At 44.9% G+C, this 288358-nt stretch overlaps 2 protein-coding genes across 5 annotated transcripts; one reads left to right on the top strand and one right to left on the bottom strand.

Annotated features, from left to right (window-relative positions):
* Window positions 1-1294: 1294 nt before the first annotated feature.
* Window positions 1295-63587, top strand: LOC149287145 (polypeptide N-acetylgalactosaminyltransferase 17). The gene is made up of 12 exons (XM_089493367.1): window positions 1295-1736; window positions 1967-2471; window positions 22272-22455; window positions 40505-40671; window positions 44718-44892; window positions 47398-47595; window positions 51926-52043; window positions 55197-55382; window positions 55826-55963; window positions 57535-57630; window positions 60731-60898; window positions 61765-63587. Exons 2-12 carry the CDS (start codon window positions 2234-2236, stop codon window positions 61891-61893), a joined length of 1797 nt encoding a protein of 598 aa, XP_089349493.1. The 5' UTR covers window positions 1295-1736; window positions 1967-2233; the 3' UTR covers window positions 61894-63587.
* Window positions 63588-86698: 23111 nt separating this feature from the next.
* LOC149287146 (calcium-binding protein 8-like) lies at window positions 86699-223283 on the bottom strand. Of its 4 annotated transcripts, none has more exons than XM_089493424.1 (7): window positions 223219-223283; window positions 192320-192528; window positions 131039-131163; window positions 101660-101803; window positions 98983-99095; window positions 88793-88946; window positions 86699-87078 (listed from the first exon to the last, which is right to left on the bottom strand). In XM_089493424.1, exons 2-7 carry the CDS (start codon window positions 192451-192453, stop codon window positions 86951-86953), a joined length of 798 nt encoding a protein of 265 aa, XP_089349550.1. In that variant the 5' UTR covers window positions 192454-192528; window positions 223219-223283; the 3' UTR covers window positions 86699-86950. The 4 variants fall into 4 exon arrangements, with proteins under 4 accessions (XP_089349550.1, XP_089349549.1, XP_089349551.1 ...); XM_089493423.1 differs by lacking the exon at window positions 223219-223283 and adding an exon at window positions 195230-195302; XM_089493425.1 differs by lacking the exons at window positions 192320-192528; window positions 223219-223283 and adding an exon at window positions 175618-175848.
* Between the last annotated feature and the right edge of the window lie 65075 nt (window positions 223284-288358).

The following is a 288358-nucleotide window of genomic DNA, read 5'->3' on the forward strand; positions in this document are numbered from 1 at the left end:
CAAGAGAGTACTTTTGGCCCCTTGGAGGCTCCCTGAAAGAAAGGAGCCTTGCTAGAGGCTCTTTCCTCAGAGGCTTTTGGAGATGATGATGATGATGATGATGATGATGATGATGATGTAGAGAGAGCCCTTGTGGTCCTAGGAGGAGGAGGAGGAGGAGGAGGAGGAGGCAGGTGTCAGGAGCAGGAGGAGGAAACCCCTTCCTTCCTTCCTTCCCTCCCTCTCTTCCAGGCCGGGTTTTGGGCGCAGCGCCTGGGCTGAGGAGGAGGAGGAGGAGAAGGAGGAGGAGGTGGCGGCGGGGGTCGCTCTAGTCCCTGCCTTTCCCTCTCTCTCTCTCTCTCGGCCATGGGAAGGCAATGGAGGGTCCTGAGGGCCCAGCCCTAGCCAGCCTCGGCCTCCTTTGGGAAGGAGAGGGCTCCGCTGAGGAGGAGGAGGAGGAGGAGGAGGAGGCAGCAGCAGCAGCAGCACCTGCCTCTCCGACGGCCCTCTTGGCTGAAGAAGAAGAAGAAGAAGAGCATCCCTGAGCAGCCTCCCTCGCCTCCTCCGCTGGCCTGAGACCCTTGGCCTCCCTGGTCCTTCGCTTGCCGCCCCACAAAGCCTCCAGGCCCCTTCCCTTCCTTTCCCTTCCCTTCCCGGCAGGCCAGGCAAGCCTTTCCCTTCTCCAGGAAAGGTGGCATCCCTCTCTCCTCCTTTTCCTCCTTCTCCTCCTCCGTTTCTCCCTCTTAGGAGCCAGCTTTCCCCCTCTCTGCCCCTCGGAGAAGGAGGGCATCCATCTTGAGGTCCCTGGGGCCCCCTCCCTCCCTTCTTTCCTCCCTTCCTCCCTTCCTCCCTCCCTTCCTTCTTTCCTCCCTCCCTCCCTTCTTTCCTTCCTTCCTTCCTTCCTTCCTTCCTTCCTTCCTTCCTTCCTTCCTCCCTTCCTTCTTTCCTCCCTCCCTCCCTTCTTTCCTTCCTTCCTTCCTTCCTCCCTTCCTTCTTTCCTTCCTTCCTCCCTCCCTTCTTTCCTTCCTTCCTTCCTCCCTTCCTTCTTTCCTTCCTTCCTCCCTCCCTTCCTTCTTTCCTTCCTCCCTTCTTTCCTCCCTCCCTCCCTTCTTTCCATCCTCCCTCCCTCCCTTCTTTCTTTCCTCCCTCCCTCCCCCCTTCCTTCTTTCCTTCCTCCCTCCCTCCCTTCTTTCTTTCCTTTCTCTCTCCCTCCCTTCCTTCTTTCCTTCCTCCCTCCCTTCTTTCCTTCCTTCCTTCCTCCCTTCCTTCTTTCCTCCCTCCCTCCCTCCCTTCCTCCCTCCCTCCCTCCCTCCTTTCCTTTCTCTCTGTGTCTTTTAGCCCCTTGCTGAAGGAAAGGCATTTTTAGTTTTAGGTCCCTTCCTTCCCCAGAAAGGCATTAGTTTCTCTCTTTCGGGAGCCACCTTACTCCCCATGTTCCTCTTTGGTGTAGGAAGGCCATTTTGCCCAGGGTTAAGTCAGGAGGAGGAAAGGTCTCCCTTACTCCCCGCTTACTCCCTGTGTTCCTCTTGGTGAAGGAAAGCCAACGTTCAAGGCCCTCTGCCTCCACATTTTCCCCTTGCTAGAAGATTCCTATCAGAGCCATGTAAATTCCCTTTCGGTGATGGAGAGAGTATAGGAGAGATGCTGCGGTCGGAGTCTTCTTAGGCCAGTTCAGCTGAAAGGACCTCAGATGGTGATTCAGAGGCCCGGCGGTGCACCCAGAAGCGCAAAAGGCCTACTAGATCTCCCACTGGCAAGTAAGTACCAAGGCTGCCCCAAGGGATGCTTTCCTAGGGCCAGAACTCCTATGGACAAAGCCTGAGCTGTTTGTATTAACAAGAAGTCAGTGGCACCAAGGAGCTCTGGATCAAAAGAGGCTAACCCTGGCCTTCGGTTACAGCCTGGACCCCGAAGGATGTTATAATGTTTCTTAAAAGTTTCCTTTTTTCCACTGGAGGCAATGACTGGCTTCTGTGATTCTTTCCAGCTGTTTCTGGAGTGGGAGATCTGACCTGTTTCCTTTGTCACCACCTGCAAACGCCGGCCTCTTTCCCTTGTTGCAAATAGCTCGGCTGTGCAAGTTGTCAGATGGAGACCCGCCAAGGACAAGCCATGCGTTCCCACCTTCGCTTTCCAGCACCTGCTGAACCCAGGAGGCAGAGAGCAAGCCGTCCTACTTCTCCTCCCGCCCTTCTGTTCCTGTCCTTGCCAAAGCAGTAGCCCGGTTGCGCATCCCAGGTTGGGAAGGTCTTTGATGGCTTCGCTGAGGAAAGTCAAAGTCTTGCTGGTCTTAAACCTGATTGCGGTAGCTGGCTTTGTCCTGTTCCTGGCCAAGTGCAGGCCCATTGCCATGAAAAATGGGGACTCCTTCCATCAAATCCATCCCAGAACAGGTGCAGCCAACTTATCCATCTACGCTGGCACTCCCATCCAGGAGGCGGTCTTGAAGAGGCTGTCACTCCTTGAAGACATTGTCTACAGGCAGCTCAACGGTAGGTGCGATGGGTTGATTTACAAATGGTGAATGGGTTGGGAGTAGTGTGTATGCTTTGCATATGGGCAGAGAAGGTCCTAGGTTGCAACTGTTGTCTCCAGGTGAGAGGATTAGGTGGCAGGTGATGAGAAAGACTCTCTTCCGGACGCCCCTAACCCTAATACGGACCGAGTCCATACAAAATGGCGGCGCCCATTCCACATGGGGGCCGCCATCTTTATGTAGCGGACGCGCTGCATCCGCACGTCGCGCGGCACATATGACGCTGCGAGTGTGCCTATGGCGCCTCATGGCGTCATATCCGTGCCGCAAAGAGAAGCGCCATTTTGGCACTTCTTATTTGCAGCGCGGAGGAGCCCCGCGGTTTGGATGCTGGGGCTCCTCTGGGCTGCAACCAGCAGCGGCACAAGACGGCCCGTTTTGGGTGGTCTGTAATGCGCCTAGGAATCTTTCTGTACTCCAGCACAACTCTGTGGTCAGCATCTGCCAGAAGTTGACAACAGAAACATGGTGGAGTACCTACAAATGCCTAAAGAAGTGTGTTCTCTAGGAATATGTAGGTCATCCAGCACAACTCTACAGTCATCTTCCAGAAGAATTTCTCTGGAAGACCTTGAGATTCCTATTAATCAAATTTGCAAATAACCAAATACACAAATAATCAAATCCGCACAAGTCAAATCCGCAAATGTGGCGGGACGATTGTATCGTGGGCACTTCGTATGTACGCAGGGGATCTCTTCTGGACCCCCCCCCCCCCCGGCATATGGGAAAAACGTGTATGCTGAAATCTCATTGGTTTCTATGGTGGCCCACTTTTGTGCGTTGCATGTGCACCTCTGACATATTCACCATTCTGTCTTCCCGAGCTTGCTATACATGTAACTCAAATCCACTTACAGCAAGCCCATGTATGGCGTGGGCACGCTGTATTTCATTTTTGCATAAGCATGTCCCATTAGTGGAGCTCATATTTAATGCGCGCCATATGTTTTTACAGCATTTATTCATCTCATACCCCAAACACTTCTGTCAGGTGTTTTCACCCATCATCGCCATTGGAAAGGATCTTCTGTGCACACAAAGACTCTCTCTCTTTCTCTCTCTGTGGTGTTGGATGAAAGGGGGAAAGATATTAGTGGCTACTCTAAAGCTTTCAATGTGCCTCAAAACCAGAGTAAGCTTTTGACTGCAGGTTCTGTGTAATTGTTCAAGTGACAAAGTAAAAGGGAAGTAATAGTGCCAGTCTATTTTGCTTTGGTCAGACCTCACCAAATTGTGTCATATTGTGCGTCCAGTTCTGGGCACTCCAACTCACGAAGGCTGTTGGCAAGCTGGAGCGTATCCAGAGGAGGGTAACCCAAACGGTGATGGGTCTGGAAGCTATAGTCTATGAGGAGCGGCTAGGGAGCTGGGTATGTTTAGCCTGAAGAAGAGAAGGTTAGAGGCGAAGCGATAGCCATGTTTAAACATTTGAAGGGATTGAGGATGAATCAAGCCTGTTTTCTGCTGGTTCAGAGATCAGGACATAGAGCAATGGATTCAAGCTACAGGAAAAGAGATTCCACCTCAACGTTAGGAAGAACCTCCTGACAGTAGGAGCTGTTCAATAGTGGAAGACACTTCCTCGGAGAGTAGTGGAGTCTCTTTCTGAGGAGGTCTTTAAACTGGATGGAAGGCCATCTGTCAGGCATGCTTTGATTGTGTATCCCTGTGTGGCAAGAGGTTGGACTGGATGACCCTTGTGGTTTTTCCCAACTCTACGTATCTACGTTTCTATGAAAAGTATCTTTCAGTAGAACCAAGGCCTGTTCCAGACTGCCAAAATAAAGCTGCCTTGGGTCTCTTTGGAGGCATGCTGTTTAAATGATGCATGGGTCCTAAGAGTCCGGAAGCTGCACCAAAGCTGCCCTCCAGTGCTTAGGAATGGAGAGTGGCTTTGGCGCAACCTCCGGACTCTTAGGACCCATGCATCATTTAAATAGCATACCTCCAAAGAGACCCCAAGCCGCTTTATTTTGGCAGTCTGTAACAGGCCTCAATGTCTCATAAAACTACAGTTCCCAGAATTCCTTCGTATTGAGTCAGGGCAGTTAAAATTATGTGAAACTGGATTATTTCTGCAGCTTGTTTTGGCCTTCAGACTGAAATTTCTAGGCATCAGTTAGATAATAGGACCGCTTGGGACAGAGGAAATAATAGCAAAGATCTCCAGACAAACATGCATGTTCTTGATCTGGGACATGATCTTTTGGGGGTTGGGGAAAAGTGACTGAAGGAATATGGGGCTTCTGAAGCTGCCCCCCATTTTCTCAATGTTTCCATTTGCATAGCTTTGAATAAGAGAAATAAGCATCTCATTGGGTGCTAGAGCTCACCCAATTCAAAAAGGACATTGAGAAACTGGAGCGTGTCCAAAGGAGGGTGACTAAAATGGTGAAGGATCTGGAAACCATGCCCTATGAGGAATGACTTAGGGAGCTGGGGATGTTTAGCCTGGAGAAGAGAAGGTTAAGAGGTGATATGATAGCCCTGTTTAACTATTTGAAGGGATGTCATATTGACAAGGGAGCAAGCTTGTTTTCTGCTGCTCCAGAGACTAGGACCCGGAGCAATGGGTGCAAGCTGCAGGAAAAGAGATTCCAGCTCAACATTAGGAGGATCTTCCTGACAGTAAGGGCTGTCCGACAGTGGAACACACTCCTTCCTCGGAGTGTAGTGGAGTCTCCTTCCTTGGAGGTCTTCAAACGGAGGCTGGATGGCCATCTGTCGGGGATGCTTTGATTTAGATTTCCTGCATGGCAGAATGGGGTTGGACTGGAGGGCCCTTGCGGTCTCTTCCAACTCTATGTTTCTATGATTCTATGACCTCTGCTTATGAAATGTGTAGGCTCGTCTCTTTGGTATAGTTTAGACTTTTCTATTACGACATCAGAAGAATAGTGCTTTTGAAACACCATGGAAGTCTTTTAAAGCTAGCCTGGATCTAATAGCTAGCTTTATAATACGTAGGATGAAGGTATATCATTCATAGAACCTAGGTACCAGATCCAATTTTTTAAAAAATGACTAAAAATGCATGCATTGTGGTTAACATTTCCAGTGCTGCCTTTCAGGACTGCCAGCCAGCAGGTAGCTCCCATTCGATGTCTTTGCACATTCATGGGAAGGGATGAGTCTTGCTGGATTTAGTAGAAATGATATTTGGATATTTTTGGTACCTTTCTGGTACTAAGGAGCCCCGGTGGTGTAGTGGCTAAATGCTGGACCTGCTGCCACAACGTTGTAAGTTCGATTTTAGAGGAGGGCTCCAAGGTTGACTTAGCTTTCCATCCTTTCATAGGTCGGTAAAATTACAATTGGGGACAGTTAGCTTAAAGACTGTAAGCTGCTTAGGGAATGATAGTTCACCGAAAAGCAGTATAGAAATGTACTTGCTATTGCTGTTGCTAATCCCATATCCTATTCAAAGAATCCGGAAATGGAAACTGGGTGATACAGAACTCTGTATCTCTCTGGCAGTTCCTTTTCTATCAAATTAGTAGGTTGTAAACATTGCTCCAGATTTTCTTCAGCATTCATCTTAAATCATGCCATGCTAAACTGGGTACCTGTTCTAACAAAGATACACACAGTTAAGTTTAAAGGGTATGACTGCAGTGATTTGCAGAGTAAGCTTATTTGAAAATCATTAGCGCTTCTGACTACATCGATTCAGCTTGAAAAAAACACATTGGGTTTTAACAAAAGTTCTTCAGCCCACTGAAACATAACCCTAAAGTTTTAATTAGAAATGCAGATATACTTGCCAAGACGCTGTAATGTAAACTTGGTCTCATGAAGTAGGGAAATCCATTAAACAAGGAAAGAAACAGTTGGTGCCTGCTGTGCTGTGTTCTTTCCAACAGAGACTAAAGTTTGAAAGCCTTGTTATTGCCTCATTCACTTGCCACAAGACACTAAATCCGGAAAGCCTTGCTATAGCCTCCTTCGCTTGCCACAAGGTATTAAATCCCGAAAGCCTTGCTATCGCTTCCTTCGCTTGCCACAAGACACTAAATCCAGAAAGCCTTGCTATCGCCTCCTTCGCTCGCCACGAGGCACTAAATCCGGAAAGCCTTGCTATCGCCTCCTTCGCTCACCATGAGGCACTAAATCCCGAAAGCCTTGCTATCGCCTCCTTCGCTCGCCACGAGGCACTAAATCCCGAAAGCCTTGCTATCGCCTCCTTCGCTCGCCACGAGGCACTAAATCCCGAAAGCCTTGCTATCGCCTCCTTCGCTCGCCACGAGGCACTAAATCCCGAAAGCCTTGCTATCGCCTCCTTCGCTCGCCACGAGACACTAAATCCGGAAAGCCTTGCTATCACCTCCTTCCCTCGCCACGAGGCACTAAATCCGGAAAGCCTTGCTATCGCCTCCTTCGCTCGCCACGAGGCACTAAATCCGGAAAGCCTTGCTATCGCCTCCTTCGCTCGCCACGAGGCACTAAATCCCGAAAGCCTTGCTATCGCCTCCTTCGCTCTCCACGAGGCACTAAGTCCGGAAAGCCTTGCTATCGCCTCCTTCGCTCGCCACGAGGCACTAAATCCCGAAAGCCTTGCTATCGCCTCCTTCGCTCGCCACGAGGCACTAAATCCCGAAAGCCTTGCTATCGCCTCCTTCGCTTGCCACGAGACACTAAATCCGGAAAGCCTTGCTATCACCTCCTTCCCTCGCCACGAGGCACTAAATCCGGAAAGCCTTGCTATCGCCTCCTTCGCTCGCCACGAGGCACTAAATCCCGAAAGCCTTGCTATCGCCTCCTTCGCTTGCCATAAGACACTGAATCCCGAAAGCCTTGCTAGCACCTCCTTCACTTGCCACAGCAAGGAGGCTCTGTTAATTCTTCTGGCGCTCCAACAGATAATTCCTGACCCCTCTTTTAAAACAAAGTTCCAGTAGAAAAGTAGAATGAAAGTAGAAAGAGAAGAAAGAGATAGAAGGGAAGAAAGAAAAAGAGGGTGAAGGATAGAGAGAGAGAAGAGAGGGTAGGCAGAGAAGAAGGATAAGGCGAGTGGCCGGAGATGAAAAAGGTAAAGGAAAGTAGTAAAATACAATAGTAAGAACAAGAGAACACAAGAATGAAGTATATAGAAAAGGAGTAAAGGATATTTAAGAAAAAGGAAGATCTAGATTTTGTTTTTAAGGTTTGCAAAATACTATGAGGTGAATAGCAGTAGGAGAAGGGAGAATATTATCTATAGTATAAGAATACAATAGATAAGAAACGAACGAGTTTTGCATAGGAAGGATATAGGAAGAAGTAGAATGAAAACGAAATGCAATGATTAATTTTTGATATGTTAGTAATGATTCAAGTATATTTTCTAAGAAAACTCTTATAATTATGATTTTACCCCTATAGTAGTCTAATGAACTCTCAGTATAACCTTGATCTACTCTGTTGTATTAAGTATGGGAGGTGGTAGAGGTATGAAGAGATGTGAGTTTTAAGTTGTATGATTGTTTTTAACATTTAATGAAATGTTCTAATTAAAAAAAGGGTTCCAGAATGATAAACCCTTCTTTATCTTCTCTTGACTGAACCTGGCTTACTTGAGTCTACAATTGTAGAGGCATGGGGCTAAAATAAGGACGATAAGACATACATTTCATTTACATTTAGCTTTGTCTTGAGATTTCATTTAAGGCGGCGATTTGCTTTATGTTTGCAAAACTCTTTGAGTGGGGAGAAGGTGAAAGCTGGTTGATCCAGGTCATTTTGGAGCTTGTGTACAAATAGGGCATTGTAGATGTATGGCCTGATTTGGAAGGGCTGCTTTTCAGGTTCTTAAAACTGGTTTCTTATGGTAATGGTAATAGTAGAGAAGGGCAACAAGGGTGATAGGTACAGAGAAGAAAACATATGAGGACAAGTAGAAGGGGCTGGGCAGACTGCATTCTTTAAATACCTCAAGGGCTGTCACAGGGAGGAGGGGAAACACCGGTTCTCTGCTGTCCCAGAAGATAGGACCAGGTCTAATGGTTTGAAGTTACAGGACGATAGATTTGGATTGAACAGCAGTGAGAGCGGCTCAGCAATGGAACCATTTGCACACAGAGGTGGAAAGGTCTTCTCTGGATGTCTTCAAAGAGACTCCGGACAACTACCTGCTAGCAGTGTCCTATGAGGAACGACTTAAGGAGCTGGGGATGTTTAGCCTGGAGAAGAGAAGGTTAAGAGGTGATATGATAGCCCTGTTTAAATACTTGAAGGGATGCCATACTGAGGAGGGAGCTGACTTGTTTTCACTTCCTCCATAGACTAGGACCCGGAGCAGTGGATGCAAGCTACAAGAAAAGAGATTCCACCTCAACGTTAGGAAGAACTTCCTGACAGTAAGGGCTGTCCGACAGTGGAACAAACTCCCTCGGATTGTAGTGGAGTCTCATTCCTTGGAGGTCTTTAAACAGAGGCTAGATGGCCATCTGTCGGAGATGATTTGATTTGGATTTCCTGCATGGCAGAATGGGGTTGGACTGGATGGCCCTTGCGGTCTCTTCCAACTCTATGATTCTATGAATGCTGGTGATACTGTGTTGAACAGGGGTTTGACTAGATGACCCGTGAGAACCCTCCTCATGCTATGATTCTATGATTCTATTACAGTGGACCCTTGGTATCTTCTGAGGTTTGGTTCTAGGATGCCCTGTGGATACTAAAATATATGGATGCTCAAGCCCCATTATATATACAGTGGGTCCTCCACATTTGCTGGAGTTCCATCAAAGTGGAAAAACCACAAATAACCCCCCCCCCCACACACACACACACTATTTTATTAACCTGAAAGAACACCTCTCCAGCAATATCTAGGTCCTCCAGCACAACTCTGTGATCAACATCTGCCCATATCTGGTTGTCCGTTGAATCGCACTGGAGGACCTACAAATGCCCACTGAAGTATTTTCTCTAGTAATCTTTTAATTCCTCCAGCGCAACTCTGTGGTCAGTTTCCAGCAGAGTTGTGCCGGAGGACCTAGAGATTCCTAGAGAATACATGTGAATGAAATCTGCAAATAATCAAAGCCACAAAAGTCAAAGCTGCAAATGTGGAGAGCTGACTGTAATGGGGTAGCAAAATGCCAAAATAATGGCAGAATCTTGGTTTGCTTTTTGGATACACACACACACACACACACACACACACACACACACACACACTATATACACACACACATATATATACTATACACACACACAGATATACATGGATATGGAGGGCCAACTGCATTCCTTTTGGTAGAGTGGTAAATAGAAGAACCACATTAGCCTAAATTCAACTAGAGCCAGAGCCATTGAGTCGATTGCTGAACTTTCCGTCAACAATTAGGTAGATCCTATTGCTTCGTTGGGTCTACCATAGTTGGGAATTTCAATTGGATTTAGACTATTATGTTTTTTTACATGGCAGTGAAACTAGGGAGACATAACGCCCTGGCTTTGTTTTTGGATAAAACCCAGAAAGTAGAACATGTATTCTTGGGAGTAGAAGATGTATTCCATATTTTAGTTAACATAGTGCTGGAGGATACAGTGGGTGGTCAAAAAGACCAACAAATGGGTCCTACAACAGATGAATCCAGAACTCTCCTTTGAAGCCAAGATGGGCAAATTGAAACTGTCATACTTTTGACACATAAAATCATAGAATCCCACGAGTTTATCCCACGGGAGGAATTTCTCTTAATTTCGAATGAAAAGAAAGTGGAGCCAGAATGCATTCATGTGAATTCGCTAGTTCAGCGAATTTATGTGAATGCGAATTGCGTTCGAACCGGCTTCCCATTGCCCAAAAATAGCTTGCCATTGCCCGAAATTGCATGTGGTAGTCTATCACACAATAACATGAAACCCCATGATTGCATTCGAACTGGCTTCCCATTGCCCAAAAATAGCTTCCCATTGCCCGAAATTGCGTGCGGTAGTCTATCACGCAATAACATGAAACCCCATGATTGCGTTCGGATTGCCATTGGATTATACTTCCAATTTCCCTTGTCCGATAAACTCCACAGAGTTGGAAGAGACCACAAGGGCCATCATTAGAAGGAATGATTCATTGAAAAGTCAATAATGCTAGGAAAGGCGGAGGTTGACTCCCAGGCAGGTAACACTGACAACATTTCTACTCTGCATAATATGGAGATACCATTTGATTGTCCCATATGTTTTACTGGTTTAATAATCCCTTAAATTTGATATGCTTTTACTATGGCACATTTTAATGTGCTGCCATCAACCATGTAGGAAAGTAAATACAGCATGCGCGCATATATATATATATATATATATATATATATATATATATATTTGACAAGCACTATCTGCCCATGTTTAAATCTAACAATAGACTCAGTTGGTCATGTTTTCTTGTATTGTCCTTTTTATCAAGGTATTCATTCTAAACCAGCGGTTCCCAAATGCTGGTTCTCCAGATGTTTTGGACTTCAACGCCTTGAAGCCCTAGCAAGCTTGGTCAACAGCTAGGCATTCTGGGGGCTGTAGTTCAAAACATCTGGAGGACCAAAGTTTGGGAACTACTGTTCTAGACTATTTACCCTGGTTTTATAAACATTTCCAGGGAGAAGGGAAAGATTTTATCTCTGCCTTCTACTTGTGGTAGAGCTCCCAAGCTGAGCTTAATATGAAGTCGAAGGTTTTAATGCCCGGCATCCATAGTTTTTTGTGGGTTTTTGCAGGCTATGTGGGCATGTTCTAGAAGAGTTTCTTCCTGATCTTTCGCCAGCATCTGGGGCTGGCATCTTCAGAGAATGCTTGCCTGGAAAGGACTTGGGTATATATATTGTGTGACCTGGAGATGCAGGAGTGATTTGCATGTATATTGTTCTGTTGCTAATGGCAGGCCTCAGAGTGGGAGGGTCTGCAAAAGCGGATGAGTGTCTGAGCTTAATAGTTTGGTGCTGGAAATACATCTGAGGCCTGTTACAGACTGCCAAAATAAAGCTGCTTCGGGTCTCTTTGGAGGTATGCTGTTTAAATGATGCATGCACCCTAAGAAGCTGGAAGCTGCACCAAAGCTGCCCTCCAGTGCTTATGAATGGAGTGTGGCTTTGGCGCGACCTCCGGACTCTTAGGACCCAGGCATCATTTAAATAGCATACCTCCAAAGAGACCCGAAGCAGCTTTATTTTGGCACTCTGTAACAGCAATCCAAGGAGTCCAAGCCTTGAAGCCCTTTGCTTTGCCTCAGTGCTAGAGAGCAGGGAGCTGTCCACAGGGATCCTGCAGTGCCTGGTGCTGAACGTGGGATGCAGCGAAGGCTGGCTTTCTCTTTTGGCAAGCGTACATACTACTAAAGTCTTGCGTAGTTCATTAAAGAGGCATCAGGCAAACTGTCAGGAGCCTCCTGTGAGAGACAATTAGTTACTATTCCATTCTCTGAGCCATATGTTAAGGGTTACCTATTTGTAAGCAATGAGGATGCATTGTCTTCAGACAAGGCTGGAAGTCTCAGGCCTGTTACAGACTGCCCAAATAAAGCTGCTTTGGGTCTCTTTGGAGGTATGCTATTTAAATGACGCATGGGTCCTAAGAGTCCGGAGGTTGCGCCAAAGCCACACTCCATTCCTAAGCACTGGAGGGCAGCTTTGGTGCAGCTTCCGGATTCTTTGGATGCATGCATCATTTAAACAGCATACCTCCAAAGAGACCCGAAGCAGCTTTATTTTGGCAGTGTGTAACAGGCCTCAGCTTCGTAAGGCAAAGCACATATCCATCTAGTGAAAGCGAAGTTTAAACACAAGTGTCGCTTATGATTTGGGCTTTGGAGAGGCAAAAGAACACACACTGCTTTTAAGGTGCCCTAAATCCTAAAGGCTGTATACATGAGGAGGAGCCTATATAAATTAATGAGGAGATGATGTATGTATGCTAGCTCCACTCTGTTTGTTTGTTTATTTATTTATGTGGTCATTTACACTGTCTTCCATACGTGGAGGGGATTTTCTCAAGGTGTCTTCACAGAATCATACTCTATGCATCAATATTTATGTGTACATCTAAGCATTCCATTGAGTAACCTAGGACATACGGTCATGAAACAATTTTTTAGTGTAGCAAAGTTATATGGTGGTAGCAGTAGAATCATAGAATCATAGAATTATAGAATCATAGAGTTGGAAGAGACCCCAAGGGCCATCCAATCCAACCCCCTTCTGCCATGCAGGAAATCACATTCAAAGCATCCCAGACAGATGGCCATCCAGCCTCTGCTTGAAGACCTCCAGAGGAGTTCTGTCCTTGCTGTCACCCTCCTCTCCCCAAGAATACATTGCCTTTAGTTTGTAGCAGGAAGCAGTCCTGCTGAATATGGAAAACCATACTGCACACAGATCCCTTCAACTAAGGTTAGCTAGCATCCAGTTAGGTATTTGCATCACTGTAAACTGACTTATTTTCACATACAAGTGAATTGTGATGTTGCTCAGCCCTTGTATTCTCAAGAACTTAGCAGAGACGTTGCTCCGTCTCCAGGACCACTGTGCAAATGGAGCAAGTAGTGTGGCCATTGTGTGCCATGTTCCAGTGTGTGCCCTGCCCTGCATCTTGTGCATTGTTGCATTTCTCAAGCACCGTTGTGTATCGAGTGTAGCCATGTCATTTTGAGTTACACATTGCAGCCTCTGGTGCAGAATCCCCTAGAACAGGGTTTCCTAACCTGGGGCGCAAGATAGAACTTCATGGCGTGAGGCAAAAGGGTGGCTTGTGTCCTGGAATAATGAGTCACAAGTCATCATTCATCCAGCTAAAAGTGTACCTTGAGAAGTGATATCAGGAGGTTGTGTTGCGTCTTCTTGTTCGTTTAATCAAAAGGAAAGAATAACAGAATTGATATATAAGTAAAGTGATCTAAGGGCTCCAGGTTCCCTATTTTTGTGGTAGAGCTCCGAAGCTGGGCTTAAGATGAAGTTGAAGGCTTTCATGGCTGCCATACTTAGTTTTTTGTGGGTTTTTCGGACTATGGGGCCATGTTCTAGAAGAGTTTCTTCCTGACGTTTCGCCAGCATCTATGGCTGGCATCTTCAGATAATGCTTGCCTGGAAAGGACTTGGATATATATACTGCGTGACCTGGAAAGGCAGGAGAATGGCTATTTGTCCTGGAGATGGTCAATGAGGAGATCAGAAGTGAAGGTGATAAGCACTGGGTCAGTTCTGTGGGAATTCCTGGTGCAAGGAGAAGACAACCATGTGGCCGGGGAAAAGGAATGCTTTCCTTTCTTTACAAGTGAGGTTTGAACACGTAGAAAAGTTTGTGCTTTTATTATGCGGTGTGTAACCAAAAATGTCTCGGTCCTAACAACATTGCCATATGGCGAGCTGCTTACGTTTCTTAATAAAGCTAGCTGACATTCCTGACAGTGGACCATGCTGACTGGGAATCCTGGGCATTTGAGATGAATATAGTGCTGTACGTATGTTGCTCTAGGCTCCTTTCTTTGTCTTAAATGAATACAATTAATGGGCTCATTCCAATGGGGGCGAACCCACTAAAATCACCGACAGTCAGCTCAGTTAGACTGACTTAAGCCCCATTGATTTCAGCAGGTTTACTCTGTGAATAACTATGTCCGGAACTAATCTAATGTATTTATTCGAAACATAAATGTGAGGCCTTTCCTCAAAGATTTCACAGCAATTTACATATTTAAAAGTATACCAAAAACCAAAAACCACCCTCAAAGCAATTATGATCTTTCTATAGGAGTGTAAAATTTCTTGTCGTCTTCTGTTTTTCTAATTTTCTACTCTTGTCCAAGTACTTCCATCATCCCTGGCAAACTCATTTGGCAAACCCAAATTCCACATTCACAGAATCTCTTCTTTTTAATGCCTTAGCTAATTCTGTTTCTGGAAAACACACATCTAACGATTTGCTGACCCATGTTTTGACACACTGGCAGCAATTGTCTAAAGATAATGTGGTAATGAAGCAGTGTGATGCCCATCCCTTTACTCCGCCGCCAACCTGCCTGCCTGCGGAAGGTTATGCTGAAAGCAAATGTAAACTGAAACAGTGATTGCATGGACAGACTGAACCTGTGATGCCTTCTGGAAGCTTCTTTTTTGCTTCCTAAGGCCTGTTACAGACTGCCAAAATAAAGCTGCTTGGGGTCTCTTTGGAGGTATGCTGTTTAAATGATGCATGGGTCCTAAGAATCCAGAAGCTGCACCAAAGCTGCGCTCCAGTGCTTAGGAATGGAGGGTGGCTTTGGCACGACCTCCGGACTCTTAGGACCCATGCGTCATTGAAATAGCATACCTCCAAAGAGACCCGAAGCAGCTTTATTTTGCTCCAGAGAAATACATTCAAGAATTCATTGGAATGTCTTTTTTAACAGTAAATTTATAAGGAAAGGTAGTACACATACTTAAAAAAATTGTAGCCTTGTTTCATCTTTAGGGCGCTTTGGTATATTTTTAGTTTTAAGTGGATAAAGGAAGAAGCAAAGACAAGTCTCTTTTGAAGCTAAGTTGATTTTCATAGCAAAATAATGTGACCTAGTTCGAGAGAAAAAAGAATGATTTTGAAAACCATTCCTGCGTTTGTCTAATTTTAAAGATCTGTACTGACAAATTTCATGTTGAAGCTCCTTTCTAAGGTCCTCCCAGTAGAAATCCATATAGCATGAGAACAAACACAAGGTTGTTCCACACATCCTTTTTTTTCCATGTTGGCTTCATACGACAATACAGAATAAAAATTTATGCTTACAGATTAAATATTCCAGGTTCTATTTTAATCACGGTTTAACATAAATGTGAGAGACTATATAGCTAACATTGACCTGACTTGAGTTTTCTGCAAGGGCTCAAATATATTGCAGGCAAAGATGAAAGGAAAGAATCCGGTTTGAGAAGATTAGTGTTCTCTTTCCCTGAATGGATTCATTCATTTTTATCCAGCCTTCCTCGAAAGAACTCAGGGTGACATTCGTAGCTCTCTTACTTCCAATTAATTCTTGCTGCGCATTACATTAAGAGGTTATATTAAACCACCAAATGGTGAGCAGGGTGCTTTGTTCTCGCTGAGGACCACAGCCGAAGGCTAGTTCAAGTCCAAGTAGGCTGTTCTGGTTGGATCCTGGGTGGCTCCAAGTGAAGCTCGTTCTCAGATGTTGCATTAGCAGCAAAGAACTCCTCAAGAACGGCACTTAAAATTAGAAAGAAAACTCAGGCCTGTTCCAGACTGCCAAAATAAAGCTGCTTGGGGTCTCTTTGGAGGTATGCTGTTTAAATGATGCATGCATCCTAAGAATCCGGAAGCTGCACCAAAGCTGCCCTCCAGTGCTTAGGAATGGAGTCTGGCTTTGGCGCAACCTCCGGACTCTTAGGACCCATGCATCATTTAAACAGCATACCTCCAAAGAGACCCGAAGCAGCTTTATTTTGGCAGTCTGGAACAGGCCTCAGCTTATTTTGGTCTTCACTAAGGGAGGCTTCTTTGGCGAAATGTGATTTTAGGCTGCATCAATAGAAGGATAGTGCCTAGATCAAGGGAAGTCATAGTGCCACTCTATTCTGCTTTGGTCAGGCCTCACCTGGAATACTGTGTCCAGTTCTTTGCACCACAATTCAGAAAGGATGCTGAGAAACTGGAGCATGTCCAAAGCTAGCCAAAGTGCACATTTTTAGGAAGTGCAAATAGAAATCCAAGAAGAATGTTTTGGTCAGTGGACATCCCTCCTTTTTTGGTGAAGATAAAAAGGTAGCATTATTTATTTGTATGATTTCAATATTTACAATCCATCCTATCCGGTTCACAGAGTAATGTGCATATAGAACTAAAGAAATTCAGAACAATTTAGAGCAGTAAAATTAATTTAAACAGTCAAAATGGATAGCTTAAAAATTAAACAAATTAGAAATCTAAACGGTTTAAAACGTGTACCTATCCAGACTTTGAGGAGAATTTGAGGCCTCCAAAGACTTGGATGAAAAGCTGTGTTAACTCAAAGACTGGAATGAAAAGGTTTTGTGGAATGAGGATGTGGTATCTGACTGTTGACTGTGCCAATGTCTTATAATAATGCGTGAATTTTGTGATGCTATGGGGGATGCGATTGTGGGCATTCTCCCCTTCTACTTGGATATATAGAAGGTACACATCTTTGTTCGGAGTAGAATGTTGATATACTTGCGCTACAGCAGTACACTTCATGTTATATGTTTTGTATTTTTGCTATACAGCACGCCTGCGCCATATGCGGGTGCGCCATATGCGGTCTTGAGCGTATGCGCTCAAGCCGCGGGGAGCGCGCCCGTGGTGCCCCGTGCACCGCCGCACCGCTGCACCGCCGTGCACGAGCCCCATTGTTTCCAATGGGGCTTGAGCATAGGCGGAATTCGCCTTACGTGGTGGGATCTGGAACGGATCCCTCCCGTAAGGTGAGGGCCGACTGTATTTTGGTGCTGACCATGTGCCGTATATAAATTCATTCTCTGGAATGAAGCCAAAGTTAGTGTTAAATAGCCCCCGAAGGGCTTCAAGAGAAGATTTTCCTTTATTTTCACATGTCCCATTGGTGAGGCATGTGGTGGGGGACCCCTCCAGCAGACAATTCTTCAGGTAGAGGGAAAAGATGGATGGATGGATGGATGGATGGATGGATAGCTGGATAGTGTATATTTGAGTATCAAGGTCCAAGGCTATTGAGAGCCCTAAATATTATTTCCAGTGCCTTGAATTCAGACCACAACTGGGTTGGTAGCCAGTTTAGCTTTTTAAAACAAACTAGTGCCATTTGGTTTCTAGAAGTGCTTGCCAGTAATTTGGCTGATGTAGCTTCTGAGTTATCAAAGGCAAGCTCGACATCAGGATTAGATGTCAGGATTGGTTTTCAAAGCTCTGCTTCACGGCTGGGGAAGTGCTAAAGCACTGGATGGTAGATCGGCTGCTGCCAGCTCACCTGCAGGGGATCATGATCTTGAGAACACACACTGTTCTCTGGGTCAGATTCCATGGCAGATCCCTTCAGTGGGATCTACTTCCCTTTCAGCTGGAGTTTGCTTCTTGGCGCATACTGAGCATCCACATTCTCCAAAGCCCTGGCATTCCTCTCCTGGTAGACCTCCAGCACTCTGGAATAGGACTAGGGAGATTCTTTATACATCACCTAAGTGTCCAAGTCACCTTGGATGCCAGCCTTTAGGCCTGGCACCTGCAGAAATCTTGTATCTCAGGGCAAGTGGTCTGAGGAGGATGCTACTCTACATCAGTTGTCTGGATCTCACTAGGCTTCCAGTGCTTGGTCCAACAAGGCCATGGGAGAGTGATTCTACTCAGAACTGACATGACAACAAAAACCCAAATAAATGGATGTGGAGGAGTTTCAGATGGTTCTCCCTAATAATGGAGATGGAAATTCACCTAACTGGAGTGAAGCAAAATCTCCTCTGCCTAGAAGTGAAACATCTCTGAAGTGGATCAATTCAGCAGGGTGGATCTGACCCCGGGAGACTGGCACCTCTCCCAGAAAGTGTTCCAGTTGGTGTTGGGGAACTTTGTTCTCCTCATCCTGGACCTGCTTGTTTTCTTATCAACAAAGTCCCCAGCCTTGTTTGTTTTCCTCATCGACAAAGTCTCCAGGCATGTCATCACTGGGCAGAGAGAGTATATACTTTGACTTCCCCTTGGCCAAAGGGACTCCTCTATACCTTTCCCTGCTCACAACCCTTCTGGGGAGGTTCCTAAAGAAGGTTAGAAGAGAAAGGGTAACCATCATAGTAGTTTCCAGCTTCTGGTTCAGAAGAGCTGATGACATGACGACCCGCCACTTCCTATTTCCTCCAAATTGGAACCTACTAATGAAGGTATGGTGTGCCACCCAGATCTGGCTTGGATTCAGCTCCAGCTCCAGCACAATGCTTGGAGATTGACCATGTCAGATGCCTCAGAGACAGGTATTCTTCCCACCTTATTGGTCTCATTTAGATGCTCCACTAGAGGATTTGTGAGTCTTCCTGGAGGAGCTTTTCCAGCTGGTGCAGGTCAAAGGGACATTGCTCACACTCTTCCTCCATCCTGGCCATGATACAGGAGGGCCTAGACAGGAGCCTAAAGTCAAAGACCTTAAAGTACTCTCTGATGGGAGAGCTTGCCCATCAGGAATGTCCTTTAGACACTAGATAGACTGACCATCTCATAGTAAGCAATTATTTCTAGATCTTCTATGGCATTAATCTCCTAGAATGGAGAGAGACATTTGATCCCTTGGACTCCAACAGTCACATATTGTTGTATTTCCCTTCATTCGGGAAAGATAAATTTTATGACGTACTTAAGCCACCACATAGCCTTTACTCTTACTCTCTGATGTAGCTAGACAGTGTTTTATGCTGTCTTACAGGGACGTAGCCAAGGGGGGGTTCTTGGGGTCCGGACCCCCCTCCTTCCATTAGAAAAATGAATGGTGTGTGCTGCTGCGCCGCCGCACTCAAGCCCCATTATAATGGTGGCACTTAGTCTGGACCCCCCCTTCCCAAAATCCTAGCTTGCAATTGGTTGACAGATCAACCATGTGTCTTATTTCCCCAGAATAGACCTTTAGATTCTAATGAGCATAAAGATGTATTTTTGATATTCAGTTAGAGACTGGCACAAAGCAGTTTACTAAAACAGATGGACTGGTAACCTAGTTGTACTAGAACTGGCACCGTTTGGCTGAGAAATTGTGCTGTTTGATGTGTGCATAAAAGATAGCTATCTGATTAGCATTTCCTGGCAGGAGTAGCCTACTGGGTAGATGTTTTATACTGCAATGTCTATCAGCCCCAGTTAGCAAGGACAGTGGAAGTACATGTAGTAGAGGACATCTGAAGGGTGCTTATGGGTCATCCTCCCTTGACAGTTCTCTTCTTCTTCTGAAGAGGCCTTACCAATTGAAGAGGCTCAACTCAGGTTCAAAGGAACAGATCAGGAGCAGAGGAAGGTGGAGAGGCCCTCTCAGCTCTTGGCACAGTTCCCTTGTTCTTGATAGATTTATAATTCCTGGGTGACTTAGGCCCGTAACAAATGGGCACTTTAGTACATGCGGAGTGCGTACTAGGGTTAGAAAGGGGCAGTGCTTCCGCACCCCCTAACCCTAGTGCACAAAATGGCGACGGCCGTTCCACACGGCCACCGCCATGAGGACGTCACGACCGCGCCGCCTCTATACGGGGCGGCGCAGACGTGACGTCCTCGCTCCATGCCAGGGCGCTTAGTGTGCCCTTAGCGCGGAGCAGGAAGGAGCTCCGTTTTGGAGCTTCTTCCTGGTTTGGTCCGCTGGGCGCAGCCTTCACGCGGCTGCGCCCAGTGAACCAAAGGAGAAAGGGGCCAAGCTGTTCAAATAAGGGGATAAATGATGCTTTCAGTATATTTGAGGTTTAGCTGTTACTGTTACTGTACTGTTACCTTTTCAAGCCAGACTTTGCAACTCTTCCCCTCCCAGATCCCTACTGACTCCATCACAGCTTACACTTTGTGGACCTTGAGTTGTTCACACTTTAAGAAAAGTGACATTTTGTCTGCCTGGTCAATCTATTCCCAACAGACAGGAAGGTGGTTGCTTGCTTCAAGGAGCCAACTTAGAAATTAAATGTATGCATTTGAGTCGTCTCATCAGACTTGATCGTGATTTCATTTTTGTGACAAATACTTTGGATGTCTTTGAGACATTGTGTGGAGAAGATATGGCTTGCCAAAACAGTGCATTCCCTGTGGATTTTTTCTTTATTAAAATGAGAAAAGTTGCATTAAGTTCATTGCACAAAGGTCCAGGGTTAGAAATAATTTGCTAAACTTGATTTGTGGTGGTGGTGGTGATGTACATGATCATAGAATCATAGAATCATAGTCATAGAGTCGTAGAGTTGGAAGACACCGCAAGGGCGATCCAGTCCAACCCCTTGCCATGCAGGAAATCTCAATCGAAGCATCCCCGACAGATGTCCATCCAGCCTCTGTTTAAAGACCTCCAAAGAAGGAAACTCCACTGCACTCCGAGGAAGGAGTCTGTTCCACTGTAGAACAGCCCTTACTGTCAGGAAGTTCCTCCTAATGCTGAGGTGCAATCTCTTTTCCTGGAGCTTGCATCCATTATCCCTGATCCTAGACTCTGGAGCAGCAGAAAAAAAGCTTGCACCCTCCTCAATATGACATCCCTTCAAGTATTTAAACAGGGCTCATAGGACATGGTTTCCAGACCCTTCACCTTTTTTTATTCACCCTCCTTTGGACACGCTCAAGTTTCTCAATGTCCTTTTTGAATTGTGGTGCCCAGAACTGTACACAATATTCCAGGTGGGGCCTGACCAAAGCAGAATAGTGGGGTCTTGGGTGCGGCGGCCCAGCAGCATGCACCATTCATTTTTCTAAGGGAAGGGGGGGTCCGGACCCCAAGAACCCCCCCTTGGCTACGTCCCTGTGATGTAGTGTTTGAATGTTGGACTGTGGCTCTGCAGTCTAGGATTTGAAACATGGAACATTGCATCCATGGACTCTAGAGAGTATGGGGTTCCAGTATTTTTTTTTTACTTAAAGTGTCAAGTGTGGAGGGAGATGTGGTTCTTCCAGGTTTGGCATGGGATTTGTGCTGCCTCACACGTTTCCCAACCTTGTCCTAGAAGGACAACACCAAGTTCATATCAAATAAACACAGAATCTAGATCTCATCATGTTGCGCCCTTTTGTTCCTTGGCTACTGTCTGTTCAAATAATGTATGACACCAAAGACATCCCTGGAAAAATCAGGGTCCCTCGGTTGTCAAGATGGGAAAATAAATATCACTGCTAAGAATAAAAACCATCCATCAAAGAGCTCAGCGGCGCTTGACAACGAGGGAGGTGTGACTTGTTCCTAAAAATAAATTCTGGAAATGGCAGGTGCTACAGCAATCTGTAATGCACAGTGAAGCATGCCACAAGATATTACTTTGTCTTTTCATCCTTTGCCAAGAGGCTCGGCTTTTTACCTTTTGTCACTCATCCATGCTGCTTTGTTCTTGAGAGACTGGAGCAAAATCCTTTTGTTTTTAGGAAGTCCAAGACCAGGATTAAGTGTGTCGTGTGAGTGTGTGTTAATGGAAAGTTGCACTGAGTTTTAAAAAACACACGTATATGATTGTTTAATTTTTTCCCCCTTGGATTTCTTGCTTCTGCTGGAAGCCAGAGATCTCTGGCTTTTGATCTCTGGCAAAATTACTTTAGCTTCCTCCGCTGCAAGTGACAACTAAAATCAATGTTTTAATCTTTAGCTGGAATGAGTACGTTTACCAAATCCAAGACGCAGTTTTCCTAGCATAAAAAGAGTCATGCTGTATTTGCTACCATATAATTGTTATAGAATTGGGAGCCTATCTGAAAAAACAAGACGCGGCAGCACTGACTCAGCACCACAAATATGGAAGTCCACAAGACGTCAAAGCGCAATTGTTTATGAGCCAAGTAGTCAAAGCCGTATGTTTGGATTTGTTGCTTTTACCAAATCTCAATGACTTTTTAGCTAGATTATGAGGAAATTTGTTATGGTAATTTTGGAAAATACTAAGGGAAACAAAGAAATAAAATTCATATTTTTAAATTTTGGTTGGCAAAATAATGGCTTACCATAGCAAGTAAAAGATATACATCACTTAATTCAAAGAAAGATGAATGCTGCATCTTAAAACTTTTAATTTCACAACCTGCTCATTATCTCCTTTCTTTCCTTTCTCCTATTCTCTCCTCTCCTCTCCCTTTCTCTTTCCCCCAGGTCTGTCAAAATCCTTGGGGCTCATTGAAGGCTATGGTGGCCGTGGCAAAGGTGGCTTACCTGCTACCCTTTCTCCCGAGGAGGAAGAGAAAGCCAAGGGACCGCATGAGAAATATGGCTACAATTCCTACCTAAGTGAAAAAATATCGCTGGATCGCACCATACCAGATTATCGGCCAACCAAGTGAGTTTCCTGACCCCCTTTATATCATTTCAGGTGTAACTGAGAGGGTCACTGGCACCATAGGAAGGCCACAGCTGCAGAGAATCCCCAAGTGTTGCGGACATATCCATCCTTTGGGAACGAAGAGGAAGAACAGCAAAGACTTTGAAGGAAGCAGGTGAAGTGCTTTAGACTGAGGGATCTCCTGTTACAGACTGCCAAAATAAAGCTGTTTCGGGTCTCTTTGGAGGCATGCTATTTAAACAATGCATGGGTCCTAAGAGTCCGGAGGTTGCGCCAAAGCCACACTCCATTCCTAAGCACTGGAGCGCAGCTTTGGTGCAGCTTCCGGATTCTTCGGACGCATGCATCATTTAAACAGCATACCTCCAAAGAGACCCCAAGCAGCTTTATTTTGGCAGTCTGGAACAGGCCTAGGTTTTGCCAAGATGGTTATGGGTTCTCCTTCTTTCTTTGTTAAACCAAAAAAGAAATGTATACCACCACAATATAGAAGATGCCGTCTCCCCGTCTCCCCATGCAGGACTGCTCCTGGAGATGCCATTGTATCATAATGGTGCATCATTCCAATGTGGCTTTCTGGCTCACCTTTTGAAAGGAATAGCATATGGGTTGGTTAGCTTTGTTTAATGTATTTGAAATGTGGAGAAGAGAAATCCCACCCTATTAAAATGCAAGACCTTACTGGAAATAGCTGCAATGCTGGTTTCTTCAAAGTACTGTATGTAGTGAACGTCCTGCTCTCTCTTTCCACACATCAAAATGCAAGATTACTTCCCTGTCTCCATTTTTCAGGAGAGCCCTGCCATTTTTATGGTTGCTAACTTACTGCTGCTTTTAAATGAACAAGGGAAAAAAAAAACACCTGGAACTAGTTAACTGTCTTATATGATGACAAAAATAGATATAAATCTATGGCGTTTAGCTTAAATGGCTTTCAGATGACTGCAAAAGAAAAGGAGATAGTTAAAAAATCCTCTGGCTGAACTCATTCCGAAGGGCGTATAACTCATTTTAATTTTTTATTTATTTCTCTTTTATTAGAGTATAGTATTAAAAAATTCAACAACAATGCAAATTATACAAATACTTATATCACATATATCACAATATAAACATCATACAAAGGGTCTATATCTCTGAAAACACAAATAGGCGAATGGGTGGCAGTTCACAAAACCAATAGAGTTAACAAAAGTGCCAGGCTTTACTGCTGCTGCCATTTTTCTACCTTTTATTAAGCAGAGGAAGGGAGCCTTATTTGGTTGAAGGGGCAGATAATAATAATAATAATAATAATAATAATAATAATAATAATATACACTGCCACCTTCTGCAGGCCAGGTTATATTGCTGGCATAGGCCCACCCCAGACTATTATCTGTCCCCTACTGTCTCCAGATAGCCATCTAAGGAGCACCAACGTGCATTGGATCTGCTCTGGCTGAGGTGCTGAGGTTGCAGGAGTACCCTTTGTAGGTGACGCTCCTGATAAAGGTGTTCACACTGCTGTTCCTGACTAGAGTAAGGCCATGTGTAATGAACTGGGCCCCCACTGGCTACAACAGTGCTCCTGCTGCCAATGTTTCCGTTGTGATGCCTTCGCCTACCGTGTGATCCCCCCACTGAGATGCTATAAGGCAAATGAAAAGGGATGCACAGCTAAGGAGAATGCCTGCTCCACACTTGATTGAAGATAACAGCAGGATTCCACCAGTTGAGAAAGTGATGGGCTTGCGGGAAAATCACACAAAGGGGTAGTTTACGGGGAAGGGAACAAGGCTTCACAGAGAGGGGAGGTATCCGTACTGCGTCTCTCTCGAAACGACAGATCAAATGCAAGGCTGCCCTTAACTAAGGGAACGAACAGCTGCTTTTCAGCAGGCTTTCTAGATAAGAATGCTTTCCCCCGCTACTTATAAGCCATTTTCTTGCTTGATTTTGATTCTGGGTATGGCCTTCTTGCTGGGACGTAGCCAAGGCGGGGGGTTCTTGGGGTCCGGACCCCCCTTCCATTAGAAAAATGAATGGTGTGTGCTGCTACGCCGCCGCGCCCAAGCCCCATTATAATGGTGGCACTTAGTCTGGACCCCCTTCCTAAAATCCTGGCTACGTCTTTCTAGCCTCTGTATGCAAGGTTGCTTGTAGCTTGCTTGCTTGGCTTTGCATGGTGGAATATGATAACACACTTTCTCTCTGGAAGTAGAATACACATTCGAATATGCGTAGCAGCACAAACTGATTACATCTGTCTTGCTCTTGATGCCATCTGACAACTCTCTGTTAGTGTAATGTGTGCATCCAGACTGCATGTTCAACATACTAAGTTATTGTTTGTTTGAAATCTTTTAGGGTAGTGGCACATATATCACACTGGGACTTGAGAGGTCCTGGCTCAAGTCCCCACTAAACCATGAACATATACCAGTATATGCTGCCTTGAGTCTCATTGGAGGAAAGATTGGGATATGCATATACATGATGTAAAAAAGAAACATGAATGCAAGGTGATTCTCCTTACTACCCCCTCTCTCCAACCTTGAACTGGATTTTTTTTTGTATGGGGATTATATTTTTCTTTCTTTACTGTGGGTTTTCATCTTAGAAAGCGCTCTACTCACATTAAGAGGAATGAGGAATGTGAGCGGAAACGTGCTGCAGACTTCCCTGTTTAAATTGGGAAAGTCGGTGGCTGGACAATTGTGTCCATGAGTATCTTAGAAGCAGGGCTTGGTGTGAAAAGCTTCATCCTTGAACCTCATGCATGTATATCAGGAATGATTAAAGTCCCAGACTCTTTGCAGTCCTCATAGGCCTGTTACAAACGGGCATAAAAGTACTTCTTCTTCGTGGTCTCTGCGAATCATACAAATGGGTTTTACTGCGCCTGCGCAGTGCTGCTCGGAACCTTCTGGAATCACTGGGCAGAGTTAACTCTGCAACATATTGAAACTTTTTGGCGGTAACTCCGCCCACCCGTTATAAGGCCCCTGCCTTCCCGCTCTTTTCCCCAGTTCCTTTTTTCCGCCGCGCTAGCTGCTTCAAGGAACTTTCGCTTGCTTCGCTTGCTGGAATCACTTTCGTTTTTGAACTCGGACTGTATCTTGACCATTCTCTGTCTCCCGCCCCTGGTAACTTTGGACCTTCGGACTGTTGACTTCGTTTTCGGATTTCCCTTCGGCTTGACGATTTTGGAGATGCCGGCGCCTTTCAAAAAGTGCGACATCTGCAAGGGCAAGGTGCCCGTTCAGGACCCGCACTCCTCCTGCCTGTTGTGCCTTGGTCCGAACCATGATCCCAAGGCCTGCACGCTCTGCGGATCCCTCTCCACTCAGGCTCGTAAGAACCGTGAGTCCCGGCTCACGTCGGCAATCGCCCTGGGGAAAGTGCAGGAGGGAGGTTCGCGGTCCTCTTCTGTCCCGCCTTTGGCGCCCCCCGCTTCATCGTCCCGGGCAAGTGTCTCCAGCGTGGGATCGGGGAGAGTTGCCGTCTCCAGTGTGGTGTGTGTCCCGGCCGGGACCCCTTCCACCACCCCCGATGTGGCCCGTGGCTCCAAACCGCCCAGCGCCACCGACAGACCCTCCAAGCGCCCCCATAAGTCATCGGGGACTGAGGGTACCGAACGGGCCTCCAAACCGAAGAAGGGATCGGAGGGTTCCCGTTCAAAGGAGGCTACTGAGCTGAAGGTCCATCTGCCCTCGCCTTCGTCCTCCAAGGCCTCCAAGGCGTCCAAGGCACCTCGCCATGCGACACCTAAGGAGCAGACCGAGCCGGTACAAGGGTCAAGATCACCGAGGCCTTCGTCGTCGACAGCGGCTGCTGTCATCCTGGACCTCCCGGACAACCCGTTCTTCCCATCCGACGAGCCCTCCAAGCATGGGAAGAAGAGGCGCCACGACGAGGCCGGTCGCGATCCTGCCCCAAAGAAGGCAAAGTCCTCCAAGGATCGGACCACTACCGACCTACCGGGACCGAAGGAGAAGAAGCGCTCCCCCTCCAAACAGGCTCGCGCCTCCGCTTCATCAGCTCCCCGCGATCAGGGACCGACGCCGCTGGACCAAGGGACCCCGGTACCGGTTACTCCTCTGCCTCCTCCGATCGGGGATTCCACCCGCGGGACGGATGACACAGTGCCTCCTCGCTCCCTCGAGCATCGGTCGCCATCCCACCCGGCAACCGAGGATGAGGACGACTTGCCTCGCGGGCAAGATTTCCCGGACCTCTTCTACGACATGCAGTCGCGCCGCTACTACATGTCGGTCCCGGAGGACAGAGCCTTGAGGGAGTTCACCAAATTGAACCCCCCTCCTGCAGACCGGTCTCACCCGTCCGCATCGGTACCGACCGTGTCGGTCTACGAGAGGTCACCGTCTCCACCCCGCAGACGTGAGAGGTCGCTATCTCCACCCCGTCGACGCTCCCGGTCTTCGGTCGACTTCGCTCCAGCCCGCTCGAGATCCCAGGTCAGAGTGACTGATCCTCTCTCTTCTGACCTGGATTCCGAGGACGAACCGCTGCTACCCTCGGAGGCACCCTCGGACGAGGATGTCCTCTCAGGCTCGGCCTCCCCCCAGAGGATGCACAACCCGGAGCCGTCTTCTCCGTCGGACGATGTCAGGTCCTTCACGGAGCACGTGGTTAAGATGGCGAGGGCTCTCGACATCGAGCTCGCATCCGCAGTCGACGACGCTGAGGATCCGGTTGAGCGTCGGGTGCATGGACGAGTCCCCACTCCGCCGTGCCTGCCTCTCCTTCCCTCGCTTCAGACCATCGTCAAGAGGTCCTGGAACTCCCCGGCCGCCCTATCGGCACCCTCCCACAAGGTGGAGTCGCTATATAGGGTTGCCCCGGCGAGTTGCCCTTGGTTGGCCGAACACCCTCGGCCGAACTCTGCCATCGTTGAGGGAGCCCAGCACAGCTTCGTTCCGAAGCAGGCCACCTCTCCTGTCGACCGGGAGGCGAAGAAGGTGGACGGACTGGCGAAGAAGGCATACTCGGCGTCTGCACTGGGGGTCAAGGCCGCCAACTACACTGCGTGCATGGGGGCCTACATTCAAACCCTCATGGAACGGATCTCCCCCCTCGTCCCGGACGTCCCAGACGACATCCAGAGGCAGCTGGTGGAGATCAGGGACGAGGCACACTCCATTGGAAGCTGGCTGATCACCACTTCCAGGAATCTGGTGGACTGCTCCGGGAGGGCCATGTCAGCTTCCATGGCTCTACGACGCCACGCCTGGCTGAGAGCCTCCGACCTCAACCCGACGGTCAGAGCTGCCATTGAGGACATGCCGATCGACGGAACCGGCCTCTTCCACGCCGAGACCGACGACCGCCTAAACCGCAAGTTTAGGATGAAGGCGGCGGCGAAGAAACACGGCATGTCCTCGGCACCGGCCTCTCCGTTCCGGAAGCGTCAGCGCCCGTGGCAGCCGCAAGGTCAGTCACAGGGGACCTTCTCCCGGGACCGACAGCCCCAGCAGCAGGGCCCTCAGAGACAGCGCTTCCCCTCGCAGTCTTCCTCCTCCTCTGGCCGTCGCAACTTCCCGCCCCGGTACCGCAAGTCCCGCCGGCAGGACACCGACCAGGGGAAGAAGAGAGCCTGAAGGGACGCAGCGCGCTTCGTCTCCCCTTCACCCCTCTTCTTTTTGGACATCTTGAGGCCCTTTGTTAACACCTGGGCCTCTATAACATCGGACTCGTGGGTTCTCGACATCGTCCGCAGGGGTTATGCCCTCGAGTTCCAAGAGCTCCCTCCAACTGGAGCCTTTATGTCCACTCCCCCCTCGGACACCCTTCTCGACGAAGTGCGCACCTTGCTTGTGAAAGGGGCAATCTCCCCTTTGCCTCCCGACCAGTGTTCTCGGGCCTTTTTCTCCAGGTACTTCACGGTACCGAAGGCGGATGGGGGCATTAGGCCCATCCTGGACTTGAGACAATTGAACCTGTTCCTTGACTACCGTCGCTTCCGAATGGTAACCTTGGCTTCCATTCTACCTCTGCTCCACCAGGGCCTGTGGTTCGCGACCGTCGACCTGAAGGATGCCTACTTCCACATCGGGATCCGACAGTCCCACCGGAGATTCCTCGCCTTCGCTGTCGGCCCCGATTCGTACCACTACAACGTGCTCCCTTTCGGCTTGGCCACGGCTCCACGAGTCTTCACGAAGTGTATGGCACCGGTGGTGGCATACCTTCACCAAAAGGGCTTCATGGTCTTTCCCTACTTAGACGACTGGCTGTTCGCAGCCGAATCCAAAGACGAGCTGCAGGAGGCAGTCTCATTCACCTTGCGCCTGCTGGACTCCCTCGGGCTGGTCGTCAACAGGGAAAAGTCCCACTTTACACCGACCAAGCGGGTCAAATTCATCGGGGCCGTCCTCGACTCCGACAACTGCCTAGCTTTCCTCCCTCCGGACCGGTTTCAGGCCCTGACAGCATCCCTCAGGCCGTGCATCTCCCACAGAAGGGTGAGAGCCAGAGATGTCCAAGTCGCTCTGGGCCACATGGCGTCGACGACATTCGTCACCTCTTGGGCAAGGCTTCGTCTTCGGCCTCTCCAAGCCTGGTTCCTCTCCGTCTTCTCTCCGTTGGAGGACCCGCCTTCAGTGTGGCTCACGGTACCGAGACCGGTGGCCGCTTCCCTCAGATGGTGGTTGGACAGCTCCAACGTCTGCACCGGGATGCCCTTCCATCAGCCCCAGGCACAGCTGACTCTGACAACCGATGCATCCCTGGAGGGATGGGGCGCCCACCTGCTCGACCTGGTCGTCAAGGACAGGTGGTCCGCACAAGACAAGCGCTTCCACATCAACGCCTTGGAGATGCTTGCAGTACAGAAGGCTTTGAGGGCATTCGAGTTTGCTGTCTCGGGGAGAGTGGTCCTCCTGAGGACGGACAACACCACCGTGATGTACTACATCAACAAACAGGGTGGTACCAGATCCAGGACCTTGCTCGACCTCACACTCCGCATTTGGGATTGGTGCATCCAGAGACGCGTTCTCCTCCAAGCGATTCACCTCCCCGGAGAAGACAACGAGCTGGCGGACCGCCTCAGCAGATCTCCGTCGGTGTGCCACGAGTGGAGGCTCCATCCCGAGACGGTCGGCGACCTCTTCGATCGGTGGGGAACCCCCCGGATCGACCTCTTCGCGACCAGCTGGAACAGCCACTGTCCCCAGTTCTGCTCCAGGAAGCGGATGGACGGATCCCTCGGAGACGCATTCGCTTTCCTCTGGACGGGAGAGCTCCTCTACGCCTTCCCTCCGTTCCCTCTGATCATCAGAGTGGTTTCCAAATTGACTACGGACCGCTCGCATGCGATCCTCATCACCCCGTGGTGGCCGAGGCAGCCGTGGTTCGCATCCCTTCTCCACCTCTCCGGGAGATGCTTCCTCCGTCTCGACCCTCGCCCGGACCTGCTTTCGATCCAGGACGGCCGGATTCTCCATCCCGACATTGAGAGCCTGCCGCTGGTGGCCTGGAGGATTCGGCGCTGACTACCTTACCGGAATCGGTAAGGGCGGTGATCCTGGCTGCGAGGAAACCTTCCACCCAGCGTTCCTATGCCCTGAAATGGAGGAGATTTTGCCTCTTCCTGGACCAGAAGGGCTTGTCTCCTACACAGGTGTCCACTCCAGTGGTGCTGGAGTTCCTGATGGCACTTTTGGATGGAGGACTGTCTCTCACTTCCATCAAATGCTACTTGTCTGCCATCTGTGCCAAATACCAGTTCGGGGGGAGGGTTTCTTTTTTCAAAGACCCCTTGGTGAAGGGGTTCCTGAAGGGTTGTGCTAACCTTTATCCTCCGGTATCGGTACCTACGCCGGCTTGGAGCTTGGAGTCGGTATTGTCCGCCCTCCAATCCAAGCCCTTTGAACCGATGGCCACAGCGGACTTGAGACTATTGACTTGGAAAACCGCTTTTCTTGTGGCCATCACCTCTGCCCGCCGTGCGGGTGAACTCTGTGCTTTACGTAGGGACCAACCATTCCTGAGGTTCCACAAGGACAAGGTGGTCCTCCGTACGGACATTACCTTCCTGCCTAAGGTAGTGTCTGCTTTCCACATGTGCCAGGACATTGTATTGCCTACCCTCGCATCCAATCCGACGTCGGATGAGGAGCGGCGCCTGCACTCTCTTGATGTCAGGAGAGCACTTGCCTTTTACCTGGACAGAACTGCTGCCTTCAGTCGGTCCGAGAGACTCTTCCAGTGCTACTCGGTACCGAAGCAGGGGTTGCCTGTTTCTGCGCAGAGGTTGTCCAAATGGGTGGCTGGTACCATCCACCTCTGCTATGAACTGTTAGGCAAACCTCTCCCTGGTAGGGTTCGGTCCCACTCCACGAGGTCAATGGCAGCATCCTCTGCATTTCTGTCAGGGATCCCCCTCGAGGATGTCTGCAAGGCCGCTGTCTGGTCCCAACCTCTGACTTTTATAAAACATTACAGGTTGGACACCAGAGCCATTCGAGACGCAGCTTTCGGGAGGGCTGTGTTGGTTTCAGGGTTGCATTAACTGCACTACTGATGGTTGTGTTTCAGCACTTATGTACATATGTTACTGTGTCAATTTGTTGAATGATAATTTGCACAATTCCATGAATTGGTCTTGCACGACCTCTTGTTCCCCTCTCAGGTTTAGCAATGTTATTGCTATGTTTGGTCTGTACATCAACAAAAAGACTGACTCCTTTTATGGTTCAAGGTGTTTATTGTAATAAATATGCCTTTGGTTTACCATAGCTATGGTCTCAGGACACTCCCTCCGCCGCATACCTAAGCTTGTCAGTCTAAACCCATTTGTATGATTCGCAGAGACCACGAAGAAGAAGGACAGGTTGCTTACCTGTAACGGTATTTCTTCGAGTGGTCATCTGCGAATACATACAAATCCCACCCGTCCATCCCCTCAGTGTCCTGCTCTCATTTGGCTCTCTTCCTTCGCCTGCTTGGCGGAAAAATTACGGAACTGGGGAAAAGAGCGGGAAGGCAGGGGCCTTATAACGGGTGGGCGGAGTTACCGCCAAAAAGTTTCAATATGTTGCAGAGTTAACTCTGCCCAGTGATTCCAGAAGGTTCCGAGCAGCACTGCGCAGGCGCAGTAAAACCCATTTGTATGTATTCGCAGATGACCACTCGAAGAAATACCGTTACAGGTAAGCAACCTGTCCATCCTGGGGATGTACTAGGGTTAGAAAGGGGCATCACTTCCTGACGCCCCTAACCCTAGTACGGACCCAGTCCATACAAAATGGCGGCGCCTGTTCCACACGGGGGCCACCATTACGACGTCACGAACGCGCCGCCTCCAAACAAAGCGGCACGGACGTGACATTGTCATGCCGTGCGAGGGCGCCTAGAGCACCCTTTCCGCGGTGCGAGAAGGAGCTCTGAAACTATACTTCTGTACTTCTATAGTATAGAAGTGCCTTTAGACGGTTGCGCCAGCGACGCAGAGGAGAAAGGGGCCGAGCGGTCCCTTTCTCCTCCTCCCCTTTCCAGGCCTTTTGCCGCTTCCCCGCGGCCTGGAAAGCGGCGGATCGGGGCTTCGGAAGCTGCCGTTGTGGCAGCTGAGGCCCCAATACAGCGGGGAAAGGGCTGCTTACAGGCCGCCCCAAACGGGCGGTCTGTAATGCACCTCAGCTTCCAAATTGATTTTAACTTTTTATTGTTATAAGGAATATGAGTACTACACTCTAGAAGACTCTTGAGAGTAAACGTCTCCCTGCAACTTGCTTTAAGAAGAGACAAAAAGGCTGGAAAAAAAGTTCGAAAACCTAGAAGCAGGCTTTGGGCACACCAATGGCATTGCCTATCCACAGTGATGGGATTGCATGCGCCTGAGGCAACAGGTTATGCTCACAGTAGCAATGCTTCTGGTAGGGCTTCTCATGACAGAAGGGCTTTTGTTTAGAAGCCAGAATAAATGTGCCAAACAGCCACTGAGCAACAGTAGTAGTTTATGTGTGTCGGGGGGGCGGGGGGTTGACACTGGTATTGCTGATGTGGCACAGTAGTGGCACCAGAGCTACCACCTGTTAGTATTGTACAGAAGGAAGCAAGATAAACCCTCCTTGAATATCTTTTACCACAAAAACTTTATGATGGTCTGATCTAAGATGAAATGAGATAGAGCCAGAAGGTGAAACTCGCAGGTCAGATGGCATTCAAGCTACTGGGGTAGAGCAGAGGACAGCTATGAGTAAGTACCACTGAGGCTAATGGTGCAACTGAACTCAAGCTGAAAGGAGGTTCAGCTGTTGACATGCTCAGGGGTGAAAGGAGAGTCTGAAGCTGCACCAGCACACATTATAGGAACATAGAATGTGAGAAGCATGAATCAGAGGAAGCCAGATATAGTAAAGCAAAGAATGGAACATACCAGCATTGCAATATTTGGAGCAAATGAGTTAAAGTGGACAGGAAAGGGACACTTTGGCCTGTTACACACTGCCAAAATAAAGCTGCTTCGGGTCACTTTGGAGGTATGCTGTTTAAATGATGCATGCGTCCTAAGAGTCCGGAAGCTGTGCCAAAGCCGCAATCCAGTCCTAAGAACTGGAGCGCAGCTTTGAAGCAGCTTCCGGACCCTTAGTACGCATGCATCATTTAAACAGAATACCTCCAAAGTGACCCGAAGCAGCTTTATTTTGCCCTGTTTGTATGGGGCCTGTTGACTGATATTAATAATTAAGGGACAATTTAGTGTTGATATTCTCTGCTACTCTTTCTTTCAGCTACACACTGTCTCTGTTTTGGGATATTTTCCTTAAACTGTTGACACAGAATTTTCTAAATTATTGCTTATTAATAAATGTTTCAAGAGGTTGGCAGTAACAATTAAATGCGATGAAAGACTTAGTTGTAAACATAGTTCTACACAACTCTGGCTTTAAAAACCATATAAACATATAGTAAGTGGAAAATATTTCATCCCAGCAGGAATTAGAAGTCATTTCCATGACAACAGATCTAATATTTGTAGCACAAAATCACAAGAATTAGTTGCGCTCCCTGTCTCTGCCAGAACATTTTTCTTCCATTAATGGGGTGGAAAAGTATATTTTGTGTGGCATGGGTCACACTGAGACACTGAGAAAATAGTTTCAATGCAGTTTGTGGTGGAAAGGTGGGTTTTAAATGAACCTTGATTCTAGCAGATGGGATATTTTAGTGCCTGAAAGTCACAGTTTACTGCAAAATTCATCCAGAAGTAGATCTTCAAAGCAGACCTTTCATGCCATTTGCAGCTCACGTTTTAAACGGTGCCTCCAGGTTTCATCCACATGCTGTATACAGACCTTTTTAATGTACAAGAAGCAGCTGGGATACATATTGTGACTAACATCGTTCCCCCCCTTCTTCTCTGTGAATCTAATGCCATCATTTCCCTCCTTCTCTTCTATGGTTTTCCAGATGAAGAAGCCAGTGGAGTTTTGAAAGCTTGCATGATATATTTTGTGCACATTTGGCCTTTTTTTGGTAGATCTTGGGTGCTGTTCTATTTAGAAATAAACCGTTCTCCTTTTCGGTAACTCCTTTTGAAGGGTGACATTGATAAAGCAGTGATCAAATGAAAAAAAATGCATCAAAACAAGCATCAGAATCAAAGGATTTTGTTCAGTTTGGAGAAAGTGGCAGTGATGGGGAGTCATCATAGATATAGTCTTTTGGTCTTTTGATTCCTTCTCGGAAGTTCTGCATCATCATCCGCCACTCAGTTAATTTTCTGGTTGATCCTGGTGTGTATATAGAAGAAAATTAACCAAGCATTCTTCGCTTTTATCATACTATGAACAAAGGGTTAAAAGATATATTTGTTTTCTATGCAAAACCAGAAGCGACCAAACAAGTACGTACCTTTCTTCATAGTTGTGCCCAAAAGCTTTAGGCTCCTTGTTCTGTTATCATCTCCCTCTTCTAGGGAGCCCTGGTGCCGCAGTGGTTAAATGCCAGCACTGCAGCCACAAAGTTGTGAGTTCGAACCAGGGGCTCCAGGGTTGACTCATTCTCCAGCTGTTGAGAATAGTTGGCTTAGGCCTGTTCCAGACTGCCAAAATAAAGCAGCTTGGGGTCTCTTTGGAGGCATGCTGTTTAAGTGATGCATGCATCCAAAGAATCCGGAAGCTGCACCAAAGCTGCATCAGTGCTTAGGAATGGAGTGTGGCTTTGGCGCAACCTCCGGACTCGTAGGACCCATGCATCATTTAAACAGCATACCTCCAAAGAGACCCCAAGCAGCTTTATTTTGGCAGTCTGTTTACAGACACTTAGAGAGTGATGAGTTTACTATGAAGCCATACAGAAATGTAAATGCTATTGCTAAAATGCTATTGGTTTTCAGATTACACGGAAGTGATGATATAGCGGAGAGGGTCCTGTTTTCAATGAAAATATTTACAGTTTTGGATGAATTCCCCTTCATTTTAAAGACATGCTTGTCTCATAAAGTAATTAGTAGCGTAATTAGAAGTTATTTTCCTGGAGTCTAAAGTATTCTTTGCAGTCCTTCCTCCAGTTGCTCCAGCATTAGGTGATGCAGGTAGCTGTAAAAGAAAGGAATTATTTTTCAAGTAAGGGGGAAAGTTAAATACTGTATATACTCAGGTATAAGTCTAGACATGTTAATCAAAAAATTGACTCCAAAAACCTGAGTCGACTTATCCACGGGTGAGTTTAAATACTGTACTGTACATTAATTCTTATTAAAAATGGAACCATTCCCTGGCGAAAGGCAAGAGTGTCATCTGTTACCCTCTTTATATTCTCTCATCCACAAAGCCTTTAATACTAGCACAAACAGTTATTCCTCCTGGAAGTTTTTTGGCACTGTTTTCCTTTGCACCTTTTGTTACATGCCCCAAAGTTTTACTCTCGACTTATCCACAGGTCCTACCAAAATCCATAATTTTGGCCCCCAAACCTGCCCTCGACTTATACGTGGGGTCGGCTTATAGTCGAGTATACGGCATGTCTATTCTTTTTTTTGGAGGGAATTGAAGAGAATATGAGGAGGGAAAGTGGAAGAAGCTGGGTGGTTTATATATAAAAAAGGGAAACCTGGTCTGCTACCTTTGTAGAGGTCACTTTTGCTAGAAGCAGTCACCTTACCATTCTATGGCCTGTTCCAGACTGCCAAAATAAAGCTGCTTCGGGTCTCTTTGGAGGTATGCTATTTCAATGACGCATGGGTCCTAAGAGTCCGGAGGTCGCGCCAAAGCCACACTCCATTCCTAAGCACTGGAGGGCAGCTTTGGTCCAGCTTCAGGATTCTTAGGATGTGTGCATCATTTAAACAGCATACCTCCAAAGAGACCCAAAGCAGCTTTATTTTGGCAGTCTGTGGCCCGTTACAGACCGCCCAAAAGGGGCGGTCTTGGGCCGCTGCCGGTTGCAGCGCGGAGGAGCCGCAGCAGCCAAACTGCGCGACTCCTCCGCGCTGCAAAAAAGGAGTGCAGAAATCGCACTCCTTCCGGCAACCCGGAAGGGCCGCCGCAAGTGCCAAAGCACACACTCGCGACAGCTCTTCTGGGTTTAGACGTCCGGATGCTCTGCATCCATTACATCAAGATGGCAGCGCCCATCTGTATAGGGCGCCGCCATCTTGCCGTACGGAATACGCGCGAGGGGCAAGGCGCGTCCCCTCGCGCGTATTCCTGGCGCAACGACGGCGCCGCTTAGGCCCGTCTGTAAGGCACCTGTAACAGGCCTATGTCAAACATGTTGGTGCCCCATGCTTCGTTACTGTACCATCCAGCATTTAAACTTCCCTTTCCTGTGTCTTCCTTCTCATGATGTCTGCAGCAGTTGCCAGTTGTGATCAAGAATAACAGTTAGCTGAACTGAAAGAATCAAAAGAATTATATGCTTTGCATGCAAAAGCAGTATGAAGTAGATGAAACGATGCTTGCAACTGCTAACCAGGGAAGATGCGGGAGGGATCATACTCAGCCCTCAAAGATCAATGGAGTGATCTGACATTCTTTGCAGAGGAAGCACATAATTAATGGCCTAAGGACAATGTGAGGGCAAGGGATCTGTGCATCATTGAAGATGACAATCCAAAGATAAATTTTAGGAGGTAAAGATTAAATTATAAAGGGTGTTCCCAAAATGCTTACAAGGCATGCGGGATCTCTGTGTGTGAACTATTAGTTCAGTTTGCAGTTTTTGCTCTCTCTGTATGCAGTGCAAGTGCCATGGCATTTTTAAGCCATTATTTTATTAAACTTCAGAGACAGGAGCCTCAGCAAAGTCAGAAAGCTTTATTCAGAAAACTGAGTGGATCACAGCGCATTGATGTTGTCAGAAGCATTGTCAGTTCTGCAATATAATAAAAGCTGATAGCAACTCAGACATTTTGCACAGGATTACATCCCATTCATTCAGAACTGAAATCATTCCATTTCTGAGGACTACTCCCTCCTTGTTTCCCTCATGTCAAGCATTCTCATGGAACCTCACAGTTTGTTGTTTCCTACGGATGAGGAACAGTCCTCCCACCCAGCATAACCAACTGGGTAAACACATCCCATCACCCAGTATTACGAATCATATACAAAATATATACCTAGAAAGCATGGCAAGAACTATGATCCTCACAGTTATAGGCTATAACCATGAATGTTTTAATTATGCTAACTCTTTGGAAAACAAACAGTACGTAGAGAGATTGTGTCGCACCTTTCAGTTAGTTAGTTCAGTTAGTCTCAAAGGTGCTACTAGAGCTCTCTATGTCCTGTTCCAGACTGCCAAAATAAAGCTGCTTCGGGTCTCTTTGGAGGTATGCTGTTTAAATGATGCATGCACCCTAAGAATCCGGAAGCTGCACCAAAGCTGCCCTCCAGTGCTTAGGAATGGAGTGTGGCTTTGGCGCGACCTCCGGACTCTTAGGACCCAGGCATCATTTAAATAGCATACCTCCAAAGAGACCCGAAGCAGCTTTATTTTGGCAGTCTGGAACAGGCCTGAGTACTGTTTGGAAAATAGAGTATTCCCAACACAGCAACCTGCTTGCAAATAAGGGTTCCACTAAATTTCTGTGATTTCCACATTCTGCACCTGCACAGATATCTCCATCCAAGTCATTGATAAAGATGCTAAATAGTACTGGGCTCAGGACAGAACCCTGTGGGACCCCACTGGCCACTTCTTTCCAGGATGAAGAGGAGCCATTGCCGAGCATCCTCTGGGTTTTGGCCGCTCATTCAATTACAAATCCACCGAACAGCATTGTCTAGCCCACATTTGACTAGCTTGTTTGCCAGAACATTTTCTATCTGTGGTTCGGTTAAGTAGAATGCTATATCATCTGCAAACATACTAATAATATGGTGAGTTCCGGTTACTGAAACACCTTACAGTTGCTGGTTTGCTTGAAGGTTTTGTGTCAAAGGCTACAGAGCGGTGGCAAAAAGGAGGGGAGATAAAGGGCATCGCTGCTTAATTCTCTTAGAAAGGTTAAATTCTTCTGTTTCAAGTAAATTTATACAGATCCTTGCCTTTGAATTAGAATAACGTCGTTTAATGACTCTCAAGAAAAGGTAACCCTTACCCAATTTATCTGAGATACTTTATTTTGTTCAAGCCTATCAAATGCTTTGTGTGCATCAAGTGACACAATTGTCAATAAATAATAATAATAATAATTATAATAATAATAATAATGTCAGTGCTTTTCTTTTCTTAAAAGTATGCCTAATCGGAGTTCAAGGTTTCTCTATGTGGCATAAAGCAAGTTGGATAATCTTTTAGCATGAAACATTTATTGAGACAGCAGGCAAAGGTTGACGCCAGTATCTTAACATGTTGATTGATTAAGGATATTGAATGATAAGATTCAACTTTAAAGGGTTCTTTCCTGGTTTTGCAATTAAAATTAATCTGGGTGTTTTCCAAGAACGAGATATTGGTCCTCCAGACATATGTTCAATTCATCTTTACTAAGGTCATAGACAACCATAGGTGATGCCAAGTATCTGTTGAGCCATTAACGATAAAAGTTATAGTTCTTTTCTATATTTATTTGTATCTCATTATATTCAATGCACTCCTGTATTAGTAAACCATGACGCATCTGTTGTGTTTTGATAGGAGATCTTTGAAAGTAGGGAAAGATGTCATGTTTGTCCATATCAATTTCAAACATGTTTAGCTAACGCTTGGAATTTTTCTAGCTTAATAAGGACACCCCTGAAGAATTCATATTGACCGGTATTTAGACCTCCTGCGTTCCCTTTAACAAATAAAAAGCGTCTCCTCGGGTCAATCGATACATCTTCAGCTTCAAAAGGGAAAGAAGAGGCATAAAAATTGCACAACCTTTAGCCGTTGATGTTCCTGGGGCCAAATATTTTCATATGGTTTATATGATTATATGATTTACTGTAAAGTTTGATGTACTGCCCCCTCCTTTAATATCTTTCTTGTAGAGAAAGACATTTATGTCGTCAGAGAGCCACCTTGATACCAAAACTATTCTAAAGCCCCCCCACCAACGTTTATAGTTAAACAAGATAAACCTTCCATTTATGGACAACATTGTGCTTTGTCTTTTAGTGTGTGCTCTGTGTGACCTTTTGCAAAACAGTGCAATGGCAATTATTGGAATATGGCAACCAGAACATAATAAAAGCAGCATTATGCCAGGAGCCTGGGGCTAACTGAGAGGTGCTACACGATCTCTACATACCGTTTATTTTCCAAAGAGTTACAGAAATATTTAAATGGGGGAGAAGGTCTTTAAACCATTCAGTTTTAAGGCTGTGTGTATTTTCTTTGTCTTCTGATTTCAGGGAGTCTGCGAACCCTCATGTTCTAGCAGTGACTCCAGTTCTTCCATTTTTAGTTTTATCTCTTGTGTGACTGTGAATAGGTTGCAAATGGCCTTTTGATTCTTTAACCTAATTTCCGAAGGCTCCATTTCTGGTGCAGGTGATGCCAGAGACTTTCCCTTTGAGAGCGGAGATAGAGGTTTCAAGTGGCTTAATGCAAGCCATCGTTCTGAGTTTAAAGCTTTAGAGTGTTGTTGTAATTGACTTGACATTTCTTTCAAGAGATCTGATGGCTGCAGATTCCTGTCTTTGTCATTTTAGTCGGCTTTGCTGCCTTGGTTCATCTGAGAGAGTGAGATTAACTGGTTTGTTTTCCTTTCCAAAATAGGACATAAAGGCCCCTTACCCTATCACGGACTCAGTCTGTACAAAATGGCGGCGCCCTGTTCATACAGGTGCCGCCATTTTGACGTAGCGGATGCTCTGCGTCCACACGTGGCGCCCTGGAAGTGACGCCGCGAGTGCGCCCTTTAGCACTGGCGGAGCCTCTTCTGGGGCCTGAGAAGGAGCGCGATAACCATGCTCCTTCTCTGCAGCGTCCGGGAGCTGCGCCATTTAAAGGCTGCGGTTCCTGGACGCTGCAAGCAGAGGCGGAGCCAGACCGCTGCTTCTCAGCGGTCTGTAACGCGCCTAAGTTCTCCCTTTGTTGGTTTGCATAATGTACTTTTAGCTCTGTAGGCGTTGACTTCTTAACTTCCCGTGTGTACCTTTCATGAATAAATTGCTTTCCTTTAGGTTCAGAGTGCTGGAGTTAAGCGACCGTTGACATTGGGTGACATCAAACTCCTTCCCACAGTCTACCTTTGGGAAACACATTTTCAAGTTGACAAAGTGTGAAAAATTCTTGAAGAGATCTCTGGCTTTATACAATAAAGTTGAGCTTGGGATTGGTCTAACCGTCCTTCATCGATTAGTCTGGGACCACACAGACCACTGGAAACCACTGCTTTAAAATCTGTTTTATTTGGATGCTGCCATCATGGAGTTGCTGAATTAGTTGCTTTATAGTATTTTATCCAGCTAACCTCAAAGTGTATTGGAAAAGCAGGGTGCAAATAGTCACATTTTGTGGCCATGTATTCCGTATTTTTCGTTATGCATAAAGCAAAAAAAAAAAAAAGCCATTAACAAAATCTCTGTATACTCTGCTTCTTGTGAATGTACAAGGTATGCTTTCCCACTAACTTTACTTCTCCGTCTGTACCTTATAGGTGTAAAGAGTTGAAATATCCAAAGGATCTCCCACAGATTTCTCTTATTTTTATCTTTGTGAATGAGGCATTATCGGTCATTCTGCGTTCGGTTCACAGTGCGGTGAATCATACTCCAGCTCACCTCCTGAAAGAGATCATTCTTGTAGATGACAACAGTGATGAAGGTGAGCAAACTGGTTGTTGTTGTTGCTGCATAAAGGCATAAAGGCATAAAGGCTTCAGTTTTCCTCCAGCTTTGTGCAATTGAAAGGAATGCTTGCCCAGCTCCCGTATAAATAGAAAATCTACTAGTAGCATGGGATATGGAGTGTGCATTCTCTGTTCTTCTGTTCACAGTGCTTTTAGATCTTGAATGTTAATGATCTTGGAACTTCTTCTTTTATCATCAAGATCCTGAGGAACCTATATGTTACTTTGATCATAGTTGCACTGCTGCCTACTATTGAGAGACATTCTCCTAGGCCAGTGGTTCCCAAAGGAGGAGATCAAGTGTGGGGTGATGGTAGGTGCAGCCTCCTTTTGAAACCAAAACCATTCATCCTCAATGAAGTCACCCTGCCAGTCTGTTGCAGCAGAAGGAAAAAGGGAGGAGGAGGGAGGGAAAGGAATGTAGCAGCCTCTTTAAGATTAACTGGTTTATTTTAGCACAGCGATGGTGAACCTTTTGCAGACCGAGTGCCCGAACTGCAACCCAAACCCCACTTATTTATTGCAAAGTGCCACGTCCCTCTGGCTTTCTAGGAATGAAATCCAGCAAACTGTGCTGGGGCGACAGCATGCGTGCCCACAGAGAAGGCTCTGAGTTCCACCTCTGGAATGCGTGCCATAGGTTCGCCGCCACTGTTTTGGTATGACTGATTCCACTTCCTCAGATGCAGTGGTTGAAGAAGTGGATTGATACCCACAAGAGCTCCTACCAAAATATAAACCAGTTCATCTTAAAGGGGCTGCTAGATTCTCTTTCCCCTTTTTCATTCATCTTCAAATGCGAGCTAAAAATTTCCTTCTTCAGTGCCTTTTCTTCCATGCAGAATGATTAATGGAGATTTTTTTGGGGGGGAGAGAATATCCAAGGCTCAGTGTGTAGGGTTATTATAGCCCCAGATTGGCCAGATTAAATCCAAATTCTAGTTATTGTATATAATACCTGTTAGGACCATCGGCTGGCCTGGAGTCTAAGCTATCATCATCATCATCATCATTAAAAAATAAGTCTCCAGCCCATCTGGAAGCAGAGATAGACTGGAGAAAAGGAGATCCCTCTAGTCTTGGGGAGTGGGGGGTTGTTTTTATTAAACGAATGCCAAAATAATTCCCAAGTAAACGTTGCAGTTTTGTGGTGGAGTACTTACGATGGAGATTGCCCATGTGCTTAATTTGGGCCCATGCACTGTGGACTCCTCTTACTGAAATCACTAGTGGGATTGGTAGCTGTTTGTTGGGTCAAAGGCATCGTCCTTCCCCATCACATGCTAATAGAGTCTTTTCCTTGTACCTGAGCAGCTTTGTACATCCTCTGCCCCTGAGCAACGCTCCCTGAATTAAAAGAAAATTGGAGGTCAGAGGCATAAATTTCAGCTGAAATTAACTCCTTAAGGAAGCCAAATAGAACCAGTTGTACAACATTTTTTTTTCCATGGGACGTGAGTTTGGGGAAACTTTCTTCAGTATGTCATGCCTACCAATGTGTGTGTGTGTGTGTATGCCTACCAATGTTATTGCTTTTAGCGTGGTGTGGTGGTTTGAGTGCTGGACTCAGCCATGAAACCCACTGGGAGACTTTGGGCAAGCCACTTTGGGCAAGGAAGGAAAGGACAAACGTCCTCTGAACAAAATTCTGCCAGTAGGGTCACCGTAAGTCAGAAATGACCAGAAGGTACACAACAACAACAACAGAGATAAGAAAAGTATGGCCCACATTACACCGTTGAGACTGTTGAAACCATGCATTACAACCCTAGAAGATTCCTAAAATCCCAAACTCTCCCCCCAATTTAAAAACTGTGGCCTGTTCCAGACTGCCAAAATAAAGCTGCTTCGGGTCTCTTTGGAGGTATGCTATTTCAATGACGCATGGGTCCTAAGAGTCCGGAGGTCGTGCCAAAGCCACACTCCATTCCTAAGAACTGGAGTGCAGCTTTGGTGCAGCTTCCGGATGCTTAGGACCCATGCATCATTTAAATAGCATACCTCCAAAGAGACCCGAAGCAGCTTTATTTTGGCAGTCTGGAACAGGCCACAGTGTGCATTTTTGCCCCAAACAGTTCAAAAACACAACGCAACACCCCTCTCATATTCTCAATTCCAAAGATTAACATAAACATGAACAAAACGAAACCAAAACTTGGAAGTGACCAGTTCCACCAATGGCCTTTCTTTCCCCTTTGCAACTGTCTACCGCTTCTGGCTTCCAGCTTAAGATGGGTATCTAAACACTGACATTGAGTTGATTCGCTCTTATTTTACTTTTGAACGTTTAAAGGTTGAAAATGAAAACCAGTGATTAACATATCTGGGGAATACGGGAAAAATGTTGTGTGTGTTGAAGAAAAACCTTCCAATTTTCAGAATCTCTCAAATTAGCATCATCTTTTCCAATTACTGAATGAAAACCATGCCAAAGTTAATTAGGGATCTCAAAAAACAATGGGACGTTTTGCATAGCAAATGGGTAACTATAACTTATTAGCTAGCTAGCCACAGTAAGTTGGGATGCATTCTTGATCGTCTGGTTCCAGAGTGGTCCTTTTCAGAGTTTCGTGTTTCTTTTTCCAGTTTCATGTGTCACACCAGGATGATTACAATAGCATAAGTCACTCAGCGTAAGGATAGTTATGCTGAGCCATAGGACCAACCAGATCTCTTTGGTTGGATTAAGGACCACAATTCAAAAAGCGTGTTGACAAGCTGGAGCGTGTCCAAAGGAGGGCAACTAAAATGGTGAAAGGTCTGGAAACCATGCCCTATGAGGAACGACTCAGGGAGCTGGGTATGCTTAGAATCATGGAATCATAGAATCATAGAATCGTAGAGTTGGAAGAGACCGCAAGGGCCAACCAGTCCAACCCCTTTCTGCCATGCAGGAACTCTCAATCAAAGCATATCCAAGAGATGCCCATCCAGCCTCTGCTTAAAGACCTCCGAAGAAGGAGACTCAACTCCAAGGGAGTTTGTTCCACTGTCAAACAGCCCTTACTGTCAAGAAGTTCCTCCTAATGTTGAGCTGGAATCTCTTTTCCTGGAGCATCCATTGTTCCGGGTCCTGTTCTCTGGAGCATCAGAAAACAAGCTTGCTCCCTCCTCAATATGACATCCCTTCAAGCATTTAAACATGGCTATCATATCACCTCTTAACCTTCTTTTCTCCAGGCTAAACATCCCCAGTTCCCTAAGTCGTTCCTCATAGGACATGGTTTCCAGACCCTTCACCATTTTAGTCGTTCTCCTAGCCTGGAGAAGAAAAGGTTAAGAGGTGATATGATACCTGTCTTTAAATATTTAAGGGATGTCATATTGAGGATGTAGTAAGCTTTTTTCCTGCTGCTCCAGAGAATAGGACCCGGAGCAATGGATGCAAGCTACAGGAAAAGAGATTCCAGCTCAACATTAGGAGGGCCTTCCTGACAGTAAGGACTGTTTGACAGTGGAATTCACTCCTTGGGAGAGTAGTGGAGTCTCCTTCCTTGGAGGTCTTTAAACAGAGGCTGGATTGCCATCTGTCGGGGATGCTTTGATTGTGAATTCCTGCATGGCAGAATGGCGTTGGATTGGATGGCCCTTGGGGTCTCTTCCAACTCTTTGATTCTGTGCAATAGGATCATGAATTATGCATTTAAACTCGTGCATTTAAAAGGCTGCATGCTTTGCATTTAGTATATCTTTCACGTTAACCCTGAACCAATATTTAGTGTATTTAAAGTGCCGTTTGCACTTTAACCCTGAATCAATGAACCATGGCCATAACCATGGTTTACCACTTGGTACTGCATCTGAATAAATTGGTTTATATCCACGAAAGCTCACACAAAAATAAAAACCAGTTATTCTTAAAGGTTTAAAAATTAAGGAAGGAAGGGGGGAATAAAAAGGAAATGAGGCAGCACCTGAGCTTTTGTGGATATAAACCAATTCCTTCAGATGCAGTACCAAGTGGTAAACCATGGTTATGGCCAGCATCTGTATAGTTCTTTTGGGTTTCTTCTACTTCTAGAGGAATTGAAGGCACCGCTGGAAGAATACGTCAATAAGCGGTACCCTGGCCTTGTGAAAGTGGTACGCAACCGAAAAAGGGAAGGCTTGATCCGGGCGCGCATTGAAGGCTGGAAAGTTGCTTCGGGTCAGATCACTGGCTTCTTTGATGCTCATGTAGAGTTCACAGCAGGCTGGTAAGTCAAGGATGCCAGACTCCAAGCTTTATTTAGCAAGTGTGAGATCCATGAGAATTTAAAAACAACAACAACAGGATTGGATGATAACCAAGGGAGCCCTGGTGGCACAGTGGTTAAATGCCTGTACTGCAGCCATTCACTCGAAACTACAAGGTTGCGAGTTCAAGGCCAGCAAAAGGGCCCAAGCTCAACTCAGGCTTGCATCCTTCCGAGGAGGGAGCTAAAATGAGTACCCAGACTGTTGGGGGCAAATTAGCTTACTTGCTAATTAGCTTACTTGCTGTTCACCGCTATGATCTTTGGAATAGCGGTATATAAATAAAACAAATTATTATTATTATTAATTATTATTGAATCAATCAAATATTATTTAAACTGTAAGCTTCTGAGCCCTCCAGGAATCTTCCTTGGGACTCTTCTCCATCATTACAGAATTTGGGATCGGCCAAGAAATGAAAGTCCAGATATAATCTTGGCTAAGCATGAAAGCAACAGAATCTGTATTAGATCAAAATGCAAATTGTAGGCTTGGAGAATTGGGTGTAATGGTCAGGTTTCACCTGGTTTGTGTGTATACAGTCAATTTCCTTGCAACGTCTCCATTCTGTTGTTGTTATTGGCCTGTTACAGACTGCCAAAATAAAGCTGCTTTGGGTCTCTTTGGAGGCATGCTGTTTAAATGATGCATGGGTCCTAAGAGTCTGGAAGCTGCACCAAAGCTGCCCTCCAGTGCTTAGGAATGGAGTGTGGCTTTGGCGCAACCTCTGGACTCTTAGGACCCATGCATCATTTAAACAGCATACCTCCAAAGAGACCCAAAGCAGCTTTATTTGGGCAGTCTGGAACAGGCCATAGTTACTGGTTTGACAGTGCACTAGGCCTTATGAACTGGAGCTTTGGACCATCAATGATTTGTATTTTATCCAGGAATCCAGGAATCAGTGGAATGTCTTTGGATAACCTGGCATGTTCCAAACAGTATTTTTGTAATTGTACTATTAGTGTACTATTACGATCCCATCTATGGTGAGTTGATTCAGATGTTTTGTTAGTCCATTTGGAATTGCTCCTAGAGCACCTCTCAATGCAGGAATCACAGTTGTTTTCTTTACTGAGATAACATAAAATTTCTGGATCTGTTTGTAGGTCTTGATCCTTTCCTTCTCTTCTTTTCATTTGTGTTAATTTTTGTCCTGCCTTTTTCTCAGTCTGGAACCCATTGTGGTTTACAACAATTAAAACAGGTACAGCTAATAAAATCCACATCTATAGACCAGGGCCATTTTTCACATGCATCCTTCACGGCAGGCTATGCGGCTGTGCAGAAATAAGAAGTGATGTAAAGGTAGTTCTGGTTTTCGCCCATTCTTTTTCCTGGGACTCAGGGGTTGGAAGTTTTGGGGAGCAAAAAGAGATTCTGTTTATGTGGGGAAACTACAAAAATGTCCCACGGTCAACCCCAACCAAATTAGGGTTAGGTTTGGAGAAAACTGAATCCTCAAAGTGGTTCAGTCCGTCTCCAATAAAGACTTTGGAGATCCTGCTCTGAATGGTTCTTTATGTGCTTTCCATAGTAAACAACCAAACAACCAAAAAGCAGAGCTGTATGGTCCATGAACCAATTCATGGAATTCTACTGAAGACTGATATTGTGTAGTTTTTTGTGGGTTTTTCGGGTTCTGTGGCCATGTTCTAGAAGAGTTTCTTCCTGACGTTTTGCCAGCATCTGTGGCTGGCATCTTCAGAGAAGGCTGGCATGGAAAAAGTTGGGTGTGTATATATATATATATACACACACACACACACACACACACACACACACACCATGTGAGCCTGGGAATGCACAACATAACCCAAAAAACCCACAAAAAACTATGGATGCCGGCCATGAAAGCCTTCGACTGATATTGTGGTTTGTTTCTTTGGATGATTTTTATGTTTTACCTTTTTTATTAATGAGTTATTAATGAGTTTAAAAAAGTAATGAGATACAGTGGGAGGATTGTTACAAGGCAATAGTTTCTCTACCATTGCCCTTCATAGATTGCAGTCCTCTTAACTGGATTATCAATTTGCAATTGCACCTAATAGTTGTCTGCTTTGGAACTTTATTTAAGGCTGGTTTGCAAAAAAGGACCTCGCTGTCCTCTGATGATCATATGAGATCATCTTAGGCCTGTTACAGACTGCCCAAAAAAAGCTGCTTTGGGTCTCTTTGGAGGTATGCTATTTAAATGACTCATGGGTCCTAAGAGTCCGGAGGTTGCGCCAAAGCCACACTCCATTCCTAAGCACTGGAGGGCAGCTTTGGTGCAGCTTCCGGATTCTTAGGATGCATGCATCATTTAAACAGCATACCTCCAAAGAGACCCGAAGTAGCTTTATTTTGGCAGTCTGGAACATGCCATAGTTTCCCTTCCCTAGAACCATTTGGATCTAATCTTACTTGACGTATCATAAGTAAATGTCCTTCAAAATGGATTCTTTTGCTTTCCCTTCCAGGGCTGAACCTGTTCTCTCACGGATCCAGGAAAATCGAAAAAGAGTCATCCTTCCTTCTATTGATAATATCAAGCAGGATACTTTTGAGGTTCAGCGCTATGAAAATTCAGCCCATGGATACAGTTGGGAACTCTGGTGCATGTACATTAGTCCCCCAAAGGATTGGTGGGATGCGGGGGATCCTTCATTACCAATCAGGTTAGTTGCAGAATAAGGAGTCCTTGAGCTCCCTGTTCCCAAACTATTTTATTGCATCTAGCCATAAGCAAAAATGACAAAGTACAGTGGAGTGTTTGTTAGAATCATAGGATCGTAGAGTTGGAAGAGACCGCAAGGGCCATCCAGTCCAACCCCATTCTGCCATGCAGGAACTCTCAATCAAAGGATCCCTGACAGATGGCCATCCAGCCTCTGCTTAAAGACCTCCAAGGAAGGAGACTCCACTACACTCCGAGGAAGGAGTTTGTTCCACTGTCGAACAGCCCTTACTCTCAGGAGGTTCCTCCTAATGTTGAGCTGGAATCTCTTTTCCCGGAGCTTGCATCCATTGTTCTGGGTCCTAGTCTCTGGAGCAGCAGAAAACAAGCTTGCTCCCTCCTCAATATGACATCCCTTCAAATATTTGAACAGGGCTATTGTATCACCTCTTAACCTTCTCTTCTCCAGGCTAAACATCCCCAGCTCCCTAAGTCTCTCATCACAGGGCATGGTTTCCAGACCCTTCACCATTTTAGTCGCCCTCCTTTGGACACGCTCCAATTTCTCAACATCCTCTGTGTTATATCATGGGCAAGGATGGGAAAAGAGGCTAGAAAAATGGTCTTGGCATTGAGAGGAAGAAATCTGATTAGTGGTAATCCTTTGAGGATTTCTAGTGCCTTTATTCACTAGGGACTAAAATCTAGGGGAGTTCTTCTCCATGAGGGCCTGACCTAAGTCCAACCAAGACTGTCATGTGAATTCTATTTTGTTTGCCCTGAGTAAGTTTTTATACTTATAACACATATAATTCTCTGAGGAATCTTCCTCTCTTAGCTTCTTTATAGATCTTGCTAAGATGCGCTTCTGAAAGGCACATTGTCTGTCAAACCAACTATGATTATTCTTGTTGGTAGAGCATGTGGGATTAGTGCTTACCAAGAAAGGCCGGGTTTCTTGGACTATTTTGTCCAAGGTTTCCAAGGGGTCTTGGTTTGACATAAGGAGGTCTCTTAACATAATCATCCCTGGAGAGATTAGGAAGTCATTCGCATTTTCATTCATTTTCCCATTCCACCTAAGCCTTTTGAACCCCAGGGGGGTCATATTTTCAGAGGATCCTGACATATTATTTCTAGGAGAGATGGGAGTAGAAGAAGATTACTGTGGCCCGTTACAAACGGGCCGTTTTGTGCATGCGGAGCGCGCACTAGGGTTAGAAAGGGGCAGTGCTTCCACACACCCCTAACCCTAGTGCGCGCTCTGCACGCACAAAATGGTAGCGGCTGTTCCACACGGCCGCTGCCATGAGGACGTCACGACCGCACCACCTCTATACGGGCCGGCGCGGAAGTGACGTCCTCGCTCCATGCCAGGGCGCCTAGTGCGCCCTTAGCGCGGAGAAGGCAGCAGCTCCATTTCAGAGCTCCTTCCTGGTTTGGTCCGCTGGGCGCAGCCTTCACATGGCTGCGCCCAGCGGACCAAAGGAGAAAGGGGCCAAGCGGCCCCTTTCTCATCCTCCCCACTGCCGCGGGGTGTCCTTGGGGCTTGAAGCCCCAGGGACACCCCTTTTCAGGCTGCGGAGAAACGGCGTTTTGCCGCTTCCCCGCAGCCTGAAAAGCGGTGGACCAGGGCCTCAGCGGCTGCCGTTCTGGCCGCTGAGGCCCCAATACAACGTACAAAGTACAGCCCGCCCCAAATGGGCAGTCTGTAACCCGCCTGTGTTTCCCCCCCTGGTCTTGTAACCTACCCTGAAGAGATGGGCCTTTGGTTTGATACAGCAGGGTACTTCTTACGTTGTTTTGTGCTAATCCATTATTGTTTTTACATCCACTTGTTATGAAAAGTTGATATTCACCTTCTCGAGTGCATAGTCTTTGTACATATGTAGATGTTCATCACTCTCTCTCTCTCTCTCTCTGCAAATATATGTGTATATGTGTGTATGTGTGTGTGTGTGTGTGTATATATTCATGTTCTTAATTGTTAATTACTGTATATACTCTAGAAATTTTGGTCAAAAAACTGACCCCAAAAAACTGACTCGACTTATCCGTGAGTCAATGTAAGAAATGTGTCTTAACTCTTATTTAAAAGAAGGAACCCTCTCCTGCTGAAAAGCAAGAGCATAATAGGTGAAGTACTGACTCCCTCTACTCTCTCATCCATCCAACCTTAAGAGTAAGCCCAAAGAGTTATGTCTGCTGGAATTTTATAAGTTCTTTGACATTGTTTTGCTTTGCTTCCTCCTTTAGGTCCTTTGCTATATGCCCCTAAATTCTGCCTTTGACTTATCCACGGGTCATAGCAAAATCCATAATGTTGGCCCCAAAACTTGCCCTCGACTTATACATGAGGTCGACTTATAGTTGAGTATATACGGTATTAGCTTATTTAATAGGAACATGAAGAAGATCATGAGAAATCTTTTAATCCTTTTGATATGCGGTCTTTGGTCCAAGCTCTAAGGAAGGGCAAAGACATCTCCTGCTCATGTCATTTTGGGGAAAATTCATCAACGGCAAAGATTTTCTATTCTGAGAATGCATTTCCTTTGCTTAATCTACATACGTTCCAGCTTCCTAGCTTTCTCCACTTATCTTACATTGTTCATTTCCCTCCACATGTGTTCAATAATAATTATTTAAAGTCTCTTGCATGTTGGAAACATATGGGCTAAGGAAAAGAAGATAGATTTGGAAATGTTTTAGAAAGGAAAATGAGATCAGTGATGTTGTCAAGGTCCGATTGCAAGAAAACGTCTGCCTCGCCCACCAAATTTTAATTCAAAGAAGTTTTAATTCACGACAAAATGGTGAGATTCCTGAATCTAGTTTCTGTTGGACTGTTCCAAGAACACACTGCTCCCATTAGGAATTTGTCTTTGCGTGTTTTTTAAAGGTCTGAAGTGTAGTGGCGTATTGCCAAAGTTTATGCATGATCTGCCACATCACTGAAATCTGGTGCTGCTTAACTTCTATGCTTCTGAACTGTATCCGTGTAGGAAATGGATCCGTTAGCAGAAATGCAACTGGCATTGCGCTGCGGTTATTTTAGTAAAAACTGAAGCTTTTTTCTTTCCCTGAAGAGAAAGGAAATACACATTTGTTCCGTCTAGTTCTCTCTTCCTCTGTTTTATGCAATCATCCATTTAATTTTAATAAACAGTGCGATGCGGCAGCTAAAAAAGGCCAATGCAATTTTAGGTTGCATCAATAGAGGTATAGTGTCTAGATCAAGGGAAGTAATAGTGCCACTCTATTCTGCTTTGGTCAGTTCTCAGCTGGAATCCTGTGTCCACAATTCAAAAAGGACATTGAGAAACTGGAGCGTGTCCAAAGAAAGGCGACCGAAATGGTGAACGGTCTGGAAACCATGTCCTATGAGGAAGGCATTCCTCATAGGGCATGGTTTCCATACCCTTCACCATTTTAGTTGCCCTCCTTTGGGCATCCTCCAGTTTCTCAACGTCCTTTTTGAATCGTGGTGCCCAGAACTGGACACAATATTCCAGGTGGGGCTTGACCGAAGCAAAATAGAGGGACACTATTACTTCCCTTGATCTGGACGCTCACTGATGATGACTCCCACTGGCTTCATATAAATAATACATGAATTAAACAGCTTAGTACAGTGCACCCTTGCTTTACGCAGCGATCCGTTCCCCCCTCCCGCATAAAGCAAATAGTGTGTATGCTCAAGCCCCATTGGGTGCGCACACCATTCTATTTCTGTCGTGCATCTTTCAGCATATACCCTTGTAACTTTGCAGTCAACACTAGAGCCTTAGGGCCCAAAATATTCCTGCCCTAACAAGCAATAGCAAGTACTTTTCTATACCACTTATCAGTTCATTTAAGCACCCCCTAAGCCAGTGGTTCCCAACCTTTCTAATGCCGCGACCCTTTAATACAGTTCCTCATGTTGTGGCGACCCCCAACCATACAATTATTTTCATTGCTACATGCAAATATGTGTTTTCCGATGGTCTTAGGCGACCCCTGTGACCAAAGGGGTCCCAACCCACAGGTTGGGAACCACTGCCCTAAGCAGTTTACAAAGTGTAAGCTAGTTGCCCCCAACCAACTAGGTATTCATTTTAGCAGCCTACGGAAGGAGGCAAGCCTGAGTCGAGCTTGAGCCCCTTTGCTGGTATCGAACTCGCAACCTTATGGTTTGTGAGTGAGGGGCTGCAGTAGAGGCAGGGCTCTAACAAGTCCCCTCCAGCCGAAATGACAAACCATCCGCTTGAGTTGCCTTGGATTTCAAAACTCCAATGTTGCTAGTCAAAATCATTTAAAGACTTTTTTCTCTCTCCATCATTCTCTAGGACTCCAGCTATGATCGGATGTTCTTTTGTGGTGAATCGACAGTTCTTTGGAGAAATTGGTCTCCTTGATCCAGGAATGGATGTTTATGGCGGAGAGAATATTGAACTTGGCATTAAGGTGAGGCCATTGCAATTAGATTATTAGAGTACTGAGGATGGATGAGAGCCAGGAATTTCCCAAAATGTCCATAAACATAGGTTGATCTTGTAGGATAGCAGAAATTATGAGTATTTCGTCAAAAATAATAAGCTGCCTTGCCACTCCATTATTATTATTATTATATTTTGTCCCAGGTATGCTCTTAGCATTTCCCCTTTCTCTACCACCCAAATCAGTAATAAAGGCAATCAAGTTAGATGCCTGATATAAAATATGTTTTCCAAAGCTTCCTTTATTCCTGTGAAATACAGCTGTGTTCATCTGGAAGAAAGTCCATATTAGTACTTCGTGCCACTCAGGAAGAGAGAGGCCCCATACAGACAGGCCAAAATAAAGCTGCTTCGAGTCACTTTGGAGGTATGCTGTTTAAATAATGCATGCATCCTAAGAGTCCGGAAGCTGTGCCAAAGCCATGATCCAGTTCTAAGGACTGGAGCATGGCTTTGGCGCAGCTTCTGGACTCTTAGGATGCATGCATCACTTAAACAGCATACCTCCAAAGTGACCCGAAGCAGCTTTATTTTGGCCTGTCTGTATGGAGCCAGATTCCCCAGCTTAATCTCCCAGGTTAGCTTTTAGAAAGTGAATTATATAAGAATTCCAGGAGCCATTTGAATTGTATGACATAGATTTCTACATTGTTTTCCGGAGTCTTTTTTACCAGTGAAACGTACTGCTTTTTGCAATGTGTGCCACGGTAAGACCTTGACGATTTCTTTAGATATGTTGGCTAGATATTTCTCATGACTTTTCAAGAAGTGACAGTGTTGTGCATCCTTGAATAGATAAATACATCTCATTGACCTCTGTACTGTGCATGTATTCAGGGACGTAGCCAGGATTTTGGGAAGGGGGGGGGGGTCCAGACTAAGTGTCACCATTATAATGGGCCTTGGGTGCGGCGGCGCAGCAACACGCACCATTCATTTTATCTAATGGAAGGGGGGGTCCGGACCCCAAGAACCCCCCCCTTGGCTACGTCCCTGATGTATTTCCTTATTAAAATCTGAGGGCTTTTCACACTACACAAATATAGCACCATGACTCCATTTTAACTATCAATCTAATGTCCTTTATAAACTTGTCCACCCACTCACTGCAAATATCTCAATATTTTTTAAAAGACACAATTATTAGTCCAGTAATTAATTCCATAGTTCAGCAGGTTCAATCCAATTAAATTCTGTCTGATCATTAAATTAAAAAAAAAATCCTTTCACTCAAGTCTTCAGTTCAATTCGGACAGCTTGAACAATTAATTAATTACATAGTCTCTTAATGAATGTCACAGTCTATATTTTCTATCCAGCAGTTCATTTTAATCTCGCCACCACTGTCACCCATTCCACTCCCACATCTTTCTTCCCGGTTCCACCGCCTGCAAACATGTAGCCATGTTTACATATTTGAAAGGATATCATACTGAAGATATGTGAATAGATGAAGCTTGTTTTATTCTGCTCCGGAGACTAAGGCCCTATACAGCCAGCCAAAATAAAGCTGCTTCAGGTCACTTTGGAGGTATGGTGTTTCAATGATGCATGCGTCCTAAGAGTGCGGAAGCTGCACCAAAGCTGCACTCCTGTCCTTAAGACTGGAGCATGGCTTTGGTGTGGCTTCTGGACTCTTAGGACCCATGTATCATTTAAACAGCATACCTCCAAAGTGACTCAAAGCAGCATTATTTTGGCCTGTCTGTATCAGGCCTAAGACACATAGTAATGGTTTTAAATTATAAGAGAAGAGATTCCACTTAATCATTAGGAAGAATTTCCTGATGATAAGAACTGTTCAAGAGTGGAATACGCTGCCTTAAGTTGGAGTCTCCTTCCTTGGAGGTTTTTAAACAGAGGCTGGGTGGCTATCTGTCACGAGTGCTTTGATTTTGTATTCTTGCATGGCAGGGGACTGGACTGGAAATCCCTTATTGTCTTCTCCAAGTCTATGATCCAGTCCTTGCAAGCGTAGTCGTCCTCCCTCCAGATATGTGTAGCTTGCCAGTCTCCCATATGTGTGTCTCACAGAGAGTACGAGGAAGAAAAACAGGTTGCTTATCTGTAACTGTGGTTCTTTAGTGGTCATCTGTGAACTCACACAATGGACCTACGTCCCCTCTGCTACTATGCTCAACTTCCATGGAACTTAGATGGGTTCGATTGGGAAATGTACTGAGAATGCGCAGGACGGAGGGATGGGGTGGGCCTTTAACCAAAGAGATCTGGCTCTAGAAGATTCTGGCGTTGGCCTACGCAGATGCAGGAATCAGGGACGTAGCCAAGGGGGGGGGTGTCTTGAGGTCCGGACCCCTCCTTCCATTAGAAAAATGAATGGTGTGTGCTGCTGCGCCGCCGCGCCCAAGCCCCATTATAATGGTGGCACTTAGTCTGGACCCCCCCCCCCCCTTCCTAAAATCCTAGCTACGTCCCTGCAGGAATCCCATATATGTGAGTTCACATATGACCACTTGAAGGACCACAGTTACATACCAGCAACCTGCTTTTATTTGTATTTGTAGAAGCAGCAACTGTTTTCTCAGAAGAAGCATGGGACATATATTTCGGATTGAAGTTATTCCCATTATTTTAGATTGTTCAAACTGACATATATTTCCCAAAGTGTTTAGAACCGAACTGCGAAAAAAGACAAGTTAGAAGTTATTCAATTGTTTAGAGGTATATAGTGTTAGGTTCACATGTAGTTTGGGGTAATGTCCATCTGGATCCTGCCTTAAGTGCAGAATTTCCAACCGTTGACTGTGCCAACGTTTTATAATACTTGACTATGCCAGCATCTTATAATAATGTGTGCATTTTGTGATGCTATGAGGGATGGGACTGTGGGCATTCTCCCCTCCTACTTGGATATATAGAGGATATACATCCCCTTTGGAGTAGAAAGTATACATATTTGTGCTACGGCAGTACATGTTTTGTAATTTTGCTATATTTTGGTGCTGGCCATGTGCCGTAATAAATTCTTTCATTCGAACTGGACAAGACCCAGGCATGCAATAATAAATTCCTTCTGCTCTATTAGCCACATCGCAGTTATCTGTGCAAGTTGTGTTTCAGTAAGTTTTTCCACCTTAATTTTGATTCCTTATATTGCCAGGTATGGCTCTGTGGTGGTAGCATGGAAGTCCTTCCATGCTCTCGCGTTGCGCACATTGAACGTAAGAAAAAGCCTTACAACAACAACATTGGCTTCTACACGAAGAGGAACGCATTGCGGGTGGCTGAAGTATGGATGGATGATTACAAGTCTCATGTGTACATTGCATGGAATCTGCCTCTGGAGGTAGGTGCATGTGTTTGTAAGGCATATTCTCCTCCAATTTACCACAGTTGTAAGATAGTTTGGTGTAATGAGTAAACATATGCATTTATGACCTGTTACAGACTGCCAAAATAAAGCTGCTTTGGGTCTCTTTGGAGGTATGCTGTTTAAATGATGCATGGATCCTAAGAATCCGGAAGCTGCACCAAAGCTGCGCTCCAGTGCTTAGGAATGGAGTGTGGCTTTGGCGCAACCTCCAGACTCCTAGGACCCAGGCATCATTTAAATAGCATACCTCCAAAGAGACCCAAAGCAGCTTTATTTTGGCAGTCTGTAACAGGCCAGTTCAGAAATGACTTCCCAAGCTTTTTATAATTTTGATCTGTAAAGAAAAGGGGGAAAAAATAATAGAAGGATTCATGTCAGGAAGAAATTCAAGAGGTTTAATGGGATGTCTTTTTCAGAACCCAGGAATTGACATTGGAGATGTTTCTGAACGAAAAGCACTCCGAAAAACTTTGAAGTGTAAAAACTTCCAATGGTATCTGGACCATGTCTACCCAGAAATGCGAAGATACAATAACACCATTGCCTACGGAGAGGTAACTGAACACTGTGAATACAGAATGCACTCAATGTTTTATGTTCTTCTTTCCAGGAAGTTCCTAATGAGTCAGTATTACAGGGGCTGCAATGTGCTGGAATGATCCAGAATCAGCAGACCATATTCCCCTTGGAGGGATCAGATTAATTGTGTAGCAGGACCCAGAGGGCCATTCCATAGATTTATGAGGAATCTGTCTCCAGCTGTACAAAGCTCCTTTTTTGGTGTGTGTGTGTGTATGGAAATTATACTTTTATAAGGCCAATGCAATTTTAGGCTGCATCAATAAAAGTATAGTGTCTAGATCAAGAGGAGTAATAGTGCCACTGTATTCTGGTTTGGTCAGGCCCCACCTGGAATACTGTCTCCAGTTCTGGGCCCCACAATTCAAAAAGGACATTGAGAAACTGGAACCATGTGTCCAAAGGAGGGTGACTAAAATGGTGAAGGGCCTGGAAACCATGCCCTGTGAGGAAGGACTTAGGGAGCTGGGGATGTTTAGCCTGGAGAAGAGAAGGTTAAGAGGTGATAAGATAGCCCTGTTTAAATACTTGAAGGGATGTCATATTGAGGAGGGAGCAAGCTTGTTTTCTGCTGCTCCAGAGACTAGGACCTGGAGCAATGGATGCAAGCTCCAGGAAAAGAGATTCCAGCTCAACATCAGGAGGAATGTCCTGACAATAAGAGCTGTTTGACAGTGGAACACACTCCTTTCTGGGAGTGCAGTGGAATCTCCATCCTTGGAGGTCTTTAAGCAGAGTCTGGATGGCCATCTGTCAGGGATGCTTTGGCAGAGAGTTCCTGCATGGCAGAATGGGGTTGGACTGGATGGCCCTTGCGGTCTCTTCCAACTCTATGATTCTATGAAAGTGATTATTGAGATTCCAGTAGTCAGAGGCCGTGAGCAAAGGGCTTTAATGCACTGAAAATATCACAGATTGCTTTGTCTTTTACACACACACACACACACACACACACACACACTAAGATTAGAACCAAATAACAAGATTAACCCAAGAACAATCTGTAAACAGATTATAAGTTTCAAACAAACTTATCTTTCCTCTAATCAAGGAGGCGTTTTCAGTGATAATCATCAAAGCAAAATTATCAGTTCTTGAAGAATGTCCCACCTAGAGATAACTGTGTTAGATCATAAAATCATAGAAGCTTTCAATCGGAAGGGAAGCAGAGTCCCATTAGTGACTCCAGTAATTCTTATTTGCTACATTTTTAGGCATTTTTTAAATTACTTGGTCTTAGTGGGATTTTTTTTTTAATGGAAACAGTATTTTTAAAAGCAGCATAGCATTTTTAAATAAAATAAATAAATAAATAAATAAATAAATAAATAAATAAATAAATAAAAATCTTACAGTGCCATCAGTTGAGGGTTAATCTGTCATCCAACCAAGGCTTTGAAGTCTGGCTTGAAAGCTATTCCTTCATATGGACTTCACTCCAAATAACCGGATACTCAGATACTCTTGTTCAGAAAATGCATGTTATTCATGAGAGTACCTTTCTCATAGAGCTACAGGAAATAATTCTGCTTTGAATTTGTTTCAGCTACGCAATAATAAAGTGAAAGATGTCTGCCTTGATCAAGGACCACAAGAAAATCACACAGCGATCCTGTATCCATGCCATGGATGGGGGCCTCAGGTTAGAGCAGATATGTTGCCATTACATGAAAGAAGGGTTGTTATAACTGTTAGTAGAAGCTGATATTACGTTTGGGATGAGCGGGTGAATTATGAATGTGTCTAACTGCAATCTTAGCTGAAACAGATGGTAATGACAAAATGGAATCACACATAGTTCTGAATCTGAATATTCGTGACACTCTTCCCACATGTATGGGGTCCAGGTGAAATGTAAGTAAGCTCTAAATGTAAGCTAAGGCCTGTTACGGACTGCCAAAATAAAGCTGTTCGGGTCTCTTTGGAGGTATGCTATTTAAATGATGCATGGGTCCTAAGAGTCCGGAGTCGTGCCAAAGCCACACTCCATTCCTAAGCACTGGAAGGCAGCTTTGGTGCAGCTTCCAGATTCTTCGGGTGCATGCATCATTTAAACAGCATACCTCCAAAGAGACCCCAAGCAGCTTTATTTTGGCAGTCTGGAACAGGCCTAAGGAAGGTCAGGACTACTGCAAGGAAGACGTGGAGGATAATCCCAATGGTATAGAGTATAGAGAGGACCCGTCTCTGAGCTCAGCGCTCTTACAAAAACACATCTGCATATGGCCTCCCCCACCTAATCTTTCTACTGCAATCCAAGTAACCACATGTAGGTTTATTAAATGAAATATGTTGTTGGTGTAAACATTCTCCTCGCTTTCTCATCTCTTTTCTGAAGTGCACATCTAATATATATTCCAACTATGATATATTCTTGACTGACTGACTGTCTGACTGAATGAATGAATGTATATCCTGCCTTTCTCCAAAAATAGGATCCAAGGTGGCTTCTGTATTTAGCTTCTATATTACAGTAGATAGGTTTCAGTGTTGTAGAAGATGAATTTTTGTCTGGCACTTTTATTAGTGTGGATTGTATGTGCGACGTGCATCAATAAACTCCAGTCTGGGAGGTTTGAGCAACACCATTTTAAGGTACATGGACTAAATGACATTGAAATTTAATCCTGGCAAGACAATCCTAATAAGCAAAAGGCAGGTCAAGGAACAGAGATTCAGTCCCGTGAAGGTGAGAGTTTGAGTATATTCCTGGATTCAGTCCTTATCCTGGAACCTTAGGTCAGGAGTGCTTTTGCACATTTAGGGCTTGTGTGTCAGCTGTACCCATTCCCAGAGATAGCAGGGACATGCCACAGACTGCATCCACACTGCACAAATAATCCCGTTCAAGACCATTTTAACTGCCTTGGCTCAATGCTATGGAATTTTGGGAACTCGTAGAATCATAGAAATCACACTCCATGCAGGAATCCATGCAGGGAACCACAAGGGCCTTTGTGCACTGTCAAGGGTATTTTTATTTGTGGTCCTCTTTGTAATAAGTTATGTCTGCAGTTGGTTTTTGCTTTTATTGATAATTTAATAATGTTTTAAACTTCTGTATAAGATAAATTTTGGGCTCTGTTTGTTTTACCTGTTTTAAATCACCCTGATTCACAAAAGTAGGATGTAAATACACTGGACCCTGCCCTGCCGGTTCTGGTGGACCCCCCATATTCTTCAATGGGTTATGACATGTGTGTCTGCACTGCCATTGGTGAGCCACAGACACTCCAGTGTGGCAGGTTCATTGTAAATATGATGATGCCCACAGCCTTGACTATCACCATGACCCTGACCTTGGCAGAGAGATTGTTATGGCATTTCTGTATAGGCATTCCAGATGGCTTGGCACTAAAATGTCTGATTTTACAACATGGATGTTGCAAACCCGGGAACTGATGGCCACAGTTGGCACTGGAGTGAGGAGTTTTCCACATAGGTACCATGGTAATTTGTCGCATGGCAGGAGTATCCCCTGGTGATGTGGGACATGTGCCTTTTGGTGACCTGGATTTCACGTTTGGAAAATGTAGAACTTTGGCCTGTTACAGACTGCCAAAATAATGCTGCTTGGGGTCTCTTTGGAGGTATGCTATTTAAATGATGCATGGGTCCTAAGAGTCCGGAGGTCGCGCCAAAGCCACACTCCATTCCTAAGCACTGGAGGGCAGCTTTGGTGCAGTTTCTGGATTCTTCGGATGCATGCATCATTTAAATAGCATACCTCCAAAGAGACCCGAAGCAGCTTTATTTTGGCAGTCTGGAACAGGCCTTTGTCTTGAACTTGGATTGTATGGAAGATTTTGAAATTGCCTTCCAGCGGTGTGATACTGGACTGGATTTGGATAATTTAGTTAGCCAACTGGGTAACCAGTTTGTGGAATATGGACGTTCTGCTTGTAGGGCTTGTGTGTCGTGGAATATCACCGGAGTCATATGGATCAGCGATTCATCAGTTTTCTTTTAAACAGAAACCAGGGTGGGATCAAAAATAGGCACAATAGGCAAGCTTGTTTTCTGCTGCTCCAGAGAATAGGATCCAGTGGAACAATGGATGCAAGCTCCAGGAAAAGAGATTCCACCTCAACATTAGGAGGAACTTCCTGTGACAGAAAGGGCTGTTCGACAGTGGAACAAACTCCCTCAGAGTGTAGTGGAGTCTCCTTCCTTAGAGGTCTTCAAATAGAGGCTGGATGGCCATCTGTCGAGGATGCTTTGATTGTGATTTCCTGCATAGCAGAATAGGGTTGGATTGGATGGCCCTTGTGGTCTCTTCCAACTCTACGATTCTATGATTCTACCTAAAGACTAGGAATATACAGTATATATATATATTAGTGTAAGAGCTGTTGGACCTAGATTGCCTAAGCAGAGGTTGGAGGGCCATCTGTCGGGAATGCTTTGATTTGGATTTCCTGCATGGCAGAATGGGGTTGGACTGGATGGCCCTTGCGGTCTCTTCCAACTCTTTGATTCTATGATTCTATGACAATGTCTATTTTGCAAAATGCAAAATTACATCAGTTATCAAAGTTTTTACCCCCACTTTGAAATCAGACTTGTTTTTCCTGCCCATGATTTGGCATTTAAAATTGCTGGAAGATCACTTTCTTAGGCACTACAAGCCCTTTAAGGAAAGAGATATATTGTCGTGGTTGCAGCAGCTTTCCTGTTCCTGTCTGTGCTGACTATGCTGATCACGAAACAGCTACATTGAATGTTTCTCCCTTTGCATCCAGCTTGCCCGCTATACCAAAGAAGGATTTCTTCATTTGGGTGCCCTTGGAACCACAGTCCTCTTGCCAGACACTCGCTGCTTGGTGGATAACATGAAGAGCAGATTCCCACAGCTCCTTGACTGCGACAAAGTAAAGAGCAGCCTGCATAAGCGATGGAATTTTATACAGGTCTTATACAGGTTTTATACTATTTCACAAAGATGACTTTTGCTCCCCTAATCTCCGGTTAAACATGGCTGTCATATATTGCTGTGCTGAATGACCAATCCTCTTGGTTGGACATTCAGCCTCCAATAGTGATGTTAATTCAGGACGTCTGTGCTGGCCAAATGGCCGTAATAAAGTTATTATTATTATAATTCAGGACGTCTGTAACATTTTTGAGATTAAGGCCTGTTACAGACTGCCAAAATAAAGCTGCTTCGGGTCTCTTTGGAGGTATGCTTTTTAAATGATGCATGCATCCTAAGAATCCGGAAGCTGCACCAAAGCTGCACTCCAGTGCTTAGGAATGGAATGTGGCTTTGGCGCAACCTCTGGACCCATGCATCATTTAAATAGCATACCTCCAAAGAGACCTGAAGCAGCTTTATTTTGGCAGTCTGTAACAGGCCAATGAGACCTGGATGGATATCATGACTTCCTAAAAAGCAATATCAGGACTTGCATGTTCTTTCTGTTGCTGAAGCCTGTCAATCCGGAACAGACATGCAGTGGGCCAATTTTAGGTTGGTTTTTTGTTTCTTCCCCTTCCCCCACTGCATGTATTTACAGTGCTTTATAAATAAAGGTTAATAATAATGTATGGTCTTGGCTGCAACACATTTTCTGTATGATACAGAGGTGAGAGAAAGTAGAATGCAGTCCAAAGAGTACTACTGACCCAATGAGTACGTCACCAAAGAGATACTGAGAGGCTGAATCTTAGTGAAACCCTTTCCCCATTCAGTTCCAATTTAGTTTTGTTTCCCTTTCCATTAAGAAAACCTGATTTGATTTGATTGATTTTACTTTTCTTGTTGTTGTTGTTTCAGCATGGTGCAATTCTAAACAAAGGGACGGGACGCTGCTTGGAAGTGGAGAATAAAGGCATTTCAGGTATGGAGCTTATTCTTCGGAGCTGCACAGGACAAAGGTGGGCGATTAAAAATTTCATCCGCTAGAAAACCACCCTTAACTCTTCGTTGAGCAAAAGGAGACTTCATAAGGGTAGGCATCTTATCGGACTCTGCTCTGTTCAGAATATCAGGGAAGACTCTTTAGGAAAAGAGAAGATTTTTGTTTTTTAACTTGATTACCTCTCTGCTGACTCCAATGGGATGGCTGAAAAAATACTCTCCGTGTGAATATTTCATCGGCATGACATTTCTGAAGGATCATAATTTATGCTTGTAAATGCTTCCCAGATTGAAACAAATACGTCAAAACAATGGTTTAGCAATGAACGAGTTTGGTCCCAATAGAAAGGAATATCAAGCGTAATCTCAACATTTTCTCCAGGACGACATGGAATAAATCCTCAATCATTTTCCAACTTGTTTTGGGACACGTCCACATTTTTCCAGACACCTAAACTATGTGCATCCAAGGCTTTGCATATTTTTGAAGCCTGCTTCCAGAAAGGAGAAAGAGAGGAAGACCCAAAATGAGCACAATGTGAGGTCCTTTCAACATTTGCGTTGAGGTGTTCCATGTTTCCCGAGCGCACTGGGCCAGATCAGCCAAGCGAAGGGGTATTTTCAGGACTGACATAACATTCTGTCTGTCAATTTCTAAAGGTGTAGCCATTATTTACGTTGTAAAGATCTTTTAACAAATGTGAAACCAGGAGAGACAACTGCAATAATGCCATGCTTTGAGCATCTGGGGATATTCATAGATTTATGGCACATAAGAAAGAAGATTGGTGATAATACTCTAGCTCAGTGGTTCCCAACCTGGGAGTCGAACGACGCCTAAGACTATTGGAAAACACATATTTGCATGTAGCGATGAAAATAATTGTATGTTTGGGGGTCACCACAACATGAGGAACTGTATTAAAGGGTCGCAGCGTTGGGAAGGTTGAGAACCACTGCTCTAGCTAGTATAAGGGAATGTTCCCAGGTGATTAATCAAAGCTGTGATAGTGTATTGTTTCATGGAATCATAGAACTTGAAGGAGTCCCAAAGGCCATCAAGCTCAGTGAGAACGTCCCCAGCAGGTAGCTCTCCAGCCTCGGTTTGAAAGCCTCCACAGCAAGAGACCTCTTTACCTAATAGGTTCCATTGTCAAACAACTCTAACTGTCAAGATGTCCAACCAAAATCATGCTTTTTGTAACTTAAAACTATTTGACCTGGTCCTACCAGGGATGTAGCCAGGGGGAGGGGGTTCTTGAGGTCCGGACCCCCCCTTCCATTAGAAAAATGAATGCTGCGTGCGACTGTGCCGCCGCACCCAAGCCCCACTATAATGGTGGCACTTAGTCTGGAACCCCCCCTTCCTAAAATCCTGGCTACGTCCCTGGTCCTACCCTCTGGGGCAGCTGAGAACAAAGCATAGCATTTACATTTCCGTACCACGTAATAGTAAACTCTGCACTCTCTGAGTAGCTTACAGTCTGTAATCCAATTGCCCTCAACAAGCTGGGTATTAATTTTACCGAGTCAACCTTGGAGCCCTGGGATCGGACTCATAACCTGGGATTGCACTCACAAGTACCAGCATTTAACCATTGCGCCACCAAATCTGCCCCTTTCTCTCTGCAGCGCCCTTGAGATACTGAAAGAGTGCAATATTTTCTCATCATTCTCTTTACTTGGTTGAACACGTTTAGCATTTACCTTAACGCTTCTAATAAAATAATAACAATAATAATAATTATTATTATTATTTATATCCCGCCTTTCCCTTTCGGTGATCTAAGCGGGTAACAACAGTCCAATATAACATTTCAAAACAGTAGTAACATGATCCCAATCCCAGTGATGGTGAACCTGTGGCACGCGTGCCAGAGATGGCACTCAGAGCCCTCTCTGTGGGCACATGTGCCATCGCCCCAGCACAGAGTTTGTTACTAGAAAGCCAGAGGGACACGGCACTTTGCAATAAGTAAGCTATTTTTGGGCAATGGGAAGCCAGTTCGAATGCAATTCAAACTCATGTGAATTTGCTGAACTAGCGAATTTACGTGAATACAGTCTGGCCCCACTTTCTTTTCATTTGAAATTGAGAACAATTCCTCCCGTGTGATAAACTCCATTGTAGCCATGTTTAAATATTTGAATACATTGAGGATGGAACAAGCTTGTTTTCTGCTGCTCTATGGAGTTGGACCTGGGGCAGTGGATTGAAACTGCAGGAATATAGGCCTGTTCCAGACTGCCAAAATAAAGCTGCTTGGGGTCTCTTTGGAGGTATGCTGTTTAAATGATGCATGCATCCTAAGAATCCGGAAGCTGCACCAAAGCTGCCCTCCAGTGCTTAGGAACGGAGTGTGGCTTTGGCGCGACCTCCGGACTCTTAGGACCCAGGCATCATTTAAACAGCATGCCTCCAAAGAGACCCCAAGCAGCTTTATTTTGGCAGTCTGTAACAGGCCATAGATTCCCCATAAATTTTAGGAACGCCTTCCTGGTATTAAGAGCTGTTTGACGGTGGAACGCAGCCCTTCAAAGTGTGATGGGTTCTCTTTCTTTGGAGGTTTTTAAACAGAGGCTGAAAGGCCTTCTGTTTCAGGTGTTTTGTGTATTCCCGCATGCCATGGGGTTGGACTGGATGTCCCATGGAGTCTCTTCCAACTCTGCCATTATAGGGTTCTATTCTGTTTCCCCCTTTTCTGTGATGTTTCAGACAATTGCCCCCTTTCCTCAACATTTTATTAGGCAAAGAAAAAGCTACGAATCGCAAGCCTACATGAAGGAGGGAGAAACCAATTCCACAGACTGAAAGTTCATTTCCTAAATCTCTCTCGCACCCACACAACACTCCTTTCTGATGCTGTATCTGGTTGCATCTTCTTTATATTGCCTTCTTTCTGTCTCTTTATGCATTTGATCTTCCTATTGCATCCCATGTTGTATTGTTCCCAGCACAATCTCCTTCCATTCTCTGGTTATCCTTCCAAGAACCCAGTTCATCTGGAAGGACTGGTTCTTGTTGGGTCACAGACCAGTGTGTGTCTTCGTTTCCATATTTGTTTGCAATTTTTGCAAAGCTGAGAGGAAATACACAATCAGCTGTCAATTATTGTTAACGGACCTTTGTGAAAAACATTTAAAATAAACAACTCACGGGCATCGAGTCTTTCACCCCGAAGAGAGAAAGACAGTTGTTTCCTTATTTTGTATCACAGCGCAGAACTATTCTAATCCTGGCAATGATACTGATCTTTGCATTCGGTTCATGGTCTGCGCATGCTGTCCTTCCGTTCGACTTAGGAAATGAGATACTTGGTGACAGTGGCATCCATCGAATATTGAATGGTGTCTGGCATATCTTGGATTTTCTCCCCATCCCACCTCACTCCCATTATATCAAGAAAACTGTCATTGCCCATTCTTAATCGAATTTTGCTTCCCTCCCAATTTCCTCTAATCGCCACTAAAAATTAAACACAACGGAAATTCTATGCAGCGTTGGGTATGCAGAGAAGTCACTTCGTTTTTCTCCCTTCATATAACTGGCATAACGTTCCCAATAAATTTTAGCAAATGTGTTGTGCTATTATTCTTATTAAGCTTTATTTATATAGCGCTGTAAATTTACACAGCACTGTACATAACATCATTTAATTAGACGGTTCCCTGCCTTCATGCTTACAATCTAAGAAGACACGGCACAGAAGGAGAAGGGAATGGTTGAGGGGAAGGGGATCAGGTCCAGCATTCTTCTCTCCCTCTGAGTCCTGGACCAAGGCAGATGGACAGATGGAGGGCTCTGTATCTTAAGGATAGGCCTTAATCAAGGAACGATCAAGGAACCTGTTTGTTCCTTGATCGTTTTTATAACCTTCTGCTAACCAATAACCATCAGAATGCAGACGGACACTTGCAATAATCATTATAATGCGAGTGAACAATGTGAACAATGACCGTATTTTCCAGTGTATAAGACGACTGGATGTATAAGACGACCCCCAACTTTTCCATTTAAGAGTTTGGCATATATTTGGCATATAAGAGGTACCCCTCTTCCAGCACATGTTAAGGCTAAGAGATGCCTCAGAGAGGGGGTCTCTTTTTCCCCTCCGCACACTCGGGCTGCATCCACATTGGAGAAATAACCTGGTTTGGCACCACTTTAACTCTTTTCTGGCTCAAGGCTATGGCATTCTGGGAGTTGGAATTTGTTGTGGGCCCAGCATGGACCCCATCACAAACTCCAACTCCCAGAATCCCATAGCCTTGAGCCAGGGCAGTTAAAGTGGTACCAAACTGGGTTATTTCTCCAGTGTGGATGCAGCCTCCCTTTCCTCCCTTTCTAGTGCAAAATCTTCATTTCGCGCCATTGAGGTGGATCCTTGCAGCTCCACAAAACCCAGTCTGGGGTTTAAAAATAAAAGATCCACCCTTTCCGCTTCTTTCCCCCACTTTTCCTATCTCTTGGCTTTCCTTCTATATGAGTGAGTGAGAAAAGGGCCAGAGGAGGATACTGAAAGAAAGAAAGAAAGAAAGAAAGAAAGAAAGCCAGGCCTTTATTTTTTACCTCCAGCCCCTGCCATTTAGAGAGGCTTTGGCTCCGCTTTCCCCATTGCCTGTCCATCAGGCCCTGTCTTCCAAGGAAATATGTTTTCATAAGATCCATCCATCCATCCATCCATCCATCCATCCATTTAGATAGATAGATAGATAGATAGATAGATAGATAGATAGATAGATACTAACAGTGTAAGCATGAGTTACCTTGGCTCTGGTCTGGCGCCACAACAAACTACACTACCCAGAATTCCATAGCATTGAGTCGTGGCAGTTAAAGTGGTGTCGAACTGGATTATTCCTGCAGAGTGGATGCAGCCTCAAACTGAATTAATTCTGGTATGTGTTTTCAACCACAGCTCCCCAAAACCCTATTCAGTTCTTCCCCAACTCTCTTGTCTCTAGGATTCACACACACACACACACACATACTACTCTCAGGACGTATAATGATTATGTGAGAATATTATTATTATTATTATTATTATTATTATTATTATTATTAGGTGAGAATATTTTCCCATAGGGAACCATAGAAGCATACTTGCTCATAAGGAAGCACTAGAGAATACTTTCTCATAGGGAACCATAGGAGCATACTTGCTCATAAGGAAGCACTGGAGAATACTTTCTCATAGGGAACCATAGGAGCATACTTGCTCATAAGGAAGCACTGGAGAATACTTTCTCATAGGGAACCATAGGAGAATAATTTCCAAAAGGGAATTAAATGAAATGGTTGCCAGGCCTTTTGAAGAGGCATAAACCCATGCCAAAAAAGAAGGGATTACAAGGAGAGGATGAAAAGGAGGAGAGCATTCAGGAGAGAATAAAGTGGAAGGCCAAGGAAAGAAGACGGAAGAATAAGTAGAGAAGGCAAGGAGAAGTGGAAGGGAAAGGAATGAAATGCAGATGAGAAAGGAACTAAGATTAAGGATAAGCAAATGGACATGTATGCTTAGAAAAATGAGGAAAGGAAAAGATAAGCAAACAAACAAAACGGCTAACCCTATATATTCTCCTAAGCCTGGTCCTTGACAAAACTCTCCCAGTCTAGGAGTAATTCACATTCGCTATTATCTCCCTGAGGCGGGTTACAGAGCGCCAAAAAGTGGTGGTCTGCCGCCACCGCCGCTGGTTGCTGTGTCCGGGAACTGCAGCAGCCAAACGGCACAGTTCCCAGACGCAGCAAAGAAAGAGCACGAAAATCGGGCTCCTTCATGGGTCCCGGATGTGATGCCGCGAGGCACTAGTCGCGCACTCGTGGCGTCATATCCGGGGTGCGGCATGCGGACGCAGAGCGTCCTCTAAGAAAACATGGCGGCCCCCATGTGGACGGGCGGCACTATCTCTTACGCGCTCCACGCATACTAGGGTTGGGGACCGTGAAGAAGAGACGGCTCTTCCTAACCCCGGTACGTGCGCACTGTGCGCGCGTTTGTAATGCACCTTAGTCAAGGATTTAGAGCAGGGGTAGGCAACCTTTTTGAGCCGGGGGCCGGGTTTCTGTCCCTCAGACAACTGGGGGGCCGAAGCCGGGGGGGTGGAGCTTCCACCCTCCGGGGGCGGTGCCACACACTGGGGGTGGAGCTTCCACCCTCCAGGGGCGGGGCCAGTGCTGGAGGCCTCGCCCTCTTTCCGGGCCCCTAACGGGGCCCAGGTCCTGTCAGGGGCCTGCAAAAAAGCCAACGGCGGGCACCAGCACTAGAGGCCTGGCCCTCTTTGCCAGACCTGCCACCCCCCATCTCACATTCATTCTCTTTTCTTCCTCCCTTTTCCTTCTTCCATCTCCTTTTCTCATTCTCCCACTTCCTTCCCTCACTCCCACTCTTTTTCCTTCCATCCGTCTCTCTCTTCCTTCCTTTTCCTTATTCTTCCCTTTCTATTTCACTTTCACCTTCTTACTACCCTTCCATGCCTTTCTTCCTCCATTTCCTTTATTCCCCCTCTCTCACTCTCCCTTTTACTCTTTCTTTCTTTCCTTCCATTCATCTTTCTTCCTTTATTTCCCCTTTCTTCCTTCCCTCCATTCCACCTCTTCCTTTATTTCCCTCTCCCTTTCTCTTCCTCTTTCCTTCTTCCTTCCCTCCTGTCTTCCTAGCTCCCTTCCCTTCCCCCCATCTCTCTCTCCACACCTCTTTCCTTCCTTCCTTCTTTCCCTTCCTGCTGGAGGCAGAGGTCCATCCCTTCTTCCTTCCCATCTCCCCTTCTCTTTCTCCTTCCTTCCTGCCCTATGTCTCCCTTCACATCCCCCTTTCCCTCATGTCTGTCTTCCTCCCTCCCTTCCCCATCTCTCCCTCCACACATATTTCAATCCCTCTTGCCTTCATTTCCCCCTTTCTTTCTTCCTGGCTCTCTTCTCTTCATCTCTGCCTCCACACAGCTCTTTCTTTCTTTCCATCCCTTCCACTCTCTCTCCTTCCTTTCATCTCTTTCCTTCTTTCCACCCATCTTTCTCTTCGTTTTCCTTCCCCCTCCCTTTCTCATTCTCCCCTTTCCCTTTCTCTCCCTCCACCTCTGTTCCTTCCTTTCTTTCCTTCCATCTGTCTCTCTCTTCCTCCCTTTCCTTATTCTTCCCTTTCTATTTCCCTTTCACCTTCTTACTACCCTTCCATGCCTTTCTTCCTCCATTTCCTTTATTCCCCCTCTCTCACTCTCCCTTTTACTCTTTCTTTCTTTCCTTCCATTCATCTTTCTTCCTTTATTTCCCCTTTCTTTCTTTCTTCATTCCCTCCATTCCACCTCTTCCTTTATTTCCCTCTCCCTTTCTCTTCCTCTTTCCTTCTTCCTTCCCTCCTGTCTTCCTAGCTCCCTTCCCTTCCCCCCATCTCTCTCTCCACACCTCTTTCCTTCCTTCCTTCTTTCCCTTCCTGCTGGAGGCAGAGGTCCATCCCTTCTTCCTTCCCATCTCCCCTTCTCTTTCTCCTTCCTTCCTTCCCTATGTCTCCCTTCACATCCCCCTTTCCCTCATGTCTGTCTTCCTCCCTCCCTTCCCCATCTCTCCCTCCACACATCTTTCAATCCTTCTCGCCTTCATTTCCCCCTTCCTTTCTTCTTTCTTCCTGGCTCTCTTCTCTTCATCTCTACCTCCACACAGCTCGCTCTTTCTTTCTTCCTTCCTTTCTTTCTTTCTTTCTTTCTTTCTTTCTTTCTTTCCATCCCTTCCACTCTGTCTCCTTCTTTTCATCTCTTTCCTTCTTTCCACCCATCTCTCTCTTCCTTTTCCTTCCCCCTCCCTTTCTCATTCTCCCCTTTCCCTTTCTCTCCCTCCCTCCACCTCTCTTCCTTCCTTTCTTTCCTTCCATCCGTCTCTCTCTTCCTTTTCCTCCCACCCTTCCTTTCTCATTCTCATTCTCATTCTCCCTTCTCCCCATCTCTCCCTCCACACCTCTTTCTTTCCTTCCCTCCTTTCCACTCTCCTTCCTTCCATCTCTTCTTCTTTCCCTATCTTTCTCCCTTTCTTTCTCTCCCTTCCACTCTCTCTCCTTCCTTCCTTCCTATCCTCACTTCCCTCACCTGCTGGAGGCAGAGGTCCAGGAAGGAGGAGGCCAGCGGCTCCCCAAAGGCCCCGCCCGCTCGTGTGAGAGACCTTTGGCCTCTCGCGCGAGCGAGCGGCGCCTTCGGCCTCTCGCGCAAGCGGCCGCTTGCACGACAGGGAGGAGGCCAGCGGCCCCCCCAAAGGTCCTGCCCGCTCGCGCGCGAGACCTTTGGCCTCTTGCGTGAGCAGCGGCTCGCGCGAGAAGGAAGAGGCCAGTGGCCCCCCCAAAGGCCCCACCTGCTCGCGCGAGAGACCTTTGGCCTTTCGCGCGAGCAGCGGCTCACGCGAGAAAGAAGAGGCCAGCGCCCCTCACAAAGGCCCCACCTGCTCACGCGAGAGACCTTTGGCCTCTCACGCGAGCGAGCGGCGCCTTTTGCTTCTCGCACGAGCAGCGGCTTGCGCGAGAGGGAGGAGGCTGGCGCCCCCCCAAGGGCCTGGTGCTGCTGCCGATTGCCGCCGCGGCGGCAGCACCGGCCGCGGGCCGGTCCCCTGGCCTTGGCGGGCCGCATGTGGCCCGCGGGCTGGGGGTTGCCGACCCCTGTCCTAAGCCCACCCTTCAACACTCCTTTTCCGTCTCTGTGGACAACATTTCTATTCAACCAGTCCAGCAAGCCAAAATCCGACCATATCTCTCCGCCTCTACTGCCAAGAACCTGGTCCATGCCCTAGTGATCTCCCGACTTGATTACTGTAACGCCCTCCTGGCTGGGCTTCCTCTTTCTCACCTCCGTCCTTTAATCTCTGCCCAGCATTCAGCTGCACGCATTATCACTTCCACCCACCGCTCTGACCACATCTCTCCTGTGTTGGCATCCCTTCACTGGCTCCCCCTCCCTTTCCGCATTCAGTATAAGCTCCTGCTGTCGACATTCAAAGCCCTCCATGGACTGGCCCCTCCTTACTTATCAGACCTTCTTTCTCCTCACCTTCCCACCAGGGCCCTCCGTTCTGGTAGTCAAGGGCTCCTGTCTCAGCCCAGGATTTCCTCTGCCCCATCCCGGATTCGCCCTTTTTCACTTGCTGCCCCTCACTCCTGGAACCTTCTTCCTCCACAAGCAAGAGCCATCACTTCTTTAACCAGCTTCAAAACAGAGTTGAAAACCATCCTGTTCAGAGAAGCCTTCCCAGGCATTGCATAATTGTCGCTTATTATCTGATGTTCTTTTGGTGCCTGTTTATCGAACCATTTCCTGTATTGCTATGCATTGTATATGTATTATCCTACTTGAGAGTATGTATTTTCCCTGGATGAAGATTAACCATCCATGATGAAGCCAAGCCCTCCCTCCAGTCCATCTGCCTTGGTCCAGGCCTCGGAGGTAGAGAGGAACTGCTGGACCTCTGACCCTTTCCCTCCAACACTCCCTTCTCCTTCTGTGTCATGTCTTTTTAGATTGTAAGCCCGAGGGCAGGGAACCGTCTAACTAAAAAGATTGCTTGTACAGCGCTGTGTAAATTTACACCGCTTCATAAATAAAGGTTAATAATAATAATAATAATAATAACAACAACAACACTAAAAGGCAGGAGCTGTTCTTCCAAGCTGCCTCTCCTTTAAACCCGTGAAGATAATCTCAGGACAGTCAATTTTTGAGGCACTTAATACCATTCCTTTTCCTTTTTCCTCCTTCTCTCTTTCTCTTCCTTTGACTGACAGCCAGGAACCCCTCCATTCCTCCTTGCCTCCAGGTGGCACTGTTCCCTCCTTTTCTCCTCTCCCAGTTTTATCCCATTTGTCATCGCAGCTTTTCTTTTTTCTCCTTCTTCATCACAAGATGCAAAAAGGCTGAGATGGGCAGAAAGAGAGAAGTGGGAGGTTAGAATGAAATGATACAGACAGAAGGGGAGCCTTTCCTCCCTTTAGGCTTCTGGATAAGGATAGAAAGAATGGAACAGCTGTTTGCAAAGCTAAAATCATTTCTCTATAACCTTCCCTGAAAGAACTTCTAACGGAGAAACATACTCTTTAGCAAAGCTGGATAAAGCAAGAAAAAACTACTAAAAACAATACTAGTCTAAAAAGCAGCGTTGCCAACGAGCCTCGAAGATAATAATTCCCCAAACGTTTGGCCAAAACTCACCAAATCCCCCCCCCCCATATATCACCAAATACTTATTTCAACTCTCAAAATTACCATTAAAACCAATCACCAAAATCACACCAAAGGCCCTGAAAAGTACCCATTTTGGTGTGAAAGTCATCATATTGGCAACACCGATCCTGCTGTTCACAGATCCTCCCTTTTTCACGCTCTTCCACTATAGGGTGAGACCAGACCCTTCCCTGAGGCCCCTGCCCACTAGGCCCCACTGCCTGCCCTCTGGCCCTAGCAGTGCCTTTCCCCAATAACCCTCTCCAGGTCCCCTGAGCCAAACCCTCCCTGCCCTTCCAGCCTCACATCACAGGGGGACCTTCTTTCCCTTGGGGAGACTTTGGCCTCCTCCTCTCTTCCCATTGGTCTAAGATTTGCATGGCCCCGCCCCAAGCCCCTCCCACAACTCTCTGTGCTTTAAAGGAGCATCCTCCTGCCTATAGGAGGTGAGCCAGAGAATGGTGGGGAGGTTTTATGCAAATTTCAGACCAATGGGAAGAGAGGAGGACCCCAAAGTGTCCCTGAGGGAAAAAGGGTCCCCCTGCGAGGCAAGGCTGGAAGGCAGGGAGGGTTTGGCTCAGGGGACCTGGAGAGGGTTATAGGGGAAGGCGCTGCAAGGGCCAGACGGCAGGCAGTGGGGCCTAGTGGGCAGAGGACTCAGGGAAGGTTCAGGTCTCACTCTATCTTGGAAGAGTGTCTGAAGGAGAGGGTTCATGGGCAGCGAGGTTTTAAATGCATTTAAAATTAGAGAGATTTAATACAGAGAAAAGTGAGCTAGAGCTTCTAAGGAAAGTCTCAAATTGTTATAAAGCCCTGGGAAAATATGAAGAGGAAGAAGAGCTAATATCTGAAAGAAATGATCAAATGGGCTTCTGACTGTGATAAGAGTACAGTCGGTCCTCGCCTTACGCGGGGATCCGTTCCGGATCCCTTCGCGTAAAGCGAATTCTGCCTATGCTCAAGCCCCCTTGGAAACAATGGGGCTCGTGCACGGCGGCGCAACGGATTCACTCAAAGCGGAGTAAGCGCACATTGTATTACCACACCGGTGGGATTCAACGATTCGAAACGGCACCCCTGCGCATGCTCAGCGGGGGGCCGAACGCATCGTGACCTTGTACGTTTCTGGGGTGAAAAGGGACACAAGTTCTTGTTCCCTGTTTTGCGTAATTGCGTGATTGAGTGAATATTTGCCCTGTGAATATTTCTGTGTCTTCTTCATCCCTCCTTTTTTATTTTCCCTTCCATTTCAGCAATTTCAACACAGAGATAGATAGATAGATAGATAGATAGATAGATAGATAGATAGATAGACAGACAGACATATCTGTATATTCACAGTCAGGCGCATACACACATATTCCATATTGCCCTGAAAGTCAAATTTCTCCCTGCTTCTGTTCTACAGATCTACATTGGTTATCTGTATTTTAAAATTGAACAATTATATCTTAAATTCAAAGAATAATCAAAATTGGAAGGGGTCCCAGGGGGGAAAAATAAAGCAAATTAATTCATTCAACATCAGTATTCATGGGATTTTTTAATACACAGGTAGGAGATATTGTTTCATGTCTCTCTTGTGGTATAGATCTCTGGATGTGATGCCATTACAAGGACCATTATCAATAAAGTACCAAGTTTCAAAGAATCTCTTCGATTTGTTTTTGTGGCCTTACATCTTCGTTCGGCATAGTATCCATCCAGGGACATTCTTTCCAGGTTTTGATGACTAGTTGGCTTCTACGTCGATTCCTCAAATGTTCTTCTTGTGGGTTTTGCAGAAATGTGCCAAATTTGCTTACAAACTTCTAGCACGTGGAAACTACTCCGTTGTAGATATTGAGTCTTTGGGCCATTGTACACTTTGGGCTAATAAGCTGAAGAAACACCAAGGAGAAATCAACAGAGCAGTCGGTCCACCTATTTGCATGTGCTATATCAAGCCTGTTACAGACTGCCAAAATAAAGCTGCTTTGGGTCTCTTTGGAGGTATGCTGTTTAAATGACGCATGGGTCCTAAGAGTCTGGAGGTCGCGCCAAAGCCACACTCCATTCCTAAGCACTGGAAGGCAGCTTTGGTGCAGCTTCCAGATTCTTAGGATGTATGCATCATTTAAACAGCATACCTCCAAAGAGACCCCATGCAGCTTTATTTTGGCAGTCTGGAACAGACCCAAGAAGTATATTTTACTGTGTTGCAAGACGCAATATAGATGTACGTACCTGAATGGCTATTCAGTATGAATATGAATATCATAGGATTGTGTGTATATTCCATCAAGTTCCCTGTCAACTTACTGAGCTGGTCATTTTGCCAGTTTCTTCCTTTGAAATATAGCCCACAGTATATTTATTGTATAGTATTTGTTGGTTGTTTCTCATCCAAGTACTAACTACGGCTGACGTTCTTAATTTCCAAGGCAGGATCTGGTGCCTTTAGGATATTAAGAAATGCCTCCATTTAAAGGATTGTAGTTCGGTCTCTGGATCGTACGGATGCCGCCAGTTTCATCAACAGTGACAAGTTGTTCCAAAAATTCTCACTAGATGGCTCAAAATGCTGCAAAGACGTGTAGGTTGCCACTCAATATTGTTTCCCATCAGCATTCAAGCACTGCAGTGATCGCTTGCCTGGCAGCCTCTACATAGCCAACTACTCTTGAACCCACTAGTGTCTCAGCAACTGTTTTAGGCCTGTTCCAGACTGCCAAAATAAAGCTGCTTAGGGTCTCTTTGGAGGTATGCTATTTCAATGATGCATGGGTCCTAAGAGTCCGGAGGTTGCGCCAAAGCCACACTCCATTCCTAAGCACCGGAGTGCAGCTTTGGTGCAGCTTCCGGATTCTTTGGACCCATGCATCATTTAAACAGCATACCTCCAAAGAGACCCGAAGCAGCTTTATTTTGGCAGTCTGGAACAGGCCAAAGAATTCTTTTTCAAGCGACAATGACAAAACTATGTGCAGATGTTGGGGAGTGGGGTCAGGCTGAGACCTTTTCAGCATCCCTTGTCTAGTTTCCTCGTATGTATGTGATAGAAAAGCCAAAAAACGGACAAGGCTGAACATTGTAGCCAAACTACAATATTCACTGTTAAAGCTTCCCTCGGGTGGTTGACTGTTAAATTGACAGTGGGAAGCTTTTGCACATTGGAGAACCAACAAGTTGCGGTGAAAGGGTAAGGAGAGGAATAACCAATAAAATTGTTGTGGAAAGCAGTGCACCTATGTACTAACTACATAAAAAGGTCTCCCCCCCCCCCCCCCCGAATACACATGTTTGCAAAGGTTTACCGTATTTTCTGGCGTATAAGACGACCAGGTGTATAAGATGACCCCCAACTTTATAAATGAAAATATAGAGTTTAGCATATACTCACCGTATAAGGCTACCCTTTTCCTGAGTAGCGCAGCATGATTAAAAACCAATGATTAAAACCCAAAATTCTTATTCATCGAGATGTGCTCAGAATGTCTTCTCTTTAAAAAGCTTACGAAATCTTCGAATAACAGATGTTTTGTGTGTTTACTGAATTTCGACGAAGACTCTTTACCTCACTACTGGCTCTCCATTGCCTCGGAAATCTTTGCTGGTGGCACTGCTTGGGTACGAAGGTTAGTTTTGGTAAGTGGGTCACATTGGATGCTGTGACTCCTGGTTTCTTCTTGGATACTTACATTGGTTTCGTGGGTAAAAGGTCACAACAGTCTCCCCAGAATACGTTGGGGTGTCTCTGGTGCAGTCCCTGCAAAATACACACCCTGGCTTCCATTCAAATATACCACCCTCCCGGTTTTGCCATTTTTAAGGGGTTGGCGTGGGGCAATGTTAATAGAAAGCGATTCAAACAACAAGCGGAAGTCACTGCTGGTGCAAAAAAACTGTTTCTGCTGGGCCTAAATTGGCTGTTAATTTTATGGTATTTTCTATATCTATATTTCACATATTTATAAGTATCTGAAAGTGAAAAAACTGATCTTCTTCCTTGCAGTAGCTCCAAGAATGGAGGCACCGATGGGAAATCTTGGTTGGACAGTTATGGTTGCAGTGCGGAGGAGCCCCGCGGTTTGGATGCTGCGGCTCCTTCGCGCTGCAACCGGCTGCGGCGACGGCCTGCCGCTTCTCGGCGCTCTGTAACGTGCCTATGTTTTTTGATCCACTGGAAGTTGAATTTTCTGAAATATGGGCTATTCTCTGGAACAGATATCATGTCTGTTTCTGATTTCTAAGTTGGGTTGCCCCCCTCTCTGCCCTCTTCCCACTAACCTGGCTCCTGTTTATCTATGATAACGTTCTGCTGCAGAAGGTCATAGAATCGTAGAGTTGGAAGAGACTGCCTTTTAAAGCCCTTAGAAAAGAGCATGCTGTCAGAGCCCCAACAGGTTGCTCCTCGCACCTGCGCTTACCCACAGATAACCCCATTGTGGAAAGAAATCATTCACATTAGAACAGTTTTATTTAAATAAATCCAATACCAACTCATTGCATGTGTAAGTTTTACACACACACACACACACACACACACACATACACAGAGTTTGGAAAGAGGAAAAGGAGGGATCGGAGCCTCCAAGTCTTACTTGGAACAACCCCTATGCCCCCCTGGGAGCCCTGCCCACCATTCGGGAACCACTGGGTTAAAACATTAAAATCAAGGTGGTAAATCACAATAAGATGAACGAACTAGACTGTGTTTCTGGAGGACCGTATGTAATTCCTTGTGAATTAATCAGTAAGCGGGAGCAAAACAAGAGAGAAGACTTATTTGCCTCTTAGCTGCTGACAATACATTTTTGTGTGGGTGTTTTGTGATTTTTGATACAATGGTCAAGATCTAGGGAGGCTGTACAGTCCAACCATCCCTGAATTCAGCGATGGCGAACCTCAAAGCCCTCTCTGTGGGCACATGTCCCGTCGCCCCAGCACAGAGTTTGTTACTAGAAAGCCAGAGGGACATGGCACTTTGCAATAAATAAGTGGGTTTTGAGTTGCAGTTTGGGCACTCAGTCTCTAAAAGGTTCACCATCACTGCTTGGTACACTTTTAAAGGCCCTCTATTGAATAACCTTGCTGTCATTGCTGTGTGCCTCCAAGTCATTTTTTTACTCATGGTGTTCTTGACACATCTTTTCAGAGAGGTTTTGCCATTACCCTATAAATTCTCAGTTCCTGTCAAAGAGCAAAATGGGGTGATATATGAACACCATAGAAAACCAGGATATGACTAAGGCGTATATCACACTGTGGCCAATCTGACATCTCTTAGAATGGAGACAGCTGCCTCCCAAGCCTTAACTGTGCAAAGACACCTCTGGCCACCATTGAAACATGAGGTTCCAGGCATAGACCATTTCAGCAAAACTGAGTGGTTATGGTGGAAGTAATTCCAGCACAGAGCAAATCCAGTAGTTACCTCTATTCTCATTCCCAGCCTTATGAAATGCCCAAAAGTGAGTACTGGGATCAGCATTTAGGAAAGTTACACCAGTCTTAGGCCTGTTCCAGACTGCCAAAATAAAGCTGCTTTGGGTCTCTTTGGAGGTATGCTATTTAAATGATGCATGGGTCCTAAGAATCCGGAAGCTGCACCAAAGCTGCCCTCCAGTGCTTAGGAATGGAGTCTGGCTTTGGCACGACCTCCGGATTCTTAGGGTGCATGCATCATTTAAACAGCATACCTCCAAAGAGACCCGAAGCAGCTTTATTTTGGAAGTCTGTAACAGGCCTAAGTCACCAAGAATTGCCCAATCTTTCTTAATGCTGATCACAGTGTTTCTTTTGGGCATTAACTGTGATTAATGGGCAATCACTTGTTTGAAACTTTCCAAAAGGATGGTTTATATCAGCAGAACAAAGTTAAAATGAATGGTTCGGGAAACATGGTCAACAGGAACTGCATAAGAGGGAAGCAACAGCAGTAACTCCAGAGGAATAGAAAAACTGTGTTTGCCCATCCTCATTCGCACAATAGTAGACAACACAATATTGTGACGGCTTCATAACTGAAAGAGGGGGAAATGCCATGACAAAAGAAGAAAGCAACTTTATTACTATTGCATAAACAGTGGTTAAAATTAAACTATTTTGGTTTTTACTTTTTTTACAGATAAGATATGTACAGTGGATTAAGTAGACAGGATATATGGCAGTATTTTCCCTTTATATACTTTGTACAGTGCAATAATATATAGTGGGTATATATTAAAATATTTCTCTCTCTTTTTTCTTAGAAAAGTAGCATGCAAGGTAATGCATTTTAAAATGTATGCATGTATGAATTGGTTTGTACCACAATAGATCACAACTCCAACCTTCCTTGTGATTATTATTTGACATAGCAGTGTGTCCATTTGGAGGAAACACATTGGTAAAAGTGGATGAAACTTCAGTTTCTCTGAAGATGCCAATGCCACAGATGCTGGCGAAACGTCAGGAAGAAACTCTTCTAGAACATGGACGCATGGCCCGAAAAAGCCACAAAAAACTATGGTTGAAAATGGTTAAGTGCTTATTTTTTGTGATGGGAATTGACACATAGGGGCCTGAACAAAGCCGACGTACAATCGGAAAAACTAAAAATCAAATATCCTTGTGGTTTCGTTTTCCGCAAGCTCTGTTGAGATTCGGACTCCAAACCGGCTGTTTCCTGCCACTCACGTTCTGTGTTATATTACAGAGAAAACTAAATTAAAAGTAAATGTACCACAATGTTTTTACATGAACCGTACAACTGATGTGAATATTAGTTTGTGAGAGATGTTGTGTGTGTGGTGATGAGCAAGGGAGGGGTTGGGTCTGCTTGGGTTTCTACACCTGACGAAGTACAAAAATACAAGGGATTGCTGGGCTCTCTCTCTCTCTCTCTCTCTCATTGTTTCTGGATGGTGGTGTGATGTATGTCATTCCCTCATAAAATGGCAGCCATTGTGGTATAGTATTATGTTAGGGCATGACGGTGACATACTATTCAACTACTGGAGCCACAGACCAGTAATGCGTCTGGTAGTATGGCTTATATGCTTGTGGCATGTTAAACTAGATTTTTAGCTAAGCATTCTTTGACTGTGTGGATCAAGGATGCAGGCAATGATAAAGAGTATGCAGCAAGGATGGAGAAGGCTGGGGGGAAGAGGGAGTCGATGGACCGTTATAAACGGGTGTAAAGTACGTCCTGAGGACGTACTAGGGTTAGGAACGGGTGTGCTTTACACACGCCCCTAACCCTAGTACATCCTGAGGACGTACAAAATGGCGCCCATTCTACACGGGCGCCGCCATCTTGACGTTGTGGATGCATAGCATCCGGAAGTTGCATGGCGGAAGTGACACCGCAAGTGCACAACTAGTGCCTCACAGCGCCACTTCCGGGCGCAAAAAGAAGCGCCATTTTTGAGCTTTTTTGCTGCGTCCGGGAACCGCGCGGTTTGGCTGCTGCAGTTCCCGGACACAGCAACCGGCGGCGCCGGCAGTCTGTAACGCGCCAAAGGTAACTGCCCCTTTTTATTTTGGAAATTATTGTTTTGACATCATATTTCTAGAACAAACTGGTTTGGGGGAGAAGAAGGCAGAAGGGTAGACATATACAGTGCACCCGCGTTATACGCGACTTTGACCATATGCTGAAAGCTGCGTGAGAGCGTGCGGGGCGCAAGGGGCGACGTGTCCCATTTGGATGAATGGGGGTGCGCCCAGGCACCGCCGCATGCACAGGCCCCATTCACTTGAATGGGGCTTGATCATGCACGGTATTTGGCTTACGAGGGGGGGGGTCCAGAACGGATCCCCCACGTAAGCCAAAGGTGGACTGTACTGCTTGTAAATATGCTACCATAAATATGCTACCATATTTATGCACATGTGAGTATCTTACTCATTCCGATTAGAAGTAATCGGATAATAATGTATAATATAAATGAGCTCACAAAAAGAACTGGCATGCCAACAAGGAACGGAGGAGAGCTGGTATATAGACTTTCTACTGGTGCTCAAAATTATTTTGCTTTACCAAATAGCCAACAATTTATGGGTTTGACGTTATTGCATGATAGAGTACCACACGCAATTTCGGGCAATGGGAAGTCAGTCCAAATGTAACCATGGGTTTAACGTTATTGCGTGATCACACACAATTTCAGGCAATGGGAAGTCAGTTCGAACACAATTCGAATTCACATAAATTTGTTGAACTAGAGAATTCATTTGAATGCATTCTGGCCCCACTTTCTTTGCATTCGAAATTAAGAGAAATTCCTCCCGTGTGATAAACTCCTATGAGTTGCGCTGTGGCTAGTGAAGCAATTGGACTCCAATTTAAAAGATGTTCAGCTATGGACATGCTCAGAGGTGAAAGGGGCATGGATTGTGAGAAGCAGGAAGCAGGAAGCTAGTCGTCTTAAAACGACAGTGAGGTAAAACGGACAGGAAAGTGTCATTTTAAGTCCAGATAATTACATGGCATCAAAATCTAAGAAGAAATGGGTGGCATTTATAGTGAGGAGGAATGTAGCAAAAGCAGTTAAAGGAAATAAAGCAAAGTCTGACCGACTCAGGGAAAACCCATCAATATAAACTTAATCCAAGTTTACGTTCTACTACAGAGGCAGAAAAAGAAGAAATTGAAAGATTCTGTGTTGGAGTCTAGGAGGAAATGTATCACGGTCCAAAATAGGACTTTTTGTTAATCAGAGGCAACTGGAATGCAAAAATAGGAAACATAACAGAATCAGGTTGTCGGAAAATTTGGCCGAGGATCAAGAAAAGAAGCCGGAGACCAACTGGCCGCATTTCTGATAAACACATTCTTCAAGTAACACAAGAAGCAACTGTAGACATGGACTATATAGAAATCAAATAGACTAGCTGAAGATGGAGAAGCTCCATTCTCTCTGCAAAAACAAGACAAGGTGGCACAGACAATGTAATTGAATATTAAAAATTAGAGTAAAGCTAAAGAAGAAAACTAAGCCAACTAAAATACAAACTGAAAAACATCCCCATAGAATATAAAGATAATGTGAAAAGTAGATTTACACTACTAAGCCTAACTGACTGAGAGACAGAGGAACTCTGGACTGAAGTCAGGGAGGAATGCAAAAAGACACTATCTGCATCCAAAAGAAAGCAAAGCCTCAGTGAATGACAGATGACAGTCTTAAAGCAGATAGAGATGAGAAGCAAAAGATCTCAGAAATAGTCATAACTGTGAATACAACAGTTTAACAACTTATTACAGGGAAAAGGAGAGCTGCTATGATCATTCAGAGATTAGAACATGACAACAGAAAGGGAAGAACAAGAGACCTCTTCCACAAGATCAGAGGAATCAAAGGGAAATTTAAACTACGAGTGGGGATGCTCTATGACCAACAGGTGAGTAAGTAAGTAAGTTCCCCTGCTGGTCATAGTAAATTACTTAGGCGGGTTACAGACCGCCATATAGTACGCGCTCCGCGCGTACTAGGGTTAGGAAGGGGCGTGCAAGGGTTAGGAAGGGTTGCCCCTTCCTAATCGGCCCTATTTCCAACACGCGCGGAGCACGTCCTAAATGGCAGCGCCCATCCACATGGGCGCTGCCATTTTTACGTCTTGGATGCACAGCATCCAGACGTGGCACACCGGAAGTGACACCGCGAGTGCGTGCCTCACGCTTCGTGGCACCACTTCCGGGGGCCAAAAAGGAGTGCCATTTCAGCACTCCTTTTTCGCTGCGGCCAGAAGCCTCGCGGTCTGGCTGCTGGGGCTTCCCGCCACAGCTAATGGCGGCGGCAGGAGAACGGCCGCTTGAGGGCGGTCTGTAATGCGCCTTAAATTACTTACTTACTATAACAAACAGGGGAACATATTAGATGACCAAGTAGAAATAAAAAGAAGGTGGAAATAATACAAAGAAGAACAAATTCATTTGAGGAAGAGCCATATGAAGATGGAGAAGTGAAGTGGGAGCTGCACTCAGGGCACTTGGGAGAAATAGATTACCAAGAACAGATATTGCTCCAGGCTACAGAGACAGAATCAGCTCTAGTTCTAACTAAAATATGTCAACAAATATGGGGAAAAATAATAATGGCCCACAGATTGGAAATACTCAATATACAGTTCAGTCCCCAAAAAAGGGGAAACCAGGGATTTACAGTAGCCACAGGACCACTGCATCAATTTCCCATGCAAGCAAAGTGATATTCATAATCCTACACCAATATGTTTGGATGGAGTGAGAAACATCCAAGCTGGGTTCAAGAAAGTAAGAGGCACTAGGGATCGTATTGCAAACATACATTGAGTAAAGGAGCGCACCAAAGAATCCCCCAAAATCAGCCTGTGCTTTAGAGGTTATAGCAAAGCCTTTGATTGTATAGATCGTGAAAAACTATAGATTGCTCTTAATCGAATGTGTGTGCTACAACATTTTATTGTCCTGATGTGTAACCTGTACATGGTCAGGGAGGCCACTGTTAAGACAGAAGACAGACCAATGGAATGGTGCTCAGTTGGCAAGGCTACATTTTTATCACCCTATCTATAACTTTTATGCTGAGCACATCATATATAAAACAAGATTACATTCAATGGAAAGAGGCGTGAAGATTGGAGGAAGGAACAGCAACGATTTAAAATGCGCACATGATACTGTGTTACTAGCAGAAAATAGAAAATACTTGGAGAATTAGTACTGAAGAAGATCAAGGAAGAAAGTGCAAAGGCAGGTCATGAGAAGAGTTGATTCACTAGAAAAGACAATACTACTTGGTAAGGTAGAGGTTAGTAGGGAAAGAGGAAGACTAATAGATGTGAGCAAAGAAGATAGGTGCAAGCAAGGAATCCACATCCCTGAGTCTGCAAGACTTGAGGGGGGCTGATGAAGGTTTGGTGACTTGGAGGTCTCTCATTCATGTGGTCTCCATAAACCGAAGCCAGGTTACCAACCGTTAACAACAACATTGAGCTAGAAGACTAAAACAACATGTTTCTCTAGTTTGTTCGTAAGTCATAAAGTCATAAAGTTTGTTTGCTAAAGTCATCACCTTGAATAAGGCATTAAAAGGACCTGAAACGTGTTGGGCTTGCTATAGATAACGGTTGTGTTTTCATCATCCTGAGATGGGATGCGAGCAAATAGTAGGGATGCAGTAACGCACAGATTCGGTCTAGTTCATGCAAAGCTGGCCTCTTTGTGGTTAAATAAAAAATTGCTCTGTAAAAGGGACATTTTCTCTACATGCTTTTTAGAGAATTGTATCACACAATTTGAAGTGAGAAATCCAGGAAATAGGAATAATTGCATTCAATAGGTCCTCCTCGAAAATGAAACCGAGATAAGGCTTACTTGCATGAGGGAAACAGTGCTTTTTAATACACTGTTACATGGTGCATGTGGGGTACATGAATGAAATACCTACCCTAGGAACCAACTTTTTGATATAAAACCACCCCAAACTCTTTTTTTAAACATCTTGTCAAAGTTTTTAATCTATTTAGTCTGATGAACTGTGCTTTTATGTTCTGCTTCTTTTCCTTCTTAGTCGACGTCTGTGTAAGTCTACCTGCAAATCACTATTTAAAACGGTATAAAACATTTATATAAATAAGGTATTGCCTGTTTCCGTATTTCGGAAGTCTTGCTGAATTTAACCGGACTGACTCCCAGGAAAGTGGGTAAAATGACAATTTCGTCGACAGCTAAATACAGTGGGTCCTTAATATCCGCCGGGGTATCAAGTCCCATTAAATACAGTGTCCTAGCAAAAGGGTGTCCTGTAAATAAAAATGGCAAAATCAAGCTTGGCTATTGGAAATTTATACTTTTTAAACAATATTTTCAAGCGCGGATGCTTGAATCCTTGCATTAAAAAAAATTCATGGATAAGGCGGGTCAATTGTAATATGGATTCCTTATAACTTGATGTCACTAATTCCTACAGGCAACTGTTTTCTCACACACCAGGATCCTTTACTTACGGATTAAATAAATGTGTCCTTTCTTTCAGTCAGCTTAAGGCTGTCGTCCACATATCATCCACACAACAGTCCTATAAAATAAATCAGGCTGAGAGTGAGTGGTGTTGGGTCAAAGTCATTCCTTAACTCTCACAGCTCACTGGGGATTTGAACCTGGAACTCCTAAGACTTGGAAGTTTATCACACCGGGGTTAAAACGTCCCCCAGTGTGTGCTAACATGCGGGGTTGCGCACGGAGTGTGATGGGAACCCGATGGGGCCCAGAACGCTAGTTTACTGCACAGCGGAATGCTGCCGCTGCGGCCGAGCGTTCCCATCATGTTCCCATTGAGTTCCAGAGGGCGCCATTTCTGGGAACTGTTTCAAAGCGTCCCCAGAAATGGCGTCCCCTGGAACTCAATGGGAACGCGATGGGAACGCCTGTCAGCAAAGGCAGCATTCCGCTGTGCGGTAAAATAGCATTCTGGGCCCCATCGGGTTCCCATCACGCTCTGTGCGCGACCCCACGTGTGCATGTTAGAACGCACTGGGGAACGTTTTAACCCCAGTGTGATAAACTTCAATGTCTCCCATCATACTGGGATAGGACCTGCTCCTGTCAATGGCCCGTTACAAATGGGCCTATAGTACAGACTGGGTCTGTATTAGGGTTAGAAAGGGGAGTCCCTTCCGGATGCCCCTAACCCTAATACGGACCGAGGCCGTACAAAATGGCGGCGCCCATTCCACACGGGAGCTGCCATCTTTATGTAGTGGATGCGCTGCATCCACTCATCGCATATGATGCTGCAAATGCGCCATTGATGCCTCGCGGCATCACATCCGTGCCGCGGAAAGAAGCGCCATTTTGGAGCTTCTTTTTGCTCCGCGAGGGAGCCGTGCAGTTTGGCTGCTGCGGCTCCCTCATGGAGCAACCGGCAGTGGCACGAGACTGCCCCTTCTGCCATAGTGTTTATTTATAAAGTTATTGGGGTTATACAGTAGCGATATGCTACTAAAGTGAGCTGGAGTTATAGTTTTTTGTGGGTTTTTCGGGCTCTGTGGCCATGTTCTAGAAGACTTTCTTCCTGATGTTTCGCCCGCATCTGTGGCTGGCATCTTCAGAGAATGTACCCAACTCACTTCCATGCCAGCATTCTCTGAAGATGCCAGCCGCAGATGCTGGCGAAATGTCAGGAATAAATAAATAATTTATTTATTTATAGTATTTATACCCCGCTTTTCAGGCAAAAGGCTATCAGAGCAGCTTACATTTCTTCTAGAACATGGCCACATAGCCCGAAAACCCCACAAAAAACTGCGGATGCCGGCCATAAAAGCTATCCACTTCACATGAGCCAGAGCTCCTTGGGGATGTCTAATTTCTTAAGTTATCCAGCATCAACCCTTTTCATTGTTGGTGGGAACACTATAACACATGAATGAAATGCGGTAATTCAATAGTCTGTCCTCTTGGTTAATATTTATTTTCACGAATGTCCTCTCAAAGCAAATGGTTCGATCTATTTTTAATCATACTTACAGATCATCGCCATTTGCTTGTTAGGATGACTCAGTTGTAATGATACTCTACAGCACGACTTAACCTGGATCCAGCCTAGTAAGCAGATTTATCTCAGGTCCCCAACTACACTTGTCCCTCCACATTTGCAGCTTTGATTTTTTGCGGATTTGATTATCCATGGATTTTATTAATATGTCCTCTCTAGGAATATCTAGGTCCTCCAGTGCAACTCTGTGGTCAACTTTAACCAAAAGTTGCACCGAAGGACCTAGAGATTCCTAGGCAGATGTTCTCTCAGGTAAAAACTTGGGCCTGTTACAGACTGCCAAAATAAAGCTGCTTCGTGTCTCTTTGGAGGTATGCTATTTAAATGATGCATGGGTCCTAAGAGTCCGGAGGTTGCGCCAAAGCCACACTCCATTCCTAAGCACTGGAGGGCAGCTTTGGTGCAGCTTCCGGATTCTTAGGATGCATGCATCACTTAAACAGCATACCTCCAAAGAGACCCCAAGCAGCTTTATTTTGGCAGTCTGTAACAGGTCATAGTGTGCTTTTATTTGTGGTTATTCCATATCCACGGAGGTCCTGTGTCCCTAACCCTAGCAAATGTGGAGGGATGAGTGTATAGTGCAAATGCAAACTAGGATGAGACATGTTTGGTTTGGATGAATAACATGGGCAACAGTTGCTACGTTGGATCAAGGTACACCATATTCCTCTGCAGTACTGATATGGAAGGAAGACTTTGTGTTTGTACAATAAGATGCCCAGAATGATTAATTTATGTTACCTCTTTCTTTCTTTTTTCTCGTGGAAAACTACACTGCAAGACTGAACAACAGTAATTCACTTTTAAAAAATGGTTTGGCTTACACTTAATAAATAGAGACATGTCCTCTCGAGAATTATTCATCCCTGAAAAAGAACCCTCTACTAAGAGGGGTGACCCAAATCAGATGAAACTGAAGAAACGGCGTATTGAAAGTTGCTGTGGTTACATATATAGATAGCAATGGTCTTAGAAATTGGTCCTTGAGAGCATCCTGGCCCCAAATGGACACCAGTCACACGAACAATCCCACTTTCTGTCATCCAGTTTTCTCGACGGATGAAAAAATATATCGCTGGAATGACAGTGAATCCTTCCTCTGAAAAATCCCATCCGCCCCCCCCCCCCCAAAAAAAATCAGGGCTCCAACTTTTTATTGCATTAGGAAACAAAAGCCATTAAAGCATTAAGACAGCCCTTTTAAGTCCCTGCCAAAAGGATATATTTGATTCACAACAAATACGCTGCTGGCCTTTGCTCTCTTTGTATCCATCCTTTTGTTTCTCTCTCTCTCTCTCTCTCTCTCATGTGTTTTCCTTTGCCCATTAATTGTAAAGTTGATTGGGGAGAAAGTTCGTTGGGCAGCATGCGCATGCGTGGTCTGTTTCACAGTGTTGCGGCTACTCCATGCCACTTCGGAGGATCTGGTTTGCCGCGATCAACATGACACTGATAATAAAGGCCATGGCAAAAGCACATATTAAGCTTTTCCGTACGCAGGTCTGACGGTTCTGTTTCTGAGAATGCACTAAGAAAGAAAAGAGAGCGTGAAAGCAATTGTTTTTGTTAACCATCATTCCTCGTTTATCTGCACGGTGATTTAAAAACAACAACAACAACAACATGAAGATGCAAGAGCTGTCAAAAAGAAAACCAGTAAAACCAGTAAACCATTTCCTGACTAAGTGCTGTTTGATAGTTTTCTCAGTATGTATAAAAGATGCTAGTGATATGCCCAGCTTTACAGAGCCTTTACAGAGAAGGCCCCATTTCTATATTCTTATCACAGTTATGGCTGATTGTTACCACTCTGTACCTATACATTTGTTACTTTTGGGTCTAAGGTTTTGAATAATGGTTGGATAAACATGTAAGAAGTATTTACTCACTGCTGGCCTGCATCTAAAAATTTCCATCTTAGGTTTGTGGTCCCTAAGATACCTCTGTTTCTTATTTAAAAATAAATTTGGTATCTGAAATGAAACAAGATCCAAAATTTAAAGTACAGTCAACCCTCCATATCCACAGATTTTTTTTAATCCATGGATTCAAGCACCCATGGCTTGAAAATATTTTAAAGATATATAAATCATAGAATCGTAGAGTTGGAAGAGACTGCAAGGGCCATCCAGTTCACCCCTGCCATGCAGGAACTCTCAATCAAAGCATCCCCATTGACAGATGGCCATCCAGCCTCTGCTTAAAGACCTCCAAGGAAGGAGACTCCACTACACTCTGAGGGAGTTTGTCCCACTGTCAAACAGCCCTTACTATCAAGAAGTTCCTCCTAACGTTGAGCTGCAACCTCTGTCCCTGGAGTATGCATCCATTGTTCCGGGTGCTAGCAGCAAAAAACAAGCTTGCTTCATCCTCAATGTGACACCCCTTCCAATACTTAAACAGGGCTATCATATCACCTCTTAACCTTCTCTTCTCCAGGCTAAACACATTCAGCTCCCTACGTCTTTCCTCATAGGGCTTCATGGTTTCCAGACCCTTCACCATTTTAGTCGCCCTTCTTTGGGCACATGGCTCCAGTTTGTCAACGTCCTTTTTAAATTGTGGCGCCCAGAACTGGACACAATATTCCAGGTGGGGCCTGACCAAAGCAAAATAGAGCGGAACTATTACTTCCCTTGATCTAAACACTATACTTCTGTTGATGCAATTTTAAAGGTTCGAAAACAAGCGACACATGTATTTCACGAAAAATTAGACTCTTTTACTCTTTTTAAATAAAATAATAATAAAATCAATTGGATTCATGGCTTTTGATTAGATTAGATTTTCAATCGAATATTCAATTAAGTCTTTTGGGAATGTTACTCAATGCCCAAGGATTGCAGATTCCCCATCCCAGTTACATCAGTAACCCCTGTGCAAGAGAATAACATGTGTACTTCCAGTAATCATAGGCCTGTTCCAGACTGCCAAAATAAAGCTGCTTGGGGTCTCTTTGGAGGTATGCTGTTTAAATGATGCATGCATCCTAAGAATCCAGAAGCTGCACCAAAGCTGCCCTCCAGTGCTTAGGAACGGAGTGTGCCTTTGGCGCGACCTCCGGACTCTTAGGACCCATGCGTCATTTAAAGAGCATACCTCCAAAGAGACCCAAAGCAGCTTTATTTTGGCAGTCTGTAACAGGCCTTCTTTTCTTTTTCAAATATAACATGGGCGCAAAGAAAGAAGACATGTCTCTGAAAAAATGCATTTAAAAAAAAATACATAAGAGAGAGCCTCACCTTCAAATTCTGTCTGACAGTTGCCAGAGTTCTCATTTAAACTCTCCTCCTCATTGATGATAATGTTTTCAATGTCCTTCATGGTCAAATGGTCCCGGAAAGCATGATAGAGAACATGTTTCAGTTCCTCCAATGTTATCCGTTGCATGTCGAACTGGGGAAAGTCGGTGAGAGTTTTGTTAAAAGTCTGCCATCAAAGTGTTTCCTTCTGAGATAAGAATGATGACTCAGATGTAGAATGAAAGAATGATAGAGTTGGAAGAGACTCCAAGAGCCATCCAGTCCAACCTCCCGCCATGCAGGAATATACAATTAAAGTACAATTAAAGAGCCTTATCACATGAGAAACTGGAGCTCCAATGTGAAGCCCTTCCGCGGCGCTTCTGTAGCGAGGGTGAAACGGAGTCAGTTCGGATCCAAGGTCATTCACGTGATGTATTATCTCACATGAAGAACGCATCTGTGGTGATTCCTGGCTCAAAGGGAGTGAGTGCACATTGCATTACCACACCAGTGCATACCATGCGGATTCAACGATTCTAATTGGGACCCTTGCGCATGCTCAGTGGGGGTCTGAACGCATCGTGAACCTTTGCACTTCCGGGGTGAAGAAGGGGGCCACCTCCTGGTTCCACTTTCATGTGAATGACAGCTTCATGTTCTATGGGCTTTAGAGTCTGCTTTGGCACCCAAACTAGCACTCTTTTTCTGGGCTTTCTAGTCCGTTTTCCCTTACACACAAGCACCCTTTTCCATGGGAGGTATGGTCTGTTTTTCCATGAGCACAAGCACCCTTCCCCAGCGGCTTCGGAAACAGCCGCTTTCCCCCTCCTCACCAGCATGTCTCCTTTCCATGTTAAAACATGAATACATTCATTCCCCAGTAGCTCTCTGCCCTTTCCCCAGCGGCATCGGAAACAACCACATTTCCCCTCGGCAGCAATGGAAGTGAGGGGGGGGGGAATACTGTAAGCAAATGGGGCAAAATTGCAACATGACATCATGGGAAATGTGGGACCTTGGAGGTTTTTTGGGGGGTTGAATTCCACACCAGACCAATTCGGAGTGAAATCGAAGTGAGCTTAGAAGCAATTCTTGTGAATTCGCTTGTTACCGAATTAACCAAAATGAGGAGTCATTCTGGCTTGGCTTTGGATCCGGCTTGGAACAGCTCCCCATAGAAAGCAATCAGGTGTGATAATACATCACGTTATAATGTGAATTCGCATGGCTGGACCAGGAGTGACTCCAGATCTGAGCTGCAAAACCCCTCCTGTGATAAGGCTCTAAGTTTCTTCTCATAGGGCTTTATGGTTTCCAGACCCTTCCCCATTTTGTTTGCTCTACTTTGGACACGCTCCAGTTTAACTGTGGTGTCCAGAGCTGGACACAGTATTCCAGGTGAGGCCTGACCAAAGCAGTTACAGAGGGGTACTTTACTTCCTTCGGTCTATTGATGCAACCACATCACATTGCTGTCTCATGTTCAGTTTGTGTCAGGATTCTGGCACAGTGAGCCATAAAAGTGGTTTGCTGTTTTTCCTTTTCTCTGTTATATTACTGTGATGGGATATTACTATAACGTGACAGGTATGAGGGACATGGTGGCGAAGTATGATGGGATTTGTGGTCCAAGGGGGAAATTATTGCCTGGTTAGTAAATGAACAAAAGTGTGGGCGAAGGTGTTGGTATTACTTTCCCAACTTACTTTTTTATTACTTTCAGTCTCGTGGGAACCTTGAAAGGGAGATGTGCCGAAAGGGGCAGGAGGTGCGCAAGAGCCAATGTGACAATGGGCCCGAACAGACAGGCCAAAATAAAGCTGCTTCGGGTCACTTTGGAGGTATGCTGTTTAAATGATGCATTCAAGGGGACGGTAGCCGTGCCAAAGCCATGCACCAGTCCTAAGGACTGGAGCACAGCTTTGGTACAACTTCTGGCCTCTTAAGATGCGTCTGTCATTTAAACAGCATACCTCCAAAGTGACCCGAAGCAGCTTTATTTCGGCTTTGTCTATTCAGGCCCAAACTTTGGTTTATGAGTGAATGATGAAAAAGCCCACAAACCTATAGGGCAGTGTGTTGCTTACTATATGCTTGTAACTGGAGATTATGGTTGTTCTGCCTCTGTTATTTTCTATGGTTAGTGAAATAAAGTTTTGTTACTAATGTACAGACGACATCCACGGATTCACATTCAGCATCCATGGATTTTGGTATCCATGGAGTGTCCTGGAACCAAACCCTGCTTTGTCCCGTCAAGACAACCATCACTTAAAGTATCCATTTGCAATGCAGCTATTCTTATAGGTTTTATTATTTACAATTTTTAAAAAATGTGATCATTATTGTGATAAAAAGATCGTATTACCAAAAACATATATTACCCTAAGGAAGACTACTGAGGAACCCCACTCGATCCTGATGATACTGTTATCACCACCAACAACAATTTCGAACTGTAGCTCTTGAAATCATAGAATCATAGAGTTGGAAGAGACCGCAAGAGCCATCCAGTCCAACGCCCTTCTGCCATGCAGGAACTCTCAATCAAAGTATCCCCATTGACAGATGTCCATCCAGCCTCTGTTTAAAGACCTCTAAGGAAGGAGACTCCACTATACTCCGAGGGAGTTTGTTCCACTGTCAAACAGCCCTTACTCTCAGGAGGTTCCTCCTAATGTTGAGCTGGAATCTCTTTTCCTGGAGCTTGCATCCATTGTTCCGGGTCCTATTCTCTGGAGCAGCAGAAAACAAGCTTGCTCCCTCCTCAATATGACATCCCTTCAAATATTTAAACAGGGCTATCATATCACCTTGCAATCCTTGAAATCCACATCTACCTTGCAAAATCCCAAGCAACTTTGCACTTCCAAAAACGTTTTTACATTTTAAAGGAGTCAGAAAAGAATACAGAAGCTGTTCTTCCAATATCCACAAGAGGTAGCAAGCACCGGTTTCCAAATTCAGTTTTTAAACTAGTCAGCTTCTTTGACCTTTAATCCAGCAATTGAGAGGAACACAAAGCTACAAATTACCTGGTTTATGACTCAGAAAGCGAGTCTGTCAAGCATGAATCATGGACAGACAAGGCTAGGAATGGCCTGTGTTTTGCAACTACTGCTTCTGTAAAGATCTTTTCTATGTGGTCTAATGAGACTGATTTAAATTACCTTTAACACCACAGAGCATTCCATTATTGTTTGCTAATTTTCATTCTCCTCAATCTTTATCCCATGTAGGCTTTACATATCTCTTCTGTTCTGAAGAATTAATGTTCCCTTTTATTTTTATTTATATGCAACTTTCTCTAAATATCTATTTTTGCCCAGGGTTTCTGAGACTTCTACATCGCAGAGTTCAGAAAAACGCATGATCCCAAGATGTTCTGAGCTGAAAGCTTAAAAATATCTATATATCGGATTTTTAAGCCTGTGATTGTGAGAAGAAAAAAGGAAAGAGAGGACGAAGCAAAAAGAGGTTGTGTGTACATAGGATATGAATCTGGACGAGGCATATAATCTAGCCACATCTCCAAAACACATTTTCTTGTGGTTGATATCTAAAAAAAATAAATAGCTAAAGGAACGACATCTTCTGACCATTAAATAATAAATACTGAAGGTTTCTTTTTCCAACCCTTGTAATACAGATCTTCTAATAACTGCATGCACTATCCAACCAGATTGCTAACCAGCTAAATTTGATGCCACAGTTAAATTTGATGTTCATATTTCCATTGTTTGAAAAAGTTTTGGAAAGATGCCTTATAGAATCATAGAATCGTAGAGTTGGAAGAGACCGCAAGGGCCATCCAGTCCAACCCCATTCTGCCATGCAGGAAATCCAAATCAAAGCATCCCCATTGACAGATAGCCATCCAGCCTCTGTTTAAAGACCTCCAAGGAAGGAGACTCCACTACACTCCGAGGGAGTTTATTCCACTGTCGAACAGCCCTTACTCTCAGGAAGTTCCTCCTAATGTTGAGCTGGAATCTCTTTTCCTGCAGCTTGCATCCATTGCTCCATTGGGTCCTAGTCTCTGGAGCAGCAGAAAACAAGCTTGCTCCCTCCTCAATATGACATCCCTTCAAATATTTAAATAGGGCTATCATATCACCTCTTATGATACACAATATTTAAGAGAATAAGTCCATACATGCTAAAGTTTTTTTTCCAATACAAAATTAATATGGTGTAATACAGCCAACCAAAAAGGGATAAACATTGAACGGGCCTATATTACATATTTGGCACAGGGAACCATTATCTACAGCATATAGTTGCCAGCATGTAGTTGAAATAGACAAGTTCTTTTTTTAAAAAGGTATCCAATGGCATCCAATTATCCTGAAACATCAGTTTCTGCCAAAACAAATGTAAATAAAATCCTAATAGATAGCCATGTTAGTCTAGACCTGTATGCAAAGGGACCTTGTAACACCACCAATGAGAATAACTGAGCGAAAGATGTTGGTAGCTTAAGCTTTCATAGACTTAAATCCGCTTCATCAGATGTGAAGTGCCTTGGAAGACATTTTTATAAGCAGGTTGTGTATATAAATAACAATAGAAATGCAAAACCTGTGGCTATGGGGATGAAGTGAGAAGTTCTTTGTAACAATGGCTGTTGGGAATAAAGGCTCCAAAAGTAACAATGGCCTGTTACAAACTGCCAAAATAAAGCTGCTTTGGGTCTCTTTGGAGGTATGCTATTTAAATGACGCATGGGTCCTAAGAGTCCGGAGGTCGCACCAAAGCCACACTCCATTCCTAAGCACTGGAGGGCAGCTTTGGTGCAGCTTCCGGATTCTTAGGATGCATGCATCATTTAAACAGCATACCTCCAAAGAGACCCAAAGCAGCTTTATTTTGGCAGTCTGGAACAGGCCAATGTCACCTAAACCAGTGGGAGCCAATGTAACCAAATATCGTAAGGGATTATGAGGCTCTGGGTAGGAAGTTGAAAGAGATGGATGCACAGGTTGTCATCTCATCTCTTCTCCCAGTTGAAGGGCATGGTCCAGGAAGGAAGAGGAAAATAGCGGATGTAAACAACTGGCTCCGCAGATGGTGCCGCCAAGAACGATTTGGATTTTTGGATCATGGTCTGATTGTGGAATTCTGGGATTTGCAGTTTAGGGGCAGTTGAAATTCTCAGCAAGTGAGCTCTAGAACTGCACCAGGATTCCATCAGACGCTGCCATAACAGCTGATGTAGGAATCTATGGTGTGTCTCACATGGAGGTTTTTGCAGCTCAGATCCGGGGTGACTCCTGGTTCAGCTATGCAAATTCACATCATAATGCGAATGTTTTATCACACCTGGTTGCCCTTCCGTTGCCTTTCCGAATCGAGGGGGAACCGAATCCAAGGCAAGTTACGTGATGTGGATTCACGCAAAGCGGAGTGAGTGCAAATGGCATTACCACACCGGTGGGATTCAACGATTCGAATCGGCACCCTTGCGCATGCTCAGCGGGGGTCTGAACGCATCGTGACCTTGTACGTTTCCGGGGTGAAAAGGGGCGTAAGCTCTTGTTCCCTGTTTCGCGTAATTGCGTGATTGCATGAATATTTGCCTCGTGAATATTTCTGTGTCTTCTTCATCCCTCTTTTTTATTTTCCCTTCCATTTCAGCAATTTCAACACACAGACAGACAGACAGACAGACAGACAGACAGACAGACAGATCTGTATATTCACATTCATTCACATATACACATATAAAAAATTAGTTGCCCTGAAAGTGAAAGGACCACTGAATGGAAATGGGGGGGGGGGGGGGAATTGCAGCACCGCATCATTGGAAATTTGCAACCGGGGGGGGGGTTCGGTGGTGTACTAGGGCAGAAGCAAAGTTGCATTCCACACCAGACCAATTCGGAGTGAAATTGAAGTGAGCTTGGAAGCAATTTCTGTGAATTCACTTTTTCCCCGAATTCATCAAAATGAGGAGCCACTTTGGATTCACTGCGGAAGCGCCATGGAAGGGATAGAAAGGAATTGCATGTGATAATGCATCACGTTATAACGTGAATTCACATTGTTGGGGCCACAGTCACGTCGGATCTGAGCTGCAAAAAGCTGCAAAAACCTCAGTGTGATAAACACCATAGTGTGAAAGGGCATTGTATAAAGCAGTTTTATATGGGCATGAGAAATTGGAATCAGATTAAATTTTGAAAGGCTTCATCATATGTATTGTTATGTGTGGGCAGAGAGATGAGAGTGACATACCTCTGCTCTTTCCTCACGAATCAGAGATTCCTTTCCCTCTTACAGTTTTCCATAGACCCTAAAAACCTACCCTAGACAGCTGGCAAACCCCTGGAATATGCTTTGGTTGATCTTTTGGTGCTACGGAGGTTTGCAGGGGGACGGGAAGAAACACCAGGTTCTGCTGATGCTGGATACCAAACACACTTTCTTAGCCCAATTTCTTCTGCATTTCCCAAAAGGGAAAGCAAAATCCTGCCAGTTTCCCAATTCATTACCATTAACCACAATTACTGTCATGTTTTTTAAGCTACATTACAATGTCATGTGGATTAAATCAATTTCAGAGAATGATACCCACCTCCATTTTGTAAGGCGGATTATGTATTTATATGTGTATTTTTATTGTAATATTTATATCCAGTTACAACACCTGCAGATTCTGTTTATAATGCTAAATAAGTGTGGTCCTGTTTCAGCCTCTGTTCTGTTTGCCACTTGTTTATTTGTTTGATTGATTAAAATATTGATCTCCTGCCCTATTCCAAAAGATCTCAAGGCGGTGTTCAGAGAAAAGCATAGGAATAGCTGTTTGACAGTGGAACATATTGTTTTGAAAAGCAGTGTAGGTATTTAAACCAAGAGGCCGTACATCTCTCAGAGATCCAGCGACATGTTTGTCTGCATTGCAGCTCCTGCATTAAATATGGAGATGGACTACTAGATGGTGTCTCCAGGCTCTATGGCTGTATGAATACTTAATCCATCAGTCCTGCATTGTGTTTTTCATTTCTCTTCCTCCTTTGGTCTTTGGAGAGGAGTTATTACAATGAGATAAGCATAAGAAATGGCTGGGTTTTTTAAACATGTGTGCGCATGGGTTCTAGCAAGAGCAATTTCGCTGTGACTGGTGGGACTCTCATCTCTCAGAGTCATCTTCGTTCCAGGAGAGCTGGAAAGCTGTCCGTAAAATCGGAGAACTACACAACGGCAGCGAGTGATGCTCACATTGCCATGGAAACCATCTCATTTCTATGCAGGAGGTTGCTGCAAAAAAGGGAGGGCTGTCAAAGCAGAAATTCCTCCAGGAAATGGTGCACGCTTTTACACATTAAAACACCTTTCAGGGCTAAAGACACGGTACACAGAAGTGCATGGAACTGGGTTTTTTTGGGTGCTGGTAGGGCATCATGACAAGCATTATGAAAAGAGGAGCTGCATGCAAACAAATGCCCATGGGTACTTGCTTCCTCTTTTGTGTTCCAAAATGTTGCAGTGTGAAGGGTGCCAACCAACTGTGTCCTTGTTCGTGATGTTTCATTCAATTCCACCACATTTTAATGTCCCACCAGCCCATTTCCCCATTTGGAGACAAAATAATAATTCTGCACACCTTCGACTTCCTTAAGCCTGACAACAATTCCCTTGTTTCCTGCCTATGTAAGGATCTGTATCAGGGACGTAGCTAGGATTTTAGGAAGGGGGGGTCCAGACTAAGTGCCACCATTATAATGGGGCTTGGGTGCGGTGGCACAGCAGCGCACACCATTCAATTTTCTAATGGAACGGGGGGTCCGGACCCCAAGAACACCCCCCCCCCTTTGGCTACGTCCCTGTCTGTATAGAATCTATATAGGATTCATTAATTCACGACTAACTTTCAAGGGAAAGACTCAGAGGCAGAGAAATGGCATTTGCAATCAAAGACAAAGGCTGCATCTGCACTGCAGAAACAATCCGACTTGACGCCACTTTAATCGCCATGGCTCCATGATAAGGAATTCCGGGAATGGCAGTTTGTTGTGGCCCGGGTACAGATCCACTCTGGGGCCACAACAAACTGCAATTCCAATAATAGAATTGTATGGAGCCACGCATGGAGCCATGGCAGTTAACATGGTGTCAAGCTGGATTATTTCTGAGGTGTGGATGCACCCTGAGTGGTAGGACAGTCAGTGGTGGCTAATGAGAGCTGGTTCTAGTCTGGGTAGAGTAAACTGTGCTATATCTAATTTGATACCTAAACTAGGATAAGGAAAAGGGGGAAAGAAAGACACTAGAGTTCTTTGATTGAGAACTCTAAGAACTAAGATTCCACAGGATGGAGCCATGGCAGCTAAAGTAGGAACATCACACTATAATTTTGCAGGGTGAAAGGACCCTAAGCTTGATGTATAGAGAATCTCCTGAAGCAAAAGACAGAGGCCTTTATCACACGGAGATTGTTGGAGCTTTTTGCAGCTGCGGGTCCAACGATGCAAATTCACGCTAAAACGTGACGTATTATCTCATGTGATTGCATTCTATGGGGGGTTCTTAGGAGGCGTTTCCGCATTCAATCTGCACTGACTCCAAGTCAGTCCAGAACAACATAATGTTGGTAGGGCATTTCTCCAACATTATGCTGTTCTGGACTGACTTGGTGGAATATCACTCCTGGATGGGGCCAGGGACCGAAAGAAGATCAATACGGCCAGGAGGATTGGGGACTTTGTCTTGTCATGACAGGTGCAACTGATTCAGCACTTGGATGTTTATCACTTGCTGACTCCCTCTATGTCAATCACATGGCTGGGCACTACATTCTGATGTAGGCTCTGCTGCGGGCATGTTTGCTTGGGATAGTGGTGGCAGCGGAGGAGCTGGCGCATTGGGGAGGTGGCAGCGGAGGAACTGGGCTCGGCAGGAAAGCAGAGGGAAGGCAGCACTGGCTCTTTAAGGATGGCAACACTTGCCACCCACTCAAAGCTATCCCAGTTCCTGCTGTCCACTCTGAAGAAACTCTAGGGCCTGTTACAGACTGCCAAAATAAAGCTGCTTCGGGTCTCTTTGGAGGTATGCTGTTTAAATGATGCATGGGTCCTAAGAGTCTGGAGGTCGCACCAAAGCCACACTCCATTCCTAAGCACTGGAAAGCTGCTTCGGGTCTCTTTGGAGGTATGCTGTTTAAATGATGCCTGGGTCCTAAGAGTCCGGAGGTCGCACCAAAGCCACACTCCATTCCTAAGCACTGGAGGGCAGCTTTGGTGCAGCTTCCGGATTCTTAGGGTGCATGCATCATTTAAACAGCATGCTCCAAAGAGACCCAAAGCAGCTTTATTTTGGCAGCCTGTAACAGGCCTAGGTTTTCCTGGGGAAATCCAAAGTAACCTAGGGCTCCTTCCCACTTACTGGATAACCCACTTCCTGATTCAACCTCGCTCCTCATTGGAAATCGATTCAGAAAAGCCTATGGTTCCCATTATAAAGCAGATCTTTTCTTACCCCAGTGTAATCGGATTTTCTCTTTTGCATGGTTGTCGTTCCCACTTTTTGAGCCGCTGCAAAATGACTGTCAATCACAGTGACGTATGCAGCAGCCTGGACTTTTGACAAATTTGACAGGGCCCCTCCAAACCCCTGGGATGCATAGATCTCCCAATCTAGGCATCTCAGCCCTCCCCCAAACCCCTGGGATGCATAGCTTTCCCAATCTAGGCATCCCAGGGCCCCCTCCACACCCCTGGGATACCTAGATCTTGGGAATGGAGGACAGGGGGACCCAGAGAGGCTTGCGGGAAGGAGGACAGGGCATGTTTTCTTTTCTTTTGCCTTTGCCTCGCTTCATCATGACAAATTCGATCACATCACGACAGGAACCGGTTTCAAATGTGAACGAGGGCCATTCAATTCGATAAGCAACTTGATTCTCTTTATAGTGGGAATGACCCACTATAGAAGGTTTTTAAAAGTGGACTAAGGGCCAGAAGAGGCAGATTCACTATGAATCAGGCTGAAAGTATGTACTAAACAGGGTGAATCCAGGGTTTTTGACCAGTGCAAACAAGATATGTGTCACACCTTGCAGCCCCCTCCAACTTCTGCAGAGCCAACAAATGGGGTAATAAAAGGAGGGATTCTTCAAGATGTTTGCATGTGTTCATTTAGTACAACCTTTTAAACAAAGAAACCAGAAACGCCGTGCCACCAACCTGCCAGAATATGCTGTCAATCGTGTTTCCGAGAAAACCATCCCGCCCTTCTGATGACACCAGCTTTGGTCCTAGGATTGTCATGAATTCATCAAAATCAACTTGACCGTCCCCTGGAAATAAAAACAGATGTGAGGATGGGAGCAAGGAGAAATTTTGAACAACGGCACAGAGACAGAGCTAAACATCTACGATTCAGTCACCATGGACAATTAATGTAAGATAGTAACCTTGCATTATCAGCGTAAGTAACACTTAGAGGGAAAGTGTATATTTCAGAATCATAGAGTTGGGAGTGACCACAAGGGCCATCCAGTCCACCCTTCTGTCATACAAGACACGCTAGATTATCACACTACCCTCTTATAGTGCTACTATTCCACTTTTATTGCCCTGGCTGACTCCTGTTGCATTCTGAAGTTTGTAGTTCAGTGAGGACTAAGAGCTCTATGGCTAAGAATTCTACATGTCCCTCCCTGAACTACAAATCCCAGAATGCATCAGAAAGCAGACAGAACAGTAAAAAGTGGAATAGGCTGTTTGACAGTGGAACACACTCCCTCAATGGAGAGTGGTGGAGTCATAGAATCATAGAATTATATGTTCAACTTGTGGTCTACTTGGACTCCTACATCCCTTTCACACGTATAAGTCTCTCGTTCATCCAGGTGTCCCCCATCCTATATCTGTTCATTTTATTTTTCCGCCCTTAGTGCAGTACGTTACATTTCTCTGTGTTGAAGTTCATTTTGTTAAATGTGGCCCAGCTTTCTATTCTATTCAGGTCATTTTGAAATTTGATCCTGTCCTCTGGGGTATTAGCTATTCCCCCTAATTTGGTGTCATCTGCAAATTTGATAAGTATGCTCCCAATTCTGTCCTCCAAGTCATTGATAAAGATGTTGAATAGCACTGGGCCCAGGACAGAGCCCCACTGGACACCCCACTGGTCACTTCTCTCCAGGATGAAAAGGAGCCATTGTTGAGCACCCTTTGGGTTCGGCCGGTCAACCAATTACAAATCCATGTAACGGTTACGTTGTCCAGCCCACATTTTACAAGCTTGTTTGCATGAATGTCATGGGGAACCTTGTCAAAAGCCTTACTGAAATCAAGATATACTATATCCACAGCATTCCCTTCATCTATCAATCTGGTAACTTTATCAAAGAAAGAGATTAGATTTGTCTGGCATGACTTCTTTCTCTGAAACCCTTGTTGACTCTTTGTGATTATGGAACTGCCTTCTAAATGTTCAACATTTGCCAGTTCTTTTATAGTGTCTAGATCAAGGGAAATGCTCCAGAATCTTTCCTGGTATAGATGTCAGACTAACTGGATGATAATTGTTGGGATCCTCTTTTCCCCTTTTTGAAGATGGGGACAACGTTTGCCCTCCTCCAGTCGGCTGGGACTTCTCCTCTTCTCCAGGAGTTTTCAATTATGATTGCCAATGGCTCCGATATTACATTTGCCAGTTCTTTTAATACCCTTGGATGCAGTTCATCTGGTCCTGGAGATTTATATTCATTTAGATTAACCAGATATTCCTGTACTATCTCTTTACTTATTCTGTGCTGAAATTCCTCTTTTCTGTCCTCTGCTCCATTATCCTCAGGTTGAGCCCCCTTTGCCTTTTCTGAGAAGACCGAGGCAAAGAAGGGGTTGAGTGATTCTGCCTTTTCTCTATCTCCTGTTAGCATTTTGCCATCTTCTCCACGCAGTGGCCCTACCGTTTCCTTCTTCTCCCTTTTGCTGCGGACATATCCAAAAGAGCCCTTTTTGTTGTTCTTAACCTCTCTAGCAAGCCTGAGTTCATTCTGCGCTTTAGCTTTTCTGACTTTACCTGTGATTGCTATTTCTTTGAATTCCTCTTTGGTGATTTCCCCATTTTTCCATTTCTTATACATGTTTCGTTTCAAACTTAACTCGGTTGAAAGTCCCTTAGTCATCCCTCCTGGTTTCTGGAGACATCTCCCATTTTTTTTCCTCATTGGAACTGTTTGAAATTGTGCTTTCAGTACCTCTCCTTTGAGAAACTCCCATCCATCCTGAACTCCCTTCTCTTTTAGTATTCCTGACCATGGGATCACCCCCAGTATTTCTCTAAGTTTACTAATACCAGCTTTCCTAAAGTCTAGAATGCATGTCCAACTATGCCTGGCTTCTCCTTTCCCTTCTATAACAAACTGTGCTCAACACATTCTCCTGAAACACTCCCCAAAATAACGAAAGCCAAAAAGAGAGAGCAAACATATCCAAAAAAGAGAGAGAAACCCCTCTCAACAGTAGAACATCATACTAAATATTTGTATGTTTAGCCTGGAGAAGAGAAGGTTAAGAGGTTATATGACAACTCTGTTTAAATATTCATAGATGTCATATCGAAGACGGAACAAGGTATTGTGTTGTGTTGTGTTGTCTGTTTATTTGCAGCTTCAGAGAATAGTACCGGAAGCAACTGATTCAAACTACAGATTAACATATTCCATCTCAGCACATTACCTACCAATTTCGCATTGATTCAGTGAGTCAACACAGTTGGACCTAACCATTTGATTTTGTTTTTGATCTGTGAAATCGTTTTCTCTCATTGAACAGAAGAAATACATGCTTTACAACTGAGCTACACCGCTTTCCCGTGATGTAGAAGGTAAGAATAACCAAGAGGTCTCACCATCCATGTCGAGACGCTGCATAATAATCGCCAACTCCACCTCGCTTGGCATGTATCCCAGGGAGCGCATTGCCATTCCCAGCTCCTGTTTGGAAATGAAGCCATTGCCATCGCGGTCCAGTATTCTAAAAGCTTCCCGGATTTCTAAAAAGAAAGAAGGCAGATTATTTTACATGCAAAATCGCTTGCTGAATCAAGAACAAAGGTTTTCCATACAGAAAGATTTTAATGTCAATAACCATTGAAGACGCTTTCATAAAGTGGGAGGGAGCTGATTCGTGTCTCTCCCTACACTCCCTTTCAGGACATCCGTAGCTTTACTTACATATTGCCCATCTTTACAGAGTGACGGCGGTGAAATGGGGCTGCGGAAGCAAATGGTAGCCCCTCTTCCAAGGTTGCAATGTGTTGCCAGTCCCCACAACAACACTGTTTTTTGCGTCGTTTCTCAAGACTGCCTCCTTCATGTTTTATCACCTTTAGTCTCCACATATACAAGGCATTCTTCCCTTCAGATGTTATGCTCAATACAGCAGCAGCAAGGATGAAAGTGATGATGCTAAAATGCACATCCCTACTGTCCCCGCACCACAATTCCTCACTTAGGCCTTATACAGACAGCCCAAATAAAGCTGCTTCGAGTCACTTTGGAGGTATGGTGTTTCAATGATGCATGCGTCCTAAGAGTCTGGAAGCTGCACCAAAGCTGCATTCCAGTCCTTAGGACTGGAGCGCGGCTTTGGTGCGGCTTCTGGACTCTTAGGATGCATGCATCATTTAAACAGCATACCTCCAAAGTGACCTGATGCAGCTTTATTATGGCCTGTATATTCCGGCCCTATGTTAATTCAGATTTTGGAGCATGTTCATTTTGTAGAAATCCTTCAGTTACACCTGCCCTCTCTTAATACAAGACATCACAAAAAAGAATCTCGATGCCATCGTCTGGTTAAACGGTGGGAAATACGAGGGTATCTTCTGACACAGGATAAAAATGCACTTAATGATTTGTGATGTAAGTTGTATTTTCTAGAGGTACTGCAATTAATGATGGATCGATCCAATAATTAAACCTGTCAAAGCAAAAACTGAAAGTAACCCAGCATTGAATAGTAACATGTGGCTTAATAATTTAGAATTTGGTGCATTTATTTGCTGTCGTTTCTGATTTATGTTGATCCTAAGGCTTCCGTTGCTGAGCAGGGAACTGAACGTCCATCTCCAAAGACAGAACCAACATGGCATAGTGGTTTGAGTGTTGGACTATGACCCTGGAGACCAGGGTTCAATTCCCTGCTCAGCCATGAGACCCACTGGGCAAGTCCCATGCTCTCAGCCTCAGGGGAAGTCAATGGCAACCCTCCTCTGAACAAAAAAACCCCTACGGTAGTCAGAAATGACTTCAAGGCGCACAACTACAACTCCAGAGTCATAATCCAAAACTCAATCCACTACACCACACTGGCTCTAGCATAGAAATGTAAGGTACTGCACTCAGGGAAAATATGATGATGATGATGATGATGATGATGATGATGATGATGATGATGATAATGGATTATAGACATTAGAATATTCGATTGATTGATCAATCAATTGCTCAATTCGCCCTCGCCTGATCAATCAATGGATCAACCAATCAATCACTTATTAAAAAATGCACCGGCACAAGTGCAAAGGCAGCGCTGGGGGGGGGGGGGGAATGGCAGATCTGCCAAAAACTGAGGAGGGGTGGTAAACATCCCCCTGCTTTAGTCCCTCCTCTCAAGAATGAATCGATTCTAATCTGTCCTTCCCACTTATTGAACTCGCTTGAGAATCGATTCTTCTCAAAAGAACCTCAAAATAACTGTTACCAAACAGCCCCGGGATTTTTGCGCTTGCTCTGCTTTATATCCCCTGGAATCGATCCAATAAGGATCAGAATCCTCATTGGGAACTAGGGGCATATACATCGAATCAGGATTTGGAGCTTATCGTAGTGGGAACGACCCCTGAGATCACCAAGTGTCTGCTATGTCCATTTCTATTATAGAACCCATCACACCACTTTCCCACATTTTATGGCAGGACAAAAGCAAATGCAACTCCTGACAAGAGAGGAGGAATAGTATGTATAAATTAATTTACTGTAGTCAGAGAAGGGTGGGAAGCCTATTTGAAATGGATGGTGGGAGCAAGGAAATAGTACCAGCTGTTGTATTTGTTTGTTGCCATGTGTGGTTAATGTTTGGCAATTATTTTGTGTGATTTAAACACTAATTGTGGTATGGAATTTTTAATGAAAAGTCTTAGAAAGAAAGAAAGAAAGAAAGAAAGAAAGAAAGAAAGAAAGAAAAACTCCAGAGCTACTTCTTTGTAATAGCCCCCTAGTATTTAAGGCTTAAGAGAACGAGGCTTAAAAATATGAACTACAAGCTGACATATAAAACTTCCTGATCCAGATCCCCCCCCCCCCCCCCCAGGGACGTAGCTAGGATTTTAGGAAGGGGGGGGTCCAGACTAAATGCCACCATTATAATGGGGCTTGGGTGCGGCGGCGCAGCAGCACACGCCATTCGTTTTTCTAATGGAAGGGGGGTCCGGACCCCAAGACCCCCCTTGGCTACGTCCCCCCCCCCCCGTGATGAAGACTTCCCTTGGGAACATAATTTCAAGGCCAGATTCTGCAATGATAATGATAAACAGATGTCGATATAAAGCTTTCAAGCAGGTATTAGGGCACTTACTGGCACAAAACATATTTTGGGGTGGGCAAAGTGAAGCCCATGCAGCTGTCCGAGCTTTCTAACGTCAAATAATTCTTTTAGAAGCTACTTTTCTAGTGATCTGGCTTGTCGCCCAATTTCAGCGTCAAACAATGTGTAGGCGTCCCACTGAGCAACGCTGCTTCACTCTCTGACCGTCCTCTTCCTCCATCTCTCTCACCCCACTGATGATGCTCTGCACTGCTGCAGGAAAGACTTCTCTCTCTGTCTCCCCTCTCCTCTTTTTCTGCAGCCAAATGAATGTGTGTTCTCTCCCTCCATCGCTCCCTCCTCTGCCTCTTGTTCCTTCTCCTCCTCTATTGGTGGCATAGTAGAGCGAGTGGCCTGCTGCCATCACCTCTGAAGACAAATGAAGGAATTGCATCATTACTAGCAGCTGGCTTCATCCGGAGTGCCTGGATCTGTGGGCCTTCAGGGCCATGTCATTTGGGAGTGAAAAGGTAACTGGGGAACAGTTTCCAGCACTAATTTCTGTACCGGGCCTTTGACTACTTTTATGAGCCAGGAAAGGTATGGGTCCAACATGCATTGGTGGTCCTCATCTCTCTAAGGACATGCATAAAGTGAAACACGGCACAAGAAGGAGCCCCTGTAACATCCACTGGAGTGGATCTGAGTAATTTTATCAGTAAAGTATCTTACATAGCAGGCTGTTGAGCAGTCTGGATTTCGTCCCCATATGACAGAGCACAGAAGGCCTTATTCTGCAGATGCAATGATGGAAGAGAGGTAGAACTTGTTTGCTGCCACCAACGTCCATATTCTAGCCCATTTTCAGTTAGATAGCCTCCGTTTTCTGCTGCTGACCTTCTAGTATCTGCCCATTCATTCATCACTGCTACCCCTCTCATAAACCATAAAGTTGGCGTAAACCATAAACCATAAAGCTGGCTTAGCTCCACTCCATAAGAGGGGACAATGAGAATCCTGTACACCTCATGAGGCATTTCTCCATTCCAGAAATAAAGAAGGGCTTCAACAGTATCACCCGATACTGCGCAAACTCTGCAAGAACCATCAGGTATCTATCGGGCTCCATAAGCCTCCTGTGATGTGGCATTTTAATCGGCCAACCACCCCTGCAGAGGCTAAGGGTCCAAACAAGTCTGAATCCTAACAAGTATTGATCTGTCCATGACAAAAGAACAATGGGAAGTTGCTCTACACCTAGATCACCATCCTCCCACTCGGTACAGAAAACTATGCTCAGAGCGTGTTCAACAGCATGAGGAATGCCAGATTTGGCACAGTTTTGCCATGGTAGCCATGGAAAACATGAAGTCCTGAGCTCAGGGACGTAGCCAAGGGGGGGGGGTTCTTGGGGTCCGGAACCCCCCTTCCATTAGATAAAATGAATGGTGTGTGCCGCTGCGCCGCCGGACCCAAGCCCCATTATAATGGTGGCACTTAGTCTGGACCCCCCCTTCCCAAAATCCTGGCTACGTCCCTGTTGAGCTCCTCCCGACAGTGGCCTCAACACGAATGCTGAATACTGGATTCAGGGGGGAAGAAGGAGGGGACTATGTCCCACAGTTTTCCCACCCAGCCCCCCAACTTCACATCTCTACATGCAAGCATTCAAACCCTGACGGAAAAGAACATTATGGAAAGGGATCGCCTTCTTATGAAAATCTATTCACGGGTAAACTTGGAAATAACATGATTAAAAAGGTGAGCATGGTGAGCATGAGTAGAAAAATGTTTAAATATTATATGAGTTCTTTTCATCCTAACTTACATCTGTCTACATCAAATATCCCAGCTGAAAGAGGTACACTTCAGTAGTGGGATAGAGAGAGATGATCTTAAAACAGTCCCCCGATACATACACCAATCTAGCTTGGAAATCATTGTAGGTAGAGCAATACTACCTACAATGGAGTTTCTCTTAATTTCGAATGAAAAGAAAGTGGGGCCAGAACGCATTCAGGTGAATTTGCTAGTTCAGTGAATTCACGTGAATTCGAATTGCGTTCAAACTGACTTCCCATTGCCCAAAAATAGCTTGCCATTGCCCAAAATTGCATGTGATCACCTCTCACACAATAACGTGAAACCCCATGATTGCGTTCGGACTGACTTCCCATGGCCCGAAACTGCGTGTGGTAGTCTATCACGCAATAAGGTTAAACCCCATGATTGCGTTCGGATTGCCATTGGATTATACTTCCAATTCCCCTTCCAAATGGTCTCTCATAATCAATGTATCATCAGCAGCAAAAATAAATTTAAAAATAATTTAAAATATAATCATAATAATTTGAAATAATTTATATATTTGTAATTGGTTAATTGGCCAAATCCAAAGGGTGCTCAATAATGAGAGAAATGACTAGTGGGGTGTCACAGGGCTCTGTCCTGGGTTCAGTCCTATTCAACATCTTTATCAATGATTTGGATGATGGAATGTAGGGCAGGCGTAGATGACATCAAATTAGGAGGGGTAGCGAATACTTAGGCCTGTTCCAGACTGCCAAAATAAAGCTGCTTCGGGTCTCTTTGGAGGTATGCTGTTTAAATGATGCCTGGGTCGTAAGAGTCCGGAGGTTGTGCCAAAGCCACACTCCATTCCTAAGCACTGGAGGGCAGCTTTGGTGCAGCTTCCGGATTCTTAGGATGCATGCATCACTTAAATAGCATACCACCAAAGAGACCCAAAGCAGCTTTATTTTAGCAGTCTGTAACAGACCTTAGTGAACAGGATCAATATTCAAAATGATTTTACCAGATTAGAAAGTGAGGCCAAAAGTAACAAGATGAATTTTAATAGTAATTGTAAGATACTGCACTTGGGGAGAAAAAAATGAGATGTAGAAATATAGCATTAGTCGCAGCTGGCTTGACAACAGAAAATGTGAAAGGGATCTAAGGCCCTATACAGACTGGCCATAATAAAGCTGCTTCAAGTCACTTTGCAAGTATGGTGTTTCAATGATGTATGTATCTAAGAGTCCAGAAGCCGCACCAAAGCCACGCTCCAGTCCTAAGGATTGGAGTGCAGCTTTGGTGCAGCTTCCAGACTCTTAGGACACATGCATCATTAAAACACCATCCCTCCAAAGTGACCTGAAGCAGCTTTATTTTGGCCTGTCTGTATAGGGCCTAGGAGTCATAATAGAACACAAGCTAAACATGAGTCAGCAATGTGCTGCAGCAGCTTAAAGAGCCAATACAATTCTAGACTGCGTCAATAGAACCATACTATCTAGACTGAGGGAAGTCATAGTGCCACTCTATTTTTGGTCAGGTCTCATCTGAAATACTGTTCTGGGCACAACATCTCCAAAAAGATGTGAGATGTGGATTAGCTGAAGTGCGTCCAGAGGAGGGCAACCAAAATAGTGAAGGTTCTGAAAATCATGACCCATGAGTGAGTTTAGCCTGGAGAAGAGACGGTTAAGAGGTGCTATGATAGCCCTGTTTAAATATTTGAAGGGATGTCATATTGAGGAGGGAGCAAGCTTGTTTTCTGCTGCTCCAGAGAATACGATCCAGAACAATGGATGCAAGCTGCAGGAAAAGAGATTCCACTGCAACATCATGAAGAATCTCTGGATAGCTGTTCAACAGTGGAATACACTGCCACAGAGTGTAGTGAAGTCTCCTTCTTTAGAGGTCTTTAAACAAAGGCTGGATGGCCATCTGTCAGAGATGCTTTGAGTGTGAGTTCCTGCATGGCAGAATGAGGTTGGACTGGATGGCCCTTGTGGTCTCTTCCAACTCTGTGATTTTATGAGTCTATGTACTTTAATTTAGAACATCATGTCTTATCTGATTTGCTGGTGAGTGGAACAGAAATGCCATCATATAAAAGAATATTAGAGGAAAAGGATTAGAGGAAAAGAATATTAGAGAAAAAGGAGAATGTTTTCGATTTATAAACTTAATACCCCAACATCTCACTGCTTCATTCTAGAAGTTAATACCATCCTCTTTAATGGATAGACTTGTTTAATCCTTTTTTAGTGGGGGGTTGTATATATTGTATTTTTTAAAGGTTGTACGCCGCTTTGATTGTGGTAACAAAAAGCCGGATATAAATTAAAGTTTTTATTATTATCCTTATTATTAACCTTTATTTATAAAGCGCTGTAAATTTGATACAGAGGATAAAGGTAGCAACATTATGAATTATCTTCTAGATTGGAGCAATGAGACATAATCTTTTTTCTATAACTGCCACCTTGTGTTCATCTTGCTTTTATCCATGCCTATTAGTTAAGTGTTGTTATGACTTCTAAAATTGTGTGTAACTATAGGCCTGTACAGACAGGCCATAATAAAGCTGCTTTGAGTCTTTTTGGAGGTATGCTGTTTCAATGATGCATGCGTCCTAAGAGTCCAGAAGCCGCACCAAAGCCACGCTCCAGTCCTAAGGGCTGCAGTGCAGCTTTGGTGCCGCTTCCAGACTCTTAGGACGCATGCATCATTGAAACATCATACCTCCAAAGTGAACTGAAGCAGCTTTATTTGGGCTGTCTGTATAGGGCCATTTTAAAATCAATAAAGATTTAACATGGGAAAACCTTATTTTCATTTAGAGCAGTTGAAGGCAATAGAGAAAGCTCTATTGCTAACTGAAAGCAAACCATATTTCCTTGCAAACTGTAGTTCATGGGAGTGCACAGGTGTTCCAAATGCCTTGCTAAACCACAAATCCCACAGGATAGATTGGAAAGGATGAAGCTATGGCCTTAAAGTAGTAACAACCTGGTGTCACTAGTGTATACGCCCACCAGCCACTGTCATACTTGCCTTGGTTATATAAATATTAGATGGGATGCCCCTGCAAAATGAACCACCAGGAGTTCACATTTTTAATATCATGTCAGTTGGGTTTCTTTCCACAGGCTTCCAAATTGTTTCAAGGCAATGTTCATTATTTGCAAAGTCCTAAATAATTTGGCATGCAGAGAGCTAAATGAAGTGCATCCCAGATGTATTAATCTTCATACTAATGTTTCGGTTCCAGGCAACCTGGAAAGCAGGCCTGCTGCACAACCCTCATCCTTTGCAAGACACATTTCATTGGGCTTCTTCAGGAGGCGTTTTATTCAGCTGATTGTTAATATTTCTTTAGATGAGGTTCACCATCAGTAGTACAAGTAGCACGGTTTCTTTTTCCTCATTTCCAGTTTTCTTCTATCACTGAAAGTGGCAGCAGCATCTACATTAGCAACCTGACCAGCAGCCTCTACAATAAGTTAGACTTAGCCTTGTCTGCACTGGCCAGGATACTCAGTGGGCAGCCCAGAGTATTCTGGCCTTGTACTGTAACTGTTCCAACCTGCCCCATTACTTGGCCCTCTATTCCCACACCACAGTAGCTATGCGCACAGGCATCCTGCTGGGCCACCCAGTGCGTCTGCTGACACTGCAGGTCACTCACCTCTGAGGTCAGAACAAGGCACCCAGTGATAAGCAAAAACCTGGGTGCCTCATTCTGACCTCAGAAAAAGCAACCCATGGTGGTGGCAGATGTGCCAGGTGGTCCATCATGGATAATCCAGAGCATTTTAAGACTGTAATACCTTGGTTGTGGTGCAGCAAATGCCAGACACTGTCCAGAATCCTCACACCAGAATCGGGGAGTGAGATGTGCATCGTTCAAACAAGACATCATAACCGGGGAGGGGTACAGACCTTTTGGCCCAGGTCAACAAAGCCCTATAACCGTGTTGACGAACCTGTGGCACATGAAGCCATCTCTGAGGGCATGCGGTGAGGGAGGCCTGGGTCAGGGAGCTGGAGGCAGCAAAGGAGCATGCGACTCCTGCGGAAAACTGAGCCACGACAAAAAGGGGCAGTGTGCAGCCCCTTCCACCCAGAAGTCCTGGTCTGGGTGACACCAAACCAGTGCCTTTAGAGCTCCTGTCCATCCCTCTCCAGGGACTTTTGGAAGGAGCCATCCCAGCCAAACAGCCATCTTTTACAGCCTCCCACAGCCAGGAGCGTCCTCCTCCTCCTCCTCCCCTTCCTTGGGTTCTCTCTTGTCACCAGAGACTTCTCCCAGGAAGGAAGAGTGGCAGAAGGGCTGCTAAAAGCCCCAGCTGGGAAAAGCCACCACCCTCTGCTAAGATACAGGGCTGGAATTATGGTCCTTCAAGTCCTTTCCGATTTATGGCAACCCCAAAGTGAACATATCATGGGGTTATCTTGGCAAGTTTCTACATAGGGGCTTTGCCATTGCCTTCCCCTGAGGCCGAGAGAGTCTGACTTGCCCAAGGTCGGCCTGTGGATTTCATGGCCGAGCTGGGATTTGAGCCCTAATCTCCAGAGTCACCTGCTCAAACCGCTGGCTGCCTTTGTTCTTGTTATTATGCTGTGCCTTCTGTGCTTTTTAATGCTTGTTGTTGTTGTGTGCCTCCAATTTGTTTCCAACTTATGGGCCCAGAGCACCCTCCCTCCCTTCCGAGCGCTGGTTCTTGGCGACCCTAAGGTGAAACTATCATAGGGCAAACATCATAAGAAAGGGATTTCCGATGCCAGCCTATGAGGCCGAGACAGCATGACATGTGTGTGTGGTACCTTCAAGTTGTTTCCGACTTATGCCGACACTAAAGTGAATCTACCATGGAGTTTTTTTGGCAACTTTTGTCAGAGGGGGGTCTGCTATTGCTATAGTGTGAGGCTGAGAAAGTGTGCCTTGGGTTTTTCCCCTGTACATCCCATCCTTGGAAGTCCCCCCCCCCCCCCAGCATCAGATGACACCCGGTGCAGGAACGCCATTGAGTTTGGGCACTCGGTCTCTAAAAGGTTCACCATCACTGTCCTAGAATAACTGTAGATGAAAAATGGCAGCGATTGTGGAGAATATTCAAATAACATGGAAAACTAAGGCCTGTTAGAGACTGCCCAAATAAAGCTGCTTTGGGTGTCTTTGGAGGTATGCTGTTTAAATGATGCATGGGTCCTAAGAGTCCGGAGGTCGCGCCAAAGCCACACTCCATTCCTAAGCACTGGAGGGCAGCTTTGGTGCAGCTTCCGGATTCTTAGGATGCATGCATCATTTAAACAGCATACCTCCAAAGAGACCCGAAGTAGCTTTATTTGGGCAGTCTGTAACAGGCCTCAAATTATTTCCAAGGTTTGCTCAGAGAAATTAACCCACCAACAGTTACATATTCATACAGTGAATAATTTACCTGGTGACCAGATCACAGCCATCATGGGGACGCTGATTCATCTGAGTCTGGGACTTAGAGACTTGCTGGAGAAGGACCTGAATTTCAAACCATCTCTAGTGCTGAACATAATTACAATCCAGGAGCTGAGAAAGCTTTGATAATTTCCCTCTGGGACTCAGGGTGATACTCAGAACAAAGTGTGATTTTCAGTAATTAAAGCCAATGGTTGTGCATGAGTCACAACTTTGGCTTTTAGGAATTAAGCAAAAGACATTTTCCAAGAGGAGCCTGCACTTCAAAGTGAAATCTGTGACACTAGTATGACTTGGGCTAACATTTCTGGCAAGACACTCACTAGCAGGTTCCCAGACACAGACTGACAAAACAGCCTTTGCTTGTGTGCCAAGCTTGTGACTGCCAGGCTTGTGACTATGACCTGATGTTTCAAGGGCTTCAGCCTCCATCTCAGAGTCTGGAGGGAAAGGAATAAAATCTAAGGCCTGTTCCAGACTGCCAAAATAAAGCTGCTTCGGGTCTCTTTGGAGGTATGCTATTTAAATGATGCATGCATCCGAAGAATCCAGAAGCTGCACCAAAGCTGCCCTCCAGTGCTTAGGAATGGAGTGTGGCTTTGGCGCAACCTCCGGACTCTTAGGACCCAGGCATCATTTAAAGAGCATACCTCCAAAGAGACCTGAAGCAGCTTTATTTTGGCAGTCTGTAACAGGCCACAGTCTTGCAGATGGAGTCAATGTGGATTCAATGACTCAAATCGGCACAACTTCTTGTTCCCTGTTTCATGTAAATGCGTGATAGTGTGAATATTTGCCTCGTGAATATTTCTGTGTTTTCTTCATCCCCCTTTTTAACTTCCCCTTTCATTTCCTCAATTTCAACACATATCTAGATAGCTAGATAGACATACATACATATCTGTATATTCACATTCACACACATACACACATGTATATATTCCAAAAAAAATGAGTTGCCCTGAAAGTTGCCCTGAAAGTGAAAGGACCACCGGAAGGAAATGGGGGGAAATTGCAGTGCTGCATCATGGGAAATTTGCAACCCGGGGGGTTTGCGGTGTTGCACCAGAGCAGAAGCAAAGTTGCATTCCACACCAGACCGATTCAGAGTGAAATCGAAGTGAGCTTGGAAGCGATTTCTGTGAATCGCTTGTTACCGAGTTCACCAAAATGAGGGGTCACTTTGGAATCACTGCGGAGGTGCCACGGAAGGAGCCCCCATAGAAAGGAATCATGTGTGATAACGCATCACGTTATCCCGTGAATTGGCATTGTTGGACCCGCACTCCCACGGGATCTGAGCTGCAAAAACCTCTGTGTGATAAACACCCTCGATAGACTGAGGGGAAATTTGCAAGTCTGGTAACAGAATGGAAAAAAATATCATGACCATCCCAGTACTTTTAAGTATAAGAAAATCCTTGGAGGTGAGTCAGACTGGAACACAGCAGAGTCCTTGGCTATTTAAAAATTTTTAAAGGTTTCTTTTTCTTCATGGGAGACCACAGATGGGGTGAGTCAACTTTAGAACAGACAACGATTCACAACAATGAATTGCAAACACTATCTACATCAGAACCACCTTCACTTTTACTGAGATTGACAGAAAACAACAGGAGAATTGCACAGCAAAATCTGGCCACAAAAAAATACAGAGTGGAACATCTGCTGCGCTCTAGATGCTCCCAGAGCCAAATAAATAAATAAATGAATAAATACATTTTCAAGGACACTCAAGGTTATAGAAAAACAGGTATTAGGAAAAGGTTTGACCTTTCTTCCCACCATTAAACACAGAATCATAGAAGCATAGAGTTGGAAGAGACCCAAAGGGTCATCCAGTCCAGCCCCCTGCCATGCAGGAACTCACAATCAAAGCATCCCCGACAGATGGCCATCATGACTGAGTACAGGGCAGACTGGATTTATTTCAGTTCTTTAGGAATATAAAATTGAGACACTACTTTGGGGAAACAGTACAGTCATAGAATCATAGAATCACAGAGTTGGAAGAGACCGCAAGGGCCATCCAGTCCAACCCCATTCTACCATGCAGGAACTCTCAATCAAGCATCCCTGACAGTTGGCCATCCAGCCTCTGTTTAAAGACCTCCAAGGAAGGAGACTCCACCACTCTCTGAAGAAGGAGTTTGTTCCTCTATCGAACAGCCCTTACTGTCAGGAAGCTCCTCCTAATGTTGAGCTGGAATCTCTTTTCCTGCAGTTTGCATCCATTGCTCCAGGTCCTAGTCTCTGGAGCAGCAGAAAACAAGCTTGCTCCCTCCTCAATATGACATCCCTTCAAGTATTTAAACAGGGCTATCTTATCACCTCTTAACCTTCTCTTCTCCAGGCTAAACATCCCCAGCTCCCTGAGTCTTTCTTCATAGGGCATGGTTTCCAGACCTTTCACCATTTTAGTCACCCTCCTTTGGACACGCTCCAGTTTCTCAACGTCCTTTTTGAATTGTGGTGCCCAGAACTGGACACAGCATTCCAGGCGAGGACTGACCAAAGCAGAATACAGTGGCACTATTACTTCTCTTGATCTAGACACTCTACTTCTATTGATGCAATTTTAAGGGTTAAAAACAAGCAACACACATATTTCATGAAAAATCTACTAACGAACATGCCTTCCGAATTCCATCTGGATTTATTCCACCTCCTCCTACAGACCTTTCCATAATAGTGTTTGAACGATTAGTCTCTCAGGAGTAAGGCGAGTGGAAAAAACAACAACAAGACCTTGGAATAATATGAGTGGGTGGGAAAGAAGGGTTCTCCAAGAGCTTGCAGCAGGTAATTCCATTGTTATCAACCAAGGAGATAAAGGAAGAGGGACTGTGATACAAGATTCTGCAGTGTGTAAAGTAGAAATTCTTCACCAGCTAAAAGGTTATACTTGTTGTTGTTCTGTGCCTTCAACTCATTTCTGACTTATGGTGACCTTAAAGTTTACTGGGCTGAGAGTGTGAGACTTGCTCATGGTCACCCATCCAGGGCTGAGCTGGGAATCCAACACTGATCGAAAGAGTCCAAGCCCTAAGCTCAAACCATTACACCACTCTGGTCCTCAATGGATTGTACTACTTATAAGATATATGAAGATCAATCCAATTGTTATCGAGCATATTTCCAAAATGATAAGAATTTGGATGTCTCTGGACTTTATGACAGATAAAGAATAAGACTTTCTGTTAAAACAAATCCCATGAAACCACTGTTATATGTTCTTCCCAAGATATATAAAGGAATAAATCCTCCCACAGGTAGACCCCAGTATAGTAGAACCAATATCATAGTTGATTACTTTTTGGAAACACTTTATACCCACTATTCCATCATATATCAGAGATTCCATAAACTACATAAAAAACCAATACATTTAAGGGTAGAAGAAAAGGATGTATTAGATACTATGGATGTAAGATCATTCTACACTAACATACAGCAGGAGAAATTTTGCAAGCCATTTTGGACAAGCGGGCGATTAGTCACCCTCCAACACACTTTCTGCTTTCCTGTAAGGTCCAAGCAAACTCTACTCCAGGAACACAAACCTTCAGCAAATTGAAAAGCTTTACTCAGGCCTGTTACAGACTGCCGAAACAAAGCTGCTTTGGGTCTCTTTGGAGGTATACTATTTAAATGACGCATGGGTCCTAAGAGTCCGGAGGTCGTGCCAAAGCCACACTCCATTCCTAAGCACTGGAGGGCAGCTTTGGTGCAGCTTCCGGATTCTTAGGATGCATGCATCATTTTAACAGCATACCTCCAAAGAGACCTGAAGCAGCTTTATTTTGGCAGTCTGTAACAGGCCAAAGTGAGTAGGGTAGATCAGAGTACATTGCTGTTGAAAGGTTTTTTCCCCCAATTAGTCTGTGTACTTAAAGAGTTCACACATTACCAATGACTTCATCCCATATGTCAGCAACACAAAACATACCGTAGTTTCTTTCCAGGTCTCACCCCTCCTTTTTTGCCTCCATAGCAAGCAACTGCTTCCTTCAAGAACAACCTTGGTATTTGCAAGGACTCCAGAGAGTGAAGTTGAAGGCTTTCATGGCCAGCATCCATAGTTTTTTGTGGGTTTTTCAGGCTCTGTGGCTATGTTCTAGAAGAGTTTCTTCCTGACGTTTTGCCAGCATCTGTGGCTGACATCTTCGGAGAATGCTTGCCTGGAAAATGGTGTGTGTGTGTGTGTGTGTGTGTGTGTACCGTGTGAGCCTGGGATCCTGGGAATGCAGGATCACCAATTAGCAGACACTAATCCTTTTGCATTAGCCTCCCAGCCTGAGGCCTGCCATCAGCACAGAACAAGACACATGCAAATCACTCCTGCATTCCCAGGCTCACACAGTGTGTATACACACACACACATCTTTTTCCAGGCAAGCATTCTCTGAAGATGCCAGCCACAGATGCTGGCGAAACACCAGGAAGAAACTCTTCTCAAACACGGCCACATAGCTCGAAATACCCACCAAAAACTATGGATGCTGGCCATGAAAGCCTTCGACTTCACAAGACCCAATATGATTCTCAGTAGCGGAAATGGGACATTTACCCTTCTTCCCAAGGAAGCCTGTGGAGTCTGATTCAATTAAGCTCACATGTGAAGGCTGGGTTACTTGAGGCCAGCAAAGCTTTTGCTTTACAGAAACAGCCCTTGCAGGAAAGCAGCCAGCCCATATTGTCCTCCTTTACTTATAAAAATCACAGCAACAAAAGGGGGGCAAAACCCTCTTATGCAGGGCAAGTTTCTTGCAGAAAAACAAAGGAACTCGGGATATTTCTCTTCCTCCATAATGACTGTAGATATAGAAGGAAGACTTTTGTGTTGCATTCAAGTCAGTAGCAAAGGCCACCAGACACAAGGAGGCCATTTGAACCAGACAGTGGAAGACCTGGAAAAAAGTCTGAGTGAACGCATAATTACATCTTTTATTCCTCTTGGCCAGGACTACCCATCCCAAACTCTACCCCCCACTCTCCAATGGGAAGCCTCAAAGGGATTGTGAGAATTGAGAACTTCGTAGATCGGGTTCATGAAACAGGTAGGGCCCCCCGATAATCCAAAAGAAAGAACCACTTCTTTTCCATTACTTTGGCGGGTTACAGACCGCCGAAATGCAGCGGGAGCCGTAGCGGCCAAACTTGCAGCATCCGGGAGCCGTAGCGGCCAAACTGCGGGGCTCCCGGATGCTCCGAGGAAGGAGTGCAGAAATTGCACTCCTTCCTGGGCCCCAGAAGTGGCGCCGCAAAGCGCAAGGCGCACTTTCGCAGCGTCACTTCCGCAGCGACACGTCTGGACGCTATGCGTCCAAGACGTCAAAATGCGTCCAAGACGTTCCACATGGCCGCCGCCATTTGTTACGGACAGAGTCCGTAATAGCAGTAGGGGCGTCTTGAAGAGACGCCTCTTTCCCAAACTGGGATGTCCTGAGGACGTCCAAAATGGCGGTTTGTAACCCGCCCATGTCTAATTCTCTTCTATTTTTACAGAATCATAGAATCCTTGAGTTGGAAAAGACACCAAGGGCCATGAAGGCTAACCACATTTTGCCATGCAGGAATATACAATCAAGGCGGCCGTTCAGCCTCTGTTTAAAAACCTCTAAAGAAGGCGACAGCGCTACTCTCTAAGGTAGCATGTTCCAGTGTCAAACAGCTCTTACCATCAAAACTAGTTGAGATAGATACTGTGGTATCAAAATTCTACAACGTTACAGGATGTGTTTTTCCCCCTCTTCCCAATGTCCCAACCATTCGCTTGAATTTGGTGACTCTGAAAGCTGGAGCGTATCCAAAATGGTGAAGGGTCTAGAAACCAATTCTTAGGAAGAAAGACTTAGTGAGCTGGGTATGTTTAGCCTGGAGAAGAGAAGGTTAAGAGGCGATACGATAGCTCTGTTTCAGTATTTGAAGGGGTGTTATACTGAGGATGGAGCAAGTTTCTTTTCTGCTGCTCCAGAGATTATTGCATTAACAAATAAGCCAACCTAATGGGATGCAGCCAGGTTGCAGGATGCAGGCAGGTATTACCACAAGTAATGTATTGCTGCTGCCACTAGGCAGCTGCATCCTGGCTGCATCCAGGATCCCAGGCACACTTTGGAGGCCACTTTTTGAAGCTGGGAGCTTTCTGAATTTGAAAAGCGGCCTCTGAAGCATGGCTGGGACTTGGGATGCAGGAAGGATGTAGCTGCCCAGCGGCAGCAGCGACAAAATATGTGCAGTAATACCCACCTGCATCCCTCAACTCACCTGCATCCTGTTATGAAGCAGTTGGGTTATCTGTCAATGCGATAATGTCCTAAGACATGGAACAATGGATATAAACTACAGGAAAAGAGATTGCACCTCAGCTTTAGAAGGAACTTTCTGAAAGTAAGAGCTTTTTGACAGTGGAACACACTCTTTCCTTGGAGTGTAGTGGAGTCTCCATCCCTGGAGGTCTTTAAGCAGAGGCTGGATGGCCATCTGTCAGGGATGCTTTGACTGAGAGAATGGGGTTGGACTGGATGGCCCTTCTTGGCGTCTCTTCCAACTCTATGATTCTATTATTCTATGGTTCTACTGTTGTGACTGAGGGAGAAAAAGAACTTTCTTGTTGACTTCTTCCTCATCAGGTCTAACTTTATCAGTCTTGATGGTGAAGCCCTTACTATCACCCTTATTATTATTATTATTATTATTATTATTATTATTATTATTATTAAAACCTAACAACCTACCAGATGTCATCATTCCTCATAGGAGAGATGTTTTAGTCCTCCCTAAAAGAATGTTTCAAATTACACTGAAGTAGAACATGTAAGCAAGGAAATCCTTCACTGTTGCAGTTGCTTCTTTTCTTTCACACTCCCAAGGAACGATATTGAATAGTATTTTTTCCCATGTGTCCCCCCCCCCCCCGTTAAATATAAGTGGCAACATAAAATACATTGAGACATACATTAAAAGAACGTGATGCTTACCTGCAACTGTGGTTCTTTCAATGGCAAACTGTGCACTCACACTAATGGATCTTGCACCTGTGCAGAGTCTTGAGCATGTTCTAATGGTGAGTAGCTTTGGTGGGAATTACGCCCACTCCTCCATACTCTGTATTCTCCAGAGCGCCAAAGCTACTCTCTCTCTTCTCAGTTCCATGGTCCACTGAGAGTGAAACCCTGGACCTGAAAAAGAGGGGAGGAGGGAGGGTTGTGTGAGTGCGCAGATGACCGCTCAAAATCACAGTTACAGGTAAGCAACATGTCCTCTTTTTTGTGGTCTCTGTGCATTGACAAATGGGTGATTGTTCAGCTTACATACTGGGGCAGGGCAGGGCAGGTCATTTCAGACAAGTACAGAAGATAATACAGTGCGCCCTTGGCTTACACGGGGGATCCGTTCTGCCCCCCCCCCCCCACGCAAGCCAAATACCACGCATGCTCAAGCCCCATTCAAGTGAATGGGGCTTGGGCATGTGGTGGCGTGATGGCGCACGCGCACCACGGGCACACACCACATTCAACCGAGTGGGAAGTGCTGCCCTTTGCACCCCGCGCGCTCCTGCACGGCTTTGCACATATGCTCAAAGTCACGTATAACGCGGGTGCACTGTACCATCCCGGCCAAGTGGACTGACATAAAAGCAACAAGACTACTTGCAAAGTCAGGAGGTGAAGATCCACTGAAGCTGAACAGTCAACAGTTTTGACATCAGCTCAGATGAGACCCAACTTAAGGAACCGCTGGAGGATACAGATGCGCAAATCTCTTGAGCAATCTCTTCGCTGCAGTTAGCGAACAATTGGAGCCAGTAGAGTGGAGTGGCTCATACAGCACTGTGGCTACCAAAGAAACACGAAGTGATTAAAAAAGCTAAATACTGTTCACCGAGAGAGAAGAGAAGATGTAGCACTGTAGGAGTGCCCACAGGCTGAGAAGGGGGTCACTACTGATGCACCGAAGAAGCAGAATGCTTCCACTTATAATCATAGGATTGCTTAGCAGATGGCTTGTGAGATGCCTCCATAACTATAGCCAGTTCTGGGTCTAGCAAGGCATGATGCTCCATGTAATCACTGAACCACTAATGAGGCAAAAATAATGTAGTCCAAGTTGTCTTCCTGCAACTTCACAATCACTTTTGCCACTAAATGATATGGAAGAAATCATAGAATCATAGAATCCTAGAGTTGGAAGAGACCTCAAGGGCCATCTAGTCCAACCCCATTCTGCCATGCAGGAACTCTCAATCAAAGCATCCACAGATGGCCATCCAGCCTCTGCTTAAAGACCTCCAAGAAAGGAGATTCCACTACACTCCAAGGAAGGAGTGTGTTTTACTGTCGAACAGCCCTTACTGTCAAGGACGTTCCCCGTAATGTTGAGGCGGAATCTCTTTTCATGGAGCTGGCATCCATTGCTCTGGGTCCTAGTCTCTGGAGCAGCAGAAAACAAGCTTGCTCCCTCCTCAATGTGACATCCCTTCAAATATTTAAACAGGGCTATCATATCACCTCTTAACTTTCTCTTCTCCAGACTAAACATCCCTACCCCTCTAAGTCATTCCTCATAGGCCATGGTTTCCAAATCCTTCACCATTTTAGTCACCCTCCTTTGGACATGCTCCAGTTTCTCCACATCCATTTTTGAATGGTGGGGCCTGACCACAATATTCCAGGTGGGGCCTGACCAAAGCAGAATAGATTGGCACTATTACTTCCCTTGATTAGACACTATACTTCTATTGAGGCAGCCTAAAATCACATTGGCCTTGTTAGCTGCCACATCGTACTGTTGCCTAATGATCAACTTGTGGTCTACTTGGATTTCCAGATTTCTAATGAGAAATCTCCCAAGCAGACCCTCATCCTCTTTTGCAGACCCTCCCACCCTGAGGCCTGCCATTAGCAACAGAACAATATACAAGCATATCACTCCTGCCTTTCCAGGTCACACAATATATATATCCAGTCCTTTCCCAGGCAAAGCATTCTCTGAAGATGCCAGTCACAGATGCTGGTGAAACGTTAGGAATAAACTCTTCTAGGACATGACCACAGAGCCCGAAAAACCCACAAAAAACTATGGATGCCGGCCACGAAAGCCTTCGACTTCACATAAAGAATATAAATTTTGGGTGGAGGTGCTCAAAGTAAAAGATCCAGCCTTTTGTTGGATAGTTCCAGAGGGTTTGATAACCACATATACAGGTAACAACATGTCATAAATTACTCGAAGTGACCAAGAAATCTGGTTAAAAAGTTGAAGGAGGAAGCACCAGAAGAGGACGTTCGAAAGGCGGAGAGCTGTTAAAAAGAAATAACCATAACAATAGATTGTAATATTTTAATATCACAACTGAAATTTATCTGAAACTAATTTTACGGAATGTACATGGACTAAATTTCCTCCATAAAATGAAAAAATGGCATTTCCACTTGTGTGTGTGTGTGTGTGTGTGTGTGTACCTTCTGTAGAATTGAAGTTTGGGCTTAGAATTGGTTATTCTTCTGCAAACAAGAATAAAGAAAATGAATAGTTTGATTTAAAAAAAAACATAAACCCAACTTCTCAACATAAATGAATATTTGAAGACGGCCTATGTAGATATTTAATTGTGGAAATTAACTGGAATGGCGAGATAATGCATTAAATGGGTATTTACATATCTATTAATGCAAAATCTTACAAGCTGCTTGAGAAGGACAGCCAAGGTGAAAGTGCGGAAAGTTGAGCTCTGATATCCGGAACAGCTGCAATGAAGTCCAGACCCACCTTTCCGACACTTTTCCTGCACAGCATACTGGCAGCAGTGTGTTTGGGGAATAGGATCAGGGGTTAGTATTATTGTGACCAAAGCAAGGGTATAAAGTCCTTCCTTCCTGCTCCAGAGAACAGGACCCAGAACAATGGATGCAAGCTAAAGGAAAAGAGATTCCACTTGAACATTAGGAGGAACTTCCTGACAGTTATGGCTGTTCAACAGTGGAACACACTCCTTCCTCGGAGTGTAGTGGAGTCTCCTTCCTTGGGGATCTTTAAACAGAGGCTGGATGGCCATCTGTCGGGGATGCTTTGATTTGGATTTCCTGCATGGCAGAATGGGGTTGGACTGGATGGCCCTTGCGGTCTCTTCCAACTCTACGATTCTACGATTCTATTCAAAATACAGGCTGAGGATAGAATATGAGAGGAAGCAGAGTTTGCTCTATCGTGGGGAGTTGGGGGAAATCACAGCCAATGCTCTCTGTTGTGTCATTGATACCCTGCTTTAAGTTTCAATGCTATACCTAGGAGCGAATCCATGAAAACCAATGGGACTTATTTCTGACTGAAATATATTAGACAACATAGTTCGGCAATTTTCTTCTGATTGATTAGTGTCAGTAAATGCCTGAAGACGCCAAAACTGAATGGGCAGGAATTTTCTGACTCTTTCTGATGTTTTCATGCATGGCTGGGAAGTGTGCAGACTGTGGGTTGTGTGCAGCCACAGGGAAGTGTTTTCCGAAGAGACCGCAAAACCCTCAATTTCCCCTACACTGTCTGAAGAAAAAGTAAGCAAAAATGAAAAACTGCACCACCAGCGTCCTCCAAACTCTCTTATTCTCATTCCAAGGTGACTCCAAATTGCCATTTTTCAAAACCTGACATGACCTTCCAGTCACTTCCACATACCCTCCAATTGTCCTGATTTGGCAGGGACAGTCCTGATTAATCCTCTGTCATCTCACTTTTTTTTAGCTGCTTTTCAAATGTCCTTCCACTTTCCCTCTTTCTTCTCACGTTGTTTCAGTTGTTGCAAATGGAGTTCAAAGTACAGAAGTAGTTTGCACACAATTATCGGGAGAGGAGAGGGAGGTAGAAGCTTGTTCTTCCCAGTGGGTCCATGCAAAAACAAACTGCTGCAGCCTTTCCTCGCTTAAGTATTTTTTCCTCATTTATAGATGAATAAATAAATAAAATTGATTTATATTTCCCGCCTCTCCCTGCGGATCGAGGCGGGATTACAACCGATAAAATCAAACAATACATTTACACAATGCCATACTACATAAAATAATCAATAACAACATGCCAAAATACAGTAACATCATTAACATAGCCAAGTCGTCTGTGTCTGTACTATTGAATCAGTTGTAGAAAATTCTGTAAGATCCACTATAAAAGATCAGGTGGATAGGCTCGCCGGAAGAGATCCGTCTTAAGTGCCTTCTTAAAGGCTTCTAAGGTGGTGATGAGACGGATCTCTTCCGGTAAGTTCTTCCAAAGTGTGGGGGCCACGGCTGTGAACACTTTGTGGGAAGTTGTGATTAGTGTGGTCTATGTATGTTCCAATAATTTCTTCCCGGAGGTTCTGAGAGTGTGGGGCGGATTGTGTAGGGCAGTGGTTCCCAACCTGTGGGTCGGGACCCCTTTGGGGGTCGAATGACCCTTCCATGGGGGTCGCCTAAGACCATTGGAAAACACCTATTTAATTACAGTTATGAAGTAGCAATGAAAATTATTTCATGGGTTTGGGTCACCACAACATGACAAACTGTATTAAAGGGTCACGGCATTAGGAAGGTTGGGAACCACTGGTGTAGGGAGAGGCTACTCAAGGAACTCGGGCCCAAGCCATGTAGGGCTTTAAAGGTAATAACCAACATTTTGTATTGGGCCCGGAAGCTGATCGGCAGCTAGTGCAATGATTTGAGTATTGGAGTAATATGGTCAGATCTGGATGTACCTGTGACCAATCTGGCTGCAGCGTTTTGGATCAATTGAAGCTTTTGAACTTGGTACAAAGGTAGCCCCATGTAGAGCGCATTACAGAAATCTAAATGAGAGGTTACCAGAGCATGTACTACTGTTTCAAGGTCCCTCTGGGCCAGGTAGGGGCGCAGTTGGTGTATCGACCAAAGTTGGTACCATCCACTCCTGGTCACTGCCTTCACCTAAGATGACAGCTGTAGAGATGAGTCCAGGAGTACTCCCAAACTGCAAACTTTGTCCTTTAGGGGAAGTGTGACCCCGTCCAGGACTGGGTGACAAATCTCCATCCCTGGACCAGGGGTCCCTATCGCAAGCACCTCCATTTTCTCTGGATTCACCTTGAGTTGGCTTTCCCTCATCCAGCCCATTACCGACAGGCATTTAGAGAAGAGATGCTATCCTTAGTCACTGCAGCAGTTGGGGACATAGAGAAATAAATCTGGGTGTCATCCGCGTACGGATAACACTGCGCCCCATGTCTCCAGATGATCTCGCTCAGCAGCTTCATGTAAATGTTAAACAGCATGGGTGACAGGATGGCGCCCTGAGGGATGCCAGATGTCAGCTCTCTTTTACGAGAGCAGCTGTCTCCCAGCATCACCATCTGGAATCTGCCTGAGAGGTAGGAACGGAACCACTGGAGCGCAGTGCCCCGATACCCAACTCCCTCAGGCGTTCCAGAAGGATACCGCGGTCAATGGTATCAAAGGCCGCTGAGATTTCCAAAAGCACGAGCAGAGTCACACTTCCCCTGTCGATGCCCAGACGGAGATTATCGACCAAGGCGACCATGGCAGTCTCAAATCTGGCACATCTCCCTCAGTCTCTCCCGCGGCGTGGTGTTTGGCGCTGGCATCAGTCTCCAGAGGCTGCGCAGGCACACAGGTGCAGTTCGGGCAGGCTAAGGGGAGGCCGGCAAGCCCACTTTTGTAGTGCCACTCTCACTGGCACGTCCCCCTCAGTCTCTACGGCAGCACAGTGTTTGGCGCTGGCGTCAATCTCCAGAGGCTGCGCAGGCACGCAGGTGCAGTTTGGGCAGGCTAAGGGGAGGCCGGTGAGCCTGCTTTTGTAGTGCCACTCTCACCGGCACGTCCCCCTCAGTCTCTATGGCGGCACAGTGTTTGGCGCTGGCGTCAGTCTCCAGAGGCTGCGCAGGCACACAGGTGCAGTTTGGGCAGGCTAAGGGGAGGCCGGTGAGCCTGCTTTTGTAGTGCCACTCTCACCGGCACGTCCCCCTCAGTCTCTACGGCGGCACAGTGTTTGGCGCTGGTGTCAGTCTCCAGAGGCTGCGCAGGCACACAGGTGCAGTTCGGGCAGGCTAAGGGGAGGCCGGCAAGCCCGCTTTTGTAGTGCCACTCTCACTGGCACGTCTCCTTCAGTCTTTCCCGCGGCACGGTGTTTGGCGCTGGCGTCAGTCTCCAGAGGCTGTTCTCCCTCTGCCACACCCCTTTGAGGCAGAGTCCAGCGCTGGGGCTCGCAGGTCTTCCCAGGGGCCTTGGGAGCTGCAGTTCTTAAGGCTGTTCTCCCTTGTCACACCCAGGCTAACATTTGCCACCTTGACCATACACTGATGTTGCTTGGCCACACATGTTCTGGTTTTCATTTGTGAAGCACTGAAGACTATTCCAGTTTTCCAGAGAAAAGGGCAGGTGTAGGCCATGGGCAAATGCAGCTTTCCCCAACATCTTAATGTATACATATGTCCTTTTACTTGCAGTATCAAAGAGACCAGAATGGTAATAAAGAGGCACTAAGGTCATTTTAGGGTTGCCATAAGTCGGACATTACTTGGAGGGATACAACAACAACAGGGCCACACAATAGGACATTAGTTTTAAAATATTCTCCTTTAACAGAGAGGTCATTGTAGATTCCATGCTCACGTTTTGTAAATGTGATTTGTTCTTCCTCTCGCTTAGACTTAACTAATCTATAATGTTCGAGGAAGAGTAGGTTGTATAATTTCTTTCCAGCAATTAAACACCATCATGAGTCCACCAAAATAGCACACTATAACAATCTTGTAAATGGGCCAACATGGGAATAATATTTTCAACTGGCATCATCTAAAAATATCTTTAGGGAATGCAGCCGCAGTACACTATAACAAGTGGGTTGCGTTCAAACATAATGAATTAACAGATGGACAAAGTTTATAATGGCCAGCAATATTCATTGGTGGCATAATCCTGGCCAGAATAAAAAATGGAGTTTCTGTCATAATAATAATAATAATAATAATAATATATTTATAGCGCACCCAATCATGTAGAATCAGGGCGGATTACAAAAATAAAGAAATCCAATGTAACAATAAAAAACTACAATGCAATACAAATCAAATAAAATGGAAAATTAATCCCCATCCTAGTGCTAAAACCAAAACAATATAAAATAAATCAAGCCATAAAATTGCAACAATAGAAATACAATACAACGATGGCAAATACCGGGCAATGCTATCAAATAAAGTTCAACATCACAATACAAATCAAATAAATTACAATTTACAATACAGCCAAGAAAAGTTCAGAATCCAACCCTTGCCCAATCCTAAACCAAAAACAAAAACAGATTCTAAGCAGATAATATAAGGATCAGTAAATATCCACTTTCCCAGGATGAACAATGAAAATGACACAGCATTGTTCCCACATGCCTTCACTACTAGAGAGAATCAGCATTGCTTTCTGCAATGAGTTCTTCCTGGCACCCTCACCTGACCTAGTATAGGTGACAAGTAGAAGAAGGATAGTTGGCATGTGCCACCCCATCAGGTAAGACAGTATGTATAGCGCGCCCGTGCCATATGTGGGCACACCATATGCGGTCTTGAGCATACGCGCTCAAACCACGGGGAGCGTGCAAGGCAGAAGGGGTGGCGTGTCCCATTCAATTGAATGGGGGCGCGCGCCTGTGGCGCCCCCGCGCACTGCTGCACCGCTGTGCATGAGCCCCATTGTTTCCAATGGGGCTTGAGCATAGGCGGAATTCGCCTTACGCGGCGGGATCCGGAACGGATCCCCCGTGTAAGGAGAGGGCCGACTGTATTAGCTATTTTCATGTTTCATTCTGAGCCATTTCCATGGCCACTGAGGTGACAGCCTGTCTTAAATCAGAAAGTAAAGAAGTGGCTATTTGAGTTAAAATGGCTACAAAAGTCATTCCCTAGGGGAGAAAGCAAGACTAAAATAAGAACAACTGGAGTATATGTATGGAGAGACAAAAGCTATACTGTATTCCAGATATGCCATAACAGGTTTTGTAATGCCCTGCATCCAGGACCCTAGGATGGACTGAGCTGGAGAATGAAGGCTCTCGCCAAGAGAAAGCCTTCTCCTTCAGATCTTAGGGCTCTTGCAGGTTTATATGGCGAGATACGGTCTCTCAAATAGTTTGGACCCAAGCCATGTATGGCTTTATAGGTCACGACCAGTACTTTGAATTGTGCCTGGAAATTAATGAATAGCCAGTGGAGCTGTTTTAACAAGGGAGTTATATGCTCCTTGGAACTGGCCCCGATCAGCATTCTGGCTGCAGCATTCTGAACCTGCTGAAGTTTCCGAACAGTTTCCAAAGGCAGCCCCACGTAGAGTGCATTGTAGTAGTCCAAACAGGATGTAATCAAGGCATGTCTCACTGTAGCCAAATCTGACATCTCAAGGCGCAGCTGGCACACAAGTTTAAACCGTTCAAATGCACTGCTGTCACTGGCAGTTTCCCATTCTCTGCTGCCCTGGCTTCTCTTCCCTAAGGGAGACAAAGCAGCAAAGGAGGGGGGAGCATGTGCACACGCCTGCCCTTCCCACTGTTTTTGGTGCCTTGGCTAGCATGCACAAGGTAGCCAAGGTATGGAGAAGGAGGGGGAGCATGCACATCCGCCCTCTACCTTCCTTAGCGCCTTGGGTGGCACATGGTTGGTCTCTGTGGGTGGCCAATGGGCGCAGGGCAGGGAAGGCTGGTGCCTCTCCTACTGCACACTGGTTGATGCCAAGACTAGGAATGCCACTGTCGGCAGCATTCATCCCACACTGGTTAACAACAACAACACTAGGAACGACACTGTTGGCAGCATTTCTGACGAAGACGATGACTAGATTAGATCAGAGCCTTGTAAGTTTCCAACACCTCTCAAACACTTTTAAAAATCCAACATCTCTCAAGCACTTTTTAAAATCACCTTCCAATATGATCTCCAGCAGACCAAGGAAGAAAGACCCTAATGGTCATGAAAGACACAGGCTCATGTTGATTAGACATTGCAACCAAGAAGATGTAAAATTCTGCCCTACCTCTCTCGGTGCTTTTTACGTCACGGTTATGCCTGGGTTTATCCACAGCTCCCCACTAATCCCATCAGTGTTGATGGAAGACCATGTAAAATGGCTTGGAAAAAAGAGCAAGCTGAGGAACTTGGTGCAAGATGTTATTCGTTTAAAATATGCAATGTAGTTAAATTAACGCTAATTGAAAGAGACAAAAAATACGAACGTGAATTAGGGAATTCTAACATACAGTTTTTATACCCAGAAATTGAAGAAATGTCTCAGGGTAAATTAGGGAGTCAATACTAGATGCCTGTCACATGAAATAAAATATGCATTTAGACCACCACTGAGCCAGCAGCTCCTTTGAAACATTCATGTGGCTTCATTCTGCCTCTAATGTCTCCAGTTCCATTTACCATTTTCCTCTAATTCAGATGTCATCTAATTCCCTCCCATACCAAACTTTCCTGGTTAAGGGGCCAGAACATCTGTAACCAAAACAGAGTCATTGGTGTGTTACAGACTGCTCAGAAGTGACGGTCTGCCGCCGCCGCCATTTGCAGCATGGAGGAGCCCCAGCGTCCAAACCGAGAGGCTCCTCCGTGCTGCAAATAAGAAGCGCCAAAATGGCGCTTCTCTTTGCGGTGCGGATATGATGCTGCGAGGCACCAATGGCGCACTCGCAGCGTCATATGCGCCGTGCAGTGTGCGGACGCAGTGCATCTGCTACATAAAGATGGCGACCCCAGTGTGAAACGGGCGCCGCCATTTTGTACAGACTCGGTCCTTATTAGGGTTAGGGGCGTCTGGAAGGGACGCCCCTTTCTAACCCTAATAAGGACCCAGTCCGTACTTTATGCCCGTCTGTAACAGGCCTTCTAGAAGTAAAAGACAAGGCATCAGAGTGCTCTACAGAACCACAAAAATGTAGTTTAGCAAATTTCAGTACATGTTTTTAGTATAGTTTTGGATAGTGTTATTTATGTTATTCGTAATGTTTGTAACTGAGTTAAGAATAAAATTTATTTTTAAAAAAACACAACAGTAATTTTATTGCCCACCATTTTTCAGGCATAAGAAGAATTATTCTGTCATTTCGCACCACTAACCCCAAATATGCCATCCGCTGCAGTGAGAGTCGGAGCAGCTGTGCGATGGCTCTTGGTTGAATGAACCACTTTAAGGAAGCCCTCACTCAACATAGCTTCAGTCTTGATTTGTGCTGAGGGAAAGGACCCAGGATTCCCAACAGGACTGGGCTGGATTCATAGAATCACAGAATCATAGAGTTGGAAGAGACCGCTAGGGCCATCCAGTCCAACCCCATTCTGCCATGCAGGAAATCCAAATCAAAGCATCCCCGACAGATGGCCATCCAGCCTCCATTTGAAGACCTCCACTACACTCCGAGGAAGGAATGTGTTCCACTGTCGAACAGATTCCTCCATGACTGAGCAGTCACTTGGAGGCAGAAGAGAGAAGAGAGGATATTAAAAAGGAAAAGGATGAAGGAAAATAATCAGTATGGAAGAAAAGACAGGGAGACATCTGTTTTTTTGGTGAAGGTGAGAGACAGAGAGGAAAAGACAAGCAGAAAGGAAAGGAAATGATCTGGAGTTCTCTTTCCAATATCTGTCCAGTAAGTAAACTGGACGTATGAGAGGACTGGTGGGGAGCCTGCCTTTGGAAAGTACGGGAAGATTAATCCAATCCAGGGTGATAGAACTCAGAGGTATAGACATGTTAGTCTGCAGGAATCAGTATGCAGATAGCTCTTGTAGCACCTTTGAGACTAACTAAAGAAAGAAGTTGGCAGAATGAGCTTTCCTAGACTTCAGTCTACTTTCTCAGAGTAGACTGAAGTCTAGGAAGGCTCATGCTGCCATCTTCTCTATTTAGTTAGTCTCAAAGGTGCTACAAGATCTGTCTATGCATCAATCCAGGATGTTTCCCACATACCACATAGGAGAAAATGCTGTATCCTGCACGAAACAATTACTTGGCACAAAATAAATCCTGAACTGCAAAGATGGGAACTGGATTCTACCATCCTGGATTGAATTCTACCATCTTGGATTGGATTCATCCAGTATTCCTCTTGTCAGAGTATCTCAACACTCAACCAAGCCAGCAGTATCAGCTCCCACTAGCCTTAGAATCATTGTCTGTGATTATTAGTAGACTTTGTCCCTTCATCCTTCCTTATACAAGGAACTCTAGAATTTGTCACATAGGCATGGTACATACCACGATAAAGCAGCATACCAGCACCGACTCTAGGGTTAGGGACTGTGCGGCAACCACACGATCCCTAACCCTAGAATGTACGGGTGGCGTAACAATGGCGGTGCCCTGTGTACACAGGGGCCGCCATTGTTATGTTATGTACCACATGATGCTTACATAATGAGTGCGCCACCCCTCGGGATCTTTTTCCGTGCAGTTTGGCGGCTGCGGCTTCCCTCCGGAGGAAAAAAGGTCGCCAGCAGGCTGCCATTTTCGGACAGTCTGTCCCAGGCCACAAGTAGCAAAAGTCAACAGAACCATATCAATCCTAGTTTAATTACAGAAGCTCATTCTCTTTGTTTTATAAAATCCTGTAAGACAACTTACTGCCCAGAAGGATGCATGTTCTGATCTAGTGTATGGCATTGGTTATAGCAGATCCCATAAGACCTGGAGAATAGGTGCACAGATACAGAACAAAAGCCTCCCATAAAGATTCACATGCACAAAGCATCATTTATAAATCCAGTTATTTCCTTGTGGTTACAGAACTATAGCCTCAGTTGGCAACACAGGATAAAGGGTAGGCTTGGGATAAAGTGCAATCCTTTATTGCTCCATCATACTCAGTTGGAAGTATATACTAGAAAACAGTTTGAGCACCTGGTAAATATGGACAACTCAGGGACGTAGCCAGGATTTTAGGAAGGGGGGGTTCCAGACTAAGTGCCACCATTATAATGGGGCTTGGGCGCAGCGGCGCAGCAGCACGCACCATTCATTTTTCTAATGGAAGGGGGGGTCTCGACCCCAAGAACCCCCCCCCCTTGACTACGTCCCTGGAGAACTGGATCATATGCTTTCATTGCACTTTTCTGAACAATGTTAAATCAGCAAATTAAAACAAGCTGTCAAAGAGTTGGGGCGGGAAACAAATGGCATGGTTGCAATGATTTTAATGCTAGACTCCACATTAAAGGTCTTAAGTATTTTAAATGGTAGGGACTTCTTTTTAAAAATCATACTTTTCAATTACAATTTTCTCCGGACCATCCATTACATGTCACCCAATCATCGTAATCACGGCCTTCAAATCTCTGATTGGGACATTATATATATATATATATATATATATATATATATATATATATATTTAAAAGGGGGACCATATCTCTCCGCCGGGTTGATGACCCATTCTTACCATCTAATTCTTCTACTGAGATGTTGGCCAATGGCTCGCTGACACTGCCTGCAGAAAGCGACCGGTTCAGATAGTTCCCCTTATACAACAGCCCAGCTGTGACATGATGGAATGGCATCTTCTCCCTGAAAGTAGAAAGACAGAAATGTGAAATGTCATTCTAGTCCTTGGTAAAATAAATTTTCATGCTGACGTTTGTAAGGTATGCAGGGACGTAGCCAAGGGGGGGCGGTTCTTGGGGTCCGGACCCCCCCCTTCTGTTAGAGAAAATGAATGGTGTGTGCTGCCGCGCCACCGCACCCAAGCCCCATTATAATGGTGGCACTTAGTCTGGAACCCCCTTCCCAAAATCCTGGCTATATCCCTGAGGTATGTGCAAGCAGGATGAAAGAAAGTCAGGGAAAGACATCAAGAGAAAATATTAACCCAAACCACCATAATTTCAGAAGCTGGACATTCCTGCATTAAGACAAACAGAACAAGAGTTTAAGTTCACAGCTGGTTTTCACCATGCTTTTGATATTACCTTTGATTGTAGAAAACATTTCACCATTAGACTGTGTATATATGGGTTCCTTCCATGCCTTTTACATTTCCGATGTAACCATGATAAAACACTGTAATTCTATTGATGCAGCCTAATACTGTACTGTGAAATATTGTGTAGTAGGCCCTTGGTAGCCACTGGGGTTTCATTCTAGGAACACCAAAATCTGTGGACACTCCAGCGCCATTAACTACAATGGCACAGTGAAATAGTGTTCCTTATATAAAACAGTACAATAAAGGTTTGGATTTTTTTGAATGTATACATTTCTTGAATATTTTCAAGCTGTAGGTGGTGGAATCGGTGGATAAGAAAGTGCCAACAGTACTGATAGTTTATTGGAGATACACTACTGTTACCATCCTAAATGTGGATGGCTTTCTTCTGATGACCCTAAGCAGAGTGTCTGATGGGAGATGAAGTAGATCTCCTCCATGACTGCAAGATGTACACACATAGATCAAAGAGGCCAAAACAAGAGTTGCCAACAAGGGAGTCATTCACACTTTTGGGCATATTAAGGCCAGGATGTTTTGCCAGGCCAGAACCAGTCTCACCTCGGATGACCATCCTCACCTTGGAGACTGTCTATAGATCAAACAATCTTTAATATGTAGATTTGGTTTTGCTTTGAAGTAGAGGAAACTGCCCGAGGCAAAATTTTGCCTATCTAAGGTCCCTCAAATCTTTTGCCAATGGTCTATGTTGGAATCCAGGCACACTCCTTGAGTGTCTGAGCTGTGATATACAGTGGGCTCACGTCATACGCAACTTTGACCATACCATACACAACTTTGACCATACGTGCAAAGGGGCGGTGCATCCCATTTGCATGAATAGGGCGCGTGCATTTTGCCATGCCACCACATGCACGAGCCGCATTCATGCGGATGGGGCTTGAGCATGCACGGAATTTGGCTTACGCGGGGGCGGTTTGGAACGGATCCTTGCGTAAGCCGAGGGCGCTATGTAGTTCCACTCTCTTAGTCATCCCCCCCCCCCCATTCTTCCCCTCCATGTTGCTGAATCTTCATCAATCTGGACCTGGAGCCCCACCAAACAGGGGAATATCAGCGTCTTGTTCTCTGTCCAAGCTAACTCACTATATTTCTGAGTTCTTGGGTGATTGTGTGATTGTATTATTGTCTTATGTGTATATGAATAATAAACATTAGTTAGTTTTCATAAAACTTTTCTCTGTTGACCTATCATTAGCTTGGCTACCTTTCTACACACAGGACAGAGACTGCTCCTATATTTGAGCTAATGACAAATTCCCCAGACGAAGGTTTCCTTATTGCACTACTGTACTGTCTATTGAAGAAAAGAAAATCTAGATATAGGCACCCACACAGGAAACTCAAGGTTGCATCTTGGTAGTGTTGCGTGCATTTGAGAAGCTGCTTTCACAATCCACAATGTGAGCACAGTGGCTGTCATCCCCCCCCCCCCACAGACACACACATACAATCTGGACCACGGACAACAGGTAGGACTAATATGTGTAACAGCATTGAGATTGATTTTAAACATTGTGTAATACAGTGCGCCCGCATACGCATATGCAACTTTGACCATACAGATACGCTGAAAGCCACACAGGGAGGAAGGGGGGTGCATACCCATGGTGGATGTGCATTGCTGCACCACTGCGCTGTCGCGTGCACAAGCCCCATTCATTTAAATGGGACTTGAGCATAGGCATTTTTTGTTTTATGCGGGGGAGTCCGGAACGGATCCCCCGTGTAAAAAAAGGGCGCACTGTACATATGGAGGCACTTTCACAATGCAGCAAAGGTGGGTCACGATAGCAGAGAAATTTTGGTAAGCTATGCATAAACCAGAATGTGGTCAATATTTTGAACTGTGAACTAACCATGATTAACAACAAGCTTTTAAAAATACATTCTTAAAGTTAATATGTATAGAATAATTGAATTCTGAAAGAATGGAACTCAGGGAACAATGAAATCAAGGCACAACAAGGCAAAGGATCAGGAAAATCCATTCAGTCTTACATATAAATTGTGTTGCCACCAAGGCAAGACCAAAGGTCCAAGGCCCCACTCAGCAGAACAGAAGGAAACTTCTAAAAGAGGGCCAATGTGAAATAAAGGCAGCAGTGAACTTTACCATCTAAAGCAGAGGTAGACAAAGGACTTTATCACACAGGAGGAATTTCTCTTAATTTCAAATGAAAAGAAAGTGGGGCCAGAATGCATTCATGTGAATTCGCTAGTTCAGTGAATTTACGTGAATGCAAATTGCGTTCGAACTGGCTTCCCATTGCCCCAAAATAGCTTGCCATTGCCTGAATTTGCGTGTGGTAGTCTATCACGCAATAACGTGAAACCCCATGATTGCGTTCGGACTGACTTCCCATTGTCCGAATTTACGTGTGGTAGTCTATCACGCAATAACGTTAACCCCATGATTGCGTTCGGATTGCCATCGGATTATACTTCCAATTTCCCTTGCCTGATAACGTCCAAAGTGCAGCCCATCAGCCAAATGTGACCCCAGGGCCAGCTTTGTACCCTCCCATGGATCAAATAAATTTTGCTAATGTTTTCCAAACACACACACACACAAAGCACTTCTAGGGTGCTTTGAGGGCTCTGTGGACCAATATAGCCCCAGGACAGGGCTTTATTTTTAAACAAGAAGGCCTGTTCCAGACTGCCAAAATAAAGCTGCTTCGGGTCTCTTTGGAGGTATGCTGTTTAAATGATGCATGCACCCTAAGAATCTGGAAGCTGCACCAAAAGCTGTACTCCGGTGCTTAGGAATGGAGTGTGGCTTTGGCGCGACCTCCGGACTCTTAGGACCCATGCATCATTTAAATAGCATACCTCCAAAGAGACCCGAAGCAGCTTTATTTTGGCAGTCTGTAACAGTCCGAAGTGATTTCTGCAAAGTACCTGTTGTTAAGAAAGTTCTCCAAACATGGTGAACATGCCCCCCATGTCCTCTAGAGGGCATTTGGGGACTATACATATAAAGAGACAATTGCAGGAAGAAGTGTGGTGCATTAAAGTATGGCCCTCCAAAGGGGACTAATGTGCAGAAGGGAATCTTCTAGTCTTCCACGGTTGCATACCCTAATTTAACGAGAAGCGCATCTGTAAGATCATTAATTCCAGAGCCCAAAAATACCTAACTGTAGCCCTGCATATGAGTAACTTGTGAGTGCTCCACAGGTTATGGATATAAATCTTCAGTTTTAATATCTGAAGCTGTCCTTTATTTTCATTTGTGCACCACAAAACTGCAGCAGTATGTTTGTGCCGGGCCTTTCTCCAGCTACTCTGCCTTTGCCAGTTCAATCACTTTGTATCCCGTTCTATCAAAGCAACATGCCTTGTGTGCCAATGTATGCATCAGAAAGCATTACAGAAAAGAGGCATCCTTTTGCCAGTTCTGAAGTACGCTGTCAACTTTTGGCTTGCTTGTTTTCAGCTGGACAATGCGTCCCAGAGGTTTGCTCATCTCATTAGCTGTCTCTCCAAGTTAAATACTCCAGACATAAAGCAATCAGCATATTTCCTCCCCCTTAACCTGCTGCAAGAGATTTTGCCGTGAGGGACACTCCTTGTTAGAAACCTACTAAGACCATCGGTCTACACCAAGGATGAACAACTAGGATTTCCTGGGTTACATGTGGCCCTCAGTCTGATCAGGGACGTAGCCAGGATTTTAGGAAGGTGGGGGGTCCAGACTAAGTGCCACCATTATAATGGGGCTTGGGTGCAGCGGCGCAGCAGCATGCACCATTCATTTTTCTAATGGAAGGGGGGGTCCGGATCCCAAGAACCCCCCCCCCCTTGGCTACGTCCCTGGTCTGATCTTTCAGGGCTCTTCACCTGATTTCTGGCTTTTGCAGGAGTGATAGGACTGTTTCCTCAGCAGGTGGGAAGGAAGAAGCCATAAAAAGAAAGAGAAGGAAATATTGCAGAGAGAGGAAGGGACAGAAAGGAGAGAGGAAAAAAGTGTGCTCAAAATGGTGAAGGGTCTGAAAACCATGAAGCCCTATGAGGAGAGACATAGGGAGCTGGGTATGTTTAGCCCAGAGAAGAGAAGGGTAAGAGATGATACGCTAGCCTTGTTTAAATATTTGAAGGGATGTCATATTGAGGATGGAGCAAGCTTGCTTTCTTCTGCTCCAGCGAACAGGTCCCAGAACAATGGATGCCAGCTACAGGAAAAGAGATTCCACCTCAACATTACGCAGAACTTCCTGACAGTAAGGGCTGTTCGGAGTGTAGTGGAGTCTCCTTCCTTGGAGGTCTTTAAGCAGAGGCTGGATGGCCATCTGTCGGGGATGCTTTGATTGAGATTTCCTGCATGGCAGAATGGGGTTGGACTGGATGGCCCTTGTGGTCTAACTTTAGTTTCCGAATAAAGCTTTCTCAACCTGCTGAAGTTGTGTTCCTGAACTGAAGATAGCCAGTACATGAGAATAGGTCACATAAAGCTATGGATTACTCTTCAAGAATTGAGTAACCCACTACATTTAATTGTCCTGCTGCATAACCTATATGCAAGTCAAGAGGCCACTGTTAGAATAAAATATGGAGGAACAGAACGGTTCCCAACTGGAAAGGAGGTCAAGCAAGAATGCATTCCAACACACTCTTTGTTCAATGTGTATGCACAAAATATCACATACAGAACAGGTTTAGACTGAGCGGAAGGAGGAATGGAGGTAGCCAAAAGCAATAGAATATGAACGATCCACCAAAAATTATACCAATAATTTGGTATACCCCCCAATTTTGGTCTCTCCTCTTTCTCACTATAAGTGTGTGTACTGTATTTGTGTGTATGAAGATGTCAGTTGCACAAAGACCAATGAGACTCATTGTTTGAATGTGAATGAAAAACAACAACAACAACCATGCAATGTAGTTTTTAAACTTGCAGCTTGCCTAACCCTTCAAAACCAGCATTTCTGAAGACCTTGTAATATTCCTGATGGAAACCTGAGCAAGGTTCTCTTCCTGGTGCATGAATACTGGGGTAACCTTTCGTGTTTCAATCTATTATAAGATATCTGAGTAACAGACATCAAGAACAAAACCCTTGCTGACTCAAGGTTTTCCTTTTTGTCCCCAGAAGACCTTATCAGCAAATGCAGGGTCAAATTCACCCCAGTGCTCTTGTAAAGAAACATCTTGCCAAAACACTAATACTTGCTCTGCAGGATGTTGGCTTCCAAATTAGCTGGCTGTCGGAAAAGCTATGACGAAACTCCAATACAATTGGTGGGAAGCTAGAGAGGAGAGCTGAAGATGGGCTTCAGGGGTTACACACCTTAACAACAACATTGTCAAATTACTGTAAAGCAGTAGTGTATTCAGAGGGAAAGCTGTGGAAACCCATGACTTTGGGGAACTCACACACTCTCAGCCTCAGGGGAAAGGCAATGGCCAATCTCCTCGGAACCAATCTTGCCACGAAAACCCCAGGATGGGGTCGTTTTAGGGTTGCCATAATCTGTAATGACCCAAATACACACAACACACACACACACACACACACCTGTAGGTTTTAAAATTTGACAGGTTGACAGAATATGCGCGCACTGCTGTCAGTTCTTTTTAAAAAAGGAGGGGGGGAAGCACCCCTTCATTTGGCCAATGGCTGTAGGATATGTCACCTTTGACGAAAACGGAAGTGAATTTGACAACAAAGGAGGCTCCATTTTAAAGCGGTACTGCAAATGTGAACTTCAAAGGGGCAAATTGCATCGATCAAGGTAAAGGGTAGTATGAACTTCTTTCTGGGCAGAATCGGTATGGGGGCAACTGGATCTGTCCAGTGCTATCCAGAGCAAGTGGGCTAATGAGAATGGGGCCTATGATCCCCAGTGCCTCTTCCTTTCCTAAAACCAGCTTGCACCTCTGGGGTTCCTTGCTCCATGTATGGTTGGAATCCTCGCTGCAGAATCTTGAGCATGACTTGACTTGCATAGGAAACTGATCCAACGGTTCTGTAATTATTACCATTGTTTGTGTCTCCTTTTTCGTGGATGGGAAGGCATATCGATAACTTCCAATCTGTGGGCCATGGTTTTGTTTTCAATATTTGTTGGAAGGTTTTAGCGAGGGTTTGTCTCTGTCGATTGCAGCGGCATGCCACCTGTTATTGGTGATTTATTCCACGCAATTGCTTTTGGCACAGCTTTCACTCTGCTTTCCAAAATTAGGAGTTCGTTTTTGTAAGTTTCTTTTCCCTCTGTTTCATTTGACCTTTTGCATTTTTTGTATCGCTCTTCTGTATACTGCCATACTTTGGCCATATCGTGAGAAAGCATAACTTGCTGGAAAAGACAACAATACTTACAGGGACGTAGCCAAGGGGGGGGTTCTTGGGGTCCGCCTCCCCCTTCCATTAGAAAAATGAATGGTGTGTGCTGCTGCGCCGCTGCACCCAAGCCCCATTTTAATGGTGGCACTTAGTCTGGAACCCCCCCCCCCCTTCCTAAAATCCTAGCTACGTCCCTGATACTTAGCAAAGACAATAAGAAAAGAAGATGGCATTCCAGATGGCTAGACTCAGTGAAGGAAACCAGAGTCTGGGTCCGCAAGAGCTGAGCAGGTCTGCGGATGAGAGAGTGTCCTGGAGATGTCTCATTTATTGGTTTGTCATAAATTGAGGTCAACTTGAAGGCAGTTGACACACATACACATACACACAGAGTGTCACACATACACATTGACACAACTAGTAATCATATAGGTGATTTTTACAAAGTAAACCGCAGGGGCAGGAGCTCAATTTGGATGAACTCTCTTGTTACACCCCTCATTCAGATTAGGCCCAGGTCCCAAATGATACCTCCCTGCCACATTTTTACACACAGGTTAGTGCACTCAGTGATCAATGGCCTGTTCCAGACTGCCAAAATAAAGCTGCTTTGGGTCTCTTTGGAGGTATGCTGTTTAAATGATGCATGCACCCTAAGAATCCGGAAGCTGCACCAAAGCTGCCCTCCAGTGCTTAGGAATGGAGTGTGGCTTTGGCGCGACCTCCGGACTCTTAGGACCCATGCATCATTTAAATAGCATACCTCCAAAGAGACCCGAAGCAGCTTTATTTTGGCAGTCTGTAACAGGCCAATATTTCTCCAACTATTCTCACACGCTGACACAGAAGGTGATGCTTGCAATTAAATAAAGCAAGCAAAATGAAAACGTAAAATTAATAAAATCATACTAATTGAAACATAATTTATTAATGCAGGAGCAACACCCACAGTCATACACACATATGCAGCACCCATCCAGCTAAAACTCTCTTCTGCAGAACTGAGATCAGTTGCTAAGGGACTGCCTAACTGAAAAGATCTGTGGCTGCCAGCAGAAAGAACAGAAAGTCTCCCTTGGCAAAGAGTTCCAGAGCCTAGGATCAGAAACTAGAAAACCTTCTCTTGTATCCCAACTAGATGTCTTTCACCTAACAGGACTAAGGACCCTTCCACACAGGAAGATCTCAAAGGACAATAAGAGAATATGACTCTTCTAATGGCCTTGGAAAAGGGCTGGAACTCCTCCATCCATAATCACATATTGCAGATGCCTCTCCCTTTGCACACCTTGGAAGAACGTTATTTTTTGGACCACAGTTCTCAGAGGCCATACTGGCTGATATATTCTGAGCTTCAGAATCATTCATTTTATGGCATAAAGAGTAGACCATTATAAGCGTGCCTCTATTTTCTTGTTGTACTGTCGGAGAAGACAGATTCCCAAATACATGCTTTTCCAAAATTATACCTTCTTGGGGAAAAAAATGGGTTCACATGAATGGCTACAGTGTAATAATTTCTACTTTCCAAGCATGGATAATAATTTCATTCATGTATTGTTGTTTTGGCCTTGACTCTGACACAATTCACAACTATATAAACAGGACTGAGAAGTAGTTCTTATGAGGTTTTCAGACTCTGTCGCCATGTTCTGGAAGCGTTTATTCCTGAGTGCAAGTACACCACAAGTTAAACATGAGTCAACAGTGTGATGCGGCAGGTAAAAAGGCCAATGCAATTTTAGGCTGCAGCTATAAAAGTATAGTGTCTAGATGAAGAGATGTAATAGTGCCACTGTATTCTGCTTTGGTCAGGCCCCACCTGGAATATTGTGTCCAGTTCTGGCCACCACAATTCAAAAAGGACATTGAGAAACTGGAGCGTGTCCAAAGGAGAGCGATTAAAATGGTCAAGGGTCTGGAAATCATGTCCTATGAGGAACGACTTAGGGAGCTGGGGATGTTTAGCCTGGAGAAAAGAAGGTTAAGAGGTGATATTGTGGAGGGAGCAAGCTTGTTTTCTGCTGCTCCAGAGAACAGGACCCGGAGCAATGGATGCAAGCTACAGGAGATTCAAACCCAACATTAGGAGGAATGTCTTGACAGTAAGGGCTGTTTGACAGTGGAACAAACTCCTTCCTTGGAGTGTAGTGGAGTCTCCTTCTTTGGAGGTCTTTAAGCAGAGACTGGATGGCCATCTGTCGGGGATGCTTTGATTGAGAGTTCCTGCATGGCAGAATGGGGTTGGACTGGAAGGCCCTTGTGGTCTCTTCCAACTCTACGATTCTATGATTCTATGAACAAGCCATACTGCCATCCTCTTTTACTGGGCACCCATGAATGAAACAAATTCCCAAAGCACAGATCAAGATAAAGTAGGACCTGAGGTCTTCTGGCTGTCAGCAGCCATGTGATACAAATGCATGTTCTATGCAGAGACTGAAAGGGAATGCAAGTGTGAGAGAGGGGCCATTAGCATGCAGAAGCTCCCACACACTCAGTTGGGACAGATACTCTATTGCCTGGCCAAAGGTGAGTGTGGCAATCTCAATTCTTCAGCCCCTGTCAGGAAATCTCACAACTGAACCACATCCCTATCTTTCTCATGTCCCTTTCTCACACAATGTTCATCCAAGCAGCTGGCTTCCCCAGGTGACCCCCTCCTCTCCTATTCAATGTCACTTCTCATCAGCATCACAGGGAAACACACTGCCTTTCATGGGAAGCTAAGAAGAGATCAAAATGACTACTGTTTGCTGTTCGCAGTGCAGGCTTTGCTTCTGGGCTGACTTCAGAACCCTATGGTTTTCTCCATGGCTGTCAGCTTTGTTGCTTCACTGGTGGGAACAAAAAAGAAAGTTGATATAAATCAGCCACAATGAGGTGACAAGAGTGGATGGACAGGGCATGAAAAAGGGTTTTCAGATCTGGGACACTGACTCGTGAATGATGGAGGGGACAAAATAGTTGGGCTACAATTAGGTTCCTCATATGATAGCCCCCTTTAAGAAATGGTGGAGATTTTTTGCATTTAAATATATATATATATATATATTCCTAATTTTTAGGTAACTAGGATAAAGTTTTAGGCAGAGAAGCTGTAAGGGTTGGTGGCTCATCATCATCTTGGTCAGAATTAGGAAAGAGGAAGAGGAAGTCAGAGGGAAGGCCTCTGTGTGACAACAGACACCTGGAAGTTGCTTGGCTTACAGAGGCTAGTTTCAGGGATGTAGCCAGGATTTTGGGAAGGGGGGGTCCAGACTAAGTGCCACCATTATAATGGGGCTTGGGTGCGCTGGCGCAGCAGCACACAGCATTCATTTTTCTAACGGAAGAGGGAGGGTCCGGACCCCAAGACCCCCCCCCCCTTGGCTACGTCCCTGCTAGTTTGCCTAGTTGTTGTTGTCTGCCTTTAAGTCATTTCTGACTTATGGTGACTGCAAGGCAACCCTATCAACTGTTTTTCTTGGCATGTTTCATCCAGAGGAATGAAACACGTGAGGCCAAGAGTGTGACTTACATAAGGTCACCCTTTCCATGGCTGAGAGGGGATTCAAATCCTGGTCTCCAGAGTTGCCATCCAGCATGCACACCACTGCACCACATCGGCTTTCATATTTTCACTCAGTTTGCCTAGTTGCATGGATACAGTAGATTGCCCTGCATTACCCATGCATTACCTTCTAGAGCTGAGCTAAAGGAAAGCCTGAGAGATAGTGTGAAATATGGTTTGAGGCATGCAGGGAGCCCTATATTGTCTTGGCCCTCCTACTGCTCTAATAGCCCAAAAAAGAGGCAGTGCCACGAAGAGAATGCTTCTCTGGAACACTGGAAAATGCTTGTTTCCAACAGAAAAATGCCGAAATGTCCAGGGTCAAGACGAAGGCTCAGAATTAACAAGTCATAAACAGTGTAGTCACCTGTGATGATTCATACTGGCCGGGGGAGAATAACAAGGTTGTCGTGAAATTACATTTTAAAAATGGGAACATTGCATTGCTTGTGTTAAAGAACAACATTCCCCAGACACCTTTAAAAGGGAATTTCTGGAGGCATTTATCTTGACTTTATCAGGGGCTGTTCCCCCCCCCCCCCAAGCAATGCAACAAATTACTTTCTAAACTTTATTATAAGTCAGTGGAACAAATCACTTTTAAAAAGTAAGAAATGGATGAGGGACAGGAACAGGCAGGAAGGGTTTCCGGCTGGATGGCAGTGAAACCAGCCTCACATGTAAAGCAGCCTCTCATTCATTATGGAAGTATTATTATTATTATTATTATTATTATTATTATTATTATTAAAATGCCCTACCCTATATCTTTTTTTATAGTGGCTTAGTGGTCAAGACATCAATTCTGACAATTGGAAGACGGGAAGGTTGGCAGTTTGAAGCTGGAGTGCTGCATGAAGGTGTGCGCTCCTTTCACCAGCCCCAGCTTCTGCCAAACTAGGAGTTCGAAAGCATGTAAATGCAAGTAGATAGATAGGTGCCACTTCAGTGACAGCGAAGGGATGTAGCCGGGGGGGGGGGTTCTTGGGGTCCGGACCCCCCCTTCCATTAGAAAAATGAATGGTATGTGCTGCCGCACCCAAGCCCCATTATAATTGTGGCACTTAGTCTGGACCCCCTCCTTCCTAAAATCCTAGCTATGGCCCTGGACAGCATTTGGTGCAGTCATGCTGGCCACATGAGTACCAGAGTAGTCCTCGGACAATGCTGGCTCATCGGCTTTGAAGATCTGAAGCAGCGCAACTCTAAAGAGAAGGAATCCCTACCACAACGGAGAAGGCCCTCTCCCATGATGTTCCCAAAGCACACTGCCCCAACTGACGAGAAACAGAGGAAGGCCCTCCAGCAGACCTCAGCCAGGGCACTCCTTCAAGCATCAAGGTCCGAAGTTGTTTAAAACTTTTAACGTCACTACCAGCAGTCTAAATTCAGACGTGATGTATATTGTGTGAAATACTTGAGAAATGTGACAGAGACTCTCCACCCCTTTCCCTTACTTTAGAAAAGGTACGCTTTGACTTGGGTGAGGTTTGGTCTCCGGCAGTATTTCCAATGTTCTCATGATAGCCAAAATGCATGTTGTGAAAGACAGGTTGAGCTTTTGACTGAAAGGATCTAGCACCTTGCATTCACTTTTCCTTGGTAGAGATGGACAATACCCTAGAAGCAGGGAATATACAAAGGAGGTTACTCCAGCCTAGTGTACTTCTCACATATTGGACCTGGAACCACATGATCATGATGTTCAGGAACGCCTGCTATCAGCTTCAGATGATACGCCAGCTGCACCCTTTCCTGGAAGTAAGGGACCTAGGAACTGTTGTACACGCACTGATAACCTCGCGACTTGATTTCTGCAATGAGCTCTACATGGGGCTACCCTTGTGCCTAGTCCAGAAACTCCAATTAGTACAAGACATGGCAGCCTGCTTGGTCACCAGAAAAACCAGGAGTGACCATATTACCTATTCTGAAGTCACTTCACTGGCTGCCTATTGGTTTCCGGGCACAGTACAAGGAGTTAGTTATTACCTTTAAAGCCCTACATGGCTTGGGTCCAACCTATTTAAGGGATCGCCTACTTCCGTACAACCCACCCTGCACTCTTCAGGTCCTCCGAGAGGAATCTATTACAACCTATCAAATCCAGTTTGACTGCAACCTCCCAGAGGACTTTTTCTGTAGCCGCTCCCAGATTGTGGAATGTCCTGCCGGAGGAGATCCGTCAAATTACCATCTTAGGTGGGGTATAGACTGTCCAAAAAGGTCTGCCAGTGCCTTGTTTTGCTGCACAAGGAAGCTGCAGTGGACAAATCGTGTGGCTTCCTCGCGCAGCAAAAAGCGGGTCCTTTTTGCAGTGCCATTGTGACACCGCAGTGCGCCAATGGCGTCGCGACGTGTGGACGCTAAGTGTCTGTCACGTCAAAATGGCAGCGCCCATCTTCTGTACAGGGCGTCGCCATTTTGTACAGGGCGCCGCCATCTGTAAGCAACACCCCGAGGCAACCCTAGCACGTTTTTAAGATGCTGTAAACCGCTTTGATTGAAAAGCGGTATATAAATAAAGCATATTATTATTATTATTATTATTATTATTATTATTATTATTATTAAAAGGCCCATCTGTACTGGGCCTTGGATAGCTTTAAAAAACCTCTCAAGATGGATTCTTCCGGCGGACCTTCCTTGAATAGAATCAGCCAGATAAACCTCCCATCACATTTCACATATTATACCTCACTCAATGGTTTTGTAAAATTATTGTGGTTGTTAGTATTATTTTAATAGATGTGTTTAATCTTAGGGGTTTTTTTGGGTGGAGGGGAGTTGGGGATGTGATATATATTACTATGTATTGTGTATCAAACTGGTTTTATTTGCGAGCTGCTTTGATTGTTTAGTAACAGAAAAGCAGGATAGAAATAAATTATTATTATTATTATTATTATTATTATTATTATTATTATTATTATGGCAAGGGCTGATGGGAACTGGCCCCATCCTAGACAGCTAGCAGCTATTAGGTCTTGGTGCTTTTGTTTCCCCTCGTTTCAAGATTTAGACTCTGAACCATTCTCTGTCCTCTCCTGTTGCATTTCAACCTAGCCCTATATGTTCTCTCATGGGAATTTAGTTGCTGGCATTCCCCAGATGTTAAGGATTTCCAGAGAGGAATTATTCACTCGTTACAAGACTGCCAAAATAAAGCTGCTTCGGGTCTCTTTGGAGGTACGCTATTTAAATGATGCATGGGTCCTAAGAGTCCGGAGGTCACGCCAAAGCCACACTCCATTCCTAAGCACTGGAGGGCAGCTTTGGTGCAGCTTCCGGATTCTTAGGATGCACACATTATTTAAACAGCATACCTCCAAAGAGACCCAAAGCAGCTTTATTTTGGCAGTCTGTAACAGGCCATTGTTTTAACAGTGTGCTCTCTGGTCATGGGAGGGAGTATGTTGACCAAATTTGTTAGCTGCAGCCGTCACCGTCACCACCACCCACAAGTGACAGATGCACAGGTGTGAATGAACATGGGGTGGAATATTTATCTTCTCTATCCACTCATCGTTGGGTTGGAAACAACAGCCCTGACAGATCACAGTGTGCTATGCATAATTCCCCTTGGAGTGGGCCCAGCCAATGTAGGCTTCTCTTGTGCATATATCTGCATTATGAAGAGCTGCACAATTTGGTGTCTCTGTCAGGCTTACTCAGTGTTCATCGCCACCTGTGCGCAAAGTACAGAAATACTGTTTGGTCTTCAATGTGTGTTTCCTCTGCCTCTTAGGCAGGAACAGAGCTATATGACTCAAGGCAGAGTGGCTCTGAATGTTACTTCGTGGCAGAAATATCCACACTGAAAGGTAATTTTCCTACATTTTGTAAAATGAATAAAATTGATTAACACACGATAGAATGGACCTATGAAGAAATGCAAAACTGACAGCCGCCTGGAAACAGACTGATCCTTGGGTCAAAAAAGAAAGAAAGAAGGTGCTTTATCCTGTACCTATGGCTGGGTCAGAAACTTTCAGTGTTTAGATACAGAGGACTCTCTGTAGGGCTTTGCTCGCAAACACACATTATGTGACCCAAACAGGCCACGGTACAATATCAAATCCATCCCCACATGCCATCCTCGTAGGGCATGGTTTTTCGACTTATAGTGGAGTATATATGGTAGCTGTTCGCATGATGATTCAAACAATGGTTTTCAGAGACCAGGAACATCCTGCATTTGCTTGGGCTTCTGCCTACTCATTCACACACCAGTTCTCTCTTCCGTCTCCTGTGTTCTCTAGCTGCAGTCTACCATGACGTCTCAAATAAGTTATGGCTTGACTGCAAATCACTGCTCGCAGACCTCAGCAGTTTAAGACTATATGTTAGTTGACCTATAGTTTGGATGGCATGCAATCTGTTCTGGAACCACCTACAAGTAGTGGAGAGAATCGTTGAACGTAAGAGGAAAAGAGGAGAAGGAATGTGAAAAGTAGGTAATTTTCATGGAAGGCTTAAAGAACATTTGGTGAAGGACAAAAGAGAAACAGAAAACTGCTTACGTCACCCAAATATATTCAAATGCAGTGCCACTTAGTGAGAAAAGTACACAATGAAAGCTTATGACATTTCCGATAGTCTCCAAACCATGGTTTGGATGACTGCCTGAACACAATAATAACCGCCAATTTCCTAGATCCTTGCTTCATATAAAGTTAATTCTCATTGACTTAAAATCAGCTGAATATGGCCTGTTACAGACTGCCAAAGTAAAGCTGCTTTGGGTCTCTTTGGAGGTATGCTATTTAAATGACGCATGGGTCCTAAGAGTCCGGAGGTCGAGCCAAAGCCACACTCCATTCCTAAGCACTGGAGCGCAGCTTTGGTGCAGCTTCCGGATTCTTAGGGTGCATGCATCATTTAAACAGCATACCTCCAAAGAGACCCAAAGCAGCTTTATTTTGGCAGTCTGTAACAGGCCTATGTTAACTTTCTACGGCCGTGTCAATTAAGTTTAGGTCTTATGATGGTAATATATAAGGATAGGCTGATAAATAAAAGGTGTGATTCTGTTTTAACTGCCGGAACAGTGTCCTGTGGTTTGTAGCATGTTGGGATGCTAGAGCTCTCTTGCAAAGACTTCTAACCCCTCTTCCCTAAATTGCACATCCATGGATTCCACAGGATATTGCTATGACAGTTAAAGCAGAATCTTTTGTCTATAACTGTATTGTGTGAAAAGGCCCCTGAACTTTTTCTCTCACTTCTTTATCACAAGAATTCCTCTGTTCTAGTTGTAATCCTCCGAGGCCAAACCCAAAGTTCTCCAGATGCAGGAGGCACCAACTTGTGTTCCGTGGATCTAACACAGTAATGAAGAATCCCTATACTGCTCAACAGGAACACCAGACACATTAAGAATGAATGAGCATCTTCTTTAAATCCTTTAATATCTATCAATATTTGGGTGTGTTTACTGAAAAGAAATCAGCCAGCAAGGCCAATGTGATTTTAGGCTGCATCAATACAAGTATAGTGTCTAGATCAAGGGAACAGTCCCACTCTATTCTGCTTTGGTCAGACCCCACTTGGAATACTGTGTCCAATTTTGGGCACCGCAATTCAAAAAGGATGTTGAGAAGATGGAGCGTGTCCAAAGGAGAGCGACTAAAATGGTGAAGGGCCTGGAAACCATGCCCTATGAGGAACGACTTAGGGAGCTGGATCTGTTTAGCCTGGAGAAGGGAAGGTTAAGAAGTGATATGAGAGCCCTGTTTAAATATTTGAAGGGATACCATATTGAGGAGGGAGCAAGCTTGTTTTCTGCTGCTCCAGAGACTAGAATGCGGAACAATAGATGGAAAAGAGATTTCATCTCAACATTAGGAGGAACTTCCTGACAGTGAGGGCTGTTCGACAGTGGAACAAACTCCTTCCTCGGAGTGTAGTGGAGTCTCCTTCCTTGGAGGTCTTCAAGCAGAGGCTGGATGGCCATCTGTCAATGGGGATGCTTTGATTGAGATTTCCTGCATGGCAGAAGGGAGTTGGACTGGATGGCCCTTGCGGTCTCTTCCAACTCTATGATCCTATGATTCTATGATTCTATGATTCTATGTGGGCCTGTGACAGCATAGTCTGCCATCACCATTCTCTGCTGCCTTTACTAGATGCACCAGGCCACTTCTCCCCACAGAAGCCATTGGTACCCACAGTCCAATGCATGTGGAACAGCAGTAGGACCACCTGCTCTAAAACAGTGCTGGTGTTATCTGGGCCTTCATGATTGCAGAGACGGGAGTGACATGAAACTGGTAAATTCCAGTAGGCTCCCATAAAACTCATGGGTTATCAGAAGTATGATAAGACCTATTTTTGAGCAGCTTATTCTTTGTCACAGCTGGCCAGTCTAAGAAGAAAGTACAGTGGTATTAAAATTTAATGCTCAAGACTTCACTCTTCATCCCCTTTTCTTTCTGTGTAACGTTTCAAAGAATGTGAGATTGGAGGAGAAATGCTTTAAATCCTAAAATGTTAATGTCTTCTAGCATTCAGACAGATACATAAATCATCTACGTTTCTGTCTGTGATAATCTCTTTAACTAAAGTCTGGTTTAATTCTTCTAAGAATTCAATTACATAAGATTCTGTATTTTCTTCACTAGCTGGTTTCCAGTCCTTATGCTCCAATGCAGGCCACATTTATACATGACTCCAATTCTCATGGAAAGGTTGCTTTCCAAAGATATCAATTCCTCCGAGTAATAATTCAACTACCTATATTACCTATACTGCCTGACAAAATCCAAGATATGATATATTGGTATTAATGCACTCCTAACAGTAGGACTTATTTCACTATAAAGAAATCACAATGATTCATCAGAATAAAACCTGATCATTTTTTCAAAGCAGGAAACAAAATCCACTAATAAATTTAACGTGAGAAATACTTGTTTCCAAATAGTGCAAACATCTGAGTATAGTGCCATCTAACCCTTCTTATTATCATATGCATTAGCAGTAATATGAAATATGAGTCAATGAACATTTGCTTCATCGTGTTACAAGATGGCTTTTAGCTAAGCGCATGCTAAAGATCCTCTAGTCAGGCATTCTGCTTTACACAATTTTCAAATACCAGCACACCTCTCAAAAGCCCACAAGTAGAGCATGATGGCAGTTATGTTCTTTTGCCATTGTTCCTCAAGTAATGGTTGACATAATCTTCCTGAACAGAGGGTCTATTTCACTTTTAGGGCTAACAGTCACTGCAACCTAATTCATCAGTCTGACAATACTTCTGTCAACACCCTCTAAGCCAGTGGCCATCATCACTAGCATCAGTTCCATCAGACAAGACAGCTTGAAAATGACATATTCAGCTTCTGTGAAATAGAAGTTCAGCTGCTGGTTTCCTCCTTCTGACATATCTAAATACTGCATGTTCTTACTGTTGGCCCAATGGCATGGTGTCCAGGAAAGGACACAGGCTTTGTTCTGAAGAAATGAAGGACATTATCAGACAAGGGAAAATGGAAGTGTAATCCAATGGCAATCCGAACGCAATCATGGGTTTTAACGTTATTGCGTGATACACTACCACACGCAATTTTGGGCAATGGGAAGTCAGTCCGAACGCAATCATGGGGTTTAATGTTATTGCGTGAGAGGTGATCACACGCAGTTTCGGGCAATGGCAAGCTATTTTTGGGCAATGGGAAGTCAGTTCGAACGCAATTCGAATTCACGTAAATTCACTGAACTAGTAAATTCACATGAATGCATTCTGGCCCCACTTTCTTTTCATTCGAAATCAAGAGAAATTCCTCCCGTGTGATAAACTCTTTATTCAAATCCCACTCAGCCATTAACATCACTTTAAAGAAATAATCTCCTTGGGGGTTTTGCAAGGGTAAATAAAGGGAACCATATACTCTGCTTTCAGCTCCTCGGGAAAGTTTTCTTTTGCTGAAAGCAAGGTAATGCCACATCTGCAAGGTTTGCCTTTCTCTACCTGCTTTTTAAGAACTCGGGATAACCAAAACAAGGAATGAGCACAAACTAGTTCTGGTGATAAATGGGGCTAGGAAGCAACGAGGACAACAGGGACGTAGCCAGGATGTTAGGAAGGTGGGGTCCAGACTAAGTGCCACCATTATAATGGGGCTTGGGTGTGGTGGCGCAGCAGCACACACCATTCATTTTTCTAATGGAAGGGGGGGTCTGGACCCCAAGAACCCCCCCCCCCCTTGGCTACGTCCCTGCTTGGCAGATAGTGGAGTCTTTTTCTTTGGAGGTTTTTAAACAGAGGCTGGATCTCTTGGGCATGCTTTGATGGTGTGTACCTGCATGGCAGGGTTTGGACTGGATGGCCCTTGGTGTCTCTTCCAATTCTATGAGTCTATGATTCTATGAAATAGCTCAAGATTTTTCCATACCTTGGCTGAGTCATTAATTAGGATGGGGACTACAGTCAAGAAATCAGAAGTTGACTAGGTCTTGGAAGGCCAGCTATGAAGGCACTAGACAAGATCTTCAAGTGTAAAGATATATTATTGAATACTAAAGTTAGGATTGTCCATGCCATCATATTTGAAAGCTGGACAGTGAGAAAAGTTGATAGGAAGAAAATCAACTCATCTGAAATTTGGTGCCGGAGAACAGTTCTATCGATGCTGTGGATGGCAGAAAGATGAATAAATGGGTCCGAGAGCAAATCAAGCCTGAACTGTCTTTAGAAACCAAGGTGACTCAACTGAGAGTGTTGTATTTGGCCATATAAGGAGAAAACATAACTCACTAGAAAGGACAGTAATGCTTGGTAAGGCAGAAGGCAGTGGGAACGGATGAAGACCACATTCCAATTGGATAGACTCAACCAAGGAAGCCATGGCCCTGCAAGACCTGAGAAGGGCTGCTGGTGATAGAGTAACATATTAGCATGATTTGGAGAGCTCTAATTCTTAAGGTCTCCGTAAGACAAAGTCAGTGTGATAGCAGTTAACTAGACCAATATTACTGATAAGCTCTGGTCTGTTATAAAGCGCCTTTTGGCAAACCAGCAATATTCACCCATTTTGACAAAATTATCCAAAAGTTGTTATAGGCCCCATACAGAGAGGCCAAAATAAACCCGCTTTGGGTCACTTTGGAGGTATGCTGTTTAAATGGCACACACATCTTAAGAGGCCAGAAGCTGCACCAAAGCAGTGCTCCAGTCCTTAGGACCAGAGCGTGGCTTTAGCGTGGTTTCCAGCCTTTTAGGATGCGTGCATCATTTAAATAGCATACCTCCCAAAGTGACCCGAAGCAGCTTTATTTTGGCCTGTCTTTTTGGACCCATAGATTAGGTTAGCTACTGTGAACCTCCAGATGGGGTTGAACTCCTTTAATCCATCTTCATTGGCTATGCCAGCCACAACTAATAGGAATTGCAGGCATATAACCAACTGGAGGGCCCTCACGGGCTTGGACTGGATGGCCCTTGCGGTCTCTTCCAACTCTATGATTCCAAGTGGTTCCACTGCCCGCCTGTTATATATGTTGAGCAGGGCCTTTTCTGGGAAGGCTCCTAAGCAGTGGATTCCCTATACTATTTTGAACTCAGGATGGTGTGGTCCTCACCTTTCCTTCTGGGAGACAGAATAAAGGTTTATTTCCTTTCACTGGTTTTTTTCCCAGCTGGACCGGACACAGCACTACTCTTTCTGTTGCATTTCTTTCTCTTTCCTATCATCCCAGTTCCCAGTTCTGTATAAATTACCTTACCGATATGTTGTATTTTCTCAAATTCATTCCAAACCAGGATGCTTGAAAAGCAGTACACATACCTTGTAAACAGATGTACCCTGCGCCGATTAATCATTCTATTGCTTGCTGTGGCAGTTTCAAATATGCTTACTCATAAGTCTGTCCTGCCTGATTTCCTTACAACAGGTTGAGTTTCCCTTATCCAAAACGCCAAACGTATGTTGGATTTCAGATTTTAGAATATTTGCATATACATAATGAGATATCTTGGGAACCAAGTCTAAATGTGAAATTCATTTATGTTACGTACACACCTTAAACACATAGCATGAAATCAATTTTATACATAATATTTTAAAATAATTTTGTGCATGAAACAACTACCAAAATAAAGCTGCTTCAGGTCTCTTTGGAGGTATGCTGTTTAAGTGATGCATGCATCCGAAGAATCCGGAAGCTGCACCAAAGCTGCCCTCCAGTGCTTAGGAATGGAGAGTGGCTTTGGCGCGACCTCCGGACTCTTAGGACCCAGGCATCATTTAAACAGCATACCTCCAAAGAGACCCAAAGCAGCTTTATTTTGGCAGTCTGTAACAGGCAATCATGAGAAAGCAAAGGTGTCACTGTCTCAGCCACCCATGTGGGTCACTTTGGAATATTTTGGATTCTGGATAAAGGATACTCAACCTGTAATGTGTATTTTTAAAAAATATGCACAAACATTTGCATTGAACTTTCTGCCCAAATTTCCCTAATATATGTGTTTTAATTATCTCCAATTTTAGGCCAACAACTACGGCGCATTCTAAACGGCCATTTAGGATGCGCTCTGCGCGTACTAGGGTTACAAAGAGGCGTTCTAGGGTTAGGAAGGGTCACCCCTTCCTAACTGGCCCTGTTCCCAACATGCGCAGAGCGTGTCCTAAATTTCAGCGCCCATCCACATGGGCGCTGCCATTTTTACGTCTTGGACACACAGCGTCCAGACGTGGCACACCGGAAGTGACGCCGCGAGTGCGCGCCTCGCGCTTCGCAGCGCCACTTCCGGGGACCAAAAAGGAGTGCCATTTCGGCGCTCCTTTTTCGCTGCGGCCGGAAGCCTCGCGGTCTGGCCGCTGGGGCTTCCCGCCACAGCTAATGGTGGCGGCGGGAGACCGGCCACTTGAGGGCGGTTTGTAACCCACCTAAATTTCCAAATTCAGAGAACTGTGGGATCCAAAGGATAACTCTGCTCTGATTTATATCGTGAAGCATCTGAAATGTGGGAGAAAGGCACGACAGAAATAAATGTTTCAAAAAATTAAAAATTAAAATAATAATAATTTTGTTTAAAAACAGGGGCCAAACGGACCTTTCTCCAACTGTGCCTTTAACCCATTTTGCTTGGGCAGAGACATAGTTCTCCAGGATTTCAGACTGGAGTGCTTCCTAACCTCAATTGAAGATGCTGTGCACTGAACCTCAAATCTTTTGCATGCAAAGCATAAAGTCTTTTATCGAGGGAAAGGTAATTTATTTTGCAGCTGGACTCACAAGGAAGGAGGAATTAGGAATGTGTAACCATCGTATTATTTGAGGACACTAGTGGCGCAGCAATCTCTGCCCACATAAGAAACATTGAACACTTAAAGAAAAAACTAGGAGCAACTTTCTAGGGACAGGACATCCAGATGCTGTATAAACAGACATGTTCACTCCTCAGTGAGCAGCCACTAAAGACACAAAATACAACAGGATAGCTACTATAATACTCCATGGATCTATCTTTCTGGACCATCTGAAGCTACTCCTTTGCTGTTTTAAGGCTGAAGACTGACCTACAGTCCCTTGGAAATCAATAGAACTAATTCCCTTTTAAATTCAAGGGCTCTGACTTAACCAGTTGTCATTCAAACTCATTAAGTAGAGCATTTCGGCACACAGATAATAGCAATAATACAGAGGAGGCTGTTTTGCATGTGAATATAGTTACAACTTTGCTATTAGTATCCAAAACACACGCGCAAAGTTATTATACTTTGATGTACAGTCAACACAGCTACCCCTGGATATTTATTCTGTTTGAGCAGCAACAGGGGAATCATAAAAATGGAGTCAAGGTACTGGGTCTTAACTCTTAACCTCCAATAAAGGTAAACCTTTTTTAAAAATGCAGTCACATTTGGTGTGTTTGCCCTAAACCAGCATCTAAAATCTTTCCAAATGCAACAAAACAACGACTTCTTGAGAAATTCAATGTTCTCTGCCAAAGAAGGGAGAGGGTAGCCTTGCACAGGACAGAGACAGACGGATCTCAAAGGAGGTTTCTTTTTACGTTGCAAATGGAATTTAAATCTTAATTCTTGGCCTTTACAGCTCTTTGTCTCCCAGAGCCTGCATGGCCAAGCAAGAGGAATGGCCCTGGCCTACTTGGATATCCCTCCGTTCTATCTTAACTGAAAACAACTAAAGGTGCGTTACAGGCACGCCGAAGCGGCGTGCTAGGGTTGCCTCGGTATGTATTAGGATTGAGAAGGGGCGTCTCTTCCGGATGCCCCTAACCCTAATACGGACCGAGTCCGTACAAAATGGTGGCGCCCGTTCCACACGGGGGCCACCATCTTGACGTAGCGGACACGACGCAAAGAGAAGCGCCATTTTGGGGCTTCTTATTTGCAGCATGGAGGAGTTGTGTGGTTTGGACGCTGGGGCTCCTTCATGCTGCAAATGGCGGCGGCGGCAGACCGCCCGTTCTGGGTGGTCTGTAACACACCATAGCAACATCTTGACAAAATGTGGACCTGTGACTCTAACATCATCATTTCCCCCTTTCTCCTCTTTGATTTTAACACCTTTGCCTGATGAAGAAGCCCAATGCTGTCCCTGCACCTGGTGTCACCCCATGTGAGGGCTGGGACTTCCTGGCAGGGCAGGGGCAGGTTTCCACAAGGAGGTACAGAGGGGCAGGCTCAGCCAGGCCGAATGCACCCACACACACCCCACACCTTCTTGCGGTTGCTCTGTTCTCCTCAGAGGAGAAAGGGGCTGCAACAAGGAGGTAGGGGGCATGCACTCAGCCTGGCTCCTTGCTGTGACCCGTTCTCTAAGAAAAGGGCAGCAGCAAGGAGATGCGAGGGGGGGGGCAATCAAGTGGCACTGCCTTCTGGGGTGTCACTTGATGCAGTCAGCACTCACTGCACCCCCCCCCCCCACAGTGATGTCACTGAAGTAGGAGTTTGAAAGCTTGCATCATGTATTTTGTGGATTTTGGTTGGTCCCATAAAGGTATTGCTGTTCTGTAGATTTGAAATGTTATTGTACTATGAGGACACCTGGCTGAACAAGACTATGTGTGAAAGGGATCTGGGAGTCCAAGTAGACCACAAATTGAACATGAGTCAACAGTGCGATGCGGCAGCTAACAAGGCCCATGCGATTTTAGGCTGCGTCAATAGAACTATAGTGTCTAGATCATGGGAAGTAATAGTGCCACTCTATTCTGCTCTGGTCAGGTCCCTGGAATATTGTGTCCAGTTCTGGGCACCACAGTTTAAAAAAGATGTTGAGAAATTGGAACATGTCCAAAGGTAGGTGACTAAAATGGTGAAGGGTCTGGAAACCATATCCTATGAGGAACAACTTAGGGAGCTGGGGATGTTTAGCCTGGAGAAGAGAAGGTTAAGAGATGATATGATAGCCCTGTTTAAATATTTGAAGGGATGCCATATTGAGGAGGGAGCAGGCTTGGTTTCTGCTGCTCCAGAGACTAGAACCCGAAGCAATGGATGCAAGCTCCAGAAAAAGGGATTCCACCTGAACATTAGGAGGAACTTCCTGACAGTGAGGGCTGTTCGACAGTGGAACAAACTCCCTTGGAGTGTAGTGGAGTCTCCTTCCTTAGAGGTCTTTAAACAGAGGCTGGATGGACATCTGTTGGGGATGCGTTGATTGAGAGTTCCTGCGTGGCAGAATGGGTTTGGACTGGATGGTCCTTGCGGTCTCTTCCAGCTCTATGTGTCTATGATTCTACATGAGAGCCCTGGAGCACTGCTGCTGTCAAAATAGCCGCTTCCCTCACAGGAGCACACAGTCCCACTACCATGGAAAGGTGGTGCCACTGTGAGTGCCATCATGAAACAATTTGAAATGCTGTACTTAGAATGCACTGAAATCATTACAAAATTGTTTGAATTAAACAAAAGAAGTGCTATATTGGGTACGTGGGGAGAAAGAGAATTAAGTCAACAGTATTTACAAATGTACTATCCAATTAATAATCCAGAGAAATGAAGTTAACCATAGCACCTGATTAGAATACAAGAATGTGGGCTTTCCAGTAATTGTAAACTCTATAAGCACTACTGTCTCATGGATGTCTGTGAGAAGAACTTTCACTGGAAATGATCAGTGTCTGTTGAGTTGGCATTTAGTAGCCATATGCGCTCCTATTGTCTCTGCTTACAAGCCCCGATCTTGTGGTGCACGTCTTCCAGAAACCATTCAGTTTTACTCCTACCCAGAATCTTCTGGCAGCTGCAAGGGATCTGCAATGTTAACGGTGCCAACACCTGTCCAGAATATTTGGTCTTGGGGCAGCTATCTTAAGTTTGCTACTAACATAATATCGCCACAGGGCATAGTTGAAAATTAAAACGCTGACTGCTTGATGCTAATGGAAGGAGCACTACTAACAGTAGGTAAGCTGTTCTTGCCACTGTTGTAGGAATAGGGCTAGTGGAGGGCATCATGCAAGGCTCTGCTCCAGTTCGAATCCAAGACTATAAGAAGGATGATCCAAACAAAACCTACCTCCATCCCTTTTGAGAAAAGGCTCTGAACAAAGAATATAACCAGTGATGTATGCAACAAAAGCTTCCTTGGCTCAGACTTAGGTTATCTGTTAAAACACTAAAGGACTCATTTCCTTTTAATTCCAAAGAAGCTTTTCAGCACTAAATTACTCTCTGCTGTTAGTAATAGATTAGTTGAGGCTGAAAAACTGAAGCGCAGTCTCACTACTTGTAGGCCAAGAGTGTATTTGCACATTTAAAAGTAAGATGTCAGCAGCACCCATTCCTTGACATGACAGACGCAAGGGGATCCTGTAGCACCTCTGAGACGACATGAAAGAAGTTGGCAGCATAAGCTTTCATAGGTGCAAAACACACTGCAGAAATAATCCGGTTTGAGACCACTTTAACTGCCCTGGCTCAATGCTAGGGAATTCTGGGAACTGTAGTGTTGTGAGATATTATTTCGCCTTCTCTGTCGGAGAGCTCTGGTGCTAAAATAAACGACAATTCCAATTTGTCTAAATATCTGCATCTGATGAAATAGAAATAGGGGCTCGACAGACTGCCCCTTTGGAGCGGCGTCCCACTGCCACTTTCCTCGCTGGATCGAGGCCGCGGCAACTGCACCTCCACAGCCCCAGTTTGGCACTGTGCCAGCACTAAACAGAACGGCAAAATGCTGCTCCAAAAAGGTGCCCTTGCCACCACTGCCATGGCTTTTCTATGCTCCTTTGTACAGCATGCCTAAACACGGCACCAACAGGCCACTGTGATGCCCCCTGCCATGCAATTGGGTCTGCGGCATGTCGCCGACATCAGGGCGCATGGTGTCAAAACACCACACCCTCACTCCGCCAGTCTGTTTTGCCCCTTAGTCTACAAAAGTTTATGCTACCAACTTCTTTTTCTCAGAAAGGAATTTATCACACAGACCTTAGTTTCATTTCAGTCTTGCTGCAAGAGGTTATTTAAACAGAACCGAAATACAGTTTTCAGTCTCAGCATCACCAGCCCTACCCAGAAGCCGGGTAAGTAATAGCACCATTCTATTCTGTTTTGTCAGACCTCATCTCTTTTGTAAATTGTGGGGTTCCTTGGTTCCTCTCTCTCACTTGCCTAAATATGCTATGCTTCTGTCATCTGGAGTCACACTGAGCATGCGCAAGGGTGCCAATTCGCAATTAAGAACCCACCGATGTGAGGGCTTACTCTGCAAAGAATCTGGGTTGTGTTCGGGGAGGCCATTACTGCAAATTTGAAGTGTGATAAATAATCATGTAATTGCGTGAATTTTTGAACTGACCTCGCTATCTTCTCTTTCAAAACTGAGAGACTCTCGTCCCGTTTGATAAACTCCTATGTCAAAGCTGCAGTGTGTCCAAAGGAGGGCAACCAAAATGGTAAAAGTTCTGGAAACCATGTCCTATGACAGTGATGTCGAACCTTTTCAGATCCGCGTGCTGGGGCAGGGCTTCTGCCCCCCTGGATGGCATTGCATGCCGGCTTCTGCCCTCCGACAGACAGCTGGGGGGTCAGATAGGGCCCGTGGGAAGGAGGAGGAGGTGGCACGCCCTGTGTCCTCCTTCCTCGGACTTTTGCAGATCCTCAGGTGTCTCTGGAGGGGCACCTGAAGATCTGCAAAGGCCCGGAGGAGGTGTTCAAGATAAATGGAGGACACGACCAACTAAAAGCTAACCTCAACATTAGGAAAAACATCAGACAATAAGAATCATAGAATCATAGAGTTGGAAGAGACCACAATTCTGCCATGCAGGAAATCTAAATCAAAGCATCCCCGACAAATGGCCATCCAGCCTCTGCTTAAAGACCACTTACGGAAGGAGACTCCACTACACTCTGAGGGAGTTTGTTCCACTGTCGAACAGCCCTTACTGTCAGGAAGTTCCTCCTAATGTTGAGTTGGAATCTCTTTTCCTGGAGCTTGCATCCATTGCTCCATGTCTTATTCTCTGGAGCAGCAGAAACCAAGCTTGCTCCCTCCTCAATATGACATTCCTTCAAATATTTAAACAGGGCTATTATATCACCCCTTAACCTTCTCTTCTCCAGGCTAAACATCCCCAGCTCCCTAAGTCGTTCCTCATAGGACATGGCTTCTAGACCCTTCACCATTTTAGTCACCTTCCTTTGGACACATGGCTCCAGTTTCTCAACATCCTTTTTAAATTGTGTTGCCCAGGACTGGACACAATATTCCAGGCGATCAAAGCAGAATAGAGTGGCACTATTACTTCTCTTGATCTAGACACTATACTTCTATTGATGCAGCCTAAAATCGCTTTGGCCTTGTTAGCTGCCGCGTCGCACTGTTAACTGATGTTCAATTTGTGGTCTACTTGGACTCCCAGATCCCTTTCACATGTAGTCTCATTGAGAACTGTTAGAGTGTAGTGGGTTGTCTGTCTTTGGATGTTTTTAAGTACAGACTGCATGGCCTTCTGTTTGGGATGTTTCTTGTATTCCTACATGGCAGGGGGTTGAGGTCTCTTCCAACTCTATGACGCTACCTCTCTTCAATTGCACAACAGGGGCCAGCAAGGGTCCTGAATACCCGCTTCTGCATTCCCCCTTAACGCTGCCTTCTTGCCTAACTAGCATGCCATTCTATTATTATTATTATTATTATTATTATTATTATTATTATTATGCCAGAGGTATGGGAATGCAATTTAGTAAGGAAAAAAAGGGGGGAGATAAAACAAGTTTTTAAAAAGAAAGAAAACAGGCTTATAGTATAGCAGGGAGAAGGAGAATGAAGACTGGCATTACACGACTGTTCAATATCAAAACTGTCTCAGTCTGTCACTTATCACACTTGTGGAGTAATGGGGGTGGCAGTGTGATTGGCTGCTTAGGAGTTTATCAGACAAGGGGAATTGGAAGTATAATCCAATAGCAATCTGAATGCAATCATGGGGTTTAACATTATTGCGTGATAACCCACTACACGCAAACTTTGGCAATGGGAAGTCAGTCCGAACGCAATCATGTGGTTTCACGTTATTGAGTGATAGACTACCACACGCAATTTCGGGCAATGGTGTGCTATTTTCAGGCAACGGGAAGCCAGTCCGAGCGCAATGCGCATTCACATAATTGCGCTAAACTAGCAACTTTAAGTGAATGCGTTCTGGCCCCACTTTCTTTTCATTTGAATTTAAGAGAAATTCCTCCTGTTTGATAAACTCCTTAGTCTCAAAGGGGCTACAAGATCCCTTTGCATATTGATCCGGACTAACACAGTTATGTCTTTGAGATCTGGCTATTGTGACACCTGGTTCAACACACCGTCTTAGGGGCTGCTTTTAGAGCTGTTTGAAAACTTCCATAGATCAAAAAGACTGTGGCATGACTTCTGCCTAGGGCTAGTTGCAAGAGATATATAACTCCCTTGGTACAACATGGGTTACTGAATCATTTCTGGGCACAATTCAAAGTACTGGCTATGACTTACAATGCCCTATACAGCTACTCCGGCCTGTTCCAGACTCCCAAAATAAAGCTGCTTGGGGTCTCTTTGGAGGTATGCTGTTTAAATGATGCATGCATCCGAAGAATCCGGAAGCTGCACCAAAGCTGCACTCCAGTGCTTAGGAATGGAGTGTGGCTTTGGCGCAACCTCCGGACTCTTAGGACCCATGCATCATTTAAATAGCATACCTCCAAAGAGACCCGAAGCAGCATTATTTTAGCAGTCTGTAACAGGCCATAGTAACTTCATGAATTTCATATGATTTTCATAGGCAAGGAATACTCAGCGGTGGTTTTGTCTGTTCCTTCCTTTGAAAGGTAGCATACAGCACCTGGTATTTGTTGGCGGTCTCCCATCCAAGTAGTAACCAGGGATGGTTCTGCTTAGCTTTCAAGATAAAACAGGATCTGATACCTTTAGGGAATTTAGGGCCCGGTTGTTTATCTAGCATGTAAAAATTATGATATTTAGGTCCGAGTTGTTTAGTAAGGATTATTAAAAATGTAAGTGGTGGTGGCGGCACTACTAGGGTATGAAGTATAAGCACACCAATTGGTTACAAGCATTAGATTTCTTATCTTAATTTGGCAAGCAAATTGGAAAATCAGGCTTTCCCAAGGCGAATGATGAGAGTTGCAGTCCAACATAGCCAGAGATCTCCAGGTGTGGGAGGCAAAGTATTTGCAAATACCAATGTACTCTGAGAAAGAAAAAGGAGAGTACACCAAGGAAAGCTACAGGGTTGGCAGTGTTTGCTACAAGAACTGAAAGGTGTTAAAACAGAGCATCTGCTATTGGAAGCAGTGGGATGCTAGGAAGGCTGTTGCAAGGGAAAGAATAGCAGACATCTCTAAAAGGGCTATTAAATAGCTTGGCCACAGTGAGTCATGCATTAATAATCTCTAGTAGAACACTCTATGTGGTGCTGCCCTTAAGTCGGTTTAGGAGGCTACAGCTACTTCAAAATACTCAGCGGAACATCATCCTAGGCAAAATTGCAGTAGTCCAAAAAGCCATCTATTTGCTACTGCAGTGAATTTTGGATTTGGTTCAGATTTACAAGACCCTGGACAGCTTGAGATTGAGATATGTGAGAGAGCTGCTCTTTCTGTATCCATCAGCCCATTCCCTGAGGTTCCAGGAAAAGGCCACATGTCGCCTTGTTTGGTAAAGATGGACCTTATAGTGACACAGAGAAGGGCTCCTCCAGGGATGTAGCCAAGAGGGGGTTCTTGGGATCCAAACCCCCCCTTCCATTAGATAAAATGAATGGTGTGTGTTGCTGCGCCGCCGCACCCAAGCCCCATTATAATGGTGGCACTTAGTCTGGACCCCCCCTTCCCAAAATCCTGGCTACGTCCCTGGCTCCTCTGTGGTAACTGCCATACTGTGGAATGACACCCCCCCCCCCAATAGCTAGAAAAATCCCTGTTGTGTAGGTTTTCACTGCATTGAATCATAGAATCATAGGCGGGGTACAGACCGCCGCTTTGCGGCGGTCTGCCGCCGCCGCCAGAAGGTCCGCGGGGGAGCCGGAGCCTTCAGACGGCCCGACTCCCGCGCGGACCGAAAAAAGAAGCTCCAAAATGGAGCTTCTTTTTGCGTCGCGTTTGCGACGTAGCGAGGCGCCAGGGGCGCGCTCGCTACGTCAGCAGCGGCGCGACGCGTCTGGACGCTGTGCGTCCGATACGTAAAGATGGCGGCGCCCATGTAGAAGGGGCGCCGCCATCTTGTACGGACGGAGTCCGTACTAGGCCATGGGGCGTCTAAAAGAGACGCCCCTTTTTTAAAATGGGACGTCCGGAGGACGTCCCAAATGGCAATGTAGAAAGCCCCATAGAGTTGGAAGAGACCACCAAAAAGGGCCATCCAGTCCAACCCCATTCTGCCATGCAGGAACTCTCAATCAAAGCATCCCCGACAGATGACCATCCAGACTCTGTTTAAAGACCTCCAAGGGAAGTGAAGTAGAACATGCCAGTATGAAGAGCTCCACCACCCCACCCCTGGCCTCCTTGCTCAGCCTATCCATCTTCCATTGTGGCTACTAGAGGTTGCAGCTGCCGTTTTTGGGCTGAGACAGGCAAACTCTGATGTTTCAGTTTCTGGTGTAGGGTGGTTTTCTTGTCTTTACGTTTTAGCCTACTCTCAGGGATGTAGCCAAGGGGGGGGGGTTCTTGGGGTCCGGACCCCCCCTTCCGTTAGATAAAATGAGTGGTGCGTGCTGCCGCGCCGCCGCACCCAAGCCCCATTATAATGGTGGCACTCAGTTTGGACCCCCCCTTCCCAAAATCCTGGCTACATCCCTGCTACTCTGTAAGATTCAGGGAGAGCGGGCTCAGAAACAGGCAGTCAAACAGGCAGAAACAGACAGGAGAAAGGGATAAGTCAGACAACAGTCGAAGCTAAACGGCGGAATCAACTTTGATTTAATCTCAGAGGCCAAAGATCAAGGCTGCTCTTGGGGTCACTCCAGGACGCTGCTCCCTCTTTGGACATAGGGACAGACTTTTTACAAAGGATGGGTAGAGATTACTTAATATGGACAACCCATCAAAATCAAGCACGTATCATTGTAAGAATATAACAGCCGTGGTAGATCGGATAGTAGGCTGAAACAGTTGAGCGCACATCGCGTTGCCGCTGCAGCCATCCAAACGGTTATGGAGATTCCACAAGGGCATGAGTGCCATGTCTCCCAGAAACTGGTGTTCAGATGCAGAGTATCTCTGATACTAGAATTAACAGATGACCATCATGATTCACACGATATAAAGCCTGAAATCTGAGATAAACCGGACCCTTCAGACCAGTCCTGGTGTATTCTTAAAGTTCCCTCTGAAGCAGGGTTCCCTCTGAAGCAACCAAAACTGAAGTGGACATTAAAAAAGGCTTCACTAGAAAGCTGGAAATGTATGCAGGGATTGGGAAGCGGAGCGGGAAAGCAGATGAATTTGAGATGAGTGACTGTTGGAGTTATTTTCTAATTCCAGGGCACAATTTATGGACAATAACTGTGTTTTAGGGGAAGCTTTTGTGACTTCGACAAACTTCTCGGCACCCTCTCCTTTCAAGCTTTCTTTCCTCTTTGCTGGGTTGAGAGTGGCAATGGAGCTGGGCTGTGGAACGAGATACTGGGAGAGCATTTAAATTAGGATTTAGTAGGTTGTGTTCTGTTGTTTAACTGCTTTAATCTTCTTTAATCTTTAATCTTTTCCTTACTTCCTAGTTCTTCCCTTACTCATTCCCTTTTCTTTCATCCTGAGATTAAGCTTTCTGCCCAAACCATCTTCCTTTTTTTTTTTTTAAACATCTACATTTCTATCATTTCTTATTTTATTTGTACTGTTGGGCTTCTGGCATTTGTCTTTCTCAATCCTGGTACACCTCAGATAGCAAAGTGGATGTGTTCCTGGGCATCCGTTTTTTAACAGGGAGAGATTCCTACATCTGAAAAAGTAAAGCGCTGCAACATGTTTCGGCATGCATTTACCCAGAACTAACAATACCTGTATGGGGAATTAAACAAGGTAAACTTTGCAGAAATAAACAAAAAACATGCAGAACTTTTTAGCGATCGCTTAAAAGCTTTGTCCCAAATGCCCCCCTTTTCCTTTTTACCAGTCTTCAATATTTTTATTAGTTCAATTTTTGCAACAAAACTTATAGATCTGTGTTCTTTTGGCATGCTTGGAGAAGCTGGTGAAACAGGCTAACATGCTTTCGCCTTTTAAAAAGAGGCTGGATGGCCATCTGTCGGGGATGCTTTGATTGGGAGTTCCTGCATGGCAGAATGGGGTTGGACTGGATGGCCCTTGTGGTCTCCTCCAACTCTACGTTTCTATGATTCAATGAGTTATATCCCCCCCTTCTTTCTGTTTTGATGTTCTTGCATCAAAGCAGGAAAGCGTTCTGGAATCAACTGCTGTTTAACTTGCCTGTTGCTGACAGGCACACACAGCTGCAATAGGATTGGCAAGAGCACCATCCTGTTCTTTCTCAGCAGGGACGTAGCCAAGGGGGGGGGTTCTTGGGGTTCGGACCCCCCCTTCCATTAGAAAAGTGAATGGTGTGTGCTGCTGTGCCGCCACACCCAAGCCCCATTATAATGGTGGCACTTAGTCTGGACCCCCCCCTTCCTAAAATCCTAGCTACGTCCCTGTTCCCAGCTCAAGCTTTACTGAACTGTTTAGTGCAATCATGCTGCTGTAGCATTACACCAAGAGTCTCTGTTTCTCCAGCCTTCCTTTACCATCCTCCCAGTGCTGATGCAGTTTTTAAAACAACCTTTCCATCAGACCAGTGGTTCCCAACCTTTGGCCCTCCATTTGTTTTGGACTTGACCACAGGGAATTTACACAAATTCAGCCTAGACCAGTGGTGGCGAACCTATGGCATGCGTGCCAGAGGTGGCACTCAGGGCCCTCTCTGTGGGCACACATGCCGTCGCCCTAGCACAGAGTTTCTTACCAGAAAGCCAGAGGGACGTGGCACTTTGCAATAAATAAATGGGGTCTGGGTTGCAAGTTTGGGGACTCGGTCTGTAAAAGGTTCACCATCACTGGCCTAGACAATGAGAAAATAGAAATAATAAAAGAGTTCTCATATCTGGGATCAAACATGAGCAGAGTGGGGACTGCAGTCAAAGGGGGGGGAAAAGACAGAGGGGTCATGCAGAATGGCAGCTTGGAGGCTGCTCCAGGCCCAGTCACCTGCCCCCAATCGGCACAAGACCACTATGACCACACACAGGGACGTAGCTAGGATTTTAGGAAGGGGGGGGGTCCAGACTAAGTGCCACTATTATAATGGGGCTTGGATGCAGCAGCGCAGCAGCACACACCATTCATTTTTCTAATGGAAGGGGGGGTCCAGACCCCAAGAACCACCCCCCCCCTTGGCTACGTCCCTGCCACACAACCCAGCCCCAAACTGGGCTGCTACCACTCATCCGTCCAGCTTTTCCTGGCTGGGTGCACTCTCTGTGTGGCTTCCATGAGCTCTGGGGGCTTACATCATCTACACATCCTGCCCCCAGAGTGACTGGAAGCCCCTCTTTCCTGTCCATCTGTTTCAGGCCTAAGGATGGGGAGGGCAGCTATGAAAGAACTAAAAAAAGATCCTAAAATGTAGATATGCAACTGACCATAAAAGTTAGAATTGCAGAAGTCTTTGTATTCTCTATTACCATGTATGGATGTGAAAGCTGGACAATTAAGAAAGTGGCTAGGAAGGAGATCAATTCATTTGAGATGTGGTACCAGAGAAGACTGCCAAGGACTGTCAAAAAGACAAATAAATGGGTCCTTGAACAAGATCATGCTCAAAATCTCCCTGGAAGCCAAGATGACTAAACTGAGACTGTTGCACTTTGGTCACATCATGAGAAAGCATGACTCGTTGGGGAAAGAAACAAGAACGGCAGGAAAGGTGGAGGGAAGTAGAAAGAGAGGAAGGCCATATGCTAGATGGATGGACCAGGGACGTAGCTAGCATTTTAGGAAGGGGGAGGGGTCCAGACTAAGTGCCACCACTATAATGGGGCTTGGGTGTGGCGGCGCAGCAGCACACTCCATTCATTTTTTTGATGGAAGGGGGGGTCCGGACCCCAAGAACCCCCCCCCTTGGCTACATCCCTGGATGGACACTATTAAAGAGGTCACTGTTATGAGTTTACAGGAGCTAAGGAGAGCAGCGGAGGAGAGGGAGTCTTGGAGATGTCTCATCCATGGGGTTGCCACAGGTCGAAATCAACTTGAGGGCAGTTAACAACAACAACAACAACAACAAAAATGTCGGTGGCCAAGAAGAAGAGACAAAAGCACTATTGCACGCCAGAAGCTAAACACCCAAACCGCCATTTTTGAAGAAAACTCAAAATTCAGAAAGAGAAACCTTGAGGTCATGTGCCAGATTTTGCTACTGGATAATTTAGCTGCCAAGATCCTCTGATATTAATGGGGTTGATCCTTTACTTCAAAGGAGATCTGTCTGCCCAAAAAGAAAAATCAAAATCCGAGAAGTAATACAAGCTATTAATTCTCTACTTGCAAGACCAGGGTTGTTGTCTGCAGCATGACGACACGGTGGCAAGTATTGATGAATGGGTAGAATAACAATGAAAGCACAAAATGGCCATTTTCTTCCAACCTTACCATGTGTCACTGTCTTCAAAACCTTAAACAGAGTTATAAGTGTCATAACCTCCCAGCCCCTGTGACTGGGACCCAAGGAGGGCAGGAAATGCCCTGTGCATTCCCAAGAAGGGCTGGGGAGGTGCCCCCAGGACCCGGGAAGGGCCGGGGACTGACTGGGTGTCACCTCCCTTTTCTGGGGTGTCACCTGGTGTGATCTGCATCCCCTGTACCCCTTTAGGGACACTACTGGTTGCTGCTGCTGGCAGTAGTTTAAAGCAAATTTTAGAGACAAGTAGTGATGTGACAGTCATTTGATCTTTTGCTCCAGTGTGCTAGACCTATGGGTGCTTGTTTCCTTGGTCCCTTCAGATGTCTTTTTACGAGCTGAGAAATTTCCCACCTTCTGGGGCCAGGTGTGAGAATCTTCAGATGGTTAATTTGTAAGTGAACTAATTGTGCGCCATTTTCTATTTTAGGTTGGACCAATTAGAATCCAGTCATTTGCAAAAACAAAAACACACAATTGCAACTTCTCGTTCTCAACTCGTCTGCCTTTATTTATTATGATCTAAGATGGCCCCGAAAAGCACCAGGTATTCTAGGCCTCAGAAACCCATTTGGAGACCTTCGACAAGTCGTGCTCTCATAGCCTCGGAGGAAGGCAGTGGAAAAGCTTTGCTCAACAAATCTTGCTAAGAAAACCCTGTGATAGGTTTGCACAAGGGTTTGAAGGGATGTCATATTGAGAAGGGAGCAAGCTTGTTTTCTACTGCTCCAGAGCCTAGGACCCGGAGCAATGGATGCAAACTGCAGGAAAAGAGATTCCAGCTCAACATTAGGAGGAACTTCCTGACAGTAAGGGCGGTTCAACAGTGGAACAAACTCCTTCCTCGGAGTGTAGTGGAGTCTCCTTCTTTGGAGGTCTTTAAGCAGAGGCTGGATGGCCATCTGTCAATGGGGATGCTTTGATTTGGATTTCCTGCATGGCCCTTGCGGTCTCTTCCAGCTCTATGATTCTACGATTCTTCATAAGTCAGAAATGACTTCAAGGCATGTACCACCAACAAAGCTAGACCCGTGTGAGAGACAGACTGAATTACACCCCTGCTGTCCGACTGTTCAGTTTAGTATTGAAGCAATTAAACAACTCAGAACACTGAATTTCAAATGAAAATTTCTACCCAGCCCAACTGGAAAGAGTGAGCTCTGCCCTGTATCCGAAAACCATTTTAATTTTCTTACACTTCATATGTGGGGAGAACATCCTTCTTGGGGACAAGAAGAATCATGACAGTGATTTACATCCCTGGGGGCACAGAATACAATATATCCGGGCACCAATGTCTCTGAACTTTGTCAAGGGTGAATCTGTCCCAAAGAGCTACTGCACATGCAGATTTCACCCAATTCTGGCAAAAAATGGTTGTTCTGTGTTTCCGGTTATCTTTGACGGGGGGCACAAATCTTTCTATTGGGCCTAAGCCAAGGTGGACTGGCTCCAAATCAATCCAGGTCAAAGCAAACCATTTTAAGAAGGTGTGGTCAGGGACGTAGCCAAGGGGGGGTTCTTGGGGTCCGGACCCCCCCCTTCCATTAGAAAAATGAATGGTGCATGCTGCTGCACCGCCACCGCGCCCAAGCCCCATTATAATGGTGGCACTTAGTCTGGACCCCCCCCCTCCCTAAAATCCTGGCTACGTCCCTGGTGTGGTCATCCTAAATTGTGGTCTAAATCAAATCTTGTGGCCTTATTCTCTATCAATTTGTCTGAAACCCTTTTATTTCAGAGAGGCCAAGCCTATTGAAGGGCAAGTCTTTCATTAAATTATCAGGCTGAGCTTTTTTTATAGCCCTTTAGAATATCTGAAGTATACTAACAATATTGTTTCAATCTTCACAGCAATCCTGCAAGGTAGGTCAAAACTATTATCTTCCGTGTGCTTAGTAGGACACTGTGATATTACTGAGGTACAGAGATCTCAGCTGGATACTTCACAAATCAAGGTTCAGCCCCTTAGCTTTATACCATCATTTCTTTAGGTGAGCAACATCCTGATTCATCACGAGATGTGCGGCTGAATCGATCCTAAATACATTAGCAAAGCATGCAATTTTGGGAATACAATAGCAAGTTTAAATTCTGTTGGATGACCTTGCTTACTCTCAGGGACGTAGCCAGGATTTTAGGAAGGGGGGGTCCAGACTAAGTGCCACCATTATAATGGGGCTTGGGTGCAGCGGCGCAGCAGCACACACCATTCATTTTTCTAATGGAAGGGGGGGTCCGGACCCCAAGAAACCCCCCTCCCCTTGGCTACATCCCTGTTACTCTGAAGGTAAGCAGATCCAGGGACATGTTCCCTGTGTAGAGACTCAGGTTCAAAAACAGTCTTGGCCAAAAACTTTCAAAGGACTGCTGAGGACGGGGGCAATGACAGCGCAATACAATGCACATTCAATGCAATGCGATGCACATTCAACATTTCGGAATAGTGAGATTACAGTAAGGATGGCTGAGATATTCCTAAAGGATTAAATTCTTGCAGTTCAGATTTTGCATTTCTCCAAGAAATGTTGAAAGCAAGGAACATGGAGCTATATGTAATATTTTATATCCCATTATTGTTATTTACTGTCAAGTTGACTTCAACTGATGGCATGATAAAAAAGCCTAAGATCATCAACTGCCTTGCTTGGGTCTTGTAAAGTCTGGGCTCTGGCTTCCTTGATTGAATCAATCCACCAATTTTTCTTCCTTTTCCTATCGGCTCTGCTTTACCAAGCATCCTCGTATTTTCCAGTGAGACATGTAATGTTAGGTTATGTCCAAAATACAACAGCCTCAGTTTAGTCCCCTTCACTTCTAATGAGAATTCAGGCTTGATCTTCTGAATGACCCATTCATTTGTCCCTTTAGCAACACATGGTATCTCTAACACCACATTTCAAATGAATTTATTTCCTTCCTATCAGCTTTCTTCACTGTCCAGCTTTCACAACCATTCAAAGAAATACAATGGCCTGGATGCTTCTGACTTTGGCATTTAATTATAATGTCTTTATACTGAATGATCTTATCCTGTCTTTCCAAATCATCTTAGGCCCTGGTAGCCTCTTGCCTCGATTTTTGCAATGCACTCTACATGGGGCTACCCTTGCACCAAATTCGGAAGCTTCGATTAGTCCAAAATATGGCAGCCAGGTTGGTCGCTGGGAAGCCCAGGTCAGACCATATAACACCTATCCTAAAAGCTCTTCACCGGGTGTCATTCAGCTTCCAGGCGCGATACAAGGTGTTGGTTATTACTGTACCTATAAAGCAGGGACGTAGCCAAGGGGGAGTTCTTGGGGTTCGGACCCCCCCTTCCATTAGAAAAATGAATGGTGTGTGCTGCTGCACCGTGCAGCCAAGCCCCATTATAATGGTGGCACTTAGTCTGGACCCCCCCTTCCTAAAATCCTAGCTACGTCCCTGTATAAAGCCCTACATGGCTTGGGTTCAGCGTACCTGCAGGAGCGTCTCTTCCCATATAATCCACCCCGCACTCTTAGGTCCTCTGGGAGGTATCTTCTACAGCCAAAGAAAAGCAGGTTGACTACAGCTTCCCAGAGGACCTTCTCATCAGCCACTCCAAAATTGTGGAATCGCCTGCCGGATGAGATCCGTCAGACTGATACTCGTGAAGCCTTTAAAAAGGCAGTTAAGATGGATCTTTTCCTGCAGGCCTTCCCCAATTGATTCCAACAACTAATCAGACTGCCCCTCTATCTATAGCCACTCTACTATCTGCGTGTCTTTATAATTTTTAATTCAAATTGAAATTTTAATCTGAGGCCTGTTACAGAGTGACAAAATAAAGCTGCTTTGGGTCTCTTTGGAGGTATGCTGTTTAAATGATGCATGCATCCGAAGAATCCGGAAGCTGCACCAAAGCTGCACTCCAGTGCTTAGGAATGGAGTCTGGCTTTGGCGCGACCTCCGGACTCTTAGGACCCAGGCATCATTTAAACAGCAGACCTCCAAAGAGAACCGAAGCAGCTTTATTTTGGCAGTCTGGAACAGGCCTGAATTTGTGTTAAACTGAATAATTTGTTGTGCTTTGTTGGAAATGGGGATTGTGATTTTGTGACTTTGTGTTATGTAATTGTTATTTGCTTATTTTTTTGGAACCCGCCTCGATCCGAAAGGGAGAAGTGGACTAAAAATGAATAAATAAATTATTATTATTATTATTATTATTATTATTATTATTCAGGTGACATTAGCATTAATGAGAATAAATGGGACATTAACCCAAATGGAAACTAGAATAAATCTACTCCTTTTCACTTCTGGAAATTCCCCAAAAGTAAAAAGGGGTGGGTTTTGTCTACTTTCTGTTTGGGTTAATGTCACACATTAGCCCCACTGTGTGCAAAAAACTGCCTGCTTTTGTGGGGGTTTTCCAGTTTTTAAATCCCATTTCTGCATAGGATTTTTGCAGTTTGCCCCCATGTGATGAACGGTTTAGTCTTCTGATTTCTGGACTTTGTTGCTGTTGTTGCTGTTGTTGTTGAGTCGACCTCAACCTCATCCTCGAGTCGATCTCAACCCATGGCAACCCTGTAGATGAGACACCTCCAAGACTCCCTATGCCCCAGATTCATACCCATGACCTCCTTACTAGAGTCCATCCATCTACTATGTGGCCTTCCTCTCTTTCTGCTTCCCTCCACCTTTCCTTGCATTATTGTTTTTTCCAGTGAGTCTTCCTCCGCATGATGTGGCCAAAGTACGGCAGCCTCAGTCTAGTCATCTTGGCTTGCAGAGAGATGTTTGGTTTGATCTGCTCTAGGACCCATTTGTTTGACTTCTTGGCTGTCCATGGGAACTCAGCACTCTTCTCCAGCACCAGATATCAAATGAATTAATTCTCTTCCTATCCGCTTTTAAAACTGTCCAGCTCTCACATCCATCCATGGTAATAGGGAATACAATGGCTTGTATGAGTCTAACTTTTGTGCTTAGTTGTATGTCTTCACATTTGGGGATATTTTCTAGTTTTCTCATAGCCACCCTCCCCATTCTTAAATTGTCATCTGCACATCTTAAATTGTTGGCGTTCCTTCCATCAGTTTTCACACCTGCTTCCTCTGAGTCTAATCCTGCTTTCTGGACGATATGTTCTGTATCCAAATTAAACATGTCAGGGGATAAAATATAACCTTGTCTGATCTCTTTGTCAACGAAAAACCATTCCGTCCCTCCATGTTGCCTCTTGTCCAGAGTACATGTTATGTATCATGAAAATGACATATTATGGTACTCCCATTATTTTTTAGACCGACACACAGTTTCTCATGATCTAGACATCCAAAGTTTTGCTTTAATCTATAAAACACAATCTGCTTTTCTTCCAAAATTCTTTGGCGGGTTCCACTATCCAATGTATGTTTGCATAATGTTCCCAAACGTCTCTTTCTTTTCTAAACCCAGCTTGGATATCTGGAATTCCTCACTTCATAGATAGTAAAAGACATTTGTTCCTGGAGATTTATTTCTCCCAAGTGCTTTGTGAGCTTTTCCCACTTTGCTTTTTAAAACTGTGCATTCATCTTCAAATGTTTCTTCCCTGAAAGAATCTGTCATCATTTCATCTCTATATAGTTCCTGAGTGTGTTGCTTCCATTGACTTTATTGTCAGGATGGATGCACCCAGAAGAAAGTGGTTGGATATAGATGTGGCATGTGTTCCTGATACAAAGCTTCAGCAGTATGCACTTCGGGTCACACATGCGCCAACACTTATAATGTTGCTTCTTGCCCTGTTCTTAACCATTTGAAGAGATTTATCTGATAGTACAATCCAGTTTTAACTCTAGCTATGAGTGCAAGACAGGATGGGTAGAGCTTTTTGCATTATCACCCTCCCTGTTCTTTGGCTACAAACATATGCAGCGTCTCCAAGTTCTATAGCGAGTGGGTGTTTGTGTGCATGCCGACACACAACCTTCCTATGTCACACAGCATCTGTATAAATACCTACAAACACATCCATATGCAAGGCCAGAGAAATCAGATGACAGTCTACATCTCAGTTCCAGGCTTTGCTACTTATAAGGCACCCATAGCTCTCCCTTAAACCTGGTGATTTCTCAGATGCATTGAAATACAATATCGATAGAGGTGCTATCATAGCCAAGTGTCACGGTTAAGAGAGATGTAGTTGAAGTCATCTAAAGGGTTCCTGGTTGAGAAAGGCTGGTGCCAGAACTAGAAATGACTGCTGTTTGAGACCGTAAGATGAGGTTACATGATGGACCTTGTATTAGAATCATAGAAGAGACCACAAGGGCCATCCAGTCCAACCCCATTCTGCCATGCAGGAACTCTCCATCAAAGCATCCCCATTGACAGATGGCCAACCAGCCTCTGTTTAAAGTCCTCCAGGGAAGGAGACTACACTATACTCTGAGGAAGGAGTGTGTTTCACTGTCGAACAGCCCTGACTGTCAGGAAGTTCCTCCTAATGTTGAGCTGGAATCTCTTTTCCTGCAGCTTGCATCCATTGTTCCAGGTCCTGTTCTCTGGAGCAGCAGAAAACAAGCTTGCTCCCTCCTCAATATGACATCCCTTCAAATACTTAAACCAGACTATCATATCACCCCTTAACCTTCTCTTCTCCAGGTTAAACATCCCTAAGTCTTATTTCATAAGGCATGGTTTCCAGGCCCTTCACCATTTTAGTCACCCTCCTTTGGACACGCTCCACTTTTTGAACTGTGGTGCCCAGAACTGGACACAGTATTCCAGGTGGGGCCTGACCAAAGCACTATGACTTCCCTTGATCTAGACACTATACTTCTATCGCTGCAGTCTAAAACCGCATTGGCCTTTTGAGCTGCCGCATCGCACTATTGGTTCCAGGTTGAGAAAGGCTGGTGACAGAATGAGAAATGACTGCTGTTTGAGACCTTAAGATGAGGTTGCACGATGGAGCTTGTATTCACAGTGTACACATGCATGCACACCCACACACACACCTGGCATTTATTAAGCCTGGTCCCTTATGGAGGGACGGTAGTCCTAAGACATCTACAAAACAGTCTTGAACAACAGGACCCTTGCTCAGCCACAGAGTGCATGCAGAAGGTCTCAATGCATTCTCCACCATCTGCGGAGGTTAATAGGATGCTAGGCAGCAGGTCTGGGAAGAAACTGTCTCTCTCAGGAGCCCAGGGAGCACCTGCCAGTCAGATAAGACAGCACTGGTTTAGGTGGATCAATGGGATGACTCAGTCCGAGGCAACTCAACTTCTTCTGAAGCTTATTTCACATGTACAGACTGTCCTCTCCGAACACTTTAGTTTGGATACAAACAAGCAGTCTCTGTCCTCTCTCTTTCTCAGGTATTTTCAACTACAACATGAACCCATTGAAATAGGGGTGGGCAAGACTGGGATCTGTAGTCGGTTCCTGGGTGATCTGCACTGTCGCATCAGGGCTTTTGAAGAACAGGTTCATTCATAATAAATCCAGAGTGATAGCGAAAACAAAGAGTGGATCCTGTTCCCTGGAGGTTTGCGCACAGCCCTGCGCTCACAGCCCACATTGCACACAAAAGATGCACAGACACACACTTTCATTATTAAGCAGCCGATCAATTGGGCCAAGGGGGTTATGCATTAATAAATAAATATAACCAGCATGACGGAGCAGCTTGAGTGTTGGACAGTGACTCTGGAAACCAGGGTTTGAGTCCCCACTTGGCCACAAAAGCCACTGGCTGGCCTTGGGCAAGAAGTCACACCTTCTCAGCCTCAGGGGAAGGCAAAGGCAAACCTCCTCCGAACAAGTCGTGCCAAGAGAGCCTCAGGAGAGGGTCACCATAAGTTGGCAATGACTCGAAGGCGCACGACAAGAAAAAAATGACAATCCAGACTTGTCCTATTGTAGGCTGTTCAACCCCCACTTTCTTACTGTGACCCTGACAGCAACTCCGTCATTATTTTTTGGAGCATAACCATCTCTTAATGGCAACCAGGTCTTCTCCAGCCTGACCTCAGTGAAAAGAAAGGTGGCTTAGAATCATAGAGTTGGAAGAGACCCCAAGGGCCATCCAGTCCAACCCCATTCTGCCATGCAGGAACTCCCAATCAAAGCATCCCCATTGACAGAGGGCCATCCAGCCTCTGTTTGAAGACCACCACTCTCCAAGGAAATCGAACCATTGAACAGCCCTTAGTGTCAGGAAGTTGCTCCTAATGTTGAGCTGGAATCTCTTTTCCTGCAGCTTGCATCCATTGCTCCGGGTCCTAGTCTCTGGAGCAGCAGAAAACAAGCTTGCTCCCTCCTCAATATGACGTCCCTTCAAGTATTTAAACAGGGCTATCATATCACCTCTTAACCTTCTCCTTTCCAGGCTAAACATCCTGCAACCCCACATCTTTAGACAACTGAGAGGGCTCCCATTTCTCTTTTGCCCCTTCCCAAGCCTGCCAGCCTGCACAGTTTTAGGGGTTCCCTTCATATATAAATAGGGGAGTATGTTTGACAGTGATGGGCAGAAAGAAACAGGTAGATTGGAGGAGCTGCTGCTCCTCTTAAATCTAATGCACAAACGTTCACCCACACGATAAGATATCATGCAGTTCCACATTGCTTTCAGTGCTGTGGGGTCCTGGGATACCTAGGTCGCCCTATCTGTTGCTTCCTCTGCCAAAATGGGCCGGTGCCCTTGTTGTTGTTGTTGTTGTTGTTGTCGTGTACCTTCGTTTCTTGACTTGTGGCAAACCTCAGGTGTTTGCCACAAAACTACGCTGGGGTTTTCTTGGGAAGTCTCTTCAGAGACAGGTGGTAAAGGGTCTGGAAACTATGTCCTATGGGGAACGCTTTAGGGAGCTGGTGATGTTTAGCCTGAAGAAGAGAAGGTTAAGAGGTGATATGATAGCCCTGTTTAAATAGTTGAAGGGATGCCATGTTGAGGAGGGAGCAAGCTTGTTTTCTGCTGCTCCAGAGAACAGGACACAGCAATGGATGCAAGCTCCAGGAAAAGAGATTCCATCTCAACATTACGAAGACCTTCCTGAGAGTAAGGGCTGTTCAACAGTGAAACACATGCCCTCAGAGAGTGGTGGAGTCTCCTTCCTTAGAGGTCTTTAAGCAGAGGCTGGATGGCCATCTGTCAATGGGGATGCTTTGATTGAGAGTTCCTGCATGGCAGAATGGGGTTGGACTGGATGGCCCTTGGGGTCTCTTCCAACTCTATGATTCTATGGTACAGAAGAAGGAGGAAGGTGGGCACCTCTCCGCCTCAGGAGGGGCCTTTTATGTAATCCTCCGGCGCCGGGCTCCCAGCCACGGATGGCCGCATCCCGACGTGGCTTTTCCCAAGAAGCCCCTGGAGTCGGAAGAAGAGACCCTGCGGAGGGCATCCAGTTTCAAAACCTCCACCGGAGGAGAAGGACTGCTGCCAAAATTATACAGTATCACCATAGTTATGCACATACACACACACATACACACACAGATATATCTATACCTATATCTATATCTATCTATCTATCTATCTAGATAGCTATAGCTATAGATAGATATAGATCTATATCTATCTATATCTCTATCTATCTAGATAGCTATAGCTATAGATCTATATCTATCTATATCTATATCTATCTATCTGTCTAGATAGATAGATAGATCTAGATATATCTCTATCCGCCCCCTCTTCTCCGTCGGCATAGGCAGCCCCCCAAGAAGAGCCAGGCCAGGTTCACCTTAGAGCCGGAACGATGCCATAGAAACGGTGCTACTCCATCCATTGATCCGCAATGGCCAGGATCAAAGGGAAGGGCTCTTCTCCGCTCCGTGGCTCCCGACAACAGGTCCAGCTCCAGCTCCAGCGAGGAGGAGGAGAGGGAGAAGGAGAGGGAGAGGGAGGAGAGGGAGGTCGAGGCGGTGCCATCCCCGCCAGCCTCCCGCCCCTTCCCCCCTCCAGAGCCCCTCCACCAGCCCCTATGTCCCTTTCCCCTGGGGCTCCATGGCGCCTGCTCACCTGAGGCCAGGAGCCAAGCTCACCTGGCAGAAGAAGGCAGCTCCGGCTCTGCTCTCCCTGCGGGGCTCCCCTTCGCCTTCCTCGGCTGAAGAGGAGGAGGAGGAGGAGGAGGATGGCTTCAGGCGCCGGCGCCCTTCCTCTCTCCCTCCCTCCCTCTTGTTGAAAAAAGCCCCTCTTTTCGATGGAGGGGCAGCCCCTCAGGCAAGCCAGGCAGGGAAGGAGCCAGGGCCCTCTCCCGCCGCTCAGGTGCGCCGCCCAGGCAGGGCTCCGACAGCCGCGCCCCGCCGCCCTCCTCCTCCTCCTCCTGCTCTTGGCTGAGGCGCGCAGCAGGTGCCCACCACCGCCATGGCACCCAAAAGGGGCAGCCTCCCCCGTCGCTTCCTGGCTCCCCGGCTCCTCCTGGCCCACCTCCCACCTCCAAGCCCCAGAAAGGAGAAGCCCACGAAGGGCTCCCTTTGGTCTCCTTCAGAGAGAGAAAAAGGCGGGAGAGAGACACAGACACAGGCCCTCCAGCCTCCCTCTCCCCCACAACGCCCTCAGAGCTCTCCCACACAAAGACACACAACAGCCCCCTGAAGTCTCTCTCCTACACGGGGAAACACAACAGCCCCCTGAAGTCTCCCACACAAAGACACACAACGCCCCCCTGAAGTCTCTCTCCCACACAAAGACACACAACAGCCCCCTGAAGTCTCCCACACAAAGACACGCAACAGCCCCCTGAAGTCTCTCTCCCACACAAAGACACACAACAGCCCCCTGAAGTCTCTCTCCTACACAAGGACACACAACAGCCCCCTGAAGTCTCTCTCCCACACAAAGACACACAACAGCCCCCTGAAGTCTCTCTCCCACACAAAGACACGCAACACCCCCTGAAACCTCTCTCCTACACGGGGAAACACAACAGCCCCCTGAAGTCTCTCTCCCACACAAAGACACACAACAGCCCCCTGAAGTCTCTCTCCCACACAAAGACACACAACAGCCCCCTGAAGTCTCTCTCCTACACAAGGACACACAACAGCCCCCTGAAGTCTCTCTCCCACACAAAGACACACAACAGCCCCCTGAAGTCTCTCTCCCACACAAAGACACGCAACACCCCCTGAAACCTCTCTCCTACACGGGGAAACACAACAGCCCCCTGAAGTCTCTCTCCCACACAAAGACACACAACAGCCCCCTGAAGTCTCTCTCCCACACAAAGACACACAACAGCCCCCTGAAGTCTCTCTCCCACACAAAGACACGCAACACCCCCTGAAACCTCTCTCCTACACGGGGAAACACAACAGCCCCCTGAAGTCTCTCTCCCACACAAAGACACACAACAGCCCCCTGAAGTCTCTCTCCCACACAAAGACACACAACAGCCCCCTGAAGTCTCTCTCCCACACAAAGACACACAACAGCCCCCTGAAGTCTCTCTCCCACACAAAGACACGCAACACCCCCTGAAACCTCTCTCCTACACGGGGAAACACAACAGCCCCCTGAAGTCTCTCTCCCACACAAAGACACACAACAGCCCCCTGAAGTCTCTCTCCCACACAAAGACACACAACAGCCCCCTGAAGTCTCTCTCCCACACAAAGACATGCAACACCCCCCTGAAACCTCTCTCCCACACAAAGACACACAACAGCCCCCTGAAGTCTCTCTCCCACACAAAGACACGCAACACCCCCCTGAAACCTCTCTCCCACACAAAGACACACAACAGCCCCCTGAAGTCTCTCTCCCACACAAAGACACGCAACACCCCCCTGAAACCTCTCTCCCACACAAAGACACACAACAGCCCCCTGAAGTCTCTCTCCCACACAAAGACACGCAACACCCCCCTGAAACCTCTCTCCCACACAAAGACACACAACAGCCCCCTGAAGTCTCTCTCCCACACAAAGACACACAACAGCCCCCTGAAGTCTCTCTCCCACACAAAGACACACAACAGCCCCCTGAAGTCTCTCTCCCACACAAAGACACGCAACACCCCCCTGAAACCTCTCTCCCACACAAAGACACACAACACCCCCCTGAAACCTCTCTCCCACACAAAGACACGCAACACCCCCCTGAAACCTCTCTCCCACACAAAGACACACAACACCCCCCTGAAACCTCTCTCCCACACAAAGACACGCAACACCCCCCTGAAACCTCTCTCCCACACAAAGACACACAACAGCCCCCTGAAGTTTCTCTCCCACACAAAGACACGCAACACCCCCTGAAGTCTCTCTCCCACACAAAGACACACAACAGCCCCCTGAAGTCTCTCTCCTACACAAAGACACACAACAGCCCCCTGAAGTCTCTCTCCCACACAAAGACACGCAACACCCCCCCCTGAAACCTCTCTCCCACACAAAGACACACAACACCCCCCTGAAACCTCTCTCCCACACAAAGACACGCAACACCCCCCTGAAACCTCTCTCCCACACAAAGACACACAACAGCCCCCTGAAGTTTCTCTCCTACACAAAGACACACAACAGCCCCCTGAAGTCTCTCTCCCACACAAAGACACGCAACACCCCCCCCCTGAAACCTCTCTCCCACACAGGGACACACATCCTCAAATCTCCCACAGACACACACCCTGGGACACCCACACCCTCATTCATGGGCATAACTAACCACTAGGCTTCGTTTCCAAAGGTGGCTTCCTCCCCCTCATGCCACAACCTTTCCCCGGTGTGTGTTTCGGGATATTGTTCTGGAATCATGGAAATGTACAAGCCTCTCGCACCAAAGGAGGCATATTCCCCCTTGTGCCACAACCCTTCCATGAGGGGCATGTGTGGGGAGGGAGGGCAGGGTCCTGTGAGGGAAAAGGTGATGCTCAGGGCAGCTTGTGTCTCTTGCGTCAGATACAAGAATGGTGCCAAATAGGCCCTGGGCAGCAGCAATAGTGGAGGGCAGGTTGATACTGGCAGATTTTTAGGCCGCACCAATAGAAGTATAGTGTCTAGATCAAGAGAAGTAATAGTGCCACTCCCTTCTGCTCTGGTCAGGCCTCCTTCCTTGGAGTGTAGTGGAGTCTCCTTTCTTGGAGGTCTTCAAGCAGAGGCTGGATGGCCATCTGTTGGGGATGCTTTGATTGAGAGTTCCTGCATGGCAGTGGGTTGGACTGGATGGCCCTTGGGGTCTCTTCCAACTCTATGATTCTATGATTTAAAAACCTGTAACAGAAAGAACTAGTGCTTCCCCATTTTTTCTTATGTGTCATGCCTTTTCCTTTATAAACACGACAGCCAAGATCTCAATAATCGGAAGATCTTTGGAAGATACTCTAGAAATGTGTGTGCGTGTGAAAATTAAGAGGTCCACTTTCACCTTGCCATAAAAACTTTGAGACTACAGAGATGAGCGTCTAAGGATGGGGATAGTTTGTAGGTTAGACAACGGCAAAAATTGAACATCTAGGTTCAGTATGGATTACAGCAAGCCTCCTCCTCGCCACAAATCTGGGTGTTTGAGGAGAACGTGCAAACCCATCCAGCACAGTTTGAACCCGTATTCATCAATCTGCCTTCCTACTTATCAGAGCACCTCTGACTTCTCTGGATTAAACTTCATCTAGCCCATTATCCAGTCCACATTAGAGGCCTGGAAAGGGTACTTTTTGGACTACACCGCCCAGAATCCCCTTTCCATTCCCATGTTGGCTGTGGGATTCTGGGCACTGTCATTCAAAAGATAACCTCTCTGATTCATAGAGAAACATGGAAGAGACCACAGGGGCCAACCCCATTCTGCCATGCAGGAACTCTCAATCAAAGCATCCCTGACAGATGGCCATTCAGCCTCTGCTTAAAAAACTTCCAAAGGATGAGATGCCACCATATTCAGAGGGACCGTATTCCAGTGTTGAACAGCTCTTACTGTCATGAGATACTTCCTAATGTTGAGGCAGAATTGCTTTTCCCATAGTTTGCAGCCATTGTTCTGGCTCCTTTTCTCTGGAGCTGCAGCAAACAAATTTGCCCCTTCCCTTCAAATGATTACATCCCTTCAAATATTTAAACAGGGCTATCGAATCACCTCTTAGCGTTCTCTTCTTCAAGCTGAACATACCCAACTCCCTAAGCCTCTCCTCAGAGGGCATGGTTTCCAGGCCTTTCACTATTTTGGTTGCTTTCCTCTGGACATGCTCCAGCTTTCCACATCCTTTTTGAATTGTGCTGCCCAGAACTGGACACAGTATTCCAGGTGAAGCCTGACGAAAGTAAAACAGAGTGGCACTATGGCTTCCCTTGATCTAGACACTATACTTCTATTGATGCAGCCTAAAATCGCATTGGCCTTTTTAGCTGCCGCGTCACACTGTTGACTCATGTTCAACTTGTGGTCTACTTGGACTCCTAGATCCTTTTCACACATAGTCTCCTTAAGCCAGGTGTCCCCCATTCTATATTTGTGCATTTCATTTTTCCTGCCTAACTGCAGTAACTTACATTTCTCCCTGTTGGGATTCTTAGTTTTGGCCCAGCTTTCTAGTCTATTAAAGTCATTTTGAATTTTGAACTTCTCCTCTTGGATATTAGCTGTTCCTCCTACTTTGGTGTCATCTGCAAACTTGATAAGCATGCCCTCTATTCCATCATCCAAGTCATTAATAAATATGTTGAATAGCACTGGGCCCTGTGGCACCCGACTGGTCACTTCTCTCCAAGACAACAATAGCAATAGCATGTACCTGCCTATACCACTTATCAGTGACCTCAGCACTCTCTAAGCCGTTTACAACCTATAAGTCAATTGCCCCTAACAAGCTGGGTACTCATTTTACGACCCTACAAAGGGATGGAAGGCGGGGTCAACCTTGGAGCCCCTAGGACAGTGGTTCCCAACCTGTGGGTCAGGACCCCTTTGGGGGTCGAATGACCCTTTCAAGGGGGTCGCCTAAGACCATTGGAAAACACCTATTTAATTACAGTTACGAAGCAGCAACGGAAATAATTTAATGGGTTTGGGTCACCACAACATAAGGAACTGTATTAAAGGGTTGCGGCGTTAGGAAGGTTGGGAACCACTGCCCTAGGATAAAGATGAAGAGGAGCCATTGTTGAGCACCATTTGGATTCAGCCAGTCAACCAATTAGAAATCCATTTAACAGTTGCATTGTCTTGTCTAGGCCACATTTTACAAGCTTGTTTGCAAGAAGGTCATGGGGGACTTTGTCAAAGGCCTTACTGGAATCAAGATATGCTATATTCACCATATTCCCTTCGTCTACCAAGTTCAAAAAAAGAGATCAGATTAGTCTGGCAGGATTTGTTTCTCTGAAACCCATGTTGGCTTTTTGTGATGATGGCATTGCCTTCTAGATGTTCACAGACCCTCTGTTCTAGAATCTTTCCTGGTATTGATGAATACTAGGTATTGATTGAATAACTGGACGATAATTGTTGGAATCTTCTTTCCCCCCTTTTTGGAGATGGAGAAAATGTCTGCCCTCCTCCAATCTGCTGGGACTTCTCCTCTTCTCCAGGAATTTTCAAAGATCATTGCCAATGGCTGTGAGATTAGATTTGCCAGTTCTTTTAATATTATTGGATGGAGTTCATCTGGTCCCGAAGACTTAAATTTATATAGGCCTGTTCCAGACTGCCAAAATAAAGCTGCTTTGGGTCTCTTTGGAGGTATGCTGTTTAACTGATGCATGGGTCCTAAGAGTCCGGAGGTTGCGCCAAAGCCACACTCTATTCCTAAGCACCGGAGTGCAGCTTTGGTGCAGCTTCCGGATTCTTAGGATGCATGCATCATGTAAACAGCATACCTCCAAAGAGACCAAAGCAGCTTTATTTTGGCAGTCTGTAACAGGCCTTAGATTACCCAGATATTCCTGTACTACCTCTTTGCTTATTATGTGCTGAATATCCATTATTGTGTCCTCTGCTCCATTTTCCTCAGGTTCAGCATCCTTTTCATTTTGTGGGAAGACTGAGGCAAAGAAGGTAATTCTGCCTTTTCTCTATTAGGTCAGTCTCACCCACTATGTCTCTTTCCATGTCCAGAGCATAGATACATTGCTTTTTTCAACGGCAGCCCCCAGAATCTATGAGACTATTTTTGGCTGGGAGATTTTGTCCAAACATAACTTTTCTGTGCTTTGGAATGTCAACAGTAACAGGCTTCAGACCATGGCATCAGGGACGTAGCCAAGGGGGGGGGGGTCTTGGGGTCCGGACCCCCCCCTTCCATTAGAAAAATGAATGGTGTGTGCTGCTGCGCCGCCACACCCAAGCCCCATTATAATGGTGGCACTTAGTCTGGACCCCCCCCCTTCCTAAAATCCTGGCTACGTCCCTGATGGCATGGAAAAGCCTACCCACATTTGGTTATTAAATTAATCACTCCGGACTTCTAAGTCCAGGTGTCTGGATAAATGATGCATGCTTCTTGGCTATAGAATTGCTCACTCCTCATTCAGCAGGCTACTGAATTTGATCTGACGAGAGAGACAGAGATCTTAATAGCACTTAAAAAGCCCTCCCATGTGTCTGGGGAGGGGGCACTGAAATCATTTACTCAAGCCACACAGGTAAGGGGCTACCATGCTATTTACCAGAGCTTGGAAAAAGTTTATTTTGTAACATGACTACAGCTGCAGTCATAAATATAATATGAGTACAGCATTCAGAATTCTCTAGCGAGGGTGGCTAGAGGATTCTGAGAATCATAGCCATTTTTCAAAAGCAATGTTTCCAAACTCTAGTCTTTAGCAATGTGACTGGTGCATGTACACTTATGTATGTACCACTGAGGTGATTCAGACTTACGCAGGCTCCATACAGAGAGGCCAAAATAAAGCTGCTTCAGGTCACTTTGGAGGTATGCTGTTTAAATGATGCGTGTGTCCTAAGAATCCAGAAGCCACGCCAAAGCCACGCTCCAGTCCTTTGGCTTTGGCACAGCTTCCAGACTCTTAGGAGGCATGTATCATTTAAACAGCATATCTCCAAAGTGACCTGAAGCAGTTTTATTTTGGCCTCTCTGTATGAGGCCGCAGTTACATTATGCCAACTCAAGTAATGTTTAGAACAGAAGCGGCCAACTGTGGTCATCCAAATCCCCCCCCCCCCAAAAAAAAACCCTCCTATAAGCATCAGCCTCCATAGCCAATGGTGACAGATGATGGGAGCTTCAGTTCAAAATATTTGAAGAGCCACAGTTTCCTACCCAGAGTTGCAGGTCTTCTATTGTTGTTGTTGTTGTTGTTGTTGTTGTGCCTTCAAATCATTTTTCAACTTATGGCTACTCTAAGGTGAACGTATCACTGAGTTTTCTTGGCAGGATTTGTTGGGGGGGGGGGATTCCTTTGCTTTCTTTGAGGCTGAGAGAATGCAACTTGCCCAAGCTCACCCAATTGGTTTCCTTGGCCAAGTGGGAATTCAAACCCTTATCTCCAGAGTCATAATCCAACATTCAAACCACTACACCACGACTATAGGTCAAAATGATAGAAAACATATTTAAATCTGCAGTATCATTAGAATATGCAGCAGTAATATATATTATTTGTTATTACAAGCTGGATATATTTTTATCAAAATGCTTGGGATCAGAAGTGTTTCAGATTTTGATTCTGGGAATAGTTGCATATCTTGGAGATGGGACCCAGGTCTAAACATGAAATGTATTTATGTTTCATACACACATAGCCAGGTGGCAATTTTATACAATATTTTTAATAGTTTTGTGCATGAAACAAAGTTTGTGTACACTGAAACATCAGAAAACAATGGTGTCGCTATTTCAGAGTTTCGGATAAGGGATACTCAACCTGGACTTTTAAAATGCAAATTATTGTAAATTTACAGCGCTTTATAAATAAAAGATAATAATAATAATAATAATAATAATAATAATAATAATTGTAGTTGTATATTTAGCTTATTTTAAAATTATGCTGTACATATAATTTTATATGTGAATAAAATTGTACTTTTAATGGAAGAGCAGGTAAAACCAGCAAACTGCTAATATGACTGGATTATGCTCAAAATATTCTGCCTGCATAGAGCAGTGACATTAAATGTTCCAACATTACAGCTGCATTTACACACTGTTTAAGTGTTTGTCCATCTGTATTTACACGGGGGGATTTATTTTGCCAGACTGGTGGCTAAGATTAGGATTTGTCATGGAGGAGATCTACTCTAGAGGAAGTGTGATAGGGCAGAGGAAGGGGCAGGGACGTAGCCAGGATTTTAGGAAGGGGGGGTCCAGACTGAGTGCCACCATTATAATGGGGCTTGGGTTCGGCGGCACAGCAGCACGCACCATTCATTTTTCTAATGGAAGGGGGGGGGGTCCGGACCCCAACCCCCCCCTTGGCTACATCCCTGACTGAAATGAGGAGGATTTGAAATGTATAGACTAGGCCCAGGTTTTCCAGAGCTGTGAGAACAGCTAGGAGATGGGTTATCATGCTGCATTTGCTTTGTACATTCCCTCTGGGCAGTTGTGTAGATTTGGCCCAGAGGAAGAAGGAAAACAAATGGGCAGTGCTGCTCGATGTACAGGGGAGTTTATCACACGGGAAGGAATTTCTTTTGCTTTCAAATGAAAAGAAAGTGGGGCCAGAACGCATTCGCATGAATTTGCTAGTTCAGCGAATTTACGTGAATTCGAATTGCATTCGAACTGACTTCCCATTGCCCTAAAATTGCGTGTGGTAGTCTATCATGCAATAATGCTAAACCCCATGACTGCATTCATGCAATAACGTGAAACTCCATGATTGCATTCGAACTGACTTCCCATTGCCCTAAAATTGCGTGTGGTAGTCTATCATGCAATAATGCTAAACCCCATGACTGCATTCATGCAATAACGTGAAACTCCATGATTGCATTCGAACTGACTTCCCATTGCCCTAAAATTGCGTGTGGTAGTCTATCATGCAATAATGCTAAACCCCATGACTGCATTCATGCAATAACGTGAAACTCCATGATTGCGTTCGGACTGACTTCCCATTGCCCAAAATTGCGTGTGGTAGTCTATCATGCAATAACGCTAAACCCCATGACTTCATTCAGATTGCCATTGAATTATACTTCCAATTTCCCTTGTCTGATAAACTCTAGGGAGGAGTCCAGTTAGGGCATCGTGCCCAAACATTGCAGCTGGCACTGCCAGGATAATTGCTACTGGAGGGCCTGGAATATTAGGTCAAAAAGTAATGCTAGAAATTGGGATATTAATTCACAACTGCCTCTGCTACATAATTAAAAACTATTTAATTAAAAACATTACTACATTATTTAAAATCCTAGTAGTAGTAGTAGTAGTCGTAGTTGTTGTTGTTGTTTTATTCGGTCATAGACCAGTATAAAATAGAATAATAAAAATAGTAAAATAATAAGTGCAATACAGTTATTAAAATAAAAGTCAGAATCATCTCCACCAACTATCATCAACTGTTAATACCCGTCCGGGAACGTATTTTACACATGATGTAACAGAATTGTGCTACCTTGAGTACAACAGTTTAGATCCTGACCATCGAGCAGATATCATAGATAAAGGGTATCAGTGTGTCCAAGGTATTTAGTTACAAGAGGGGTGGCAAATGTCCTTATAGAATTGACAGTACAGAAGTCCATGAGCTGTGGTTTCTATAACTCCAGCATCTCCAAGACATAACCAGGATTCATATTTCCGTTCCAATACTGCTGTTGGAAGAACATCGAGCTAATGATAAAGCTCTTCTGAATTTGGGGCCAGTAACATAATATAAGTAAGGAGCTGGATGTGAAACCGGCATTTGATTGTTTGCCAAAATATGAGTGGATAAAGCAGCGATTTCTGCTTGACCTTCAATATCTAGAATCCTTTGCCTTACCGCTGATTTTGCTTGATCTAATCCTAACTTTAGAATAGTATCACTAGAGAGTCCCAGAAGGTTCAGTTTCTTGTGAATGGCTGTTTCTCAAGAGGATTTATAGCTGTCTGCCATAATTAGCTGAGTCAATCCACCAAGATTAGTATGTCATTTTAACCAATAAGTAAAGTTGTTTATCCACAGACTAGATTCGTAATGCAGCAGTAAGTGGCTGGTTAGAACTGTTTTCAGTGCTTCTGAGCATGCACAGATTTTTTCCCCCTGCTGAATTGAATTACTACATCCTCTCTGCCCCAGAGTTTTGCTCATTTAACTCAACGAGTCTTACTTTTAAAATGCACAGAGAGGATAGCCCTGTTTAAATCCTTGAAGGAGTGTCATATTGAGGATGGAGTGAGCTTGTTTTCTGATGCTTCAGAGGAAAGGACCAGGAACAATGGATGCAAGCTACAGGAAAAGAGAATTCCCGCTCGACATTAGGTTGAAATTCTTGAGAGTAAGAGCTGTTTGACATTAGTGGGGTCTCCTTCTTTGGAGGCCTTTCAACATAGGCTGGATGGCCATCTGTTGGGGTGCTTTGATTGTGAGCACAAGTGTATGGGAGGGGTTTGGACTGGATGGACCTTGTGGTCTCTTCACATTCTCTGATTTTATTAGTCTATGTAGTGGCATCTCCTTCCTTAGAGGTTTTTAAACAGAAGCTGGATGGCCATCTGTCGGGGATGCTTTGATTTGGATTTCCTGCATGGCAGAAGAAGGGGGTTGGACTGGATGGCCCTTGTGGTCTCTTCCAACTCTAGGATTCAATGGCCTATTCCAGACTGCCAAAATAAAGCTGCTTGGGGTCTCTTTGGAGGTATGCTGTTTAAATGATGCCTGGGTCCTAAGAGTCCGGAGGTCGCGCCAAAGCCACACTCCGTTCCTAAGCACTGGAGGGCAGCTTTGGTGCAGCTTCCGGATTCTTAGGATGCGTGCATCATTTAAACAGCATACCTCCAAAGAGACCCCAAGCAGCTTTATTTTGGCAGTCTGTAACAGGCCAATGATTCTATAATGGGAGTATAGGAATTCATCTATCTGTATTTTTTGGCTCCAAAGATGCAAAACTACCCAAACTTCTCAAAGTGTGTGATCCGCTGAAGACAAGGATTGGTGAAAATCAGAATGGGGAGGGTGGAGAAATCAGAGAAAATGAAAACCCAAGAGGAAAATTAAAGGGTTTGATGAGGCTCAAGCTATTTGTTTGGAGCCAAAAGATTCGTTTTCTTAAACTCTTCCTGCCCTCTGCATATCTCCTCTACAGAAGGTGGAAGGCTAAGGGAAACATTCCACTTAATTATCCAGTTATTAAGTACTGTGAAAACTAATAAACACACTGAACGATTCCACAAAGGGCTAGACTACACATAAGTGTATTATGATAATTGCTACGGACATTCACACATTCACATCACTGCTAACTGTCTTCACTTTCTTGGGCACATTTGCATCTCCTCACCCTCCCTCTGCTGAAAATGTGCAACGATGCGAAGCAGACCAATGTTGCATAATGTCCATTCCACCTTAGCTTTCCACCTTATGTTGCATAATGTCCATTCTTACAGGTACGCTGATAAAAACTACAAATCCTTTTTTCAGTTAAGTTTATGGAGTTTTTTGGGAGGGGGCTCAACCCCCCCCCCCCAAATTCCTCCGAATCTCATGTGGCCGGATCACAATCTATTCAATTGGAAAGAGGAGCTCAAAGACACAAGGACCAGTGCGAGAGGAAACACCAGCTTGCAAGTCCAAAATGGCCTGCCATTCTGTAAGGGCCATGGTTGCTTGAAAGCTAAGCAAACAAGTCATTTTCCCCTCCTTTTCCCATTCTTCAGTTGCTTTTGCTGAGTCCTGCAGCTTAGCAACAGAGCCATGTCATGCATTTTCACCAGTCCTAATCCACATCTTTAGGCCTTCCTGTCTTCCTGCATCTGCCGGAGGGAAAGCAATCTATTTTAATGCATTCTAACCTTTGGAAGAAATCTAGTGAGCTAAGCCAGGTGTAGAAATATCTAAAGACTTAACAATTTACCGGGTTAATGAACTAATTATTTCCAAGCGCTGGTACTTCCAAGATGAAAGGCAGCTCAGAATAATACTTGCTGCAGAGACAACCGTTGGCATTATATTCTGCTGGTGGACAACTCAGAATTGATTTGATAGAAAGGTCTACGAAATTAGTCCTACTGCTAAAATCACATTTCTACACTAACATGTGCTTGGAGTAGGGATGGAATATATATAGTTTCAAGATTGTCACCGCAATGATCCATTTACAGATGCGAAGACTTGTAACCCAGAACGCATCTTGCCTCCCCAATTTAAAAAATGCACACAAATATGTTTTAATCCATAGAATCATGTTGACCCGCAGATGTTTATGACCTCGGTCCTAATCAGTATAGCAAGTGGTAGGGAATGCTGGAATTGCAGTTTGATGACATCTGGAAGGCTCTATGGCCTGTTACAGACCACCAAAATAAACCTGCTTCGGGTCTCTTTGGAGGTATGCTATTTAAATGATGCATGGGTCCTAAGAGTCCAGAGATTGCACCAAAGCCACACTCCATTCCTAAGCACTGGAGTGCAGCTTTGGTGCAGCTTCCAGATTCTTCGGATGCATGCTTCATTTAAACAGCATACCTCCAAAGAGACCCAAAGCAGCTTTATTTTGGCAGTCTGTAACAGGCCTATGATTCCTAACACTAGTAAGTCAATGAGGAAGGAAGAGTATTTTAAGAAACTCACATAATGTGTATAGTATGGGGAATGTTTGCTCTCCTAGGCACCCACAAACCTTGTCATTACATTGTGAATCCAGCGAAGGTGACAAAGGCTGTTCAAGGGAAACCCAGTGTTGATTGCGTCTTGGTGCCACTAAACATGTATTTCACACACATCCCAGAGGTGCCACATGGCTGGGCCAAGCATTAAAAGAGCTAAAGGATTTAATATTAGGAATATAAAAATTTCCCAGCGGGGACAAATCATGATTGGTAGCTATACGTACAAGTGATGGAAAAGAAAAGGGATACGTACTTGAAATGCTTTCGGGGTCAAATCAGGCAGCAAACAATCAACCCTCAAAACAAAATAGGAAAGCAATAATGAGTACAGTTTCTCTCAGAGAAAAGAATGGTACGGTCATAAAACAAAACAACTATCCAAAGAAAAGTGTGATTGTGTATGAATTGATTTGCCACATTTTGGCATGTAATTCAGAAATTACCCAGCTCAGACGGAACCAAACAAAAATGTCTTCTTATGCCAGTTTCCTGCTGCCTCAGAAGACTATGTTAACCTCGCATGAACCAAAGACATGCATTTTAAAGGTGTCCATGAATCTGTATTCAGATTAGAAGAGATGACATCGGACTTATAAGATGGAACCAAAATTGAGGTCCCCAAGTTTCTATGGGTGCAGCCTACTTGTGGGAATGCCTCCTCCCATATAATACTTCCCTCACATTCAGGTCCTCTGGGAAGACTATATTGCAGCCAAAGAAGACCAGGTTGGTTGCACCTTCCCAGAGGGCCTTTTCAACTGCTGCTCCAAAAATTTGGAATGACCTGCCAGAATGACTCCTATTCAAGGAGTCGATATCTATGTCTGATTCATATATGAGGTGGAATAGAAAGGAAGAAACAGAAGAATTAGAAGGCACTGCAAAGGACATCTATTCCAGCCCCAGCAATGCAGGATCACAGAGCACACTTCTGTTTAAAGACCTTCAAAGAACTCCTTTGGAGTTCTCCACCACATTCAAAGGCAGCATGTTCAATAACAGGATAATACACAGATTAACATGGAAATCAGGGACATAGCGGGGGGGGGGGTTCTTGGGGTCTGGACACCCCCCCCCCTTCCATTAGAAAAATGAATGATGTGTGCTGCTATGCTGCTGCACCCAAGGCCCATTATAATGGTGGCACTTAGTCTGGACCCCTCCCTTCCTAAAATCCTGGCTACGTCCCTGGCTTAAACCTGCAGTAAGGTCCACCCAGGAAGCAACCAACTTGGTGATGGTGGAACAGTATGTATTAGCTTTACCTCCTAAAGCTCAGAGTTGGGTCAAATGCCATAAGCCCAGGAATTTGGAACAAGCTGTGAGTTTGATGGAAGCTTTTGTTAATGCCGAAGAGACAGAGTGGGGCAGGTGAAAAATGGAAAGCATTAGGTAGGGATGAAGACCATATGCCAGATGGCTAGACTTGATGGGGGAAGACATGGACCTGGGCCTGCAGAATCTGAGCAGAAAGGTTGGGGATAGTGGGCCTTGGAGATGTCTCATCCACAGGGTCGCCATGGGTTGAAGTGTATTCAAGAGCAGTTAACAACTCTGCAGCAGGAACCTACCTTCCATCCATGTAGATCCCCTGCACACTTTAGAAACCTTCAAGCTATGTAGGTCCCATGTGGATAGAGTTACTTCTGGGCTCAAAATGTTACCAAAAGGTTTGGGGCTTGGGATACACAATGCACTTACTGCTTCTCCTAGGCTACTGATTATAACATTTGTTAAAGTTATAACACAAATTTTGCATGTTTTGAAACAGAGACTAGGGTGATGATGTAGTATGGAGCATCAGAGGAGAGTGGCTTCCCCCAGCAGGCATCTCCTAGCATCAGTAATAGGGACATTCTAGTACACTGTCTGGCTATTTGGCACTGTACTGTATCATATTTGTAACATAAGTGTTAAAAGAAGTTTGCTTTTAAAAAAGCAAAAACCCTAGACAACATCCCAATCACATAAATAATCTCACTCCTTACCCACACACACACACACACACATACACGCCACCACTACCACTCTCATTCACTGGGAAGAAATGCCTGCCTGAAATGTGAACACACACACATGCGCGCTTCCCCAAATCGTGATGTTCGAAAGAGAGATGTCATTTGATTCAAAGCTCAAACAATAATTTTGCTTCCAAGAGGCTGCCAGAAGGACATTATGCTCTGTGTGCATTTTCGAGGAGAAATCAGCTTGATAGGTTACCAACTGGTATATTGGAATACAAGTTATTACTCTGTTGTTTTGCTGACACTAAGCTAGCATAGCACATTTGGATCCGAGGCAGATTTCCTGCCATAGCTGCTTAGCAACTTTGCATGGTTATAATATTATTAATAATGATAATGGGATGGGAGGTGCCATGTTAATGATGTTGTTGACTGCAAAACAACCGAGTAATAACTTGTATTCCTGGAGGTGGTTAACAAGCAGATGTGTGGGGAGTAGTACCCTTTGGTGCCAATTTTGTGAAGTAAAAATCCGGTGGGTGACAACAAGGCAATGAGGAGGAGTGCAGCTCTTTGAGGTTTCAGGCAAAATCAATGCCCCTGGCAGTTGCCCATCCATAGTTTAGAGAGTATCATCTTTCTCTGCCTTGGTGTCTTCTGGATACTTTGTACTGTAATCTCTATTAGCCCTAGATAGGCTACCTACTGAGTGTGATGGCAGTGGCAATAGTTAGATAACCCACCAGGGACGTAGCCAGGATTTTAGGAAGGGGGGAGTCCAGACTAAGTGCCACCATTATAATGGGGCTTGGGCGCGGCGATGCAGCAGCACGCACCATTCATTTTTCTAATGGAAGGGGGGGGTCCGGACTCTAAGAACCCCCCCTTGGCTACGTCCCTGAACCCACTCTCCTTCTCTCTCTTTCTGTCTCTCTCTCACATACACCCACAGCTTTCCATCCAGACACTCAGAATAACAAAATTTAACCTCCTCTTCCATGCGCCACATTTAACTGAAACTATACTGCCTCCCGGAGCTCTTTCTTGGAAGGTCCGTGGCTTTCAGGACTGAGCATGCCATGCTGAAAACCCACCATGGAAGGCAGGTCAGAATCTCTATAGCCTTCAGGACTGGTACTAATCATGAGTGGACATGATCAGCACCCGCCATCTTAAGATTTTGCAGAAAGAAGCATCGACAGCACAGAACATGCATGCTCATTTCTGCTCTCCACCTCCCATATTAGGTCCTATTTTTATTTCCAGTGCAAGCTCTTGGAGTTTTTTCCCCTATGAAGTGGACAGCTAGTTTTAAAAAGGGTTTGCCATTCTTGCATCTTGTACTGTATGTAGGCAAGACAAATAAAATGCACAGACCAGGGACGTAGCTAGGATGTTAGGAAGAGGCGGGGGTTCCAGACTAAGTGCCACCATTATAATGGGGCTTGGGTGCAGCGGCGCAGCAGCACACACCATTCATTTTTCTAATGGAAGGGGGGGGTCCGGACCCCAAGAAACCCCCCCCCCTTGGCTACGTCCCTGCACAGACACAAGAGGGATGACAACAGGCTTGAAAATATGAAAAAGATGTGGGGTCTTAGTAGATCAGAAACTAGACATGAGCCTAAGGACTGGAGCACAGCTTTGGTGCAGCTTCTGGTCTCTTAAGATGCGTCTGTCATTTAAACAGCACACCTCCAAAGTGATCCGAAGCAGTTTTATTTTGGCCTGCCTATTCGGGCCCATAGTTATGTTAAACCAGGTCCAGGTTAACCATGATCAGCAGGACTGTACCACTTTCTCAGCCCTCAACCTCCACCTTGTCAGTGGAAGGCACTGCATACTGTGTTATGCAAGTAAAATAAAAATTCATGCTAGTCAATGCTTGTGTACAGAGCTGTATGTCTATGTAACTTGGTGCCTTTGGACTTCTCCATAAATGTCAAATAGGGATTGGGAGCTCTAGTTCTCTAATACCAGGGACTTGCGGGCTTTGTTTCATTACCATTTACAACATTTTGCTGAATGGCGTCAGGGAAAAACGGAAAGGGGAGACATGATACTTGCCAGCTAGAATATTCCAGTGGCCCGTTTCTCAGTAAAGATTCTTCTGAGATCTTCTCCTTGACTGTGGGAGACTCTGCCCTTTGGTCTTCCTCTGGTTTGGGCTGACCTTCTCCATGTTGTGCAGTCAGCCCCATTGAGCAGAAGAGAGATGGCTGTTCCTGGGAGAAGTGCAAGCCTTTCACAGGGACATCAAAGGCAGCAGTGTGATTCTGCAAAGAGTTGGACAGAACGTTAAGAGCACAGGTTGCATCAGTATATAATATATTTAATATAAGCCAAGCTCCATTATTCACACTGCTCTTCTTCTAAACCCCCTGTTTAACCCTCCCCCCCCCAAAAAAAAGCCTCTTATGTAAGGATAACAGTGAATCACTGCAACTGTGCAGCAGATGTTTGGAGATTAATAAAAACTTGATACTACTGAAGAATATTAATCAGTAGACAAATAGTTCACAATTATAGAGATAGCCCCAGCTATTTGCGCATAACAATCATTAGCTACCATTTGAATGACATTTGATTGGCTCATAAATGGAACATCGGGAGAGGTCTCACAGGTTGTTGTTTCATCAGAACTGCAGATGTCACTGACGTTTGGCTCTGGGGTAACACAGGGACCGCTATGTTTCTCAGGCCTCACCGTGGCAATCTGAAACTGGGGAAACATTGGGAACTCGGAGGCTTGCAGTGGCACTCTGCATATGCTTGGAGTGTTCTCTTTATGAATCTCTAGGTCCTTCAGTGTGGCTTTTGGTTAAAGTTGACCATAGGGTTGCATTGGTGGACCTAGGTATCCCTTAAGAGAAAATACTAATAAAATCCATGACTAATCAAATCCGCAAAAGTCAAAGTCAAAAATGCGGACGGACAAATGTAACCTGCTTAATATAATGTCCTATGAGACATGGCGCATACCTAGTTTCTCATCAACTACTTTGACAGGGAAAGAAAAGAAGGAAAAAGAAGGCTGCATATTTTTTAGGGGACAGAAAGGCCCCAAATGCTGTATCCTGCCATTGAACTGCTATGGAAGGAAAACACATCAAGGCTATTGGAATGAGCAAGCCTTTATGAACTCATTGGCAATAGACCAAACCCCCTCCTTCCACCAATACATATTTGCTAAATTACAGTCAGCCCTCCATATCCGCTGATTATTTATCCACGAATTTAACTATCCATGGTTTGAAAACATGCCAAAAATATATAAATTCCAAAAAGCAAAACTTGCTTTTGCCATTTTATATAAGGGACACTATTTTAGTTTGCCATTGTATTTAATGGAACTTGAGCATCCATGGATTTTGGTATCCACCAGAAGTCCTGGAACCAAACCTTAGCGCATACCAAAGGCCCGCTGTACTATCCCTCCAGAGACATAGCCGGGGGGGGGGGGGGTCTTGGGGTCCGGACCCCCTCTTCCATTAGAAAAATGAATGGTGTGTGCTGCTGCGCCGCCGCCCCCAAGACCCATTATAATGGTGGCACTTAGTCTGGACCACCCTTCCTAAAATCCTAGCTACGTCCCTGATCTCTCCCTTACCACTAAATAATAGTAGCTAGGTAGCATTGAACAGTGAACAGTAACTATTATCTCAAGCTGAAGAAGAATGGAAGAGGCAACGAGTTTAAGAAAGGAACAGTGGAGAAGTTCAGGGTAAAGGAGAGGATGATGAGAGCATCAAGGAACATCCACAAGGTCCCCATTCCTCTCCATTTTTAACACAGTCATATACAAATAAGAGGTCTAGCAATTAGTGATATCTCCTTAGTAGGCAAATTAATAGCACATAGCCCCAAATGAAGTGTGACATTGCGGACAGATGGGCTTTCCCTGGAGCTTCCACTAATCAGTTTCAGCATTTTACTTCCTTCCATATTTCAACCAAAGTGACTTTCTTTTGAAGTACAGTCGCAAGAATCCCTTGCCAAAAGAGTCACTTCTCCAGACTTGCAGCCTGCTTTTCAAGCTATATCATGAGCCCTTTTACCTTGTGGACTGCTCAATTCAGGGAGGTAGCCAAGGGGGGGGGGGTTCTTGGGGTCCGGACTCCCCCTTCCATTAGAAAAATGAATGGTGCATGCTGCTGCGCCACCGCGCCCAAGCCCCATTATAATGGTGGCACTTAGTCTGGACCCCCCCTTCCTAAAATCCTGGCTACGTCCCTGCTCAGTCTGCCAGGCTTTGTCAAGCTCTGGTCCTGGAGCATGATCTTCATTTTCGCTTCTTTCTAAACTGTTATTTTTGGAACTTGGTTCTTGCTTGCCCTGGATTTAATCCGTTTGCTTCTGGACTCAGCCAGAGCCTTCCATCCCAGACCCTGAAATGTGACTATTCAAGATGGTAGATGAACGTTATTGGAGCATGATGGTCTATTTCCCCATAGTCTTTAATAACAGCTGTAGAAAACACACACCTTTTTGAACAACTATGGCCCCATACAGACAGGCCAAAATAAAACTGCTTTGGATCACTTTGGAGGTATGCTGTTTAAATGATGCATGCGTACTAAGAGTCCGAAAGCCATGCCAAAGCCACGATCCAGTCCTATACAGGGACGTAGCCAAGGGGGGGGGGGTTCTTGGGGTCCGGACCCCCCCTTCCATTAGAAAAATGAATGGTGCGTGCTGCTGCGACGCCACACCCAAGTCCCATTATAATGGTGGCACTTAGTCTGGACCCCCCCTTCCTAAAATCCTAGCTACGTCTCTGGTCCTAAGGACTAGAGCACAGCTTTGGTGCAGCTTTTGGACTCTTAGTATGTAGTAACTACGAGCAAAGCTCCCATAAGTCAAAACATTATATTACAGAGACTCTCCCCTCTCCAGCGTTTAAAAAGAGTGTGAAAGTGAATAAAGGAAACTTATATATATTATTAAGAGAAGGCAATATTACGGACATACATGTACCTTTCAAATCCTGTTGTCGCAAATAGAGGAAAAAGAAGTTAGGTCTCTTTTCGCTCACATAAATCACCTCGACAAAACCACTTTGTTTCTTTCCAATAATATCCACATACGGTAACTATCAGAGATGCTAAATCCGAGCTCGTTCACCGGCCTGAGCCTGGTATAGTCAGCCCAGAGAACTAGAGCTTTAAAAACTCTATTGTCTTTTCACATTGTAAAGGGGGGAAATAAGCACGGAGTACTACAATGCCTTCCTTGTTTAAGGACCGGTTCTCTCTCTACCCCACCCCACAAGCCTGTCACATGAAAAGGTTCATAAACTGGACTGGTTACTCAGAAAAACTAACTGACAGCCCATTCAGCATTTATTTGGCACTGCATTCTTTCAGCATCAATTAATTAGAAGGTTCTACTCTTTTAGTAGCTAGGGAAAAAAATCTTGCTAACTTGCCAGACCTAGATTAACTGACCTACTAGCAGAAATGTAACCGAAACAGACTTTCTAACCTGTCCAGACAAACCTAATAGTCAAAATGCTTGTTTGGTTAAAGGAGGTCTTTGTAGAAGTGTCAGCTAATGCATAAGTACTTTGATCAAATTGAGACAAAACATTGTGTCCAGTTCTGGGCACCACAACTTAAAAGGGATGTGGAGAAACTGGAGCCATGTGTCCAAAGGAGGGTGACTAAAATGGTGAAGGGTCTGGAACCATGCCCTATGAGGAACGACTCAGGGAGCTGGGGATGTTTCGCCTGGAGAAGAGAAGGTTAAGAGGTGATATGGTAGCAATGTTTAAATACTTGAAGGGATGTCATATTGAGGAGGGAGCAAGCTTGTTTTCTGCTGCTCCAGAGACTAGGACCCAGAGCAATGGATGCAAGCTCCAGGAAAAGAGATTCCAGCTCAACATTAGGAGGAACATCCTGAGAATAAGGGCTGTTCGACAGTGGAACAAACTCCCTCGAAGTGTAGTGGAGTCTCCTTCCTTAGAGGTCTTTAAACAGAGGCTAGATGGCCATCTGTCAATGGGGATGCTTTGATTGTTCCTGCATGGCAGGGGTTGAACTGGATGGCCCTTGCGGTCTCTTCCAGCTCTATGATTCTATGATTCTAAATACTTACATTATTTAGACATCCAGAGAGGGCCTTTTCCATGGCTGCCACTGGACTCAGGGAGATCAGAAATGGCCCCCTTCTTGATGGTCTTCCACCAACAGATGAAGACCTTCCTCTTCAGACAGAAAGCTTTTAAAGAATGGCCCAGGGTGCTATGTTGTTTTAATGTATTTTAAACATTTTTTCATCTTTTAAAGTATTTGATATTTTAATATGTAATTTCTTTTAATTATTGTAGTAATTCAATTCTATTTTAACGTACTATTTTTGTATGTTTTTAATTATATATATTTTTAATGTTGTAAGCTGCCCTGAGTCCCAGTCTTGGGAGAAGGGTGGGATATAATAATAATAATAATAATAATAATAATAATAATAATACACCTACAAGCGCACACACTTTCTGACACAGCATTTGAAATGGGGGGAGCGACCCAAAATTTTCAGTATTTGCATTGTGACATATATCACAGGTTAAAACAAAACTGAAACAGTCGGGCCAGAGAGAGGAGAAGGAGAGGAGCTGCTTGGCAGCCATTTTGAGACCGTGTGCTTGAGACCGTGTGCTCGTTGCTGAAGGGGAGGAGCTTCTGTGAGTCACATCTGTGAGTCACAAGGGGGCGGAGCTAGCAGACTAGCTTTATATACCAACTTCCAGAGCCTTCCAGAACAGTCCGGCCAGAGAGAGGAGAAGGAGAGGAGCTGCTTGGCAGCCATTTTGAGACTGTGTGCGAATTTTCGTTTTCTTTAACTGAACAACTCTGCTCAAGTGGCATCAGGTTAAAATCGGATATTGAAACAGAACCTTCCCTTTAAGTGTAAGATAGCAGCCAGTACATTCCTTTAAAGAAGTATTCCCAGTAGATTGACTGTTATACTCATTACTAAAGACTTTGCAGTATGGACAACGAGGGATCTGCTGCAGTCACCTGCAACTCTTGTGGGATGTTTCTCTTCTTGCCTACAGAAGTGGAGAACTTCACATGCACCAAGTGCAAGTTGGTAGCACTCTTGGAGGAGAAAGTGCAGCAGCTGGAGTCCAGAGTAGCTACACTTCAGCAGATTAGGGAACAAGAGGATTTCCTGGACACAATAGAACTAACCATCTTGGATGAGTACCACGCAGAGGAAGATGCTAGGGTGGAAGAGGTCACTTGCCAAACAGAGGAGGCAGACAGCTGGAGGAATGTCACAAAGAGAAGTAAGCCAAGAAGGAATTGTTCGGGGAGCTTGCAGCTAGAGAATCGATTCCAAGCTCTTTCCCTTATCAAGGAGGATGAAGAAGAGCAGCATGGACAGACTTCAGGGACGGAGCAGGGGAGCCTGAGAGTCCCACCCGAGGGAACAGTCGCTGCTAAGCCTCGGAGGAGGCGTGTGGTCGTAGTGGGGGACTCCTTGCTGAGGGGAACAGAAGCAGTGATTTGTAGGCCTGACAAGATGTCTCGAGAGGTGTGTTGTCTTCCAGGTGCAAAGATCCGTGATGTGACAGAGAGGCTGACAAGACTGGTCAAGCCTACTGACCAATACCCCTTCTTTTTGGTCCACGTGGGAACTAATGATACTGCAAGACACAGCATTCAGAACATCAAAAGGGATTACGAGGCGCTTGGTAGGAAGCTGAAAGGAATGGATGTACAGGTTGTCATCTCGTCTCTTCTGCCAGTTGAAGGGCATGGTCCAGGAAGAGAGAGGAAAATAGCAGATGTGAACAACTGGCTTCGCAGATGGTGCCGCCGAGAAGGATTTGGATTCTTCGATCATGGGCTGCGGTTCCATGAGGCGGGACTTCTTGCAACAGACGGGTTGCATCTCACGCCAGTTGGAAGAAATGTTTTTGCCAACAGTCTCAAGAACTTGATCAGGAGAGCTTTAAACTGAGTTCCGAGGGGAAGGGAGACAATATTAAGGAAGGCGAAAGGGATGGCGAAAATAGTCAAACTGACACAGAGGAAACAAGGCAAACAGTGCAAGGACCCAGCAGTGGGAGGCAAAAAAACTTGCACAGGCAGCAAGTAAAAGGGAACCATGGTCTGCGATGTCTCTACACTAATGCACAGAGCATGGGAAATAAGCAAGATGAACTCGAACTCCTAGTACAACAAAGCAAATATGATATAATAGGCATCACTGAAACCTGGTGGGATGAGTCTCATGATTGGAATGTGGAAATAGAGGGGTATAACCTTTTTAAGAGAGATAGGCCAAACAGGAAAGGAGGAGGAATAGCACTATATGTCAGAGATATTTACACCAGTGAAGAGATCCTGGACATCAATCATGGAAGCCAGGTGGAGAGCATCTGGATAAGAATCAAAGGGGAGGGAAACAACAAGGATGTTACAGTGGGAGTCTACTACAGACCCCCAAGTCAGACTGAGGAATTGGATGATGCCTTTCTAGAACAGATGACCATACACTCAGAAAGGAGAGATGTAGTAGTGATGGGCGACTTCAACTACCCTGATATTTGCTGGAAGTCAAACTCAGCAAAATCCTCAAGGTCTAGCAAATTCCTCACTTGCCTGGAAGACAATTTCATGGTCCAAAAGGTGGAAGAGGCAACAAGGGGGTCAGCTATTTTAGATCTGATCCTAACCAACAAGGATGACTTGGTTAATGGGGTGCAAGTGGTGGGATCATTAGGTGGAAGTGACCATGTTCTCCTGGAGTTTGTTATACAGTGGAAAGGAGAAGCCAGGCAGAGTCAGACACGCATCCTAGACTTTAGGAGAGCGAATTTCAGTAAACTTAGAGAAGTATTGAGGGCGATTCCATGGTCAGAAATACTAAAAGATAAAGGAGTTCAGGACGGATGGGACTTTCTCAAAAGGGAGATACTGAAGGCACAATTTCAAACAGTTCCAGTGAGAAAGAAAAACGGGAGGTGTCTCAAGAAACCAGGATGGATGACTAAGGAACTTTCAACTGAGCTAAGTTTGAAACAGAACATGTATAAGAAATGGAAAAAGGGGGAAATCACGAAAAAGGAATTCAAAGAAATAGCAGGCATGTGTAGGGGTAAAGTCAGAAAAGCTAAAGCGCAGAATGAACTCAGGCTTGCTAGAGAGGTTAAGAACAATAAAAAGGGCTTTTTTGGATATGTCCGCAGCAAAAGGAAGAAGAAGGAAACGGTAGGGTCACTGCGTGGAGAAGATGGCAAAATGCTAACAGAAGACAGAGAAAAGGCAGAATTACTCAACACCTTCTTTGCCTCAGTCTTCTCAGAAAAGGCAAAGGGTGCTCAACCTGAGGATAATGGAGCAGAGGACAGAATAGGGGAATTTCAGCACAGAATAAGTAAAGAGATAGTAGAGGAACACCTTATTAATCTAAATGAATTTAAGTCTCCGGGACCAGATGAACTCCATCCAAGGGTATTAAAAGAACTGGCAAATGTAATATCGGAGCCATTGGCAATAATCTTTGAAAACTCCTGGAGAACAGGAGAGATCCCAGCAGACTGGCGAAGGGCAAACGTTGTCCCCATCTTCAAAAAGGGGAAAAAAGAGGATCCCAACAATTATAGTCCAGTTAGTCTGACATCAGCTCTAGGAAAGATTCTGGAGCAGATCATTAAACAGAGAGTCTGTGAACATCTAGAAGGCAATGCCATAATCACAAAAAGTCAACATGGGTTTCAGAGAAACAAGTCATGCCAGACAAACCTGATCTCTTTATTTGATAAAATTACCAGCTTGGTAGATGAAGGGAATGCTGTGGATATAGTATATCTTGATTTCAGTAAGGCCTTTGACAAGGTTTCCCATGACATTTTTGCAAACAAGCTTGTAAAATGTGGGCTAGACAAAGGAACTGTTAAATGGATCTGTAATTGGTTGACCGGCCGAACCCAAAGGGTGCTCAACAATGGCTCCTTTTCATCCTGGAGAGAAGTGACCAGTGGGGTCCCACAGGGCTCTGTCTTGGGCCCAGTGCTATTCAACATCTTTATCAATGACCTGGATGACAGAATTGGGAGCATACTTATCAAATTTGCAGATGACACCAAATTAGGGGGAATAGCTAATACCCCAGAGGACAGGATCAAGATTCAAAATGACCTGAATAGACTAGAAAGCTGGGCCAAAGCTAACAAAATGAAATTCAACACAGAGAAATGTAAGGTATTGCACTTAGGGCGGAAAAATAAAATGCACAGATATAGGATGGGAGACACCTGGATGAATGAAACTACATGTGAAAGGGATCTAGGAGTCCAAGTAGACCACAAGTTGAACATGAGTGAACAGTGTGATGCGGCAGCTAAAAAGGCCAATGCTATTTTAGGCTGCATCAATAGAAGTATAGTGTCTAGATCAAGAGAAGTAATAGTGCCACTGTATTCTGCTCTGGTCAGGCCCCACCTAGAATATTGTGTCCAGTTCTGGGCACCACAATTCAAAAAGGACATTGAGAAACTGGAGCGTGTCCAAAGGAGGGCGACAAAAATGGTAAAGGGTCTGGAAACCATGCCCTATGAGGAACGACTTAGGGAGCTGGGGATGTTTAGCCTGGAGAAAAGAAGGTTAAGAGGTGATATGATAGCCCTGTTTAAATATTTGAAAGGATGTCATATTGAAGAGGGAGCAAGCTTGTTCTCTGCTGCTCCAGAGAACAGGACCCGGAACAATGGATGCAAGCTACAGGAAAAGAGATTCCACCTCAACATTAGGAGGAACTTCCTGACAGTAAGGGCTGTTCGACAGTGGAATGCACTTCCTCGGAAGGTGATAGAGTCTCCTTCCTTGGAGGTCTTTAAACAGAGGCTGGATGGCCATCTGTCAGGGATGCTTTGATTTGGATTTCCTGCATGGCAGAATGGGGTTGGACTGGATGGCCCTAGTGGTCTCTTCCAACTCTACGATTCTATGATTCTATGATTCTATGAAAGAATATATTTGTGCTTATGTTTATTTAAATTATTCCTACCTCACCTTGCAAGTGAATTTTCCAAATATAATTGCCTCTGAAGTTAGATATTATTTGTGATGTGACAAATAATATCTAACTGAAAATGTAAAAGACAGCATTTATATTTAAAATTATTTTTTACTCTCAGACAATTCATTAAAATTAGTCTTGTGTTTGGCCCTTGAAGGGGCATTTGTTCTTCAAGCCTTGCCTTTCACCTGATGACTTTCAGTATGTGGGCTGTAGCCATAACCTGGACATCCTTACTGTTATGCATTGAACAGAAATGTGTGTATTTCATAATGCTTGTCCAGTGCGCCCACATCATATGCTTTCAGCTGTGTGGGAAGGCACAGGGCACAAGGGGTGGCATGTCCCATTTGGATTAATAGGGCACGCGCCCGTGGCACACGGTCACCGCCATGCTGCCGTGCCGCCGCATGCACGAGCTCCATTCACTTAAATGGGGCTTGAGCATGTGCGGTATTTGCTTTACATGGGGAGTCCGGAATGGATCCCCCGCGTAAAGCAAGGGCGGACTGTATTAACTTAATTGCATCACATCAAACAACACCTGCACAAGTCCTTTTACAGCTCAAACAAAGCATGTGGAAACTGTGCTAGAGGCCATAGTCAGGGACGTAGCTAGGATTTTAGCAATGGGGGGTCCAGACTAAGTGCCACCATTAAAACGGGGCTTGGGTGCAGCGGCGCAGCAGCACACACCATTCATTTTTCTAATGGAAGGGGGGGTCCGGACCCCAAGAGCCCCCCCCCTTGGCTACGTCCCTGTTCAGAGGGGATTTGCCATCGACATCCTCTGAAGCTGAGAGAGTGTAGCCTGCCCAATGTCACCCAGTGGGTTTACGTGACCAAACTGGGATTCGGACCCTAGTCTCCAGAGTCCTAGGCCAGCGCTCAAACCACTACACCATGTTGGCTGACATAGCTTTCTGCCAAATGATATGGGCCTTTAACATTTAAAATTATGTGTCAATATATACACACTGTCCAAACAACAAGCATATTCAATCCAGAAGTTTCTGGATCACTACACCCATCAGCCCTCATCAGTACCCCTAATGCTGAGTTATAGTCAAGCAATATAGGAAAGACCACATGGTCCTAATATCTGGAGAAGCTGGCGACCAAGCTGTAGTTTTGGAAATAATGGCCTGTTCCAGACTGCCAAAATAAAGCTGCTTCGGGTCTCTTTGGAGATATGCTATTTAAATGATGCCTGGGTCCTAAGAGTCCAGAGGTCGCGCCAAAGCCACACTCCATTCCTAAGCACTGGAGTCCAGCTTTGGTGCAGCTTCCGGATTCTTCGGATGCACGCATCATTTAAACAGCATACCTCCAAAGAGACCCAAAGCAGCTTTATTTTGGCAGTCTGGAACAGGCCAATATGTCCTTTAGAGCGCAATCAAACGTGAACATTCATACCATTTCAGAAATGACCTGATTCTTCTATGGCTCAGTTCAAAGATCACATCACGCCATGCTCACTGAAATCCAACTGTGATTTGCTGTGATGTTTAAATTGGCCCAGCTGTGACCAGTAATCAGCCATCAAAGCAGAGTTGGAGCTTAGCCAGTTTTAATCAAGATTGCAAACCACATTTTGTTGTATGAATTAATGTGATGTCAGATTTGACAAAGTGCAATTATGGCCACTGCTCTGCTTCTGAGGGTAACTGCTTATAGATGAAGGTGTGCTGAACAGATGGACAATTAAAGCAGAAAAGCAGCTATAAATCATGCTTCGCCAAAAAGACAGAAAATCAAAGCTAGAATGCAGCAATTTACAGTAGATTGCTCATATGTTTGCAAACTTGAACCATAATTTTGCAGTTGCAGTTATCAAAGCAAGGTTTTCTGTTGTGCAGCAACTCTATCTGAATTGGAAAGACTTTGGCGGGTTACACACCGCCATTTAGAACGTAATGAATGCGTACTAGGGTTAGGAAGGGGCGGTGCTTCTGCATCCCCCTAACTCTAGTACGTATTCTGTACGTACAATATGGCGGCGGCCGTTCCACACAGCTGCCGCCATATTTACGTATCAGATGCTGTGTGTCCGCACGTGTCGCGGCGTCTATGATGTCGCGGGTGTGCCCCTGGCGCCTCGCGACGTCATAGAGGCGCCGCTTAAAGAAGCTCCATTTTGGAGCTTCTTTTTCGGTCCGTGCGGGAGCCGCGCGGTGTGGCTGCTGCGGCTCCCACACGGAGCAAACGGCGGCGGCGGCAGACCACCGCAAAATAGCGGTCTGTAACCCGCCTTTGTTTCCTTTTTTAATCACTTCTAAGTTGAGAAGATTTCAAAGTGCGCCTTTATACGTCTCCACTGATAGGTTCTGTAGATTACCAAACAAAATGTAGAAGAAAGAGTTATGAGCTGAGTGGAGGTGTGATTGTGTGCTCATTAGCAGTCTGTTATTCTATTGTGTGGAGGTATGCTATTTCAATGACACATGCATCTTAAGAGGCCAGAAGCTGCACCAAAGCTGCGTTCCAGTCCAGCTTCTGGCCTCTTAGAATGCATGCCGCATTTAAACAGCATACCTGCAAAGTGACCCAAATCAGCTTTATTTTGGCCTGTCTGTTTGGGCCCTTAGTCGAGGGAGCAGCTAGCAGCTCAACCAAGTCTTGGACTCACTTCTTCTGATTAAAAACCCCACTTTCCTGAGGTACAGCTGCAGTCTTGCAGCTAACAGGTGAGACCAAAAGGGCTGAAATAGGTTATGCCCCTCTATTATTACATTGCAATAATGAAAGTCATCCCACCTAGATTCAGTCATGCTGATTATATGATACTTGCTTTGCTCTGTTAAGGGTTTAAGTTCATCTCATTTATTTCCCATGCTGTGCGCATTGGTGTGGATACATCTAAGGTACACTCTCCCATCTGCCTATTTAAGGGTTTTCTCCTCCTACTGTTGGGTTCTTGTACCCATTTTCTCTGTATAACCGTCAGGGTATTATCCCTAGTACTTGATGAACTCCTGCCCTCATGAATACACCATATAATTCTATTTAAAGCCCTCCTGATTAGATTTTTCAGTTTCTCAGGAATAATATTTCTGGCAGCTGCTGCGAGGGGCAACCCTTCCCTTGCTAGAGGTCCATTTTACTGAAAGTACAAATCATGGCCCAAGAAGCCATAGAATCATAGAATCATAGAGCTGGAAGAGACCACAAGCGCCATCCAGTCCAACCCCATTCTGCCATGCAGGAAATCCAGATCAAAGCATCCCCGACAGATGGCTATCCAGCCTCCGTTTGAAGACCTCCAAGGAGGGAGACTCCACTACACTCCGAGGAAAGAGTGTGTTCCACAGTTGAACAGCCCTCACTGTCAGGAAGTTCCTCCTAATGTTGAGGAGGAATCTCTTTTCCTGGAGCTTGCATCCATTGCTCCGGGTCCTAGTCTCAGGAGCAGCAGAAAATAAGCTTGCTCCCTCCTCGATATGACATCCCTTCAAATATTTAAACAAATCATTTCCAGTGGCATCGTATGTGGAATCAGTTGTTCAGCTCCATTATTCTTCTCTCCCTTCCTGAGCTATGGCTTTCAACTTGGAGCAGAGACAAAATGGCAACCTGTGCATCAAGCTCCATCAGCTTCCTCTTCAGAGCCTTGTAATCCTTTTGTGCTCTCTTGAAGGCTATGCCTTGCAATCTCATTGGTTCCCACATGGACCAAAAGAAAGATGCAACAGTTAGTGGGCTTGGAAAGTCTTGTCAGCCTCTTCGTTACATTATAGATTTTTGCCCCATGGATACAGCAAATGTCTGGAGTCATTTTGTCAGGACCACAAACTCCCAAATCTACTGTCAAGGGCTACTGGGAGGCAAAGTCCAAAAGCATCTAGAAAAGACTGTCATACCTCAAAATCACTGCCATATCTCAAAGTTCTGAATGCATTTAAAGCTACAGCGCTATATAAATAAAGCATAATAAGAATAAGAATCTGCCTCCCTACAATGTGTGTTTAATGTATTCCAATTAAAGTTCATGATTACCTGCTTTCAATTATGCAGTGATTTATTGCTGAACTCTGTACCTTTACTTAGGATACTGTGATGATAGGATACTGTGATGATAGGATGGAGGACCATCGCCTCCCCAAAATAATACTCTATGGTGAACTCGCCACGGGTCAAGAGCGTAAGAGGGGCGCCCCAAAGAAGAGATAGAAGGACTCCCTGAAACAACATCTCAGGCTTGGCCAAATTGATCACCAACAATGGTCCTCCCTGGCCTCGCATCAGGAGGCATGGAGACGCACTATCCACGATGCTGCAGCCTTTTTCGAAAGCTCACAGCGAACGAGTCTCGAAGAGAAACGACAACACAGAAAGAACCGCAACCCTGAAACATCACCCAAGGAGACTTTCCGCTGTGCCTTCTGCAACTGGACCTGTTTGTTCCGGATTGGCCTTTTTAGTCATCAATACGTTTATACAAAGCGCGGGATGAGTCCTTCCTGAATCTTCGTTCGCGAAGCAAAGCCAGAGAGTGATGATAGTAGTGAGCTTACACCAGGGTTGGGCAAAGTATAGCTCGAGGGCTGACTTATGGTCCCAAGTGCCACCAAACACAGTCTTATTGAACACTCTCATTTTATTAATAACAAGTGGAACCAAGCAGGGTCTAAGAGACTAAACTTGTTAAAGATCAGGATAGATAATTCAAATCTGATGCCTGGTTCATAGAGCCACGGAGTTGTATGGGGCCTTCTGCTCCTTTCAGGAAATTGCAGCGTCTACAACAGATGGTTCTCCAGATTCTACGTGACTTCACAAACAGCTTTGTGAAAGTGCTCTTGATTTCAAAAACATTTTATTCTTCTACAGCCTGAGATGTTGATGTGCAAAACCCACAAACACTATGCCCACGGAGAATCATAGGAAGGAGGAATGTAAAGCATCCAGTCCAATCCCTACTCTAGGAATCTGGAGCTACAGAATCCACAATGGATGGCCAGACAGATTTTGCTTGAAGACTGCCAGCTAATGAGCGTCCACTTGAACACGTTGTTACTAACTGGTTCCATTATTTAACTACTCTTACTGCCAAAAATATCTCTCAACATTCATCTCAAACTATCAAATGTATATAACTCAATCTCCTTAGAGGCAACATGTCTGAGTATTAGACTACTATTCCAGGAGATGAGGGTTCAGTCACAGAAACCTGTTGGGTGACCTTGTACAAGTCATACTTTCTCAGCCTAATAGGTTCCTCTGAATAAATCTTTAAGGATAATTCTATTACAGGGACCACCATAAGTCAGAGTTGACTTGAAGGCACACAACAACAACAACCTCAGTCCCATTAAAACCTAGTTCCCAGGGCAGGAGAGAACAAGTCTTTACACTTTACAGGTGGACTCCATGGGCAATGTGCAAATGACCAGTCCAAGCTGGCAAGATCTAGGAAAGAGCAATGATTACTAGGAGTGGGAAGGACAACAATTAAAGAACTAAACAAGATCCTAAAGTACAAAGACATCAAACTGAACACTAAGGCCTGGAACAGATGGGCCTTTGAGGCACCCTCGTCATGTGCCAGGGTTGCCTGGTGGGTGGAGTGCCCACATGCCTGGCAGCCCTCACACGTGACGAGGGCACCATAGCTGCAGCGCACCCACCAGACGCGGCGCATAACGGTGATGTCCCTCGTGCTTTGCGGCATCTCAGCAACGTCGCAAAGAGGAGACTGTGGAAGTGCGCCACAAAAAGGAGCCACTTCCCGGCGCTCCTTTTTTGCTGTGCAGGAGTGCCACGCAATTTGGTTGCTGCGGCACTCCTGCGGAGCAAAGAGAGGCACCAGAGATGCGCTTCTTTCTGGTGGTGTGTACCCCGCCTAAGGTCACTATTGTCTCCAAGCCATTGTATTCCCCCATCACTTTGTATGGAAGCAAGAGTAGGACAGTGAAGAAAGCTGATAGAAAGAAAATCAACTCCACCAGTGCTGGGGACAGAGTGTTGAGGATACCATGGACAGCCAAAAAGACAAACAAATGGGTAATTGAACAAATAACGCCCAAATGATCCCTTGAGACAAAGATGACTAAGCTGTCATACTTTAGCAACATCATGAGAAGACAGGATTCACTAAAAAAGAATGATTCTAGAAAAAGTGGAAGACGGTAGAAAGAGAGGAAGACCATATACAAGATAGATAGACTCAACCAATAAGGTAACGGGCCTGAACCTGCAGGATCTGAGCAGAGAGGTTGAGGACAGGGGGCTTGGAGATGTCTCATATACAGAGATACTATGGCCCAGAACAGATGGGCCTTTGAGGTGCCCTCATCACGATCTGGAAGTAGTGGCAGGGACGTAGCCAGGATTTTGGGAAGGGGGGGTCCAGACTAAGTGCCACCATTATAATGGGGCTTGGGTGCAGCGGCGCAGCAGCACGCACCATTCATTTTATCTAACGGAAGGGGGGATCTGGACCCCAAGAACCCCCCCCCCCCGGCTATGTCCCTGGTAGTGGGGACCTTAGGTGGAAATGATCACATTTACCTGCAATTCCTTACAAAGAAGAAAGGGAAAGCTGAGAATCGTCATGCAAAAAAGCCAATTTAGATCAATTTAAGACCAGGAAGTACAAAGGAATAGTCAATATTTCTAAAGAGAAGGGCATGAGGACTAAACCTCAAAATAAATTTAGGCTAGAAAGAGAGCTTAAAAATAATTTTAAAAGGACGGGAAACTATGTTCGGAGCAAGAGGAAAGAGAAGGAAGCAGTAGATCCACTTGCAAGGAGGAAATGGAGAATTGATAACGGATGACAGAGGGAAAGTACCGTAGAACTTCTAAACACTTACTATATATACTGGTGTATAAGCTGATTATTTATTTATTTAGGCCTGTTACAGACTGCCAAAATAAAGCTGCTTTGGTCTCTTTGGAGGCATGCTGTTTAAATGATGCATGCATCCTAAGAATCTGGAAGCTGCACCAAAGCTGCCCTCCAGTGCTTAGGAATGGAGTGTGGCTTTGGCGCGACCTCCGGACTCTTAGGACCCATGCATCATTTAAACAGCATACCTCCAAAGAGACCCAAAGCAGCTTTATTTGGGCAGTCTGGAACAGGCCTTAGTTATTTTATTTCATGTATAAATAAAGGGCAGGTTCATGGGGGCAAAATTATGGATTTTGATATGACCCGTGGATATGTCGAGGGGCATGTAAAGAAAGGATATAAAGGACGAAGCTATTGAGGATTTTATATTGCTAGCCAATTTAACTGTATTTTGTATGCCAAAGTGGAGTACGCATTTAATGAAGAAAAATTATTCTCCCAGCTCATAGCCTACATATGGCAGGAATTTAAGACGCTAATATCTACATTTAAAAAATGACAAGCCATAGTCATAGCAACTGCAACGAAATAGTGGGATGAATATACACCAAGGAGGCACTGAGAAAAGATCCCACAGAAGGAACACCACAATTTGACAATAAAGAGGCGGGAAAGATACCATGATCATGCTTTCAGAAAGGACAAATGAAAAGCCCTATAAATCAGAGGTTGCAAAGGATGAAAGATTAGAACAAAAATACAAGTTATTTCTAAACTTAAAAAAGAACAACTCTTGGCAAGAAAGCATCAGCATGGTTTCTGCAAAGGAAATAGTTCCCACTTCACCAAGTTTTTAAATATCAGAACCTAAAATCAAACACGCATACATCGGACGGTTGAAATCCATCACTTCCTCGCACCACTGATGAAATCTGCATTAAACAATAACCCTATGGAGTTTATCACATTGGGGCTATTTTCGGCGTTAAAGAGAGATTAAAGCACATTTAAAGCACTGCCACAAACAAAGTGAAAATGGCAAGTAATCGCTCGCATAATTATCACACGCAATTGTGCAAATAAAGTGATATCGGAAATGCCTTGTTGCTGAAATTCCGAAAGTAAAAAAGATGTGAGTTAATGCTTCTTTGTGACCACTTTAATGTCTGGTTTTGTGCGACGTCGTGTGAAATCGTTTCACGTAATTACGTGATTTTCCTGGGATATTCACGGGATAAACTCCTGATCTCCTTCACATGATAAACTCCTATGTTACATGTAAAAAGACACATTTTAGCACCATGTATATTTTTACGCTCAACCATGTGAAATACTGTCTTTAGACTAGTCTGATTTTTTTTGTTTTAAATCATTATTATTAAACATACACATAACCACAAACATATTTGTGTGTATATCTTATATCTTCATATTTTATTTTATATGTCTATCTAAAACAAATGTATGCAAACAGCAATACTACAAATCAAACACAGCAAAAACAAAACACTACTGACTCCCCCCGCGTAAAGGAAAAAACGCGGATGCAAATGAATGGGGCTCGTGCCCATGGAGGAGCGCCGGCAGGAAGTGGGGCGCATACCACGGGAGCGTGCACAATTGTTTGCTTCCAGTGCGCACCTCCCTCATTTCTGTCGCAGCTTCCAGCGTATGCTGGAACCTACGTAAAACGTGCCGGCGTATAACGCGGGTGCACTGTATGTTTTTCTCCTTAGTGACAACATAGTCATAGGGGCTGTGCACACCAGCCATAAAGGCCGGCCTGGGGGCAGAGTTGGGGCATAGCATCCACATGACACATGCCCCAATTCTGTCCCCAGGGTGGCGTGATACCATGTGCTGCTCCATACAACACAGCGCCAAAGGAGTGCCTTAAAGCTGCGGCACTGCAGCTATCACCCCCGTTCCAGGAGCAAAAAGAAGCCGCAAAAAGTGGCTCCTTTTTGCACCCTGGAAAGGCCAGATTGGGGCCGTGGCGTGCAGTTGCCGCGGCCCTGATCCACTACTGCTGAAAGTGGCTGCAGGCCTCCCCTTAGGGGCTGCCTGCACAGCCCCATGATCTTGCTGGGAAACAGCAAATGTTAGTCTGCTATTGATCATGGCTGCCCACTGTTTCTCATTGGTCTTCCCAGACACATATACGGACACATGAGGCACTCAACATAGGACCTTTGGCATATAAAGCATAGGGTACACCACTGACCTATGACTTTCCTTCTTAAAAAACAAAGCAATAAATACCTGTTTAAGAATAAAGCAAACAACATCCCTGATAATTACCTGAACAACTTGTGCAGCTTTGTTAATTGGTAAATCATAGAATCGTAGAGTTGGAAGAGACCCCAAGGGCCATCCAGTCCAACCCCATTCTGCCATGCAGGAACCCTCTATCAAAGCATCCTTGACAGATGGCCATCCAGCCTCTGCTTAAAGACCTCCAAAGAAGGAGACTCCACTACATTCCTAGGAAGGAATGTGTTTCACTGTTGAACAGCCCTTACTCTCAGGAAGTCCCTCCTAATGTTGAGGTGGAATCTCTTTTCCTGGAGCTTGCATCCATTGTTCCGGGTCCTGTTCTCTGGAGCAGCAGAAAACAAGCTTGTTCTCTCCTCAATATGACATCCCTTCAGGTATTTAAACAAGGGTTTCATATCACCTCTTAACCTTCTCTTCTCCAGGCTAAACATCCCCAGCTCCCTGAGTCGTTCCTCATAGGACATGGCTTCCAGACCCTTCACCATTTTAGTAGCCCTTCTTTGGACACACTCCAGTTTCTCAATGTCCTTTTTGAATAGTGGTGCCCAGAACTGGACACAATATTCCAAGTGGTGCTTGACCAAAGCAGAATACAGTGGCACTATTACGTCTCTTCATCTAGACACTGTACTTTTATTGATGGTATCAGTAAAAAATAATTAAAAATTGTAGCTCAATTAATATTAGCCATATTAGGGTTCCTGGCTTAACCTGCCCACTTGTGTTGCCTCTGCATTCAGGTTCCTCCCAACATTGTCAGAAGACATTTTTCATTCCCAGATTTCATTGCACTCGAGTTTTCAATCTATCCTTCTCCCTGTTATATCAAAACCCACATCTCAGATTTGACATCAAATAACTGCGTAGGGTGTGGTATACAATAAATCTTTAAAGGACGTTCTACAGTTTCATGGACATATTTAATTCATAAAACTAATCCCAACTCCCCGCCTTCTGCCAGACGCATAGCATTCATTTGATATATATGTCGCTAGTTCGGTACAAAATATAATGATTACAAACAGCAAATATATTGTGCCTCAGGCATAGCTATATTTTGTTGAAGATGCCATGACAGGGAAGCAAGTAATAAGATCGGTATGACTTTGAATGGGAATATAACCTGGGGGGGAATGATTTCTCCACTGTGATCTTGATCAAGTTCAGAGCACAGTGGGTATATTTTTCATTTACAATTAAAGATACAAAGGATCTGATGCCCAATATCCAAATCCAAACCAAGTCAAAATTTTGGGGGGACAATAGCTGAAAGCAAATGTATGTTAAACCTTTCGTTAAATAGGCATTTTCTTTGGAGGTTTTTAAACAGAGGCTGGATGGCCATCTGTCAGATGTGCTTTATTTGGATATTCCTGCATGGCAGAATGGGGTTGGACTGGATTGCCCTTCGGGTCTCTTCCAAGTCTATGACTCTATGATTCCATCATCTAGAGCAGTGATTCCCAAACTTGGTCCTCCCGGTATTTTGAACTTCAACTCCCAGAAGTCCGTGCCAGCTTGGCCAACAGTCAGGAATTCTGGGAATTGATGTCCAAAACATCTGGAAGACCAAAGTTTGGGAATCACTGATCTAGAGGGAGAGATGGGCAGGCCAGCTCCAACAGGCCTTGCCTGAAAGAAGAAGGCCCTCCCTTCATCCACCATCATCCAGAGGGAGAGATGGGCAGGCCAACTCCATCAGGCCTTGCCTACAAAAGAAGAAGTCCCTCCCTCTATCCACCATCACCCAGAGGGAGAGATGGGCAGGCCAACTCCATCAGGCCTTGCCTACAAAAGAAGAAGGCCCTCCCTCTATCCACCATCATCCAGAGGGAGAGATGGGCAGGCCAACTCCATCAGGCCTTGCCTACAAAAGAAGAAGTCCCTCCCTCTATCCACCATCATCCAGAGGGAGAGATGGGCAGGCCAACTCCATCAGGCCTTGCCTACAAAAGAAGAAGTCCCTCCCTCTATCCACCATCATCCAGAGGGAGAGATGGGCAGGCCAACTCCATCAGGCCTTGCCTACAAAAGAAGAAGGCCCTCCCTCTGTCCACCATCTTCCAGAGGGAGAGATGGGCAGGCCCAGTTCCAACAGGCCTTGCCTGAAAGAAGAAGGCCCTCCCTCCAGTCCATCTACCATGGTCCAGGAATCAGAGGGAGAGAAGATCTAGTGGACTTTTCCCCTTCCCCACTTCCATTCCCTTCTCCTTTTGTGTCTTGTCTTTTTAGACTGTATGCCTGAGGGCAGGGAAATGTCTAATTTAAAAAAATGTAAGCCTCTTGATAGCCTTTTGGCTGAAAAGCAGGGTATAAATACTTTAAAAATAAATAAATGATTCGAAATCTTCCTCCTATGTACATTTTTAATGGTCTAGGCAGTGACATTCACTATACCCCAAATTATTACAATCACTCTTTTAATTTTAACCTACAAGACTTCAGAGTGGTGCTGCGGTGGAACATGAGCATGAGAACTGGAGTTAACATATTCTATAAGAGGTAACCACTTTTCCTTGAACTGGTTGCAGTGCCTTGCCTCGTAGGTTTTCCTGGCATCGTTTGCAAGCTTCTCCATTAACCATCCTTCCCAGAACTTCGTCCACCATTGATCCATGGATCATGGATGTTTTCTGGTTTCTGGCAATGATTAATCTAGCTGTAGCAACTGAAAAGGATATAATTTCTTTATGGTGGAGGCAGGGACATAGCCAGGATTTTAGGAAGGGGGGGGTTCCAGACTAAGTGCCACCGTTATAATGGGGCTTGGGCGCGGCGGCGCAGCAGCACACACCATTCATTTTTCTAATGGAAGGGGGGGTCCAGACCCCAAGAACCCCCCCCCCCTTGGCTACGTCCCTGATGGAAAAATTTATTGTCAAATTGAAATATTGACAAGAGAAGCAATTCCAGGGTGGGTTGAACCTTTTGCTTAGTGATGTCTGACATCAATTGAACAATCTGTGTGCAGAATTGTTGGACAATTGGGCACGCCAACCACATGTGTAGGTATGTACCTCTTTCCCCACACCCCTCCAGCACAAAGATGTCTTCCTTGTCATTCGTGCTAGCTGGACAGGGGTCAGGTACCATCTGTATACCACATTCAATGTGTTTTCCCATAGGGCAGATGATTTAGACTTATAGGCCTGTTACAGACTGCCAAAATAAAGCTGCTTGGGGTCTCTTTGGAGGTATGCTGTTTAAATGATGCATGCATCCTAAGAATCCGGAAGCTGCACCAAAGCTGCCCTCCAGTGCTTAGGAATGGAGTGTGGCTTTGGCGCAACCTCCGGACTCTTAGGACCCATGCATCGTTTAAATAGCATACCTCCAAAGAGACCCAAAGCAGCTTTATTTTGGCAGTCTGGAACAGGCCATAAGGAGGACATGACCATATATGGTGCCATTCTGCATCTGAAATAACCAACTATATATCCAACTCCCAGTGTTCTTATGTAGATGCTGAATAGCATGAGGGACAGAATGAAGAGGTCCACAGACAAGTGGTCAAGGACTTGAATAGGACTCCCCCACTGGATCTTGAACTGGATCAAGACAATCTATTCATCCAGGAATCTCTGGAACCAGGAGGCAAGCACACATTCTATTAACTTGTCCAAAAAATGGAAATGTTGGACACTAGACTCTTCCTATTAGGTTTCTCAACACTTCAAAAATATGTTTTGCAACTATTTTTTGACTATTACCATCTCTACAGGTTGCTGGGCTGTTGGCCATTGGTTATGAATCTCCATGTATTAAAAAGAGGCTGGATGGCTATCTGTCGGGGATGCTTTGATTGAGATTTCCTGCATGGCAGAATGGGGTTGGACTGGATGGCCCTTGCGGTCTCTTCCAATGTTATGATTCTATGTAATTTTCAGCTGTGTGGACAATATGAGCCTCCTGCCTATTTGCAGAAACCAATGAGAGTACTGTAACAGCAATGCTTTTTACTCTTTTCTGGGAGCCTAAGGCGGTGGGTTGGAATTACATCTGCCAGCAACCAGGAGTTGCGTTGTTGCTGCAGGAAAGGTCACCTCTGTTTATCCCTATATCCAACTGCTTCCCCAACTGTCAAGAATACAGCAGCTTAGCCATTTTTGCATTTTGAAATTGTGCCCTACTCGAGTAAATTTTAGGTTCAAACATTTGAACATGTTCCTAAACCCCAGATCAATTAAGATGTAGGCGCTGATAATAAACATAAAGCCTATAAGTCCCGTGGAAATGCTGGCTTCCTGTGAGTTCAGCATTTCAAAAGATGAAATACTTTCAGAAATGCATTAGTACTGTAGTTCCAAAACATGGCTTGGAGATCACAGGTTTTTCCAAAAGCAATCCTTCCCAGGCCTGCTTTAATTTATGTCAGGTGGGGATATCTCAATCCGTGCTCCCCATTCCTTGTTGCCATTATACATAGCGTTATGCACATAGAAATGTAAATTTTAATTAAAGAGGACAACGGATCTAATTACAGTCAAGGCTAATCTTAACAATTATTAAATTCTCATCGTCTGACACACAGAACCAACATGTTAGTTAAAATAGGTTCTTTAGTTAGATGCCAGCATATCAACCTTTGCCTGCCTGGACCACCTCTAGCTGTCTCCTCTTGATGCAGATTCTTTAACCAGAACTGCTTCCATACATTTTAGAATCATAGAGTTGGAAGAGACCGCAAGGGCCATACAGTCCAATCCCCTGCCATGCAGGAACTCTCAATCAAAGCATCCCCGACAGATGGCCATCCAGCCTCTGTTTGAAGACTTCTGCCACTTAGCATAGTGTTGTCACTTGCAGCGCAAACACGACCAGTTCTACTTCTCTCCAACTCAAGGGAAGTAGGTTCCTGGCCTTTAGCTGTCGAGTGTAGGGCTTTGAAACAGGTGAAATGATTACTCATTGTGGTCTCGAGAACCTATTTATTTAAAGGATAGCAAGTGAAGAGAATAGAGCCTCCAAGCATGTGAACACAATAAAGACAAGTGATACATACAGACAAGCCGGGCAGTTCTCCGCTAATGAATCTGCAAGGCAAACTTGCTTAGTCCAATACACATCTTACATTAACATACATGATGCCATCATGTGTCTCATGGAGTATGGTCCAAAAGGAGGCATCTTGTTTCCTCTCAGCAAATTGATTCCAGGTGCAAGGATATGATGAGACCCGATTTATCTATCCTTGGCCTCGGAATGGTCCTCCCTCCTCCTCTGACCGATCACTTACAAAGAGAACTTTTTAACTGACCATTCCGCCACCAAAACACATGAGGCCTTGCGCGGGGTGCAAGGGGCTGTGCATCCCATTCAGATGAATGAGGAGCATGCCAATGGTGCGCGCGTGCCACCGCACTGCTGTGCAGCTGTATGCACGAGCCCCGTTCAAGTGATCATGCGTGGTATTTGGCTTACGCGGGGGGGGGGGGGGCGGAATGGATCCCCCACGTAAGCCAAGGGCGGACTGTAATGACATCACAGCTGACAGAAGACTCACTTGACCAATCAGTGAACAGGAGTGGGAGTTTCTTCCGGAAGCTTCTAAGAGAAAAAGCCTTGGAGACCGGGTGACAGTTGGAGAGTGGCAGTTAGAGAGAGAGAGACAGAGAGAGAGTCTTCAGCAGTTAGTGGTTGCTACAGTGAGAATTCAAGGTGGGAATGTCTCCATCAAATTAGTCTTACAGGTTAGGAACCCTATAATGTTGTGCCTATAGCAAGAAGGCATAATTCAGGCAGATAGTTTATGCTAAGCTAGGACCTGTAACTATATTTCAAATCCATCAAAGCCGGCATGTTACATCAATATATCAGTTAGGTGAGAATGTGTCAGATTAGAACATTTAGGCCTTATTTATTATTTTTCTGGTTGCTTGCACAAAATGAATACTTTGAGAATTACACATATTGCACCTACAAGACCCTGAAGATCTTGCATGATTTATATCTTTTTATTCTGTTTTGTTTAATTATAATAAATACTTCCATATAAGTATCTGCTACTTTGACACTCCTTTACACATGTCCTAGTTTGGTTGATGCTTGAATAGATTACCAAAAAAAGAGAACTAGAAGTCCTTAACAAGTCCCAGTGTATGTTAAGGGAAATCCAATACATACAGTGGAACCTCGCCATAGGCGGGCGCGCCATACGCGGCCTTGAGCATACGCGCTCAAGCCGCGGTGCGTGCACAGGGCGGAAGGGGCGGCGCGTCCCATTCAGTTGAAAGGGCGCGCGCACCTGTTGTGCCGCACGCACGCCCATTGCACCCCGCGCACCTCCGCACCGCCATGCACGAGCCCCATTGTTTACAATGGGGCTCGAGCATAGGCGGAAATCGCCATACGCGGCGGGATCTGGAACGGACCCCCCGCGTATGGCGAGGTTCCACTGTATTCACTGGGTGGTGGCAGCATGATTCGAGGATCTCCAGGGGTCATCTTCAACTACACAAGGAGTAGGAACATAGACCACGAGACTCAGGGAGAAGCTAAGGATCTGCTGGGTCTAAGAGCCAAGGAGGACATCTAGAGGGTAACAAGATCCTGTTGTAGGCAATACCAAGCTAGATGGAAGAATAAGTTGTCTTAATAGTGTCCATCAAGAAGTTCTTCCTAATCTTTTTAGATGCAGTTCTGTTCCTGTAGTTTGAATCTGTTGCTCCATGACTTAGGGGCGAAGTAGATGGTTCGATAGGAGCAGCCTCAATTGCACTGGGACCATGGCGACCCCATGGCCGCTTCCCAAGCCATAGGTCCCAAGCCAGCGCAACCAGGAGCGGATTATTTCTGCTCCTTTTGGGGCTGGATTTTAGCCCCTAGCGTGGCCTCAGTGCAGCTTCTGGCCACTTTGGGGGCATGCATCATCTATACGCTAAAGCAGCCGGAAGCTGCTTTATTTGGCCTGTGCATTTTGAGTCTTAGGCGGGATACAGACCACCATATAGTACGTCTTCTATACGTACTAGGGTTAGGAAGGGGCGGTGCTTCCGCACCCCCCTAACCCTAGTACGTATAGAATACGTACAACATGGCGGCGCCCCTTCCACATGGGGGCCGCCATGTTTACGTATCGGACGCTGAGCGTTCGTACGTGTCGCGGCGCCTATGATGTCGCGAGTCCGCGCCAGGCGCCCCGCGACGTCATAAAGGCGCCGCAAAAAGAAGCTCCGAAATGGAGCTTCTTTTTTGCTCCGCGCGGGAGCCGTGCGGTTTGGCTGCTGCGGCTCCCTCGCGGAGCAATTGGCGCCGGCGGGAGACCGCCGCAAAGCGGCGGTCTGTATCCCACCTTAGTCTTTGGAGCAGCAGAAAACAAGCCCTCCATACCTCTTAACTGTCTCTTCTCCAGGCTAAACATACCCATCTCCCTAAACCACCCCTCAAATGGAAAAGCTTTCAGACCTTTCACCATTTTTGTCACCAGTCTTTGGACACATTCCCATTTATCAATCTCATTCTTAATTTGGGTGCCCAGAACTGGGCACAGTATTCCCTGCGAGGCCTGACCAAAGCAGAATAGAGTGGCACTATTACTTCCCTCGATCTCTAGACACTATACTTCTATTGATGCAGCCTAGTATCACATTAGCTACTGCTTCACACTGTTGACTCATGTTCAACTTTTGGTCCATGAGGACTTCTAGATCCCTTTCATATGTACTGTTTGTCGAGCCAGGAATCACCCGTCCTACCTCTGCATTTCATTTTTTCCCCTGCTTAAATGTAGTACCTTACATTTCTCACTGTGGAAATTCATTTTGTTAGTTTTGGCCCATCTTTCTAACCTATTCAGGTCAATTTGAATTTTCATCCTCTCATCTGGGGTATACTCCCCCTAATTTGGTGTCATCTGCAAATTTGATAAGCATGCCCCCTATTCTTTCATCCAAGTCATTGATAAAGATATTGAACAGCAGTAGGCCTAGGACACCCCACTGGTTACTTCTCTCCAGGATGAAGAGGAGCAGGAACGTAGCCGGGGGGGGGGGGGGTTCCTTGGGGTCAGGACCCCCCCTTCCATTAGAAAAATGAATGGTGTGTGCTGCTGCACCGCTGCAGCCAAGCCCCATTATAATGGTGGCATTTAGTCTGGACCCCCCCCCCCCCCCACTTCCTAAAATCCTAGCTACGTCCCTGAGAGGAGCCATTGCTGAGCACCTTTGGATTCAGTTGCTCAACCAATAACAAATCCACCTAACAGCAACATTGCCTAGCCAATGTTTTATTAGCTTGATTGCAAAAATATCACGGGGGACCATGTCAAAGGCCTTACCGAAATCAAAATATGCCACATCCATAGCATTCCCTTCATCTACCAAGCTGGTAATTTTATCAGAAAAGGAGATCAGGTGAGTCTGGCATGATTTGTTTTCGAGAAACCTGTGTTGACTTTTTGTGATTATGGCACTCCTTTCTGAATGCTTGCAGACTCTCTGTGTAAATGAGCTGCTCTATAATCTTTCCTGATACTGATGTCAGGCTTACTGGCAGGGACATGGCTAGGATTTTTGGAAGGGGGGGGGGCAGACTAAATGCCACCATTATAATGGGGCTTGAGTGCGGCGGCACAGCAGCACACACCATTCATTTTTCTAATGGAAGGGGGGGTCCGGACCCCAAGAACCCCCCCCCCCCCTTGGCTACGTCCCTGTTACTGGGCAGTAATTGTCTGGGTCCTCTTTTCCCCTTTTTTAAAGATGGGAATGACATTTGTCATCCTCCAGTCTGCTGGGACATCTCCTGTTCTCCAGAAATCCTCAAAGGTTATTGACAATGGCTCTGGGATTACTTCTACTAGTAGTCTGACCCTGGAGACATGCATTTAGAATAGCCAGGTACTACTGGACTACATCTCTACCTAATCTGTGCTTCATTTCCCCACCTGCATCATCTGCTCCATTTCTTCCAAGTTGTGTACTTTTTTTGAGAGATGACCAAGGCAAAGAAAGTGTTTTCTGTTCCCATTAGCATTTCATCATCTTCTACACACAGTTGCACTACCATATCCTTGTTCTTTCTTTAGCTACGGACATAAAAAGAAGGCCTTTGGGGTTTTTGATCTCTTTAGCAAATCTGAGCTTGTCCTGCCCTTTAGATTTTCATACTTTCTCCCTACCCAAGGCGGCTAGTCTTTGAATTCCTCTTTGCTGATTTCCCATCTTTGGTCCATTCCTTGTACATGTCCTTTTTAAACGTTAGATCAGATGAAAATTCTTTAGACACCCATCCTGGTTTCTTTAGACACTTTCTATTTTCCCTTCTCAATGGAACTGTTTGAAATTACTCACCTCCATCATGAACTCTCTTCTCTTTTAGTATCCCTGACCATGGGATCACACCCAGTATTTACCTATGTTTAATAAAATCAGCTTTTGTTAAAGTCTAGAACGTATGTCTGACTATGCTTGGCCTTCCTTTCTGCTGTATGACAAACTCCAGGAGAACATCGTCACGCTAACCTAAGGATGCCACCACCTTTTAACCTGGTCATTACTGTTGGCTAAGGATCAGATCTTTGTTGCCTCTTACACCTTGTGGACAATGAAATTGTCTACAAAGCAAGTGAAGAATTTGTTGTACCTTAATTTTCCTGACTCAGGCCCTATACAGACAGGCCAAAATAAAGCTGCTTCAGGTCACTTTGGAGGTATGCTGTTTCAATGATGCTTGCGTCCTAAGAGTCTGGAAGCTGCACCAAAGCTGCACTCCAGTCCTTAGGAATGGAGCGTGGCTTGAGTGCGGCTTCTGGACTCTTAGGACACATGCATCATTTAAACAGCATACCTCCAAAGTGACTCGAAGCAGCTTTATTTTGGCCTGTCTGTATCAGGCCAGAGTTTTAAATCCAACAAATATCAGTATAGTTGTAATCCCGCATTACTACCACAGGTCTCTTCTCTAAATGCACGGTCATCTGTACCAGGAATCATAAAATCATAGAATCATAGAGTTGGAAGAGACCGCAAGGGCCATCCAGTCCAACCCCATTCTGCCATACAGGAACTCTCAATTAAAGCATCCCTGACAGATGGCCATCCAGCCTCTGTTTAAAGACCTCCAAGGAGGGAGACTTCACTACACTCCGAGGAAGGAGTCTGTTCCACTGTCAAACAGCCCTTACTCTCAGGAAGTTCCTCCTAATGTTGAGCTGGAATCTTTTTTCCTGGAGCTTGCATCCATTGCTCTGGCTCCTGTTCTCTGGAGCAGCAGAAAACAAGCTTGCTCCCTCCTCAATATGACATCCCTTCAAGTAATTAAACAGGTCTATCATATCAGCTCTTAACCATCTCTTCTCCAGACTAAACATCCCCATCTCCCTCAGGCGTTCCTCATAGGACAAGGTTTCCAGAAATTTCACCATTTTAGTCGCCTTCCTTTGGAAACGCTCCAGTTTCTCAATGTCCCTTTTGAATTGTGGTGCCCAGAACTGGACACAGTATTATTCCAGGTGGAGCCTGACCAAAGCAGAATAGAGTGGCACTATTACTTCCCTTGATCTAGACACTATACTTTTATTGATGCAGCCTAATGATGCATTTATTGATGCATTGGCCTTTTTAGCTGCCGCTTCACACTGTTGACTCATGTTCAGTTTGTGGTCTACTTGGACTCCCAAATCCCGTTCACATGTAGTCTCATTCAGCCAGGTTTCCCCTATCCTCAGGACTCACCCAAGTCCTGAGTCTGGCTTGGGGATCTGTAGTAGACCTCAGCAATGGACGTTATCACATGTGAGGAATTTCTCTTAATTTCAAATGAAAAGAAAGTGGGGCCAGAACGCATTTACGTGAATTTGCTACTTTAGCGAATTTACATGAATGCAAATTGCGTTCGAACTGGCTTCCCATTACCCGAAAATAGCTTGCCATTGCCCGAATTTGCATGTGATCCCCTCTCACGCAATAATGTGAAACCCCATGATTACGTTCGGACTGACTTCCCATTGCCCGAAATTGCGTTTGGTCATCTATCATGCAATAACGTTAAACCCCATGATTGCGTTCGGATTACCAGTGGATTATACTTCCAGTCTGATAACGTTCAATGACATCCCTGTTTTTTTTCTCTCTCCCTTTTTTCCCAGATGCTCTCAACCTGGCTTCCAGGATTTAAGTCACAGATTTTTTTTCCACAGGCATAAAAACCCATGCCACAACAAATAACAATTCCCAGAATTCCACAGCATTGATCCATGGCAGTTAAAGTGAGGTCAAACTGGATTATATCTGCAATGTAGATGCTTCCAGGGTCTGGGGAAGTTAAACTCAATATATACATGCTCACTTTATGCTATCACTTCCATCATACCCATGCAAAACATCCCTGCTGGCCTCACCTGTTAGGCACATGGCCTAACTCTGAAGTTAAAAGTGGAGAGATGTAAAACTGATGCATAATTTAAACAATTCAGAGGTTGGGGAAATGAATTAAGACACCCCTCAACTGAATTATGTGTTCCCCTTATCCATTTTATTTTACTACAAATCCATTTGTAAAGGCAAAGTAAATCCATTACGATTATGTATCACTGGTATCACTGGTCACTGATTGTGCAAAACACGCTATCAGAAAATTCAGCCTTGTTGTTCCACAATCCGGTTTACAAAAATCTTCATCAGAGAACCTTGGGCCAAGGGGGAGAGGCTGAAGCATGTTGTAATAACAGAGATGCGCAGACTGAGCCTGTTGTCACACCACAGGATTAATACAGCTTGATGCCACTAACTGTCATGGCTCCATCCTATAGAATCCTGAGATTTGTAGTTTGCTGTGGCACCAGACAGAGAAGGCTACGTCACTCACTCGAAATCCCAGACTTCCATAGCATTGAGCCGTGGCAGTTAAATCAGTGTCAAACTGCATTCATTCTGCAGTGCAGATGCAACCTAAGGCCTGTTCCAGACTGCCAAAATAAAGCTGCTTTGGGTCTCTTTGGAGGTATGCTGCTTAAATGATGCATGCATCCTAAGAATCCGGAAGCTGCACCAAAGCTGCCCTCCAGTGCTTAGGAATGGAGTGTGGCTTTGGCGCGACCTCCGGACTCTTAGGACCCATGCATCATTTAAAGAGCATACCTCCAAAGAGACCCAAAGCAGCTTTATTTTGGCAGTATGGAACAGGCCTAAGACACTCAAGCTGTGTCGAAGCAACCAATACCGTGGAATTAGTTGGCTGAAGATATGGTGATGTGAATTAATGGATTTTAAAAGAATAAGACGTACGCTGATCTAGAGAACAGGTCGAATGATGGTTATAAATATTGGTGATTACAATCTTCTGGGGTGATAATTTGATAAATGGAGGTGATAAAGAACCAGCATTCCCCTTACGATCTGCTGTCGAGCATCTCTTTCATTTTGGAGGACGTACACATTGGCCAAGTAAGGCTATTCCAGAATATTCAGTGAATTGTCATCCCATTTTTTATCTTCCAGTCTTAAGTGACAGGTCCCAGACGCAACAAAATATGGAAACCTCAGCATGACCATAAAGCGAATGGCACATCGCGCATCACACCAACCCCCAAAGCAGAACGTAAAGTCCTACAGACTACAGCTCAAGAGGAAGGGAAGGAGAGGAGGAGCAGGGGCTGTTTCCAAAAGGGAATAAAATCCACACTTGAAAGTAAACAAACAAACAAACAAACAAAATAAACCAGCAGAAAAACCCTCAGTCCTCCCCTCCCAGATACAGGTTTCTGCTGCAAAGCCCCAATTCATATATATATATATATATATATATATATATATATATACACACACACACACACACACACACACACACAGATCGACAAAAACACACACAGACACACACACACAAACACACACACACACACAGAAAGAGACACAAAAACTCTTACCTAATGAGGATATCAGAGAAACCTCTTTCCCGGTCCATCGTGGACGTTGCTGTAGTTGGTTAAACAGTCCCGAAGGAGCCAGATTCAGTGCAGTGACTGGCAAAGACAGAATACAGTCCAAGCTTTAATTAAAACAGTGTGGAGATTCTTTCTCTTCCTCTCTCTCCCTATCCTTTTAAAAAGTAACCGACAGCCTTTCAAGGAGTAAAATCCCATTTTGCTACGACGCACCCCTTCAACGCCATCCCCTACCACTTCAGCAAGCCTCCGAAACTCGGTTCTGCTGACAGTGAACCGGTAACTGAGTAGTAAAACAAATACTGCATTTACTCAGCAGTACCAGTAGTGATAGCGACTAATTGTAAATCAGTACTATGTACGGAGCGTAAAGCATGGATACTGAGCACTGTAAGTAAAGATGCTGACAAGCCAAGAAGATGCTGCATGGAGATGAAAAAGCAGGTCATTAACCAGAAGATGTGTGCCCAAATTTAGAACAAGTCACTCCATATATATTTATGATCAAACACATTGTTTATTTCACAGCAGGCCTATGAGTATGAGAAGACTACTAGTAAGGGAGGGGGAGGCATAGTTACGTCTCCTTTACAAAATAACAACAACAACAATAATAATAAGGTTTGCACTTCTTGCAGCTTTAATAATAATAATGGTAGTGAATGAAAATTCTTTATCAGTCCGTCGGTTTTCAATACAATCATTTGGGAAAGGGTTGCTATTATTCTCCTGTCTGAAAAAAATAAAATGTGTTTGCAAACTGGTTGTAGTATGTCCTAAAATATTTCTGTGGGTCTTTAAAATAAAATGTGGCCTGTTCCAGACTGCCAAAATAAAGCTGCTTCGGGTCTCTTTGGAGGCATGCTATTTAAACGATGCATGGGTCCTGAGAGTCCGGAGGTTGCGCCAAAGCCACACTCCTTTCCTAAGCACTGGAGGGCAGCTTTGGTGCAGCTTCCGGATTCTTAGGATGCATGCATCACTTAAATAGCATACCACCAAAGAGACCCCAAGCAGCTTTATTTTGGGAGTCTGGAACAGGCCGGAGTAGCTGTATAGGGCATTGTAAGTCATAGCCAGTACTTTGAATTGTGCCCAGAAATGATTCAGTAACCCGTGTTGTACCAAGGGAGTTATATATCTCTTGCAACTAGCCCTAGGCAGAAGTCATGCCACAGTCTTTTTGATCTATGGAAGTTTTCAAACAGCTCTAAAAGCAGCCCCTAAGACGGTGTGTTGAACCAGGTGTCACAATAGCCAGATCTCAAAGACATAACTGTGTTAGTCCGGATCATAACTGTGTTAGTCCAGGGGGAAGCTTTTGGTTTTGGAGATACTTTGGAATTTTGCATAAAGAGAGACTCAACCTGTATAGCATCTTAGAAGAAGGCATTGTACTGGAACTATGAATGGGAGCACTCTATACAATCTCATTCATGGCCTCTAAAATGTAAATTGAATACTTCAGCCTATGTGTGTGAGGGACATGTTTTAAGGGTACAATACTGCTAAATTGCTTTCCATCTGCTAGTCTACTAGGTTAAATGACTTTAAAAGAGACTGAGAATGTGGAGGATGTGGAGAAACTGGAGTGTGTCCAAAGGAAGGCGACTAAAATGGTGAAGGGTCTGGAAACCATGTCCTATGAGGAATGACTTAGGGAGCTGGGGATGTTTAGCCTGGAGAAGAGAAGGTTAAGAGGTGATATGATAGCCCTGTTTAAATACTTGAAGGGATGTCATATTGAGGAGGGAGCAAGCTTGTTTTCTGCTGCTCCGGAGACTAGGACCCGGAACAATAGATACAAGTACAGGAAAAGAGATCCCAGCTCAACATTAGGAGGAACTTCCTGACAGTAAGGGCTGTTCGACAGTGGAACAGACTCCTTCCTTGAAGTGTAGTGGAGTCTCCTTCCTTGGAGGTCTTCAAGCAGAGGCTGGATGGCCATCTGTCAATGGGGATACTTTGATGTGGATTTCCTGCATGGCAGAATGGGGTTGGACTGGATGGCCCTTGTGGTCTCTTCCAACTCTATGATTCTATGATTCTATGAGAAACATCTATAAAAGAATTTAATTGGATTCAGCAGTTCTGATGAAAACAGCCTTTTTGCATACACCTCCCAAGAACATGTCACTGTTAGAATTAGCATATTTCTGAAGTCTACGGAGTATTTTGGAGATATAAAATGCTCAAAAAGCAACGTGTACATTATAAAATCAGAATGACTCAAAATGCTCAGACATGGGGGAAAATACGACTCACCTACTTCAGTTAATGTGGAATATGGGTAGGTTAGTTAAATGCACAAGTGTACATGTTAGAAAAACGTATGAAGAACGTGCATGAATTTCCATGCGCTCTACCCCTATCCCAAGTCTCAAAACAAGGGAGGAAAATACAGGTGAGATTTAGATAAATGAAACAAAATCATGCCAGCTACCTATGATGGTTAGAGAATGCACTAAGATGGTTCATAAGCACTAAGTCAGTTGAAATCCATTGCTACCCCCTGGTTCCCATAATCTAAACATCCAGGACAATGGCACCAATAAAGAGAGCCTCCTTATAACTTCTCCTATGCAAGTTTTCTTTAAAGTTGTGATACTCTGAAAAGGCACATTATTTTTGTGGAACTGTGGTATGTAAGACAGGGACGTAGCCAAGGGGGGGGGGGTTCTTGGGGTCCGGACCCTCCCTTCCATTAGAAAAATGAATAGTGTGTGCTGCTGTGCCGTTGCACCCAAGCCCCATTATAATGGTGGCACTTAGTCTGGACCCCCCCCTTCCTAAAATCCTAGCTACATCCCTGTGAAAGAGAAGTTTGGAAGAACAGATTCTGCCCCTTAGTCTGCAATATAAAGAATTTGCCAAAGTTTCAGTTACGGATAATTTACAGCGCGGATGCCAAGCTGAATCTCATTTCCATCGAGTTCGTAAACCCAGCGCAAGCCATTGGTTAGTCAGCAGGTTTTCAGATGAAGGATGGTAAAAGACAAGATCCAATATATGCTGGAGCAAAGTAGAAAGGGGATAAAACATTCCTTCCAAAGCAAATTCATCAAGTGTAAAAAAGTCTGGCAAACTTAAGACCAATTCATATAGCTGCTAAGCAGGGACATAGCCGGGGGGGGGGTCTTGGGGTCCGGAACCCCCCGCCTTCCATTAGAAAAATGAATGGTGTGTGCTGCTGTGCCGCCGCACCCAGGCCCCATTATAATGGTGGCACTTAGTCTGGACCCCCCCTTGCTAAAATCCTAGCTACGTCCCTGTGCTAAGCCTTTTTGTTTTGGGCATGGATTGTTATTTGACCATATCAAGAACAAAATATAAAACCAGGAGAGGCTCACATTACTGGCAAGGATCTTGGCAACCCACCATTAAGTTTTTCTTTCCCCTTGCCCACTGCAGAGAGAGAGAATATGCACTGGCTGCAAGTGATCTTTCAGTGGCTGGCAGTGAGCCCTCCAATCGTACTGGGACTTAAAAACTGCAAGCTTCATCTGCAGATGATGATTTTTGTCATCATCAGAAAAATAACAGCAACAAGCAGATATCAAAAGTGCAAAGGCGCGGTATTAACAAAACTTATGACAAAGCGCAAAGCAGGGTATTAAGACAGAAATAATAGCCACAGATTTATTTACCTAATTTTAAAGTAGACAACAAAGATATGGAAACAGTTAAAAGATTTCCTGGACTTCAGCTCAATCGTGAATCAAAATGGAGATTGTACCCAGCACTCAGAGAACAAGACTTGGAAAAGCAGCCATGAAGGAACTGGATAAGGTCCTCAAGTGTAAATACAAAATTGAGTACAAAAGGCAGAATAATGACGACCATCACAGTTCAAATGTCTATGTAGGAGTGTGCAAGCTGGATGGTAAAGAAACAAATCTGGCAGGAAGAATATTAACGCATTTGAAATGGGCTACTAGGAAGAATTCTATGGACTACTAAAAGGACAATTCAATGAGGTTTAGAGCAAATCAAGCCAGAACTCTCACTAGAAGTGACAATGACAAAACTGAGACTGTTGTGCTTTGAATCATAGAATCATAGAATCATGGAGTTGGAAGAGACCACAAGGGCCATCCATTCCAACCCCTGCCATGCAGGAAATCCAAATCAAACCATCCCTGACAGATGGCCATCCAGCCTCTGCTTAAAGACCTCCAAGGAAGGAGACTCCACTGCACTCCGAGGAAGGAGTTTGTTCCTCTATCGAACAGCCCTTACTGTCAGGAAGTTCCTCCTAATGTTGAGGTGGAATCTCTTTTCCTGGAGCTTGCATCCATTGTTCTGTGTTCTCTGGAGCAGCAGAAAACAAGCTTGCTCCCTCCTCAATATGACATCCCTTCAAATATTTAAACAGGGCTATCATATCACCTCTTAACCTTCTTTTCTCCAGACTAAACATCCCCAGCTCCCTCAGTCATTCCTCATAGGGCATGGTTTCCAGACCTTTCACCATTTTAGTCACCCTCCTTTGGACACGCTCCAGTTTCTCAATATCCTTTTTGAATTGTGGTGTCCAGAACTGGACACAATATTCCAAATGGGGCCTGACCAGAGCAGAATAGAGTGGCACTCTTACTTCTCTTGATCTAGACACTATACTTCTATTGATGCAGCCTAAAATTGCAATGGCCTTTTTAGCTGCTGCATCGCACTGTTGACTCATGTTCAATTTGTGGTCTACTTGGAGTCTCAGATCCCTTTCACACATAGTTTCATTCAGCCAGGTGTCCCCCATAATCCTATATCTGTGCATTTCATTTTTCCGCCCTAAGTGCAGTACCTTCCCTTTCTCTGTTTGAAATTCGTTTTGTTAGCTTTGGCCCAGCTTTCTAGTCTATTCAGGTCATTTTGAATCTTGATCCTGTCCTCTGGGGTATTAGCTATTCCCCCTAATTTGGTGTCATCTGCAAATTTGATAAGTATGCTCCCAATTCTGTCATCCAGGTCATTGATAAAGATGTTGAATAGCACTGGGCCCAGGACAGAGCCCTGTGGGACCCCACTGGTCACTTCTCTCCAGGATGAAAAGGAGCCATTGCTGAGGACCCTTCGGGTTCCGCCGGCCAACCAATTACAAATCCATGTAACAGTTGCCTTGTCTAGCCCACATCCTATATCCTGAGGGATATAGATAGCCATAGTGGCAGATTTATTAATTAGGTTCAAGGAAAGTAAGCCAATAGAAGGACTGTGTGAAAGTCCTTGGTAACAGTAACTTTTATTCTCTGAGGAGAGCGGTGTAAAGGAAACTGTCATTGTAACAAAGTTGAAACTAAGAAAGTAAAACTTCCAAGTGAAACAAGTAACACAAATGCACGAAATAACAAATGTCTTATTCACACATAACTAAGTATCTATTGTTTGGAACATCTGCCAAATAAAGTTTTGTTATTATTTTGGCAAAAGCTTGCCTACAGTTTGAGAATAGTATATATCCACATTACTAATATAAAGCAGTTTTTTAAAAACAAAGTCTAGAGGGATTTTAAAAAGGGTTTGTAACAAACTGGTGACAGTGAGGGCATAGAAAAAACTCCTTTGGGCTGCCACAACAGAAACAGTAAAAGTGCTCTTGACACTTTAGTGGCAGTGGTGGGACAACAAAAGCCATGGGGCTTCTACAGTAGGAAAATAGCTGGGTAAGTGGGACCCACCTTGACAGAGGCCCATAGGCTATTGAGTCCAATACTTGAAGGGGTGTCATATTGAGGAGGGAGCAAGCTTGTTTTCTGCTGCTGCAGAGATCAGGACCCGGAGCAATGGATGCAAGCTCCAGGAAAAGAGATTCCAGCTCAACATTAGGAGGAACGTCCTGAGAGTAAGGGCTGTTTGACAGTGGAACAAACTCCCTTGGAGTGCAGTGGAATCTCCTTCTTTGGAGGTCATTAAGCAGAGGCTGGATGGCCATCTGTCGGGGATGCTTTGATTGAGAGTTCCTGCATGGAAGAATGGGGTTGGCCTGGATGGCCCTTCTTGTGGTCTCTTCCAACTCTATGATTCTATGCTGCAAAATATAGGATCTCTAGCTAGAGGATCCCCAGTAGGTAGCTGTGCATCCTCTTTTTGAAGATATTCAGAGAAGACATAACCACCTCTCTAGGCAATTGTCAAGAATTGCTTTCTGAACATGCGTGAACAGCAAAACAGAGAGAACCGGGGAGAGCAGATAAGCCTGCCTAACCATCGCCACCCTCCACCAGCATCTTTTAAAAAGCACAGATCTGTACGTTCGGCCACCAAAACTGAAATCATAACAAAAGTGGAGGCTAATGAGAGAGAAAGAGAATAAATCATCCCTGGAGGAAATGTTAGACAAAGCTTCCAAATGATCTCTAGAGAGTCAGATGTGCTTTTGTTTATTTATGCGTGGTTGTTTCATTTTACATGTGAATAGTTTTCATTTTGAATAAAAAGTTTGCTGAAGCATGCTGAAGTCATGCGCAGGAACAGATCTGCTTCATTAACTGTGGTATACCTGTACTGCAACAGCTGAACCAGCATAAACTGGTAAAACAATATCCTTGGCAATCATTACTATTCGTGTCTCCATGCACCATTCCAAATCCAGGAGCATTCCTCAGACTGAATCTGGGCTTTTAGAGAAAGTTTTACACCATTAGAATGAATAACGCTGAGTTAGTTTTAAATATCTGTCCAGGTTATCAGATTTCTAACACACAATTCTTCTGGTGTATCTCTTTTGTCAGTTTGTTCACCTGCGTCCATTCCAATATTGGAGTTTATCAGACAAGGGAGATTGGAAGTATAATCCAATGGCAATAAGAACGCAATCATGGGGTTTAACATTATTGCGTGATAGACTACCACATGCAATTTCAGGCAATGGGAAGTCAGTCCGGACGCAATCATGGGGTTTAATGTTATTGTGTGATAGACTACCACATGCAATTTCGGTCAATGGGAAGTCAGTCCGAACGCAATCATGAGGTTTCACGTTATTGCGTGATAGACTACCACACGCAATTTCGGGCAATGGGAAGTCAGTCCGAACGCAATCATGGGGTTTAATGTCATTGCGTGAGAGGTGATCACACGCAATTTTGGGCAATGGCAAGCTATTTTCGGGCAATGGGAAGTCAGTTTGAATGCAATTCAAATTCACATAAATTTGCTGAACTAGCGAATTCACGTGAATGCGTTCTGGCTCCACTTTCTTTTCATTCGAAGTTAAGAGAAATTCCTCCCGTGTGATAAACTCCATTGTTTCCATCTATGAAGGGTTTCAACCGAATGCATAGGGTTAAGAGCTGTGCGCATTCTGCCTATGTATGACATCAACCCAAACATCTTTATGATTTCCCTAGATTTCTCTTCTTTGTGATTTCTCATGTGGATCAGGAGCGGGAATTGTATAGCCATCTAGATGTTGCTGCACTACAACATCGAGTCAGCATGAGTTGCAGTTGTAAAACAATTATGGGGGCATGACTCTCAACTCATGAAAGTACAGAAAAGTCGGGGGGGGGGGGGCGGGGCAAGATGGAAACTTGACCTGAAATGTAAATATGCAAGGGATGGGAAATGTAACCCAGGACTAAAGTCTTGTTCCTCTCTCCCAAACAAGTACTAGAATCGCACAACCTCTTCAACACTGGTATTTCAGCTTTAATGAAGATTTGTCCATTTCTGATTCCCATATTGGAAGCACAGCTCCGGTGTATTAGACACCAACCTGATGGAATAAATTATTTTAAATCTCTCCCATAAAGGAAAACGTTAAATTGAATGAGTTTTGACTATAAAGAAAGACATCAGTAAAAGAAAATTAAATAACTAGACCATGAATGTAAATCACATGGCCCTCCAGATGTTGTTGAACATCAACTTCCAACCTTTCTATGGGTGGTCAGGCTGCGTCTTCTGTTCTGGGTCCCCTATTGTTTTCTCTCTACACATTGTCCCTAGGAAAACTCATTAGATCTTTGGCTTTTCCTATCATTTGTACGCCGATGACATTCAGCTGTATCTTTCGGCCCCTGACCTTTTTCCAGGTCTTGAACAGCAAGTTTCATCTTGTCTTACAGCTGTCGCTCAGTGGATGCGCCATCGGCGTTTATAGCTCAACATGTCCAAGATGGAGCTTCTTGTTTTTCCACCTAAGTCTACTCTTCAATACTCCTTTTCTGTTTCTGTTGATGACATCTGTATTCAACTGGAATAGAAGCCCGTAGTCTTGGTTTCATTTTTTATTCTTCTCTGCCGTGTATCCCCCAGATCCAGACCACAGCTATGGCATGTAGATTCTTTCTATACAAATTGCCAAAATCCGACCATTTCTGTCTGCCTCTCCTGCCAACATTTTGGTCCATGCCTTTCTGTAACCTCCTTCTGGCAGGGCTGTCCAGCATAATTTCTGTCCAGCATTCGGCTGCATGCATTATTACATCTGTCCACCGCTTCAACCATATCTCTCCTTTATTGTCATCCCTTCACTGGCTCCCTCTCCCTTTCTGTATTCAGTATAAGCTCCTGTTGTTGACTTTTAAAGCCCTGCATGGGCTGGACTCTCCTTATTTATCAGACCTTCTGTCTCCTCACTTTCCCGCTCGGGCCCTCCATTCTGGTAGTCAAGGTCTGCTGTCTCAGCCCAGGATTTTCATTGCCCCGTCCCGGCTTCATTCCTTTTCTCTTGCTGCCCCTCACTTCTGGAACCTCCTTCCCCCACGAATACGGCTCATCACTTCTTTGACCAGTTTCAAAGACCTCTTGGCCTCCAACACCACCACCGGGCCTTTCTCGCAGTGGCGGTGGCGGCGAGGAGGCGCAAAGCGCAATATGTCAGAGGCTTTCAAGGCCTCCAGCACTGCCACCCGGCCTCCTCGCCACTGCCACGGAAAGGCTGGGTGGCAGTGCTGGAGGCTCCAAGGCAGCGGTGTTGACCATTCCCCCACCCAGATATTTTTTAATATTCTTTCTATCCAAACTCAAGAGGTATTCTGGGGAGAAGATCGATGACCTAATAGAGTGGCTAAAAACTAACCAAGCCCATTCACCCTTCCTTCTGATCCATGTTGGAACAAATGATACTGCAGGATACAGCCTTCAACATATTGCAAGAGTCTATGGGGTGGGAAAGGCTGGCCTGGGGACAGAGCCAGGGTGTGGCGTCCAATGGCACACTCCCTGGCTCTGCTCCCAGGCAGGCATGACACTGCATGCCACACCACTCAGCATCACGGCACTCTTCTGGCACTGCATCTAGATGATGCGGCACCAAAGGAGCACCATAAAGCCAATGCTCTGGCGGCTATGGCATCCTTTCCAGGGCACAAAAAAGGAGCTGCTTTTTGTGGCTCCTTTTTGTGCCATGTAAAAGCCAGATCGCGGCTGCAGCATGTGGTTGCTACAGCCCCGATCTGGCAAAGACAGAGATAGCTGCTCGCCGCCTCTTCAGGGGTGGTCTACACAGCCCCTATGAGGCTGTAGGGAAGAAACTAAAGGACCTTGGGGCTCAGGTTATTATTTTATCACTCCTTCCTATTGAAGGATGGGGTCCAAGAAGAGAGAGTAGAATACTAGCTGTGAACAACTAGTATTGACCCACAAAGTCTTAAATGACTTGAGGCCAAGATATCTGAAAGACTACCTCCTTCCATATGAGCCTGCCACAAAATTGAGATCCTCTACGAAGGCCTTGTTGTGTGTCTCAACACCTTGTGAAGTTAGGTTTGTGGGTACACACAACAGCTTTCTCTGTAGCAGTGCCTCCACTGTGGAACTCCCTGTCCAAGGACATTAGTCTGGCCCCATTTCTTTTAAGCTTCCATCAGGCAGCCCAAACAATTTGTTCTCCATGGCATTCAGTGTTTGGAAATTACTGCTTTGTTTCAGAACTGTATTCTAGGGTTATGTTTAGACTGCTTTTAGGAGTTTTTAAAGAGTACATTTGCTTCTTGATCAGCTCTGTTGTCGTTGCTCTTGTTCTTGTTGTGTGCCTTCAAGTCATTTCTGACTTATGGCGGCCCTAAGGCAAACCTATCAAGCTGGTTTTCTTTGCAAGACTTGTTCAGAAGAGGTTTGCCATTGCCTTCCTCTGAAGCTGAGAACATGTGACTTGCCCAAGGTCCTCCAGTAAGTTTCATGGCTGAGTGGGGAATCGAACCCTGATCTCCAGAGTTGTAGTCCAATGCTCAAACCACTATCCCATACTGGCTTACTCTATGCTAAGGTAAGTTTAAAATTGGGGAAACCCATAACTTACAGCAGGTGGTTGGGGGAGAGGAGTCCACAATCCCACTCAGCCTTAAACCAAAGCAGATCCCAAGCTCTGCGTAAATATAGTCCACCCTTGGCTTATGCAGGGGATCCGTTTCGGACCCAATGCATAAGCCAAATACCGCACATGCTCAAGTGAATGGGGCTCATGCATGCGGTGGTGCGGTGGTATGCGTGCACCACCCCTTGCGCCCTGCATGCTCCTGTGCAGCTTTCAGCATATTCTGAAAGTGGCGTACAGCACACCCACATATGACATGGGTGCACTGTATATATACGGTCTGTAACCATTTCAAAGATGTTTTGTTTCAAGAAAGTTTCTGCAACTGAGAAAACGGGTTTGTTTTAATTGAAGTTTTAACAAAATGCCTGCTGAAATGGCATTTGGAAAAGGGGAGGAAATCTGTAAAACCCCAACAATTTCTAAATTACTGCAGGAGAGCTGCAGTTTTTATTTACTTTCCTGTCTGTCTGCAGCTGCTACTAACTAAAGCAAAGCAACCAAATAAGCAAACAACATGGATGGGGGGAAAACATAGTTCCCATTTCGTTGATGCTCAAAAGGGTAGTAGTAGACAGCCACTCCGAAAGATATGGGATCCATGCAAATGGAACATAAGACAGGACAATCCCATGCATTTCTACTCAGAAGTAAACCCTTCTGGATGCAACGGGACATATTTTCAAGTAAGATTGCAGCATTGATGTTTTACTAAACTGACTGTATCCACGCTCTCCTTTTTTCCCAACAGCTGGGACATAAACTGCACACCATAAAAAAGGCTCTGTCTGCAAATGATTATACACTATGTGTAGGGCAGACCCTCAGTACCACAGTTTTATGGCATCCCTCCCCCTTTCAGTTGTGTTTTGATTTCAGGTTGTCTTTCTTTAAAGAGGATCTCTTCTGCAAATCTGTTCCATGGAATCAAAATTAAGTACATACCCAGTTATGAAACTTGGCATCCATAGTATTGATAAACCTGCCTAGCTGCCCAGGGAAGGAGAGACAGACCTGCAAACCTCCAGATATCCTATTTACAGATGCTCATTCTCCAGCATCTTGGAAAGGGTTAAAATACACATTGGGGTCAGCTGACCCATTTCATCTGCATACATGAACTGCTCCTAACCCAAAAAAACCCCACACCAAAAGCAACAGTATCAAATCAAACCATATAAATAGGATTTGGTCCAACTCTCCCTTTTAATGCAGTCCTGGGAAAGGCAGCTTGCTTAACCAAAAGGTGGCCAAACACTGCAGCAGAGCTAGGAAGGCAAAAGGGGGGAAAATCCTTACCTTCTGGGGGGGAAAGAAGGCAGCTTGACTTAATTTGAAGGCACCTGGAGAGAGTTTTGGAATGGATCCTTAGCTGTAGTAATTGAAAGGGCCGCTGGCATACAGAAAGAGACCCTGGTGGCACAGCTAAAAATAGATTTGGAGGTCTTGAAGGAGCTGAGGCTTTGCTTGGAATAAGAGAGGGTACAGTCTTAAAGGTACAGAAGAGGATTCTGAAAGTGTGCAAGCAAGGGCTTTAAACGTGGAAGAAGTGTCCGGAGCCACATGCTCCTGAAGTGCATTGTGCATGAAGGAAGAGGACGAACCGGAAACAACTGGAGAAGTGACCCGTGCAAATTTGTCTGAATTTGTGTGCAAAAGCAACTATTTCCCCCAGGGAAAAGCTCTGTTTTTTCCACTTGGGAATCATGGGTATCCTTCCTACAAACTGCTGTAAGTGTGGAGAAGTCCTGTGCCAGATTCCAGCCACCTCGGCCACCTTCCTTCAGTCCTCTTCCCTTCCCCTTCTTTCACTCCAAGACATTGGTTTTCTGTGGCTCCTTGGTTCTCACTGCATTTTGTGCTTTTATTCCCACTCGCCCCCCCTTTTTAACCTAAGCCTGTTACATATTGCCAAAATAAAGCTGCTTGGGGTCTCTTTGGAGGTATGCTATTTAAATGATGCATGGGTCCTAAGAGTCCGGAGGTTGCACCAAAGCCACACTCCACACAGAGCAGAATAGAGTGGGACTATTATTTCCCTTGATCTAGACACTATGCTTGTATTGATGCAGCCTAAAATCGCATTGGCCTTGTTAGCTGCCGCATCGCACTGTTCACTCATGTTCAATTTGTGGTCTGCTTGGATTCCCAGATCCCTTTCATATTGCTGTAAGGTGGAACTGATTGACTGGCTGAACCCAAAGGATGCTCAGATATGGCTCCTCTTCATCCTGGAGCCAAGTGACCAGTGGGCTCCCACAGGGTTCTAGCTTGGGCCTAGTGCTATTCAACAACTTAGTTGAAGGAACAGAGGACATGCTTATCAAATGTGGAGATGACACCAAATTAGGTGCAGCTAATACCCCAGAAAACAGGCTCAGAATTCAAAATGACCGGAATAGATGGGGAAACGGGGCCAAAACTACCAAAATGAACTTCGACAGGGAAAAATGTAAGCTTCAACAGGTAGAAAAAATTAAGTGCCCAGATATCCGATGGGTGATACCTGGCTTGATGACAGTACATGCGAAAAGGTTCTGGGAGTCCTGGTGAATCACAGGCTGAACATGAATCAGCAATGTGATGTGTGGCACCTAAGAAAGCCAATGCAATTCTAGGCTGCATCAACAGGAGTATAGTGTCTAGATGTAATATCACAATATTTGGCTTTGGTCACAAACACATTTTAGTCAAAGGGGATTTCCATCCATTTATGCACTAAGAAAAAGAAAAGCACCAAAATATCTATCTCTATCTCTATCTCTATCTCTATCTCTGTCTCTGTCTCTGTCTCTGTCTCTGTCTCTGTCTCTGTCTCTGTCTCTGTCTCTGTCTCTGTCTCTGTCTCTGTCTCTGTCTCTGTCTCTGTCTCTGTCTCTGTCTCTGTCTCTGTCTCTGTCTCTATCTCTATCTATCTATCTATCTATCTATCTATCTATCTATATCTTGTCAAAGAACCCTAGAAAGGAGCAGAACAGAACAGACATGGAGGTAGGAAAAGGAACCAGAAACAGACATGATGACAGATATGACTATCTCTAATTACTCTATATAGCCCTAATCAGGTCTGACTCATGATTTTGGAAACAATTTGCATTCCAATGCTGCATTAATGATAAAGGAAGAGATGTTTGATTTGGTTTCATAACTCACTTGATTTCTGAAGGGGGATCAGGCCTGAATCAATAACTACACCTTAGCAAATATTATCTTCGCTGTCTTTCTGCACTCTCCCTGATTAATTACTGGCAACATAATCAGTCAAAGGGGAAAGGACCAAAGGCCTGCAGACATGTGGTTACAACCAGAAGTGACTGCAACAAAATAAGAAAAGAGTGGTTGACCCTAAAGCTTTCGTATAGAATCATAAACAGGGACGTAGCCAGGATTTTGGGAAGGGGGGGTCCAGACTAAGTGCCACCATTATAATGGGGCTTGGGTACGGTGGTGCAGCAGCACACACCATTCATTTTATCTAATGGAAGGGGGGGTCCGGACCCCAAGAACACCCCCCCCCCCTTGGCTACGTCCCTGTCATAAAGCTGGAAAAGACCCCAAGGGCCAACCAGTCCAACCTACCATCCTTTCCGGGTTGGAAACCTGTGGCTCTCCATATACTGTTAGACTCCAATTTCTAGCATCCACCAGCATGATCAGGAATGAGTGGCTTGAGAACGACAGCCAGGAAAGGGTGCTCTAGATTGAATGGGTGAGTAATTTTCCGAACCCTAAACAGTTATTAATTTTGTTGGTGGTTTGAAGTTATCTTATTCCAGACAAAATACAACAAAAAGGGCTAATATACCTAATTCGCTGAGATGATGAGAAACAAACCAAAAGAGCTAGGATATAAATATTATACATAACATTTATAGAATTACAGGCCTGTCACAGACTGCCAAAATAAAGCTGCTTGGGGTCTCTTTGGAGGTATGCTCTTTAAATGATGCATGCATCCTAAGAATCCGGAAGCTGCACCAAAGCTGCCCTCCAGTGCTTAGGAACGGAGTGTGGCTTTGGCGCAACCTCCGGACTCTTAGGACCCATGCGTCATTTAAATAGCATACCTCCAAAGAGACCCAAAGCAGCTTTATTTTGGCAGTCTGTAACAGGCCATAGAATCATAGAGCTGTCCTGGGCCAAGTGCTATTCAGCATCTTTATCAATGACTTGGATGACAGTATTGGGGGAATACTTGTCAAATTTGCAGAAGACACCAAATTAGGAGGAGTAGCTAATACCCCAGAGGAGAGGATCAAAATTCGAAATGACCTGAATAGATTAGAAATCTGGGCCAAAGCTAACAAAATGTATTTCAACATGGAGAAATGATTGAATCGTAGAATCATAGAGTTGGAAGAGACTGCAAGGGTCATTCAGTCCAACCCCATTCTGCCATGCAGGAACTCACAATCAAAGCATCCCCACTTACTTTTAAGATCATTTTATATACACATTATTTCTAATAATTTTGTGCATGTGTACATTGAACCATCAGAAAGAAAGCCACCCATGGACAATTTGGGATTTTGGAGTATTATGGATTTAGGAAGTCTGGATGAGGAAGATTCAACCTGTTTGCCTCTTTGTTATGGTCTCCTCAAATTGAACTTATCTTTCATTTTCTTTCTCTTCCCTTCTTTCTCTCAAAGGCCATTTTGAAAGCTTGCAGGCAGGGCATATGCCTCTTAATTTCATCTGTGAACACCCATCGCCTGCATTGTGTTAGCAGATGTTAAGCATGAACTCCAACAATTGATTTTACCTGGAAAATGTTTTGATAAATGGATGAGTTCAGTGACTTTCACATGCTACCGCTGCAGCAACACATGCTGTGACATCCGAGCATGGAACCCTATCAGGCTCTATGAAACAAGGCATACTTTATATGCTGCGTGTAATGTTTAATAAAGATGATTTAGCATCATCTTAGAAATTAATCAGTCATTTAGACTTTGAAAGCTCCGTGGAGTGGCTAGATCTACAAAGAGGGCAAGTATTATATGATGAATTTTCTGTTCTTTAACCAAGGCTTTTAAAATTGCCCTACCAGGAGCTTTTCTCCTTAATGCAGCGCTTCAAATATTTGAGTTTGATGTCAACCATGATTATTCAATGGTCATTAATATTCCAAGGGAAAGAGAAAGGTCAACAGAACCAGCTGATTGACTCCATGCAGCCCAATGGGAATGAGATTTAATTTTGTGATTATTATGGTTTCCCAGCTCTTTGCAGTAATCTCACTTGGATTGTTGCAATGCATAAAAAGAAACCTATCCTGTAGAATCAAGACAAGCCACTATTGCCATCTGGAATGTGTTGCATTTCATATTATGGAGTAATAATAAACATTTTCCTCAGACATGAGTTCCTGCAAGTGATATCGTTGTGTCTATTTGCTGCAGCAATGAGGTGGGGGAGTGTACTATTACAGCAAACTGTCATCATATGTTTTCATACAAAGGAGACGTTTATTTGGATCATCCAGGGCCAACTCGGTGTCGTGGTTTGAGCATTGGACTATGATTGTGGAGATCAGGGGTGAATTCTCCACTCAGCCCTGGAAAACCCCTGGACAACCTTGGGTGAGTCACACACTCTCAGCCCTGGAAAACCTCAGGTTCACTTTAGAGCAGTGATGGTGAATCTTTTGCAGACTGAGGCACGTTACAGACCGCCCAAAAGGGGCGGTCTTGGGCCGCTGCCGGTTGCAGCGCGGAGGAGCCACAGCAGCCAAACCGCGCGACTCCTCCGCGCTGCAAAAAAGGAGCGCGGAAATCGTGCTCCTTCCAGCAACCCGGAAGAGACGTTGCAAGTGCCAAAGCGCGCACTCGCGATGTCTCTTCCAGGTTGTGACATGCGGACGCAGAGCGTCCACTACGTCAAGATGGCAGCGCCCATCTGTATAGGGCGCCGCCATTTTGACATATCGATTACGCACAAGGGGCAAGGCACGTCCAGAAGCGCCACCCCTCATGCGTAATCGCGGCATGATGATAGCGCCTCTTGGGCCCGTCTGTAACGCGCCTGAGTGCCGAACTGCAACCCCAACCCCACTTATTTATTGCAAAGTGCCACGTCCCTCTGGCTTTCTAGGAATGAAATCTGGCAAACTCTTTGCTAGGGTGACAGCATCCGTGCCCACAGAGAAGGCTCTGAGTGCCACCTCTGGCACGAGTGCCATAGGTTTTCCACCACTGTCATAGAGCTACCATAACTTAGGAACAACTTGAAGGCATACAACAACAAAATACTGTTCCTGATGACTCTGCACGAAACACCGTCAAATACTACTGGGCTTCCAGATCCTACTACAGTTGGCCCCCTGTATCTACAGATTCCTTATTCCAAGATTAAAAATCTCCACATTCCAAAGATAAAATCTTGATTTTGCCTTTTTATATAACAGATACCATTTTAGTTACATTGTATTTAATGGAACTTGAGCATCCATTGGATCCATTTGAAAAGTATTTCAGACTAGATGTGATCCATATGGATGAAAGCACAGTGGAATTTGACATTGATGCTGCAGTTGCCAATGCTTTCCAATGCATCTTGCTTGCTGAGGTGCCAACCATGGCTGTTGAGGAAGTCTTGTTGTATAATGACACCTCCATTGTTCAGGATGAAATTCTGGCTCGTCGTTTAGGACTGATCCCTATTTGTGCAGATCCTGCAATGAAACCCCAGTGGAAAGCAAGGGCCCACTGTATTGGCACATAAGGCCAGCTTGTCCTTTTAAAGAGATGCATGAGATCTCATTAATAACTATCAGAGAGTTCTTAAATTAAATGTGAAATTTCTGGTAGTGATGATGTACCAGAATACATCATCCACTTCAATATCTTGCTCAGTACAAGCTGCAACCAGAGCATCCCTGATAGACGACCATCCAGCCTCTGCTTAGATATTTATGGGAAAGAAGATCCTGTTATATTCCAAGGCAGCTTTGTCCTATTCATTGATAACTGTGTCTTCGGGTGTTAGAATCTTTTTCCTTGCAATTTCCATTGACTTTGGTGCTTTACAGACCGCCCAAAAGGGCGATCTGCCAGCGCCGGTGTTTGCTGCGCGAAGGAGCCACAGTGGCTTCTTTTTGGGGCACCATTATGATGCCACAAAGCGCCATTGGTGCACTTGCGACGTCGTAATGGTGCCGAGATGTGCAGATGCTAAGCATCCACTATGTCGAAATGGCGGCACCCATGTAGAATGGGCACCGCCATTTTGTACGTGCTCCTTCCTAACCCTAGTATGTGCCAAGCATGTACTTTTGGGCGGTGTGGAACCCGCCTTAGTTCTAATGCTTCCCTCTGATGCAACAGATAACAAGTCTGCATGACAGCCTTCCAAATAGGAGTTCTGGTAGCGCACCTTCTTCTCTCTTCCAGGTTAAATGTACACTCATCAATAACAGTCAGTTATTTACTAAGGATAGGTAAAATCAAATTCATCCCAGTTCAATAGGAAAAAATGGAGAACAATATGAGCTTACTATAGAGTACTTGTACTTGATTATTCTCTTCATGGAGTTTTATCCTATAGTTATTTTAGGTTTACTGTCAACATGTACCTTCAGAATAATGCACACCTCCATAGCTCCACAGTATACCAATACCTTCATGGCCAGTTAAAGCAACATTTTCTCAGCTTGTCTCCTCTACCAGAGATAAATTGATGGCATTGCTACATTCATGTTCAAGAGGCACTCGAAAAGTTCTGCTAGGTGTTCATTTTCTCAATACTAAAATGAACTATGAAGTAAAAACATAAGCACCACTTGATATAGAAAGCCCACTTATTGCTGAACATACTATCACCTTCTACGAATGCTGTCAGCTTGTTTACACAAATCCACCATAATATCCACTGTCTGTAGCCAAAGCCTGCAATGCATCTATTAAGACAAATCTGATAGAGTCTCAGAACTTAAGGATTTAGACCAGATATTTCCCAAATGACAAGTATTCACACTGGAACATACAATGTAGGGCCTGGTCCAAAAGCCACACCAAAGCCATGCTCCATTCCTAAAGACTGGAGCGCAGCTTTGGCACAGCTTCTGGCCTCGTAAGATGCATGTGTCAGTTCAACAGCATACCTCCAAAGTGACCCGAAGCAGATTTATTTTGGCCAGTCTATTTGGGCCCTGTATTACGTTTATATTACCTTTTGCTTGCGCTTTTCGATTCCATTTTCAATTCCGCAGGAGTTTACCGCATACCATGCAGCTGCGGACAAGTCTCCATAGGGACCACCAAATGCAGTTTGCAAACAAGAACCAAGGAACCCGAGAGACACTGCAGACTGGGCCAGCTAGAAAAATCAGCAGTAGCAGAACATGCCACAAACCATCCTGGGCATAAAATACTGTTTGAAAACACTGACGTTCTGGACCATGCCAACCACTACCATGTCAGGATGCACAGGGAAGCCATTGAGATCCACAAACACCTGGACAATTTCAACTGGAAAGAAGAAACCCTGAAAGTGAACAAAATTTGGCTACCAGTCCTGAGGAATAGCAAAATAAGGACTCAGCAAATGCAAATGCAAATAGGAAACCATTCAGAGTCAGGGGCTTTCCCAGCAAACAATGATCACCAATTAGCAGACAGTAATCCTCTTTTGCATATCCCCCTACCTTGAGGAGGCCATCAACAACAGAGCAATACACAGATTAACATGGGAATCACTCCTCCTCACCCATGGTCACACAGTATATATACCCACTCTCTTCCATGCCAGCATTCTCTGAAGATGCCAGCCACAGATGCTGGCGAAACGTCAGGAATAAACTCTCATAGAACATGGCCACGTAGCCCCCCAAACCCACAAAAAACTAAGGATGCCGGCCATGAAAGCCTTTGACTTCAACCTGATGGGAAATTCATCACCAGAATTGTACAGACTGTTTAGAAAAACATCAAAAGAATGTAAGGTGAAATCACTTTTCCTTTACCTCTCTCGTTCCCCTTTTCTTTTGTGTTTTAGCCTAAGGGCAGGGGCTGTTTTGGTTTGTTTTCAGTGCTATATATATATATATATATATATATATATATATAGAGAGAGAGAGAGAGAGAGAGAGAGGTCACTCCGAGACCCTTTCCATCTGTAATTTAGGGAATAAATGGTTTCAGTGCATAGATCTTAAGACAGACCTGACAAAAATGGTAAAAATAGTGATTTTTTAAATATATATATATATTATGGTGCCTGAAACCACTCTTGCTAAAGATCACTTTCCTTATGATATAAATGCTCCCTGACATAATTTCAATTCCTTGGGGAAATATTGGTTCAATTTATACCTCAATTTATACAACATTCATAAGGCAAGCTGCTTCTTTACTTGGTTCCTGAGTTATTTATTTATTAACAGTATTTATACCCCACCTTTCAGCCCTAAAGGCTCTCAGAGCGGCTTAGAATCATAGAATCATAGAATCGTAGAGTTGGAAGAGACCGCAAGGGCCATCCAGTCCAACCCCATTCTGCCATGCAGGCAATCCAAATCAAAGCATCCCCGACAGATGGACATCCAGCCTCCATTTGAAGACCTCTAAGGAAGGAGACTCCACTACACTCCAAGGAAGGAGTTTGTTCCGCTGTTGAACAGCCCTTACTGTCAGGAAGTTCCTCCTAATTTTGAGCTGGAATCTCTTTTCCTGGAGCTTGCATCCATTGTTCCATGTTCCGCTTACAATTATTATTATTATTATTATTATTATTATTATTGTTATTGTTATTGTTATTGTTATTGTTATTGTTATTGTTATTATTATTATTATTTAGATGGTCTCCTGCCCTCGAAGCAGAGAAGACAAAATCAAGCTCTTGTTTGTGAGCAGTAGCATCCGGGACAAAAGGACAAAGTAAATACATCTGCAAACAAGAGGAATGGCACAAAAGCGCTGACTCAGACAACATTTCTTGCCAGTTCTCACACTGAACAGCTTTCCCTTGGAACAGCATCCCTGAATGCTGACTTTTTCCTCTAAGGAAACACGTTGTCCTACCCGTGCCATAGGACTCCAGCCAAATGTTAATGGATGGGAGTGATAAAATTAATGGAAGTGATGAAGGAATGACAATCTCGGGACATCTCTAGATGCCAGCATCTTGGAGGAGTCTAGTCTGGTGGCACCAGTAGCTCTGTCTCCCCTTACCCCTTGATTCTTGATGAGGGACGAATAGTGTTGAGCTTGTAGGAATGGTGTCTTCTTTCTCTCATCGTTCAGCTGATTTATTTGAATAAGCCTAATGGATTTGCTCAATTTGAGAAAAAAAGTACAGTTGTTTTAAATCTCAGATTTGGTTATTTAATAGTTTTTTAATGGTATGATAGCCCTGTTTAAATATTTGAAGGGATGTCATATTGAGGAGGGAGAAAGCTTGTTTTCTGCTGCTCCAGAGAACAGGACCCAATGGAGCAATGGATGCAAGCTCCAGGAAAAGAGATTCCAGCTCAACATTAGGAAGAACTTCCTGAGAGTAAGGGCTGTTCAACAGTGGAACAGACTCCTTCCTCGGAGTGTAGTGGAGTCTCCCTCCTTGGAAGTCTTTAAGCAGAGGCTGGATGGCTATCTGTCAATGGGGATGCTTTGATTTGGATTTCCTGCATGGCAGAATGGGGTTGGACTGGATGGCCCTTGCGGTCTCTTCCAACTCTATGATTCTATGATTCTAAGCTACAGTGACAAAATTACACTCAGAAGTGGGTCGGGGTGAGAACTCTTCAGTGTCCCCTTATAGGGATGTCTCTCTCCCTTCGCTCTGTCCTCCTTCCCTTCATGCCTTTTAAACAGCATGAGCCAGGGCTTGACAGCTGCAGGAAGAGATACAGAAGCCGCAGGTGTTCAGTGCTGTGCTCTGTGCTCATGATGCAGGATTTCAGCCACTGACTCCTTTAGTGATCCCAGTTCTGGATTCTGATCATTTGTGAAATCCTAGCAAGCATATTCTTTCCCCAGAACTTCATAATCACTCGCAGTCTATTGAATGCTGGCTACATTTCTGTGAGACTGCCTCTACAGCCTATAAATGAGATAGGACCCTGAAATAATGTACGTTTGGCAGAAGAAATGGAACAACCCCAAATACAAAGGAGCAGATGGATTTCGTGTGAAAAATCCAATGGCTGGCCAGAAAATTGGTTTAGTGTCATAATTCCTACGACAAATTTATATTCTCTTACAGATTTGTAGTGAAAAGAAAGAAAATAAGAGCAAAATCACACTGCTGCCTATACAAAAATAGTAAGATTTACCACTACTACTCATGCCAATTTCTGTTAATTTGACATCACCAACTGCATTTTAAATTGAGTCACATCTAATCTCAGTAATGCTCATGAATTCTGCCCAAAACAGGTTCAAAATTTGCTACCTTGCAGTTGACGTACAAATGGAGATTACATTTAAACATAGCTTGATTTGTCTTTTTTGTCCAAGTGCTTAAGACCTTGATTTTGGAAGATACCACTAGCAAAAATAACAAAACATCCTGAATTTGAATCTATTGCTCAATTTCTTAGGCCTGCTTCAGGTCTCTTTGGAGGTATGCTGTTTAAATGATGCAAGGGTCCTAAGAGTCCGGAGGTTGCGCCAAAGCCACACTCCATTCCTAAGCACTGGAGGGCAGCTTTGGTGCAGCTTCCGGATTCTTAGGACCCATGCATCATTTAAACAGCGTACCTCCAAAGAGACCCCAACCAGCTTTATTTTGGCAGTCTGGAACAGGCCTTAGACATCCAGTTTCTTTAGACACCTCCCATTTTCCAGCTCATTTAAACAGTTTGAAATTGTGCCTTCATTAGCTCCGTTCTAAGAAACATCCCTCTGTCCAGTATTTTCCTTAGTTAATTCAAATTTGCTTTCTTAAAGACTGGAAGGCATGTCTGACTACACTTGGCTTACCCTTTCCAATGTATAACTTTTAGACACTCCTACCAAAGGTTTCTGCCGCTTCCACCCATTAATCAGGTCATCAATGTTAGAATCACATTTAAAAGGGAGGAAAAGGATCTTACGTTCTTGGCAGAGTTTGACTTCCAACAAATATCAGGTTAGTTGAAATTTCGCTTTACTATTTTACCTCTCCTTTCTGAATGTGTGGTTATCTGTTCCAAGAAGGCATCATCCAAGTCCTCAGTTTGGTTTGGAGGTCTGTAATAGACTCTCGCAGTGACATGTCTATTGTTTCTGCCTCCCTTAATTTTTACACAGATCCTCTCAACATGGATTCCAACATTCAAGGCATGGATCTCTTCACAGGTGTAAACATCCTCAACATATAATGCTACTTGTCTTCCTTTCCTCGTTGATCTATTTCTCTGAAATAGGTTATAATTCTCTAATACTACATTCTAATCATAATACTCATCCCACCACATTTCGGTGATACATATTGGCCTGTTACAGACTGCCAAAATAAAGCTGCTTCGGGTCTCTTTGGAGGTATGCTGTTTAAATGATGCATGCATCCTAAGAATCCGGAAGCTGCACCAAAGCTGCCCTCCAGTGCTTAGGAATGGAGTGTGGCTTTGGCGCGACCTCCGGACTCTTAGGATCCATGCATCATTTAAATAGCATACCTCCAAAGAGACCCCAAGCAGCTTTATTTTGGCAGTCTGTAACAGGCCATTATATCATACAGTGCGCCCTTCTTTTACACGGGGATCCGTTCCGGACCCCCCTCGGTGTAAAACAAAAAGCGCATATGCTCGACTTATGCTCGTGGCGGCATGTGGTGGCAGCGGCACACACGCGCCATGGGCACATGCAACATTGCTTCTTCTGGCACACAGCATATGCTGAAAGCAGCATGTAATGCGCCCTCGTATGATGCGGGCACACTGTATTTGCTTTCCTGTGTTAAGACTTCAAGTTCATTTTGTGTATTTCCCATGGATTCTGATTCTATAACACTGTCACATTTTATCAACTCATCAAGAGCGTGTCAGAAATCGCGTCATATTACTTTCACAGAATTCCCCTCATCTACTAGAGCTTGTAACAGACAGAATTAGTCTGGCGCGGATTGTTTTTGAGTAGCCCATGCCGTCTCCAAAGAATCAAAGGTTTGTTTTGTAAGTGCTGACAGACTGACAATTGAATTATCTATCCTGAAAACCTTCCTGATATCCCTATCGACTTGACTGAATAGCAGTTGGCCATTATTTCTCCCTCAACCCACTTTGTGAAAATTAGGACAATATAGATCTGCTTCCAGACTGCAGGGACCTCACTTGTTCTCCAGGAATTCCCAAAGCTTATAGACAGAGACTCTGAAATTGCATTCGCAAGTTCTTTCAGTAACTTCGGATGCAGTTCATCTGACCCTAGAGATGTGGATTCATTTAACGTCGCTAGGTTTATATATTTTTGGACTCCACTATTTATTCTATTTTCATCAGGTTGAGCTCTTTTTCTTTTGGGAGAAGACAGAGGCAACGGAAGTGTTGAACAATACTGCTTTCTCTCTGAAAAGTTGAATTAATTGTTCATTCCTGTTCTGTGGGTTGTTAATGTAGGTTCCAATGTTTTCCCACGGGCAGAATTTCAATCGATTGTTTCCTTGAGTGACTCCAGCTTTTTGCTGCTGCCCTGACTAACTATCCCCTTGCCGTCTTGTTTTTAACCTAATTCGAAAAACCCTCTGCTGCATATTTTCCTGTTCTGTGCTTAGATAGGGCAGATAAACAAGCAGCAACATCAGGATCAACATGTTGGCTCCAAAAGGTGCCCAACGATGCTTATTTTGGGCACCAGACCTTGTTAGGAAGGGCCTATCTTGCCTATGCAGTAATACACTTTGCTGGTTCTTTTTGCTCCTCAAGGAAGCCGCATGGTTTGTTCACTGCGGCTTCCTCACGGAGCAAACCAGGGCACCGGCAGACCGCCCTTTTTGGATATTCTGTACCGGGCCAATGGCAGCAGCAACAGCAAGCAGGCAGGGTGATAACAAGCCTTTTCCTGGGGTTTCCCCCTTGCTAGCTCCCCTCAAGCCCAATAGACATCTAGTATATATCCCCTTTCCCGGGGACTGGTGTTCCTCCTTGCCTATGCAACCAAGAATTGACTGGATCCCAGCCAGGGACGTAGCCAGGATTTTAGGAAGGGGGGGTCCAGACTAAGTGCCACCATTATAATGGGGCTTGGGTGCGGCGGCGCAGCAGCACATACCATTCATTTTTCTAATGGAAGGGGGGGTCCGGACCCCAAGAACCTCCCCCCCGGCTACGTCCCGGTCCTGGTTCTGTCAGGGAGCAATCTCACAAAAGTCCAGCTGGTAAAGTGAGGCCAGCAGCAGCAGTAAGCAGAGTGGTGGCAAACCTCTTCCTCGGATGTGGGGGTGGCAGTTCTTCTCTTCCTCTGTGCTGGCCCCTACATATGTAGTAGGTTACACATACAATACATACAATAGAGAGAGAGGGTCTCTCTCTCTCTCTCTTACACACACACACACACACACACACACACACACACACACACATATATACCTAGTTTGTTGGGGGCAATTAGCTTACACACTGTAAACCACTTAGGGAGTGCATAAGTACACTGATAAGCAGTATAGAAATGTACTTGCTATTGCTACACACACACACACACATATATACAGTGGTGTCATTGGGGGCTGTGGTGGTGCAGACCACACCAGGGGACACCCCCTACCTACCTACCTACCTACCTACCTACCTACCTACCAGGAACGTAGCCAGGATTTTAGGAAGGGGGGGTCCAAACTAAGTGCCACCATTATATTTGGGGCTTGGGTGCGGTGGCGCAGCAGCACGCACCATTCATTTTTCTAACGGAAGGGGGGTCCGGACCCCAAGAACCCCCCCTTGGCTACATCCCTGTACCTACCCTACACCACTTTACTCATACACCCCATCTCCCTGCCTGGCACTCACAAGTAAAGTGGCACTGCCTTCTGGAGCAGCCACCTCCTGTTGGCCACACGTTCTGGAGCACCCCCAAAGCGCCACCTTCCACACTGGGTGACACCCCAGACTGGAACGCCACTGTGTGTGTGTGTGTGTGTGTGTGTGTATGAATAGTGAACTATGACGGCATTGGTGTCACTTAGAAAACAGGATCAGGTAACTGACAACCCACCCAGCCCACTCTGCAAATAAATTTGGAAAGGTTCTTGATGGATATATCAGGAGAGCTTGCAGAAAGATCCTCTGTGAGTAGGATGCTTGGCAAAGGAAAACAACAGATGTCAACTAATAGCTGTGTCTTGCTCCAATAACATTGACAAATTAGTCTTCTAAATAAGCCTTTGTAGGAGATTTGAAGATTCCACACAATTTGGCTCTATTAAAATATCAGTAATTAAGCCTTCGCTAGCAGTAACAAACGTGTGGCATGCTTTTCTCCTGGTTTTAAATTTATCCAAGACCAAGAGGTGGGAACAGGCATGGCCTATGTATTCTGAGGACTTCTTAATGTGTACAATATGCTGTGGCCTGAACCCATCTGGAAATCCCATGAGAGATGTAGGAGTTGTATTCAACAATTAGCAAAATGTAAAATGTACAGTATGTAAAATACTATACACAATATATCCAATATGTAAAATATAATGCTAATGTAATGTAATGTAAATATGGGTAAAGGGAGGGCTTCAAGCTCATTTGGAAACCACATAAGGGATGCAGAAGGATTCATTGCACGAGCGTCTATTGTGCTTATATTATCTATGAGGGAAAATAGCCTGGATATGTTCATAGGCATACTGCAGAAGAAAAAACAAATGCAAATTGTGAAAGATATCATAGAATCATAGAATCATAGAATCGTAGAGTTGGAAGAGACCCCCAAGAAGGGCCATCCAGCCCAACCCCATTCTGCCATGCAGGAAATCACAATCAAAGCATCCCTGACAGATGGCCATCCAGCCTCTGTTTGAAGACCTCTAAGGAAGGAATCTCTCAAGGCATTTAAAAAACATTTGACACACACTTCTTATTATTAAACTTTATTTATGAAGCGCTGTAGATGTACACAGCACTGTACAAAAAGTCAACAAAATGGAAGAATATACTGTATAAAGCCTGCCCATGGCGTACAATCTAAAGATTCTTATGTCATCTGCCCATATGCAGAATATGACACACACATGCTGGGTTCATACATGCAGACTCACCAACAAGAAAAAGACTTCGTAGCTTATTCTTACAGGACTAAGATAAAATGTGTCATGGGGGGGGGGGGATGAAACAGACGGGGGCAGTAGGAATGGCCAGAGGTGGCACCTGCCCCAATCACCGCGATACTGTGGCAACCAGACACCACAGTTATTGTCGCGGTCCCGAATGGTCCTCGGAAAGGAGCGGTGAGAAACCACTCCTTTTGTGGCCAATTCGCTTTTTCCGCAATATCAAAACTTGGCCTAATGTAAAATGTTTTACTGCCAGTTTGACAAAGTACTCCCATCTTGCCTGAGTAATCAAGAAGGATTACATCAGGGGTAGGCAACCTTTTTGAGCCGGGGGCCAGGTTGCTGTCCCTCAGACGACTGGGGGGCCGAAGCCGGGGGGGTGGAGCTTCCACCCACTAGGGGCGGGGCCGCATGCTGGGGGTGGAGCTTCCACCCTCCGGGGGCAGATCCGCATGCTGGGGGTGGAGCTTCCTCCCCCAGGGGCCAGGCCTCCTCCTCTTTGCCGGCCCCTGATGGGGCCCCAGGCCCTGTCAGAGGCCAGGAAAGAGCCGGCGGGGGCCGCCAGTGCTGGAGGCCTCCCCCTCTTTGCCGGCCCTTTTGCCGTCGCTGGGGCCCTCCAAGATAATAATAATAATAATAATAATAATAATAATAATAATAACAACAACAACAATAATAATTTGTATTCCACTTAATCTCGAGCCTAGAAACTTACTTTTTGTAAAACGGAAGCTTGGAATCTGAGACAAGTGATGGTCCAAACTGGGAGGCATGCCTAGAAATTGGATAATAACTGGCTATCGGGGTGATAAGGCAACCCTATGCTTGGTGCAAGAGCCATGCTGTCATTGTCTGAGTCTAATTTTGCCACTGTGCATGCTCAGTAATCTCTTACTGAGCAATAGAGAGCCCTTGGCTTACGCGGGGAAGCCGTTCTGGACACACACACACACACACACGCCCCGTGTAAGTCAAATACTCCACATGCTCAAGTCCCATTCAAGTAAATGGGGCTCATGCATGCAGTGGCGCAGCGGCACAGTGGTGCGGCAGCACGGCGGCACACGCTCGCCACAGGCACACACCCCATTCATCCAAATGGGACACGCTGCCCCTTGCGCCCTGCACTGTATTCTGAACCGCTCATCCAGCAATCATATAGATGGCCAGCAGTAGGACAACCCAGTTATTGGATTGCCCCAATGGGCTCAGGTATTTCGCTCAAGAGAAGGCTGAGCTGGTAGTCAAGGGAGATACCTGGCTTCAGCTGAATCCAGGTTTGTTACAGATTAAATAGACTCTAGGTCATTAAAGTGGCCCTTATTTAACTCAGCTCTCCGAGTCTGGTCTCATTATTCCATGAGAGGTCATCAGTGTTTTTCAGTTACATGGAAGTACCAACCATACTGAAACAACCTGCCAATTTTTAACAGCTATTTTTAGGCGTTCTCTGGCCCTGTGAAGGTCCTTAAACTGAAACAACATCGCTTGGCTTGTTTGAAAACTCATTTTGAAACATGTCAATTCCGATGAGTTCCTTTTCAGAGCACAGACTGATAGCAATGCAGAAATGTAAACCCTTTTGGAAATGGTTTGGAGCACTATGGCACTTTAGGAGCAAGTTTCTCTTTGATGTATGCCCTTTCGAAGGGTACCCAGTTTAAAAAAATTGCTATCTGGAGAAAAAATCTATCAGATAAATGAACTTACATCTGTCCCCTGCAAGCAGCTAATCAATAAAGTTTTGTTCCATCAGTTAACTGAATGGGGAATCAGGGGACAGTAATGATTGTCTATGGGACTTGAAGTAGACAAGGGGAGAGATGGCTTGCTGGAAGTATACAAAGGGAAGAGTTCATTTTCAAGGGCACATGTCCCCCTAAATGTGTAACTGTATGTGTTCACACAAAATCAATCATCCCAACAAGGACTCTGAAAAATTTAGTTATGGTAATTTATGATACCTCAAGGGCTGTCACAGAGAGGATGGAGTAGGCCTATTCTCTGCTGCTCCAGAGAGTAGGACCAGGTCTAATGGTTTCAAGTTACAGGAGGGAAGATTACAATTGCCCATTAGAAGGCATTTGTTGACAGTAAAAGTAATTTGACAGTTGAACCAACAGCCTAGAGATGTGGTGAGGTTTCCTTCAGTGGACATATACCATTCCTCCTGCAGTGGTTTCATGCCATACTGAATGTGAGCACTACTTTGGATGATGAACTTGATAGGCAAAAATGAGCTTAAAATTACATTAAAAACTTAATCATGTGACACTACTACAAGGAAAAACACATCCTATCTAAGGGATTCTGGTCTGTGAAGTCGAAGGCTTTCATGGCCGGCATCCATAGTTTTTTGTGGGTTTTGGGGGCTCTGTGTCCATGTTCTAGAAGGGTTTCTTCCTGACGTTTCGTCAGCATCTGTGGCTGGCATCTTTTGCAGACCCTCCCACCCTGAGGCCTGCCATTAGCCACAAAGCAATACACATGCAAATCACTCCTGCCTTTCCAGGTCACACAATATGTATACCCAAGTCCTTTTTAGGCAAGCATTCTCTGAAGATGCCAGCTGCAGATGTTGGCGAAACGTCAGGAAGAAACTCTTCTAGAACATGGCCACATAGACCGAAAAACCCACAAAAACCTATGGATTCTGGACTATTAGGACAAGTGATGCACTGCCTCCTAACAGGCCCATAGCTAGCATGGGGCAAGTGGGGCACTGCCCAGGGGCACCCAGCCAAAGGGGGCCCAAAGAGAAGGAGACAGAGAGACTTAGGCTGTATCTACACTGGAGAAATCACCTGGTTTGACACCGCTTTCACTCTTTCCTGGCTCTAGGCTAGGGAATTCTGGGAGTTGGGACGACAACAAACTCCAACTCCCAGAATGCAAGAGGCATCCTGGACTCTGGGTATGGGAGGGTGCTGGCAGGCACATTTGGACTGGCCTTGGGGGGCAGAGAAGGAGGAGGAGGAGTATATGCTGAAAGCTGTGCAGAAGTGTGCAGGGTGCTAGGGGCAGAGCATCCCATTTGGATGAATGGAGCACATGCCCATGCTGCATGTGTGCCACTGCGCCGCTGTATGCACAAGCCCCATTCACTTGAATTGGGTTTGAGCATGCACAGTATTTGGCTTACATGGGGGGGGGGGTCGGAATGGATCCCCTATGTAAGCCAATGGCAGACTGTACTCTCTTGATAAACCAGGTTTTTTTTTTTTTGCCTTTGCCTCGTTTCATCATGACAGAAATCGATCACATCGCGACAGGAACCGGTCTCCAATGGGAACCAGGGTCATTTAATCCGATCAGAAGTTTGATTCTTTTTATAGTAGGAATGACCCTCATGGTGATCCTACCCATAATCCCGACATTTCACCTTAAAAAACAACTTACGTTTCTTAACATGCCCCTGAAAAATTGTGCATGGCTGGGGGATTTTTCACTTTGCAGCAAGGGAGGAAAAGATTGTGGTTGTTTTCCATTTTGCATGACAGATTTGCATTAAAAACATTGTATTTTATGCAAAAGGCAGCATTTTTTCAAATTAACAACAATTTATTGCAAAATACCATGTTGTTTTATGTGAACAGAAATTTTACAAAAATTGCTAAATGTGGTAAAAAGGATCAACAACGCACAAAAAGTCCTGTTACGTGGATAACTTGAAATTTTTTTCATTCTCACATGAGAGAGAGAGAGAGAGAGAGAGAGAAAGAAAGAAAGAATAGAATAGAATAGAATAGAATAGAATAGAGAACATGTAAGTTGGCCCTTCCTATACACAGATTTTTTATACATGGATTCAAGCATCCATGGTTTGAAAATGTTCAAATAAGTATAAATTTCAAATATCAATCCTTGATTTTCCATTTTTTATCAGGGATACCATTTTGCTTTGCCATTATATTTAATGAGACTTGAACATCCACGGATTTTGTTATCCACGGGGGATCTTGGAACCAAACCCCAGCGGATAACAAGGGTCCACTGTATTTCACCTTTCTCATCTGTTATATGCTGCTGTTGTTGTTTATCTGCCTTCAAGTTGTCCTCAACTCATGGCAATCCCATGAGTAAGACACCTCACTCATGTCTTCAATCATGTCTTCAGTCATACTGCATTTCCTGCAAGTCCATGGCTATAGCATCTTTGACTGAGATTATTCATCTTGCATGTGGTCTTCCTCTCTTTCTACTGCCCTCCACTTTTGCCAGCATTATTGTCTTTATTTAATGAGTCATGGCTTCTTATGACGTGTCTGAAGTGTGACAGTCTCAATTTGGTCATCTTGGGCACATTACAGACCGCCCAAAACAGGCGGTCTCGCACCACTGCCGGTTGCAGCACGGAGGAGCCCCAGCATCCAAGCCACGCAGCTCCTCCCCGCTGCAAATAAGAAGCGCCAAAATGGCGCTTCTATTTGCGGCGCAGTTATGACACCATGAGGCGCCAATGGCACACTCGTGGTGTCATATGCGCCGCGCGACGTGCGGACACAATGCGTCCGCTACGTCAAGATGGCGGCGCCCGTGTGGAATGGGCGCCGCCGGACTCGGTCCGTATTAGAGTTAGGGGCATCCGGACCCTAGTACGGACCCAGTCCGTACTTTATGCCTGTCTGTAATGGACCACAGCTTCCAAGGAGAGTTCAGGCTTGATCTATTCTGGGACCCATTGAGTTACCCTTTTTGCCAACCACAGTATTCTCAGCACTCTTCTCCAGCACCACATCTCAAATGAGTTTATTCTTCTATCAGCCTTCTTCACTCTCCAGCTCTCACATCTATACATGGTACAGTTGCTTGGACTATTCTAACTTTAGTGTTCAGTTTTATGTTTTTGCTCTTTAGGTTATCTAGTGTTGCCTTAAAATTGTCTGCAGTGGCTTGTTCTCCCACCAACACACACAAATAAAGAGAGAGAGAGAGAAGAAGAATAAGAAGAAGAGTGCAAACTTTGCAAAAGGAACTGCCAGGGTTATTACCATAATCTAAGGCGTGTTACAGACTGGCCCATGATGCACCATCATTATGCGTGAAGGGCGGCGCTTCCTGACCCGCTTTGCCCCTCGCACATAACAAGTGTGTCAAAATGGCGGCGCCCTATACAGATGGGCGCCGCCATTTTGACATCGCAGACGTGTAGCATCCAGACATCACGCGGTGGAAGTGACGCCGCGAGTGCACACCTCATGCCTTGCGGCACCACTTCCGGGGCGCAGAAAGAAGCGCCATTTTGGCGCTTCTTTCTTGCTGCACCGGGAACCGCGCGGTTTGGCTGCTGCGGTTCCCGGATGCAGCAACCGGCAGCGGCGCGAGACCGCCCATTTTGAGCGGTCTGTAATGCGCCTAAGTGACCTTCTTCGCCTTTTCTAGGGACATTATCAGACAAGGGAAATTGGAAGTATAATCCAATGGCAATCTGAATGCAATCATGCGGTTTCATGTTATTGCATGATAGACTACCACACGCAATTTCGGGCAATGGCATGCTATTTTGAGGCAATGGGAAGCCAGTTTGAACGCAATTCGCATTCACGTAAATTCGCTGAACTAGCGAATTCACGTAAATGTGTTCTGGCCCCACTTTCTTTGCATTCGAAATTAAGACAAATTCCTCATGTGTGATAAAGCCCTAACACTTGCAGTTGTCATACTTCCCAAACCCCCACAAGTCCTTCAAAATACAGCTTATTGTATTGCAGAAAGTCTGCATTCTGATCATGTACATTGTGGAAATTGTACTGTCACTACTCTGAATAGATGCTCTTATACCCATAGCAAAGTGCTATGAGAAGTTGATGAAAAATAGCTACTGGGTATAATGGGAAGTTTTCAGTTCATTTTTGCTTTCTTGGAGCATATTAGCATAGGCTGCAAATAATTCTGTCTCTGCATCACTTTTTACATCTTTGGACCCATCTGAATCATCACCTGATATTGCCCAAATGAGACAATTAATCATAAGACTGCAAAATGTGTACCTTTGAGAGGCAAGCATTGCTTAGAGTTAAGCATACAAGGGACACAATTTACATTAATAAGTGACTCAAGTGATTTCCATAAAAGTCTATTAGCTTTTCATAATAGAAAAATGAGGAGTGGATTGCCATGCAGGATAGGGAGCTGTTATGTTCTTTTCGGATAAAAGGGTGAATGTTGACAGCTATAAGCAACCAAGGCACAGTATTATTACATGTCCCAATGTCTGCTTTTTGAAAGGTTTGAGGGGAAGAAGAGAAGGTTATATAGGAAGCAAAGGTAGGAATCTCTAGGCCTTGAAATTATTGCAGTCTGGTTATAGAGCTAAGTCTGGACTTCTATTACCTGGGTACCGCTCTGCGTCTCATTCATAGGAAAGCCTTTGACAAGTAATTTATGCCACCTGTCAAGGGATTATAACAACTTTCACCAGGCTGGGAAAGTGAATAATTATCAACCATTTGTCAAACCTCTGATCATAGAATCGTAGAGTTGGAAGAGACCGCAAGGGCCATCAAGTCTAACCCCATTCTGCCATGCAGGAAATCACAATCAAAGCATCCCCGAAAGATGGCCATCCAGCCTCTGTTTAAAGACCTCCAAGGAAGGAGACTCTATCACCCTCCGAGGGAGTTTGTTCCACTGTCGAACCGCCCTTACTGTCAGGAAGTTCCTCCTAATGTTGAGCTGGAACCTCTTTTCCTGCAGCTTGCATCCATTGCTCCGGGTCCTGTTCTCTGGAGCAGCAGAAAACAAGCTTGCTCCCTCCTCAACATGACATCCCTTCAAATATTTAAATAGGGCTATCATATCACCTCTTAAACCTCTGATGAAGAAGGCAAGTACAAAGCACAATTTACTGTAGTGATCTTGAAGACAGAAATGCTAGCAATAATTTGAATGAAAGGGAGAAATATAAATTAAATGGAATTTTGCATGGCTGTAATAGTATTTAGGTTCCAGTAAGAAACTAACATTGCTTTGTCAGTACCCATGACACCACTGTTCAAAATAAGTGAGTTCTCAGTCCAATGCTAGTGTTTCTCTTGAAGTTGAAATCTGAAATTTGCTTATCTTTACATTTATACAACCCAAATCCCCACTGAGCCAGAGTTCACAAAAGTGTACCATTGTTGTCTGCAGGGGATCCTCTTTTATGCAATGTATTGTTAAGCCGAAGGGAACATAATGAATAAAATCCTCATATCCAAATAAGGTAAGCTTTTATTTTACTAAAATTTTAAATTAGCCTGCATGATCTACATGATATTTTAAGGAACAGAGGCACGTTACAGACCGCCCAAAACGGGCGGTCTGCCTGCGCCTTCATTTGCTGCGCAGAGGAGCCTCAGTGGCCAAACTGCGAGGTTCCTCCGTGCCGCAAAAAAGAAGCCCCCAAATGGCACTTCTTGTTGTGACGCGTTAATGACGCCGCAAGACGCCAATGGCGCACTCGTGACGTCATTAGCAACAACAACATAAATGTACGTATCCCCTTGCTATGTTTCATCCGCACAGCAATCCTACAAACAGGTTTAGTGACAGATAGTTGGCCATTGTCACGCAGTTCATTCCATTTCTAAGCATAGATATGAGCCTGTTCTAAGTCTACCACTTTAAACATTACTCTATAATGGTTTTAACTGGACAGAAATGGTATGGAGGAAAAAGCAACGACTGGAGCAATTTCCATGATTAGAATAATTGGCATGATATGCAGATTCGATGCCTGGATTTGAAGATGTAGAATATGACAATCCTACACTCATTCCAAATGGTCATCTGTCTCTAATGGATAGGTTTATATATTGATATTTTTTACTGCTACTACTGGTATTACTCTCTCTACAAGAGGCACAAAACAGGCTATTAAAAGAATGGGTGGATGTGTCCAAGAAGCAAGAACTATGGACTCTAGAGCATGAAAACTTCAATACAAATTTAATTTTAAAGGACTTAAGGATTTAGGGGGGAAAACTACAGGGAATACAATGCTGATAATAATAATGAATATCACACAAGCACAAGGAATTGAAAGATACTAGAACCGGAAGCGCCAAATTTTAAATAACATTGGAATAATATGAGTTTTATCTTATTCAGTGGAAAGGTTGAGGGGGAGGAATAAAGGCCTAAAATCTTTGCACACAAGAGGCGAGTAGTAGTGAAATTACATAACAGCATTAATTGCATAGCAGACTACAGGGAGTGGGGGGATGAGGGAAAATGGAAGGAGCTAGGGACAAAACAGGAAGAGAAAAGACCGAAAAGACCAAGTAATTAATATAGTGAGACCAAAACTGTGAAACAACAACAAAAACAAAGCTCTCATATCTCATGATTTCTCATCTCATCATCTCTCTCAAAGTCTAAATAGTCACAGTTAGTGGGAGGAAGCTGCAGGTTATCAGATTTAACCAAGGAATTTATCACACATGAGGAATTTCTCTTAATTTCGAATGAAAAGAAAGTGGGGCCAGAACGCATTCACGTGAATTTGCTAGTTCAGTGAATTTACGTGAATTCAAATTGCGTTCGAACTGACTTCCCATTGCCCAAAAATAGCTTGCCATTGCCCAAAATTGCATGTGATCACCTCTCACGCAATAACGTGAAACCCCATGATTGCGTTCGGACTGACTTCCCATTGCCCGAAATTGCGTGTGGTAGTCTATCACGCAATAACATGAAACCCCATGATTGCGTTCGGATTGCCACTGGATTATACTTCCAATTTCCCTTGTCTGATAACGTCCCAAGTCACAGACCTTCTCCTAAAGCACAGCAATTGGAGACCTTTGCAAAAAATTATGATCTAGGATTGAGGGTAGAAATAAAAGCTTTTTTGGTTCAAGGTTGCTTTTTCGGACACAAATTTCTGCAAGGCATTATCAAACTCTGGGTTTGGTTTTGCTGAGCAGGAGGGGACACTGTTTGACCTTAGCAAGCAGATCAGCTGGTCTGAGCCATCCTCAAGGCCCAGTTCAGTCTGGATGTGGATTTTGGCTGAATCTGATGCACAACTATGTAGCTCTGGCCAAAGTCAAACCACCATGGCTTGTGCCTCTCTCTTTCATCTCCCACCCTTCTCCTTCTCACTGCCTTCAGCGCTCTTTATCATTCAATATAATCTGTTCCAAAGTTCCTGGAGAGCAAAGTGGAACATGCAGATAAACAAAACTGCTCTCCGTTCTCGAAGGGGATCCATTCAAATAAGGAACCAAACCAAACAATTAAACAAAATACAGTGGGCACCACATTCGCAGAGGTTAGGGGTGCAGTACCCCCATGAAAGGGGAAAAAACACAAATTAAAAGACTCACTTTTTTATTGTGGCTTAGGCCTGTTACAGACTGCCAGAATAAAGCTGCTTTGGGTCTCTTTGGAGGTATGCTGTTTAAATGATGCATGCATCCTAAGAATCCGGAAGCTGCACTCCAGTGCTTAGGAATGGAGTGTGGCTTTGGCGCAACCTCCGGACTCTTAGGATCCATGCGTCATTTAAATAGCATACCTCCAAAGAGACCCGAAGCAGCTTTATTTTGGCAGTCTGGAACAGGCCATAGTTAACACCTCTCTAGGAATCTCTAGGTCCTTCATTGCAACTCTGTGGCCAACACCTGGCAGACATCGACCATAGAATTGCACTGCAGGATCTTCAAATGCCTAGAGGAGTGTTTCTCTAGGAATCTCTAGGTCTCCCAGTGTGGCTCTATCTATTCTATGGGCAACATCTGGCAAAGTCACATTAGAGAATGTAGATATTCCTAAAGAGCACATATGAATCAAATCTGCAAAAGTCAAATCTGCAAAAATTGAAGGCCAGCTGTATTTAAATGGACTAGAATCATAGAATCGTAGAGTTGGAAGAGACCCGAAGAAGGGCCATCCAGTCCAACCCCATTCTGCCATGCAGGAACTCTCAATCAAAGCATCCCCATTGACAGATGGCCATCCAGCCTCTGTTTAAAGACCTCCAAGGAAGGAGACTCCACTACACTCCGAGGAAGGAGTTTGTTCCACTGTCGAACAGCCCTTACTCTCAGGAAGGTCTTCCTAATGTTGAGGTGGAATCTCTTTTCCTGTACCTTGCATCCATTGTTCCAGGTCCTGTTCTCTGGAGCAGCAGAAAATAAGTTTGCTCCCTCTTGAATATGACATCCCTTCAAATATTTAAACAGGGCTATCATATCACCTCTTAATCTGAACATACTGCTTTTTTTTTTTTTTTGTTCCACTCAAAACAGACTTTATTATTATTATTAGCATATTTCTTTTATTTTAAAAATAAACATTTCACAAATAACTCTAATGAGAAATGCCCAAGAGAAGATTCATAGGAATAAGAAAACGTGGCATTGTATGTTGTCTCTGATCCGTTGGCGTCTACCTTAATACAGTGCTGTCCTCAAGCATTAAAATGGCTTTTTCATTACATGCTGTAAGCTTTGCCAGTACACTTCCTTTGCTAATATTTGAGCAGCCTTATGATTCCAAAGTATTGCCACAGGTGATTTAGCTGAGGCTGGTAAATTTTGTATGAGCTTCTTTTAATAAGCACCATAAATTGACTGAAAATCAAAGCTAGAGAGAAAACAGGTGATTTTATCTGCTGAGGTTATCCTTGGAAGATGCTACTAAATAATATTGGGGAATGTGTTATGGAGGAGTGTAACTCAGTGAAAGTGTACTCACTTTGCATGCAAAAAAAAAAAGTCCTAGATTCAACCTTTGCTATCTCTGGTAAAATCGTATTTTTAAGTGAATGAAGTATTTTAACTTAATACAGCTGGGGAACAGGGACGTAGCCAGGATTTTGGGAAGGGGGGGGGTCCAGACTAAGTGCCACCATTATAATGGGGCTTGGGTGCAGCGGCGCAGCAGCACACACCATTCATTTTTCTAATGGGAGGGGGGGTCTGGACCCCAAGAACCCCCCCCCCCTTTGCTACGTCCCTGCGGGGAATTAACATTGCTGGTTATGTCAAAGTTGGATCATTATATCAACGATGTGAATCCATAAAAGGCTACTGTGTGACTTGGCGATGGCACAAGTAAGCTACTCCTCCTCCTTTTCTGTTTGGTCTCTTTCTTTGGAATCAGTTATACTTTTTCATTACTACATTGCAGTCATGAGGCTCATCCCATCACGGACGTAGCCAGGATTTTAGGAAGGGGGGGTCCAGACTAAGTGCCACCATTATAGTGGGGCTTGGGTGCGGCGGCACAGCAGCACACACTATTCATTTTTCTAATGAAAGGGGGGTCCGGACCCCAAGACCCCCCCCCCTTGGCTACGTCCCTGATCCCACCAAGTTTCATTGATGCCTCTTAAGTCATACATATCTTCCTTTTTGAAATTCATCTTGTTTGTTTCCTATGCTCAGGAAGAATATTGACAAGCTGGAATGTGTCCAGAGGGTCAAGATGGTAAAAGTTGTTCCTCCATTATCATTATTTTTGTTTTCTTTAGGTTCAGCATTAAGCCCGCCTTTGCACTTTCTTCTTTGACCTTCTTTAGTAATTGTTCCAAGTTTGTGATGTTTTTTCTGCTAGTAGTATGGTGACATCTGCATAATTTAGATTGTTGATCCTTCCTCCTATCGTCGCACCTCCTTATTCTCTGTCTGAACCTGCTCTTCTTATAATACTCTCTGCATACAAATTGTACGTAGTCAGGGAGAAAAAATCCTAGTCAGAGGACTTTATCACACATGAGGAAATTCTCTTACTTTCGAATAATTATTAATTAATTAATTAATTAATTTGTTTTATTTACATACCGCTATTCCAAGGATCATAGCAGTGAACAGCAAGTAAGCTAATTAGCAAGTAAGCTAATTTGCCCCCAACAGTCTGGGTACTCATTTTAGCCAACTTGGAAGGATGCAAGCCTGAGTCAAGCTTGGGCCCTTTTGCTGGTCTTGAACTCGCAACCTTGTGGTTTCGAGTGAATGGCTGCAGTACAGGCATTTAACCACTGCGCCACCAGGGCTCCATGAAGAGAAAGTGGGGCCAGAACGCATTCATGTGAATTCTCTAGTTCAGCAAATTTACATGAATGTGCATTGCATTCGGACTGGCTTCCCATTGCCCGAAAATAGCATGCCATTGCCCGAATTTGCGTGTGGTAGTCTATCACGCAATAACGTTAAACCCCATGATTGCATTTGGACTGACTTCCCATTGCCCGAAATTGCATGTGGTAGTCTATAACGCAATAACGTTAAACCCCATGATTGCGTTCGGATTGCCATTGGATTATACTTCCAATTTCCCTTGTCTGATAAAGTCCAGAGAGAATAATCACGGAGAACCATATTGCCAGTTTCTTCACTGGCATTAGAAATTATTTTATGATTTATTTCCCACAATACCTAGTCAGAGAGAATAATTCCTAATGGCTGTGAAGCAGCTGGCAATGCAGTTCTCCATCTAGCGATGAAAAGGTGCAGTTGTTCCCTATTTGCAAGGTTCTGTCATTTAATGACAGGTTTAAAGAAGCTTGCAGGGATGGGATTTGGCAAGACAGAACTACCTGGCTACTCCTACACTGCCCGCATCCACACCCAGCATGAAAAAAGTTGATTGTGAAATTTTGTGCAAAGGAATGAAACTTAATAGAACGCAAACAGGAACAGTCACAGCAACTAAATGTCAGTGTATGCAATAGAATGGAAAAGTCTATAGTTGGAGCATTCAAGATTATACAAAGCATATATTGCTGAGTGACTCTCCCCAGCAGTGTAGCCATAATAATTTAGGCTGATGGCCAGTTTCAGTTAGTTTACTATATAGAAAGTAATGGTGAATATGATAGCCCTGTTTAAATACTTGAAGGGATGTCATATTGAGGAGCTTGTTTTCTGCTGCTCCAGAGAAGAGGACCCAGAACAATGGAGGCAAGCTCCAGGAAAAGAGATTCCAGCTCAACATTAGGAAGATCTTCCTGACAGTAAGGGCTGTTCGACAGTGGAACACACTCCTTCCTCGGAGTGTAGTGGAGTCTCCCTCTTTGGAAGTCTTCAAACGGAGGCTGGATGGCCATCTGTCAGGGATGCTCTGATTTGGATTTCCTGCATGGCAGAATGGGGTTGGACTGGATGGCCCTTGCAGTCTCTTCCAACTCTATGATTCTATGAATACTGTGCTTTTTATTTGTTTGTTTTTTTAAGGCAATATTTTTATAGTGCCTATTATACACTGGTACTGTGGTTCTGCTTCTCAGTGCTGTCAGCCTGAAACAATCAGATCGTATCCCAAAAAAGAACAGTGGACAGTGACAATTGTTTCATTGTTTGACTGAAAAAGAACATCAGTGCCTGGCTGCTTCAAGCCAGAGGCTATTTCTGCAACCAGATGGCTCCAGGATGCCCACAATCTGTGCCCTCCTTTTCTGAGCGCATATAGCCACCTTGTATGGTCTCCACTGATCAATCCATCCTGCACAATCCTGACCTGGAAGTATGTTCTTATGAACGTACACCAGATTAGGCATGCCTAGGATTGCATTCTGAAAAAACAACTGCATAATTAATAATTAATAATAATAATAATATAAAAATTTATTTATATTTCCCGCCTCTCCCAATGGATCGAAGCGGGATTACAACAAGAATACAATGATACAAGATCTAAAATACATATCTAAGGCCTGTTACAGACTGCCAAAATAAAGCTGCTTAGGGTCTCTTTGGAGGTATGCTATTTAAATAATGCATGGGTCCTAAGAGTCCGGAGGTTGTGCCAAAGCCACACTCCATTCCTAAGCACTGGAGTGCAGCTTTGGTGCAGCTTCCGGATTCTTAGGATGCATGCATCATTTAAATAGCATACCTCCAAAGAGAGCCGAAGCAGCTTTATTTTGGCAGTCTGGAACAGGCCCTAAATACAATATCTAAAACTGCTACAATAAAATCAATAAATGGCAATTCTGACCTAAAGTGAACCGTTCTTAAAATAATAAATAATAAAAATTTTATTTATATACCGCCCTTCCATAAGATCAGGGCGGTTTACAACAATTAAAATACACAATATTCAATTAGAACCATACCAAAATTACATAAATCATACAATAAAACGAAATCAAAACAAAAAACAAAGACAAAAGCAAAAACAAAAACAAAAGCCCCCGGGTTAGCCAATCCATTGCCTGTGCGGCGGGGGGGGGGGGGGGGGCTATGGGGCCTTAATCGGGGAATGCTATTTGAAACAGGTAGGTCTTCAGATCCTGTTTGAATTGGGCCAAGGAGGTAGCTGAGCGGAGCTCTATGGGCAGCGTATTCCAAAGGGCCGGCGCGGCGATGGAAAAAGACCTCCTAGAGGTGGAGGATAATCTCGCCCCGGGAACCCTAAGTAGTTGCTGCCCAGATGTTCTGAGGGTGCGGGGCGGAATGTACGGGGAGAGGCGGTCCTTCAGGTATCCTGGGCCCAAGCCATTTAGGACTTTATAGGTCATCACCAACGCCTTATATTGCGCCCGGAAGCGAATGGGCAGCCAATGGAGGTCTTTTAAAACCGGTGTTATATGGCTGGCCCTGGACGTACCAGTAACCAGCCTAGCTGCCATGTTCTGCACCATTTGAAGCTTCCGGGTTTGGTATAAGGGCTGTCCCATGTAGAGTCCATTGCAGAAATCCAGTCTCGAGGTTACCAGGGCATGTACCACAGTTTCAAGGTCCCTCTGGGCCAGGTATGGGCGCAGCTGGCGAATAAGCCGAAGCTGATAACAGGTGCTCTTGACCGTCGCATTCACCTGAGCAGTCAGGCGAAGGGACGAGTCAAGAAGCACCCCCAGACTGTGCACGGAGTCCTTCACAGGGAGCGTGACCCCGTTCAGGACAGGTGGAACCACCGTCATTCCTGGACCAGGGGAACCTATCACGAGTACCTCCGTTTTCTCTGGATTCAGCTTGAGTCGGTTTTCCCTCATCCAGCCCATTACTGACTCCAGACAGGCCACGAGAGGAGAGACGCCATCCTCAGTCACTGCATCAGTCGGAGACATAGAGAAAATAATCTGGGTGTCATCAGTGTACTGATAACCCTGCGCCCCATGTCTCCGGATGATCTCTCCCAGCGGTTTCATGTAGATGTTAAATAGCATGGGAGACAGAATGGCTCCTTGAGGGACCCCAGTTTTAAGGGCCCTCTCGTCGGAGCACACGTCTCCCAGCTGCACCATCTGGGACCTCCCGGAGAGGTAGGACCGGAACCACTGGAGCGCAGTGCCCCCGACTCCCACCTCTGCCAGGCGCCCCAGAAGGATACCATGGTCTATGGTATCGAAAGCCGCTGAGATGTCCAAGAGCACCAACAGGGACATGCTTCCCCTGTCGATGCCCAGACGGAGATCATCGACCAAGGCGACCATGGCCGACTCAACCCCGTAACCTGCCCGGAAGCCAGTTTGAAATGGGTCCAGATAATCCGTTTCATCCAAGACCCCCTGAAGAAGATCTGGGGGGTAGGCTCACCAGAAGAAATCCATCTTTAAAGCCTTCTTAAAGGCATCTAAGATAGATATGAGGCAGATCTCATCCAGAAGGTTGTTCCATAGCATTGGGGCAGCAGCAGTATATGCTCTTTGGGAAGTAGCTGTTAATCTCACTTTAGGATAGTCAAGTAGGTTCTTCCCAGTTGTCCTGAGGGTACGGGGCGGATTGTGTAGGGAGAGGCGTTCCCTCAAGTAACTCAGGCCCAAGCCATGTAGGGCTTTAAAGGTAACAACCAACACTTTGTATTGCGCCCGGAAGCTAATTGGCAGTCAGTGTAAGGATTTTAAGACCGGTGTTATATGGTCTGATCTGGAAGTTCCAGTGACCAATCTGGCTCCTGCATTTTGGATTAGTTGAAGCTTCCGAACGTGGTACAAAGGTAGCCCCATGTAGAGCGCATTATAGAAATCTAAGCAAGAGATTACTAGTGCATGTACCAGTGTTTCAAGGTCCTTTTTGTCCAGGTAAGGACGCAGTTGGCGTATCAGCTGAAGCTGGTACCAAGCACTCCTGGCCATTGCATCAACTTGAAATGATAAATGTAAGGCTGAGTCCAGAAGTACTCCCAAACTGCGGACTTTGTCCTTTAGGGGAAGTGTGACCCCGTCCAAGACAGAATGGCAAATCTCCATCCTTGGACCAGGAGTACCTATCACAAGTACCTCCGTTTTTTCTGGATTCAAATTCGAATTCACGTAAATGAGCTGAAATAGCGAATTCACATGAATGCGTTCTGGCCCCGCTTTCTTTTCATTCGAAATTAAGAGAAATTCCTCCCATGTGATAAACTCCTTAGTTTAGTTTGGGTTGAAATGTGATGTTTATTTTTTGTTGGATCACTGTAAAAGGAAATAAAAAAATTATTTTTAAAAAATTAATTTAAAAATGAGATTTACATTTGTTAACGAATTCAGCCATATAGAAAAGATAAATATTTCCATGCTATTCTTGACTCTGTATTTAATAGTCATCTAATGCTGCCATCCAGTGGCTTCATATGGAATTCAGTGAGGAAGTGCTTGGAGGCAGAGCACATGCTTCATATGCTGCAAAACTCCACACCCCAGAAGCCTTTGCCTGTGGAAATTAAAAATGAAGTCTCACGGTCCACTATGGAACTGGGATGGGAAGATAATTTTAAGTAAGAGGAATGTCACAACACTGAGATTGGGAGATTTTCATATCAGCAACATTGCTCCAGATAGATAAACAATTAAATGTTAATATTTAAATAATAAATACATGCACCACATCACTTAATACAGAAGATATTAAATCCAAGCTCTGATACAGTACAATTTTATTTGCACATGTGAAAATTGGAACTCCAATCCAAAGCCATTCCGAAGGGAAGGGGAAGTAGATTCAATTGGAATCTAAGCCAATTCACATGATTAATTGTCACACGTGAAGAGTGAAACTGTGGTCATTCCTGAAGCAAAGCTGAGCGGATGCAACATAAGTTATCATACCGTGTGGATTCAACTATTCGAATTGGCACCCTTGCTCATCCTCAGTGGGGTTCTGAACGCATCGAGAACTTTTACGCTTCCAGGGTGAAGAAGGGGGCCATTTCCTGTTTCATGTGAATGCTAGCCTCACGTGAATAATTGTTTTGCATTTCTTGTATTTTCTTCTATTTTTATTGTATTTCAACAATTTAGCAATGCGCACAATTCCCGCCATGTGTGGTCTTGAGTATGTGTACGCGAGTATGCATGTGTGTGTGGTGTCCAAATATACATATATTCAGATATATACATGCATACACATACACACACACACACACACACACACATATATATACACACATACATGTATAAATGTATACAGACACACATATATGCTTATGTATGTATATGTATGTATATATATATATACATGCATATATGTATGTAAATATCTATGTATACACATAGATATACATACATGTATACACACACATATACACACACATATATATATATAGGAGGAAGGAGAAGGACAGAGGGGGCAAACGGAGGCAAAATCGGGGTGACAGAAGAGGGAGGAGGAGGAGGAGGAAGGAGAAGGACAGAAGGGGGTAAACATAGGCAAGATCGGGGTGACAGAAGAGGGAGGAGGAAGAGGAAGGAGAAGGACAGAGGGGGCAAACGGAGGCAAAATCGGGGTGACAGAAGAGGGAGGAAGAGGAGGAGGAGGAAGGAGAAGGACAGAGGGGGGTAAACATAGGCAAGATCGGGGTGACAGAAGAGGGAGGAAGAGGAGGAGGAGGAAGGAGAAGGACAGAGGGGGCAAACAGAGGCAAGATCGGGGTGACAGAAGAGGGAGGAGGAGGAGGAAGGAGAAGGACAGAGGGGGCAAAAGGAGGCAAGATCGGGGTGACAGAAGAGGGAGGAAGAGGAGGAGGAGGAGGAAGGAGGAGGACAGAGGGGGAAAGCGGAGGCAAGATCGGGGTGACAGAAGAGGGAAGAAGAGGAGGAGGAGGAAGGAGAAGGACAGAGGGGGCAAACAGAGGCAAGATCGGGGTGACAGAAGAGGGAAGAAGAGGAGGAGGAGGAAGAAGGACAGAGGGGGCAAACAGAGGCAAGATTGGGGTGACAGAAGAGGGAGGAAGAGGAGGAGGAGGAAGAAGGACAGAGGGGGCAAACAGAGGCAAGATTGGGGTGACAGAAGAGGGAGGAAGAGGAGGAGGAGGAAGGAGAACGACAGGGGGGCAAATGGAAGCAAGATCAGGGTGACAGAAGAGGGAGGAAGAGAAGGAGGAGGAAGGAGAATGACAGAGGGGGCAAATGGAGACAAGGTCGGGGTGACAGAAGAGGGAGGAAGAGGAGGAGGAGGAAGGAGAATGACAGGGGGGCAAACGGAAGCAAGATCAGGGTGACAGAAGAGGGAGGAAGAGGAGGAGGAGGAAGGAGAAGGACAGAGGGGGCAAAAGGAGGCAAGATCGGGGTGACAGAAGAGGGAGGAGGAGGAGGAGGAGGAGGAAGGAGAATGACAGAGGGGGCAAACGGAGGCAAGAGTACCAGAAGGAAATGGCACAAAATTGCAGTTCCGCATCATGGGAAATGTGGCACCTTGGAGGTTGGGGGGGGTGTACCAGGACCAAAGCAAAGTTGCATTCCACACCAAAACCAATTCAAATTGGATTCGAATTTATCTTGAAAAAATATTTGTGCATTCGCTAGTTCACAGAATTCATCTACTTCTGGAGTGACTTTGGGTTGACTTAGGATCAGGCTCGGAATGACTTCGCATAGACTGCAATCGCATGTGATAATCTATCAAGTAATAACGTGAATTCCCATGATGGGGTCCAGAATGGCTTCGGATTGGAGTTCCAAAAATCATCGTGCGATAAGGGCCTAGGAGAGGGTTGCTATAATTGGAGTCAGCTTGAAGATGCATCATATTCTTTGTGGCGTTTCAGAACAGGAATATAGACAGCTGCAGCAGAAGTGTGTGATAGGAAGCAAAGAGGTATGTGACAGGAAAAATCTTTGGCCATCATATCTATGAAAGACTGTGACAGGGCTTCATAAAATGACAAACGGAAATTTTAATAGGCCCTGAGAACGAAGTGCAAAAACAGAAACCTCTGTTGAAAGGAAAGAATCTGGGAATGTTTGGGGCAGGCATTAGTACCGCACTTCTTTCAATCCCTTCCTAGAGACTGGTGTTGAAATCGCTGTTTATATTAATGCTAAGTATATCCAGAAGGGGTCAGTAAAAGAATAAAGCTTGTAAAAATGTGAAATTTTATGTAAAACTGTTCTTTTCACATACAACTAGCCCACCTGTTAAAGCAGGTGTAAAATATAATAACCTACCAGCAAGGTGAATGTTATGCCATACATTTGAAGAATAATATTTTTACTCTTTTGCACTTCCTCCAAGAGAATGTGGATGACACCGCTCTCAAATTCATTGTCTATCCCCACTTGGACCAGTCTTTTCTAGCTCAGGATCAGATATCACTATCTGATCCTGAGCTGTGTTCCTATGATGGAGCCTCTTGTCCTTTTGTGGAACCAAAAGGTGACATTCTACAGAAATTCTACAGGAAGAAGGATCAAGTGGATATAATAAGGAGAAAACACAAACATTAACTTCTGCAAACTGCTAGGATGTAGTACTAGCTCATGAAAGAGACTAGGGCCTGTTCCAGACTGCCAAAATAAAGCTGCTTCGGGTCTCTTTGGAGGCATGCTATTTAAATGATGCATGGGTCCTACGAGTCCAGAGGTCGCGCCAAAGCTGCACTCCATTCCTAAGCACTGGAGTGCAGCTTTGGTGCAGCTTCTGGATTCTTAGGGTGCATGCATCATGTAAACAGCATACCTCCAAAGAGACCCCAAGCAGCTTTATTTTGCCAGTCTGGGAAAGGCCTTAGTTTATTGATCTCCATTTGTAAACGCTTTCAAGTGTGTGCCGCAAATCAGACTTCCGTGCCTTGCGTGAGCTTGGCGATTCCCGTATCGAAAGGTCTATTGTAATATTGGTTATTTTCCGTTGAAACTATATGTATAGTTAGATTCTTGTGTATGCAATAAAAATCTCAAGGGAATAAACTTGAATGTGGACTACTGGGGGCCCATGTTCCCTGATACACTACTGTTATGAATCAAAGATCCCTTATGTACATATATCTGAGCATCAGTGAAAATGGCAATAGAGACGTTTGTCTTGTATATGTTCCTTTTCCCCAAATGTATGTCCTTATTCAAGCTATTTCGCCTTACAGCATCAGTTTTGTGTTTTTAATGTTTTTAATTATTTAGTTCAGTAGTTCAGTTTTACTCCCAGAACTGTGTTTAGTTTATATTCATTTACTTTAGTTTTTGTTAGCAAAGACTTAATCAAACGTTTTGAAGGAGAACCTGGAAAGGAGTTTTATTAAACTGAAACCAATTGTGATAAGAAATAAAGGAGACGGTCAAGCCCTGGAGCTCAAGATGAGTTGATCATGTTTTGCCAGTTAATACGTTATGCCCCCCCTGCGTAAGCCAAATACCGCACATCTTCATTACCCATTCAAGTGAATGGGGTTCATGCATGCGGCGGTGCAGCATTCATCTGAATGGAAGCGTGCTGCCCCTTGTGCCCCACACGCTCCCGCGTGGCTTTGCACATATGCGCAAAGCTGCCTATCGTGCACCCACGTACAACGCGAGCACACTGTACTCTTGGAGAGGCTATTATGAAATTCCAACAGATTAGCCTCCAAGCTGGGAGCCTGCATCCATTCTCAAGCAAGTGTAGTGGAGTCTCCTTCCTTAGAGGTTTTTAAACAGAGGCTGGATGGCCATCTGTCGGGGCTGCTTTGATTTAGATTTCCTGCATGGCAGAATGGGGTTGGACTGGATGGCCCTTGCGGCCCCTCCAACTCTACGATTCTATGATTAAAAGCAACATAACAAGATTAACAAACCTAAGTAGACAACTAATCTAATCAACTACGCTAACTTACTAAAACTAACATATATCACCAAAGGACGGGAGAACTGTGGCTTCCAAGTTGACCGGCAATGGTTATAGTACTGAAGAAGGAAAGGGCCATGGAAGATCTCTGAGAATTCGCCCTAGACAATGAGACCATTGAAATAGTTGAAGAGTTGCTATATATTGATTATAATGGAGACTTCAGTCAAGAAATCAAAAGAAAACTAGGACTGGGAAGGGCAGCTATGAAAGAACTAGACAAGGGCCTAAAGTCCACGGGTAGAGGAATGTAAGAAATAACAACAACAATACTTTTCTTTTACAATTGTCACTCCTCCAGTGTGTAGCCACAGTTATTCTCCATAGGTACAGCCTCTTCTGCAACCAATCACATTAGAAGTGTTTGCAAAAAACCATATGCATTTTATAGTTCAAGGTAGTGACTGAGCTCTAATGGATTCTCTGCTGCAGCTTCTTTTCCTGTTAAGCAAAGCATAATTTCTTTGCACCATCTATGGCTAGTTTATTTTCTAATCCACTCTCTAGAGAAGAATATATATATATATATATATATATATATATATATATATATATTACCCAAACCAAGATTAATATTTATTTAAGGCAATTCATCTATGATTAATAACCACCTGAATCAATTACATCTATCACTTTGCTGGAGCGCGCATCATAATAATTCAGTTATTCAAACAGATGGTAGGTATTCTTTTGCCTAAATGAAAGTGGAAATTGAAAGCTGCTTTTGTAAAGCTTACAATTGCTGTCTGTGAAGACTTGTTAGAGCTTTGGCTTCTCCTTTCATGTCTTCACTGGAGTAATTCATTTCTCGCTGATGGAAAAAAACCCGCTGAATTAGATTGTATGGACACTAAATGTGGCCTGTCACCAATTTGCAGTCTAGTAATTTGTTGGGATGGGGTAGGACTCACACGTGTGTGTGTGTGTGTGTAAAACATGAGACATGTTACAGCCCACCTGAGCATCTACAGATGGCAAGCCTCATTGGCTCTAATGGTGGCACATGCAAACAGCTGCAGGGGTGTGGCTGCACATCTGCGCACCACCATTAAAAACCATGGGACTTGAGGCCTCTGAGGGGGTCTGCAATGGAACCACCCCACAGATACTCAGGCCCAACCATATAATATTTGATGCAGTGCCCAACTTTATGCCCAAGATAGAGTTAAAAGGAGAGTGTCCCTCCAGATTTAACTCCAGGAGGTTCTTTCCTGGGATCAACCTCTGCAATAAGGTACTCCATGTTATTCCCAGCCATCAGTTTAATTTACCTCCTAGGATCACCAGATGTGCAACATAAGAAAGCAAGTTGTAGCTGCTGTGTTTACTGTGTTGTGAAAATCAGGAGGTCAGGCCTCATTTCAGGTTGTGAATTGCAGGAAGGTTTTAAGTCTATTGTTTTTGTTGTGTGCCTTCAGTCTTTTACTGACAGCACTGACTTAAAAAGTAGAACTAAAAAGTCTCACTGGAGTTTATCAGACAAGGGGAATTGGAAGTATAATCCAATGGCAATCCGAACGCAATCATGGGGTTTCACGTTATTGCGTGATAGACTACCACATGCAATTTCGGGCAATGGCAAGCTATTTTTGGGCAATGGGAGGTCAGTTCGGACGCAATTTGAATTCACGTAAATTTGCTGAACTAGCGAATTGACATGAATGCGTTCCGGCCCCACTTTCTTTTCATTCGAAATTAAGAGAAATCCCTCCCATGCGATAAACTCCACTATTTACTCACCCACAACTTTGCTTAAGGTTACAGCTGCACCAAAGCTGCACTCCAGCCCTTAGGACTAGAACATGGCTTTGGCACGGCTTCCAGCCTCTTAGGATGCATGCATCATTTAAATAGCATACCTCCAAAGTGACCCAAAGCAGCTTTATTTTGGCTTCTCTGTTCGGGCCCTTAGTCTCCAAACTAAGAAATAGCATCAGAGCAGACAGGAAGGTTAAGCATTGAACAATACTACTGTACACTTATGAAACCAAGAATAGCATATGTTTACTGTGGTATGACTGGGGCAGAGAGAAAAAAATTATACAGTCACTGCAAAGTATAACAAGTCACAAAGAGGGGCAATCCAAATCCAAATAATAAATGTCCCTAACAAACGCAATTCACAGTTTATAAAACCAGAATCCTGAAGGTAAAGGATATAAAGTGTGGAATCCTGTAATTTATGAGGAACTCGATGTTTGGAGGTAATGGGATTGGAAAATCTTGAGGATAGAACATACAATTGAAATTTATGGCATCAAGAAACCGAAGGAACAGCTATTTCCAGAGGTCTATGCAACCAATTCAGGCTACATGGCCCCACATGAAAACACCTCAAGATACCTTAATGCACACAGCAGCCTCACAGTCTGAAGCACAAAGGTCCGAAGAGTGCAATTGCAGAGTTCTCATTATTGGAATGAGGAGCACAGTTCCAAAGCCATTATTTACACCAATACACTCAACATGCAAAGACTTCAGACTTCTAGTTGTTTGGAGATACCAGGGGAAAGAGACTGCATTCCAAATTTTAGACTTCCCCAAGTTCAGCTAATATTTAGGTAGGACTTTTTGTGCTGAATCGGCGGCCAATAGTTTTCTTTAGGATGGAAGGCTGTTCTAGTATTATGAAAGTGTCAATCAAAACAAAAACATGGCACTTGAGGGGGCAGAGGCTCTAAACCGAGTTCTCTTCCAACTTTTCAGACTGCAATTCCTATCATCAATGACTGCTAGATTGAGTTTTATTTCAACATTGCATCAGAGCAACCAGGAAGGTCAGGTACTGAACAATACTACTGTGCTGCACTACTATGATGGAGTTGTAGTCCAAAATATGGACGGCATCATGTTGTCAAAGAAGTGCAATAAACGTCGACATTGTTGCTGATGCTAACATCTTTTTTCCTACCTCCCATTGAAGAAGCGAAACCCAGATTTCCCCTGACTTTCTTCTTGCAAAGCCAGTGAAGCACTCAATAATTCACAGCAAAGAGATGTAATTATCTTCCTCTGAGCTATTCTCATGTGGGCCTTCCAATTAATTGGAAAAATATTAACCTCCAAAGGTCAAAACATCACTGTATCTAATCGTAACACACCTTTATTTTTCTGATGATTTCTCTCCCCGTTAAAAATGTGGGGATACATAATCCATTGAACATTTCATGGAGAGGATTAAGAGGATTGGTTAAAAAAATACACAAACAAGATGAAGCGAGGATTATTAGCATTTAGTAGAAGCCTGAGGTGGTTCGGCCTGAACACAAAGAAATGATGACTGCCAGTCACTTGAAAGGCAAATAATTGCAGGAATCAAGAAGAGATCCAAGGATGTGTTAAATGTGTTAGTTGTTCTGTATAGTATGCACACAACCACATCTCTGGAAGGACCTCACAGCAGCCACATTTTTGGCAGCGCTAATATGAATGGTAATCTCGCCTTCAAATTTTATCTGCTGGCACTTTTGGCATTTCCTGAATGTACTAACACATTATCTTTAAAGAAATAAAATAAAAGGATAAGGAAAAGAAAGGAAAGGACGAGAAAAAAGGAAAAGAAAAGAGTCACATATATCAATTTGGAAGGAAGTGCATTATTGAAATGTACATTTCAGGGTAGATTTTTGTGTAGGTTGTTATTTATGTCTTTGTTTTTAATTATTTTCGAAACGGAATAGAACAACCTTATGTATGCGCCGCGCATGCAAAAGTGACCTGAAACAAAAATAAGATTGTACCAGTTGTTGAGACTTGACTGTGGTTGCTGTTGTTGGAGCTTATCCCACGGCTTAAATTGATTTCCCTCTGTCCGGCTTAAAGCTTCATTTGGGCAGCATCTTGATGTCATCACAGGGACATAGCTAGGATTTTAGGAAGGGGGGGTCCAGACTAAGTGCCACCATTATAATGGGGCTTGGGTGCGGCGGTGCAGCAGCACACACCATTCATTTTTCTAATGGAAGGGGGGTCTGGACCCCAAGAACCCCCCCCCCCCCTTGGATACGTCCCTGGTCTTCAGAAGGTTTTTGATGTTGAATTTGCTGTCCCGATACTTCTCAGCTTGAGCCCCCTTAGCTGGTACTGAATTCGCAACTCAGGGACGTAGCTAGGATTTTAGGAAGGGGGGGTCCAGACTAAGTGCCACCATTATAATGGGGCTTGGGTGCAGTAGCGCAGCAGCACACACCATTCATTTTTCTAATTGAAGGGGAGTCCGGACCCCGAGACCCCTTGGCTACGTCCCTGTGCAACTTTGTGGTTTGTGAGTGAGTGGCTGCAGTACAGGCCCCATTCACTTGAATGGGGCTTGTGCACGCGGCGGCGGTGTGGTGGCACAATGGTGCAACAGCACATGCGCGCCATGGTTACCTAGAGGGGTAGTGAGCCCCACCTTGCTTGCCCTTTAAGCCAAAGTAGAAAGAAATCTGCATTGGAACAGCAAATCTGTTCCAATGATGGGCTACAAGACCACCCCCAGCTATTAAGAGTCTGTGAAATCTCCAGGGCAAATATTCTGTATTCAGATAGTCACATGGTTCCTTTAGACATCTGGGAGGTAATTTAGCCAAGGTTTAGTACAGTGCGCCCGCGTCATATGCGGGCGTGCTATACGTGGGTATGAGCATATGCTCAAACCTGTGGAGAGCCACGCGGGAGTGTGCAGGGTGCAAGGCGCGGCGTGTCCCATTGGAATGAATGGGGCGCGCCCATGGTGCGTGTGTGCTGTTGCACTGTCATGCCACCGCACCGCCGCCATGTGCACAAGCCCCATTCAAGTGAATGGGGCTCGAGCATATGCGCTATTTGGCTTACGTGGGGGGAGGGTCTGGAGCAGATCCCCCGCGTAAGCCAAGGGTGCACTGTATATATAGATGGACTATTCAAACTAGATAGCAGCTATATATATATATATATATATATATATATATATATATATATATTTGTGACCTGAAACATAATAGCTATATATAAGATTATGGTTATCAACAGCCTCATCCCTAAACTCACAGATCTGTGATTTTCCTTTTTCCAAGAGTAGAGAATCATTTTGTGTCGGTGCCCAAGTTGCAGTCACTAATCAGTGACAATGATTTGAACATCAAACGTTCTTTGTTTTCGCCTGTTTTATTATGCACAGATGTCTGGTTCTATTTCATACCTCATTTCGAAGCAGGTGCTAAATTGTTTTTGGCTGCCGTCACAGACCTAAGGGGTTTCCGTGACCATCCCTAATGTAATTAAACATTTAAAATTAGATGAAAATTATAGGGCCACCTCATGCTGTATTCCTTCCATTAAAAGTCAACACAAGGATCATTCGTATAGTAGTTTCCTTAATATTCTGGCACTTGGATGACAAGTCCAGGCGGTTCAAATATTTATAAATGGAAAGAAGAGAGTTGAAACTTACTACAAAATTTTCTAAAGAGCAAGCTGCCTTCAGTTTAAGATGCTCAAACCAGTCGAGGTCATTTCATACCTTTATTAGTTTTCAGGATATATATACAATCCATGTATTTAAATTCCAGCATGTACGTCACTAAACTTAGTAATTCGTGGACAGCTTAACATTTTCCACAAACATATAGGTTTCTTCCGGAAAAAGGGCTGAATGTGTGCAAACCTTTCAGTGAAGCTTCTGGAGTTTACCAGACAAGGGAAATTGGAAGTATAACCCAATGGCAATCCGAACGCAATCATGGGGTTTAATGTTATTGCGTGATAGACTACCACACGCAATTTCGGGCAATGGGAAATCAGTCCGAACACAATCATGGGGTTTCACGTTATTACGTGATAGACTACCACACGCAATTTCGGGCAATGGGAAATCAGTCCGAACGCAATCATGGAGTTTCACATTATTGCGTGATAGACTACCACACGCAATTTCGGACAATGGGAAGTCAGTCCGAACGCAATCATGGGGTTTCACGTTATTGCGTGATAGACTACCACACGCAATTTCGGGCAATGGGAAGTGAGTCCAAACGCAATCATGGGGTTTAACGTTATTGCATGATAGACTACCACACGCAATTTCGGGCAATGGAAGACAGTCCGAACGCAATCATGGGGTTTCACGTTATTGCATGACAGACTACTACATGCAGTTTTGGGCAACGGCAAGCTATTTTCGGGCACTGGGAAGTCAGTTCGGACGCAATTCACCCCACTTTCTTTTCATTCAAGATTAAGAGAAATCCCCCCCGTGTGATAAACTCCGAAGTCATCCCTGAAATCTGATGGGACAGCCACATCCTCAGGCCAGGAAGATGTAGAAGAGGGTGCTATGTGATCAATCCGAATGTGAATTTTACTTGGTCCAACTGTGGAATCTCTAGATGCAGGGAATATTACATTACAAATATTACAAATATTTCTTGCTCCAAATGCGGGGCTTTCCTTCAAGAACTAATTACTGGGCTTGTTATACTTCCCTCTTTCCCCCGACATAGATAAATCACAGATTCAAAATGAGCAACTGGAAGAAGAAGAAAAAATCTAGGGTACAAGTGCTTAGCCTGAAACTAGTAGTTATGAAGTAGGAATTGCTATTAATGCACTCGCACTGATATAATTAATGAAAGAGGAATGTTAGTATCTGACCCAGAAACAGGATTTATTAATAGGATGTTCAAGGGGGCAATTGGGGGGGGGGGGAAGACATCTGCATTTGAAATAAATCAGCCCCAGCTTGCACAAAAACAGAGAAGTATAAAAGCTGCCAGAGAGAGAAAAGGACAGGCTGTTTTATATAAGTGCAGTAAAAAACTGATACAGTAAAGTCTCGATCATCCGACCTTCGTTAATCCGACATTCCGGATTATCCGATGTCGGATTGGTCAGTAGGCATGGCTTGTAGCCCTTACCAGACCCCCAGCTGGAAAGGGCTCCTAGCGCGGAGGCGAGCAGCACCAGGCCGCAAGCGTGGAGGCAGCGCGAGCGCCAGCGCCACCACCAGGGCCCCAGCGCAGTGGCGAGCAGCACCAGGCCGCAAGTGCGGAGGCGGCGGCGGCGGCATGAGCGCCAGCACCACCACCAGGCCCATAACACGGCGGAGGCACCAGCGCCAGCGCCAGCACCACCACCAGGCCCATAGCACAGCGGAGGCCCCAGCGCCAGTGCCAGCACCACCACCATGCGGCAGAGGCCCCAGCGCCAGCGCCAGCACCACCACCAGGCCCATAGTGCAGCGGAGGCCCGAGCGCCAGCGCCAGCACCACCACCATGCCCATAGCAGTAAGCAGCGCCAGCACCGCCACCCATATGACCCTCCGGATTATCTGACTTTTTCGACTATCCGACCTATGGGACCGCCACTTTATTTCGGATAATCGAGACTCTACTGTATTTGGAAAAATATTTGACCAGAAAATACTCTGGCCAGAAAAAGGGTCACATTTTTTAAAATGGATTTTATTAGTCGCTATATTGTAAGACATGTTCATACAAATACAAACAAATACATTTATACAAATACAATCCATAAAATTAGATCAGAGTGTCAATAATAGAGCGGAGGCGAAACAGAGATATAATCCACTGGTAATCATTATTACATTCTTCTTTATCTTTGTGTCATCTCAGGTTTTATCTTCGTCATTTCTTCAAGTTCTTGTATATCTATCCTACCTTTAATACCCTTCATTCTTCTCCACAAACATACAACTTCCTCCACCTTTAGTAGCTAATCTATGAACTCTCTGATATCCCACTTTTAATTGATACTTCTTCTATAATCTATAATCTATCCTAACATGCCAAGTTATATATCAAGTTGTCTAATATATATTAAAACAAATTGTAATTCAATGGATAACCTATTTGTCTACCCATTCGTTTTCTCAAAATCAAGTTCGCGCCAAGAGATGACATATCTAGTTCTGTGTTTCTCTTTTAAAAATTGACTTCCTATTCTTATAGTCTGAAACACAATTCCATCTATAGATTTCTAAAAGAAAAAGACAAAAAAGGGAGTCGGGGTATTTAAATATTCATAATCAAAATAGAAAGTCTAGTCACTGTAATTAATATAAAATTAGCCGATGACTCTGAGGGAGAGAGAAGGCTGGCCCAGTTCCATCAGGGGCTAGCCTGAAGAAAAAGGCTCCTCCCTCCCTAACTGTCATCTTTCGGCCTCTGAGGGAGAGAGAAGGCTGGCCCAGTTCCTTCAGGGGCTAGCCTGAAGAAAGAGGCTCCTCCCTCCCTAACTGTCATCTTTCAGCCTCTGAGGGAGAGAGAAGGCTGGCCCAGTTCCATCAGGGGCTAGCCTGAAGAAAGAGGCTCCTCCCTCCCCAACTGTCATCTTTCGGCCTCTGAGGGAGAGAGAAGGCTGGCCCAGTTCCTTCAGGGGCTAGCCTGAAGAAAGAGGCTCCTCCCTCCCTAACTGTCATCTTTCGGCCTCTGAGGGAGAGAGAAGGCTGGCCCAGTACCATCAGGGGCTAGCCTGAAGAAAGAGGCTCCTCCCTCCCTAACTGTCATCTTTTGGCCTCTGAGGGAGAGAGAAGGCTGGCCCAGTTCCTTCAGGGGCTAGCCTGAAGAAAGAGGCTCCTCCCTCCCTAACTGTCATCTTTCGGCCTCTGAGGGAGAGAGAAGGCTGGCCCAGTACCATCAGGGGCTAGCCTGAAGAAAGAGGCTCCTCCCTCCCCAACTGTCATCTTTCGGCCTCTGAGGGAGAGAGAAGGCTGGCCCAGTACCATCAGGGGCTAGCCTGAAGAAAGAGGCTCCTCCCTCCCCAACTGTCATCTTTCGGCCTCTGAGGGAGAGAGAAGGCTGGCCCAGTTCCATCAGGGGCTAGCCTGAAGAAAGAGGCTCCTCCCTCCCCAACTGTCATCTTTCGGCCTCTGAGGGAGAGAGAAGGCTGGCCCAGTACCATCAGGGGCTAGCCTGAAGAAAGAGGCTCCTCCCTCCCCAACTGTCATCTTTCGGCCTCTGAGGGAGAGAGAAGGCTGGCCCAGTACCATCAGGGGCTAGCCTGAAGAAAGAGGCTCCTCCCTCCCCAACTGTCATCTTTCGGCCTCTGAGGGAGAGAGAAGGCTGCCCCAGTACCATCAGGGGCTAGCCTGAAGAAAGAGGCTCCTCCCTCCCCAACTGTCATCTTTCGGCCTCTGAGGGAGAGAGAAGGCTGGCCCAGTACCATCAGGGGCTAGCCTGAAGAAAGAGGCTCCTCCCTCCCCAACTGTCATCTTTCGGCCTCTGAGGGAGAGAGAAGGCTGGCCCAGTACCATCAGGGGCTAGCCTGAAGAAAGAGGCTCCTCCCTCCCCAACTGTCATATTTCGGCCTCTGAGGGAGAGAGAAGGCTGGCCCAGTACCATCAGGGGCTAGCCTGAAGAAAGAGGCTCCTCCCTCCCCAACTGTCATCTTTCGGCCTCTGAGGGAGAGAGAAGGCTGGCCCAGTACCATCAGGGGCTAGCCTGAAGAAAGAGGCTCCTCCCTCCCCAACTGTTATCGTTCGGCCTCTGAGGGAGAGAGAAGGCTGGCCCAGTTCCATCAGGGGCTAGCCTGAAGAAAGAGGCTCCTCCCTCCCCAACTGTCATCTTTCGGCCTCTGAGGGAGAGAGTAGGCTGGCCCAGTTCCATCTCCTTTTGTGTCGTGTCTTTTAGATTGTAAGCCTGTGGGCAGGGAACTGTCTGTTATCCCCTCTATTGTAAACCGCTCGGATTCCCAGTGATTGGGCGGTATATAAATAAAACCTATTATTATTATTATTCTCTATAAATTCTAATACTTTCCCCCATTATTCTGTTATTTCCCAAGAGTTGTTTTTAATCATACAAGAGACTTTATCCATCTGTAATAAATCATATAAATCATTAATCCATTCTTGCAATTTGGGCGTATCTTTTGTTTTCCAGTTCCTAGCATATAAAATCCTAGCTGCTGCAAGCATATACATCAGAGTTTTTCCATATCTTCTGTCCAAATTTTCATGATACATACTTAAAAGGATACATTCTGGGGTTTTATTTAAGTTTATCCCTAAGATCTTATTTATCTTGGTTAGACCAAACGTGGTCACAGTGGCTCATGACTAAGTCGAGGAAGATGCCCAGACTGTGCGGCTGTGTCTTCAGGGTACATGCGACTCGATAACAGCACAGTATGAATGTTGATTTCTTGATCTGCATTTTAACTGACCAGAATTATCTTGTCTTATCTTGAGTAAGCTTTAATTTATTCACCTTCATCCAGTCCATTACTCAAATAAGGACAGCATGGAAAAGAACATCACACTCCTGATAGTACTTTGTTGACACCAATAAGTAAAAAATTAAACGTCAGGAGAACACTTGTTCTTTGCTGGCCCCAAATATAGGAGAACATAATGGGTTTAAGGCAGATTTAGGCCGAGCATTAGGAAAAACCTTTTCTAACATAAACAGCTATAGCAATAGCAAATGCATTTCTATACCGCTTATCAGTTTACAAAGTGTAAGCTAATTGCCTCCAACAGGCTGGGTACTCATTTTACCGACCTGTGGATAATGCAAGGCTGACAAGTTAGACAATGGAACTAGTTTTACAGGGGTTGTACTGTCTATTCTCCTCTATGGGTCTGAAACATGGGTCACCTATCGCCAACACCTACGACTCCTCGAACGCTTTCATTAACGCTGTTTACGCACAATTCTAAACATACACTGGACTGACTATGTGACAAATGTTGTTGTCCTCGAGCAAGCAGGGATCACCAGCATTGAGGCCATGCTATTGAGGACGCAACTGCGCTGGGCAGGACATGTTTCTAGGATGAAGGACCGTCGCCTCCCCAAAATGGTATTCTACGGTGAACTCGCCACGGGTCAAGAGCGTAAGAGGAGAGCCCCAAAGAAGAGATACAAGGACTCCCTGAAACAACATCTCAGGCTCGGCCAAATTGATCACCAACAATGGTTTGCCCTGGCCTCGCATCGGGAGGCATGGAGACGCACTATCCACGATGCTGCAGCCTTCTTCGAAAGCTCACGGCGAATGAGTCTCAAAGAGAATCAACAACGCAGAAAGAACCACAACCCGGAAATGTCACCCAAAGAGACTTTCAGCTGTGCTTTCTGCAACCGGGCCTGTTTGTCCCAGATTGGCCTTTTTAGTCACCAATGCGCTTGTACAAAGAGCGGGATCATGAGTCCTTCCTGAATCTTTGTTTGCGAAGCAAAGTCAGAGAGAGGGGTCTCACTTATGCTGAGAGTCTTCATTCAGGCAACAGCTAGACAATCATCTGTTGAAGATATTCTAACTCTGAATTTTCTGCATCAAAGAAGGGATTATATGGCTGTCTTTAAAGGCCCCATTGCGCTCTATAGATTTTTACCTCTCATATATATGGGAAATATTTACTATGATTGTAAGTCTTTTGACTAAAATGCTTCACAGGCAGAGAGAATTAATGAAGATGCAGTGTTATAATGCATTCAGGATGTTACATGTGCCAGAAGCAATCACTGACGTTCCTACCTAATTATAATCAATGGAATCCATATAATGCTTTAGGATAGTTCAGATGATGGGCAGTCAAGTGGCCCTACAGATACATACAGTGTAAACTGCATCACTGTGCCATTTTCTGAATGCAGCTACTGTAACATTAAATCAATGGCCCTGCCAATCAAATATCACCTTAGGCTTAGGGAATACATTGGAGAGATAAGATGCTAAAAAATGAAAGCTATAAATCCACAACAGGGACAGTTCTCTTTGTTGCATTGCTGCTTATTTGATTCTACTGAGACTTCACAGTTCATTCATTCAAAACTTCCATAAAATTTGACAGAATGGGGAACTGAGGTTCAGAGGTTATGCTCTAGTGTTTGTGTTCATAGAATCATAGAATCATAGAATAATAAAGTTGGAAGAGACCGCTAGGGCCATCCAGTCCAACCCCATTCTGCCATGCAGGAAATCCAAATCAAAGTATCCCCGACAGATGGTCATCCAGCCTCTGTTTGAAGACCTCCAAGGAAGGAGACTCCACTATACTCTGAGGAAGGAGTGTGTTCCACTGTCAAACAGCCCTTACTGTCAGGAAATTCCTCCTAATGTGGAGGAGGAATCTCTTTTCCTGGAGCTTGCATCCATTGTTCCAGGTCCTAGTCTCTGGAGCAGCAGAAAACAAGCTTGCTCCCTCCTCAATATGACATCCTTTCAAATATTTAAACAGGGCTATCATATCACCTCTTAACCTTCTCTTCTCCAGGCTAAACATCCCTAAGGCGTTCCTCATAGGGCATGGTTTCCAGAGCCTTCACCATTTTGGTCTCTTTTGGACATGCTCCAGTTTCTCCACATCCATTTTGAATTGTGTTGCCCAGAACTGGACACAATATTCCATGTGGGGCCTGATCAAAGCAGAATAGGGTGGCACTATTACTTCCATTGATCTAGATAGTATACTTTTATTGATGCAGCCTAAAATTGCATTGGCCTTTTTAGCTGCCGCGTTGCACTGTTGACTCATGTTCAACTTGTGATCTACTTGGACTCCAAGATCCCTTTCACACATAGTTTCATTCAGCCTGGTGTCACCCATCCTATATCTGTGCATTTCATTTTTCCGCCCTTACATTTCTCTGTGTTGAATTTCATTTTGTTAGCTTTGGCCCAGCTTTCTAGTCTATTCAGGTCATTTTGAATCTTGATCCTGTCCTCTGGGGTATTAGCTATTCCCCCTAATTTGGTGTCATCTGCAAATTTGATAAGTATGCCTCCAATTCTGTCATCCAAGTCATTGATAAAGATGTTGAATAGCACTGGGACCAGGACAGAGCCCTGTGGGACCCCACTGGTCACTTCTCTCCAGGATGAAGAAGAGCCATTGTTGAGCACCCTTTGGGTTCGGCCGGTCAACCAATTACAGATCCATTTAACAGTTCCTTTGTCTAGCCCACATTTTACAAGCTTGTTTGCGAGAATGTCATGGGAAACCTTGTCAAAGGCCTTACTGAAATCAAGATATACTATATCCACAGCATTCCCTTCATCTACCAAGATGGTCATTTTATCAAAGAAAGAGATCAGATTTATCTGGCATGACTTCTTTCTCTGAAACCCATGTTGACTTTTTGTGATTATGGCATTGCCTTCTAGATGTTCACAGACTCTCTTTTTAATGATCTGCTCCAGAATCTTTCCTGGTATTGATTTCAGACTAACTGGACGATAATTGTTGGGATCCTCTTTCTTCCCCTTTTTGAAGATGGGGACAAAGTTTGCCCTCCTCCAGTCTGCTGGGATCTCTCCTGTTCTCCAGGAGTTCTCAAATATGATTGCCAATGGCTCCGATATTACTTTTGCCAGTTCTTTTAATATTTATTATTTTTTTATTTTTATTTGTTTTATTTATATACCGCTATTCCAAAGATCATAGCGATAAACAGCAAGTAAGCTAATTAGCAAGTAAACCTTTAGATGTAGTTCATCTGGTCCTGGAGACTTAAATTCATTTAGATTAACAAGGTATTCCTCTACTTATTCTGTACTGAAATTCCCCTATTCTGTCCTCTGCTCCATTATCCTCAGGTTGAGCACCCTTTTCCTTTTCTGAGAAGACGGAGGCAAAAAAGGTGTTGAGTAATTCTGCCTTTTCTCTGTCTTCTGTTAGCATTTTGCCATCTTCTCCATTCAGTGAACCTACCGTTTCCTTCTTCTTCCTCTTGCTGCGGACATATCCAAAAAAGCCCTTTTTGTTGTTCTTAACCTCTCTAGCAAGCCTGAGTTCATTCTGTGCTTTGGGTTTTCTGACTTTATCCCTACATGTGCTCGCTATTTCTTTGAATTCCTCTTTGGCGATTTCCCCATTTTCCCATTTCTTATATATGTTTCGTTTAAAACTTAGCTCAGTTGAAAGTCCCTTAGTCATCCATCCTGGTTTCTGGAGACATCTCCCGTTTTTCTTCCTCATTGGAACTGTTTGAGATTGTGCCTTCAGTATCTCTCTTTTGAGAAACTCCCATCCGTCCTGAACTCCCTTATCTTTTAGTATTTCTGACCATGGGATCACCCTCAATACCTCTCTAAGTCTACTGAAATCCGCTCTCCTAAAGTCTAGGATGCGTGTCTGACTATGCCTGGCTTCTCCTTTCCACTGTATTACAAACTCCAGGAGAACATGGTCACTTCCACCTAAGGATCTCACCACTTGCACCCCATTAACCAAGTCATCCTTGTTGGTTCGGATCAGATCCAAAATAGTTACATTTCCTGGACTTTGAGAATCTCTCAGTTGCTACATGGCCAGAAGTAGGAGCTGCCAGCCTGCAAGATATGCCTCTCCATACCATCTTAACCAAGAAGAGAAACAGCAAAATGTAGGCCTATGACTAACATCTATTTCCCCCTCATGTTTGGTTTGTAACATCTTGCCTGAGGACAGGGATGTAGCTAGGATTTTAGGAAGGGGGGGGGATCCAGACTAAGTGCCACCATTATAATGGGGCTTGAGTGCGGTGGCGCAGCAGCACACACCATTCATTTTTCTAATGGAAGGTGGGGATCCAGACCCCAAGAACCTCCCCCTTGGCTACGTCCCTGCTGAGGAAGAAGCCAGTGAAGCTTTGAAAGCTTGCAACCTGTATATGGTGCATTTTAGTTGCCCAATAAAGGTATCACTGTTTGGTGGATTTTTTTTACTGGAGTTGCTATATGGCCAACACAGCTACCCTTGGATGATATCTTCCTAAATTAATTGTATCACGACAGCTGAGGAACCGTATCATGAGATGTGATTCGAAAAGGTGGCACCCAGTCCTCTGCAGCCAAAGTAGCTCAATCGCCCCTGAGTTGCGAACACATAATATTAGTTTCCTCCTATGCCAGTTGCAGTGGTTTGTCAATCAGCATTCAACAGCTGATACAGTAGATGAAAGAAGAGGCATCCTGTATAAGTGTTATCTGCCAATAACCACTTTTAAAAGACGGATAAAGCTGTCAGGCCATATCAGATGTCCCTCCAGAATGAAAGAGTTTAGGGTGAAAGAACCTAGCTATACAAGCCAGTAAGATGCAGTGATGTAAAAATTAGCCCTTGTCTAAGATACTAAGAGGGAATGCAGCCTGCAGTTGGCCATGAAGCAAAATGAACAGTTTAATCGCTTGTTAAAGTTGATTAGAGAAAATCGCTTGTATTTTATTGTCGACGAAAGGTCTCTCTCTCTTTTTGTTTAAAGGAAGGGCATGGCATATTAAACCCAATTATCCTTATGGGCCTGTGTCATGGGGTGTAAAAGGCAAGCAGCCCGGATAATTGGCTATGAAATGAAGGAGCTTCAGCTTCTGTGTCAGCCAAGCAACAGACTAGGAGTGGTTGAGAAAGCGGTGTCCATAGCAGGACCTGCCTTCTGTATCCGGAATAAATAAGAGCAACAACGCTTCATTTATTCTGGATATAGAAGGAAACAGTAATCATCATCATAGTTAAGACAAATGCTGCTCAAGTTAGTATTTAAAATGAGACATAGAGGAAATCATTTCCAAAGTGATGTCTCACAGGTGTGTATCTCTGAGTATCTTCAGCCATCTGCAGTGTCCAAAAGTTTGGAGCCTTGGTGCTCTGGCACCAAGGTGACCAGACGGCCATGTTTTCCAGAACATGTCCTACATTTCAACTTTCTGTTCAAGTGGAATTTCAAAATGTCCTCCATTTTTAGCATGGCTAAAAAGCATGAGTTTACATTTATATCATTGCTTTTAGCTTTTATTTGGTTATGTCCTATATTTTTCTTGAATGCACTACAGTGTCTTGTCTTCCTTTGCAGGTAGGATATCTGGTCACCCTGTCCAGCACTGGCCCTGGATTGGCCACAGTGATGACCGCACACACCAGGCCAAAGCTAGTGCGGCAGTGCAGCATTGTTTGCATGCATCAGCCAGGATGACTCTGTCCTTGGCCACAGGACTCAGTCCTTGGCCACAGCTCTTGTGCCTGAAGGAGGTCTGTGGACAGGCTGCCTGGACTTCTCCAGAAGATGGGCTTGCCCATGTGACCAATGAGGACAGAGGGACATCCTGATCACATTGTGGGAGAAATACCAAGACTACCTGTGATTTTGCCAGCTCCAGGACAAAGTTGGGTTAATGGGGAAATCCTGTGGTATTTCCCCAGACATCCCCTTGCATCATGGAAATGACACAGGTGTAAGAGTGAGAATGGCTTTTGCCCATGCAGACAAGGCCATATCTGGAATACGCAACTGGGAGAGGGTGGTGACACTGGGAGACCACACTCCAAATCCCAGCTCAGCTATGGAAACCCACTGGGAGAACCTGGGCAAGTCGACTTTCTCAGCCTCAGAGGATGGCAATGTCAATACCTCCCCCTGAAGAAACTTGCCATGAAACCCCTATGATAGCATCACCACAAGTCAGAAAGGCATGCAACAACTTGAAGGCATGCAACAACAATGTGAATATGACTCTGAACATAGCCTACTCTTTCCTGTCAGGATATATAGTTTGAGAAGAGCCTGGCCGTCTTAAATCTGCAGTGCCATGCATTCCCATCCATTAGCTTGCCTCTGCAGAGCAGAATCCAGGTCAACATGTCCTTGTGTCTCCATCTATCTACTTGTAGAAGCAACTGCCTCCCCCACCTCTGTCTCATCAAGATAGTGATGAGAGTGAGAAGGTGTCATGCGATAGTTATGGCCAAAGGTACTATTATCCAACTAACAATGCGGTTTAAAAGGAGCACATGATAGAGTCCCAAGAATGTTGCCCTCTGTCCTCCACCTTCCTCTGTGATACTCCAGCATGAACAATGATACAAACTTGAAAGCTTTGTTGTCGCCTCATTCACCTGTCAGTACAAGAACTCCTCCAGCATTTCGAACTGTGCCAGATGATGTCAGTTTCTGCTATGAATTATAATTCTGGAGTTATGCTTCCTAAATCCTAATTTTGTTACATTGCCAGTTATTCTAATCGAGAGGAATTGCACCCTCCTTTTGTGGTCATAGATCGTATTGTTCTAGCAAAGGTTGAAAAGCTATTGGTAACATCTGCTTTCTCTTAACACTCGAGAAAAAGGCCGCTGGAGGATATCGGTGCTTTGGCAGGTATTTCCAAAGTGCACACTACCAAAATAGCTAAACAGCTGTGAAATATTTGACAGTTTCTACTGTTTTGGCTTCTGGACAGAGTTTGCAGTGAGAACAGATGGAACGCCAACCATGAGGCACCCACAGAATTAATTTGCATGATAAAAAACACACCCTCAGGGCAATCCCTGGCAATAGACCATATGTAATAGAGAACATCAGGGGCTAGGTTTTATCTTCTGTTCTTCTTCTTTTTTTATGATGGATCTGGAAGGGGAGCAGATTGCACCTTTATGGCAAGGACCCTATTCTGTATTCAGAGGATTCCAGGTCCCATCGCCCAAGATCTTGAAAGGGTAGGATAGTGGGAGATCTGAAAGAGGCTAGGATTTTATTTTGTATTAATTTAATTCTTCTCATTAAATTTAAGAGAAGAATTGGTGGACAGAGTGATGTAAGTCACAGTAAACGGTGGAGAGGAACTAGGTAGGGAAGACCTGTCGGAAGAGCTTCGTCTTAAGAGCCTACTTAAAAGCTGTAAGGGTGGAAATGTGGCGGATCTCCTCTGGCAGGTTATTCCATAGCTTCGAGCAGCGATGGAGAAGGTCCTCTGGGTGACTGAAGTTAGCCTAGATTTTATTGGCTGAAGTACATTCTTCCCCAAGGACCTTAGAGTGCAGGACAGACAGTATGGAAGTAG

The sequence above is a fragment of the Sceloporus occidentalis genome, unplaced genomic scaffold (assembly GCF_023333645.1).
Source record: "Sceloporus occidentalis isolate IW3139 unplaced genomic scaffold, rSceOcc1.0.p SCAF_64, whole genome shotgun sequence".
Lineage (NCBI taxonomy): Eukaryota > Metazoa > Chordata > Lepidosauria > Squamata > Phrynosomatidae > Sceloporus > Sceloporus occidentalis.

Bases quoted from the DNA above. Each gene is read 5' to 3' on its own strand.
- LOC149287145 (XM_089493367.1), top strand. From the start codon at position 2,234: ATGGCTTCGCTGAGGAAAGTCAAAGTCTTGCTGGTCTTAAACCTGATT. The intron at 44,893-47,397 runs GTAAGTCAAGGA...TTTCCCTTCCAG, and splicing joins GTAGAGTTCACAGCAGGCTG to GGCTGAACCTGTTCTCTCAC. The intron at 55,383-55,825 runs GTAGGTGCATGT...TGTCTTTTTCAG, and splicing joins CATGGAATCTGCCTCTGGAG to AACCCAGGAATTGACATTGG.
- LOC149287146 (XM_089493424.1), bottom strand. From the start codon at position 192,453: ATGGGGCTGACTGCACAACATGGAGAAGGTCAGCCCAAACCAGAGGAA. The intron at 101,804-131,038 runs GTAAGAATGGGT...CTTTCTTTTTAG, and splicing joins CTCAGTAGAAGAATTAGATG to AAATCCGGGAAGCTTTTAGA. The intron at 88,947-98,982 runs GTTGGTGGCACG...GACTTTCCCCAG, and splicing joins TTGACAGCATATTCTGGCAG to TTCGACATGCAACGGATAAC.